The following is a 284,997-nucleotide window of genomic DNA, read 5'->3' as shown; positions in this document are numbered from 1 at the left end:
GTCGTCCCCGACCTGCTCCCTGACCTGTGTTGTTGTTGTTTGCAGTGACGTGATGAAGCTGGGCTTCAGTAAGCCCTGGCCCGAGGCAATGACCATGATCACCGGCCAGCCCAAAATGAGTGCCCAGCCACTCATGCAGTATTTCAAACCTCTTATTGACTGGCTGGAGGTAGAGAACAACAAGAACAACGAAATTCGCGGGTGGCCCGAGTACGCCTGGAACCCTTCAAGTATGTCCAGCACATTCAAGGCATCCACACACTTTAATACTTCATATGCATGAGTCTATTTACTTGAGGTTTGTGTGAAGCAAGTTCTCTAATCTGCTAGCCAAATGATTCTTGAACTCCTTCCCAGGAAAAAGGCTCACAGAGGACTTCATTTTGTGTTTCTCCTCTGCTGCATCATAGAGTGAAATCAATCTGCGGCTCCTCTTGTTTTACTGATGAGATCCTGCTGAAAGGATGTTTAACAGATTAGATTAATGAGATTCTAAGCAACGGGCGCTGGGAAGAGATAGATGCACAAAGGAGACCACAGCTGTTGCAGGAGAGATCGAGAAAGTAGACCATTCAATTTGAAAATATCTCCTTTATCTAAATAAGAGTTTTTTCTTTCCTTCAGATGACTTTTGCTGACTTCAATTTGTATTAGGTGGCATTTACACGATACTCAAACATTTGAGACATGTGTTTTGTCAGGATTATTGAGTGTTAGCAACTGCAGCAAAGAGCCCCCTAGAGGCAGCTGTTTCAAGTTGAATGAAAAACTAAGAAAAGTTGCATCTTGTCTCAAGTGTACTTTTGTGTCTTTCCTGATAATTTGCAGACAACCTCAGTAGAGACCAGAACAACAGAATATTTGTACCCACTCTGGGGCGTCTTTGGTGTTGAGTATTTATTTTATGAATTGGGCTCTTGTTGAAGACAAAAATGTACATGTTGGTGGTATCTGGCACTGTAAAGGCAACTATTACTATTACGCTTTTATGAAAGAAAAATAAATTCTCAAGACTCAATTTCATTTTTATATCCATTGATCTTCAACCTTCATGAATTATTTAGCAAACAGGTTTAAAACTTCAACAGTCATCAGAGGGCAATCGAGAAGCTTTGGCTTCACCCTTCGGGAGCTGTTGTGTCTTCAATATCTTTATATTATGTCTATCGTACTTTTTGCAATGTTTAAATAGCTGCGTCAGGCTATCCCGCTTTAAGTAGGCATTTGTGGACTAGTTCTGAAGATCACTGAACTCCCCCTTGTGTAGAATCAGGTGCTTTCCATATATATTTAGTGCAAGTTCGTGATGATCAATCCTGCACGTCACTTACGCTGTGTCTCGTCTGTGTGTCCAGGTCCAGCTGAAACTAAAGCAGCTACAGTGGACTTCCTGGGAATGAGTGTGAAAGGCCCAAGTGCTGTAGCTGGACAGTGGGTCCTGTTGGCCATTGGCATGGTCCTCCTGGTGGCCACCATCATATTGGCCAACAAATACAGGGTGTCAAGGAAGCAGGGAAAGTCCTTATCCATGATGGAGCTCAAGCAAAAGGACTAGTCGTCAATGACGGCTGAAGTAGGACTGGACTTACTGTAGGTGGAACAGTGCCAACCTCAACGTGAATGTGTTTTGTGTACTGTACAATGCTTCTGATCAAATCTGCTTTTGTTTATGTGCTGCCTCCCTAGTCTTGTATATTTTCTTTGCCTATGCAAAAGCACAACACTATTTTGTAATTTATTTGTTATATTTGAATGTTTAGGGAGAAGATGTTTAAAAAATGAATGTAAAGTTGCTATATGTATAAGCCTTATTGAACCTTTGATTTTGTTTTTTGTAAAATTTCAGCATTTGTACAAATAAAGAGATGAAAGATTATTCTGCCTGTGTGTTCAAATTCACCTTAGAGAGCAAAGAAAGTGTCCCGTTTGTCACAGATCATGAAAAACTATTTAATTCCACTGAAACTGTACAGATAGAAAACAACAACACCAACACAGAGGACAGAGTTTGTGCAGTCAGCCGTTCCCTCTTCACTCAGAGTCAGTGGAGCCTCTGTAATGGCCACTGTCACCACAGGGGAGCTGTGGGCTCTTAGGTAGCACGGACCAGAGCAGTAATGCAATGCTCGGTCCTTTCAGAGACGATTCAGTGACACGTCTTCTCCTGATCCAGGACATCCTCAGTGCTGCGGGTTGGCCAGCGTGTCCTCTTACTGTCTTGTACAAAAAGCTTGGGAACAGTAACACAAAGAAGGCCAATCATATATGCATTCATTCAAAGAGTTAACTGAGCGTAACTTGTCACTATGTACAATTTATGATGCAGCTGTTAATGCTGAAGCTTAAAATATCATATCTCCACACAGACATAATACCGTGTGTTCTTTAATCCAGTGTTGCGACTCCCTGTGTGGGATATATTTAAAGATATCCAGGTAGGCTCTTTACAGTAATAACACAAAAGAGTGTAATAAATACAAATCAAGTGATCCCATGATCTCATGGTCAAATGTTGGATAATTCTAGACAAACAAAAAACATTTTTTCAATGTGTTGCTGAGGTGCGTGGAAGTTTTTAAAGGAATGGAATTTTCAAAGGGGCAATTAAAACATGTCCAGCTGGGCTATAATAGTTTATAGCTTGCGGCTGTGTACCACTTTTTCTCTGTACCTCTCTGAATTTAGGAAAGCAATATTTCTACGTCTGTTTGAAAACTACAAAGTCCCATTCTGCAAATGGGAGTTCAACCACAGCTACAGCTCAGATGCTGGTCTATGTGATTGATGCCTTTCAAACACAGATATGGAAAAAATTGACATTTGTCAACATATTTTAAGTGCAGTTGAAAAAAGGACTGATTTAGGTTATAAACCCGCTATGCCTGGCTTCTGAGAGGCGCATGAGCAATCACAGCGAATAAAGAAAAAACAGATATGGTGCAAAATAAACATGAGGAATGTCCAGTAAGTTTGCTCAAAAAATGAAAAGAAATGAAAGTATTCAATGCAAACACAGAGTTCAGGACATAAAATCCTGCAACGTGAATCAAAACAGTTTACATATTACTCCTGAACGCAACCCCAATTCCAACGTACAACACAGCATTCTTCGAAAAAAAATGCTTAAGAAATTACAATCTCTGAAACAAAAATGTTCAGTATATTGCACTGATAGAGTCAATGAAATCTAATGGAAATAAAAAACTAAAAGCAGTTTCAGGGCTTTGTCCATGGTCCATGCACTGCAAAGTCCATGTTGCTCAACAGAGCCCAGTGCGCTTTGTTTGGCCCCGAGCCCGTGTGACAAGGAGTGGTTCAGGGTTCAGAGTTAAGGCCTCAGTAGTAGTAACGCTGCATCTCTGTCCAGTTGGTGATCCAATACTTTTTCTGTGGCTCCTCTGGCTGAAATCCCAGATTGAACTGATAGCGCTCAGCCTTGCGAATTTTCACCCCCTGGTGCTTTGGCATCATCCGGTAGTAGAGCTCCCGCTTAAAGAATCCAAGCTGGAGAGAAAAGAAGGAAGTGACAGTGATCAAGGAGGCACTCAAACGGCAGGAGAGCAGGGATCAATGAAGAAGATTTAGGATTCGAAGGTTGAGGAAAATCAGATTAGGTAAGAGAAAGACCCACAATAAGCTGACAAATGAAATTTCCCCACCCTTGTTTTGGTTATTTTTGCTGTGTTCCCATAAAATACAAAAGGTTGCATCTATTTTGCTTTTATAGTCACAAGCAACAGTGTTCCCATCTCATAAAAAAGTTGCGATCCTTACAATAAATTCACCAGCGATCTGCTGGACTCCATGAAGGTTTCATCATTTTTCCTTCAGGCATTAAGACCGGAGAAGGGTTTAAAGCCAAGTAGGGCAGGAGTGTATGGTTAAAGTAACCGCCCATACGGGACTCTTAAAGACTTAAAGCCGACACACCCACAGTCAGGGTGGGGCCATTTTCACTTGTCAGCCACTTTTTGCACGATGAATTCAGAGAGCAGAAGAAAAAAATCGGACAGCATATGTTTCACAATCGCACAGAAGCAGCGCGAGGAGGAGAGCAGAAGCTGAGCGCAGGAAATCTAAGCACAATCAGGGTTTTTGAGTGAGAGAGTTAGAAAATCTGAACGTGAAATCACTCGTGTTCTTGTCCTGCTCTCCAACTAAAAGAACACACCCTGGAATAAAGCTTTAACAAAACAAACAAATCAGATTAATGACGGATTGAGAAGAAGAAATTCAGGTTAGGTAACAGAAAGACCCACAATAAGTCAGATGAAGTAGTGAAAGCAGTGTGAACAGCAGTGTAATGCACAGAACAAGCCTGGGGAGGGAAACATAGGAATTGTTAGTGAGAGTAACTAGAAGAGGTCGGTGTAAAGACTCAGAAAGCGACACGGTGAGTTGAATCACACCCCCAAGCTCGGTGCTTAGCATCCATTGAAATTCCATTTTTACCCAGAAGCCCCACTGGTGTGTGCTGTTTGGGGACCCCCAGGGGCCTCAGTAGTCCTCAGTCAACTTCTCTGTCTCAGATGGCTGGATCTTCATCTCAGCCGTCTGGGACTTGGCCTCATACATCTCCCTCGTGCTGGCCCTCTGGAAGAAGCCACACTGAGGGTGGAGGAGGAGGAGGAGGAGGAGGAGAGTGCGTGGGGGAGAGGGGGGGTAAGTCACAGGTTAGACCAACGCTTTGATATGGAGTTTGTATGTGTCACATGAGTTGGGGGTCAGCGGCTGTTGTATGACCCAGAGAAGAGCTCTGCTGGGAATGAGCGAACGCTCCAGTAGATTTGTCCGCAGATAAACAGCGTGTGTATGTACAAGGCTATGATCAGTACAGCGTCACTCACCTTCCACAGAATAACAATTATGATTCCCAACAGTAGAACTCCTGCGACTGCTGCCAAGATGATGATCCACAGCGGGAGCTCGTAGGGTGTCTCCACTCCCACCTCCGGCTCTATTTCCACTGTGAACTAAAGGTAAGGTGGAGGCAGTCAGGTTAAAAGCATCGAAAATCATCATCATCATCAAAATTCTTATCATCATCATCACCAGTTACGCACCATGATGGGATCACTTTCAAGCTTGATGGTTGGTTTATCTGTAATGAGCTTCAGGTTGGCTTCCCCTTTGACTGTCACTCTCAGAGCGTTGGAAAAGTCCTGCAGGAACACACACACACACACACACACACACACACACACACACACACACACACACACACACACGGCATCAAAACATTTTTACAATGAAGTTTAACGTTGTAAATATCCATAATTCCAGATACACTCTTTCCCACCAGAGGAATGGTATTCTGCATCGGTCTACATTGAATCACAAGGTGTTTATCATGTGTGTGTGTGTGTGTGTGTGTGTGTGTGTGTGTGTGTGTGTGTGTGTGTGTGTGTGTGTGTGTGTGTACGTGTGTGTGTGTGTGGGTGGCTGTAGCTGGGGCCGGGCTCACCTCTAGCATTGTGCTGTTCCACAAACGTGACCGCACATGAATCTCGGCTGAGTCTGTCATATTATGCAGTGGGCAGGTAAACTTCACGCATCTTGCCGTCCCCTTGGAGCATTCCTTCAACGCACATTGAGATAGAATGATTAAACAAGAGAGCACACAGGGACACAAACTCGTAAGCAAACTGAGTGTGGGGGCATTGTTGGAAAAAACGTAAAATACTAACAATTCTGCAGCCTAAAGGTGGTCAGGTGAGACAACATTGATAACATGATACAACATTATCCATCAATCCTTCCATTTTTCATTTTATGAATCTTTATTATACTTCTGCTCGCTCTGTATACAATAATGTAACACATCCGTTCATGATCTACTGGAAACATTGATAATATAGTGTCTCTATGTGACATTGATTGTGATTTCTTCCTTTGCATAACTTTCGATAAGATAAGACACATTTGAATCTATCTGCTGAACAGTTGAAATGTGAAAAGATCAGTCTGGCGATTAAATCGAATAAGTCATGTGACGTGTCAAAGCATATCACGCCCAGGCGGTTCCCTTTCTTACCAATAGGTGGGACTCTTTTCGGTGAGTGCCCACTGAGATTGCAGCTTGTGGCTCGATGATTTGTGGCTGGGTCGCGTCACGCGCGTCGGCCACCTCGATCTGCCGCCTGGTGCGCTTTGGTCCACTCCCTGACAACTGGGGGACGAAGGAGAGAGGGAAAATGAAAGAGGGAGGCAGAGGAGACAGAGGAGACAGAGACATTACATCAGAGGGTTACGTGGTAATTACTGGTTTTGATAAAGACATTACCAAATTCTTCTCAGAATAGCATATTCATTTCCACTGTCTATATGCAGGCCACACGCAAAATGATTTTCTATTTCGGGGCTCTGTGAGGTTTGCATGAGGCGACACATGTCTTTTCCAAAATGTATTTCTGAACAGCTGTGGTTTGGCTTTAAACCCGTTTTCACACCACTTTTCTGCCACTGGTGTTTACTCATTCTGCTCAGACTGCTTCAATTCACACTGCCGTCAGGACCAGTTTCAAGATGGACAGGCAGCGGAAAGGTCGCACACATGAATGCGCTCGAACCAATCACTAGTCTCCTTTTCCAATTATGACGTTTCATTCCGTTTGTATAACATCAGTGTGAGAGGAACTACCTCCCATGGCAGAAACGATCTTTGAGAAATCTATGAACTATATTGCAGCTAGCCACCATGTGGAGATCAAGACCCTTTTCCTTTACTTCAAGAGAGCTTTCAAGTCGTCCATCTTTATGTACCATGTGCTAAACAGAGACGCTAAACATATCATTGTGAGCACGTTAGCATGCTGACGTCAGTCTCACACGCTGTACACTCTGTCTGTTGGTCCGAGGCCTTTCATTAAAGCCTCTACCTCTGTTTATTTGTAACCATGATTGTAGCTTTTCAGAAAGGGGACATTTTGGTATATATATCATGGGTGTGGTCAGTAGTAGGCTTTAAAGATTTAAAGATTATAAGAGAAAAACATGACACGGATAAAGGTCCAAGGCTGGAAATCAACACAGCTACCATTTCCTTTTGACAGTATTGAACAGAGCCTTACAGTGAGGTTCAGCTCGTTGACGACAGCTTCAGCAGGGCGACATTCCGTCTCCGAATCCCCCATGATGACAATCTTCGTCAGGTACAGCAGCCACTTGCCGTTGGCCACCTCAAAGGGCCAATCAATCTCAACAGCCAGGGTCCCCAGGTCTCCCAGAGGCTGGCCCCTCATGTCCACCTAAAGGAGAAAATAGTCCACAGCACAAAGGAGGAAATCAGACCTATTGTGTAAAAGAACAATAAGATTGTGGTTTTCTCCTAAATAGCCTCCACCCCCAGTCATGCTCACACCACAAACCATGTCTCGCACAACAGCCCATTCCCCCACGCAATATTACACTTCTGGAGGATGAAAGTGTTGGCTTCAAAGACTGGGTGGGGATCAGGGAAATGTGGGCGAGCAGCACACATGTTGTAGATGCAACGTACAGCCTCGGAGGTCTAACATAACCAAGAGCGGTGGAGGTGACTCACAACGAAGGTGAACTCCACCAGACTGCCCACGTCACTGGTGTTGACCATGGCCTTCTCACCCATCACTGTCCCACCGAATTTTGTTTGCACGAAGGGGGTCACTCTGGACAGGATGAGAGTTGGAAAATGATTGTGCACGAGTGCGAACACTGACATGATGTGGAGGATAATTTGATGTGACACACAATGCTTCCGCTCTTTGGTGTATGTACAGTACGTCAGGAGTTGTTACGTCACGGTACTCACATGGATAAAGTTGGTCGGATGGTGTTTTCAATCAGCAGGGCCACGGGCACAGGCACCAGGTCGCTCTGTTCACTGAGACTGAAGAAACACACCTTACTACAACACTGCCTGCCAGATGGTGTCCACAATAACATCAGCACTAATTAAAGGAGACATATGTTTTATTTATTTTTTCAGTTTTTCGCCTTTTTTTGTGTGTGTGTATGTAAAAGTTCTGCAATGTTTAAAACCCCAAAGTAAAGGGAACTCCTCTCGCCCACAGAACACACTGCTTCAGAGGCTCCTGAAACCCCTCGGCTGATACCTCTGTACCATGTGGACGTTTCAATGACCTACATTGTCACGATGCACACTATGCACACTCCTCTAACAGAGCCAGGTAAATGGAGAGCAGAGGCCGATATTTACTACATGCGCTGAAACTGGCTGACCAACCCCGACAGGGCGGGCCGGCTGGCCAATCTGAGTAGACTGGGCCCCATCAGAAGAAACAAAACCAAGCGTCTCATGAAAAGAGGACATGCAGCAATGGACGGTTTAAGGAAAGTGATGCATTTTCAAGTAATATCCCAAATTGATTGTATATGAGCTTAATATGTCTCCTTTATCAAGTGACTTCATGTTTTACTCATAGGTAGCAGCCACGTCATGCTTTGCTGTATTATAAAACCGGGGTATAAAATCTGAATTAAAACATGCCTCTAAAGTCAACAACTCTTGGCTATAAAGCATGCATCTAACAATCTTCAGCACTTACGTGGACAGAAGCAGATGAGACAGGATCTCTTGTGTGCTCAGATTAATCCCTGATGTTTCGAGCTTGAGGACGAGTGTCACCTGACAATGAGAGTTAGCGGTGGGATGAGCATGATCACAAATGTATCTTGGCAGAAAGAAAGGTGTCAAACCGTTTCAGGGACATAGGCTCACTCACCTTCTCGTTGCCTCGGAGTGGATTCCCTAGTTCACAAATCACTGTGTCTTCCAATCTGCATACCACGTCACTGTCCTACATGCACAGGCAGAATATTAAAACAGTGTTTTCCATTTTCACGCATTGATAATGAGCGAAATTAACAATCCAACAGTGTATTTTTGTGACAATGGTAAAAGGAGTTAAGACTTGAACAGAGGGAGTAACTATTAAATGGATATCTTTCAGTCAGTCGTCTGCTGCCCTCTAATGGACGTACCTTTGACCTGACGCCAGAGTACCTCAGTGCCTCGGGGAGGGTGATGTTGAGCATGGCCTGATGGGCGTCCTCACCTAGCTTCCCCCCGGAAGGGAAGTTAGTCACTTCCACCTTCAGACGTATTGTCTTCATGGTGCTGTGGAACTGTAGTACCTGGAATTTGCCCTTCCTAAGCATGGACAACATGTATTCTTATTATTTTATTATTTGTGCCCACGTTTAACTAGTGTACTAATTCTAAACTGGAAACCAAAATAAAAGTCTCATATTGCTTGACAGGATGACACAGGCGCAATTTCCCAAAGCCTAGCCAGCTGCCATAGTTGCAGATACAGCCTGTAGAGCTCTTTTTTACTTTACTAGTGCAACTATACTGTTAAGTTTTTCGGGGGTTTGTTTTCTACATGAATCCAGCTCAGCGCATGGCTGTGAAACAGAGAGAAACAACAGTTTTACGGATTAAACCAATTTAGATATAAATCTCACATCCCTCTTTCCAGTCTTTATATTAAGTTTATGCTAAATGGCTGCTGGACTGTATGCCTTCATATGTATTGTACATTAATTAGTGTTGTATTAATCTTCTTCTGTATCTCTTTATCGCTTATAAAAGAAGGCTTGGTTTTCAGAATTTCCTCTCACCGGGGGTATGGGTCATCTTTGTTGTCGACAAACTCAGCCGTGAGCTTCAGGTTACTGCTGCATCTGTTGTCTGAGCCACACTCCTTCTGAAAGTCAATCTGCAGGAAATGTAACAAATGAAATTATATACTGCAACATGTGCCTCACTGTTGAGGTTATATGTCATATGTGTTTGATGAATGTGGTGTATGCACCACACTGTACCTCAGTTCTCTGTTTGAGTTTCTGCTCCTGGCTCACGACCGGGTAGAAGTCCAGGTTCTGCAGGCCGCGTTTGGCTTTAGGTTTTGGCTCATGTAAAGCCATGTTGAGGGAAAAGACCACTGGCTCCAGTTTGTCAATCACAGGCTGCTGTAAAGTCACCCAAAAATGTATTACAAGTCAAAATAAACACATGGTTTCGGCAACCGCAGCTTTCAAGTCGACGCACTTGCACAACACATATTTGTTGAAATCTTACCACTACGACCAGGTTTAGAGTTTGACACGTGGCCTTGGAGGAGGGCAGGCTCAGTAAGCCGGTGAATGTGTCGTCTTTACTGTTCTCGAAACGAACTCGGGGGCTTCTTCTCCTCTCCATGTCAGCCTCCACTGTGTAGTTCACCGCTTTGCAAGGTAGAAACACGTACATGACATTACAGAACGAAAGGTCTATGAGCAGCCAGTAATTCTATATATTCTAAGTATGGCTATGGATCCAAATTGTGGCCTTTATCCATTCAAATTTTAAATAATAAGTCAGTTGAAAGAGAGAGTACTGCTTACTTATATTTTTCCTGAAGTCTTTCTTTCCATTGCTCGGCGTGAAAGCCATGCACAGCGTCACTTTAATGCTGTAAAGCACAAAGAGACACAAACTCGTTTTAGACAAAAAAGAAACAGAACTCAGTAACTCCGAATGAGGTATTCTGATAGTCCTCTCACCATGCTGTATCTCCAGGACACTCATTAGGGTCCACAATCCGCGGCTCAACAGTGAAGTTTTTAGTTAAGTGGATGACTGGACGAGCTCTGAGCAAAAGAATAAAAAGATAAAAACCATAGAATCAAACCTTACATAAGTTATATTCTCATATGAAAAAAGTAAATGTTTGTACTATTTATAGCTGAGACATACTCCGGTTTTAGTTTGACTTTTAGTTCGTGTTTGAACATTGGCTTATAAAGGATTGTATTACCCTGCTAATACAATAAACATTCCCCAATGTTTTTTTTGTTTACCTGAGCAGGGCAATGCGGTCGTCCAGAGAGCCAACTAAGATGTCAGGGTAACTGTTGTCGTCCATGTCCATCCCTCCGTTGATGGAGTAGCCGAAGGTCTGGAATCCATCATTACCTAATGTCTTACCTACAATCACCTGTAGAGGGCAACAGTTGCACATATAGCAGTAAATCTGGATGCCTGAATAAGATTATATGTGAAATGCATCCGATGTAGTAAGTCATAGTTTACCTGACTGGGCTCCTCCGAGATTCCCTTTTTACTTCCCATCCATATGTAGACCTTCCCTGTGTCGTGGAATGGAGCTCCGACTGCAAAGTCTGCAGACAGGAAGAATGGAAATATGTCAGGGAAACAGATGAAAACAAGTGAAAGAAGGGATGTATTCGCCCTCTAGGTGGCAGCAGTGCACCACCTAACGATTAGTAAACTGCCAGCCGAGGCTTTGGCAGAGCCTGAAATGAAACCCGTTCCATTATAATCTTTCCCTGCTGAGATAATTGCGTTAGCAGCAGTGCATTAAAACAATCACACAAAGTCTTAATACAATAATTCCCCTCTACACCAGCAGAGCAGTCCTTTTAGTTTAGAACGTAGATGTGATGGAAACACATCATAGAATTGACTTTAACTAAAATGTCATCATGTTGATCATTTTGTAGTTGAAGCTGCTTTCAACTTGAGTTGTGTTCACAGTCCTACCTTGGAATCCATCTTGGTTGACATCGCCGATGGCAGCAACCGCAAAGCCAAACCCGGACTCCGACGGACCCGTCAGCACGACGCTGGCCTCCTTTTGGAACGAGCCGTTCTCGTTCATGAAGATATACACCGCTCCACCATGATCATTCTTACGGTCAAAGTAAAATGGGGCACCCACGATCAGATCATTCCAGCTGTCATAGGCAAAGAAAAAAAAATTACATTCATATTCCAACACATACATCCTGACTATAACATAACTAAAAATAAATTACAATTCACCAACATTTCTTGTAATTGTAGCAAACAGAACTTACATATTCCTAAATGCACCACGTATCTAACAAGGTTTGACTCGTGAATTAAACTGCAGCATGATTTCCCCATGATGTCATGATGAAGGTCTTATCAGAGCTACTGCAGGGACAGACTTTCTCTGATCTCAGCTCAAACGTGCATCATCGACCTGCATTCTCTGCATAATCTGCCATATCATAGCTACAGAGCACTGGACCGTGAAGCAGCTCAAAAGAACAAGAGGCAGTTACAGGCGGTCTGCTAGAGCATACTAACAGAGCAAACATACCACTTCTCCTTTCCGTCTGTTACCCGTGTGTATTTAGGATTTTAAGCAGCATGTGGCTGAAATGCAACTTAAAGCTGGGCGGCTGTCTCAAAATCTGTTTCTACCACTGGACAGACTCTGGATTTTTGTTTATTTGTTGAGGATATCGTTCGGATTTTAATCCCAATTTAAGATTGCTGTCAAACACAAGATTGAGTGGAATTACTGTCACTGTGTTGTATGAGGTCCGAACACAGACTAGCTAAAGATGGACAATATGAATGCTCCCCAAAAGTTAAGCTAAAGCATGTCAATCGCCACATGGTGGCCGGCTGCAGTACGGGTCATTAATCCTGCCTCCTCCAGGTTAGTGGATGGGACATGGACAACTCAAAGTACATGTCAAATAAGTTTATGAACTGGTATTTGTTCAGGTGATAACTTTTCTGGTAAATTTAGTTTTGTTGAGTTATTTGGTGATATGATAATGGGGTGAAACATTCACCATTGGTTGAGCATGTTTATGAATTGGACCTTACTACCCTGTCTCCCCCCCCCCCCCATCATTAGTCTGCAGTCTCTGTACACAAGATGCAAGCGTTTGTATCTAGAATATTTTGGCCTCATTTCTGGACAGTGTTATCCACTTTTAATACAGTCTATGGGAGCTTACATTCTAAATATAGTATTAAACAATATGAAAGGCAAACTCACTCATCATTGTTAAGGTCGGTGACAGCCAGGCTGCTTCCAAAGTAAGAGCCCACTTGTACCCCGGGGATGACAAGCACCGTGTCGAACAGTTTGTCCATTTTTCTCCCCAGCACCACGGAGCCCTTGTGCTCATCCCTGGGAGACCCTGTCACTACAGTGTAGTTGTCATGGCTGAGCAGCTTCTTCTCTTCAACAACGGAATAACCTTTGGTGGAGCGATTAAGAGATTTACTTTTAAACTGTTATCTGACCTTTGCAAAGGTCGCACAGACCTTTTTTAATATCACAGTTGAAACTTGATGCTTTGCCTTTTACCTTTTATTGCTTTCTCTCGTTATTCATATTGACACTCAGGTATTTATCAATCCATTTTTAATTTACATGATGTAAAAACTCACTCTACTTACCCATATAATGGTTTCGTTTATTCAGCTGGCCAAACTCTGTATTTCTGGAGTCCCATGCATTTGCTGGATCCTGATCTCTCCATATCGCATGAACATTTCCTTTAGAATAAAGGCAGAATCAGAAAACAAGGTTAAAATCTGCTTACTGCACCATCTACAGGTTTCCCTGACAGAGAATCATCCCAGTGTAAGACGAACACCGGGCATTCTTGGATGTGTTTAATACCCGTCTGTGAACCCTGCCCATTATTTCAATGTCAAGCAGCAAAACGTGCTCCTCTCGGCGTTAACTCTTCAGTGCCCACCTTGCCACAAGAAGCTGCCAGGGGAGCCAAAGTAGATTTCGTTGTCTGTCATGCCACCGGAGATGCCCATGTTGCACATGGCCTCGAAATTCATGTCTAAGTTGGGGTTGCAGACCTCGTAACTGTAAGTCTGCCAGTCATCGTCTTGGTCAAGGGTCAGGTCATTGCTCCTCACGTAGCACTTCCCTATCATCTGATGCTGCTCTCCAGCGCCACCTTTGATGATCTTCACGTACCGATGGCCACACGCCTGCAAGCCAGAAAAGATGAGATGGATTAACTCCTTCTAATTAAGTTCTCACATTCAGATTAAATGTACTCTACTGTGTAGGTGTTATTCTAATGTAGTTTGCATTGCAGACTTGAAAATAACACAATAGAATATACATTAATTCAGCCTGTAGATCTCTGTACTATATTAACAAAAGAAAAAAAAATCTTATATTTGAAACAATTTAACAATAAATGCTCAGATAAATAAATGTTCTTTATTTATTGTAGAAGTACTGTTTATTAAAGCGTCATATTTGAATTGTTAATTTATCAATATATGTGTGTGTATTGGCCATTAATAGTTAAAGCTTATTTCCTCAATTAAAGAAAGAAAGACCCCCAAAAGAATAAGGCAAAACAATCCCTCCGGAAAACCTAGGATGAATATGACTCTCTATGACATTTTCCATCTGTTTGTGTGTGTGCGTTTATGTGTCTGTGTCGCTGCACTTATACCTTTGTGAGGACTATTTTGTGCATAGACCTTACTGTGTGTGGACAGTTTGCGAAAGTTAGGACAATACGGCCGGTCCACACTATTTCTCTTTGGAGTAAGTTTTATGTTAAGGTAATGGTAAAAGTAAGGGGCAGAGGAGTGTAATTTGTCAATGAGTGTTCTCACTAAGAAAATAAGTGTTTGTGTGTGTATGTGTGTGTGTTGTTGTGTGTGTGTGTGTGTGTGTGCAGCAGTAAGTATGGCAATAAGCACACTGTGTCCCCCGTGACACCACATAATGTGATACAAGGGTTTTATCTCTCACCGGATGCTGTTCATAATATGCCACCTGTGACACTGACTAACACAGTAAAACATGGCGTCTTCTCACCATCACACGTCTGGACAGACTGTCCCTCTGACTGGCCACTGTCACACCCAGCCACATGCCCTCCACCATCTCAGAAGGGCTCGCTATGGATGGGAAATATTTATCATTTACATCAGGGGCTTCAAAAGGTTAGAATCAACATGGAAATACAGAGAACAAATGATGTATACTGTATTTTAAACAATCAAACCAGCATGCAGTCTATAGTCGACCATATGCGATCAAACATTATTATAAAGAAATAAAAATCATTCATCGTGATTATGGTAATCACAGTCAGAGAAGAAACAACCCAAACAGTGAAGCATCATTCAGCCTAAGTCATGTCCTGACACATATCAACCTCAAAAAATGTGCAGCAACAGCCACTTCAAGCTCAACATTCAAAGAGATGCTGAGTCCTTTTATTACGGTTCTTACTTTTAGCCTGCGGGGGGGCCTTATTCACCTCACGGTAGAAGAGCAGTAAGCCTATCAGTTAATAACCTTCAATTTAGAAAAGATGCACATTTCAGAGCTTTGCACGCTGGCGCTCAGCTTGTGAAGGAGCAGTGAATGATCCCGAGTGGTGCGGGACACGCCGGAGATCAGGCTCTGAGACTGTGTGACACAGTAGCTCTGTCCTCGGTGAAGAAAGAAGAAGTAGGCTGATTATCAGATTATTATTATTGGCTGGGTATTATTTATATTTCTTCTCTACATCACCTGTCTGTGTCAAAGGGGAAATTCCACCTATTTCACTAAGAAAGTTCTAATTCAGCTTATTTGTCTGTCTGATAATTACATTAAACAAATTATAACCTCACGAGTATAAAGTTATAGAATAGATTAGGATCCGTTTCGTCATTTTATAACCTATACTAAAGTAGAACTAAACCAGATGGTACACATTCCTTATTAATGACAAGTATGACATGTGTTATATTATAACTGTTTACTTTATTAAAGTATAATAAGTCAAATGATAAGTATTTTTCATCCCTTTGTTCGGACACACATGGTATTTTTGTTCGGACTAAACTGAAAGGTCAGAAGATTAACGACACATAGTATGACCTATGACATGTATTATAACTTTTTACTCGTGATATTACAACTTTATTAAAGTATAATAGTCCTTTGTTCGGACACACATGTTATTTTTGTTCGGACTAAACTGAAAGGTCAGAAGATCCAGACCAAACAAGCTTGGGGGAAAAGTGCCCTCAGACTCTGGAATCACTAACAGGACCTGTGCAAACCCACTCAGCTGTAATCCTGCAAGTCTGCATTCTTCTGTTTAATACCAAAACAGCTGATCACCTCTGAGAGCTCGGCTTCATACCATCATACTTACTTGTGCTGACCAGGTCCATCCTGGAGCAGTCCTCGGGGTCTGGGCTGATGGGACAAGAGTAGACGGCACCCGTTTCATTGACATTTTGTAGAGAGTTGGCCTTCTCTTTGGGTGCACCTGCAAGAAGCCTGAACACACACACACACACACACACACACACACAAACACACAAACAAAGACAGATAAAGATGATTACCGTCAGATATTATCAGAGTCGTGTCATGGTGTTAGACAACACAAAGCAGAGACACAGGCAGCAACACAAGAAGCTAGACGATGTCACAGATAATCCTGCTGGTCTAAACACAGGAAAAGAGTCATGCAGGTTCCTTCTTTTTTTTTCAAACCGGATACTTTGCCATTACTAAGTACAGGAATTTAAAAAGAGGACACCTACGATTTTGAAAAAGTGCTCAGTTCCACAAAGTGAATCAGGACACGTGACGAGTCTGAATCGCGAGTGGGACCAGAGGAGCAGTTCATGACCCGTAACAAGTCTGGGCACCCCCCCCCCTCCCTCACAAAGACACACAAACTAGCCCCTCTGTGATTGACCGGCTCTTTCTGTCCACTCACCCAGACACTCCCTACATCAGCACCTTTTAACGCACTACACAACTTTGAAGTAGAGGGATTACCCCCACTGCACGGCTCCGTGCCGGGACACACTATTTACTGTCAGCACAAGATTTATTAGCTCCACTCTGTAGGCGGAAGGTGCAGACAGTCCTGTTCCCAGCGTGCGTGACTCGGCTGTGGGAGACAGAATGGTTCTGGGTTTTGGACGTGGAGTCCGTTCCTCTTTTCATTCAAACTGTCTGAAAACCCTCATGTCATCCTGCTTGAATGCTGGCATGTCACGGGCAGCGGTTAATGGTGAAAAGTGGTGAGTCAAGCTATTAGTCAAGCTTGACGGTAAATTAACAGCAACTGTGGGGTAGATGCCTTCCTTACTGATAAGCAAGAGCAAATTCAGATAATGGGTTTAGACTGAAGACAAATCATGACTCAACTCTGCATTGTTCCAACTTGAAGATAGAATATTTGTTTTGAGTTGAATCATCATAGGCAGATTGTTTTCTGTCTTAAGAGGAAAATGACAAATACTTCATAGATTTAGCTAAATTTGTTAGTCATGATTCTAATCCCAGGTTGTGTTGAGAGACTTGTGAGTGAGGTGGTCCACCGGTCTCAACCACTGCGTCACCCTGACAGAGACAAAAGCCTCCGAAAATACATATATCTAAAAATGAGAACATCTCAAAAGCCCAGACACAAATATAATCATTTGAATGTCTGTAACCTGAGCATGAACAGAATAGCGACCGTTAGCCTACAATGCTCAGTTTTATATGCACGCAAGGCAACAGCGAGACTGGAGTTTTTTGAAAATCTCCATTTATATTACATTACATTACATTATATTTCATTTAGCTGACGCTTTTATCCAAAGCGACTTACAATAAGTGCATTCAACCCCGAGGGTACATACCAAGGACGACAAGAATCAAGAAAGTACAATTTCTTCAAAATAAAGCAAAACTACAAAGTGCTATAAGTAAGTGCCATTTAAGTGCTACTAAAGTGTTGGTTTCCAAAAGTCGTTAGTATATATATATATTTTTTTTAATATAATTATATATTTATATAATTATATAATTTGAAATGCTGCAGAGGAAAAGGTAATAGTGCAGGAGTAGAGGCAGGAGTACTACATTTTTAAGTTTCATTACATCCAGGAAGAAAGGTAAACAGGAACAGAACTATATGAGTGTGTCAACATTGTGTCTTCTGCTTTTTTATGTGTACAAACTCACATCCCTAAAAGGCAAAGAGGAATTGTTTCCTCTAATCCATAAAAAACAGACATCACCATGCATGCATCATTTCAAAAAGGTACAATTGTCTCGTCTTTCGGCCTCCAGATGGTTATTATCAGCCATTAATCAATTATCTTGCCAGAGTGGAAATGACCAGAAAGCGCCAAGATGGCCTCTGAGGGCCAGCAGTTTCCAGGGGACTGGGAGGAAGTGGCTGTGGTTCAGGTAATCATTCAGTGCTGTAGACAGCCTCCCAGATTCCACAGAGGTTTGTAGTGGTAGGTCTGACACATGTGTGGAGGACCAGGGCCACGGAGTCCCACTGTGAGGAAGTACGAGTGTGCACGTGTGTGCATTTGTGTGTGTGTGTGCATCCATACAGAATGTGTAAGTTCATGAGCGAGTGGGTGCTTACATGACTTGCCTTTCTTCTATGGCCAGTAAATCAGAAGTTACGGCCACCCAATGTGTTTTTCAGCTGTACAGCCCTGCGTGTCTCAAAACACAGAGGTACAAGGTTAGCCCTTGTTGTGGGAAAACCAGGGCACGTTACGCAGAGCAAGAAATAACAAGAGAGAACCGGGGCCAAGCTGCGGCACAACTCCTATCAAACACTTATAGAGGCCAGTCACTGTGAACTTTGCTCACACTGAATGAAAAATAAGGAGAGCCGGCGCCCAAAGTCCAGCGCTAATCACGCACCATGCTTCAGGGAGGCTTGGGAAATCTTGGAGGGCAGAGAGTGCTTTCTTTTGGCGAAGGGAGGGAGAGGTCAACGTGAACTCATAACACACTCGCTGTCGTCTTACTGTCTCAGCAGAGGGTCAACCGTGTTTGTTGTGGGAAGTCAACACAGCAGATTGATGCCACCAGGTTTCACATCCACCGCTTTACAACTGACCTGTGGTGTTTTCAGGCTGAGTGGAGCTGGGGACGGATCATTTACACAGGAAACTAATCAAAGAAACAGGGCGCTGTTTAGGGAAACTTGCTTATTAGCTTTCTTGTGACAAATTAGATTAGGTGATTACAATTGTAATTTCTGTACAGTGAGTATGAGGCTACACTGAAAAAAGAATTGTTGGACCAACTTTAAAAAAGACTCCGACTGATAACACACAAATTGGGTTTATTTCAACTTCAAGTTGTGTTGATATAACTTGTTGAATTTAAGTTGAACAGTGTGCATGTATTTTTAATGGTAGACGAGGACGACCTGTTGCTGCTCCCTGTGATGTAATAGAACAGACGTATTTCTTTTTAGACATTAATAAAACAAATAAAAACAGTATAAATAAATGCAAATCAAACATTCCCAAGAGCTTTCAGAGAGAGAAAGGTTTTAAGACGAGATGTGAAAGAAGTGAGATGGTGTGTGGGAGTTCAGTTGGCAGAGAGGGTTCCACAGTGTGGGGGCTCTGAAAGCAAAAAGCCTGATCTCCCTTTGTGACAAACTGGGACCTGGGAGGTACCAGCAGCACTGAGCAGTCGGGACAGCACATACCAGCTCAATAATTCTGAAATGTAATTCGTGGGCTACACCTATAAAGGATGTGAAAGGATTTCACTCTTCATAACCTGCTCTTAAAATTGACCACAACCTGAGTTACAAACAGATGACTCAGCCATGACAGCACATCTCATATCCTGTCGCAACTGCAACAATGTGTGCCCTCCTCCTATCTACCTCCCTGCTCATCGCCTCCTCATAAACAGGCTGTCAAGGGCCCAGGGAGGGGAAGGGAAGAGGGGCACCCAGCAGCTGAATTCCTACTCCCGCGGACATGTTGAAAGCTGCCCCCCTCTCCCAGTGAGGTGATACGAACGGCTGCCTAAACCAAACATTTACTGTGGCAAACACGCCCATGCAGACAAGGTGAGAGTGGCTGCATTCTTCAGGAGTAAGAAACACTCCAGCAGACGGGAGTTAGATGAACTGTGGCATGTTCATATCACTGGTGTTTACTTAAATAAAGGTATCCAGTCCTGAACCAAGAACACAGGAGCAGGGGGAGGTGTTGAAAAAGCTCAGTAGCTATAAGGAGGGCAAAAGGAAGCTCGCTTCTTGTCAAATAGAAAGACAAAGAGCGAAGTTTTTGCCAGTTCGATTTACAGACGTTAGTCAATGAGTTATTTAAAGTTAACTATCAATAAAGCCCAATCGTCTCATGCACTCACCTCGTACCTGACTAATCCAGGCAACACTGGCAGCGAAAGCAGGAAACCAACTTAATTACAGGTGAGTGACTAAAACCTTGTGCAATACATTTTCCTCGATCCCAGATTTGTATGAGGAACAAGAAGAGACAATGTGCCGCACCAGTCAGTCACGTATACAGAGGAGCATACCGCACTCTCATTTATCTTCATCTGAATGGGTCCAGTCTGAACAGGACTGTGATGAGACACGGGATAGAGGTGTATAACCAACACACCCTGCTGGTCCTTACTTTGACTGTCAAGGGGAATCAGGGGCGGATCCTGGGGCAGTCAGGGGGCCACTAATCCAATAGGCCCCTAAAAAGCCCCGGTCCTTTCAGTAGAATTATTGTTTCTAATGAATTAATCACTTAGTTACAATACTAACAAGTAATATGGAAGTTTCTCTAGAATCTTAGATCCATGACTGATAGTTTAAAGCACTTCCTCCGAGCTCTCCTACTAAATAAATCAATCAAATTTGATTTGTATAGCCCATATTCACAAATCAAACCTTGCGTCATACAGAGCTTAACAATGTGCGACATCCTCTGTCCTTAACCCTCACCAAGAGTGAGGAAAAACTACATTAAAAAAAAAATGTAAACGGTAGAAACCTCAGAGAGAGCTGCATGTGCGGGCTCTGTTGCCCTGAACGGAGAGACGTGCAATAGATGTTGAGTGTAAAGCTCCAGGGTTGTCCCCGTTTTGTGAGTCACTTCTACCAAATGAGAACATGTAAATATTTGAAAATGGGAAAGAAAGAGAAAGTGAGAGACAAAGAGGCTGAGACTGAGGGCAATGAGACTATGGACACACTGCCAGTATTTGAACCTAACACAAGTGATGGATGATCTGTCCGGATAAGGCTTAGGACAACCTGTTTGTCACAGGGTGCGGCTGTGGCCCCCAGGGCAAAGAAAAATAACAAATCTGCAGCGACATGAAAGAGAACCCTTAGGGCCTGTGTTTCACTGTCAGTGAACTCTTTTAACTCTGGAAAGATACAGAAAATACACAACACGTGAGGTCACAAGAAGTCCAGATTTGTCAGATTACTGGGTTTTACAGTGGTTACCAAAATATATATTTCTTTCTATAGAAGTCACTCTCCATACAATATTGAAAGCAACATTGTTTTTTTCTGTGAATAAAGCCAAATAAACAGGATGAGGATTCTAAAGAAGAAAATCCTCTGTTCTACTGCATCACAGAGAGAAGCCACAGGTCGTCCTCTACTGCAATTAAAAATCTCTAATGGAAACAGGTAGACACTCGTAACTGTTCCAGGTAACAAGGTTGTACAAAGATCCAGAGCGAGGACCAGAGGGGACGGGAAGTTCAGTGTTTCAGTGATATAACTCGGAGACAGAATTTTGAACGATATTTGTTTTTAAACTGTGTAGGTTTTAACTGAACTCTGTATGATGTTAAATGCTGGGGCAAATTGCCGTTGCTGCATTTCGTTTGATTTAATTCAGGAACTTGGATTGTGTGTTCACAGTTTGAGCTGCACGCAGTGGGAGCACACATTTGACTTCATATATCTGCACAGAGGGATCAGCTGAAGAAAGGGGAAGGCCGTCTGGCTGTTCTGAATGACAATAGTGAGAGACAGACATGAGCCATGTCTTTATCTACTGGCATCACAGTCATAGCAGGAAGGCAAGTTGGAGTTATGTCTGTGTCACTGGATACATCGACATTTTGAAAATATAAGTGAACCTACTAAGGTATTACTCTCTCATTGCAACACACAAAATTACCAAACATTGCAAACAAGTGCAGGCAAGGAACGGATGTTCTAAATCCCAAATACATGAAATACACACAGACACACAAACACTCACATACACAGCCTCATTGGTTTTTGTCACGATGGTATAAAGTTATAGCAGTAGACTGAATCCAGGAGAAACACAGCCACTGAGAGCCACATAGCAAATACATGGAAGGATGGACTCAAATTGAAGATTGAATTAAGCACGGGGACAAGAGGAGTCGGGCTAGGACTGATCCTGTTATGCTCTTTTAATGGTGTAATAACTTGACTGAAAAATGAGAGGATAGTTCATAAAAGCGTGTTACAGCGTGGTCTGCACTTGCTGTGCTGATGGTCAGGGCACAGAAGAGTCACACGATGAAGGTGTGTGTGTGTGTGTGTGTGTGTGTGTGTGGAGTGTGTGTCAGCTCCCGGTGTGATTATTTTACAGCTGCACTCTGATAAACCCATGTCTTTGTCATTTCAGGAAACACTTACAAAGCAGTAGGTGGGGCGGTGAATGGACATTGCTATCAGACCATTCACATTGCGCACGCCTTGTTGTTAACACACTCACTGTGAGCCTGCGCGTTGGGAACATGCTGACTGATGAGTCATCTCTGGACAAACAGTGACCTGTCCGTATCGACCCGCTGCCTGGAGTTGGTCATCATCGACTGTACAGACCTTAGTGCTTGTCAGGACTTTCACTTGGTGCTGACTTCATTTCTAAAGACATGTTGTTCATTTTCTATAGACAACGCAACTATCTATCTATCTATCTATCTATCTATCTATCTATCTATCTATCTATCTATCTATCTATCTATCTATCTATCTATCTATCTATCTATCCTTCTATCTATCTATCTATCTATCTATCTATCCGATTAAGAGAGGAAATGCCACTGAGCAAGAAGTTGTGTTACGATAAAACTAAATATCACTGTGCACCTGCGCTCTCACAGAAACACACGAACGTTACAGTCCACCCGGGCGTCTCAGCTGGGCAAACATCCTGTTTGAGGACCACCATCTGCCGTGGGTGAAACAGTAACACGAGAGCAAACTCATTTCATCCCGGTGTGACAAACCAAACATGGCAGGTCGTCCCCTGATAATAAACACTAACTCACTTTTCATTAGCAACCAGTAACACCGTGTCTGACAGGGACAACGTTCATTTGGCTTACATGTGACGGTTGGTCTGCTCACTGTAACCTCCCAGCATCCTATGTTGCAGGTTGAATGATGTCATACTAGCTTCCAATACACGTACACATACATATGCACAGCTGGACTGAGTCTGGATGCACATTTGTCAGTGACCCAACATCACACCGGCACACATTCATCCTGCAGACTTACATCATGCAGCCATAGCAGAATCCACGAGAGACACAGTATCAGTAACAGTGTCTCCATTAACATTTTGACCCCTAGAGAGAGAGAGAGAGAGAGAGAGAGAGAGAGAGAGAGAGAGAGAGAGACACCTTGGGGGTGTGCAGGTGGGCTGTATACCTCACAGCTCTAATGGAGTCAGGTGCCAAGTTTTCACTCACATATTCCTCAACTTATCTAAAAGCAGTGCAGGTTCGAGCAGGAAACATCTGTTTGTGTCTCCTGAAACTTGGAAAACCTCCAATAAATGACATGCATAGAAAATACTCAAATGGCTTTTAAAACATGTTGTATTGTTATGAACCACAAGACACCACACACACTGTCCTTTGCATACACACACACCAAGTGTAAACCAATACTTCAGGATCACTTCCCTTTCAAAGATGATAAATGGCACGGAGAGACAAAGGTTTGGAAGCGTATAGTTTTTCTAGCCACAGGTAACCATCATTAGCCCAGAGGCCAACCCCACCAGCTTTTCCTTGCTGTTTCAGGGCATTTGTACAATCAGGGGGGAGCTGAGGGGATCTCTTACATTTTTGTTAGGACAGAAACAGTCCTCACTGCGGGTATTCCCGATGAAAGCCCCTCCATACAGAATCTCCTCTGTGGAGATTAGCAGGAGGCCCAGGGTCCCGCTGGGATCCATTTCAACGTGTTATTAGACACTGTCATGCACTCGGCCACTACACAAAATGCAGCCCATGCCATCACCAACGGATTGGATACAGGCAATAAGTAGCACAAAGATTAGGCTCAGTCACAGGGACAAACTTGGAATCATTACAAAGTCTGGTGCTGTTAAAGTATCTGTGCCAAAACCCTTTAACAACCCAAATAAAGATTTCCCGCTACTGTACAAAGCTTTTGCTGTTTGGATCTTCAGTTTGTTTATGATTTCACAGTTTTATAGCACAGCTGTAACTCACTCCACAGGCTGGTGTGTATGCTGAGTTTCTATCTTGATATAAAAAATAATTTCTGGAGTTGAAAGTGTTAGGAAGTTTTTAGTGTAACAAGTGGTCAAATGAGATTTATTAATTGGCAACACAAAACTTTTCAATGACTTATAATTAGAGCCGACTAAAATATTGGTTTGCGAATAATATTGCTTGGTCGATAACATTGACCAATATCTCTTTTAACAGATATATTGGTATCTATGTTTATTTATTTTTATACCATGTACGATACAGTTTATGGTTAAAATAAATACCTACATTTCGTTGTCATTAGAAATAGGAATTATTGCCAATTTTGTATATACATATATATATATATACATATAAAAAAAAGTTTACTTCCTAATATGGGTATTGCCATTGCCTCCCCCCCCCCAAAAAAAAATCAGTAAAGCATATATAAAAGATTATTAAATCTAACTTAGAGTATAAACTCTCTATGAAGGGCTTCTCAATAGGAAAAAGGACCCAACTATATAAACCATGACAATAAGGACAAACTGACAAACCAGATACCAGGTATCAGCTTCAATATTTGTTCTTTCATTTTATTATTATGTCTAACTAATAAAATGCATGGGTGGCTGAGGCTCAGGAAATAGACCTGGCTCCTCCGGGCTGTGTTTGAAAGTGTCTTTGGGCAAGATAAGATAACAGGGCACTAAATCCAAAAGTTCCCCTGATGGTGACAGTGTGTGAATGATGGGTGATAGACAAAATGTTGTAGATGTACATGAATGGGTGAATTTCACTTTTACTTTAAAGTGCTCTTTTGCCAAGGGCTTAGGAAATATGGTTAAATAACCACTGTTTATGTAGCTTCCAATGGATGAATACAGTAACAACAATAATGTGTTTTAATAAAACAAAGCAAAGTTCAGAATGGAACAAATCCTGAATACATGCAAACAAATGGGATGTTTGATGCTTCCATTCTCAAAGAGAAGTAACAACGTCGGCGGCGGGGTTCTCATGAAGAACATGTATGAGGGTGTAAATCACAAAGCAGGGTTCTTATCTGAAAATGTTTCAGCGTGGCATGACACTTGTGCTCTGACAGACCCATTTCACAGACAAAGACCACTGGCACTGACGAGGAATGTTGGATCGTGGCCAAGTTGGACATACCCACCTGCATCATTTACATTAGGAACATAATGTAATACATATAATATATCACAGCTGGTCATTTAGTTGAGGTTATACTACAGAATTCTACTTTTGAGCATCAGCTGGGCAATGAGAGCCGTACAAGAGATTTTTAACATCACAGTAGTGTTGAGCAGCTTTTCAGAGCTCACAGGCCCAACACAATACCATACTACCAGGCCGAGCACACATTCATACTCCTTCCTGCTGTGAGACCGCGCTGCCATTGGAATACATTGTATCCCATTGTGACTGTCGTGAATTCAGGCCGTTTGCTGCCACAGTTCAGTGAGCAAACCTTCTGCAGCCGCATTTCGAGGCAACAGGAGACATTTAATTCCATCAGTCTGTAAGAGACTTGAGGGAAAGCAGAACGTGTTCCTGTTCTTGTTCAAACCCAGAATCAGATTGTTAGTGACTATAAACCTTACAGCAAGTCGACCAATCTAATATGCACCTCACAGCAGAAAACGGGAAGGCCCCTGTCAAATTAAATGGCTGACTTTCATGGCCTCGGGCCACAGCAGTCAGACAGAGATGAGCTGGAAAGGCGAAAGCACTTCAGCACTGATTAAATATTCATCAGTCAGAGTCAGAGGAATTAAATTCTTTGACCCAGCTCACAGAGGTTCCCATCTGTAAAATGAGGGGATTTTCTTTTTTTTTAGTTTGGCTGTGGGTGGGTGTGTTTCCCAGCAGTCCCCAGTCATCATTCTCACTCCTGTCTTGTCTCAACCTGAAACCTGGCAGGTTGTGACTGTGCAGAGAAGGGTAATACATTCCGGGCATACCATGGGGTCAGGGGACTGGAAGAGCCAATAGGTGGCCAGCTGACTGCCCAGTCCCTCCTCCCTGCTACAACAGAGAACAAAAAAAGCCCTCACAGGAAAATAAATCTCTCTTTAAACGAGGGAATTCAAAGAGAAGAGGGGGAGTGAATGCCCTGAACAAATTGGCCTCAGGTAGCCCCCATAGATTATTCAGGTGCAGCCCTTCCCCAACAAAGTTAGTCCACTAATTGTTCACCAGGATCCAAAATACGTTTTTTAAATTGCTTCAGCTCAGACAAGATACACTGGTAGATTCAGCCTAATGGGATAATAGCCCACATCTTAAGAAATACTTTATTACGTTCACTTAATTGTAGAACTGGGAGAGGAAACCCTCTGTCTTTGCTTTTTTTTTTCTTTTCTTCCTGGACTCGGTCTGACAAATGCACCAAGAAAGAGGGGCTACTTTCTGAAAAGCGTACGTGTACATGTCACGACTGGTTAACACGGATAGTTGTTGCATTTTTCAAATATTCACTGTCTTGCCTCGCTCCAGTAAACGAGCGCAAACAGCCCCTTGGTGCTGTGAGACAGATACGGTCCCACAAAAGAAGCCAGACAACGCAGAGGAAACAGACAGGGCTGTAAAAGCACGACAACAAACATCGAGAGGTTTTTTACTGTATGTTCGGGAGTCAGAAAGTACATGTGGGGAGGGGTCTGAGTACTGAACGATGTGATCCCAGGTGGCTCCACAGACTAACAAGCCAAAGCTGTTAGCGAGAACACTCTCGAAACAGGAGATGCTATTGAAGGAAATACAAATAGTAGAATCTACATAAATACTTCTGGTGTAAAGAAGTAGAGTTCCTGGTGGCAGACATGTCGGTGTGAGGCAACGGTCACAACCACATTGAGGTTGAAAGTCTCTCAGTTGTCTAGAGTCTCATATTTTTTGCAGTCACACTTCTCTGAATACAGGAACAGGCCTCTCCGACATCAGACGACAAAACAAGCGCAATTTGGAGATGTGATGTGTAATATCTATCTGATAATTCAAGAAATCTCTGTCTGCCTATATGCATATCTCGAGAACCATTCATCTAATCAGTTTCCCACTGGGCATGCATGTTCTTAAGGGCCCAAGGAACATTGACGAAAAGTGATTCTCCAGTTTGAGGCGCTGCGTCTAGCTTCCACCAAGTTTTGAGGTGAACAGCTCTTTGTGCAGCAGCTGGGGTGCAGCTTCACCGTTCTGTGGACTGGCTCCTGCAGCAGGTCTTTACTCGCTGTGGCTCATGCCGGTCCCTTTTACAGTTTCATCATCCCCACAGGCCGAGCAAACAGCCCACTCCAAACAGGCGTGTTTAACATGTCACTGCATACATTAAATACGCTTGTTTTTTTCTCACCAAGAGTGTAATGAAAATATTGACAGCACTCTGTTTTCTGAAAGGTAAATATGAAGCAACAGCCAGCAGCAGGTTACATTCATATTAGTGTAAAATACACTTTTAATGAAACAGATCTGATCTCATATTTGCTACAGCCAGTTTACCTTGCACAGGACGAATGGTACTTTTTACAACCTCATTGTCCCTGCAGGCTTCCAGGCTCATTACCATCGCCATGTGCCCCCCCCTTCTTGGGTTTCAGTCTGCGGACAGTGACTCCGTCCCTCACGGGACGAGGACGAGATGGCACATTGATCTTGTGTCAGATGGACACTGCCATCCGCTCTATTAACTGGGGGAAATCTCTGTAATGCACACCAGTGCACCAGTTGACAGAGAGCAGGCTAATAAACCCCGCGCTCAGACTCACTCCACTGGTGACAACACAGAGGAAGTGGGGCCTGGCTTGTGATTTTCTTCAAAGCAGAACAGGGACAGAGATAACAGCAGTGAACAAGGCGTGTGATCACGGATGCGGAAGGATGAGGGGGGGCCGCTGTAATTGGCCATGGGGAAATCCTACACTAAACAATGATACAGTTTGAGGAGCTTTCATTAAAGACGAGGGGAAAGATGTCTCCTCGGGAACATGAGCTATTCCTTCAACAGGAATGTAAATCCTCCCAAACACGGTTAAATCCACGAGCATTCATATCGTGGTAATAACAACGTACAAGTGTTTCAGGCCAATGCACGTTCGCTGTTATTGCGAAATACAAGCCCAGTTGTGTCTCGGCTGAATGTGATAGCCTGAGGATAGGTGGATAGAAAGCAGAGCAGGCAATGTCAGGACTTTCTCTGCATTCCACAGTTGGCTGGATATAAACACTGAAGCCATGTATGCATAGAAAGCATAAATATGAGATATCATATTAGATCTGAATTTTCATTCACTATCATTTAATATTCCACATTCCATGATAACATTGAGGCTCAGGCAAGTTCCAATCTGTTTCACCCACACCTGTACAATTACCTTCAGAGAGGTGTGCTGCAGCAATTATAAAATGTCCTAATCACAGATTTAACAATAAGTGTGGGCTCATGCGTGATACATACACCCCTAACGGTAACCCTAACCCATACAGAAATGTCAAGAATGAAAAGGAGAAGTGGTTTGTTGGAAAACCAGTGAGATTGATCTGAAACTGCAACAGCAACTTTTAACATTCACAAGCCTCCACTTCTCAGAAGCCTGCTTGTATTTCCTCGTGGACTCATTTCCAAATTGAAATGCAGTTGTACTGACCCAGGTTAAGAGTTTCCTCGAAACATGTTCAGGTAAAACAGGGCCACAGAAAGTCGACAGAGCACCATTGTGATGATTTGGTATAGAGGCTACTAACAGTTGTGTCCTATAGGCCTGGATCAATCCGCACAGATTTAACAAACAGGTGGGAGACTGGAGGAGGAACTATATGCTGCGTGTAGGGAAAAGGGTGTGTGTGATGCGAAGAGTTCAACGAGTGCGTTAAGAGCAGTTAATAAACAGGCGATTTGTGTTCAAAATATACAATCGTGGCGGAAACTACGCGCAACAAGTGTGCGTAAAGTGCAGCGAGTGAAATGGTCGTTTTTCGTTACGCAGCAGGTGCTTAGCGCGTGAGTGCAGGCGTCGTTTTAACCTCTACATGAGAGAGAAGTGGAGCGTGGTGACAACTTACAGGTATTTCCTGGAGCCCGTCGTCTGTTCGTGCAGAGCCACCGAGAACCCAAAGAAGCTGCCTTTGGTCTTCCCCTCTTTGATCACAGGAAACCGAGCATCTATATTAAATCCGCTGCAGCGCTGCGTCCACTGGTGCGTCGCCAAAACAAAAGCGCACAGGAACAGACTGGGAGACATGGTTCAGGTTCGTTCTAGGGCTTCCCGCAGATCCACGATCAGCGTGGGTCCGACACTGAGCTCCAACAGGTAGGCTGCTGCTGCTGCTGCTTCACAGAGACCTCCCCATTGAGAGAGAGAGAGCCGTCTGCCCCCCCTCGCGCAATCCACTGTGTCACTGCCTAGGTGTCGGTGTGTGCCTCCCTCTGCTGCCCTCCCCTTGCTCCGTCCCCCTCCCTCTCTGCACCTCCACAGACATCCGAGGCAAGTGCACAGCATTCACACAATGTAGAGAGAGGTTCGCTCACACAGTCACGCTCAGTCTTTCTCTTTCTCCCTCCCTCTCTCTGTCCCTGTCTCACCGTCACTCTCCACCTGTTGAGGCTCCTAATACTGGGAAGTTAAAAGTTACACTGCTTGTAACCCCAAAATAACTAAAAAATAAACTAAAATAAATTAAAAAAAATTGAGAAGTAGAATGTAAACAAAATATTTCTCTTCCTGATTTAATAGATTTATTTAGCTTAGTTTAGTTCACAAAACCTAAATACAAAATACATAAATCCAATATTAAACATATGTGTGGGGTTTGGTAGAAACCAGTAATGGCTTAGATGAAAACCACACCCTAATAAACAAAACATAACATACAAAACATACAAAATGATCAATGCAGGATATATATTAGGGATATGAAATATATTTGCATATTATAGATAAGCAAAGTATAGCATATTATAGAAATCTTAAAATAAAATTCTTCTATTAATTTGGTTTTATGAACAAAAGTCAACAACTCAACTTGTCTTCAAGAAAATACCCGGAAAAGCCTTTTTCAACTCAATGATTTGTGTTTTAATCAGTTATCCCAGCAGGATGTTTTGAGTAGGAGGGGAGGATATATTATGAAAGTCAGGCTTCTTGATAAAACTCTTCCACTTTTAGACCCATGGCCTGCCCTCACATGAGCACTCTTGTGACAGCCACCCTCCCCTGCTCCTTTGCCTATCGCTCAAACTCCTGGCTTCCAATAGGCAGTTCATTAAACCCTTAATCCCCTTAGAGAGTTCATGGAACAGGCCAGAGTTGTGTTTTTTTTTAAGTATCCTTGCCTTTCCGAATCCCCCTGTGCCCCTTTCCCTTTTCTTTTTCGCTGTCTTTCTTTGGAACCCAGTGGTGTGGAGAGACCAGCTGCAGCTCCATCTCCTCCCCCGTTCACTTGTATCTCCAAAGTCACAGCCAACATGCAGTACTCTTTCATCGTTTCTGCTTTATTGGCCGACTCCAGGCTGAAATCTGGAATCTCTGACCTCCCCTAATTGATGAGCTTATAGCTCCCGCTCTGCATCTCCTCACGCTCCAGGGTTTTCCCTCAACCGGAGGTGGACTCTTCTCCATCCCAAGTGAAAAACTGCCCAGTGGGGAATGTAGTTCACAGAGCACATTCCACAGACTTACCAACACTGTCTTTGGCATGTAGAAAGACTGATGTTCTCAAGCGTGTTCGGCTCAGGTGTTGGGTTGGGTCAGTTGGGTTGGGTCAGTTGGGTTGGGTCCTTATGCTAACCTAGGCTAACTGGCTTCTTCCATCCATTCATTATCTATACTGTTTATAAGGTCACAACTGGAGCCAATCCCAGCTGACATTGGGCGAGAGGCTGGGTTCCCCCTGGACAGGTCGCCAAGAAATGATCTGTAAACCATCCTAAAGTTGCCATTTTAATTTTTTAAGATTAGGACCAAAAGATCATTCCCTCTCACAACACACCTATAGTCAATTAGTCTCCAAACCAAACCCCATTGTATGTCTTTGGACTGTGGGAGGAAACCAGAGTGCCCAGAGAAACCCCACACGCGTGCAGGGAACACATGCAAACTCATGAAGTGCTGGGATTCAAACAGCCAAGCTAATTACTGTAAGAGCTGTCCACTCTACCACTGTGTCACCCCTGTGACAATCATTTAAACCATGTTTAACTTAAAAATAATGCATGAAACAAAAAAGAGTGAAAACCCACAGAAACCAGCAGATGAAGTGCACTTTATCCTTCAACTCTTTTTCAGTGTAAATCCAGGCTTCTGCTTTGTGTTTGCGTTGTCACATCACCCTGCACGCCTAAAGATGAGCAAGCAACATGCCAGTGTATACAGTATCAACATCCTGCTGCTGCCTTATCAAGGCATAAATCTGTCACGGCGCCAACACTGAGCAGATCCATGCGATCGCTCAAATAAAAACCCATGGTGACCGCCCTGACCCGACACTACACACGTCGTGAGAGAGACATGAGTTGATGGGAATTTAAAGCAAGCGCACAACAATAAACTAGCAATCTGACCTCCACCTTTATTTCCCTGCGTGTGACTGATTCTCGTGCATTTTGCAAAAAGGGGTTGCTGAGCACCTGATCCTTTACCCCTCTAGGTTCTAAAACCAGCCATTTAAATCTGATAAGTGTCACTCCTGCAAAGTGACAGATGATACTGGCTTCTTCTATACTGTCAGAAAGAGATACATACATGGAGGACCATGAGGTATATATGTAAGTACACCATAAACTACTCTTTTCAAAATAGAGTTGCCAGTAATGAGAATGTGTATCTGATCACTTTTTCAACAAGAGTAGAGTTCAGTTTCAGCCCTTGAATATCGTCACAGTACCACAAGTTCCAGTTCTGGCCTTGTGTAGTCTCCAGACCCAGCTGTAAACCAACACCAGTCAGTGTGAGCTGTGGGGACAAAGACCCGAGTGCAGTTGCCGCTGCCCCCAGAGTCCTCTCCACTCTGGAACTTTTCGGTCTTACAGCCCACACAAAACACATGGAATGCAAATTACAATTTATCTCCTAACTTCCTGTTGTTTTTTTTTCACCACCAAACCTACCGCCACCCCCCCCCCCCCCCCCCTTTCATCCTCTTCTCCCGATTCCTCAGGATTTTGTTTCTGCCTCATACTCACTGTTTAATTGAGTAGGTTAATCCTACATAATTATATCATGTTCCCTGCTGAACTTTCATGCTGCTTTGTGGTTTGTCGCATACGTCACACGGCTCCTCTGAAGGCACCCTTTGAAACCGAGCTCTTTGGGGCGGGTGAGTGGGATGCCATGTTGAGTTCCTGATGTGAATATGTGATAACAGAAAGGGACATGCTATTGTAGAGCACTGTGGAGACGGCAGAGCATCACTACACTCCATTATAGCCCCATTACACTTATCTCTCTGACTTATTACTCTACTTATTCAGCGGGCTTTGTGTGAAATCCCCAGGCGGTGGTGTTGGAAAAGAACTTTGCAGTGCAACCTTGAAGCATGAAAATAAACCAGGTCTCAAAATAACTACATGTCAGCTTCTCATCCATTTCCTATGAATATTAAATCCACAGCTCCCCAGACCGATGAACTTTCACAAACCGAGCAGTACATTGGTTGAATATGAAACACAGCACGCTCTCTCACACCGAGTCCTCGCTGCACGCCGACGACAGAGACGAGCGTTGCCATGGAGCCGGGAGTTGCCATGAAGCCAGTATGTTGGGAGCGGTGGTCTGTGGAGGAAGACAGTGTGGTCTGTTTAAACTCCAGCCAGGACTCCTGCTGCGCTCGGATGACCTTTCACAGGAATAAAACATGATCCACTCTGTGCTGTCCACTCAAGCAGGAGGCAATACACAAATAATGTTTAGCTTTATAGCCATCCCACATTTTGGTTCTACTTCTATTTGATCTGTCGTTGGTAGGAAAGGAGAGATGGGATTCAACTTGATGGAATTGCAACATTGGACCACATATGCTGCTGTTATATACAATATCTCATGTGGAACAGCTGGTCTTTTGATATATGATATTCCTTCCAGTATTAAGGTTCTGCACACTGTATAAAAATGCATAGTAGAGTGCATACCTCCGCCAAGGCCCGACAGTCCCTTTTGAGACCGAGTTTAAATCACTGGATTCAGTGTGTGTGTGTCTGTGTGTGTCTGTGTGGGTGCATGTAGGCATGTGTGCGTGTACAAATCTGTAAGTATATATTTTCACGTTTGTTCATCTGAGTTAGGGGGTTGTATGTCAGCGTGCGTGTGTACTTTGAGTCTTTGATGTGTGTCTGTATGTAAATATCCATATGCTCACATTTGTTCATCTAAGTGAGGGGGCTGTGTGTGTGTGTAGCAGGAAGGAGATGCAGGAAGGGCTCTGGGACCCGATCGCGATCTCGCTGTTCTTCGGTTCTTCAGTTCCCGCTGAGGTGCAGGAATGTGTTGCCCGAGGTGGAAGGCTAGGCTCCAAACACTCTCCCACTGTCCGGTGGCACCTGTTTTTCAGATTAGCTTCCAAACAGACACACAGGGTGATGGCAGACAGCGGGACACAATCACTGTGCTGTGGACCCAAAACAGCTGTTACACAAACTCAAATAGTAAACTCTCCAGAATTTTTCATTTGACATTTTGGATTTATGATTATTTGTCTTCTTGCCAAGAGTTAGAAGGGGAGATCGACACCAGACTTACTAAATATAAAGCAACCACCATGAGCCAGGTCACAACCTGCCATATCTTGTTTGTCTAATCTGTACATGTTGTACATGTTCCAACCAGAAGGTCGGCGGTTCGATCCCAATCTTCCCCATTTGAATACTGAAGTGTCTTTGGGCAAGATAGTGAACCCTGGATTACCATTTAATCACTACTACAACAATTAAGAATGACACAACATGTTTATTAATGAGCTCTAGAAGTGCTAGTGTAAGTTGATGATGCTTTTGACATGGCAGAGCTAGCACTTTTTTCCGTTCCCAGTCTTTATTCTAAGCTAGGCTAACCTACAATAGCCAAGAAGAGCAAGTTGACGGGAAAGCACCAACCGGATGTTGCGTACTGAACCAAAGCATGGCTGCCTACACAGACAGACACAGAGCACAGACAGTACTTTCGTCTCCTGTACCAGGTGGACAATATAAATGCAGGACAAACTTGTAGAATTGTGGGAACAGCTTGTGTGCCTGTGTAATGTGTCCTGTTGTTTGTCCAAAATATAACACAAACGGCGCTAGTCCCCCACCATTTTTGTTTCTATCCTGCTTTATCCTCGGTTCGATCACGCAGGTCTCTGGAATTGCCACTCAGAAAGCGTGTGTTCAAACACCAGGTATGTGGTGCTCCGTCTCGACTGCATCATCATGTGTGCATTCTCACGATCAAAAGATAAAGAATCAGTGTATCTCCCAAAATCTCAAAATATTTCTTTAAAAGTTTTCTTGGCTACAGAATAGTAACATTCCAGAGCAGAACTTTTGTTGGAGATGAATTTCTTAATGGAGTTATAACTTGATAGAAATGTACTTAGAACTGGGCAGTTCATTCCTCCTCCATCCTCTTTTCATTTTTCAAGCACCAAGGAAAGAGAGTAATCCATTTTGGGAAAGAACATCACAACCAGTAGCAACAAACACCTTTTTGAAAAAATATCCTCTACGGTAAATGTTGCATTAACAGTTATAGGAATGTGTGTTTAATGATTCACTGAAGTCAGATTTGAATTAAAACACTGGCTGTTCAGTAGTGCACTCTCAGTAATGTTTAATCTTTAAAAAGGGAGTTCCATCAGCATTCCTTACTCTGCTCATAGAGACTCTTTGTGTTAAAACGAACAATTCAAAGCAGAGGAGTCGCAGGTAAAGAAAGAAATGTCTGAGTTTGATCTGGCTCTGTTCCCAGATGACTGATAACCTTGGGCAAAGGTCTCTGAGTCTGAAAGATTCAGAGACTCAATAACCTTAGCAAAACAAATTCTAAAACCAAACATTTATTATTCAACCTGTGCAGCTTTGTCGGGTATATATCAGGCAAGACTTTAAGGGGTAGGTGGATGACAGGGCTATCTCAATGGGTAATGACCTTTAGCCAGTCATAACAGGACTCTCACTGAGTTTTTTCTTCAGACCACCGAGTTATGAGGATTGGCTGCCGCACGAGCTCAAAAAGGTCACGGGAGCGTTTCACCTTTGTCAGGTTTTTCCCCTCCTCCCACGGGACAGGTTAACTCTGAATTTGATACTTAACAACCTGGAGAAGACCACACCGTCACTAGTGTGCATTGTTTACCAAAGGAGCAGTTGCCTGGGTCTGGGATCCTCTTTCAGAAAGGGCTGCATTACCTCTACAAGCACACTGCAGAAAAACAAAAACGTGAGGCGACATGTTAAAAAAAAGAAATCTTTGTGTTCGTCCTACCTGGTTTATTTGCAATGCAGATTTATTTCATGGTGAATGTTATTCATCAAATTAAACCGAATTTACTTCATTACCGTTCATGTGTGTGGGTCATATATAAGTTTGAATTATTTACTTAACGTTTTTTTTTTTCTTCTCATATTTAACATGTCTGCTATTTTTAGGTCTGTGAGGCTATCGAAACAATTTTCAGAACCAAGTTAACAATTTTCAAGTTCCTTGTGTGTTCACACACACTGGTCCAATAAAGTGCTACATATGCCATTTACGCTCAATTATAGGGTACACAACAGCTTTTGTTGTTGTTCAAATATAAAAGTTTTAAGCTTTAATATCAGGTGATGATGCGCAATATTGGATCACAAATGTCTGGAAGCTACACTGACAAACTGGATATTTATATCTACATTCACTTGATCCAATTGTTAACAGCCTCACTATTCCTCACCGTGGATAAGAGGTGAATATATGGGGCAGTTAATCTGATGCACGAGGCTGTGACCAGGCCTAATGTAATCTCGCCGACAGGCCGTTGAATAATGACACAATCTGGAGGGTAACTGCAGTAAATCTGACCAGCACACACAAACACGAGCTCACTCCCACACTGCTCATCTTCCCTCCTGTGGCAAAGTGAGTTGCTATGATTTACAATGCTCCTTACAAAGCCTCCTTCCTGTCTGTGCGGCATATAGGCTGCTTGAATGGCCGACCCCTGCATTTCACTGGTTCCCCGAGACCTCCTGTAAACAAACATTTTTTTTTCGGTCTTTTGATCGGCTGTTTGCAGTCGATCCCAAGTAACCACATGGTGCCACTTTGTTTATGACTGGGCGTCGGTGACCGGCGAGTTCATGTAGGAACATAAAAGGATGTTTTTCTTTTTTTATTGAGCACATGTGTGTTGGTTTTCGAAAGATAAACACGGTGGTCGTGGTCTATTTGTTTTGAATGAGTGGAGAGTGGCAGATGGTTCAGATTTGATTGGTAGTAAAACTGCTATCACGTGTGTGGGTGTGTGTGTGTTTAGGTGGTTGAGTTTCAACAGTAGAAGCAGTATGTGTGGACACTGTTTAACTGTACAATCCATAGACTGTGTTTGAAGATGGATGACGTGTCTCCTCTTCCTCCCACTATCAGGCAATGAAGCTTAAATATCTCGGATACGAATGCCGCCATCTTGCACTTTGTGACCAACCTGCAGCCGGCCACGAGGTGGCGATCAAGACATTTTGGCTTAGCTTTTTGTCGTCCATCTCTATATAGGATCTATGGTACAATCATTACAATTTTAGTTGGTAGAGCTGTTTAAATGTGTTTGAATAGTGCTGAATATCACTTTCAATCTCTACGTTAAAAACATAACAACAGGTGTGGGTGTCTTTCCTGTGCAGGCTCTCATTTGTGGAGGATTTGAGCGGAAGTGTGTGAAAACCCACAGAGGCCATGCCTGCAATTTGTGTGTTCAGCTTCCTCTCAAGCGAGTGCATGAATCCACTCCAGTCCCCTTTAATGTGTGTGCGTGTGTGTGTATGTGTGTGTGTGTGTGTTTGAGAGAGAGTGTGTCTGTGTGTATGTGGGTGGGTGTGTGTGAATACAGAGCCAGGCCCTTTGTTTCCGATGAAAAAAATGGGGGGCTTTACTCTACAGACCTGCACATTTTCCACTCAATTGAATGGCCCTCTCAGATCATTAAGTGTCCATTCATTAGTGAGGGACACTGGTGGGGGAATCGGCGGCAAACCAAACACAGAGAGGCCTGGCTGGGGGGGGGGGGGCACTGTCCCTCACACTGTGGCCTGTAACACTGTGGGTGGCGGGAGCGTTCATGTGTAGCACCTGAGATATCGTGCTCCGATGTGGTCGCAACTTCCATGAAAGCTTTTAATCATTAACATTTATTGTGAACTAGCGTGGTACTAAGTAGAGCGTTGTCTAGTTCTTATAGCTGTTATACATTGATGCTTTATGGGAAACAATGAGTGCACTTCATAGGGAATCCAAAAAAATCACCAAATCACCATGGTATCAAGATCCTATTGATACACACGCTCAACCAATCATAAGTCAGTCTGAGCTGTCAATCATGTTGTTTCACCTTGTTTTTATAGCATCAAATAAATAATTAAAACCAGACTTACTGGAAAATTTGCTCCGAACTAGCTCAAATGACAGAAACCAACAATTTACTTGATTTGCACTGTCCCATCTGCTTCCATGGAGGTGCCAGGGTTCATGACCTATACTGCAATCAGCCGCCAGGGGGCGTTTAAGGAGCTTTGGCTTCACTTTAAGGGAGCCATCATGTCGTCCATCTTTATAAACAGTGGATAAATAATGAATGTCAATATAGAATCTCATTCAACCCTGTCAGATGAACCTATGTTGTGCTGTTATATGCTATTTTGATTTCATTTATTTTGACCTTGTACAATTTGCTTCTTGCTACCTTGCTTACTAGTTCCCATGCACTCACAACACCCAGTGTGCACGTCTTACTGCAGAATCAACAAGTGAATATAATGTAATTTCTGTATTTTCATAGTTGAGCTAATCCACAGTGTTTTTTGCTGCCTGTGCAAAATACATGTGTTGCTCAAGCAGCTGCAGAAACTACCCTTGAGGTACCCTGAGAATCACAGCTCAAGGCCGGGCAGTCCCTCATGTGAATCCCCTGTTTCCTAGACTGCACGTCATTTTGTCATCCCCCCCCTGCGGACACCAGATCCAGTATAAAGACCTGCAAGGGAGACGAGGGGGGAGGGCTGAGGATGGGAGGCAGCTCATCTCCTGGGGCTAAATGTTAATGCAGAAACCTACTCATGGTCAGGTGGATTAGAGCGTCTTGTAGTCTGACGCCCTTTGTTTCAACCTGACTTTACAGCCCGACTGACTCACTGTGCCACATTTGATTTAGTGGCGATGACTGCAAGTTTACAAGTTGGAGATGAGAAAGCATCGCTGAGGTTTTTGTGTAAGCTGAGGAGGGAAAAGTGGGCAGAACGGGAACTCCCAACATCTGCTGTGCTCAGGCATGCCCAGAAAAATGACAGCTCTCGACCCAGCGTGAACAAGCCCACCAAATAACTAGGTGGATGTTTCACACAGGACTGTGATTAACCTCTCTACAGAAGACTCCCAGCCAGGCATTCGAGTACATACGAATTTTGTTTAAGACAAATACCTACATCAAGGTTTTGGATATCCTTTAAGTGTGCGTCATAATGTTGTGAAAGTTGAAACCTTTTCAATTTAATAAGTTATTATTATTAGTTTATAATTTATATGTAATTGGAAATTTAAATGCCACAGGTCTTATCTAACCTTTCTTCTACGGTTATGTAAGTCTTTTTCATCCTGAGATATTTGTATTGTTTTTACTGTTTTATTTTAAGTTTATAAAAACATGCTCACTCATTTGCTGTGTATTTGACTCTCATAGAGCTGATGAGTTGCACATCATACCAAGGAGCTGAAAGGAAAGGTGTGCCGAAAATGCATGAAGCAACTGACTCAGACATTTTTGTTCTCACGCACAGTCCACCCAGAAAATTCCAGGAAAATGTCCAATGGATTATGTCCTAAAACAGATCTAGTGGGAAAATTGATGATAGGCATTAGTTAGACTCAGATGTTATACTAGGGGATTTTTATATTTTCTCAAGATGTATATAAATAAACTTTATTTATTTGGAGTCTTTAAAGACTGTTTACGTGAGACTTAAGCTGTTGGTGTTAAAGGCACTTCTTTTCACACCATTTTCACAAGACTGTAATGAGGGCAGGATGAGGGAAAAAGGGAAGGGAAAACATCTGATTGTGTTTTGATTGAGCGGTCTTATTCTGCTTGCAGATAATCAGCAGATAGAGGAGAGCTGTTTCAACTAGTCCTCCGTGCATCTCCGTCTGAGCCAAAACAAACAGGCTTGGATTAGGGTGGAGCTTCCTGTGAGAATCCTGGGAGAGGGCATCTCAAACTGGAAGACTCTCAGAGAGTGTATCTGTAACCAAGGCGACATATGCACTCTCCAGTGATAAGCTCCAACAAGTGGGTGACAAAGGGGTGAGGGGTCAAGATGAACTGTGGGATACTGCGGTCTTGGAGTCATGGGACACTGAGACATTTGCAAACCTTAATGAGCATCACTGGGATAAAATTTAAAGGATATGTTCTAAAATATGAATACACATGCTACCAATAAATCCTCAACCCCAAAACAAGCGAGTTAATGCCTTGTTCATTCCGTTGGCTTGCAGCCCACTCACACAGGGGCCTCAGTGAATACGGAAGTTTGAGTGGACGGCGAACAAAGAGGGAGTAATCAAAGAGGTCTCTCTCTCTTTTGATCACTCCCTGGACAGCTGTTTGTGCAGGCCACTCGTACTCACTCCCTCTTGGCAGAGTGGTGCCGTGGAACAGATGCATTCGTGTCAGTGAGGGGCTGCCAGGATGGGGACACTTGTGCGGATGCCTCTGTGCAGCATCTGGTGCCGGTGCCAGCTGACTGAAAATGGTGGAGAGGACCATTAGGAGGTGATGAACGGAATGAGGAGCAGTGGGTGGCAGCAGAGAGAGAGAGACGTCAAAGGGAGGAGAAGATGCCACACAACTTAAAGGAGACATACTATGTTCAAAGGAAAATTCATCATTTAAACTTGGGTTATTACTTTAAAAGGTTTTAACGCTCAGAAAACACATAATCATTCTCTTACTGTCCATTGCTGTAGCTCTTCTTTTCAGCCTCGGTATGAAACACTAGGTTTTTTCTCCTGTGTCTTTAAAAATCATTGTGTCCATTCTACAATCATGAAATTCAGAACTTTTATACAGCTTTGTTGATGTTGTGATGATTCAATCAGGAGCTGAGATGTTCATGTGAGGATTCAGTTCTGGGTCGTGTCATGTTCGTTATATTTACGTGGGTGTGTACAGATGCAAATATAAGCTTGTGTCGCTTTAAATGTTGCTGGTGCAAGTAATTTTGGTGCGCCATTTTCTCCTTTCCTTTCATAAAGGATGGTCCAATCTTTCCTATGCTCAAGGTGATAAGTTAGGATTGAAGCTCCTTTCCTTATCATTTAGAAAATTCGAACAGCTCTTATTACGGCGGCCGGGGAAATACTACCCGGTCATTTCACATATTTTGGAAGGTTCCTCAGTAAAATACTCTGGGAGAGAATACTTGGGGCTTTGAAAGTTGCAGATGTACACAAAACACAACAATAAAACACAACACAGGAAAGAAGAACTGAAAAAGCATCATATGCGTCGGTCTTTAATAAAGAACAACGATGGACAGATGACACAGGAAATTATTGTTTTACAAAGAATGCGTCACATCTTTATGAGGTCATCTTGTCTTATCTATATAAAACACACACACACACACACACACACACACACACACACACACACACACACACACACACACACATTCCGTTGGCTTGCAGCCCACTCACACAGAATGTACACACATACTCACACATACACTAGTAGGTTTCCAGGCTGCCAGCCCACAACAGTGCTGGGCCGGACAACACAATTAGCACAGGCCACTGTTGCAAAAGCTGATTGACATGGAATGTTGTTCCAGGTCAGAGGCCTGTTGTCTCCATAGAGGAGGTTGTTTTGTTTACATCCCCACATCTAATCAGAGTACAGAATGAATATTTGCATCATGGACATTAGGAGGTCTGAATAAAATAACTTAATTTATCGTGGAATATACGATTTTTCTGACAAAGAGTCAAATAACATAAAGTACTTACTGCAATAAAATGTGCTTCACCAGTGTATTGTGACCATTGATTCTAGCAAATCATACAATTTTGGCTAGTTTTCAGTTACCCATTGTAAAGCCCTATGAGGCAAATTGTGATTTGTGAACATGGGCTTTATACATACAATTATCTATTTTGTTACTTTAATCTACATTTTATTATAACATCCAGCCAAATGATATGCTAGACAATATGACAATATGATCAGTATCCCAATAAAGTTGAATCACGACTCAACCACAACTTTACTTTATATTACAGTTCTGATAAATATTATGAAAAGGTGCAGATTCTTGTGATTTTCAGTGTGAGATGCAGATGTTTAGCTGAAACACAGAAAATGTACTCCTTTAATGAAAAACAAGCCTACGAACATACATATTCACATTAAATGGGACCAGTCCTGAATATGTCACAGGGTGAAAGGAAGTGTGTTAACTGCTGAGCATGACTGAAGAGAGACAGTTGTCATTAGTAACCCATTAGAGGCATCAGATGGCCGATAGCAGCAGAACCTCTCTGTCTCCGTGAGGGTGGAAGCAGCTCCACAGGGGAACATTTAGCCGTGCTTTAGAAGGTGTTTTGGATATCTTTATGAACATGTGTGCGTGTGTGTGTATTTAAGGAAAAGGTCATGACCTTTTTACATCTGGCCACATGTGTATTCCATTAGCTTACTGACTTCCTTCGCAACTGGGGACCCCTAGGACCACATTAATCAGGTCTTACCTGCATGTTTCTTTTCTCTGGTGGTTTTAAATGTGCAACAAACACACACACACACATGCAACATCTTTGCACAACACAGTGTCTTGGTGTGAAGAAGCCTGAGAACAGCGCAGGGCCTTGCTGGTTCCATGTAGCTGAGCCAACTTACAACATCATTGGGAGGCTGGAAAAATCATTTGTTCCAGGAAAATCCCATCTCACGGCGAGTATTTTTAGTTTGGAGGGATGGGAGCGTACAAGTAGCTGCTGGTTTCAGGGGAAAGCCTTGTATTTCACTTTGAGCCATTATTCTTTTCATGCAGCTCAACCTTTAGCTTGATGCATTTCTCTCTTCTCGTAAACAGTATCTGGAAACATTTGGAGTAAAGACTGACAAGAGTTTACTCTTGACATAGTGAATAGCATCAGGTGATTTTCATGTCTGCACGATACACTGATGGTTCAAAGTCCTTGACTCATTGCCGTCTTCTCTTTTTATCTCTAATCAGGACGGGAGAGGGAGGGATGGAGAGCCAGAGAAAGAGAGAGTTAATAGACTTCCGAGTCTCCCACTCATGAGAGGCCACTGACTCCCACTGTTCAATTAGATCAGCACAAACTAGCCAGTGGCGTTTCATTATCCCGGGGAGCTCGGCGCTGTTGCCTTGAGATTTTCAAAGGGAGATGAAATTGCGTGGATGGTTGCGGGGGTAGGCGATGCACCGAGTTTGTTTAAAGTCTAAACATCCTCTGCAGTGTAGGTGTGTGCACACTGCTGCGCTGGTGGGGATCCATATGAGTTGTTTATTTGTGTAGTGGTTAAATACAGCATTCACTGTGGCTATAGACGTCCTTATAGTTCAAGTCAAGTCAACAACCACAGTAGATCATAGAGCTGCACGATAAAAGAACACACAAATAACACAACAACATAACAAATGAATGATCTTTACTGGAAGCCAATGCAGAGATGTCAGTCCAGATGAGCTGCTGTGTCTCTTCCTGAGTTATCAGTGTGGCAGCAACATTCTGCACCAGCAACACACATGACAGGGACGGACTGGCTAATGCACAAATAAAGTGAATTCATCCACAATCAAGTTAAGGCATTTGAAACAACCCTCAGGTCACTAAAAGAGGGGAAGTGTTTCAGTTGATTGAGGTTTCTTAGTTATAAATTAAAAAGCCTTCAAATGTAAAAAAAGCCTGATAAAAACATTGGATGACACCATTCTGCTCCTGTGGTGTCATCAAAGTGTCCCTAAGACACTTTGACTGGAAATGGTGTCATTTACACCATGTTTTAAGCCTCAATATCCTCCTACAAAGCCACATTCGTATTTGTATGCAAAGTTTTTCACCCCTGAAACTCCAAAAGTGTAAACTTGACTCAAAAACGTCACTGAATTTCAGAGCTGGGTCAAAGATCTGAAGCTCAGTAGGTTCTAAGTCTATACATGTTCAGTGTGTGTGTTTTTTGTTACTCTTCTATAACAAACAGGTGTAGGGCATTTCTGAATGTAACCTACAGGCCCTTGAAGCTTTCAGAGAGTGTTCCCCGGAGCACAGGAAAACAGAATGTACAATATTCCTCTTGAGCGTTTCATAACAGTCTCTGAAGTCTGGATCAGGAAGGCCGGAGCTGATATTTTCAAATTGAAAAACCGATGGAGGCTGCAGGGCGAAATGCTGAGAAAGAAAATGTCCATCTTGTACATGAAGTGATAAGTTTTCAGCCTCCGTCTTCCTGTCAAGGTCCTGAGAAATGTACTAGACTGGTATGTCTGTGATTCTCACACATACTTTGTGTCTGAGGGTCACTGCCATCGGTGTTTCTCTGTTCGGCCTCAAGCACTTCCCTTAATCACACTGATAACCGAGGAAGATTTGAGCAGTTCAAAATTGGAGGGAAATTGCTTTCGCTGAAGGAAAATGGCTTCATTTGTAAAGTACAGAACAAAAGCTTTTATTTTATTTTATTTTCTAGACAGTGATTAGACCTAGTTAGCCAGTAATTGCTGGGTTTTCACTGCGCCGGGTCTGAGCTCTTGTTGGAGCCGAGCCAGCTGCTCCACTTTTTACTCACTGCCACAAGAAAAAGTACAAAACATGTCCCCAAACGGTGTCTCGTGTTACTGCGACGTGAGCGTTTCGATTGGTGGACGATTGGTGCAGAGGGTTCATTGGACTTTTCACCTGAGGATGAATCCCATTCTCAGACGGGAAAAAGGATAATTATTTAAGGTAAAGATTTGTACTTTAAACAGACACCAGATCACACTATGAACCAATATGTCTATGAGTTGAAGCAACGTTTGAATAATCTTATTCCAACCTTAAGTGCCGCCTGGTGTTGATACACACAATTGTTTTTGCCTAAACTAAGGCACAATTATTAAATCAAACATTAGTCTCCTACACACACACTACACCGTCATAAACAAACACTGGACAATAATGGGTTACATTCTGTTATATTTTCTCTCTTTCATATATTTTCACCATGCTTTTGTGATGTTCAGATAATAAACATATATGTGCACATATAAACATATACAACACTATTGTATTTTTAAGGGGACACCGCCACATTGATTTATGTGACATAGGCACCATCTAGCGGATATTCTGTGACACTACAACAAACCCAATAAAAAAAGCCTCTAACGTTCATGTCATCTTTCAGGCGTGAAGATACTGCAGCTAATGTGCAATTGCGCCCCGTAATGGCGAGAGATTGAATGTGACTCCAGATGTCAGTGACAGCGTTTAAGTACTTTCTACGACCAACACAAGATAGTTTTGTCTGAGTCCAGATTCAGAACAAAGTCTTTGCAGGACACACGTCATATATATGGGCGGCTGTGGCTGAGGGGTAGAGTGGTCGACCTTCAACCTGAAGGTCGGCGGTTCGATCCCCAGTCTGAACAATCTGCATGCCGAAGTGTCCTTGGGCAAGATGCTGAACCCTGAATGGCCCCCATAGAATAACAAAGTGCTGGGATAGTTGCACTGTATGAATGTGTGTGTGATTGGGTGAATGTGAAACTGTAGTGTAAAGCGCTTTGAGTGGTCATCAAGACTAGAAAAGCGCTATATAAATACAAATCCATTTACCATATATTGTGCTTGAATTGACAGAGAAAAAAAATTCTAAACATACCAACGTTTAATTCGGACAAATTTATTTAAGTAGTGGGTCCAAACGATTTGATGTTTTAGGTGTGACTGTTATTCCTGCAGGAAATACTTTTTTTGTTCTAATGTACAATTTGGTGAACTGACCCTTTAAAAGGCCATTTTAGTGCCACACATATTTACCAGTAGATGGCGGTAGTTTATCATACAGTAGGGGCTCAATGGGAAATAAAGGTCGAATCAGCATGTCTTTTATAAACATGAGATTACAGCTTTTGTGAAGTTTGTAATTTTAACAATTGAGAGTGTGAAAAAAATACATTATACGTATTCAGCTGTATTCATCTGCATCCATCTATTTTACAATGAAGAAACTAAAGTTGCATTTATGAAGAAATACAACAGGGGGCGCTGCAGACCGTGCTTTCCACTGACAGAAATAGACGCAGATAACATTTTATTTTTCAGTTTTTTGGATTTTTGGATTTTCAAAAGAAGCACTTATTAAAATAATGAATCAAGAATAAAGGATTTTCCTTTGTAACCTGTACCTCCAACAATAACACGATGTCCTTATGAACAATGTGAATGAAATTTGCATTCATATACACACACACGCGCACACACAGACAGGCACAGACACACACGCACACAGGCTACGGAGGAATTCTTTCTCAGAGGAGAGTCTTTTGCCTATCTGTTCCATCTCTTTCACGTTAAGTTCACTGTCCGCTAATACCTTTGAATGACAATGGCGGTGTGCGAGTCTGACTGGCAGCCTTTCAATGGGCTGAATAAAGTGTGATCTCGAGGCACTGTTAGGAAAACATTGCATGAAACAATTAAGGTGACGGTCTGGCTGCAGGTTTGGGTTTTTTCAGAAAGCCTCTGGGTCGCCATTGTGTTGCAACGCCTTGGTGCCAGCCTGAGGATGTAAAGGAGTTTAATGGGGGAAAAAGGTGCGTGTGTTGTTGGACTGACAGTCCCTAAAAGTATGTACAGCCACATGCTCGATCAGTGAACAGGTATACGCAAATCTACAGCAGTAAAAAAACACTCCTGGTTGGGAGGTATGCGTGCAGAGGCGCTCTCGGCTGAAGGCTGGGTTTCACCACGACCTCGCCTGGAGCGTGGAAAGGGGGGGACGCGCTGTAGCCAATGGGAAAGCAGCATCCAGCCCAGTGCTCTATAACTCTGTGTCACCGTGCTGAGCGGTGGCACAACTAAGTTTCCGCAGTTAGGATCGTTTCAGTGGACTATAGGCTCTCTGAAAAGCTGTGCGTAAAGAGCGCGCACACATAGAGACTACTAGTTCTTCATTGCGGATTGAATTTTTGCGAACTCCACGTCAGACAGAAATCCACCCGTGGACTTTTACTCTGGAGGGCTGCTTTCACAATGAGCGCCGGACAGACGTATGAGAAGAAGATAGCGAGCATTTTGACCGACCTGCCTGGATCTATGACCTGCCACCCGAGCTCCAAGGACTCCCCCACTTTGCCCGAGTCCTCGGTGACCGACATGGGCTACTACAGCGGACAGGCGGCCCTTGGCCACCACGAATATTACCAGGGTCAACCGTACGGACAGCCCATGAACTCTTACCACCATCAGTTTAACCTGAACGGAATGGGAGCCGCCGGAGCGTACGCCACTAAATCTGAATACCCATACACGAATAGCTACAGACAGTACGGACATTACAACAGAGATCACCTGCAGGCCTCGCCTCCCAGCTCAGGTAAATATCGAGACGCCTTCCTGTTTATTCTGCTGCGATCGTCTTCACTGTGCATGGTTTTATCTGTGCGTAAAAGTCAGGTCAACTGTGCGGACTGTGCGAGATCTGCGTCAAAGAGCCCTGGTTGCATGGAAATACAAGTCACACGTTTGATCTATTATTTAATGAGTTTTATTGAACATTGACAATGAATCAGATCAGACCAGATCACATGTTTTATTTACGTTTCATGTAGTGATGTTATGTTCATGTTTAACAACGTCAGTGAAATGAAAGTCACTTGGAAGGAAAAGGAAAAAACCCAAACACTCCTCCAGGGTCTGGTGTTAATGTCATGTTTTAACAGTCTGTCACTAACTACTGACCATAAAATAATAATGATTTGATTAAAGCTAATAATATTCACCCTATTCTTTTTTATCATGTTTACACTGGCAGGCCAGATTGGGAGAATTGACCAAATAACATCATCCTGGTTGCGTGATTTAGTGTTGCCTTTTGTTTTGTGACATTAAGTTTTTTGGCCAATCTTTGAATTTTCCAGTTGACATATAAATATATTTAAAAAACATCTACTTCTTAGAATTTACATTCCGTCTAATCTGAATTTCGTAGCAATTGTCCTTTTTAATTCATTGTAGCTCAGAGACCTATACTTTAAAAATGCTCCTGAGTGATCTGATTTATTGATTTATTTATGATGTATTTTCTTTTTATTTTTAGTGAAAGAAGAGCCAGAGCCCGAGGTGCGTATGGTGAATGGAAAACCGAAAAAGATCCGCAAGCCGAGGACGATCTACTCCAGCTACCAGCTCGCTGCCCTGCAGAGGCGCTTCCAGAAGGCGCAGTACCTCGCACTCCCCGAGAGAGCGGAGCTGGCGGCTCAGCTCGGCCTTACCCAGACACAGGTGAGCTTCCTAACACTTGATATTACAAAATTCATCAATGATTAAAGAGTGACGCGAGTCAGGAGTCCCTGACATTGTCAGCAATTAGCCCTGTTATTATCCACCAGGGCGTAATTACGCACACCGCACGTTGGATACGTGTGTCTCTTAGTTTGACGTACTTAAGTATAACAATTAAAATGCGCAGGGAAATATTTATAAACATATTCATCTACTCAAGATAAAAGTTTATTTGAAAAATAATGAGTAGCTCTTCATATTTGAATTTTCTGTTGCATTACAATTAATGTACGTGTTTCTTTCCCAGGTCAAGATCTGGTTCCAGAACAGGAGGTCCAAGTTCAAGAAGCTGTACAAGAACGGCGAGGTTCCCCTGGACCACAGCCCCAACGCCAGCGACTCCATGGCCTGCAACTCCCCGCCCTCCCCCACTGCCGTGTGGGAGAACAGCACCCCTCAGGGCACCCCGGTCAGCAGACCTCAGGTCCCACAGCCGACGCACAGCTCGTCGCCGCCCTACCTGGAGGATTATAACAACCACTGGTACCAGCAGGGATCACACCTACAGCACCCGAGCACCGTGCACCACCCAGTCCCGCAGCAGAGCGTGGGAGCAGTTTATTAACAAAGACTCCAGAGCAGATTGATCTCTCCAGATTTATTTTATTTTTCTCCAAACGAGGTTATCTCCACAATGACTCTGCAGAGCAAACTGGACCGGGAGCAGGCCTGAAGTGAAACATTGCGTTTTCCTTTTTCTTTTTCTGGATGATCAAGAATGTTTCAGAACTGGGTTTTTTTTTTCCATTCACAAAGCACATAAGGGATTTCTGGTCACTTGTGGTAGCATATTTAACGGATATCTGGCGTGGTTTTTAAATTATTTATCGCTTATGTTTTATTTCCATAACTTCTTATTTTTGTAAAAGAATAGGCATATGCAAGTTTTTTATTGTAACAAATAGCCTATAACCACAAACCGAATAATGACAAAACTGTGCAGTTGATCCCTGCTACAATCAAATCATGCATGCGGGTTTGTAGATAGCGCCTAAAGAAAAGAAAAAAAAACACTCAGGTCATATTTATATGGATTTGTACAAAACGTCGAAGGTTGTAAATATGTGTTTATATGCAGAACCACTATGATCATATTTGTTTGAAACGGAACGACTGCACTGTGGTGCCTCCAAAAACCATTTTTATATTCATGTAATTAGTCCACTTGTTGCCTTCCTGTCAATTGAATAAAGATGTTAATTACATGTTGTGTGTCGAGCGCCTTTATAAACAGCCTGTTTTTCAGCCCGCCGCTCCGGAACAAACCGTGCAGAGAATTGACTGCAGTCGTGAGTGGCCTGTGCCACCTTGAAACACAGGGTTCAAAACGAAAGGAAATTTATCAAAGTAAAAATTAATTTACACAAAAAAAACGTCGTCATTGCAAACCAGTTTAATTCCAGCATCATTTTGCTAACTTACTAAAATCTAAAATACCACACAATTTAATCGATTCAAAATGTCATATATAGTGGGAGCAATATTAAACTAATTATTATTTCATTATAACACATTTTGTATTATTATTCATCCACTTGAACACTGACAGTCGTGTCCCACTGGACAGTGGTTTAGTCATGCGCTTTAAAGAAGTGACAGTGTCCATGTCTGTTACATTTAGGGTCCGTGCAACAGGTAGTTCATATTTTTATTTTAAGTTCTTCCATCTGTTTGGTTTTTGCAAAATATCTCCTTATATGTTTTATAAGACCCTGTGTAGGCCTTTATATCATCAGTCTCTAAACCCCATAGCCACTGCGCGCTCTGTCCAGTAACACAGGTTAGAACGGTGGAGCTGTGGAGCGCGCTGCGTGCAAAGCGCTGCAGTAGGAGGCGACACACATGCAGACATGTTGGAGTCACTCGGTTTTATTACTGTTCTGTTGCCAGAAAACAGGAGGGAGAATTCAGCGCGTTGCACAAAGACGGAGAGAGACAGAGAGCGGGGAGGGGGTGGGTGGCGGTGGGTGTTGCTGGTCTGTGTGTGCGTGGGGGGGGGCTTGGGCGATCTCACGCGCACACGCACCCGGACGCAGCAGGGTGGATTAAAAAAAGCTGCAAAAAATTGAAGGTATAAGGAAACACGACTCCTTTGTTGTTGTTTTTTGAGCGTTTCACTTTAGACACTTGGATTTGAGCCTGGTGCATTTGGTGAAGCAGTTCCTCCAGAACAAGGAAAACAAGACTGAAGAAAAGCAGGTTTTCACTGTTGGGTTTCTTCACCTCGCACTTTTTCTCCAATATTAAAGCACGTGTTTCATAATAAAAACACACTTTGAAAATAGTTGGGCAAGAATATTTCCAGGTCATTAACGGCCTGATCCATTTGAAACCTGGAGAATAATCTGATAATAATGACTGTTATGACAGGGACAATGACAAACACCCCTTTCCTCTTTTAACCTCAGTTTGACCACACAGCCGCATGGATTATTAAATACAGTACACACACAAAACATTACGCGACGGAGGAACCGCTAATGGCGATCTCATCCACATGGACCACCAAGGCTCCATTACGCACGGGGATAAAATGCACTGATGAGGGTTTTTATAACCCTTTTCTTCCACCTTTAGTAACTGGAATGGTATGCGCCCGGGACCGGAGGTGTTACTGTATGAAACTTTATTGCAACGTTGAGCCATAAAAGTCAATTCAGAACACTACAGGCGTGAGATGTTTTGAATCAAATGCCTCCTGACATTTTGATTTGATTTGTCTTGAATTGGATAATTCTGGATTTACGAGGAGAAAACATGTTGGAATAAATCTTACAGCTCACTTTTTATTAAAGCCAATTTTCAAATAATTCAATACAATTCGGGAAATAGTTGTTCCCATCAGAATCAGAATTTATAACAACGGTTAAAGCTATATCTTTAGTGTAATTAAGATGTTTTTATATAATTAAATGATTTCTCTGGACGAATTTTTTTCATGTATGACCACACTTTTGCATATTTTAGAGACTTGGAACACTATAAGATAAATTGTACCAATATTACATAATATATTTTTATTTATAATTTCCTAAGCCTAATTTAGATCAAATAAACATTATAAAAAATAAAATAAAACTTCCCACAGTTTCTTTCGGATCAATCACTCGGACGTGTTATTTAACCAGGATTTAAATAATTGGACCACAAAGGTTTTAGTGCACTTGCATGTTTCATTGACACCTGTGACTTTCAGTGAAGAAGCAGATTTCCAGCAAACTTCAAACACATTCCATCACTCTTTCCCTGTATTGCAATGTGCCACAGCTCCTTATTCTATCTCCCTAATGTTTGTTTCCTTGAACTCAACACCAGTTGTCTGCGGCATCTCTCAGCACATCAGTGCACTGTGCTGATCTGACAGAAGCAGCTTGATCACTATTGCATTCTAATATCAATGAAATCTCATCAAGGGTACGTGTGACCTCCCCTCGGTGGCTCCCTCAGCATGTGTGGCCCTCGGCTGTGCGCTGTCAGGGGAAACATTTGTGCCGAAGACAAACGTGTGTTAGCCACCGGCTGCATTTGTATGTGTGAGCTGTCAGACATGTCCATATATGTCATCTCTCAAACGTTAACTAGTGCAAGTAGCCATGGAGGTGGAGGTGAACTGCTGAACTTGAATGTGATCCCTGCATGGCGGAGCATCCCAGCACCCTAAATAGAGACGGTGCCCGAGTCCCTATAAGACCACCCTAACCCCGGCAAAAGTCAACAGTTTGGTGTCAGCACTTGTCTCTGGGGTGCAGCGATGTGGGGTTGAGATGGAGGTCGGGAACTGAAATGCATCCACGGAAAGACTTCAGCAGCTGTCCGACACTTAGTACGGGCCTGGGCCGAGTCCTCTGCTGCATTAGCATCACTCACTCTGTCCATTCTGCTGTAAACTGGGATGAAATGACGAAGGAAAGGCATCCTTGACAGCTGTGGACTTGTGAACCCTGGCTGACCTGCAGACCAGGGGCAGGACCGGCCTGCATGGGCTGCGTGCTGATTCCTCCCAGCCAGTCATCACATCCTGATAAAGCCTTCCCCTGCCTCGGTGCTGCTGCGGCACAAGCTCACCTTGACCCTGGAAACTCCACACAGGGCCTCCAGGCATGGGTCTCAACAAAAAGAGGGCCTAACTGTCAACACTGGGAATCGGTCTTTGATGTGAACAGGAGAAACCTTTGCTGAAGAACCTTTCACAATAAGATTTGAGGATTATCCTCAGATGCCCAAAAGGGAGATTCTGAAATATTGTTGGGAAAGATGCAGGTTTTTTTCTAGCATCTATAAATACTGATCCCCAAAAATAAAAGTTAAATTTTTAGCAGAAAGTGGAGTTACTATTAATGCTTGTTAGCACATGATTTGAGGTTAAGTCAGAAAATAATGTGTGAATTTGCTCTTTAAGATGCTCTTTTTTTCTGATAAATATTGACAAAATTTCTAAACGTAAAAGATTTTTACATACCAGTTGTGTGTGTTTGTGTGTGTGAGTGTGTGTGTGTGTGTGTTTTTTGTGTGTGTGAAAGTAAGTCATGCCTTTCCATTCAGAGAGGTAATGCAGCCACTCTTTCTCTAACAGCGATGTTGCTCACAATTACCAGAGATGTCAGATCACTCAAGCTAATAACAATAATCGCCCCCAGAGACCTGCTTCTGCCGCTCTCCCATTCACTGCAACTGGGATTTAATAACAAGCTATTTTCACTCTCATTGCTATCCTGCAATTAAAACCCATCAGACACCTTGTATCTGATAACCCCCCGACCATCCACATGCATTGATACAGCCAGACTTTCCTTTATCATCTGCCCCGGCTTCCCCTTTCCCTCCTCTCAGCTTGTCTATTAACACGAGGAGCCTTTTCACTTTCCCTTCAATCTGCCTGCTTGATAATTGGCCCCCGGTTTGAAAATCCCACTATTGTCTGTCCAACTCCACGAGCCATTATTCTAATCTGGAGATGTGAAATTGCCTATAATTTTCCCTGATGCCCTGTCACTTAGTTAAGCAGAGCTAGTCTCTTCTTCCCCTGGCCCACATGTTTAACAAGGCACATAATCATCAAGAATGAGGAAAAGGGGACAGGGGTGTGCATGTGTGCGTATATATATATATATGTATATATGTATATGTGTGTATATAAAGAAGGAGATGTTAATGTTTCACAGCACTAGTTGTTATGTGAGAGCATGGAGGACTGAGGACATGGGGCTCCGGTGTGGCTTTGTTTTTCAGTGAAACACCTACAGGCTCCACACCTCCTGCAGTTCTCTGACCAAGGTAAGACAGGAACTGAATGTATAGACTGTAGATCTGCTGGGGAGGGTCGCTTGGATGTTGTTAGTACAAGATGGCACGTTCCACTCAAATGCATTAATATGTGACACTATAGGCAGAGTGTCTCTCTAAGATCCAAGACCTCCCTGTGAAAAATGTGAGCTCAGTTAAATGACTGCTATTCAGTAAAACCAGTTTCTGTGGATGTATTTTTCTGCTGAAGCACAAAGAGACTTGAGAACTACTTGTCACGACCCTTTAAAATGGCAGCTACACTTGATATTTAAACAAACTGTATTCTAATGGACGTAATTCTCATGTAAACATGGATGGTCAGTTATTTCTCTAATCCCTCAGTATGACATCACATCAGACAAACGGTTTGCCAGAGAGTCAGGACAGCGCACAGGAGAAGTGATGGAGGAGAGAGAGGATACAAAAGGAGCCACCGGATGATTCGTGAACGCACTAATCAGTTTCATTAACAAGAGCTTAACACGCCATTTAATCAAGAGCCCCGGCTCACACTGCGGCGAGGATTTTGCGATGAGATGTAAATATCTCGTTTGCGTTGTTTAAAAAGTGTACACGCCACAATGCGCTGTAATCAGTGCGAACGACCATAAATCAGGCGCAGTTCACGTGGGTGGGATTTCTCAGCCGTTTGTCTTTTCACCGCCGTAAAGTTTGTGCTCTTCTCGAGGGGAAGGAGCTTAAATATCTGGCTCGCTCGTCCGATTTGCTCCGCTCCTCACGGCATGTGTCCCCCCTCTCGGGTGGAAAAAACCGGGATGTTGCCTCAGATGTTCCTCGCTTTTTCATAGGCACAAAAAGTGTTAATATATGTTTCAGGGAGGGGTCAAAAACGCAACCTTTGGAATAGACTATGAAATATATTTTATCCAGTTTCAAACTATGTCTTTTCTGTCAACCTGGATTTATATGAGACAGTTTGAAAGGCACGCAAAGAAATATTGTCCGTTTATCCCGTGCGTAAAAGTAGGCTGTGCGCATCCACTGTGCGTAAAATTCCCTGCAACCCTTTGCGTAATCACACTGCTTTCTCCCTCGAGTTGGAGGCCCTATGCTGGCCTTCATTTGAAACTCATTATTTTAAAACACAAAACCAAGATAAGCAATGGATAATATATGACCATTTATTTCTTACCTGGAATCTGTATAGATGATTTGAAAATCATCTATCGGGTTCGGGTTCGGGTTACGGTTAGGGTTAAACTGTGCTGATCAGTTGTAATATATCTATCACGCTGATGTTATCAAACTCTGCACACTGACACCGGAGACACTGGGTTTTTGTCCCCAGGTCAGTAGTTAAAAGATACAAGCGTCTCACAGTTGTGTCCGGTTGTAATTGATCTACAGCCGCTCTATCCTTGAGGCAGCCCAACAAACGTGTCAAACAAGAAATCATTCATTACTTCACCTCGACAGGTATTTATTTGCGTAACGCAGGTTTCTTGGATCATGCAGCTGAAACGTTATGGCCTATTCGTAGCTAAGCACACGAGATATCTGTAACCGGTCATTTACACTTAATCCACATTTCACACAGACGAGGCCGTGCAATCCACACTGCAGCGACATTATAACAAATCAAAAAATAAAATTAAAAAAGCATTTGATGCCTGGTAGAATTTATGATTCCAAACGCACAAGAAAACAGTGAATGTCTAAGAAACACACATTTAAACATAGCCCTGTTCTGAGAGGAGCCCTTGAGAGAAACCAGTGAGTCCAGCTTCTTCCCAACAGGCCAGAGCACCCATGGCCTGCATGCGCAATAATCCACTCACATCATCTGAGGCCTGGGCACCGTGTCCTGATGATGGGCATGGTGGTTTGGGTACCAGTGACCAAAACTGTTCATGTAATTGTTCGGGTGCATCGACGCGCCCTTGTTCGCCATGGAGACCTCCCAGAGCTGGGGCATCCCGGGCGAGCAGGGGGAGATGGAGCTGGTGCTGTGGAGATGTTCGCCCTCTGATCCGCTGCCATGCTTCATGATCTTCTTGTACTTGGAGCGCTTGTTCTGAAACCATATTTTCACCTAGAAAAAAAGAGAGAAACTGCACATAAGCGTCACTGTGGTTAACCATCGGCGGCAAAATGAAGGGAATATCAGTGCGAAAGGGTTTAATGAGCATTTTCCCCTTTGGTAAACGTTTCAAAATTGGCCTGAAGAGAATGTAATAAAAAAAACAATAACAATAATAAAAAAGGAAAACTCGCCATAACCCACGTGTTGCTTTGAGTACATCCCACACAGGCCTGATCATGGCGCACTGTTATTCATGCAGTCTCATGGTTGACTGGTATTTGTAATCTTTTAAAAACGGAGCTCCCTTATTATTGTTTTTATGAGCTCAATGGTGCATGAGTGTGACAGCAACAAGCCGAGACTGGGAAGGAAAACAGACCGAATAAGAACCTTTATGTCACTGACATTTCTGCCGATCCAGAATAGCACTTATATATTTGTTTTAAATATAGTGTGAGGATCAAAGTTGTGGATTAATAAATATCTGAGCGACAGCCAGGAGAGAGACTGTCCGTTGAATAACCGTTGAGGCATTAAGGGCAAAAATGCGCAGGAGCCAGATCGGATGACAGAGGAGTGGATTCATCTGTTTGTCTCTTAATTTGAAAGAATTGTGAAATAAAACTAGAGAGAGAGAGAGAGAGAGAGAGCGAGAGGGAGAGATTTGAAATTAACAAATTAAAACTGTTGAATACTGATATGTGTTATTTTGTGTGGTCATTATATATAATGTGGTCATTATATATATATTCCTCTTTTATAATTTTTGTATTATCATTAATTTTAATTTTGTGATTTCCTATTTAAATTCAAACATTTTGCATCAATCTAAATTAAAGTAAACTGAAAACAATATTATACACTGGATGATGTTGAAATAGAGAATATTAAAAAGGAAAAACGTCTTGTTGCCGTATTTTTTAAGGATCAGAGTATTTCTGGAGATCAAATGAAAATCTAATTGGTGTGATTGTAACTCCATCCTTTAATCCATGCTTTATTTACTATACTTATGTGAATGAGGCATGACCGCAGTCCATTTATTTCCCTTTTTTATTTTTTTTCTTAGCATTACTGGGCTGTTATATATCTTGTAATGTACAGGTTACATTTCATGATTCATGATAAACTATTGCAAAAACACGGAGAGACCCTCATTTTGCTGGCCTGTAATGATTTTAATAATTTAACTGCAGTCATCCCTCATTCACAAAATGTCATGGAGCAGGACTGACAAAGGAAATACAGCCTGGGAACTAAGTACAGTAAATAAGGCATGCATTAAAGGATTGCGTTATGAATCGTGGTTATTCATTTGATCTACAGAAACACAATCATCCTAGTATCCTTATAAGAAGTGTACTTTTCAATTTGCCCCATTTCAACAATACCATCTAATACTCTGTGATATTATTATTATTAAATTATTGAATATTAATTTATGATTCATTATTTCTGTATCATAATAATGATTGCAACCAGTATGTGCTGCTAAATAATTATTTACTTAGGCCAAAGTATTAGTATTATTATTAAAAGATAATGTATATAGTCGTCGGGTTGCAGGGGGAGTGGGGATGGGGGGGTTGAAGGCCCACCTGAGTCTGGGTGAGCCCCATTTTGGCCGCCAGGTCGGCGCGCTCAGGCAGGGCCAGGTACTGGGTCTGCTGGAAGCGCTGGTGCAGAGCCTGCAGCTGCAGACTGGAGTAGATGGTCCGGGGCTTCCGGATCTTCTTCCCCTTGCCATTTAGACGAATGTCCCTGTTCTCACTCACCGTGGACTTCTCGCGATCTAGCACATTAAGACAATAAATCAGAGAAGAGTTTTGATTTCATGGCTTTAATCCTCAGAATTTGTCTGAAGACAAACAGCTTAAGATACAGGTGTGACATTTAAACAGGATTTAAACTGCTCTTAAATGTTTTAGACAAACATTACGTAGTCTGCCACCTCAAACACAAGGTGAAGTGATGAAGGACTGCATTTGACTACATGGTGCCTGGATACTTTAAACCACGGGCCTTGCACTGCAAACTTTAATAATATCAGATCCAATCAATTATGTGGATATGGTTTAATTGAAATTAATGAGGCTTAATGTTTTACTGAAATATTTCCAAGGTGTTGACATGATTATCATGTTGACACTTTCATTTTACAACAACACAAAATGCCAAAACAATCGTGACGAAAGTGGGACATAGTGCGCAGAGATGAAGAGGAGTCCTGCACCAAAACCGAGGGTGAAATTTTGTTTTTGAGGTAACGTCTACTATAATTGGACTCACCCACAGAAAATTATGGTCAATAAAATTAATGGCACCGTCTGCCTTCATTATATAACATGAGCGGTAAAGAGGGAGCACCCATATGGGCCTTGTTTGGACTTATGCGTGAGAATCTGCCTGCTGCATGACGCGCATGCCCCAAATAAACTTTCGATATAAGGCAAGGGAAGGCAACTTAATTTATATATAGCACCATTCGGACAAAAGGCATAATAAAGTATAAATGACTTGTCTTTATTAACTTACCAAACCATGAAATTAACTGTTTTTAACAGGGTTTTTTTTAGGGAAATTGCACAACCCGTGCGTAATTACGCACAAGCATGATTGCAAACCAGAATTGTATAGCCTTTCACACGACTATTTAGACCGATTCTATTCGACTGTGTCACATACCTGTCTGCTCTAATCTGCTGTGGGCCAGGCTGCTGCTGTTGCTGTGATTGCTGTGCTGGTAGGACATGTACGCAGACTGGGGATGAGCGGTCACGGTGCCGGGGTAGGCGTAGCCCAGAGAGCGGCCATAGGACGAGCTGCCGGGGAAGGGAGTTTCGTGCTGGGAATGGCCGGCGGCGTGCAAGCCATGGACGGGATAAATGTGAGAGAGTCCGGGGGAGTGCTGCTGGTGCACCGGGTGTCCATGGCCGAACTCTAGAAAGGCCGATTTGGAAGGATCTGAGGCATTCAGACTGTCAGGCACGAACCCCATAGACATCATTAGCTAATGTACGCGAGTCCATAAACCCGTCGCTCTGAAGAGGGTTTCATGAGTTCGAGGAAAACCACACGGAGCAAATCCACACTATAGGTCCAGTGCACTGTTGATGAAAAGCCGATGAGCGCAGTGATGGGAAACAGTGTGAAACATGTTCACAGCTGCACAGGAGGCAGGAAAAAATCGGATAAAAAGCGAAAGGGACCCTTCTTTACACCATTGGAGGAGCTGACATGGTTCTGCCTGCAGAGCCTCACACACACTGCCTTCCATCTGCGAGCTCTGTGATTGGTCTTCAGCAGCCGGCTGTCACCGGAGCTCCACCATTAACTTCATTAACATATGATACAGGAGGCAGGTACCTCCTTCTATACATTATCAATAAATATCATACGAAACTTACTCGAGTCTGGTTTACAGCGACATGGAGACAGTTATAACAAATTAAATAGGCTGTTTTGTACTGTAAATAAAACTGCCAGAGGACATTTAATGGGCAACATCACGGTAAACTGGTTATTATGAGAATTATCATATAAGTGATACTTTTCAAAATAAAAGTTTCAGTAATTACTGTAAATCTTTTATGAGGTAAAAGAGGCAAAGCTGTATAATGAGACTATACAGCCAAAATATGCCTAAAGCTCTTTCATGAATATGATATAAAGGGAATTGACAAGTGCAGTGACTAATACGTTAATCACAAGTTATACATCTAATTTTATTTGGTGTCACTGTCTAAAATGAAATTGAAATTCCATTATTCATTTTTCAAGTTTGTGCTGTGTATGCACTCCAAGCATTTATTTTACTTTTATTCTGAAAATCCTTTGACTAGAATAATAATTCGACCTTTTTCTTACAAATTCCGCCACGTTATCAAACTCCCTAATTTATTTATTTTCTGTATATTACCAATGCAGTAAAAACAATGTATTCTGATATTGCACCAGCTAATGAAAATCATAATTCATTGTAAACTATTTATGAGGGCAAACACATCCAAAATCTTTAGGACCATTGTATAAACATTTTAATATGAAATTTTACGGCACAATTTTCTTTAAATTAATAATCCGACACAATTTTTTAAATGTAAAAAGGATAGTCCATCATAAACAGACGGAAGGTTCGATGTTTCAAAGTTCAGTCTACAAACCCTTCAATATTCTTTGTGGCTGCTCACAGGCCACCACGGTGACTCAAGCTTGTTTCATGTTACCAGATTTACTGCTCGTCCAACACTCATTCCTCGTGTCAACATGAAAATTGATCTTATTAACTGATGTGATTATTTAATTAGGCTCAATTGCATCACTATTTGTGAGTAGAAGAAAGTAGAGCAGGTCAAATACTTTATACAAGTACACAGTGTTTATGCCATTTGAATGAACAATTTTCCTATGACAAACTCTGTACCTCAAAGAATGTTTGACTTTAGTTTTATATGAAACAGAAATACTCAGCCGACATGTCACTCATATTATTTCTAAGTAAAAGTTGGGGTTTCATAAAATAAGGGGAAACACAAACCTGCCAGAGGAGGGTGGGACTGCGGTGTTCACTGCAGACTCAGCACAAGTCACAAAGGTACATGTGGATAAGTTGTGGGACGGGGGGAGAAAACTGCGAGCATGCAGGGCCTCAAAGAGCAACCCTGTCTCCATCTCAGCCCCTTATTGACTCAACCCTTGAGCAGGGAGTCAATCCACAGGTGCAGAGAAACAGTGAAAGGAGGAAGTGTGTGGATAACTTGAGATATTTTCTGTCAAATCTACGAGCTGCAGGGCAGTTTGATACAGATGTCACCTTTCATCCACATGCAGGCTGCAATCACATTAAAAACGGAGTGTTTGGTGGGTTCCAGCGTGGTGCCGAGCTGCAGTCCAACCCCGTCATTTTGGTCATGTCCTACCCTGCCTGTGCAATACTGGGAATCCAGCAGCACTGCTGGAGGCTGGACCGCTTCCCGACCCCTCACAGGCCAGTACAAAGCCACAAGTTATTATCATAGTAACATTTTATTCACAATAAAAAATTGAAAAAATTGAAAAATTAAAAAAGCATGTTGAGAGGCCAGATTCTAATTGTGGGCAAGACATTTCTGACTTCATACATGAGGCCTGTAGCTGTAAATCCTCCTGGGGAAATTACAGAGTGTGACACTGTGGCTATGTCCAATAGGAATTTACCGCAGCATTATTGGTGGCGGGATTATTATGGCAATATTTTCAACATGGCAACAAGTGAGTTGCTTTGGGAGCAGGTGCTGCATTTAGAGGCTGCGTTATCAGCAGGAGAACAACCTTCAGTTCACGGCAGAGTCCCACTTTGCTGAAGTGAGGAATGGGAGCAGGGAGGCCCAATAGATATAAACACAAAATCCAAACCTTTGAAGACAAAGAGGCCCATGGGCGTATATGAACCGAGCTGAATGCTGGGGATTGAGTCCTGGATGTTCATATCTGTCAGGAGATAAGGTGTGGGCACGAGGTGTGTACGAGGCAGAGGAGGAGAGAGAAAGGAAGGTGAGGAGGCGGCTCTTTAAGGCTTGTAATTATGTGTGTATTCTGGGTGAGAAACAAAGGCGGGCCCTGCAGTCATAGGACAGGGATGAGTCCTTGCTGTGGCTCGTTGGATACACGCAAAGGGATGATGCTATAACCAAGCCTAGCCCCGAACCAGGCCCAGACTCAGTGGTGTCTCCCCCCGACATGTCTGCGTAGTCTTTGAAGTAGGTGTGTTGGGTCTCTCTCACACACACACACACACGCACCAGTCGTGTTTGTCGATCGAACGGCCCTGATGCAGAGTGACAGCATTCTTTGTGTACAAACCAAGAAGCACATTCCAAGGCGACTGCATCGGCTGTGATCTTCCGCACTTGCACGTCATGTTTTACAAGTAACCCTCTGTTGCTGGGACCGAGCCGAGGCCAAGACTCAGACTGACAGTGCATGACCCTGACAGGATGCCAGGATTTATTATGTTAGGCTCAGCTCACCACATAATAGACAAGAGTAGAGACCCGCATGTCCCGTTTCAGCAGAACAGTATGATGGGTGTGAGGCTAAAGAGTGGTTTGACACAGTTATCTAGTTATTAAAATGCATCACATAATCAACCTGGGTGTAAACCATTTGAAACAGGAAAATATAGAGTAAGTTTTTTAGTGTAAATGAAAAAGGGGTGATAGTATCAGTTTATTTCCCTGTATATTGACTTTTTATGTGTGTTTTTATAGGTAAAGATATTAATGTTTTGTCTGTATGTTTACTCTGCTTGCCTGTTTTGTACTCGTGCAAAAGTGAGCAGGTGTCTGCCTTTAAAACAACAAAACACTATACACCACCAATGTTTTTCCAATTCATTTGCATCAAGAAAGCCAATGCAAACAATAGAGCCAACTTTTTTCTGCCTCAGGAAAGAGAAGGGGGCAGGGGAGGAGCCAGAGCAGTGCAGAGGATGAACGGTCTAATCTCTCCTCCAGGCGCCATCACACTGGAACACTCATATCTCCACGGCCGGCGTCTCATTCCTCAAGTGCAGCCATGTTGCCGCTGATGTGTGTGTCTGTGTGTGCGAGCGAGACGCCTGTGCTGGCAGCCTCCGAGGGCCCAGAGAGTTCACCGGTGTCACATGATCAGCATCACTCCTGTGTGAAGTCTCAGGAGCAGACAGATTTAAGCTTTACACATTTGGTTCAGTGAAATATCTGGTCGTGTAATATATTAATGTCATCCAGGTAGTGACCTTATTTCCTGGTGTATGAGCATTGAATTACTTATTGGCTATGGGATAGTGTCCTGGAAGATGTATATATATTTGTATATGGCATACTAATATCATACAACATGCTATGAATTAACAGCTCTAAGAAATAAACATTTTAAGGTGAGAAGTTGTTGTGTTATGTTATCATAATAATAAAATTTGGTTTATTTTTTTGTTTAATTTAATATGGATAAATATATATATATATAAGGACTTATGTTGTATATTACACACATAAATATATATGCAAATTAATAATAATGCTGCATATATTTTAATGCCAAAGCTTATTAAGATTCCCAAGTTTCCTACGTCTTACTAGCTCTAATTGAATTTGAATTAAGTATTGTATTAAGATGAATGCATTTAGGTGTGTTCTCTCTTTATTTAACTTAACATAAACCTCATGGGTTATTTTGCTCACCTTTTTAAAAAGTTATTATTAGCCATTGGCTTGGTCTGTTTTTAATTTCTTTAAATTACTTTGTCTGTGTTTATCATTTTCCATCCTATGATATGATGATTCTAAACGACAAAAACATTGGAATTAATGAAAGATGTTAATGTGAATTATTTATTACTCGTTTTCAGTGAAATCATGACCAGCATTATACTATATTGAAAAATTCTTCACAAAGGAAATATTTAATTGTTACTGTACCTGTGTCTGTAAATAAGTAAAATGCATAACAGAAAAAAAAACGTTTCTACCTTTTTTTCTCTTCACTTCGTTTTTACTGTCATTGCCGCTTGTTTTTACTATTCTATCTGATGATATTTTGGCGATGGCCTCGCATGGGCATTCACGTCCTAACACGTTCAGTTCTCCTGAATTGTTCCTGTTATTTTACTGGCCCGTTTATTGGAACTAAAACTGTTATAATAATAATCCCATTCATTAATGGAGGATATTTTGCACCACTTTAAAAACAAGAAGAGAAAAATAGATCGAGCTGAAGGCTGCGGGGGAAAAAAACGGTTAAACAGTAGAAGCAACAAGAAAATACAAAATGAAATCACACAACTAACTCCCAAAAGTAAAGTGAGTCAAATTGAATAGAATCGCGTGGGAAACATCGGACTGTGGCTGATCTTTTTGGGTTTGAGCTTTGAATTCATCTCTTGGCATAATTGTTGCCAGACAGATGGCGACAGCAGCATCACCCACTGCCGCTGACTGTTGGACTTAAACTATTAATTGATTGGTTGGATATAGAGGCCTTGGCAAGTCCGGAGAAAAAAAGACCGTCTGGACTCCGTTAAGCGTAATACGCACAGAAACCATTCTGCATGATGGTGGTGCAACCTGAGCCCGGTGTCAAACAGGGCGCATCTGATTTAAATGGATTCATTTGCGGTCATATGTCTAAATTATACACTGTTGATTTTTTTTTTCGAAAGTTCCTCAGTCATCCAAATACGCATTTGGTAACAATTCCGACTGTGGGTGCTGGAGCGCGTAAACACTCGCACGCACGCACACATGCAACGCACACAAACACACACACACACACACACACTGCGGATTCACACAGTAACCTGTCTATGTGGATGCAGTGCGCGCCCAGCTGATGGACACGCAGTGGGACAGTGGTGGCAGTGTATTGGGTTACACTGGGTTACTTGGCTGGAGCTGCTCCAGCAGTGTGTGTGCCTGCTGCACATCTGGAACAAAGAAGCCAGTCTGGGTCTACCCTTGGTGTTTACAGCTCTGTTGTTTTTTCACACTCCTCGCAAAATCTTGCCCAAACACACATTCCAGACTCAACAGCTCAACATGGGGGGAAAAATATACTATATTTTTCCACTGTAAATCTTGCACCCAGTACCAAAGAGAAGGCGGGTAGAAAAACAAAAGCTGGAAGCTGGCATGGATCAGTGGGGCGACAAGAAGGTGGCAGTGGCTGGAGGAGTGGCTGAGAGTGAGACATTTGTCTCTGTGTGGGAGAATCCTGCCAGGCCTGGTGGCTGAGATGGCAAGTTCATCAGAGGTCACAAACATCTGGGGGAGTGGCATCAGCCGCCCTGGCAGCCGGTTAACTGTGTGTTTACAAGTATCTAAGATTTAAGAGGAGCCCTCTGACGTTCCATTCCAGCAGTGTGTCAGAGAACATAGACTACGGCCCCCTCTGATGAGAATATATGGAGATGACAGCCACAAAGTGTTCAGGCCACAAACCCCATCTAGAAACAATATTTGAATACGATTGCAGTTCTCAAAATCTCCCACGAAAGGCCAACAGGTTTAACAAGCTGCAGATGTTTAGACAAGAAAACAATATGAGGAGTGCAGAACGGACAATGATTTGCCCAGGGGAGTCCCACATGCACACCCAATCAACACACAATGCCACATGGCTCAGGGTGACCAAGCTTAGACTGTAGGCCCCTGTTAAAGACAGGTTCACCAGGTCCAAGGATTATCCATCTGAAGTTACCTGTCCCTCTTGGTAACGTGAACCCCCTTTTGTGGTCTGCAGGGCAACAGTGTGCAAGGCAAGCGTCAGTTGGAAATGCCAGAGGTGACGGGGAAGACAAGCCTCTGTGGCCTGGGCATCCTTCCTTACCTCACATCAAAAATTTGTCTTGTTAGAATTGACCAAAACATACAATTGACCTATACATACACGTCTATTATACATGAAAATCCCTTGAATGCAGAATTAATATTTGGCTTGATATACAGCTTGCACAGCCATGGGGTCAATGCCCTTCCCTCATGGCTCTTTAGTGGGAACAACTTGACGGGATCAAGTTCAGCTGCTGACAACAAGCCCTGGCTCTGTCAAGTGTTAAGTTCCATTGTGACCTACAATGGGACACAATGGCCCTGCAGCACCCAGCCTGTACCACGCCGCCTATCGAATGACAGCGTCACTCAAAGAAAAGCTCTGAGAGAGCCAACTGATATTAAGATTGTGTGGATTGTGTGTTTGTTCTTTTAAATCATGCAGCACAGGAGCATGTGATGAAACTCCTGTCAGTGCAGCGTAAATGTAAACATATATAAAAGGATTGGCAGTATATCACAGGAAAATTCAATCCGGAACGAAAGCAATGAAAGTGTTCCAAGTTATTATTAGTTTTACAATATTGTTATTATTATAATAATATTATTAACAAGGTTGCTTTTCTTAAAATTTTTGAACAAAATGATTTTGTATATTAGAATTTAGACAGCAAAATAAGGACACCTTAGACAAACATTTTTACATTTACAAGCAATATTATTTTTTTTTGCAACAGTTGAAATAGTTGCAACATCCAGCAGATACAAAGCAGACTTTGCATTCATTTGGAGATGAACCTAAGTCGTCTCACCAACAAGTCGCAGGGTTTGTCTGCCTGCTGTTTAGTGCTGAGCAGCTAGTGTGCAGTGAGTTTATTAGAGCTTCCTGTGTGTGTAAAAACCAGGCTGAGCATAGTGGGAATGAACCGTGAACAGTAAAGTTCAGGCAAGAAAAAGAAAAAAATGAGTTAAAATAGGACGTAAATCTTTGGAAAGCTGAGGGGAATGTAGATTTGACAATATTCTGTCAAGACAAGCACCGCCCTTCCCACAGAAGTAGTTATCTGGCATAAATATATTGATCACAGCAGCTTTGGTTACTGATCAAATGAACTTCAAGACAACAAAGACGAGAGGGGTTGTGTAAAACATCCATTAATAAGTGAACAGTCATAGTAAACTACTGAGCTTCCCACCATTTAAAGTTGCACCCCTGACCCCAGCTTTGTCGTGACCATTTTGCTGCAGTGCTTCAGGTGTTTAACCTTGTCATATTAAAGCTTTTGTCACTGGAGGGCGAGACGACTGGGGCCAGGATGGACCGCAGATTCAAAAAGGCCTGCGCTTCCAGATCATCAGATTGTCAGTGACTGTCTGAAGCCTGCCAAGAAACATCAAAGCCTCGGAGACTTGCTCATTTCATCTTTGAACCTCACCAAAACATGCCCTCTCGGCTCCCTCCCTGCCGGCATTCCTGTCCCACATCACCAGGCTCCTTCTGTCTTAATTAAAACCAAGTAAAATAGAACTGGTGCACAGGAGGATAAATTCAGACCAAGTGGAAAATTAAAATATAAACACCTACGGAGGATTTGTTGAATACTCGTAGCTTAGTGTGATTGTCTGGCATGTCATGCCAGCGCTCCTGTCAAAGTCAGGAGACAGTCTCAGTCTGAGCAAGCCCGCTCGGAGAGGGAGCAGCCTCCCATCAGCTCCTCGCCAAGATTGATGGCTACCTGAGGCAAAGATCAAAGTCAGACAGGATACATACGCTCAGCGTTTAACTCTTTCATCTCCTACCTTTTCTACGTGAGTCATGACCCTTCACCTGACTATCTGTTTGACCTCTGACTGATGACTGGTATTGGCACTCTATGAGGCAGACTTTTTTCTTCATTAGAGCAAAAACTAATTGGGAAAAATAACAATTCTAAAGCTAAAATATTAATTTTTATTTCTTATTTTTCTTTTTGCAATTGACCAATACATTATTGACGGTGGGTGGTGAGTCCACTTGCTTTAATAATTAATTTTGTAACATTTTCATAGTTTTTTTATCCTTCACCACAATAAATAGGAGCTTGGTCTCCCAACGCGGGGCTCTCCTCACACTGGAGGCCAGTGGTGGAGGGCTATTTGCATTCCAGCAGTGAGAGTGAGGACAATTAAGCCATTTCCCCTCCAATCTATCTCCCTCCAGCCAGCCATCCAGGCAGCCCGGTAGATCAATGGGAAGTGCAGCTGCACAGCCAATGTGTGCCAGGCTGTGAGACGAGAGAGGAGAAGATTGGGGTTAAAACCCTCCTGGCCCTCAGATTGACTCCATACCTGAAGCACAGACAAACCAACAGCTGTTGCCCGACAGAGGTTCTCGCCACATCTGTAAAAGCATTACATGCTTTCTCACTGCGGCCCACTGTTTATTTTCACATTGATTTGAGTAGAGGTGTCTCTGTGTTATATTTAGCATCATTTCACGCCTGAGAGGAGGGAGCCCTTGTAGCAGCAGGTTCATCAGTGCTGCGCAGCATCAACTTCCACCGCAGTCCATTCTGGTTCTCTTTCACCCCCAGGCACTCCAGACTGGCCACTCCAAAATCAATTAGCCAAATCACATTTCACAAAAGTAGATGGAGTTCTGCATTCAGCTGCCAGGCCCCTCAGGTGAATTAGCATCGGTTTTAAGGTGCGGACTGTGAGCCACGGTTTTAAACCGTGTGGGATTAGAGCAAACAAAGAGCCATAGATATCTAGCCACACCTGTGCAACTTGCTCCTGAAGGACCGCTAATGGGGAAAGTCTTAGGCCCAAATGGCGGATGCTCAGAACCTAATCTCCTGACTCTCGGGCCATTGCAGGTATCTGTTACCACTGTACCTGGCAGCAGAAACCATCCTGGACTCTGACATAATCGCAGCGCCATCACCTAACAAGGACTTCCATTTCTGCTCACCCCTGCCAAGCCCAGGTGATCAATCATTTACATGTGTAATTAGGAACGAGTGTCAAAACAGAAACTGTACACTCGCTCGGGGACCCTCAGTGCAGTGGGCTGACATCAGACTTGGCAACCAGTGGGTAAACAGGGTCAGAGAGAGAGAGAGAGAGAGAGAGAGAGAGAGAGAGAGAGAAATGAGAAACTGAGATGTGCAGGTTTTTCTGACACATTCAACATCTTACCACCCAAGGGGCGAACTCCCACCTCAGGATATCAAGTTATGTAAGAGCATTCCCTGCATGTGTGGTGACTGACTCGGTGGAGATTTAACTGGATCTGTATCCCTGTCAATTGAGCACAACTAAAATCCTCTACAAATGCAAAGAAGTTGAGCCAAGCCGTGTTTATTTGAGAAGGCCGTACAGTCTCTAAAATAATCTTCATAGTGGGAAAGATCACGTGATCATTTTTGTTAGGGATCAGCCCTCGCTGTCCCCTTCCCCAAACAAGTCAAACTTTTTGATTTACTCAAGTGGCTCAATGGTCTCCTGGGCAGCCAACCAGCCATTCAGTCCTTTTGAAGTCATAACAAGGGATTACACTGCAACAACAAACACACTCAAGTGTAAAGTGATGCTTTGAAAACAAGCAATAAAAATCAAATGGACGCTGAGGATTTACTTTCGTTCTTACGTCGGGGGAGTCTGAGTTTGACACCTTAAAAACACTTTAAAACCCCTGTACATCCAAAAATTGCTGCGGCTCTTTTGCGACATTTTCCCGCGGTCAACAGCCTGCAAGCTACTGGGCAAGAAAATGCAGAAATACCGATGCCCAATAATCCACCTGTCACCTGAGGGGGATAGGTGTGGTGCTGCAGGGCTAGGGGGGGGGGGGGATATGTGCAGGTCACCATGACTTATGTGGACTCATCCAGCCACCACCTCAGCGCCCAGGGGGTGAGTGGGTGTTTAAAAAGGGCCTGTCTGGGGACTAAGTTTAGAGTTTCCCGGCGCAGAGTGGCTGAGCTTTGAAGAGGCAGCTCCAGTAATGAATTGGAGTATTGTCTGCTCGGAGGGAGAAGCCTCTGGGTGGGACATCACATCAAAGAAGGTCCTTCTTTATTACTTACAGCGTCAGTTCAGGTATGCAACTGGACGGAGCAAAAGGGCAAACAACCTGATCCCTAAAGAAAGACGTTCAGGAAAATGCAGGAGGAAGCCTCAACTTAAGGTGGATGGTATAAATGATGACAGTACAGAATTATAAGTTGAGTCTATCTTTTCTATGATCAAATCCCACAGGAAGCAACCCGTGTGATGTGTGTGGAAGCAGCAGCTGGAGCTGTGTACCAAGCACGAGGGGTGTGATGACAGCTGAAGTGTTAAAGATGTCAAAAAGTTGAAATCAGGTCATTTTTATACCCGTGTTTTCCAAAGCTGACTGACTCGTTTCCCATCGCCAGTAGCTGAGATTGCTTTTCTCTTTCTTTTTCCAAAGTAAGTCGTGTTCGGTATCACGAACGCACGGGTAATTGAGAAGCTCTCTCACCTAGCTAAAAAAACGCATACAAGTGTTCATGACTATACGCATAAACCCTCGGAAAATCAATTGGTGTCATAACGTTGTGCTGGAAAACATGCAGCCTCAGCGTCTAGACTGCCAAAATAAAGAAGAAGAAGAAATGAACGTGTTCACCCAGGTGTCATGTTTTGCATCACCGCCGATCAGAGCAAGAGCTAATGCGAGTGCTGATTGTTTCCATTCACATTGCAGACAAAAGCCAGATGTTATTCGCTTTTTTAACCAGGGAAAAAGGGGTCTTTAGTTTGAATGTTGTTGATTTATGTTTTGCCGACCATCAGGCCACAGCGCGGACACATAGAGGAATGCACTGACCGCACCTCTGAGGTGCACGGATCTACACATCGTCCTGGGGCCGGAGCGGCCTCTTGCTCACAGGGTCATTCTCCCATGACATCCTCCTCAGCGTGGAGAGGGAACAACACACCTCTGCTTTGATGTCAAAGTGGTCGTGCTTTAGAGGATGAAGCAATGACGCGAGAGACACAAACACCTGGAATGAGTGGAACTAAACAGGAATGCAGATTAGATGGTGATGGAGTAGATGTCATATCTGCAATTTAAAATATTTCCCGCACTGTATGGTAATATGAAGATGACACTGACGTTTGGAACTACAATAAATGACTGAATAAATTACCAAGAGGAATAAGGGAAAGCATTATGAATGTTGAGGTTGGGCATGAGGATGGACACACACACACACACACACATAAATACACACACACACACACACACACACACACACACACGCACATGAGGAGGAGTAATTGGTGATCCCCTGATTTTGATCAACTGATCATACAAATACTTCCCATCAGGGAGGATATGATTTAATACTCAAATAATGTTGGGGTTAATTAAGACAGAAATCAATCAAAGTATTGTTACGGTGGTTATTTGTCATTTCATTATTTTATTTATTGGACTGGGAACACAGCCAGGTACTGTAGACCAATCCGTCCGGAAAGCTTTGATGTGATTTGCAAAACACTTGATGGGTAAATCAGCTGAATTTACCTTCTCCACACATTTCAATGAGCTGTGATTGGCTTACATGTCTGGAGAGTAGGGGAAATATTGCAGCACTGACTCGGATATAACCTACAATGGTATTTATATTTTACGATTCCTACTGGCATTGTGCATTGTTGAGCTCTTTAATTTGCATCATGGGCCTGATTCATTTTTAAATGAACCCAAACAATAATGACCTCAGATAATGGGCAGAATGAGACAATAAATGTTTGTTAAGAAAACTGGAAATAAATCAAATCACAGTTGGATCAAGTCGTTAGCCCTCTGCTTCCAGACCCAATCCCTGATGAGGACTGAACATACTCTGTCTATGTGGTGGATTGCTTCCCATGCGGGAACAGTTGCTCTCTGGATGCTCATTCCTTCCTCCGGTTTCTCACCAGCTGGGACTGCTGCTCAGCCACCCAGCCATAATGTCATAATTGTCCTGTTCCTGTGCTCCTCTTCAGCCAGTGGGACACAATGGATGGCACCTTACAGGCGGAGGGTGAATAGGGGCCCCGGCAAACTGGGTGGGTCCCAGATTACTCCCACACCTGCTGCTCACACCTCGGTAATGTGAATGGCTGTCCGCTGCCACAAGGACGAGTTTAAAAGTGTTTTAGGTTTCTTTATTTTTATCAATCATATTGTTATCAGTCAATGGTATGATATTGTAATATTGCTTATCGCAATCTGACACTGTTCACGGTCTTGCATCTTGCATTTCACTTTTTACTTCACTTTTTATATCTTTTATCTATTATATATCTTTTATTTAGATATGTTTATGTCTAAATAAATGTTACTTTGTATAAATATTAGAAAAAGGGAGTAAATAAGAAGTAAATAGTGAGTAAATATATAATGTTTCTTTTTATTGCTTTTCTTATGTGTGTTGTATTTATTGTGTTTTATGTTTTTATGTTTCAATGTTCATTGTATGCACTAATAACCAGAGCAAATTCCATGTAGGTGTAAACCTACTTGGCAATAAATACTTTCTGATTCTGATTCTGATTCTGATTCTGAAGAATATTGCATGAAAGAAATAGGGCGTCAGAGACTTTATTTGATTGGTTTCCTGTCTGCCTTAATTAATGTCATCTTCTCCATTGATAAAACATTCAACGGGGACCTGCACGTAATCACCAAACCATTGCAAGCCAACAATGTCCTTCAGCGGAGCTCCCCAGGTCTCAATTAGCCCTGATGACTTACCTAGGGGGAGCTTGTGTTTAAATCAAACAAGGAAATTATTGCTGGGGAGGTATAATAATTGATTGTGGGAGAGAGAACCACAAAACAATTACTGATTACTTATCTATGTTTGTCAGCTATGACACAGGGGTGTCAATAAAACAACAGGAGGGGAAAACAAAACTGCTCACCGGGGACCACGCAGGCCTCGCACCGGAAAAACTAGACTGGAAATCATATCGTCAAATTCATGGAGACATGTTATTCAAGTATTTGATTTGGCATTAATTTTGTAAAATCAATAATTGATCCTAAAATTGTATACAACATAGAGCAGAAATGAGCACAATCTTATTATATCAAACATCACAACTTGTTCCTCATCCCTTGTGAATAACCAACAGTCTTGTTAAAACATGAGCACAAAAACAAAACGGACAACACAGGGGACCAGGGAACAGGTGTTATGAAACCACACTGCCATCTGCCATAATCCACGTATCATTTTGTAGGTGTAGTGATTCAAAAGCACAAAAAAATCATTTCAGCAGTGAGAACGTCGTTGGTGATTGTGAATGTCTCGTCTTCTCCAAGATTTCCTTATAAGTCACTGTAGCTCGTTTGTGGTGGACGTGACCGGCGTCGACAGTGATGTACTTCCTGTGGGTTTGTCCCTGAGTCTGGCCCACAGTGAGATCTCCAGATAATGGTTTAAACTGGGGCCGGTTTCTCGCCAGCTGCCTCCTCTGGCCAAATTAACTTGGACCTCATTAGTCATAATCTGCTCCCCAGGGCCCGCCACGAAAAAACCTCTGCTTGGTAACTGCGTCAAAAAAATGCTCAGAGCAAAATGTTCCTCTTATGTGCCTGACCCAAAAATCTCTTATCTGATAGACAGAGCTCTGGCAGCTCTCCTGTTTGAATGAGGCAGAAAGGAAAGTCTCTTTCTCGCAAGATAACAGAAATAGCTACTTTTGAAAATCTGCATGTGTAGACAAATACAGTAAGGCCTGGGGGGAGGCTGACGACTAGCTGCATTGTTTCTCTTTTTCCTAGCAAAGCTTACCTAATTTATAAGCACAAAATCTGTCAGAACAATGCATCCAATGTATCACGTATTTATTTGTGGTGACAGAAAGTCTTTCTGTAGAATGCAGAGACAGAAACTGGGGAGCAAGCAAAAACCTGCGGATAGCAATCTTGGCTTAAGGAATTCAGCCAAGCTTTAGCAGACATAACGAACTGTTGGTGATAATGCCAGCAGAATGAGTGATCCGGCTCACACACAATCTTGTAACCTCTTCATCGGCTGTGTCTAGGGGTTAGCACTTCAAACACATCCATATTTCAGTGACAGGAGGCTCCGGGGTAAAACAATACATTTACTTGTAATCTGTTTGGAAAACCACCCGAGGAGGAGCGAGACAGGCCGGTAACAATGGGAAACCTGACGGAGGAGATCTGCGTTAGGCGGCTGCGTCACAATCTGACCAACCAGGGGGCAGGTGAAGCTTGAAATGACCAGAACTTGACTCCATTAGCTCTGGATAGGTCGCTTCAGGCAAACTAAGGAATTGTCGTTTTGATGGAGGTCATCTGGAAGGAACATTTGACAAACCAAGCCTTGGAGATGATCTGAGACGTGTGAACTTTGGCAAGTGAAAATTTAACATGGGCAGGAGAATGAATTATGAGAAGAGTTGGACTGAAACCTCCATAGCAATAAGCTAACTATCTAGTCTGACATCCCGGGGAAGCAAATACACTAATGGTGCAAGGTTAGACGCAGGATAAGACAAAATTAAGCTGGAATCTCATATTTTGCTTTGAAAATCAACTAGTAGCTGATTTCAGAGTTAGGTACAGTCATGAGGAAATCTTTCCTCAGGTCGCCAATGTTTTCTCTATTAGTTTACCATCTTTGTCATACAGTTTTCTGCTCAAGGCCCTGAAGGCCACGAGGGCCCAAAACGGCTCAGGGGGGACACCCTCTATTGTTTCCCATAAGATTTAAAAACCCATCTGTTTTGTCATCTTTCCCCCTTACCGCCACCTTTTTCCAGTACACACTCACGGGAGAGCCAGGAGGAATGTTAAGTCTGGCCAACAATGGCAACAAAAAACGTCAACAAAAGCCAAAGTGCCAAACCCAACTAGGTTACCTCCCCTGGACATACAATGCCCCTGCTTACATCTCCCTGCCCCTACATTTCAACTCAAACCTTGCCCCCCTGCCAAGCCAGGAATGCTAGGGACAGCGACCTTTTCACCCAGGTGTCCCACCTTGGTTTCTCAGGAAGATTAGGACGTGAAGGAACTGGGAGTGTCTGGAGCTGATTCCTCTGGGAGACGATTTCATGTTTAGGAGGAGGACCAGATACTGGATTTGAGAGGTCTTGAAATATCTGTGCTGTATTGGTAGTGCAACGACCATGTAGGCTTTTTCTATTTCACTGGTTTGGCTATTATTCAAAAATGTGCAACAAGAGCGATGGCTTTTACTGAGCCTTACATCATGAAGAACTGAACGCAGTCTCATTAAAGAGGCCTCTCCTTGGTGGGAGCAGACTGTTAGCAAACATAAAAGTGTGATTAGTGACTTTATGAGCCTTGCCTTCAAACTTGGTTTCTGTTGAGTCCTGTGTTTTTGTTGGAGCGTTGCCCAAAACCGACGCTCCAGCCGTTTGCGAGGATCCTGAAAGGACAGAGCCACAGGTGTGTTCATCATGCTGAGGCAACCCATCAGGTCGTCTGTTGCTCTACACCAGCTGTCTGGGTGGCAACAGTGGCCCACCAACCGCTCACATCACATGGTCCCTGCAGGCAGCAGGAGCACCACAGCCTGTATGTTCAAACTCACACACAAATTATAGAATGTATAAAATGCCACTTTAGATATTATCTCCTAAGCCACCAATCTTTTTTCTGTACACATGCTACGTCTTAAACCCAGAATCCACTTTTGCTGAATAGATGTTTTGCTTCTGTGTGTGTGGGACTATAAATCATAAAGGAGGCTGTACTGCATGTCTTTACTGCTTGTCGAGGATCGAATAATCCTGTCTAGAGGAGTGACGCACGCCAAAACAAAATGTCTTCCAGCAAATAGCTCAAATGTGTTGTAACGAAATCGACTCTACATCTGCACGGCACATTTAAGGATTACATCAACCATATAAAGTCACTCCATGTTACGCAGGAGTGAAAAGACAAACAACAGCAACAGTGGCAAGAAAAGCTCCTGACGCACTTCAGATATTACGGTCTCTCAGCCACAGCTGGGTATCATCTCAGCAGACCAAACCAAAACCTCTGAGTTCTCCACAAGTAAGGCTTTCACAAATCAGAAAATTAGAAATTCCAATGTTGAGATAAAAGAGTTATCCACAGCGCTCACGCCTGATAGTCAGGGCAGCAGCCATTATTACCAAGTGTTGCCAGATGGCGTCACGACGCGATCAGTCAGGTCGTCAGCTTATCAAATCACTGATCTCCAGTTTCCCTGTGTCCTGATATATACAATCGTTTGAATCCAATATACAAATAGAAACACATAAAGATCTCTCCACTAATATTCACATGAACATGAATAAAACGGAATATATATTATTTAACCTGAAACCAGACACCTGTTATCTTGATACAGTCAAGAGACACTTAGAATATTCTATTTTTGGTATGTTACATTACCAGTGCAGTGTCAAATCAACATTGGGTATTATTTTCACCTAAAAAAGTAGTTCCTTTAAAATCATTTTGATGGTCCACCAACTTATCATTGGGAGAGTGGCATCCCTGCCATGTCACAGTGCTCTAGAAAATGCCCTATGTAACTCCTGTGTACCAGGCAGGAACATTTGCAACACGCCTCACGGTAAACATCAAGTAAATAACAAATCAACCAGAGGGGAGTTATGAGCTAAAGTTAGCAGCTAGCTGTAAGAAAAGCTTAGCCCAGTATTCTGTATGTACATCATGTCAGACCCAGAGAAGGAACCATGAGGACGTTGTCAGAGGAAAGGAAGAAGAGTTGTATTTACGATTGGTAAAAACATAAATTACGCCTCCCACCTGTAGGGTCAACCCGAGTGACACTGAGAGCAATTCTTCCATTGTGTTACTTTTAACGTTAGAGGGGAACTGAGGGGGATCTAACAAAATGTACCAACTGTATGAATCAACATAGTTTAATATATATAATATATCAAATATTTGCTCAGGTGTCCTGGTAAACTCCACACACTGTCTCTTATAGTGTACTTACTTTACTCTGTTTGGTAAATGGGAGAGGTGTGTAGGAGGAATGTGTATGATACAATTTGTCTCATGAATCTCATTATGAAAATCGTACTCTATATAGTCCATCAATTCACCAACTACTGTATGTTTGACTATCCTGCTCAACATATTTTAAGAAGGTTGGTCCCTGGTCACACAAGGGCAAACCAACAGGCTGCTGTTATTGTGTGAGTTTGTCTGGTTGTTTGTCCTCTTTTGTGTTCCCTTTTAGAGTTTGCTTATGTTTCCACTGCTGTTTGTTTGTTTGTCTGCTCGATTACACAAAAAATACTGAAGAGACATTATTAAAGCTTGGTGGAAGTATGGAGTTTGGGCCAATGAAGAAACTTTCAACTTCAGAGGGGGTGGACCCAGGAATTGTTGTATTATTTTGATTTTTTTTTGTCTCAGAACCAACAAAACAGGTTCACACAAAAACATTTATGTGTAGTTTCTGAAGATTACAAACTAAATATTACACTATGTTCGACGGCCAAACAGACAAGCATGCCCAAAGCATAACCATTCTGATGCAAATTAATTGTTAGTCATTATCAATACATCCAAACTTGCCAGATGCCAGCCATTCTCATTTTCCTTTGGATATTGACCATGACCAGGTCTGCTCAAGTTGACATTTCCAAAGTAATTTATTTGCTCAGGAAGCATAACATCACATCAGAGCTCCCTAACAGGTCTAAGTAGTATAATGCATTGCTCTCCTGTGATTCATTTCGGCAGGAAGTTGCAGGTTTGTGTGAATCTAGGTGCGTCGGAAACCCAATCCATCAGTGCTGAGCGGGGTGGAGTGAGGCAGAGCCAGGCGGGTGGGCCTGTCCTGTCTGACAATATCCAGACACCGTCCTGACAGCTCCGGCTTCACTGCTGACACATGTGCAACCAGCAACATAAGCTGGCACTGGGTGAAGAGAAGTTAAAAAACAAGTAGATACATATCGGTAAAATTACATATCTAAAGTCAAATGACATGCATCAAAACACTTGAAAAGTTAGCAGGAAGTGTACTGGATATCTACAGTGTTAAAAGATATAACATTTAAAAACAATGAATGCATATTTCCGACATTGAGGTTTAACCATAATATCACACAGTGTTTTACTCAATCTAGTTTGAAAAGTGTTGAAACATGTTACTCCCTGACATATGTCTGATTGTCATATCAAATGTCTGCACCTCTAACAGCCTCTTGAACTAAACAGAAGCACAAATTATCTCCGTACAGAGCCATCTGTGCTAATCCACACAACCAGCTTCCTACTGCAATCAAACCTTTGTAAACTCCACAATATCAGCTAGATGGGTGTCTCTGCTGCCTTATTTCAACCTCCCTGTGACCACATAGGTCTAAATCAATCCAATTACTTAGTGCTTCCTTAAATGCTCAAACCAGATTCACTGATACTTGCCAGAAATGGCTCAGTGAGAGCCATCCGCTTCATCTGTGGTCTTCTTGTGTATCCTGTGAAATGGCAGCGATCATCTCCGCTGTGACTCTGCGGAACTTTAGAACATGCGGCACAAAATTACATGAACAGACGGAGGGTAACAGAAATCATGGTTCTGAGATGTACTTTGATTATGGACAAATCCATCCTGAAGATAATGGTCTTCATGCTTATATGACACTTCACTTGTACACTTGTTCGCCAGCAGACATTGCGATTAATATACAACTCCAGTAAAATGCCAGCATCCCTCAGTGCTACATCAACACCAAAACCATACAGAGACAGTGAAGGTGACAGATGAGACTCTCCTCTTTGAGTGGGTTAGCATATGGTAGCAATCAGGGAAAGTGAGGGTCTGCTGGCCCACCAGTAATTAGTGGACGGCCTCATGTTCATGTTTCTTTTTATAGCTCAACACGGCCCAGTGTGGACTAAAAATAAACAGGGTAATTAGGGGCGGCAAGGAAGGCCGTCATTTGAGGGGTCTGACCTCTGAACCCAGGTCAGAACCCATATAGAGTTGTCCATGTGGACCACCTGCACCCCTCTGGGTCAATGGGGAAAGGAGCCATGTTGTGTTTATGTTAGGGGTCAGGCATAGAGATAGGCTATTGTAGGGTAAACAAGATGTGTGAGTAAACATGTCTATTTATATCATGAGAGGGGAAATGCTTGCTCAAGCTTTGGAGTCAAGATGCAACAGTTGCACCCGTTGTTTGGAAGTTCAAACTTAGCCCAGTTGCTAGCTACCTACGTGGAGATTTCTGCATCACTATATTTAAAATGGATTGCTCAAATTATTTTGTACGGGGAAATTTGTTATAATTGAGTAGTTGCCAAGTAGCCTATAAAAACAGCATAGCTAGGTGAACCAACCCAACAAAGCTAAGATTAACTTACCAATATGTAAGCACTTAAGGCTTAAGTAAAATGTATTTAGCTTTGGGCTAAAAGTAGGGGGTTTATTTCCTATATTTTTCCTATCTTTATTTTAGTCTTTCAGGTTGAAGGCAGAACTAGTTGATTTCAGAGTTTTTAATGTTTTCAATCAGATCCTTGCATTTGCACTTTAACAGCCCCTGTTGCATAGATTTACCTTGCTTGTGCTCGAACTGTGCACTTACACTGCATTGATGTTAATTGCTAGAATAGATTTCCAGATTGCCCAACTCCTCCTTTTGAGTCAAAGTATGATAGAATTTGAATGTGAAATAAATAATTTCTTCTCTCAAATTGATAGACAACGCTCTTTAATAAGAAAAGGAAGAAAAAAAAAACATACAAAAGCAGCACTAAGTCAAGTGATCTTTAATGGTTCAAATTTGTGCTGGGGGACGGCAAATGGGAATCGCAGAGGATAAAGAATTTAAGGACAGGCAAATATGGATGAAGCAAACAAAAACTGGACAATTGCACTGCAAGACCCAGAAGTTGTACTAGAAGACGTAGACATTAACATTTTTATTAGCTGGCTACCGCATTGACCAAAGACTGGAGCGTCTAGCTGGGGTCTTTAATTCTTGGCAGTGATTGGTAGATGGGTTTCTGGTGTGCAGGAGGAGGAAGCCAGATTGCCAGGACTCATTCACACACACACACACACACACACACACACAAACATACATACATAGAGAGAGAATGTGAGAAACACAAACAAGAAACAAGTGAGGCCAGAAATATGAAATTCAAACCTGATGCTTCAACAAAATGGGGTTAAATTTTGTTACCATAAAAACAACAACAACACACAGTTGTTTTGGGGAGTTTCCACTTTATCAACATAAAACCTGAAAAAAGTAGAGGGATAGAGGGGCAGATCTGGCACTAGCACCATGTAATTAAATTACACGGTACATTCATTTACAAAAGACAAACAATTGAATTTAAGGTATTACTTGGACCCAGTTTGGAAGCTGTTGCAACTTGTGATTATATATCCCGACTTCCTATTTATTGCTTTTGACTGGATGGAATTACACCTGATATACACTTGACTAAAGTTTTCCTGAAAAAAGACATTCCATTAAAGTTTGAAAGGGAAATCCTGTTTTGCTGAAGGAAAGTATAATCCTGTACTTTTATTTCCCAATCCCACACCACGACCATACGTCCTTTTCTCTAATTAACCCATGTTTTTTGGAAGAATTCAAAGTCCTCAGCTTCTACATGACTGTTTCTCTGCACTGGCTCGAGGTCCAGCGCAGATGTTCAAATCGGCCCAAGAACAACAACTAAAGCTTTTCACACCTGGCAACTCTCAAACAGAACTTGGCACCAAAGAACCTGCAAGGTTGTCCCAGATTGACCTTTCACCTCTTGTGATGTCAATGATCATCTCCACCAATTAGATGCTGGAAGCTGCCCTTGGACTTGCCTGGCTCCAGACACAAAGACAAATGATTCTATCAGATTAAATCTTTTTTAATGGCAGGCAGAGAGATCAAATGTGGGTGTTTCACTGGAGGCCATATGTGTATTTCTTAAGTTATCATTCCAAATGAAGCTCATTTGTAACCAATATGTGAATGAAAAGCTAAACTCTGGCAGTGAAGTGGAGGGAAATGTCTTGTTTGTTGCCTCAGGGACAGCGCACAAAAAAACAGCAGTGTAAGTTTATTTCCTTATGTCAATATCGCTCTAGCATCGACATTTTCCTCAGATTTGATTGACGATGAGAATAACTGGCAGGCTGTTGAGACTGGCAGTCATTTCATGTAGCTGTGCATATGAAGCAGATTATGGGCAATACATTCTGACCTCAATCTGCCAAGAGAAACAGCACGAGCAAGCCACACATCCAGAGACCTTGTTATTTTTAAACCCACATTTGGACTCAACGCTCTGCGCCTACCACAGCAGAGGGCTGCTGGAGCCATCATCAAACCCAACACAAAGGCATTGTCCCTGAGACCGTAGCTTCAAAGGAACAACAAGGTCAAATGCCGTATTTTTGGTTTTATGGTCCTGGGCCACACTGGACCTCATGTTATGGTCTTGATAATTTAATATACATCCAAAGATATATGATCACTCAGCCATCATCCTGGTATTCAGAGGATAGGTCATGGGGTACCTCACCTGGCTATGGGGTGACCCGGTCACTCCGGTGACCCCTTGTCATTCGATTAATCTCCCACCCCCTAAAAGAAGAAAGACCCCTGCGCCACTTATGAAGCGTTTGTTCTTCCTGTCAGCCTTCAATTGAGGATAATTGTCTCTTTTAGATCTCAAGGGCCTGTGATCTGCCATCCAGTGAGCCCAAAAGGAGGTTATGTTTCACCTCAGGTTGGGTGAGTGGGTAGGTTAAGGGGGATGGGGGATGGCAGTGCCGAAGACAGTCCCAGATTCAAGAAGGAAGGCCTTGATATTTGTATAAACACAAGGTTAAAATGGAATTTGTGAGAATATTATAACGAAATATGTTGTGACGGCATGGAAGATATCAAACACACTTTAATGTGAGGTGAAGAATGGAGTGATTTATGCAGGTACTCACTTTGACGACAGTTGTATCAGGTGTGTGGGATTCAATAGAGATTGGGTTTTACTGTCTTTTTTTCTGCACACACTTCGTACCCTCTGGTTCTTCCTTAACCCACACATGGAGGAAAAAGCATGGAAAAAAACGGCTTGGCTTCCAATTTTCCTCCCAGATCCAGTGCCGCTGACATCAGAGAGGGTTTCCTTTGCTTCCTGCCTATACTCTTACACCTGCAGCTGCAGTCGCATAATCAACTCCCAGTGGCGGTCCTTTGGCGCAACAGCTGTGCACCAGTGAGAGCATCATATGGGAAATTAACATAAGCTGAGGCCCTTCAACAGATTTTTGCGTCTGCACAACATAACAACATAATCATTTTCCAACTCTAACTGCAGCTTGGATGTTGCTTCAGCTCTCAAGAGTCATGCACGCAGCCACAAAAAACATAAACACATTGCCCTCCTCCTTTCTCCCACTTTATCACTCCATCTCTCTCTCTCTCTCTCTGTCTGTCACACACAAACACATATACACACACACACACACACACACACAAACACACACAGACACTGTCTGAATTGTGGGTCAGTGCCTCATGTGGTGACAATGTGTGCGCTGTGCTGTGGTGGTGTAGGCAGCAGTCAGTCTGTTAAAAGAGGAAGTGGTGCTGTATACCCCGGAGGAGTAGGGTCCCGGGGAAGAATGTTTATCCTGTCCACTGCCTTTGATCTTTTACTGTTAATCACTTCCTGCACACTGTATATGAACTAAGCAGCTTTGCTCTGCCCTGCCAGGCTGCCGGTGATAGTGGGAAAGAAAGAGGAGGGGAAGCCATTTTGGATTTTCTCAACCCAAAAAGAGAGATGGTTTAAAGAGTGAACTCATGCTCTCTCTGGTGCTTTTGTATGGTGGCCCTGAGAGCTCAATGCACTGGAGAGACCGTCTTCATTCATTTGATTAGATATGTGTGGCTCATAGAATAGGTGCTGCAAATATGCAAAATTCAAACTCATAACACTACTGCATACTCCCAACACAATCAAGTAGGGGACACCAAAAAGTGATTCATATGGTTGGGACCAAAATCAACCACTCATTCATTAACCCCTACTTTATTATACGGGGTCTTCTTTATTGAGCACCGGTGAGCTTAACAACAACATCGGCCTGTGGAAAACCCAACTATAAATTCAACATGTTTATTTTACACCTAGTACACTTGTTTTGCTGCAGTGTGTGCTGTGATTTGCTACTCGTTTTTTATTGTTCATGATGCTTTATGGAAAACAATGAGTGCACTATATAGGGTATAAACGTTTTTAATAAACATTCGGAAACCGCTACAAAATGGCAAACTCACTATTTAGTGGACCATATATTGATTAGTGAGTGATTTTGGACACACAGCCTTATTGTTGCCTTGGTTTTTGACGTGTGAAATAACAAGTTGAAGTTTCCCATCCCCCAGTCTTATTTCTCAACTTAAATTAACAAATTGTAATTTGTCTCATTACCTGAATTGGTAGACTGAAGTGCCTCTGCCGTGTCCATCACCTTTCACTAACGCCTTGAAACACAACATGTCATGTTCTTGAGTATTTTGTAGTGTTGTCAGTCTTTGCATTGCATTTTCTATTAGTCATGCATGTTTTGTCAAATTGATGAGGAAGGTTTCACCATTTGCACTTGTTTTCTTAAACTGCAGTGTGTTGAGTTCTCAGGACCACCATACCTGTCAATTACATTGAAATGAATGCACTGACCATTGTGGATGAAATGCAATTTAAGTTTAGAGCTGTGCAATGGTATTTTGACACGAAACAGTATTGGACATATTGTGTTGACTTCCAGGAAGAGCGAGCACAGAGAGTTACAGTAAAGCTCCCATGCTCAAGACTTATGAGGCCATAATGTGCATCTGCTGCACCGTGTGGTTTGAGAGGCGGTGACAGTAGTTTGTGGCCAATATAATTCAAAATCCCTGACAGTTTTTACAAAAGTCTCCAACCCTCAAAACCACTGATCACACGAGGAGACTCTCTCAAGTATAAACTGCTCGTCTGGCTTTTGCTTTCCGTCATTGTCTCTTTGTGTCTTTCACCCTCGCATGTGCACACCACCCCACGTCGGTGCGAGACCCCATGCAATCACACCTGACCCCTGCACACTTTAACCCCCCCCAGCATCTGGGAACGTTTATATGGCATTGGAATTCAGAGGGTCTAAACCCCACACCTGGCGACCAAAATTTAAATCTGTAACCAAGGACATTTGGACTTAAACAAGACTGTTCCTGACATCCACCCAAACCTTTACTCCATGTCTGACTGTGCAATGTGCGTGCCGAAAACACACAAAGGCGATCCACGCAGGGAGACAAAAGTCTGTGACAGGTTGAATAGCAACCACCGCCTGCATTGGCAGTTGACACTTGGTTGGCTGCAGTGTGACAGTGGGTGGATGCACCGATGAAAGACAAAGCACAAAAAGCTTTTGTCCTTGTGTGAACGTTGGGAATTATAGTTACTAAAGTAGGTTGCGTGTGTCGTGAAATGCTATGAATGAAAAAAAAAAAGAAAGTCAACACAAGACAATAACATAGACGGGAAAATATTTGTGGAGAATTTGCTTTAAAGTGTAGTGAGTGTTTTTACGTGTGTTGTGAATGGGTGTGTGTGTGCTGGTGTCCATGTAACATGCATGTGGGCGTATTAAGAGCTTTGTGGTAAAGGTCTCTCCCATCAGTTATTCACCCTGAAGCCTGTTCTGAAGCATACCTCCTGCTTGAATAGGCCATGTGCTCTCATGCTTTGAACACACACACGCACACGTACACGCACACGTACACGCGCACACACACACACACACACACACACACACACACACACACACATACACACACCATTTAATAACCTAAGCAGTGTCACAGTCACGGAGGATCATTTGCTGCTGTTTTTCTTTGTGAAACACTAGTAGCTGTGTCAACTGACTCTGCTTTTACAACATTGTTATATTCTGTAATGCAAATACAAACTTCCCTAATAATGACAAAATGTCCTCACTGGTTTTCTAAGCTTAAAGCAACACAGATACTTCTAAATACATAAATCAAGGCTGCATTTGATTTGTGGATTCATCAGACTTTCAAATAACCACACAAACCACAAACAAAGCCTTGCACAACATCTGACTTTACAATCCAGGGCTGCTTCTCTGACTCATTTCAAGTATGAGGTTTTTGTCTGTGTGTTTTCCTGTGTGTGTGTGTGTGTGTGTGTGAGAGAAGCTCTGACGGGGCTTGCGTGACTAGTGTGGAGTGTGAGCAAAAAATGGAGTGGAAAGGTTCCTCTGCTGCCTGAGGGAAATAGCAGTGTGTTATCTGCATCCAGCCTCTTTTAATCCCACAGAAACCTTTAAACGGCCGTGTAAAACAGCAATCCCCTCAGGTGGCTGCACACGCAGGCATTATCATAAGGTTGAAATTGCATGAACACTACAAGTTGCCACAAAGCTTTAGAGCAACATCATGTCAAATAAGTGGAAATGGAAAATCCTAAGTATCTATGAGATGTAAAATAATATTTGATAGGGTAACTTCAAATTCTGTATGGTACAAGTCAACTTTTTAAAAAGAAGGATTCTACCTGCTTATCACAACAGCCTCAGCAGCCGTCCGCGTCATGTTGCAGTTGAGGTGAGTCAGACCTGGCTGTGCATGGCGCCTCATTGCCTGTCATCACACTACCAAAACATTATTTATTATTACAACCAGTGTTTATTTAGTGACACCTAATCACGCATGCATGCACTTTCCTAGCTTCTGCCCATTGACACAGTAAGCCAAATTCACACCTAGGGGCCAGCCTGTGATACCACAGGCCTCTGCTGTTGGCTGCATGGCAGCTTCACTGACGCAGCTAGGGGTTAAGTGTCCAGCTGGAAGGAACCACGAAGACTTAACGGGGAAGGGAAGGAGCAGCCTGATCAGTTTTCTCAGATTTTACAAAGCACGGCAGGAGATTTAAAGAAGCATGACTTTCGGATATATGTGCTTTTAACCATGGTCAAAATCATTACAGTTGATGAAAGTTGTTGAATTTATATCGCTTCCAGATTTCATATCAAAACCCTAAGGATCTAAAATAAACAGTCTCCTCTCTGAGTCAATTTCCCAAATCATAATTCAGTGCAAAACAGGTTAGCTCACATTAGCCACTGTGGATCATTGAGTTGGATGCTAATATAATTTAATAATATGCCCCTAGTTTGTGTGATAGCAAGCTGACTGTTGCCAGTTAGTACAAACACTAACAACTAGTCCTTAAACCAGAATGACCAAAACATAATTTGTTCCTAAACCCTCATAAGACCTGAGGTTTGTTTCTTCAAATAGAGCAGCCTACAGCAGCATGCATACCCGATCCAACATCATCAGCACAGCGATGGTTGAGCTTACGGTGTGGTTTGGTGAGGTTAAGGGGGAAAAATAATCACGGTCTGGGTTAAGATAAGTACTTCCTTAAGGTTAGATGACCTTTGTCATTATGGTAACGATGATTAACATGCAATTAAGGTTGTGGAACAGTCGTGGATAAAATAATTTGATTCATACGGGAAACAAACAGCGATCTCCTATGTGAAAGTCCAACACAACCTCTTCGTAACATGGACTTTGTCACCCTCCATACTCATCACCTGACATCTTCCTTTGCTGTTACGGCCTCTAGAGTTCACCTGGCAATATAATGTAGCCATGTGTTAACACAATAATATAACAATAACAATCCGCTGCTCACACAACCAATGGGCTTGTTGTTTTTTTACAGGAAGGCATTTGCTTTGTTGCAAATATTCATTTAAATTCCACAGTTAGTCCTTTCTTTGGTACTTGGTTGTTGTGGTGCTGCAGTTCCCTCGTGATCACATGTTAAACAAAGAGTGTGGGCAAGAATGTGGTAGTCTTGTGCATTTTATGTTAATGTTGTTTGAGTGGAATTTTCTGCAGATGTTGCTGCTCACGCTAACGGCTCTGCCCCTGTTTTGAACGGCTAAAGTAAAGTCTTTGATGAACTGGATCCTTATACGGTTGAATTCATATCAAACGTCATGTAAACAAAGGGATCGGGTGAATTTCTCCCAGAGATGTCGCAAAGTGACAAGGAAACAGGTAGAGCACAGGTGGCCTCGGGCACAGAAAGAGGGGGTGTAACAGACATGGAGGTGGGTGAAAGAGGGTGGGATGGACGAGGGGGCACCCTGCTGGTTCCCAGTCCGAGTAACAGGTGGAGGGGGCTGGCCCATGTGTGTGTGTGTGTGTGTGTGTGTGTGTGCAGACAATTGAGAGCAGGGCCTTGGGGACGGGGGTTCACCTGTTCTTCTCATGTCCTGACAGGTAGAATCCCCCTCCTCTACCTGCAACCCTACCCCCCCCCCCCCCCCCCCCCCCCCCCCCTATCGTAACCACTGCCACCCAGTCCCTATGCAGCACCCAACAGTTTATTTTATTCCATTTCAGGCTTCAATCTGGTCATTGCAGGCCCCTTATGCTCCCGTATGTGGGTGGATGTTTGACAGCTTAAAGATTCCCATCTGCTGTCCATGAAATGGTGCCAGAGGAGCTAGGAATGGAGGCTTTCTGGTTCATTTCCACTTCCATGGTTAGAGCTTTACATGAAATTTGTGTTGAAGGCAGGGAGAAGTATTGATACTCACACCATTGCTTTAGAAACTACAAATGAAATGACTTAGAAGTAGTGGAAATGAGTGGGGCCTTTTGCGCTTTGTGTTACTTATTCCCTTCAAAAATGGTTGTAATATTAATACAAATTTGTGTTCAATTAGTTTAAAAGTGTCACCAACGTCCAATGTTCTGCAAAAAACTCCAGAATACATTCAGTTATGTGTGCCTATAGAGAATTGTAATTCTTCACTGCTAATCGTGAAGACATTGTTCCTCAATTTCTAATTATTTTAATGATTTTGTTGTAGGATTAAATAAAAAGAGTTAAACTACTATGTGGATGACACTACAAATTGTGGTACCATCTTTGAAAGCTGCAGTGGATCATTTACAGACTAGGGTTTTGCAGATATCTCCTTCGTACCCTTAAAAGACCAAATGACCCTTACATATTCTCTTTATCACTTTTTGAGACTGTGGCTTAACACCAGATGGTAGTTACGTAGAGAAATTACCTTTACATTGCGTTCTGTATTGATGATGTTCCTATTGATGTTCCAGTAGCTATCACACTCAGAGGAAATTTTCCCCAGTTGTCTCCCTCGCCTTTTCATTACGTGCAACATCACAAGCTTGGAATGACCTGCGAGGCACACTTAACTTGGAATCTTTATCCTCTCTTGACATTTTGAAAAAGTATTTTAAAATCCCTTTTTACAGAACAATGCCGTCAACCTTAACGTGCCCTTAATTTATTATTTTTTCTACATGTGATCCTTTTTCATTTTGGGTCTTTTTGTTGAGTTTTAGAATGTTTTTGTGTTGTTATCTGTTTTTTTTAAACTCATTTTGCCATCCATCTTGTTTAGAACTGTCTGGCAGAAAATATATTTTATCCCGTATATACAGATACAATAAAAACAAGCAGTAGTTTCACATTATTTTGTTGCAGCCAGTCTATCATGTTGTCGTGTTTTCCACCCACAGGAGACAGGGAAGTGGTGGCCGGTTGCAAGTAAACACAGAGCTTTTGTTTGTGGGAATCGGCCTCAGGTGCAGTTGACCCCTGACCCATGGCCTGCAGGTTGAACAAAGGGCCATTAAGTGGAGCTGGGCATGTCTCCACTCCAGAACGACTGAGACAGAGAGGTTTACAGAAAGTGTGCAAAGGGTCAAGACTTCAGACAAAGAAAGACACGGACATTTGGGGTTTAATTTTTTACATTTTTCTAAACAATACAATGCACATTGTCTATCCTTAAAAAGCTCCCATTAAAACAATGCCAAAATTATACCTGACACAAATGTCTTTTGTCTCTGATTTCTAACATTATTCAATTCACATGACTTTTTTGAGGACAGCCACCCATCAGACAAGTGCTGACAGCCACCATCGACACTTGTGAATCCAGACCAGATCACTTTATCATCATCTGATCACTGAAACAAGGTTCCCTTGGAAGTATCCTCTTGTCCCCCGTCACAGCCATAACAAAGTGGAGACAGGGGCTTGTCCTTTAGGCTATAGCTGGTGACAGGTAAGTCCCTGTGATTCAGCGGCAACACACAATGCCCTCAGTCTCTCAGGGACCCCCGAGGGAACAATGGGGTCACTCAGTCAGAAAGGTTCAGGGTGTGTGGGGTGCCCTGTATCCTGGTTGCCTTTCCACCAGAAACTGACAGATGGGTGATGCTGAGGGAGTAACGTATGATCATGGGAACAACTTGAAAACATAAAACGCCAGGATTTGCATCCTATTGTTTGTGTTTAATATGTTAATCCAATCTGTTGTGGACATACTGTACTGCACAGACTTGAAGCTTGAACATAGTCCTCCTCTATTCTCCTCTAGCCTCCATCCTCCTCCTTTCTGGCTCAACACTGCCACCCAGTGATCACACGCAGAGAAATAACAGCACTCAGTCAGTCAGTAGGCTTCAGTCCTGAGGTCTGCGGTTAGGTAGACAACATGACCTCACTGCCAGGGAAATACATGGGACAGAACGGGATTTTCCATTGCATCTTGGAAGGAGTATGTCCCCCACCCCCCCTTTCACACTGTGAGCTAAAAAGGACAAGTGCGTGACATTTCCAGAAAGGTCTATGGTTGACGATATCTGACATTATAAGATTTAGGGTTGAGATTCACCCTCTGTGTGGAAGCTGCTCTGATTTTGTTAGCTGGTCATCAACAGGTTCTCTCTTTCTTTCATCATAAATGTCAAGATCAACGTAGGCGCTGAAAGGTGAAGCACAGGTCCTAAACTCTTTCCCTAAAGATGGAGGGTTGTGTCTCTTCTTCTTCTTCTGTTTGGTTTATTAGCCGATGGAAACCAACATCAAGGTGCATTACGGCCATGTTCTGGATCTGTTTACGTCTTCATTGGGTGTCTCTTGTGTTGTTATTTGTAATAAAGTATGCCGTCGCAGGCGGCAGCATCAAAGGGCATTACTTTGCACTATAATGCTTTGATGTGACACGAAAAAAAACACCACTGTTCAAGCCAAGTCTGTTTAATATCAGCCATGAACATACAAATGAATGTTCCTTGCGTGTCATTCTGAGGACACATAATAACAGGGGTTGTATTAATGGTCAGGCATGCAAATTAGATTAGTCATGAAAGTCAATTGACAGAAACATTGACGTGTTTCTGTCTCTGACGACTTTAAGTTGATGATCTTCTGCTATTATCTAAAACTCTTCATTAGCGGTTTGCCTGAGGAGCAGGGAGCCGTCAAAATGCAGATGTAATTAGCGATGGAAGGAAACAGGAGCTGAGGGGGGCGAGCACACCTCAGAGAGATGTGAGATGGAAGTAAAAATGGCTGAATAATTCAGATGTTGACACACGCGGCCGGCCTGGGCAGTATATCACACACTGTGCCTTACAAAATTAAAAAAAAATAAACGATAAGTGGTACTTGAAGTTCATCCGCTTCTTAAAGCTGCACCAATGAGTTTTTCTGTGATAATGATAACACTGGATCAATCACCTGAGTAATATGGAAAGGGTTCACTGACACTGATGAGCCCACTGGCAATCCAGCCCTCAGAGTTTGTGGAGCTTTAGAGCAGTTTGTATCTTCAAACTCCAAACTACCTTCTCAGCAACAAGCAGTTGACCGCCGCGGTCCGCAATTGTGAAAGCTCAAGTGTAGCTTGTACACGTTCTTTGTCAGGAATCAGCGGAGAGCAAATTAAAGCTACAGGGAGACAGAATATTGGAATTGTATTTGTTTAGGGGTGAGAAATATGACTCCAAATGGATAGAGATGTCGCCCTGTTTCTGCTTGATGTATAAAGAGGTAAATGTGTAGTTTTAGAAGTGTACTTTTTTTTTTACAGTGCTTCGACACTGTTACTTTAATTCTGTTTTTTCTATTACTGCTGTAACAAGTGAATTTCCCCATTGTGTGGATAAATAAAGAAATCTAATCTAATCTAATCTAAATTCTAATGTTAAAACATGACAAGCTTTTTTTCCATTCCTACATAGTTGCCCGGTTACTAAGGGTTAACCTGTTTTTACATTAGCTAAGAACGCTGCATGTCACTGGAGATGCTAATTAGGGTCAATTAAATTTTTTTCAAACATAAGATCGTTCTATAATGAGCCTCCGCAGATTGGAAAGAAAATCCCAATAAATGTTTGTGCAGGAAACTGTACCCCCTGTCACGCATGTCTTTGCATGTGAGAGAAAACACGTCCCAAGAACACGCTCGGGTCTCAGGCAGTTTGATCCTCAGCTCCTCTACACCTTGTAGGGATTACAGGTGTTGGTTTTCTTTCCACTGTGCAAGAGGAACCAGGGTCCTGCTCCAGTGTGCCTGAGCATTTGTATCTACACAAGAGCCCATGAAACCTGATCATATTTAATAATTCAGGGCAACTCCGAAACCCCTTCTTCTGCATCCATTAGTTCCTCTAAGACCTTTGGCCTAACGCTACTTTGTAACGTCTTCAACACAAGAGAGCATGACTTCCCTGTTGACTCCACTAATGCCTGACTAATATCAGCTGTTACATGGACCGTAACTGTGTCTGAGAGACCACTGATCATTTATATCCACATGCATCAGACTATTACTATGATAGTTTTAACCAGATGGTAATGGGGGAGCATCACAGCCATTTGAAGGAGGTGTCGGTGCGGCCCAGCTACACTTTGTCTCCATTTCCTTAATGAATGTGTGTTTCTTTTTCCTGCCAGCTCCACCAGAGCTATAAATCCTATACTTAGCAGGGACAGCAGGGTGGCGGTGGGGGGGCTGGAAATCACAAGTTGAGCCTGCTGATAAATAATGTACACGGTACACCTCAGAGTGTGACTAATCCAGACTCCTTGACGTGCGATGGCCGGGGTTTACCCGCGACATTGGCCTTGACACTTCCCATGCTTCAGTGCCTCTTGGCCTTGGATGTGCATGGAGTAAGTGTGACTGTTTGTTTTTGTAAGAGTGAGTCCCAGTCTGAAAGAAAGCATCTCGCCAATCGTATAAACAGAGGACAGATCGTGTATCTAAACTGTTTTGCATCTCCCCCAAAAAAAGAAAAAAGTTGATTTCTTCTATACCAAACTGGCAGCACAACAAAGAGAGATCTCTAATTGGTCTATTGCCTTGAGCATTCCATGAACTGTGTGAGCAAGGTTCATCCTAGGTGAATATTTGATTACAATGTTTCGATGGGTTGGTCGTGATCCAAAGTGCCACCCTGTTTTCTGTCAGTGAAGATGGTGTCGTTGGAAGGAGAACAAACAAAATCACCACACCCAAAAGAATTGAACATCTAATGAGTCTAAATCCTTATTTGTCCAAGGTTGTAACCTATTCTATATTTTAAAATAGCTAACCCTTACATTTGAAATCAACCGATAGAAATACTATTCTGCTGTCCTGTTACTCTAGCCACTGACAGGGGCGAAATTGAGCTCAAATTGTTTGTATTGTTAGAATCCATTGAGCAGCTAATGGCACAGTTAATGTCATAACACTCTACCACCTGCTGGAATGCAGGTTTCCCTTGATAATTGGGGCAATTAGAGTTCCCCCCCTTCACTATCCTTGGCCGTGGAGGAACCCTGCTATTACTATTACACAACTTGACCAGGAAGATTCACCTCAGGGTCTACAACAAGCTTATCTTAATTATCATATCAGCTTGCCTCACTTAAGCTTTGGCTTGAGTCAGTGCGCAAGAGCTCAAAACACGGGGCTAATGTAAATTATTGACAAGAGAAAGTGAGTTGATTTAAGCAAAGCGTCAGTTATCCAAATGGGCATCTATAACACTCTACCACCTGCTGGAATGCAGGTTTCCCTTGATAATTGGGGCAATTAGAGTTCCCCCCCTTCACTATCCTTGGCCGTGGAGGAACCCTGCTATTACTATTACACAACTTGACCAGGAAGATTCACCTCAGGGTCTACAACAAGCTTATCTTAATTATCATATCAGCTTGCCTCACTTAAGCTTTGGCTTGAGTCAGTGCGCAAGAGCTCAAAACACGGGGCTAATGTAAATTATTGACAAGAGAAAGTGAGTTGATTTAAGCAAAGCGTCAGTTATCCAAATGGGCATCTGTACCGTATGTGTGAAGCCATTCATCGGTTGAACGGGCACAACCCACAGAGAGGAACATGTACGCAATGAGTATGTTCCGAACAAACACACAAATATGTACACAGGCAGGCAACTGCACAGGCGCCACATGACTGAAAAACAGAATGCACTAGCACCTTTCTATTGTCACCTGAACACACAAAGGCAAGAGTGACAACTAAGATCAAACATGAAACAAAGTGTTTAGGTGTGGCCGTAGCAGAAAAGCAGCAGCAGGAGTTACTCGCTTCATCTGCCTCGAGTAAGTGTTTCATCTTGTGGCTCATGACAGCTCATGCCAATTACTTCCTTTTGTTTGTCATGCAGTGACAGTCGTCACTTAAAGACCCCCCGTATACTCACACGCAAGGTTCGTCTCCTATCGGGAGGCCCATCTCTCGTCTCCAAACTGACAGAGCAAGAATAATACCCCTCGCGCACCTCTACCTAGCATTTTTGGGCCACCTTGTTGCTGCTTGGGCTTGGGAACGACTTCAGAGAAAAGACTGGAAGATGATATTTGAGGGGAAAAATACAAGAGGAATATTATGAGTAATACAGTATTGTTTCAACATGACCAAAACCGAAAACAAACAGGAGATATGTAACAAAAAGCTCAGGACTGCGTAGCAGCCCAGGGGTACCCCTCGGATCCAGTGTCTCCACCAAAGCTCTTGTTTTCCAGTACACACTGATGGAGACAGCAGACACAGTAGGTAAGTGTTTGTGTCGGGCCAGGCCTAAGCCCCTTAGACTCTGTTAGTCCCCTGACGTCTACTCAGGTTCCTCAGGTTCTCAGGGTTGGACCTGTGTTCTGTTCCCTGAGCACTACCATGACACTGGCCCTCAGTGGCCACAAACACAAACAGTAATTGTGATAGACTCACACAAACCGGCATAAATGCACACACACGTGCGCACACACACACACTTGGTGTAACACCCATCGCTTTGCATAAAGAGCATCCCACTGGAATGCAGTGGTGTGTGTGTCTGACGCCACGCTAAGCCACCTCAGTCCTGCTGAGGAGTCTACTTTTGCAAGCCCTATCGTCTGCGTCTCGCCATCACAATCATGAGAAAATCACTAGGTGCCTGCAGGGCACATCTCCCAGGTTACAGGTATGCCTGTTGACACACGCTAAATCCCCCTCTTTCTCCCAGGTCGGTGGTGAACATGCTGGAACGCCCTGTCTAAACCACAGACATCATACAGGCCGCTGAGCAGGGCAAGACATGTTGGGTCACGTGATGGAACCACTGGCTACGTAGATGCTTTGTAAACATGCATGAGCACAAACCTGTATGCTGATCTGTACCCGCGCAGCATACACATGAACACAAGCATACTAGACGATTTACCAGGTAAGGCGCTGCTGCCCCGGGGCTCTTTGGGGCCTACAGCGGGCCACAGCTATGCCTGTTCAAGTTGAGCTGCTGATGGATGGGAGTGCTGGCACATTCCTCTGACAGGTGATGGGAACTGCCCCCATTTGATCTGCCACTGAGTGCAGAGAGAAGAGGAAGAAGTGGAGAAAATAAAATTGGCCTACATACGTAGGAAAAACCTGTGATATGGCAGCATCTCGGTCGACAGAGGCTGCCAATAAAGCTGCTCTAAAGTATTTCTACTACATGATATTGATCAACAGAGTAAAATAATAATAATAATGATAATAATAATAATAATAATAGTGTAACTGTACTTAACTGATTACTTACTTACTTATCATTGTATAACATTTACTGATGCACTGCTATGTTCTCAACATGCAAAGTTGTTTAAATTAACATTAACTCAACGCTACAACATAAACAAGCTGTGTATATGTTAATACAATGTTATAGTCAGATAATGTTATGAAATTTAATCTAGCAGAATTCACATTTTGTTGCTAACCTAATTTTGACTTTTTTTAGGTAGTTTTTCCAAACTCTTGTGGAGAGTTAAGAGCGGAGGATGTCACACCATGTTCAGCCCTATGAGACAAATTGTTATTCTTGAATATGGGCTATATAAAAACACATTTTGATTTATTGATTTGACCTAAATAATTGTTTCAATGTACTTTACTTGGAATGGACCGGTCTGTAATAAATAGCAATTATTATATAGTTATAGTTAAAAAATATGCTGTACTTGAACTTCAAGTAAGATTTAAATGATGTTCTTCTTCACTTAATTCTGAGAAATATACTGTCACGTTTGGCTAGACAATGGCTTTGATTCAAAGAAAAACTCATGAAAGGCCGAAAACCAACAATCATTTCTTTGAAAACATTCAGCCAAACGTGTGGGTCCGTCAGATCGTTTTACAGTAAATAGTTAACCGGCTCTGCTAACGGCATTTTTAAATTTCACCCTAGACCTCTGACATCACAGAATTGTCCCCTTTATTCTCCGTTACGCTTGAAACCACACTGTGTACATCACAACACACCCTAAGACGACCGAACACAAATGCAAACAATGCCATAATACATTCGGTGCGCCTTAAAGCACCGTTGTCTCCACTCAGAAACCGTGATATCCTTTAATGTGGGTAGTAAATGCAGGGTTTGCCATCGAAATGCTACTTAAGATGCAAGTATTTGTTTTGCCGCCATGGCGACTAAATCCAGGCGTAGGAGGAAACAAGAAGAAACGTGGAAACGGGAACAAGGAGATTCAGGTGGGCAGGTCGGCATTGTCATTAAGCCAACGGGATGAAATTGCTCTCACCACAGAGAACATACTGACACACATATGTCACAAATTTGGCAGAGAAAGAATTGACTGTGTGTCAATACAGTATGAGAAGACCGTTGGCATATCTCAGGTATCTGTTATTCAAGCCAGAGACACAATAAGCAGACTGCCTGTTGTTGAGAACCTTCACACCCCCTAAATAAGTATTAAATTTCAAAGCCAGACTTGACGTTTAAACAGGCAAGAGCAAGTCTCTGAAGCAATATAACGTTCAGTGGCGGGGAGAAAAATAAGAATAAAAAAAGTGAACTATTGCTGCAATCTGTTTTAAGAGGTGTTTAATTAATTCTGCTCGCTTGTGGTGCGAGTCTCCCTGGTGTGTGAAGCTGCTCAATCCCGTTGTAAACAAGGCCGTCTTGTATTTCCTGTTGCCTGCCTCGCACGCTATATCTCCCCGGATCCACCATGCTGCACTGACAAGCTTGAACCAAGTCTGGCGGGTTTTTGTGTACAAGATGCACCTACGTGTGCTCATACGCTCCCGTGAAAATGTGCACTCACAGGTACATTATGTGTTTGGTGGGGAGTGGGCTGGATGTCGGCTTGCGGAGGGGGGAAGGTGGTTCGGCCGCCGCCCTGACTGACTTCCAGGCTCCCCGGCAGAACCGCAAACCCCCCCCCCCCCCAGCCCTGCAGAGGCCGACGCCAGATTCAACACAGCATCCGCGAAACAAACACAAACTCCCACTGTTCTCCTCTACGTGGCCTGCAGTGGTTGTGCAAGACGGATGGTAGAAAAATCCTTGTTTATATCGCAACCATAATACAGCAAATCTACAAAGGGAAGCTCCGGCCCACGCCAGGACCACTCAAAACATTACTGACCACCTTCCAAACACAGAAATTGAGCCTCATTGCAATGTAAAGGTTTGGGGCTAAAGAGGTTTGGCTCAGATTGGACCAAATCTCTTCAAACTTTGAATTGCGTAAAGTACATTTTCATTTTCACAAACCTACTTTTCAGGTTTCAGTGAAGTTTTTCTGTTGGTAAATCTGATGCTCGTACACTTGACTGTGCGTTTCCAAATGTGTGGTATCTGAGGCTGTACGTCAGGTTGTAAAGACTCAGGAGGGCTGGTCCCCTCATGTCCCTGCTCCCTCATGTCCCCCTCCATAAACCTTCAGCACGCCTCCCAGTCTAAGCACTGCCACTCTGTAATTGTGGAGAAACCACAGCACACAGCCCCATATATAAATACCCTATTCTCCCAGCCTTGTCAAAATAAAGGTTGTGTGGGGAGAGAAAGAAAAAAAAACGCTTTTTCTGTGGCCCTCTCCCCCACTTTGGAGTTATTTTGGGGCAAACTAACTCTTTACCTTTGGTTGGACCTATGTAGGTTTGAGTATGATACATGAAGGTCTCCTTAACTGGCAAGAATTTATTGCTTAGGCATGTTTCAACTTCAAGAAAGCTAAAAATAAAGCTGCTGCCCTCTGGTAAAGTTGTGAAACATCCGCAGCTGATTTGGAAAGTTAACTGCATTTCCATATGTTGACAGTGACACTGTAGCATATTTACATGGCATGTTTATTACAACATACTAGGTGAGCTGCCGTGCCTAGGTTGAATAAGGCCTCAAACACGCACACGCACGTACACACGCAGACCTGTAAAGGACTGTCTGAGATACGTACAAACAGCAGCCTGTCGACATGCCATCTGCTTTGATCTGTGTTTTCAGTGTGCAGAGACTTCCTTGTTGTCTTTGCAGCCCACTCACCTGTCTGCGTCTGCAACAGGTCTCGCCTCCTCTAAACAAGTAAAAATGCTTTCTTTTTTTTAAAGAAAACGTATTCGTCGACCGCTGTGCGGCCTCTGACCAGGTTATATAAATTAAAAACCTCATTACTTAACTTCCTCTTAGAATAAGGTCCCACCCCCTCCTAAAAACTGGGCCAGGGCCTTGTAAAAGCATGCCACTTGTTTTGTCATATAAGGAGCTGCAAGAAGTGGGCCACTGACCCACATTCAACAGACAATGGATTACAACTTGTAATTCTCTGAATACATTCTCAGCACCTCTTGTACATCCCGCAAATGTATTTTTTTTCTTTAGTTAAAGTAGGAAAATACACCCTCTAAGCAATGGTAGTCAATTAATGTAAGGTTCTTTAATGTCAATAAGCATACGATCAATGTGCTTCAAGATAAAAAGCAATGTTACATGACAAATACATGTTAGTGCTCAACAGATCAGAGAAGCATGCAACAACGTACGTATTTGAGTCAAATAAGGTTAGTTCAACAATTACTGATCATATCATGAATAATTAACTGGGTTAAGCCCAGTTTGCACTATCTATAGAGCCCAGTTTGCACTATCTATAAGATAAAATAAGAAAATCCTTTCGTTATAAATAGCAATAAGTTATAAACTTCTTTGCACTAAACTTGCAAGGACATATTTACAAGACTTTAAAAACCAAAACCAAAAAATGAAGTCTTACCAGATCAAACAAACATCTTGTAAGACCGTTGTTTAATTAAAAAGACAACATGTGTGTCAACTGCAAAAAGCCTCAGAGAATAATTTGAAGAGGTTTGATCTCATGCTCACTCATGCGTGAATGAAAATATCTGCCATCGCTTTCACGCTGGGTGTTGTCCTGCTGCCAGTGTGTCTTGTCATTGCAAAACACACGTCCAAAGAGAAGAAACTCGAAAACATGGTGACTCTACGGTTATATGAAGGTGAGTTTCAAAGCATAAGGGGTTCCTCTATATGAAAGTTCACCTATTGACTAAGGCTGGGTTTTCAGAGAACAATCTTTCCCCTAAAAGACTCTTTAGAATTATGTTTGTATCGTATGATGGCAGGAGATCTGCTTCTCCTCTCCTCTGCCTTCAGGAAAAAGCATTTCCTCAAATCGGGAAAACATGAAACTGAGCCTCCCTCTGGTTTTACGAGTCCACAAGATATTAGTTCTGCGTGTCAAAATCATTCAAGAGTTACTTATATAAGTGTGCAAAAGAAATATGTCTGTTTTGTGAAAGCATTTTCATCAAGGACTTAACTTCTCAACTCTCAGCTCAGATATAATGATTGCTCTTCTTATGAGAGATTCTGGAGAGATTGACGCTGTTTTTTTTTTAGCATGGGTATATCCATACAGCCCGGATCTCAAAGATGCACATGTACTGTGTACATGTCCCCGTGAACATGCGCACACACATTGCATCTTTCACTCATATTCCTCCCTCGTTCTGTGTCTTATACACATACACACACAGGCAGGCAGCCATGGGAGGAGGGAATGCAAGGAATGCTCCAAACCCCGGGCTGGTGTTCTGACTCGTCCCAGACTTCATGCCGTCACCACCGGGGTCTGTGGCCAGACCTCCCTGTGCCAGACCCACTGGCTCCAACACCCGCCCAGGCCAGCCGAGCTGCAGCTCGCGACCCATAATTAACCAGCAAGCCGCACTGCAGTGCACATCCCCTCCCCCTCCCCAAACTAGTACTGCAGGGGCCCCTTAGGAAACTGAAGAGGAAGACTATCTGGGCTAGTACAGCAGCTTTGTAGATGAGGATGCTCTGGACGCTTTAGGAGGAGGATTGATATTATTGATGATGTGTATCGACAGCATTCTGTAACATCCATACTAATACATGTTCATCTGAAAATGGCATTTTCCATATAAAACAGACTCCGTCCACATGAGCATTTTGTATCAGTTTTAATCACTGTCAATACAGACACAGCTGAAAAAAACAGCACTGAACTGCTCATGAACACTGGGCATTCGTTTGCTGATCTACCCAGATTTTTTGATACACATTTGAGCCTTTGTATCATTCTCAAGTGCCGAATTTTAACTGCATAACATCTGTTAGCAAAGACAACAGGGTTAACAACACTTGTAATTGACTATCGATGTAGCATTCTCCAGCGGTAGCTAATGCTGGTGGTTTTCTTCTAGAGGAGGGTCGTACGATAGAAGTCCGACCAATCAACCAAGGCTACATCTTGACCGAAAACATCCGATCAATAAGCGGTAGGAGTGTCTACATCACCACGATGAGACATCTCAGTTTCTGACCGTCCACACTGAAAAGTTGCGTTGGAGTTTTCAAACTAAAACGGGGTCAGCAAAGTTTCCAAACCCTTTTAGCAGCTCTCAAACTCTGTACTGTGAATACCAGGCCAATATGTAGGAGAGATGATATGTTTTCAAATAAAAACGTAGTATTGTGGATGTATCCTCCGTCGCTGTCCTTCAATCATCATGAATTCCGTGGCTGCAATCTAACGTGTGATGTTTTATGCATAATTACAGCCAGTTAAACACTCTTGGCAAAGATCGAAATGGTTTTCTCGGCAGTTTATGAATTTGAAGCACGAGATATATAGCACCGTTTGATAAAGAAGTGTTTGTGTATCTTAGTGTATTAAAAGTAATGCCAGGGTGGCTCTAATTCTCCCAGACTGGCATAATTATGGCTGAGACCTCTGAAGGAACACTTCAGGAGTAAGCAGTGATCATCTTCGTTCCTCTGAAGGCTGCTCTCCTGTTCAGGCAGGAACTTTATTCAGGGTGAGGTTTCTTCACAACTGCCAGAGGGTCTTTTTCAGAAAAATCTTATACCAGCCAAGTTCGGTATGCTGGAGCATTGCTCTCCTAAACGGAGACTGAAGTGCCCAAGGTGAATGATTTATCATTTGAGTCTCTTTGAAAAGCAGAGCCAAACTCAAATAACTTCTGATTACCTGCTCTAAATATAACAAGCATAGACTTTAAGATGTTGAAAAACAGCAACGCAGCTCCATCAAGCGCCAGACTTGAAGTCATAAAGCTGCATCCATGCCTCCTCTTCCCTGTCAGAGGAGCCTCCTTCCCGCTGATGTGGGGTCATGGCTTGTAAATTTCACAGGGCTTCCTAGAGGGATACCTCATCCTTTGAAAGAGAAACAGGAAAATTACACGTTGGACAGCCCACTTGGTTTTTCACCCCCTTTCTTGCACTGTAATTTGCCTCTGGAGCGGCTCGGCCTAAAATAACCTTAACCCTAATATTCACAACATAGGGCGACTTTCAGAGATGCTGGAGGTCTCCCCTTGGGTGGCGGTGGACCGTCACAAGTCTGTGGGCGTTAAGAGATTGTTAAGTTGCTTACCTCTCTTGGATAGATTAGGAAAAACATAGCAGGCCCTAGAGCTCCTGTACAATCTTACCGCAGCCTTTGATATGGCTGTAGATATGTATATCTCAATGTTTTGCCGAATCTAAATAGGAGCCGTGTTTGTACGCAGTTGACTTTTTGTGTTTTACTCACTGAAATAATATGAATATACATCAAATCCTCGGCCTCAAATGAATCCACAGTCCTGTTTCAGCATTATTCCCCAAGTCTGCAGAGCTCGACCAGAAAACCACTAAACCCAACTGATGGGCATCGAGAGAGAAATGCCCATGATCTCACTTGAACCGCCTGAAGTTTCCTACAGGCAGGTTTCTCATTAATCTGAGGCCTCGTCTCTTCTCCGTATCCTCATCGTATTTCCTCGATCAGCAACCATGACGGCCCAGATGTTTATATAGGCAGCGTTAGAAAAGGGCCGCCGCGATCTCAGTGCCGGTATTCAGACTCTGCAGATACAGTCGCCACCAATCTGACAGTGATTTATGATTTTGGATTCATGGAAAATGCATTTGCGGTTTTATGTTCTTATCGTGCAGCAGCGAGAGAACGGATAAGTCCGTGCCTGCGGAGTTTTATTGTTTCTTTTGTTACAAATTATTCCACTTACTGCAGGTTATTATCAGTGTGATGACATAAAGTGGCTGCACTTTGATAATCACTGGATATATACTGATAATAGGATATAATAGTTTCTAATAAAGCATTAAATCTGTATGCCAGGACACACGCCTGCAAGCATAAATGCATAAAACTGCATTTCCTCATAAAAGCACATTGTATTCACCTACACAAGCACACACAAACGTACCCCTCCTACACCTCCCTCGCCCCCAACGCTCACAGGCACCACACCGCAGGCACCACACACACACCGGTTCTCATATGGAATATCGTGGGTGGCGCTGGGCCGGTAGAGGGCTCTGCAAATAGCTCGGGAGCAACCCCTCCATTTGAGCGACCCAAATTTCCTTTTCTGAGGTCGGCTGCCTGGGCTGGAAGTGCTGTGCAGCAAGCCTCCAGTCGCCATGGGAGACCACAACGGCCACGCTGACAGCACTTCACAGGGACCTCGGCAAGGCAGGGGTGACCAGATGGCCCTCCACACACATCACATGGGAACGCTGAGCCCATACACACACACACAAACACACACACACCTCATGAATTCATAAACTGTACGCGCTGGTGCATGAATGCATGGCTCCACATCCAGATACAGTGTATGAATCTGTCAGTTTGTGCATGTGCACTTTAACACACTCGTGTCCGTGCTCTTACGCTTACATGGAGGTGAATTGGACACACCGCACACACAAACCCTGCACACAAACATGCACACAAACTTACTGTACACTCTGTCAAAGACTTTTGTCGAGGAGCGAGCCAGACGGCGGAAAGATGAGAGGATGTGTGTGGTGCGTGTTTGTGTTTGGTTTGTATCTGTGTATGTAAGAGGCGATTAGTTTGCGTTACTCTCTGACTTTTTGTTTTTGTGATGTTGGTTTGTATAGTAAATGAGTGGTCGTGTTTGTGTGTTTATTGGGAGAGCAAATCCCCACGGAGCCGAGATGGAAAAACATTGAAAGGAAATAGGTCCTGCACCACCACCACACATCACTTTAATTTCACGGATAGGCATTTACACTGCAGGTATTCTGTTCACTGGTTAAACTGTAACAGTCATTTTCAGGTTTGGAATTACGGGCTCTTAAAAACGGACCTGGCAGTTTCTCAATGTTTTTATGTTTCAGACTGTGCTGATAGTTTACACAACACAGTATGCCCCTGAAAGTGTAACGAGTTAGTTCACAGCCACTGCAGCAACACGAAGCCGTTATTAAAGAAATTTCAGGAGAAAAACTTAATTGCCTTATTTCTAGGAGTGAGCTGAGAAGGTTGATATCACTCTCACACATAGCATCAATCCATTCATTAAACTCTCTGCAATGGCAGAGCAAGGATTTGTCTTTATCAGGGGCCAGAAAGGGGCCATCGTTTCCCCAGAGGATTATACGTCAAGCCAATTATACGTCAATCTCCATAAGGTACACATTCAAGTCAATCCTTGTTTACTGTCAGCTCTATAGCTTTGATTCAAAGCCACTAATCATTGGATATATTTTATTTCTTGTTCAAGCACAATTTTGGGAAAAAAGTTTATAAAATAATAAAAACAGGACCCCTAACATAAAGTCTTTTCCTTATTTTTATTATATGTGACTATTTGGCCCAATGTTGCCCACAAAGTAATAAGATTTTTAGCAACCTAGCAGCTCCACTGGAGAAAGTTGAGGGTTTGGCTGTCTTGCTCAAAGGCATGTCCAAAGTATAAGCGAATCCCGTCTCAACTAAGATTTTCCCAGATGTTTCGTGGATTTGAGGCAGGGACGTTCCAGCCCTGCTTGTCTGATATCAGATTAAACTGCGGTAGTTGAAATAGTATGTAACTAGAGTCATTATTTGAGAAAATCATACTGACATATTATAACTAAACAAAGTGTTTATTTCCAAGGGTCTAGAACCTGATCTGTATGTGTATTAGAAACAGCTCTATATGCAGGGATAGTGCTGACAATACTTATATTCAATGGTGTTTTCAGGTCATTTGAAACCATAACTATGCTTAAAAACAGTTAATGTACCAAGGTTATAACACTTTATCATGAACCGTGTCTCTGCCAGGAAACACAAAGCACTTATTAGAAACACGAATGAACTATATAAACCAGTGAAACAAGGGTTTCGGCAACAAAGGGAGCAAGACCAGCAGTTACTGCCCTGTGTCTCTGCTTCAAAGAACCTTTGTCTGCAGTGGAGGGACTGACTGTTGCCGTTCACATTGGCCATTTTTACCCAGGACAATATTTTATAAGCCCTTCAGAGAGGACCTTTCGCTTCCTTTTCCTGTGGTTTGGCCCGGGCTTAGCTGTCGGGAGAGGGGAACAGCCAAACCCAAATGTAGATGAACAACTTGGCAGGCTCTTGGATGAGTGTCCTGACCAGACAAAAGCAGAGAGAGAAATACAGCCATTTATTTATATTCGCTGTGGTTTTGCGTGTTGCGTCCTAGACTTCCAGACCCCGGGTGGATATTCCGTCTGAGGACGAAGACAGATGGATGGCTTTCCATTGACATACGTAAAGGAACCTTCAGGATTAATGTCAGATCCATATGTGTTAATGGCGTGTGAGGTTTTCGATGTGTGGTCCAGCCCCATCCCCCAACATTTTTATTTTAGCCGAACGCTGTAGGTCTATCTTTCAGAACAGGTTATGGTTGATGACAGACTATCCTCCTGTGAAGACTTGACATTTTGTAGGATGGTCGATAATGACAGCAGCAGGGAAAGTATGAAATTTGATCATTGTCAGAATCACCAGCTCCAGACTCCTTTTCTATGGGGGATGACCTCACCACTGTCAGCCAAGGAATGGAACCAATTTAGAAGAGCTCTCCTGAATTGCTTGTGTGTTCGGATTTGTCAAACTCCAGTACATCTGGACCCACCTCCACTTCGGTTACATGTATACATTACTATTGAGGGCTAAAACCAAAACTGACAAGTCTTCCGACAGAAATTTAGCTCAGGCCTTTTCTGACTCACACCTAGGAGCAGTTTTTTATGTGGGGGAGCCCATAAATTAGACGACCCGAGTTATTTCTATATAGGCTTAGAAGTTGGGATGGGGGAGGGCTATATATGTTCACACACAAACACACACATACACAGTGGCTGTGGCTAGCTAGACCTCTCTGGTCAGGAGCCGGTGCCAAGAGCAAGCTGAACAGTGGAACACTGGGAGTCTTGTGCCTGATTTTGGAGCCTCTGGCTCTCTCCCGACCTTGCTTCAAAATACACTGCGGCTTCGAGGAACAGCACTCTCAGCAGTAGGGAGGCCAGGCATGGAAAATTTAGACGCAACAAGAAAGACAGAGGGGAAGAAAAAAAAAGAGGCAGACGAAATTTATGTGCTCATTCACATTTGCGGCCGTGAGCATTTTCTTAATGCTTTTAACACACTCACTGTACTGTAAAGGAACGAGTTCTCATTGAAAAATTTTGAAACCTGAAAGCGAAAGAGGAAAAAAAACTGCACTGTAACAGTAATTTGTGACTTTAACTAAACAACAGTGTTGCAATGTGATGTCAAGTTATACAACCGGGCTTCGGATAACGTCACGCTGTGTTAACTTAAATCAGGAACTTGTCCAAAATAATCAAACGGCAAAGCAGAACATTTAAATCCCGACTTCACATTAAGAATAAGATGAATGGGTCAGAGAGCTCTTTGTTAATGTGTTTGTCTACTCACTTGTTACTGAGTACGCCTGCTGATCCAGCAATTGTAAGCATGACACAAACTAGTTGCTCTGACATATCACCTTACACCAGAGGCATAATAACACCTTGTCTTGCTAATAGTGTGTGTTATTGCTGCAGCACCCTGTAATCTCTCTCCTTTCTGACGCTGGTAATGACTCGAAATATCAAACTGGCCTGCAGTGATACAATCCATACAAACGAATGCAAACACAAATAGTGTGTCATACGGTGACACAAACACAAAGGCACATGCGCGTTTCAGCATAGACTGAGCTCATCTAATCCAGAAGAGGCATCTTACTCTTACTTTTGTTTTTATCTTCAGGCTATTTGCCTTCAACTGATCCTCTGCTCTCTTTGTTGATCTGAGAAGTTAAAAAAACAAGACTCAAAGAGCCCACACCCTCGTTTGGGATGAAAATGAAAAGTGGTTCGGAGGCTCTTTGGGCTCTGATTGGTTTATCCTCTCTCTCTCTACTTTGAAAACGAACCGTCTGAAAAGTCCCTGTTGAGAGGATGTTTTACAATGTGCAACTTTAATGCGATCGCTTTGAAAGACCACAGGTGAGACGGCAGCCACATAAGAACCTGCAGGTACGGTTGAAGTGCCATCTGAGGCTCATATCAAAGTCAACGGAAACTTTTTTTTTATACCCAACCAGTGGAGGCTCCTGTTTCCCTTTCATCATTTTATTTGCCTCACTGGGAGAAATCACCTTCTTTTGTTTTCAGTGCGAGTCAAACAAAGCGAGACTATACATCCCATCATACACTCAACGGGGCATATCTGAGGAGAGGGTGTTTGATCGTTTCTGTGTGGCCCCCGTCCGGTTCGCCTTAGTAATAATCCTGCTGCTCTGATAGACAAAGTAGTACACAACCACAGCATTCCTTTAGTGGAAATATAAACACCTGACAGCCCACAGCTGTAGGTATTTCATTAGGCTGTGTTTGTTCTACCACTCTACTGTGTGTTTGCAAGACTCACCTACAAGTAATTTTCACGGCTAGGGCCCGCGTGTGTTATTTCATGTGAGGTTGATAAACTGTAAACTTACGCAGAAACAACACTCTTGGAAAAATACTGGTGGATGAGTAATGGCTGAGGATCTAAAATCAAACATGTTTTGTCTGCCACTCACTCACAGTTTACACCTCCACACACCTCAGAAACTTTCAGCACCGACTGAGTTATGATGCACAGGCACGCCTGCAGGTGACAGAGAGAGACGCGTCGAAAGAAGGGGGGTGGGAGGAAGCAAACATTTTTTTGGGGGAATTTCATACAACCCTGCAGGGTCGTGAGAAGGGAGAGAGAAGGAGCGTGAGTGAGTGGAGGGGTGGGAGGTGGGATGGAGAAGAGGAAAAAGGGGGTGGTGAAGCGGGGGATTCGTGAGTGAGTGAGTGAGTGAAGAGCTGAAGGAGGGTAGGAGAGGATGAGGGGAAGAGGAGGAGGAGAAGGAGTGGGAGGGGTGGGTGGCTTCCTGTCGCCATTCCTTCCTGCCCACATAGACGGTCCAAGAAAGAGAGAAAGAGAATATCTGGGCTGTACTGCAGGCCACATGACATTCTCGCTGGGTCCTTTGCTTTTCCTCCGCGCCGAGTGATGTGCTGCTCCCTCCTTCTCTTCCCGTTCCCTCCCCCTCTCCCTCCCTTCCCCTGCCCTTCAAAGCTTTGACATGTCATCTCCCACCACAAAAACAGAGGTGGGAAGACTCGCTGGCGCTACCGCTGCCTCAGGGTGTCTGGCACTAAAGCTGCCTGCAAATACAGCAGGCAGGGGAGGAGGAGGAGGAGGAGGAGAGGGAGTGAGGAGACAGAGAGAGAGAGAAAGACAGAAAGAGAGGGAGAGAAGGAGGTAGAGACAGAAAAAGCAAAAGAGAGACGGAGAAAGAAGGAGCGAGCGGGACGGTGTGCATTAAACAGAACTCGTAAAGCCCTTGGCATCAAAGTGTGTGTGTGTCTGTGTGCAAGCTGTCATTAAGGTGGAGAGACAGAGGAAGATGAGTCCTGTCTGTTTTTAAAGGTGACACTGCTGCAACCACACTGTCTGCGTCTCAGGTCTCTCACACAGCAGCAGCAGCCGACTGGAGCTTACGGGGGAAAAAGATCTATAACTACGTGGGGGAAAGCTCTGAGAAGAAGAGTTCTCGCTGTGTGGCCTGTACCGCCATCGGAACCGCCAAAACACGATGATACACATAAAGGTTGAACAAATGGTACGAAATGTACTGGGATGAATGTAAAATGTATGCAAACCACAGGGCCATGATTCAATGTATCTTCCCTGACTCAAATGTAATTTTCTCCAGGACACTTTCCCTGCGACTCTAAATACATACCATCTCGAGCGTTTCCTCGTGAATAAATGATTCCAGGCCAACTGTTTGCAGCTCGGATACCGCGAAATTTGCAGATTGATTTAAGGGGCAATTATGCACTTGGCTTTTGAACCTCTGAGGCTTTGGGAATGAATTGATGATTGGCTCCTCTACAAAGTAAGCACATCTGACTGAGCGAGGCCTTACCATAGGCTGAGAGTGTCGAAGAAGCCACAAGAGCCCAGCAAACAAGAACATCACTAACGGGGCCAATTACGGGCCTCTGGGGACCCGTGGGTTCTGACCTAAGAACCAACAGATGAGCACTGTAGAGAGGCTATGGAAAGACAACAAACAATTATACTGGAAAAAAAAGGAAATCCAACATATTAATGACCCACTTAACGAATAAGGGATGAGATTTAAAGAAAACAGTCAACATTTTGGGAAATATTTACTTTCATTTCCTTGCTGAATGTTAGATTTAAAAAATTGATACCGCTCTCATTTGGCAGAAAAGGAGAAAAGCACCTTTCATTCTGACTTGAAAATGCTGAGTAATTATTAAAAGTTAGCACTAGTGCAGAACTTGAAGTTACAACAGGTAAACGGCCTAATTTACCACCTGGTTGCTGGCTGCCGTATCAGTCATAAACGCCGCCTCCTCCATGTTTCTGTCATTTTAAGTACTTCTCATAATTTTCTGGTAAGTTGTTTGAATCACTAATTTTGGCTCGTAACATCTTGATTGACATCTCAGACTGTCCTTTGACCGCGGCTCCGACCACTGATCATCATTCATCCTGGATATTTTAGATACCTGCAACACACAGTATGTGACATAATGTCAAAACTACTATTTCTTCACATTCTGTTGCAATTTTTTTTTAATGAGTGAATGTTATATACTAAAATTCTTACATGTAGCAGCTTCAAACACACAAGGGACGTGTTGTTGAGCTTTAGGGCTTTTGCATGGTGGATTTTGTCAACTTTGGAGGTGTCTCCCTTTTTCCAGTTTTTGTATCAAGCTCAGTTAGCAGGCTGCTAAAGGCAAAAAGATAAGCAGATAAAGATATGTCTCACATGAGCCAAATATATAAAGGTCAGCCAATCCAAACCCTTGAAGTTAGTTACTTGCCAGCCAAAGAATACCGCAGGTGAGTACATAGCCATCTAGCTGACTGAGTAATAATTACTCATGCACCCAACCTGAAATGTGACTTTGTCATGGTTTGAATATGCAAATTTGTACTCCAACATCATAGCCCAGTTTAAAGATCTTTCGGCATCGAAGGAATTCGTTTTGGGAGTGATGCCAGAATAGTAACATGGAGGACACAATGGTGTTTCACGTAACATCTCCCCAAGTCACGAGGCAACACTGAAACACAAAACCGTCTGTGATTTTAAATAACTTCAAAGCGAACAATCGTCTCATTCTAGAATAGCAACAACAGCGAGGAAGTCTAAGAAGCCATGAGGTAACAACGAAACACAAACCCATCACAGAGATTCTTTAATAAGTTCAAAGCAAACAACTGGTCGCGTCTAACACAGGCCTCTCAGCACAAGTGTGCTTGTTCCTGTTTGTGTTTGAGGAGGCTTCAGTGAACCTCCGCCACCTGACATCACCTCCAAAAGAGCGTGACCGCCGCGATAAGACATCTGACACAACCTGCCGATGCCTCTGTGTGTAGGAAGGGGGGAATGCCTTTATCACCTGCCGCTCCTCAAGAGAAAGTCGACGTAGCTCGCACAAGATACATTTCTCATGCTCCTCTTTATGGTGCAGCCATGGCCCCCACACTGCTGGATACATAGAGACAGAACCACCACAGGACGAGCCCATAGCCCCCAGTCTGAGCATGCGGAGACAGACAGTGGTATTTCATTCTCAGGGAGCCTTGAAGAGCCAAATTTATGCCTCTCTAGAAAAACCACACTAAAGTGCCACAGGGTACCAAACGGGAAAAACAACTCAAGGAGCAAGAGAGCGAGGAGCCATTCAGACTAAGAAACAAACAAAGTTCCTTGTATACCATTGTATGGATGCAGACCTATTCATACAGCGTCTGATCTATTCTAGTATGCAAAGTTTGACATGAAAACAATTAGTCACATTCCCCTGAAAATAATGTAGAAGGATGATTATTATAAAAGAAATTTATAGATTTGTTTTTTTTTCATGCCTCGTCTTGTCAGAATCTGTGCTGTAGATCTGAAATAATTTCAGATCAGCATCATCTCCTTTAATGATGGTATTGTGATGCTAATTTGGAACTTTTCCCCCCAGTCTGCATTGTGTCTATTGTGGTCAGAGAAGATGTCATTAAGCCCCAAGTTTTTCTTTATTCACGCTAAAGAAGAATTTTGCAGAAACAAGGTTTTCATCTTTTAATGGGTGTAATTAAATATAGTTAGAACCTCTCCAGTTCATTGTGAGCCACAACAAATATCCAGATTTCTTTGTGGTGGCAAAAAAAATAAAAAAAATATTGCAAGCTGACAACTGAATGTTAACATTTTTAAAACTTACAAAACAAAACACAAATGAACCACAAAAATTAAAAGACAAATCATAATGTGTTGCACATTGTCCCTAACCAAGACAATACGTGCACATTTGTTCACTTCTAAACGTGTGGACCGAGCAAACAGACAAAACAAGCAAACACTAAATAGATTCATCACGAGTGACTCCAGTTAGGTGGTGGCAGCAGTTTGGCAGAGCAGTGCTCTCTTATTTGTTAGAGAGCACTGCCACCTCCTGGATACAAGGCATATGTCACTGACTGACTGTACAGGTATCAGAATCAGAATCAGAAAGTATTTATTGCCAAGTAGGTTTACACCTACAAGGAATTTGCTCTGGTTATTGGTGCATAATATGAACATAGAAACATAAAAACATATAAACACAATAAATACAACACACATAAGAAAAGCAATAAGAAGAAACAATATATATTTACTTACTATTTACTTCTTATTTACTCCCTTTCTCTAATATTTATACAAAGTAACATTTATTTAGACATAAACAAATCTAAGTTAAATAAATAAAATATATATATAATAGTTAAAAGATATAAAAAGTCAAGTAACAAGGGAAATGCAAGATGCTCAACAGTGAACAGTGTCAGATTGCAATATGCAATGTAATGCAGTATAATATAATATATATATTATATGTATATGTATTACAGCAGATGGATTCATCTTACCTATACCTGCTTGTATTTTATAATGATAAAACTGTTACTTACAATTTTTTTTCTCCTTTTGTTATTGGGTCAGGGTCATCTCATGCAAATTCATTCAGTTTTACTACATTTACCACAAAGTGAAAAATCCAAATTTGGATCATTTGGATAGAGTAAGTGGATTTCATTCAATGAGAGGATGATGAGATGATTTTCCTTTTTATTAATCAGGGCTTGTGGTTTATATTTCAATTGGTCAAGCGTTCAGGTGAAGATCCTTCAAATAAAAAAGCTGAATACTATTTGCTAATCAAATTTATATAAAGTAATATTATTTTGGGTTATGCACGCTCTCTACTAACACTTTTATCACTGTACTTTTTTTAGTTATTAAAATGTCTTCTTTATAAAACTGCAGAGAGCACAGTGGGGAACATAACGTCACTTCCTCCACTGACCGGCTCCAGTTAAGCCCACTTAGGCCCATGAATGGACTAATTTGTCAGTGTTAAGACGGATTCCGATTGTGTGGAGATAGCAGGTCTAAGAGACGTCCTTAAAGCCGCTCTGTTAGGCTCAGAGCTGATGATATCAGGCCTCCAGAATGAGCTCGCCCCCAGTGGCTCATCTGATAACACGGTATCCATCAACAGGGGATTATGGCCCTCGGCTCCAACAATAAAGACTCCTCGCTTGTTTTTGCCAGGTGCATCTATCTGTATCTACCTTCATCCCCTATAATGTGATGAAGACTAATGAATATAACACTTGTCCAAAACAAAATAGTCTGTTAAATTGACAATATGGTTTTATTTAGGCCATATGAAAGCAGTTATGACACAGAGGTCGAGAACATTAGTTGAGACCACAAAGAAATTATTCACAGATTCTGAATTTGTATCTGTCATGTGCAATTTTCTTGTGTGCTGATGATCACTTTAATATAGTAGACTGCAATTCAGTGGCAGTGTAAGTGAATGAGTGTCTGTAAGTCAATGAAAGATGTTTGGACTCCTGTAATAAATCTTTGAGATGACGCAGATAAAATGGGCTTTCCTGGATAATGCTGAATGCGTATTTTGAAGCCTGCATGCCCACTCAACTGATTTAGTATTATAGTTTACTAAGTTGTAAAATTGGAGTTCTCACAAGAAAGAGATTGTCTCCTGTGTGGTTCAAGTTACACACACACAAAATAATATTTATTTAAGGCCACTCTGCCTCCTTAATGCTCAATACATTCAAAGTCTGTATCCTCAGCTTGTAATGTACTGCTCCTGTTTAAAAAGAAAAGTCACTACTACTGTAGAGTCCTGGTGACCTCGTGGTCCAGGCACCAATCATGCAACATCTCTGGTTTGTGTCAAGATAAGGATCTTTGCTGCATATCTCTCCTCTCATTTCCTGTCATCTGTTCATCTCGCTACCGGCGTAAATATGTCTCCAAATACAAATGCTCCTTATGATGAGTAAACAGAATTTAAGATGAGATTCGATGAGATGAACTAAGATAAGATAAGTTTATATAAGATAAGCTAAGAAAACTTAACATAATATAACATAACATAACATAACATAACATAGGATAAGATAAGATAAGTTAAGATACGATAGACTATATATTCCCTGTGGGAAATTTGCCTTGGACATCACAGTTTTGAGTTGTTTAAAGGTTCAGTGTGTAGAATTTAGTGACATCTAGTTGACAAGTTGCATATTGCAGCTGAATACCCCTCACTTCACTTGTCCCTTCCAAACATGACAGAGAATCTGTTACCCAATACCCATTCTATGGTAAAGAAACAACGTGGATAAGTCACTGCGAATAAAACGAAGCAAAGCCGACCTCTTCAATCCTGCCAGCCCCATGAAGCACCTGTAAAACGATTATCCACAGAAACTGAGGTGACATGTTTCTTTTCAAGGACAGTGACGTGGATGTAAACTGACTCTGTTTCAAAACCTCTTGAAATGTCATATAAGATGAAGGTGGAATGGATCAGAGGTTAAGATCAGTCTCAACACCCTGCAGTGAATCACCCGCAGTGAGCACCCACACCCGGCCACTCCGCTCCGCTGCGTCACATGGAAATAATGTTCTGTCACTGCGGCAGCTCTTTGTGACTCAGTCATTTCATATGCAAATGTTGTGCCTCTGATTTCTTTTGATTGTGCACTTTACGTTAGCCGCGGATTACACTTTGTGCACACAAGGACTGTTCATGCGTAATTGCTTTTAATTGTCCCGGGCCTTTCTTGCTTTTTCCAAAGCACCTGTGCACGGATCAAAGCATGCGATGCGCGTGTCAGCCTTTGTTTCGAGTGGGCGTCCTCACTGGGCACACTGATTGTCAAGTAATTGCCTCTCCAGGCATTTCTATAGCCAGACAGCTTCCATTAAAACAGAACATCTAAATGTCCAAGTAAGTACGTATCATGAAAAGGTGAAGTAACACGGTAACTATCGATGGAAAATAAATAAAATCAAGTAATATATCAGTGCAGCCAAGTCAGACAAATGTCTACGCCTTTTTACGCCTTTTTCATTGTATTCATAAAGAACAAGCACATTTGTCTTCATCCTCTGCCTCACTCCTGACCATGAGTGTCACGAACAACCTGTTCTTGATCTTAATTTATCAATGTACACACGCAAAGGTCACACCTGTGTTGACATGTTCAATAACTCCAGAGGTAGCAGTCAGGCACCAAGTCGCCTGCTCAACCAATAAAAGCTCCACCTTCAAAGCAGATGGTTATATTTGCAAAAGCATCGCCCGACACTCCCACACGTCCTTCCCCGCTCGTCTGCCATATCAAAGAAGCACGTACACATCACAAGGTCACAAATGAGTTATATTTTTAGACCAACAGCAGTGCCGCTGCCTAGTAAAAGTGGACATGAAACGGTTAATGCTTCCAATGTAAATATTTAAGCTTAAATTTCACAGAACATGAGGGTCTTGCTTTGATCTTGAGACTGTCAATAAAATCCTCAGAGGACAACTGAAGAAATACAGCACGATCCAGCATCTTAAATTCCCTAATATAAGTCATGTTTTCGTTTGTGATGGCTGCAAAGTACGTTAAAGAGAAGATAGAGTCTTAAAAAAATGCTGTGATATGATAAATCTGAAGGTTTTTGATGCAATGAAGAAAAGCTTGGGATCATATTAAGTGGGGAGGGGTCTAGCAGCAGGGGAACAAACGTATAAATGCCCCCTGCTGCAGCCGGGATTGACACAATAACACTGGACCACATCCTCCCAGCATCATTTTGCAGAAAAAAGATACCAAAGACATTATTTATCTGCTCATTGCTTTGATTCAAGATAATCAGAAGCAAAGGATTTTCTACTCTACAAAGAAATGGATACCTGGAAGATGCAGCTTGTTGTTGTTGTGACTTTTTGCACTTTGTTGCAAACCTGTCAGGGACTCACTGCTAGTGAGGAAGAGGAGAGAGGATTGTCTACAGACTGGCAGGTGAGCATCGGTAACGTATATTCCAGGTTTTTTCAGGAGGAATTATTCCTTGGAGAGTAATCTGAACGGATATATGGATTGAATGTTCTTTGATTTAATTACAATGTGGGAAATATTTAATTTCAAATAGTGTATATTTTTATTTTATTTTGCTTGATTAAATGAATATATGTTTAATCTGTTAGGATTCACAGAGACCGATGGAGTCGGATGTGAGCCACCTGGTAGCCTCCCTGATGAAGAGATCTAAAGCCCTCCGCTTCTACGGACTCATGGGAAAACGCTCAGGTGGCATCCATTAATAAACTTTACATGATCTATTGTGCTTTTTTTTTCTCCAATAAGATTCATATACAAGACTATTAATATAGAGAAAATTATCCAATTGGTAACCTTGGTCTTTTTTTTACCCAACAGGTGTTAAGAAACCTTTCAAAGTTAATCGACGTACGTAGCTTGACTTTCCACTTCAAACTTCAGTGTAATCAATTATTTTCATTCAAATATGTTTTAAAAAATACTTTCCAGTCAAAATATTTTTTGTTTTCTTAAGGCATTGAGTTTAAATTCTGAGCATTAAACTGCCTTCACTTTCCTTTCACTCTCAGGGAATAAGGGAGAGACATTCGTAGGCCTGATGGGAAGAAGCATCTCCAGTGGTGGTAAACACAAACAATATCTGAATCGTATCAAAATAACAATGCAGCTTTATTGATATTAAAAAATATCAAATCCATAATACACATTAAACAGCTATGCTCCAAAGTACAAGGCAAAGATTATCCCATTAAACTGTTTTCTGCTTTTGTTACAGAGTCTTTGACCAGAATAAATCCGTCTGCAACAACCTCCGGGGTCGATGTTTCAGAGAAACCACACAAGCAAGGTATGATTGTATCCGTATATAAAAACCTGAGGTTGCATTATTTCAATGTGCATTCTCGCAGTGGTATCGGCAATATTTCCATCTGGTTCTCAGCAAATTAAAAATATCTGAATCCATTATTCCATTATTTGGCAGGTTCATCTGAGGAGTGGATCCGAATCCTGTATTGACGGAGTTACGGGGGAAGAAAATACACCTGACTATGATCTATACAATTCTACACCAAAGAAGATGCTGCATATATCTGATTCCTTGAAATACACTCTGCTTGCAGCTTCAGTTCATGCCAACGACGACTGTAATAATTCCAAACTCAAGTAACGACCATCTTCAAAATGCACATTTCTTAAAAGAAATAAAAAATAATAACAATCTGCCAAATATAGGTATGTTTTCGTTTCTTTTTTGCAAGAGTAAAGCAGAACATTCATGTTATCCACCACACTGGACCATTTACCATATAACATTCAAAGCTTGGTTGACAGTTTTAAAACAAACAGGAAAAACAGATTTTCTAGCATTGACTGTTTGACGATATCTCGGTAAAGAATCATCAACTTGGAACGTATGGTGTTTAAAATATGAATGAAACTAAAATATAAAAGTTAAAAAAGTTTCATGACAAAAAATAAGTAGATTTAAGCAGGAGAATAAAAAAAAAAAGCTGAAAAAAACCCACTGATTTTTATTGACAGTTCAGAGGTCGAGGCTACTTGTGGCTGGTGAGGCTGGAGGTGAGTTCATTCAGTAGCCTGAGGTTCTTAGTGCTCATGTCCCTTTGGGGGGGGTCCACTTTAGGGAGCTCGGGTCGATGGTCTTGTTGCTGTTGCCTCGCTTGATCTCCTTCGCTTTCCACTCGTCAATCAGGTCCTGAGAGGAAGAGAAGGTCGGAGAGTGAGCAGTCAAAAGCAGGGACCACATTTTTTCATAATACGGCGATGATTCTTTTTAATCTTCATAAAAGGTTGAATTTTTACAGATATATTAAAAACGACATCAGAAAAAGTTCCACTAAGGTGCGTTCTAGTTATATGACCTGATCTACAATTAAATGCTTTTGATTTTCAATTAAAATGTGTGAATTTTGCAAAATGAACTCACATTAAGCACAGATAAATAAAGCTGGACAATGTGTCTCCACTTCCTGCTGTTGTGCAAAATGAAGCCAAAATATCTCGGTAACACAGGTGCCACATCCTTGCGCTTCTGACGCCAGTTTGAGCCAGAGACTACTCAGTAGCGAGCAAGGAGTGAAGCCACGGCATCGAAGTCCCGCTAATATACGTGCTCGACCAACCGCGAGTCGGGTTCAGCTGTCAATCATGACGATTCACCCCATTTTCACAGCATGAAATAAACAATAAAAACCAACGCTACCAGATTAAGTAGCATTTGGACCAAGATAAATGTGATAAGTGTTATTTAAAATAACTGAAACATCTTTGAGAAAATGTATTTTACAATTTTTGGAAGCAGGCAGGATTTATGATCGACACCATATCCAGCCCCCAGGGGGCGATTCAGATGATTTGGCTTCACTTTCAGGAACCTGACAAGTTGTCTGTCTTTATAAACAGTCCATGATATTAACATGTTGTAACAATCACACATCTTAAGGAGATGATAAGAGCCACAGAGGCTGATGAAGCAGCATCTTACCTGTCGCTTCAACACCAGGTGTTTTCCCTTCCAGTACTTGAGCATCTGAAGAGACTGCAGGGTGCTCACTATGTCCACTGGATTCACTGCAGTTTCCTGACTGATCTCTGTGCATCACACAAATACGACAAGAATACGTTGCAATATAGATCTTCACAAACAGCAGCAAATTACCAGTTAAACTTTAAGCTGGAAGGTTTTTGAGAAACTTGAGTTCTTTGTTCTCACCTTTGATGGAGATCTCCTTGCCTTGAAAGTTGTACATGTATCTGAGTAACACTTCTTTCCAGTAGCTACGGTAGCTGATGAGGCCCAGATCAGAAAGAGGCCTCTCTGGTGAGCCCACCTTCTCTTCCACTTTGGACAGCAGGTAGCCTAAACAACAAGAGAACTTCGAATGAATCCTAATGATATTCATAATCAATCTCTGATGCTATGGACTGTGTTGACAAGTCATATTTTATATACAATTAACGATGCAGTTCATAACTGAATTTATAATTCCCTTTCTTAGGTCTGACAGAGAAAATGTTATGGGAGACCTTTGGCAGTGACATCTTATGGGAATTTAAGCCTGTGTAAGGACCTGTGGTCATCTTTAATTTATACAAGCAAAGCCTCCAGCAGAACAAGACAGTCTCAGTTGTCATCTCAACTTACCTCAGCTTTCCTTGCTGAGTTCTCAGTTTTTCAGTCTTCACATTTAGATATCAGGTCTTTTCCTTGTAAATATTTGAAATATGACAATATTGAAACTGACTAAAAAATGTTCCCAATCGGTGATTGACCATTTTATTTGGGCTGTCAGTCCTCCTTCCAAATATTGACATAGTAAGCAACAGAAAAAATTAGGAATACAAATATCATGTACATACTGAAGTCAATGAGCATCTTGCCAAAGCCCTGTCTCATGTACTGAGGCATTGTCAGGATACAGGACACGTTGTAATTCAGGAAAGAATTCTTCTCCTTGAAATCAAAAAAGGAAAAACATTTTAGATGGTTCTGTACACAAAAGTTAGAAACCATTTTATCCTGTAAATGTGCATCATAAATCTCCATTTACCTTAGAAAAGTATCCCACTAAATGGCAGCCAGTGTTGTCGGCCTCGGTCATGACGTAAAAGAGAAAAGGCTCCACATCGTAATACAGCGTTTTGTGGTCCAGGAAAAGTTTGGCAAGTAAACACAGGTTCTGGCAGTAGATCTGGGAATAAATTATTTCATTATAGTCACTTATTTGACTCTAAGATTATTAGTTAGATGTCACTCTCAGTGATACTTGCTTTACAGATGAATATAATTAAACAGATGTATACAATACAATACAAAAACCAGATGGAGTTTAGATAAGAGACATTACTATGTCTGGGTTTTTCTTACTTTATTCTTTTTGCCATCTACTTCAAACACGGATATTGCTCCTTTTCTGTAAACTTCGTCTCCTGGAGGATGCTTCCACACACACTTTGCCTGAAAAAACACACATCAGTATTATTATTTAAATAGCTCAGTAACTGTGACCAGATATGACAAATACATTAACATGAAGGGGAGAATTAAGCATCAGCACGCAGTCAATTTCCTATTAAATAAATGTTCAAAGGTTTTGCCGTCACGCAGCCTGTATTAACACCTCCCAACCGCTAGGTGCCAGTATTGCACCATAGACCGGATGCCAAACACCATTAAATAATAATAAGAAGGAGCCCGCCTTCCGGGCCGCTCGCAGTTTCCCGCATAGATATATATAAAGTCTAGATGTCGCGGCCAACGGAGTCGAACGGCAGCTCGCCCACCCATAACATTGTGTTGTAGTGGTACGTACTTTTTAAATAACCATAACTTGCTAAATTCTCAACCGATTTTTAAACGGTTCAGTTTGTTACATACGTCAGAGATGTAGTTATGACACTGCCTACTTATGAATAATTATGTTATTTTCTAAAAAATAGAATAATGTTCTATATAGGTACAAGATTTCCCTTTATATACATCAAGAATTTTTTTTATTTAAAAAGTACATGTACCACTACCAACACAATGTTATGGGTGGGCGAGCTGCCTGTGGCAAGATGGCCGCCATGTGCGGACGTTCCACTCCGTTGACCGGAAACGCGGATGAGACATCTAGCCTTTATATATATATATATCTATGTGAATCTCTACGAAGTGCATCCGCACAAGTGTAATGGCAATGGCATGTCCCCTGTCTAAAAATCTGAAGGCACGGGCATTTCAGCCCACATTGGGAGAAGCCTATGGATTAGTTTTGAATAAGGACCGTGCTGTGTGCACTTTATGTCTAGAAAGTGTGGTTTGCCGAACATCCAGCGTTAAGCGCCACTTTGAGACAAAGCATGAAAATACGCTCAAAGACCCGGCAGACAAGGGAGAATCCATCAGTCGTGCTGTGTCCAGGTATGGGAAGCAGGCCAACTCTGAAAATATTTCCCTACTGCCAAAAACCACGGGACTGAGGCAAGCTTTCGCATTGCTCACTGCATTGCGAAGCATGGAAAGCCATTTACTGATGGCGATTATATAAAGGAGGCTTTCCTCTCTAGCTCAGAGGTAATGTTTGAAAGACTACCAAACCAAGAGACAATCAAATCCAGAATCAGAAACATCACACTGACTGATAGCCATCATTGTATTTGTTGCAGGGTCTATACATGTGTTTGCATATGTTGATGTTTGTGCACCTCTTTTCCTCTGACTCAGATGTTGATGTTTTCATGAGGGCAAATTCTTGTATAGCCCTAGTACTGTTATTTATGTTTGACCTGCTTTTGTCCACTTTGGACAATTCCGATGCAATACTTGTTAATGAGTGACTGAAAGCAGTGTTTTGAAATGGTGTCAGTGCAATCTGTCATGGGGTGGGGAAATTCTGAATGTGAGTGTGGCTGGTGGGGTTAATGAAAACATATTGTCATAATGAGAAAAAGATTCTTTTAAATGTTGTTCTATACATATAGCCAATATGGATGAATTAAAATGACGTGTCTGTTGGATATAAGAATGTTGTTCAATAATAAAACTTAATGTTTAAAAAAAAAATTATACGGCACACTTATTAACAAGAAAGTTTCACTTTGGCACTTATTGTGGAAAAGGTTGCCGACCCCATAATAGGCATGATATATATATAAAAGATATGTACATCTAATTAATAATTATTTTTAACCTTTAAGTATGAACTATCGCTCAAAACAAAAATAATCTGCTTCTCACCATGTGTCGCCTGAGGATGGTCTGGCTCTTCATGTACTTGAGGCAGAACTCGCAGACGTAGAGGCGACCCAGACGTGCGTACTCCTCAGGATAGGGGGAGTGGTACCAGGTGTCCAGCTCATAGCGGCCAAACAAGATGGTTTTGATCATGTTGCTGCCCTCTGTGATTTGACCCTGGATACGCAGCTTCTCCTGTCAGACGGTAGACGAGAAGGAAAACCTTGTAATTGCTGAGCTTAGCATGTCAACTCGGCATGTGCCTTTAGCTTTGTCTGTTATACATTAAAACCAAACATTGATATAACAAGGGCTGGATTTTTACATGTGCAAACAGCAGCAAAAAATAAAAAAAGGAAGATAACATGAGGATTCACACATTATCACACACCTGCACCTGCTGAGTGAAACAGAATAAAACAGACTAACAAGCCTTAACCTAGATTTTGGAAACCAGAAATATGAAGTTGTCGACATGAGACCTTCAGTAGAGATAAGATGCTAAGATGCTACTGATGTACCAGGAATGTAGAGCTTGAGGCGCAAGGGTAAAGTGTTTAATGTCTATATTCTTTAAACATTAAACCTGTCACCTTTTTGTTAAAATTCTTGTTATCGGCTAACAGTAAATTATGGGAATCCTTAACATGTGTGATAAGGTGCTAACTGAGTGACACTTAGATGTTCAGATAATTAAACAAATACAGAAATCGAAGGATGTAAAGTATGATGAGAATGGGTTCTACCTTACAGAGAGGCAACACAGCAAGTTTCCCCAGTTATTATTACTACCTTAGTTCAATTTTAAAAAGCAGAAAATGATATATCAGTTGATATTAATGACAAGTCACTTTAGTTTAGGACGTCTTGTTGCAGGAGTAATACTGACACAGAGACATGAAACTGCTCATTACCAGGTCTTCAGATGCACGGGCCTGAGCTTTCCTGAAAAGTTCCAGATCATATTCACTGGTGATGTTCTCCAGCAGAGGTTCCCTGGTGTTGCCGTGCGTCTGCCGATGCTCCTGTGGATCAGTCAGGAGGTGGTATAGAGGTGAGAGAACATACCAGCAACAGTATGTAATGCAATACTGATAATAATAGTACATTGTGGAGTGGAAGCAAATGTGCGACTGCAGTGATTGCCAGTGATGTACCATGTGCTTTTCTTTCTGCTCCTTCGGCAGACCAGAGTTTCGCCCCTTCCTGAGCTCAGCCACCTGCTCTTTGTATTTGCTCTGTTTCGATGTTGGTGTCTGAAAAGCAAGACAGAAATACAGAGCATTAGTCATGGTCATGGGTAGATAAGAAAAGCTGTTGTCTATCCGGCACTGATCAGACAATGTGTGTTTTGTAGATATTAAAACGCAGGGAGCACTGTGTTGCCTTTATTTTAGAAGCCTACACTGTGCTGCAAGGTTGTTTTTTTGTGTGTGTTGCTAGGCAACCACCGAATCTGTGATTTTATTGTGCAGTAAATTCACAGATCTGTTCATGTTTTTTTAATATACACATGACATGTTGAGGACACTTGCTCTGGATCTGAGAGTGAGAGACACAGACAAGGAGAGAAAAATCATGTTGGAGTACTGATTTGCCCCTAAAATGCATAAGCATTGCACAGAATGCTTATTGCCTGTATAATACAACGGGAAAAAGAAGCACGTCACTGGAACACTGCACACTGTCTGATCTGGGTTTTAATCGTGCAGCCATATGTATGATTCCTGATAAAAAGTCAACATAACTGATGGCGCAAAGCTTTAAAAAAAAGGAAGTACCTGGTGACGAGTTGCATGGCGTGAGTGGTTTTCTTCCTGTGCTTTCACCTCCTCTTCTTGTTTCTCACGACTGACAGCTTTCACCTGAAATGACGAGGCAAGGATGGATTACAGTTTATACAAACATTTTTCCTTACTTCTCCTTTAAAAAGAGACACACACTGTAAATGGCATCATGTAAGAGAGATGTATTAATATCACATACTAATTGGATTTTATCGTGAAGGGATAAAGGAAATACAAAATAAGTATTTTCAAGATAATCACCTTGCATTCATCAGCAGAAAGATTGTGGTAAAGAGGACAACCTGATACAGCAAAGTGACGTTCATGTTTCCCTGTGAGGTGACCTGAGCAAACAGAAAAAAGGACGTTATAATATCCCAGAATACAAATCAAAATCAATAAAATTCCTTGAAGAAAATTTGTACAAAGGCAGAGATTCTTTACCAAGTGAGTTACACCCCGGCGTGGGGCATTTCATGTTGAAGTTGTAGGTCTCGTGACAGCGGCGGCGCTTGGGTCGATGGGAGAGGTCTTTATCGGAGTCCCTGTTGGCTTGGTCTTTGGCCTGGCTCTCATCGTGAGACGCGTTGGGGCTGGAGATGTCCAGCTCAGATTCGGAGGACGGGGCATTTCCCGTGGGCGTCAATGGCGGAGATTCGTCATGGTCCGCAGCTCGTTTCAAGTCTGGAGCGTCTGAAGCAATGGGAGTCAGACAACCACCACGTTGAGGAAACAGCCGAGATGACTGAAGGAGATTGTGATACATTTATATTACATGAACAGGACCCACCCTGAGAGCTTTGGCTAAGGCGTGTGGAGGCTCTGGTGAGACGCTGCCTCTTGGACATGTTTCCATCACTTTCTGAACTGTTGGTCTGCTCTCTTTCAGCGGAGGAGTCTGAGTCTTCAGTTCCATCTGAACCACTCCCAGGCATGTGTCTCTATCGGGGGGAAAAACTTAAATGAGTCTTCCTACATGGATTCCTAATAATCATGGTATAAAAACATTAAAGCGAATGTAGATCTCACATCATAACACTGGGGTCTGGCGTACAAAGGTGGTTCAAGGAGGTGAGCTTGCTCATACATTCAGGTACACTGAATGTACCTGAATTCAGTCTAAACCTTTGTTAATGCAGTGGAAAGCCTTTTCCACTGCTGTTATCCAGCTCTCTTAAATCATGAGAGACCAGATATCTGATAGCTGCTGGATGTTAGTTAGATCTGTGGCGAGGTTAGGCTAAAACGTTAAATGGTTAAAATACATGTCACTATAGTTAGCAGTTGCCACTTCTGAAAGAGCAAGTGGCATTAGGTTAATCAGGTAATCCTACACTTCCAACGGATCAGTAGCTCGCCTGTTGGGCACCTCAAAAAACGGTTATTATTGTTGATCTAGCCGGTGTTCAAGTTTAACTGGGGATCATGGCAACTGGTGATATGATGTCTTTATTCCAGATGTTACTGGTTGGTTGCAGACTCGGTCACAGATTCATCATTTTCCCAAAGCGCCTGTTTCTGAAGTGCGGTGATCTACTGACAGTCTTGTTGAAAAAAAAACTTCACAAGTTAATGGTGAATTAAGTTTTATCTTCTGGACTGATGACGATCTCATCACGCCACCGAGCCACTGAGATGTTGGGTGCGCTTCACCTATGCTGTTGATTTTCTTTATCCAGAATGTTAGTTTGGCTGGTCGCAATCATTTCAGACTTATAATTGGTAAGTTGCTTACGATTGACATGTTCATAAAGATTCTGTATGAAGAACAGGATAAGGAGGCAATTCTTGGTCTTGATTCTGAGTATGAAATCTCTGACGCTGAGGACCTAGACTTTGTTCTCAGGATCAAGATGGAGTTGTGGGTTTATGTTGGAATCCAGCTCTCCTAAATGGAGAAGGCTCATTTGACGACATGTAGAAGATGATTATTCTGTGTCATCTAAGGAGCCTTCTCCTAAATGAAGAAAGAAGAATAAGCTATACATGAATATAGCAAACAAATCACCCAGCCATGCATGAAATCACACAGGAAATGAATATGGGTCATTGTTTACCCATGTTGTGCATTAGAAGGGGTTTGCATAGCTTGTATATCAAAAGAGTAAAGTGTGGAAGAGCATTTGCTCTTCTACAATGAACATGGTATGCCATCATAAGGAGATTTTTTCCTGTGCGTACCCCATGTAGAGGAATCAAGCTGCGACAGGAGGACAAATGAAACTTTACCCATCCAATAAAAGTACATTCACCAACTTTACTCCAAAAAACACCTCACGAGCTTCCACCTCATTGATGTGAGGGATGTTTTCATAGGACACATTTTGGGTGTTTGTGCATTGTTGTGATCACCAGCGTCAAACAAAAGCACTTTGCGTGGAGCTGTCCACGGGTGTGTCTTCTTCATAACTCCCTGTGTCTCCTTTGAACGACAAGCATCAGTTTGTAAAGCCTGTTATTATGGATGCACGTCAGGTGTTATACATCTGACAAAGTAAAACACGCTGTTGAAGCTCAGTGGCATGATGAGATCGTCATCAGTCCAGATGCAAATACAACGTTACCATGTCGTTTCCAATCCCGTTCAAGGATTTTGTTCTATATCTATTTTTTTATCCATATGATTCTTTTTGTTGCCTCAACGTGATGCTGAGACGGACACATTACATTAACTCGTAAAGGGTTTTTGTTTGAGGTTTATTTCAACGAGACCTTCAGTAGATCACCGCACCTCAAACACAGGCGCTTTGGGAAAATTAGGAATCTCAGACCGAGTCTTCAACCGACCAGCAACATCTGGAATAAAGACATCATATCACCAGTTGCCATGATCCCCGGTTAAACTAGAACACCGGTAACATTCGCCATTAACGTTTTCCCATACGGCTAATGGGCTGTAGCACCAAACTGCACAGACAAAACTGTGAATTCAGGGTGCAGTGCACGTTGGTGAGATTGTCTATCAATGTTATTGATAACTTAATCATTTAAGGGGAAGTAATGGGGTATTGTGGTGCGTTCGGCAAACACGGCGCCAACAAAGCGTCGTTTTATTCCAATAATATACACGTTCATTTGTGAGATTGGGCTGAGCTGCTAGTTACCGCCCAACTGGATTTCTTTATAAACTGTCTCCAGAATGAGTGTAATTGAAAGTGACTGATATCTATGATAAACACGCTCTGTGTGCACAACTAACGTAACCAGCACCAGGCGTTTAGCGTGTTAAATTGGCGGATTATTGAATGGAATATGGCGGAACCCTGTCCCTGGCCGTCGGTGCTAATTTAGCTAACGTCTCCCTCCTCAGCGACCTACATTTGTTCTTACCTGTGGTCTGCGCGGCATTTCTCCCTCGATGCTCGCTAATCCCAGTGAACTAGAAGAAAGGAACGCGATAAATCTCCCGGTACTAAAGTTACAAAAAATGGGAAGGAAACTAATTATTGATTTTTCATCTTTTTTCTAGGGACTAGTTTGTGTGTACACAGCGTTGCCAGGATGTGATCGCGCCACATCCTTCACAGGCAGAGCGGGGAATTGTAGTTCCGGTGAGAAATCTGTTGCCCGGTGAGCCTCCAGAACAGCAGGGGGCGACACTGTACTGCTAGAGGAGATTTGCATTGTTCTTCAGATTGTATATAAAGATATATTTCTGCAAATTATATATATCGTATGTTTTAATGTATCTATATTATATAATAAAATAAATTGAATGTGCTGTAAATATGTGCTTTGTCCCACCTCCCCAAAAGAGTTTAATCTTTGGATACACAATATCACAATGTCCCCTTCAGCTCATAACATGTAGTGTGTGAATGTGGACTAATTGAAATAATCCTGATTTAACTCACCTGAAGTTACAAATGTTTGCACTGTGTATTTTTTCTGTATTAATATTCAGCCCAATTCTGATTTATTATGACACCTCCATGTCAGCTGATTCACACAATTATACATTTATTGATTTATTAGTGTAGTCAAAATAAAAAGGGGGCCCAAAAAAAATTCCAACCCATAAGTACTTTTTTGTACTTTTTTAATTAATTTCTATATAATGCTTTTTCTTCATTCCCAAACCTCCCATTTGTTGCCATGTCCATTTTGGTTCACTGTCCCCCTGCCCCCCCATGTTAATCACCCATGCAGTCGGGGGTGGCTGAGGTATTGGAGACACCAGAAAATGCATCTGTTTTCCCGAGAGTTCCACAGACAGACTATAAAGGGAAGAGCAATTCAGGCAGCAGCTGATACCAAATGCTCTATAAATAGCCAGCAGGGCCTGGTCACTGCATTGGAGCGCACAGCCCGAACGCACGAGCCACATACTTTGTGCTCTTACAGTCGGAGGAGTAAGAAAGTAGTTTCTGTTTTAGCTTTGTGTAGGAATTAGAATGAACAAGCCCAAAATTGTCAGACCAGAGGAGAGGTAAGTGCTGCCAGTCTCTTCCCTTTACTTCACTAATCATGACCAACACATTTTCTTCTCTTTACAAATCCTTTTGTTTATGAAGACTCCTACAGGAAACTAACACGAACGCTCATATATCATATTCCTAACTTTTATTTGTCTGTGTGTTAACAGCCAGCCAGCACATGTGGTGTGGTACGACAGAAAGAAATACGTCACCCTCAACTTCAGGGTGCAAAAACCCAAAGATGTCCAGGTCGAGTTCCAGCCAGACAAACTGGTCATGTAGTGAGTTATTAGTTTTTTTCATTTCTCTTGCTTTCTCCTGTGAGATACTTATTGTAACAGGGTTTTCTGAAACCCTTTTTAAATCAATTGTGAAATCTCGACGTGGGCAGTTGTCTGAACTATAGAATGTTGCAACTTGTGTCCACGTTGTGCTGACTTGTTAACCTGAACCCCCAAATCCTGTCTTACAAACAGCTGCAAGAATGACACAGATGATGTGTTCTACAATGAGCTGTACTTCTACGACAAAATCCAGATCAATGTAAGTGTCTCATTTTTAGGCATGATGCAATATATATTCATAATTATATGCTGAAATATACATTCATTGGGATGCTGAATATAGGCTAAGCATGTTTCCAAATATTTGCCACTTGAAAGGACTCCAGAGAAAGAGTCTATGACCGCAACATCCACGTCTTGCTGAGGAAGATGAGGCCTGATCATGCATGGCCGCGTCTCCAGAAGGATGCTGCCAAAGTAAGTTTAACCTTGTTCCACAATTACTTTTGAAAAATCTCATTATCTTAACAGAGTTTGAAGAATTAGAACATTGAAAATTATAGAAAAATCCAAGTCATATTTTTACAAATAGTTCAAAATGTTGTTTTGCACGTGAAGTCCTTGAGGGGGGAGTAGGTGATGGTTGTTGTGAGTTGTGCGTGGGTGTTAGTCTCTGTCCTTGATGTGTGTTCATTCCCATTTTTGTGAGAAGCAAGAAAAAAATGGTGGACGGGTGTGTGAGAGTATAAACTATAAGTCCAGTGCTCCTCTTATAGCCTCTCCAGGCCATATACACATTTGAATTGTGTTTTGCTTTGTTCTTTTCAGGCTAGTTGGATTGCTGTTGACTTTGACAACTGGAGGGACTGGGAGAATGAGGAAGATGACGGAAAGGAAGAGTACGACAGATACATGGACGTAAGTGACGTAATAAGATAATTCTGATAATGTTGAAAAGCTTGCATGAACAAATATTCATGTTATCTTTCTGTGTGTGTCATTGTCGTGTTCCCCCCCCCCCCCCCCAGATTATCCAGGACATGGCTTCGAATAATAAAGGACAGACACCAGACATGGGAGACCTTAGCGATGTAAGTGCAGAACTCTTATAGACAAATAACACAAAATCCTACACAGCGTACATTCATTCAAAGTTATATTTTTATGATGTGATGCAGATTGGAAAAAAACATAAAGTATTTATGAAATGATGATATTGATCTCGTCCTTCCCTTCTCCTCCACAGTCTGACTGAGACTCACTATCACCCAGAGACCTTCTCCACTGTGTTTGCTGAAGCTTGTTATATTTGTGGATGACGTGATGGTTTGATCCCCCAAATACTGTTTTTACACAATGTTCCATTTTCTATGAGATTATTTATTATTTTTGTCCACTAAAACTGACGTTTCATTGTCAATTTAAATAAAAATCTATTTATATCAACTGTGATTTGGTGTTTGGGTGCTTGTTGTTATATCTTTCATGTCAACAAGGACGCAAATAAAGAGCTTGATACTGGAGCGTGAGGATGGGAAAAACAAAGAGGCAAAGCAATTTAAAAAAAACTAATTTGCTTCAATAAAATAAAAAGATTATACGCACAATCATATATGTGCATTTGTCTTTTTAATTTGAAAGCTTTCAATTAGATCTATTCTTCAATGCAGTTTGATGGGGTTTTGTCATGTTTCTTTTAGCTCCACCTCAGCCAACCCTGATAGTGGATGAGTGATGTGTTATTTCCCCTTATTTGATTCAGTTCATTAATTTATCTAAAGATTATTTTAAATACAGATATTTTTTCATATCTCAGAATGGGCAGTGACATTTTCTACCACTATTTTGGATGGAGTTGGTTGGATGCAACCCAGGTTTTGTGTTAGCCTATGTACAATCGTGTTTTGTACACATTTATTATTTTTAAATGTTTATAAGAAAAGTGTTTTTCTTGTCGAGGACTTTTTAGTAAATTGTATTAATTTTTAAATTTTTATTAAACACATTTTAATATATTTATTTTATTAATTTTGTTATTCTATTCCATTCAGAAAGAAAGAAAGTAAGAAAAACAAAAGGTTCGAGAAACCGAAATACCATCCAGGCTACCGAAGTAGTGAAAAATAAAGAAATTACCTTTTAAGTCGATGTTACTCAGTTTGGACCATATCAGTACCCGTACTTCCCTGACAGCTGAACATTCAGTTTCGTTCTGGCTCGTGCTGCAGCAGAGTTTTTACTCAGGAACTTTCCACTATGGCTTTTCAGTGTCAACGGGACTGTTACCTGCAGGAGGTAGGGAACTGTCGATCAGAGATAAATTCACAATACGTGAAAACATCAGGCGGAAGTTCTGTGCAGACCAAGTTAGCGTGGTGGCTAAAAACAGCTAGCTAGCACCGAAGCTAACTGGACAGATATGTTATCATGAAACCACAGACGCTTCTGTCACTGTTACACGGAGGTACATTGCAGGGATGTCAGTAATGTCATGTCAGTAATGTCAGTAATGAAGTAAAAACATATGAATCGGGTCTGTTCATTCAGTGGTTATTAAATCCAGTGTAAACTCAAGACATTCAGCTCAGCAGCTGATGAAAGGGATTTCTATTCAGTGTAAAAACTATTATGTACTGTTATTACATAATAAAATAAAACTAGTAAAAGTGACTAGATTGGTTATAGTCGAGCGCACAAGGTTATATTATATACAAGTATATATTAAACCTGTAAATAATGTTAATTACAATGAAGTTCCCGAATCTTATAAAATATATTAGACATTTGCTACTAAACACGTACACACATAAAAAACAACAGTATTGATAATGAGGTTGTCTAAAAAAACATTTCTTTGACCATGAAACGTTAGAATTTCACAAACACATGAGGTCAATTATTACCAGAGACATAATCTTAAGCGTATACATGTTATGGCTGTTTGAAACAGATAGAGCAGCTATAAACATACGTATATAAACTTGGCCATAAGGCTGCACAATCACTTTTGTTCACGCCACTCATTACATCACAGTTCATTTCCACTCTTCCCACAAGGAGTGAGTTTTCATTTCATTTCCTTTCTGTCCCGTAGTTTGACACCTCCGTCGTTTCCTGCTGTGCCGCTGAGTTAAAGCAAGAAGTCAATGGAAAGAAAGAAACTGTCAAGGGCTTCAACGTCAAGCTCCAAGACACCATCTTGTTTCCTGAGGGAGGTGGACAAGTATGCTTATTTCTTTTTTAATATCTATCACCTTTTCAGATTTCTATAAGAAGACCAGGCCACCAGCGAAATTATAATAATGTGGCTCCTTTGGAAATGTCTTGTTTCAAAACCCCTAAAGTCATAGGGTGTAACATTACTCTGAAGTGTCTCATGGTATCTTGTTTCTTCCTTCAGCCGGACGACCACGGGCTGATCGGAGATGTCCCCGTTTTGAGGGTGACGAGACAGGGACCAGATGCCGTACACTTTGTGACCTCCCCCCTGGAGGTGAGCCAGGAGGTGCACGTGAAGGTGGACTGGGAGAGGAGGTTTGACCACATGCAGCAACACTCAGGTAAAGGGTCAATAAACTGGGACTGACCATATATTGTTTTTAGACACTAGATTCACTTCTTCTTTCCTTCTCTTAGGTCAACATGTGATCACAGCCTTGGCAGATTCAATGTTTGGATTCAAGACCACATCCTGGTAATTCACCCTCCACAGATCCATTTCCCTGTAAATGTTAAAGACCAGTGAGTTTATTTGTCTCCTTTGGGTGTTTCTTCTTCAGGGAACTGGGGCGTCAGAGAGGCACCATTGAGCTAGACACTCCCTGTGTGAAGCCTGCGCAGCTCCAGGCTCTGGAGGAAGTTGTTAATGAGAAGATCAGAGCTCATGTTCCTGTCACTGTTCAGCTGCTCTCTATAGACGACCCCGGTGTGGAAAAGGTACGTGTGTTCCACTTATTTTGCATTCAAAGGCCAAAAAGTGAAGATCTTTGATTCTGTTACAACACTCTATCTGTTAGAACTATGATTTGACATAAAGTGTTGTGTGATGGGTTTGAACAAGGCGAGGAGTCGCGGGCTGCCAGAGGACCATGCCGGGCCGATTCGGATCATCGATATCGAGGGAGTCGATGCCAACATGTGCTGTGGGACACACGTGTCCAACCTCAGTCACCTACAGGTGAAACGTCACACACAGGCTAATACACAAACACATAGTTTAGATGGTGTGCTGTTTGCTTTCTCGATTGTCAGTTTTTGTTCCTTAATTGATTTGTTCACTCCCTGTGTTTCTCCCTTTCTCTGTAGCGCACATAAGACACATCATTACTCTGTCTTATAAACTCATTTAACCGTGCAATTCAGTGGCTCATGTGCATCCATTTAACTGTATATATTCTGTTTACAGAATAAAGTAAAGCTTGTAAAAAATAATAATTTTAGTAATCAACTCATCATCTGCTTCAACTTGCTTTATCTGTATTTTAGGTTATCAAGCTACTGGGAACTGAGAAAGGAAAGAAAAACAAAACCAACCTGATCTTCCTGGTGGGAAACCGAGTTCTGAAGTACGCTGAGAAAAGCTACAGCACAGAGCGCTCGCTGGTTTCTCTCCTGAAGTAGGTTCAAAGTGTAAAGGATAAATATCAGCAGTATATAATCCAATGGATACAGGAAGTTTAAAGTGGACACAATACTTTTGTCACTGTTTAACAGGACCGGGCCTGATGAACATGTTGAGGCGGTCGACAAGTTGCAGAAATCTGGAAAGCTGCTACAGAAAGTAAGAGAATCTTCATGAATGTTAATTTACTGCTCATACTGATGGTTGAGAACTCAATAACAATCATGTGGTATTCATGTTGCTGTAATTGCCAGAAGAGGTCATTAACTATAGTGGGTTCCTTTAAATGACAAACAGTGTATCACAGGGCAGATCGACTCTCTAACCATCTCATATTTTGCAGACGAACCTGTCACTGCTGCGAGACATGGCCGTCCTCATTGCTCAGAATTTTAAAAACGACCCCCAGAGAGGAAACTTCTTCACCTTGCACAAGTAAGAAATTCACAAGGGCTGTTTTTTATGTACAGCAGAATACACTGTCCTCATACAACTACAGAGAAAACGTTTGTTTTTCTTTCTATAGGAAGGAGGGGGACAATGAGTTCATGAATATTATTGCCAATGAACTAACTACTGAGGTAAGATCATAACCCTTCCTGCTTAATTCTAGGTGTTCACACAATCCCCAGTGAAATATGTTTTATTGAACCTTCCTTTTGTCCACTCGCAGGAAACCTTGGTTTTCCTCTCTGTTGGAGAAGAAAAGGGACCTGGTTTGTTTCTACTGGCTGGACCCAGTGGACAGGTGGCCGAGATGGGACCCCGGTAAGAGACACCAACAAGTACTTCTTTAGCTTCTACTGCTACAAATGATGTAGGTCGGTGCTGTATCGCTGCTTTTAGACATGCACTGAAGCCCGGACATTTTCCTGAAGTTATCTAGATATTTTTCAGGGGGGCTTTATGTGAGAACGCAAATGTCAATCAATTGTTCTGGACATTTTCCAGAACCTCTCCTAGCAGCCCCTCTGGTAAAATCCATTTGAGAATACAATAGGAAGGCACCCACAAATAATTCAACTTTGAAAGAGGAGATTTGAGAGCTTTTGGTGACATCGCTGTTGATATGCTGTAAACACGCAATTTTCCACAGAAGTATTTTTACGTCTTGCCTCTTGTATACCCTATATACATTATCCCAGAGTTAATGTCTGAAAACCATGTCTGTTTCATTGTGTTCTCCAGGGTGTTGGAGATGCTCCAAGGGAAGGGGGCAGGCAAGAACGGACGTTTCCAGGGCAAAGTCAACAGTCTGGCTCGGAGAGGAGAGGTGGAGGCTTTACTGCAGCAGAACTGCAAACATCACACCTCAGAGGAAAAATAAAGCCGACAATACAGAAATTAAAAACTGGACTTGATGGTCCTAAATATTCATATTTTGTGATAAACACGAAAGGATGGGTAAGGGATTAATCATCCATGTGACTGAAGCCGGACTTTTTCCTGAAATTATCTAGATATTTTCTATGCGAGAACGCAAATGTCAGTCAATTTGTTCTGGACATTTTCCAGAAAGTCTCCTAGCAGCCCCACCTGGTAAAATCCATTTGGGAATATTTCTAAATTGATTTCAAGTGAGTGGGCGTGTTGTTTCCCAGTAGTGACTGACGTGAAACTAGAAGAATACAAATATCTCAGGATGAAAAAGAGGAGCCATATATGTAGAAGACACCCACAAAGAATTCAACTTGGAAAGAGGAGATTTGAGAGCTTTTGGTGATATCGTCTCTATGCTGTAAACACGTGATTTTCCACTGCAGTATTTTACGTCATGCCTCTTGTGTACATTTTCTTGGACTTTAGTACAACACGTGCTGTACATATCTGAACATTTAATGTAATTTGCTTTCAATATTCATTTGAAACCTCATCCGTCCAATTACAAGTCTAATCACAGAAAATACAATTTGAGTTTTTTGTCCCCCACTCAGGTTAACTACTACATGTTGGAGGTGAATTTACTTTTAACTGCCTTGCTCAAGGGCATCACAAACTGCAATTTAAAAGATAATGTGAAATCCTGCTCCTCACACTGCTGTTCGACACACGAATGGACTTTCCCATGGATAAATAAATACAGACACCTGATGAATATTTTGTATATTATTTAACAGAAGATAGACACATTTGACATGACTGTTGCTAATAAAAATCTTTGGCAGGATTACATTGAGAGACAAAGATGGTACACCCTGGTACACTGTAATGCTGTCTAATAGAACTGGCAGAATAAAGTGATGAAACTATGGTGAAACTTTCATTAGATGTCACCTCGTGTACAAACATCGTGCATTAATATTATAAACCTCTTATTTCATTGTGCAACCCAGTAAAATTTTACAATCGAATACCAATAAAAACAGTTGAATCAACTACTTGTTGCACAGTGTGTTTACATTTTTTAAATTGTAGTTTATGACAGGACTGTTGTACTAGATTGCATTACAGTGTAGAGGAAGATCAATTTTGTGAGAGAGTGCGCTTAAAGCAGTGGTTTAGAAACAAATCGTAGATGTCCAGTTCCTTCGGTCATACAAATATGTCACAGTTCAGCGGGGTAGACAAAGAGTTTACGGTAAAATGTGTAGATCTAATAGTGCAACAGTGCAAACGTGCAAGCACCCCCTTCCCTAAAACAAAAACACTTAAGGCATAAAAAACAAAAAATATATGGAGGTGTTTTGTAACTGTGCTCAATGGGATCCTGGAGACATTCCGATTCGTCCTTTTCAGTTCCTGCTCCTCCTCCACAGTAAATCTATGCGTATGGCTTCACTATCTTCATCGAGATGTAGTTCTGAAAAAAGGAAAAAAGAAGCAATCAAACCAGCACACGCCACAACCTCACAATTATCCTCTGCCACACAAACCTTACAGCGTTCAGAAAAGTGCCCTTATGATTTCAGAATATATGAGCAATGCCTGTCCTTACCGGCAATGAGTACAACAGGATGGCGAGGAAGAGAATCACTATGATGAGGATGAGGAGTCCGATGAAAAGCCACTTGAACCGTCTCCAGATGATGAACTTCATGGTCTTACATGGGTTGGTGAACCAGAAGAAGGAGGTCTCTGGGCGTCTGGAGAATTACAGCCGGAAAGGGGCATTAGTCTGGAGAGAGACTTTTCTTACAGAACCAATCTGCACAATGTTTTCCATTAATCCCCTTCACAGTCAACATTTTGCTGCCACAGTTTCCTAAGGAGCCAAAACTTTTGTTTCACATTCATTCTACCGAGTTCTTACTTGGGAGGATCCAGTTTTGGGTTCATGTTGGGTTCGTCTCGGCCTTTGGCTGCAGGTCTCTCATCGGCATCTGCTTCAGGTATTATTTCCAGTGTCATCTCCACTTTACCCTACAAACACAGATAAATAAGCATGACACAACAAAACTAATAGCAATGAGGACGTCTGAAACACCAGGCTTCATAGTGTAAATTAGACTTAGAATTAATGAATATGAAAACGCAGGATTGGGGGCAGAGTAACGTCTTCATTCCAGAAAATGTTGATGTTAAATCAAAAGTGTCTGTGATGTCATTTCAAAGTTCTCGCAACAAATAAAGTCTAAGACTGAATTTCCTCGTGATCCACCGGTTATTGCTCATTCGTTTCGGTTTTGAAGATACTTTCCTTTAAAAAAAAACAATGAAAAAGAAGCAATCTGTGGGTTGTTCTTTGTATTCATACTTACACCCAGCACCTTCTTTCCATCCTGTTCAATGGAGCAGGGCCACCAGCCTTGCACTGACTTCTGCGCAAACAGAGACTTGGCGTTCTCCGGCTTGCGGGGGTGTCCGATGTCCTGATCGTTCATCATCTCCAGAGAGCACTTCTGTGGCGTCTTCGCAGGAGGAACCAGGTCGCGCAAATCCAGCTCCACAGTGCCTGGGATCCCAGAGTATTATGTGGTCAGGTTTTGTAATGTCTCCAGGTAAATGCTACCTAAATGTGGTATCTTACCGAGGTAATCGTCTAATGAGAATTTGTCGTTATCCCATATTTGGACGATTAGCTTGGGAGGAATCCTGAACTCTGTTTTGTCAAGACTCCAGAAGTTCTCCTGTTGAAAATCATGTGAACACAGGTTTTAAATTATTAATTTCAGCAATACAGATACAACCGATACTTTATCTTTACCTATGTGAGGGATATTTTCAATTCATTCTAAAATGGTCAATAGTTCAGATGAACCTCACCTTCTGGGACACGAGGCAGAGTTGTTCAGCAGGCAGATACTCAAAGGTGAAGACGAACCTCCAGTTAAAGTTACCGTCCCCGTCCAGAGACCTGTAGTGGACATCAGTCTTCTGCTTGTCGTCCTCCATGCCTGGCATCCAGCTGGGACAAGGGATCAACAGGTCATTTTCCCTGTCCACTTCCACAGTAACCTTCCACTACACTTTTACTTCAAAAGTCAATAAAGTATAATCAATATAAAAAGCGTGGAGTTTACTGTAAGGCAAACTTTCAGAACATATCAACTTTACGTGTAAAGGTAATACATACCCTTTGACATAGATGTCGCTCATGTGTTCTCCGGTGATGCTGGTCTCATCTAAAGTCACGTCGGTGGTGTTCCAGATGACAGCGCGCAGGAAATACCTGAACATCACACACAGTGGATGTTAGTCCTCTGGAATCTGCTGGGACCAGTGACAACGTACCTCAGAGCTGCACGGCACTCACCTCTTGGGCTTGCGGGGTGTGATGTCAAACGGAGGACCAGGGATGCCGATGCTTTTGGGGAAGACATCCACCCACATCTGAAGCTTGCCCTACAGCAACACAACATGCGTGTTACTCATAATAGCGGCATCAACAGTGTCAAAGTGGACGTGCGTTGTGCAGATACAGTGTGTGTTAGCTGTGACACTGAACCTGCGAGATATTCGGCTGGAAGGTGCTGTAAAGGGTCCGGGTCTCCACATGCTCGGGGACGACTCCCTGCGTTCTGAGCACGTGCAGGCAGAGTCGTTCCCGCGCTGGACCCAAGTATTGGTGGACTTCCTTGTTGTTCTCTGGAGGTGATGAGATTTGCACCTTCATTAGACTTACAGTAGATCATACCCATCAAAGCAGATGAGAGGAAACGATTCAACAAAACAAGTTAGCATTCTGTCAATACATTAAGATTGCAATAGCTGTTTTAATGCCCTGTAGTGCAGTGCAATCAAGATAAGCATCAAATCCATTTTATTCATTGACATTACCAAACTGAGCCAGTGTGTAGTCTTTGCCGTTGAAGGTCAGCGAGTTGCCGTTGTCTTCGGTCCGTGGTTTGGACAGGCCCTTGAGACGCGCCAGGTTCTCCAGGATCTGAGACGGCTTCAGCTGGTCCCTCCACTGGTTAATGCCAGAACTAAGACGGCAACAGAGATACGTCCATAAGAGACTGATCATGACCGACTGTCTGTTTTCTTCCTCAGCCTTGATATCACCCTGGCCCCTGGAGTTCCTTACGTGCAGTATGTTTGTGGCAGGCCGCAGTAGGAGTTGTATCTGGACAGGAAGCGATTCTCCAGGTCAATCACCGTCTCGCCGACCTTCTCGTCACGGGAGAGGAGATCATAGTCATAGACGCAGATCTTCAAGTCCTTGTCCTGGGGCAGGAAACACGTCATCTCAAACATCCTAAACCAACCCAAAAAATAAAGGGTTTGACAAGTGAGAAGGTTGAACAGACTTCAATTTGATATTATCTATATTATTTCAACGCTGTTTAACATTGTTCATCCCTAACATGTACCTTCCAAACACAGGGTCGATGGTGTTGGGTAAGTAATGGTCTCTGTCGTCAATCGTGTTCTTTCCCAGTGTTATCTTCATGTACGGATCACACTGAACACAAGAGGGACGAAAAGTTAAAGCAGCAGGTGGAGACTGGTGTGTTGACTTTTATCACTGGTAACATTTAGATTCATTCTCACTTTGCCGTTATTGTCCTTGGGCTGCAGGTCTATGGCCTGGACCACATAAAGCCTGACCAGACACTCCTGAGGTCCACTGTCTGGCAGCTCTCTGAACTGTCGGATTGGAGCAGTGACACCTGGGTCGTCTGACAGAGGATACATCTTGAATGAACCCTGTGGGGACAAGGAACACACGAGAAGAAGAATTGACTCGACTTTTACAGCTTTGTACATGTTAAGAGCTGGATTTCTCTCCGGTGGATAATATAAAATATTATAAGCAAAGAAAAAATGAATTTCTTACAAAAAAAAATAATAGCAGGGTATCTAACCAAGTGTTAGGGCCCAGTTTTACATCCGGCACCAAGTAGCACGAAGCACAATGCAAGGGTCTTTGCTAGTTTCAGTACTTTTTTCTTTTAGCAGCCATGCTGATTCAATAGTAAATGGACTATAAATTCTGGTGTTGGTCTTAAACAGAGGTGTGGTCAGGGCGCTCACCTGGCCTTAAAAGGGAATTGGAGAGGGCAATCTGATTGGCTTATAGCATGTTACGCCCGAAACAAATAGTGATTAATTAACAAAGTGCAACCAACAATTATAATACCCACACTTGGACATGCCCAAAATGCACTAACTCCACTAATAGACCCTTAGTTTAAACAGTCTTTGGTTCTGAATGGTGCCAAACTACCTTTAACTCTCCGACCACTGTGGGGTCTTCGTCTCCATTTTCATTCTTCCCTCGCAGCAGTTTGAAGGTGCTGCAGAAATCTGTCAGCCCTCTGAATTCTGGGACTTCTTCCAGTTCACATTCATACACCTGAAAATGGACATGGCACGTTCAAGTGGTTAATGGCTACAGAAAAAGAGCATCTGTACAATAGGCAACACTTAGTGATGCTCACTATTTACACTTACTTTGAGGGTGTCGTATCCTTTCTTGATGTACGGTTCACATCTCTCCTCGTCTCCAGTTGAAGCATAGAATTTGCTCCACCAGTCAACCGTCTCTTTTTCCTGATGATTGAATTGCCCATGTTCAATATTCACATGTTTAATTCCCTGCATTTTGTGTGAGAATCTGAAATGTCTTGTCAACTCTCACCTTCTCTTCAAGCTTTGGAGGAAGGAGATGCATTGGACACAGAACATAAAAGTCACTTAACAATCACACCTATATACAGAACATACATTCAAGGTGAAAATATTGACAAGAAAGTGAAATAGTAAAATATGGGGAAGGTTGGAGAGTAGATCACAGCTGTAATTTCACATTGAAAAAAAAAAAAAAAAGTAAAACAAGGGCGTAACATGGTGAATAACTGAGTCAAGGCCTCCAGGCCTGTAGGGGTCACTGAATAACACCACCTCTCCCTTGAAGTACAACATGGCATTGGGGATTTTCTGGTATTCGTGCCCGTCATGAGTTTAATTTGGCCTCAATGTAGTTTTTCCATATTAATTTTAGTAATGGAAATCAGACAAAGAAGAGTAGAATCCCCCTGTCACTCATATCGTAGCATCAATTCTTCACTGACAGATTTCCAGTCTGACACTTGGAAAAACACTGATGCCCTTTCAGTCTCTTTCCTCTCGTGTGTAACATATTTTTTTCTTGTGAATGTTAAGCTAAAAAGCCTTAAGACCAAGGTAAATAACAAAACAAATCTCCTATTCCATGTGTGTGACATGCCATGTTACACCCCTGCTTTGATCATTAAAATGTGCTCATTCATTAGTGACAATTAAGTACAATTTCAGTTATTTCGACGATTCCCACATAACAACATCGAGTCATTATCAGGAGGCATACGCAGCTTGCTGTAGCGGTGTTGATTAGGTGATCTCAGCCTGCCGGTGTCATTGGTACCCAGCCACGTGAATTAGAAAGCTATAATAGGTAATCATACATACAAATTGGGAGGTAGGAGAAGCCATTTTGTTGACAGCAGCAGACATGCTGTACATGAACTGTAAGGGTGATACAGTTTAAATTTGACTGCAAAATTTCATAGTCAAATTTTTAGGAGCTAGTTAACTGATGATTTAGTTTTTTGGGGAAAGGGTTAAATACAAAGTTACTTGTAAAAATCAGCACCAAGGATTAGCGATCGGTTGTGGTAGAAGGAGGTGGAGTTTACCTTAGCTTCTAGCAGTGGTCTGTTCTCGCCCATGTTAATTGAAAGATGTTTGCGAGTGGAAGCCGTCATCAGGGACACTGTTGATGATAAGAGGACATTACAGCCAGTCATCTTCTCTCAGAGGCGTTTGTCGTTTCATTTTTTTGGAATGCTTCCTTACTTTTGTTAGACATAGCTCCTTCTGCGGTGATGATGTTTGGGTCACATCTGAACTCCTCCAGAGAACCGATGGTGCACTGACCCACCACCGGCTTCCTGCCAAATGGACGGTGATCGATCACCTTCAGGACAATGGGAGGTGTGTACATCTCATCCTTTGGCAGGAGCTGGAAAGAGCAATTGGAGAAGATGTCAAGAGAGAAAAGCAGAATAGAGTTTTTTTATCCTTGGGATTTATTCGCTTAATCCCCACAGATGCACCCTGTAGCTTGTGAAACCCTGGATTTACCACTTTGATGAAGAGAACAGAGCTGGGGAAGTTGGGGCTCTTTTTCATGTTCTTGATGACGGCTGACTCCACCCTCTGCCCCCCACACTCCACCACCAGGCTGGGTGACGTCACTGAGGCCATCTGGTAAGATTTCATGTTCCTCAGACCCCAAGCCAGAATCTGATCAGATACACAGCAGGATTTAGGGCCACTACATTTATCAGTTCAGGGAAATAGCATTTGAGGTTGTGTATTACCTCCAAGGCGGTGAGCTGCACCACGGGCCGGATGCCCTGTGGAACCATGTAGATGTTCTCTGCTCTCTTTGGAGGAGCCAGAGGAAGCTCTGACTCGCTTGACTACAGAGACAAGACAGTTGATTGACCTAAGTTTTTTAATTTTGATCTCATAAATTCAAGTTTAATCACTTTGGAAGGGAACTATGAGCCTGTGAAGATCCCTTCACAGGCTCATAGTTCCCTAAAAACTAAAGTAATCTACAATTGTATCATAAGATAATTGACCGGATATTAAAAACTAAAAACAATGCAATGCTTCATTATATAAGTAGACTTGTTTTGTGTTTAATACTGTAAAATAACCCATTCTGAATTACTTTTATTGCAAACCTTGTCTTTAAGGATGATTTCAGCAGCCAGCAGTGCCTCCCCTGCCCTCTGACCCTTCTTGGTGATGGGATGCCACAGGAGTCTAGGTTTCTGATCCATCCCTGGAAGCAACTTCACCATTGGGACACAAACAGTGCGGCCAAGCATCTCGTCCTTCCCCTACACGAAGAATAACATGATTATAACACAGTAATAACTTAGCTATAACGTCAGAGTGCTGAGTTAAAACTAGAGAAACAACATAGATTGGTGATATATATATATATCTCGTCCATGACCTACCACTTGATCTTGGTCGTAGAACTCCACAACAACATCTGGGGGGCACTGAACAACGTTCTGAGGGTCTCCATAAATCTCCACATCACTGAAAATCAGAGTTTGGTCCCAGGTTGGGTTCAGCGTCGATCGCAGCTTCTCAGTCGTCTTACTGACATGCAGGAAGGAGACATGTGCATACGGATCTGTGAAGTAGGAAAAAAGATGGTTAAATCTTCCTGAATCAAGAGGTGTTAAGCACCTGGCAATTATATCCATATATTTAGTATTTATAATTACAATCTTACCCGAAAAACTATCCTTGTCCATAGATGTCATGTTCCGTGCCTGAAAGATGTAGACACGCAGATGGTACATGTATGACCCTATAGTGGGGGGGAACATTTTTTTATAAGATCAATGGACATGTACATGTGTGTTGTCTATTTTTAGAATATATTCATGCGTATATAAGCTAGAGCATGTTGATTTGTATGTCCACCGGTATTTGCATCACTCACTGTCAAAGGAGCAGGATACAGTAGGCGTGTTTGCACCAAACAGCTTTGAGGCATCGACTTTGGAGTCTTTCTCCTTCTCCTCTGTATCAACACCCTGCACAGTAAAACAAGTAAACGTCTCAGAACTTCTACATGTACATACACAGTTAAATAAAAACACACAATGGCACCAAGGATTAGAGTTTAATACATGAGTAAATATTTGAAAATATCAACTGACTCACTGACATCAGATCTGGTTTATGCTTTCATGTCATCACTTCTTATTTATTCAAGGATCGATACTCATTCTGTCCATTCTCCATCAGTGTCCCTCTCCGTGTGAAATCAGCTTCCGTCCGTATAATTTTTTCCCCTTTCTTTACTCACCAGTGCACCTTCCAGTTGAAAGATGGCAGATGCTCCGAGGCGGTTCTCTGGTCCCATCTTGCGCCTCCATCGCCTTCGACGGAATGTGTCCGATGATCGCTCATTCCTGTGGAATTTCCAGCCAATCAGGGAAGAGAATTCCCATCCCTCTGGGTCACCCCGCTTCGGTTTCTGTGTTTACAGATAAAAATGAAGCACTCTGCCTATAGTATATTCATATCTATATATATTTTCATATATTTATCTTGCTTAAAGTTATATCATACAATATGTGTTAACACTGTACTACTTCAGATATATTACTTACTGCTCATAGTTCTTATATCATACAAAAGCTGTTAATACTGTACTATTTCCTTTATTACTGCTCATAGTTCTTATATCGTACAATATCTGTCAATACTGTATTATTCCATATATATTTGCTACTGTACATATCTTATTTATTTACATTTCATATAAGCACAATACTCTGCACTTTAACTCCTTTTTTTTGCACTTCTGGTTAGACGCTAATAATATCTCTATAACAATCATTTTTCATTAAAAAACAGAATTTTGTTTGAAAAGACCTGTCATTACGTCAGACCTTGAATGGTGCTACATCACATAGAGTTCGGCCCTAACTGTCCTTTACTGACCTCTGCAGGAGCTCCTGCTTTCACTGCAGCTCTCTTGCGTTCCCTGACCAGCCGTCGCCTGCGGTGGACGTGGTACACCTTCTCTGTCGGCACCCAGGACAGAGGCTTGTCGTTTGGAGGAATGGTCACGCCGTACTCCCAGCCTGAAGTGTCCATGCACACAGACATGCACGGAAAAACACACAATTACTTTCCATTCTTTAATTTAAATAAACCCAGAGCCCAGGAAAACCAAGACAAACTTGAAATCACACATTTCAATCCCATGTTGCCCATTCAAATTTACTTTATACACTTGAAGGTGAACAGCTGGATAGAACAACTTTTATCTTCAAAAGGTTTAGTGTGTAAGATTTAGGTGAAAGGATATATTAGCAGAAATTGAATATAAAATAATCCTAGTGATCATGTTATCATAAAAAAATGTCAGAACTTTAGTTTACTTTACACCAAATTTTTTTTTGACAGTAGACAGACTGGACAACCTAAACACCTGTGAGGTTTTATGAAAACTGAAGGCCACCACAGGTTCTCTTTCAAGGGGAGGGTGAAGGGAGGGTTATTAAGCTGCAACATGCGACTACACCACTAGATGTCACTAGATTCTACACACTGAACCTTTAAAACAGTGTATATCTGCACCTTCATCATCCACAGCTCTGTTGTCATCCACAGTCCATACGTCTTCCCACATCCAACCTGGAGGCAGTTCAAACTCTGCAGGGTTACGGCTCTTTTCTCCATTCTGCACCACACAACATTTCTGTTAGCTGTACACATACGTTTTTTTCATTGGTGAACTTTTTTAAAATTTCAATAATTTTACAACTCCTATGTTAGTATAGATTTCCACATACTATTCCATTAATGACGTTGGGAAGAGTGAACAAGGGGATACATATTTCAACAATGGAGATAGTTGTGCGCTGAGTGTGTCTGTCTAAGAAAATAATGCATGCTGTGTGAGTCTGGGCAGTATTCAAAGATGTATTTTATTTATATTCATACATATATTTGTTTGTGCGTGTGTGTCAAAGTGACACAGACCAAAATTTACGGTGTGTGTGAGTGTGTGACATTTAGATCCACCCAGCACATTATTTGAATACGAGTGTGACGCTCTCACCACATCGGTGTAGGGCTCAGAGGCAGGCTTCCACTCTCTGCCAGGGTAGCGAGCTTCATTTTGGAATACCTCATCCATGAATTCAGTGTGTCCTGCATCTGCCTCTGTTAGCAAACTGAAACAAGACAGGCACTGGTCAGTGGTATCAACCATAACAACTGCCCTGTGGGTGTTCAACCAACCACTGCAACTTGAAGTATGTTCAAGAGGCCAAAAACATGTTTTGTGGGGTGAATTGACCTTTGATCCAAATCTAATCAGTTGATATGTGAATCTAAAGCCTTTTTCAGACATGACCTCCAGCATAAATCCTCTGCATTATAAAAGGCAAGAGGTGGGGCAGCACACAGAGGCATGAAGTGATGTCCTAACTCTGCTGCGTAGATCACGTGATTATGTATAAAGATCACTCTATACAGGCAGGCCCGGCAGATCAAGTCCGTAGAAGCTGGAGCGTCTCACTCGAACATTTGCGTCCACACATGCACTTCCTCCGGGGAAAATATAGAGGGGCTGCTGAGTCCAGTGCACGCCTGAAAGCAGCTAAAGTGAACATTCGTGCCAAATTTGAAAGGATTGTCTTCATGTGTTCCTGAGACATTACGTACCAAAATTAAAGACAATCCCTCAAGGCGTTCTTGTGTTCTCGCTAGTGTGGAGGCATTCAAAACCAGCAGCCTGGTACACTAATGCAGACGGCTGCTTTTGATAGATGAAGTGAGTGTAGTGTCAGAGGGAGGGAGGGGCTGGTGTGTTTTAACAGGGACTGTTTACATGTTGGGAGGAATCCAGCTGAAATGTTTTATTAAGAACGAGCTGCAGCTCTTATTAGGTGGGTGTTCCTCTCCATGCTCCACACGAGCAATTTTACTTTTCATAATATGTAATGGTTTAGATAAATTATAAAGTAACCAATAACAATAACAAAAAACTAGAAAATTGTCCTTTCATGCTCAGGAAGGAATCTGCATTTGTTAGGGTTCTATGTACAAAGATCAATTAAAAAAAATCTAACTATTTATCCAAATGTAAATAAGGGGTAGAGATCAGAGAGCAGAGTGTGGTTGTTTTCTTAAGTTGAGGAAGTAGATTAAACTTCCAGCTCACTAACACACTCTGGGACTTTCTCGTTAAATAATTTTTAATGGCATGAGAGGAATGTAAACAGCACAGTAGTTTACAGAGTCCAAAAGAATGTGTGTATTCAGCAGGGGGAAAAACCTATGATCAAATATAATAACCAGCAGCGAAGCTTCCATTAAGACAATTAGTTTTGGACACGTAACATCAAATCACAAGCTCATCGTTTGGGGTCAGAGAAGAGCAGTGAGAGGTCAAACTGTCATTTCCAATTATACTCACGCTTTCTCTGGGTCAATCAACCAATCGCCCTCCCACTCCCATCCACTAGGGGGCATGAAGTGCTCCTGCTTCAGCTTCAGTTTGCCCGTCACGTCTGAATATTTGTGGCGTCCCACCAGGCCTGTGGTCCCCCAGTTCCCAAACACCTGGGCCTGGTTCTCATACTGTAGAAAAGCAAATAATAATAAAACATTTGGATGCTGATTTCACTCAGCCGACAATAATCAGGAACAAGAACTTTAACAGTGACAAAGTGAAACACATACATAATATATTCACAAATCAAACTCATGCTCTGCTTGGACAGTTGTGTTTTTTAAAGTCACGCACCAACTCGGCAAACACGCTGAACGTTCCCTCAGAGAAGGAGTTGAACTTTTTCTCATGAGCAGACAGACCCAGCCACATGTTGGCTCTGATCACAACGGGCACCTTCAAGCCCTTGTCCTTGTCCATGGGGTACTGAGGGGGAGAGGAAGAAGGTCAATCAAAGGGGCATTATAATTTCAAGGAAACTCAAATCTGGTGTCGCATCTTTCATGCTTTGAAAAAAACATCTAAGGCGACTCATTACTACGTCAGGTATGTTGATATTTCCTTGATGCAGATGTGTACCTTTAAGAAGATGGTCTGTGTTTTGCCACAGTGTCGACCACAGGCCTGCTCGCTGTACGTGGAGTAAAGGATTTCATGAGCGGGGATGCGGCTGTAGGCCACTCTCTTCTCCCCGCGGAGCATCCAGATGATTACGTCAGGCATGCTGTTCTGGGGCTGCACACGGTGGGAATAATAAACATGTGAATGAAACGCAGCATCATGCAAAAAATATTTAAGAAATAGATGTTAGACTCAAAATGAAACCATGCGAATAAAAATATGCAACAAGCCGTCTTATTTTCTGTGCCCACATAAAGTGATTGTGACAGATTAGGGACAGCATCACTCGCAGCAGGTCAAGGTAAAATTGTGACATGCCCATGTAGATCTTTTATTTTGTAAACTAGCTCAAATGAATATTCTTTGTCTGTCCCACCCCCCTGGGGATAAGGAGGGTCCCAAGTCTGTAATACCTTTCCTTAGGAGGGATCCGGGGGTTGAAAAGACCCTGGTGTTGGCTCATGTGTGTTTTCTTTTGAATCTTACATTTGATGCATGACAAAGAAATTATCTTACTTTGGATTTTCCCTTTTCTCTGGGTATCGCCGTAAAATCTACACACATTTGAGTGACACTTGCTGTGTTTGTACCTCCTCAGCCAACATTTTGAGTTTGTCTGCCCAGGACTCAATGTCAGACAGAGTGTCTCGGATCTCCATGGCCTCTTCCTTCATGCGTCTGGCTCCGTTCTTCATGGCAGTGAGGGCGCTGTCTCGCAGCTTCTTGACTTGGATGTCCAGGGACGTCAGGTTGACGCTGCCCTCCAGCTCTGGTGTCGGGAAACTGTCGGGGTAGCAGACAACAATTCGTTACATACAAACAGTATATTTACTGGGATTTCACCGAATAAAAGCCCAGTCAAAATCTTTATGGGATTATTGCTTATAACATCTTTTGGTTCACAATGTCTATAATTAAACATATTTCCAGACTCTCTTTTTTTTTATTATTCAGCATATCCTTTGATCACCTCTCCAGGTCTTCAATCAGTTGAGTGAGCAACTTGAGCCACACCTCGACGAGCTGGTTGTCGGGGATCTTGGCCAAGATGGCAATTTTAAAAGCCTCCAGGTTAGATTGCTGAAATAACAACAAAATAGGGGTGAGGATTACCCTCCCACACACTCACGCTGGAACATGTACACGCAAGAAACCAACTGTAGTTCAGTTGTTTATGATTTCATTGCTGCATTCCTGCAAGCAAAGTTTGGGTTAGGATTACAGGGGATCATGCATCATACCAGCCGGTGAGCGATGTAGAGGATGATGTTGACAGTGTCCAGGCGGTGGCTGATGTCCTCCCAGAATGAAGTAACCACAACCACTGGCTTCGTGTTGGCCCAGGGCAGATAATAGTAGTGGTTTCCTGAAAGAAAATGGACATCACTCAAGAAATCCTCTTCCTTATTTTTCAAGTATAAAATATATTTTCGTCCCTCACCATCAAACACAGCACAGCTATACTGAGTGGTGGAGGCCAGTGGTTTGCAGGTGGTGTCCAGTTTGTTGCCGTAGTTGCCGATGCTGACCTCAAACTGGATTGGTTCTCCGGGTTCCCGAATCATGGAAGCGCTGTGGAAGACTGCACAGAGACAGTACTTCCTCCTTCTCTGGTATTTCTGATGCAAAAAGGAAAAAAGAAAACAAGGAAGCCAAGTGAAAGAGAAGTAGAAAATATTTGAATGCATCACACCCTCTACAGATGATTTTTCAGAGCATAAGCCCGACCACATCCACTCATCCCATGTGTCGACTTCACTTCTCATCACACCTCCACTCTGCTGTCATACTCCACCACACTTGTCAGTTTTCACTCAGTGGATAAACAGCTGAGGTACCTGGGACACCAGGATGTCATCACTGTGGATGCTGTCGACCGCTTTGTCTTCTTTTCCCTCCAGCTTCGTGGACAGCTCCACCAGGATCCTGCCCCTGAACGCCACTCCTTCTCCCTGTGCATTGACACAATGATATCAGATATTGGGTAGGTGTATCATACAGGCACTGAACTCCGGATGCTCTCCTGGATTTTGCACAGGGCTGTAAGTGACAGCGGGAATGTCCAAGTCAGTCGCTCTGGACTTTTCTCATTCTACAGAGGTTCTTTAGCCAGCCCCCTAGTAAAACCCTCCCATGTGAGAATACGGCACGAAATCTTAGGGAGAATTCACCGCGAGCGTGTGGGTATATTGATGAGGATTTGAAACAAGCGACTGCAGAGAAATAAAAAAAAACTAAAAAGGATAGAATATTGCGGGATCAGATCAGGTGCTAAAAATGTAAAGATGCAGATGAAGATCTCTACTTGGAAAGACAACACGATTCAAGAACTTTTGGCAGAAGGGGGCAGTCGTCATGTTGATGTGAACATTACAGCAGTGGTATATTAATACATTATGCCCTATCCTGCACACTCTACTCGGGCCTGAGAGCAGGTCTGACAACGGCTATGGGAAAAAGATATGGGAATAATTAAAAATGATGTACTACCTTGCCAATATTGAGATCCTCGTAGGGGTCTGGCAGCCCGCTGAACTCTCTGGGGCTGCCGTACAGGTTTACAAAACAGGGGCCGAAGACCGGCAGGAACCCCACCTCAGACTCCCCTGTCTTCGCTGGAGAGAGAAGGAAACTGAATGAACCTCTTCCTGAGCAGACTCGAGCCAAATCAAAGCAAAGCGTCAGTGTTAGTACGTCTATGATGCTTTAATTGAGGGTTGTGGGGAAAGAGTGAATGCTGGGAAAGCAAGTGGCACGCACTGGGACGACAAAACAGTTAAAACATTCAAAAGTAGACACACACTTAGACAAAACTGAACCTATCCAACAACTGACGTGCAAAACATGCTTTATAGGTCACATCTCATGCAACACAGAGCAAAAAAAAAAGAACTTGGGTGAACCTTCATACGATGTCATTTCCCCATTTCCTGCATGTTCCTCTATGCCAGGAGAAAAAGGACAATACTTAATCCAAACAGGCACATAAGAGTAACAGGTGTAACTACTGCAAAATGAACTTTTTTATACAGTTGTATAACAATAGACATCTTAGCTGAGACACAAAGGCTATGAACTTGGGGTTTTCATTGAAGGCCAGGACTCTTTAACTCCGCCACAGTGTTGTTTGTATAAGCAAGATTACAAAAGGGATTTGCACAAAACCGTCACACTGAGAGAATTAGTTAAACTAAATAAAAATTTTGAGTGAAGATCTGGATCAGGGGGCAGATCTAGAATATTTCTTTAACATAGTGAGATATAGTTTGTCAACATTGAGGGAACTGATATCTTTGAGTGTGTGAAATTTGTGCAGCTTGATTGAATTTAAGGGGACTGTTGGCTCTAGGCGGAGGTTCATGCTCTAATTAGTGCCATTCTACATGGTGATCCCAAAAAATCCACCAAAAATCCCCAAATAATACCTTCTATCTCTCCACCAGAGGAGGCTATCTTGGCCAGGTTCAGGTACGTGGTGCCAATGGCATCATTTCCTGTCAAACGATCCCTGCAAATCACACACAGTTACTTTATACACTTAAAACTGCATTCATGTAATCAACTATCAAATAACACATACATCTCACAAAGCAGGTGAAGGGTTATGTTTTGCTTTTTCACTAACTTACAAGAAGAAGATACATGCAATGGAAAAACAATCTTGTTTCTCTTCTTGTTGTTTATATAAATGTTTTTTTTAGGAGGAATTCTGTTGGCTGTAGTTTTCAACACCTTCTTCAGGGCACATTCTCTAATCTTTCCTCTTGCCCTCATTTCCCTTCAGCCTTCCTGGACCCGAGTTATCTCGCTGCTCACTCACTCGGAAACACACTATGATGGAAATAAGCTGCTGCCAACAGGATCCCAGAGTTTGTTTTTGAGGGCCTGAGTCATAGGCAGCTACATTATTCTCATGTGGTTGGTGACAGTGGGGGCATGGACAAGCACACACACACACACACAGACACAGTAAGATCTGACCACACTGCAGAAAGTTTGAGGGAACAAAATAACACTGCCTCCTCACATTCCTATCTTCTTGAACAGAATTGGGAAATTGCTAAACGGAAATTGCGGTTTGTGTTTTACTTACCAATCAAACACTGTCAGTTTGACGGACTCACACATGGAGGGGAACTGTAGAGGATACGAGGAAACACAGTCCGTTAATGACATCCATCACTTTCTTTTGTCTCAGGTTTGTGCTGTAGAAGAAAACGGCCTTTCATCCCGACAACCTCTTACCTTGACTTGAAGGTGCAGAACTTGGTTCCACTCAGGGTTTGCGTTTTTCTCAATTATCTGAGTGCACAGCTGAGGAAACCAAAAAAACACATGCTTCAGCTCCTCTGATGTCAGACGACCATATAATACGCAGCTTACGTTTAACACTGCATCTAAAACAGCAGAAATGACCAGTAGGAACCTTTTTGCCTGCGAAGCGAGCCTCTAAGAACGGATCCACCAGGTTCTTCTTGTTTCCATCTCCACCAAAAAACTCTCTCATGGTCTGGACGAATGCATCATCCACTGAAATGAGAAGGGGACATAATCAATCACCAATCTTAACTTAATACACTCTTCTTGCTTCTATCAGTTCAACGCCATTAGGTGTGTGTGTGTTTGTGTGTGTCATGCCTGCGTTACACATTCTGAATGGTAATGAATCTAAAGGGAGTCTCACTCTGAGGAATGTCCTCAGCTCTGAACACCTTCAGCGACAGGGTGGCCCAGCGCAGAGTCAAACCAGCCGGCAGCAGCAGGTTGCTCTCTATGTCGTCCTGGTCGTCGTTATACTCCCTCTTCTCCACCTTCCCCACGTGAGAGAGAGAGAAACAGAGGAGAGTCCATGTGTGAGAGAGAGAGAGAGAGTGAGAGAGAGCGAGCAAGGGACGCAGCCGCATCATTTACATATGGAAAGAGGATCAGAGCCAGTGAGAGTCAGCGTGTCTGTTTGTACCGGCGGCTCATCTCCCGCCCCCACCACGAAGAGGCTGACTTTGAGGTAGCCTTTAGCCCCGGTGCTGGAGTCGTCTGGGTCGTTCAGCAGAAGCCACTTCCTCATGACACAGTGAGCTGCAACAGAACAATCACGCACAAATACATTGGGACACAGACAAATTATGTGTTAGACCTCCTCACTGTGCTTGAACAATGAATAAGGATTATATCGATACATATTGAGCTTAAAATATAACTATGGATGAAAATTATATTGCAACAATTATATAATTAATTACAACACACGTCACTTCAATAAATATTGATAGCCGATTGAATAAAAAATGTAAGCAAATCATGTAAATAGGCAACTTCTATATAGTTTCATGTTAATCGCATTTATCACATTACCAATAAAAACCATTTGATCAAATTGTACAAACCAACCAAGAGCAACTACACGTCACATTACACCTGTACAAGTTAGACAAGAGCCATATCTGTGCAAATGTAAATGAGAAACAAATCCGAGATTGTAGTTTGTGACAAACGTACCTGATTCATCATAAACGTAACCAACGTCCAGCTGTGAGACAGAAAAACACAAGATGAGCCAGAATCCTGTGAACACATTTACCCGATGTTTAATATATTAACACTGATGTGAAGAGGGAAATGAGACCGGGCACCTTGAACTCCCCCATCAGGCTGTCGGCCCTCAGAGAATAGGAATCGTACACCTGCAGGAGAGGAGAGCAACCACACAGTTTATATATGAATACACACTGACAGCGGACGGGAGGTCAGAGTTGAAATGTGTCCTGCTCACCCGTATACTTATGTTCTTATCGAACAGATCTGATGGGAGCATGTTGACATTGTAGAAGAACATCTGCAAAAATACATAGTTAAAGTAAAACATATAAGTGGACAATGTGTATTTTGAATAGACTACCTTTCCTTATACTTTTAATTCTTTAGAATAGAATGACAAACCCATTTCTATTCCATCTCCAATCTATGTCATAAAGCTTCACTGAGAGTAAAGTGACGGTACCTCATCGAAGAAAGGGTTGTTCCCTCTCCTGATCCTCGTCCTGTGGGTCTCTCCACACACGTTGACCTTCACCACCGGTTTGATGTTGTTCCCTGCCAACTGACGAGCCTGGATGATCCGAACACGGATCTGAAAGGCAAACAGCATCACAGTGTCAGTGCAGATGAATGGATCGGATTCACGAGACCCTCCGAGTCTGACCAAGAGCACCAGTGATCCCACTCATAAAAATACATGTTAGATCAATATGCAGATACACAAGATGGGTCAAACTAATTAAAACGAATTATAGCGAATACTGCAGCCACCTGAAACTGACCAGCAATTTCAATTTGCGAGGACATAAAACTATCTTGTGCTAAAAGGGAATAAATGCAGAATTTGTATTGCTTATATTTCAAATGTTCCAACCACAACGTATCACAGGAATTCAGAATAAAACAAGAAGTCTATGATGTAACCTGCAGAACATCATTGGGGTATAAACATGGGAATGGAGAGCATGTGTGGGAACTTCTTATCCATGACCACGAGCAGCCCTTGCAGTATTGTTCCACTTCTTATTAACTGATTAACTGCATAAGCGGCATGTAGACAGCGCTATAGGCTTCTAACCCCTCCTCCCATGAACAGGGAGATGAATGGGCTGAAAGTGACACAGACTGCATCCCGTAACACCAGGATCTCTAAATCGTGGACCTTAAAGATTTTGCTCTTGACCTGCATTAAAAATGTCAAACATGCAGCAGCTGTTGATAACTGAGTCGCACTAAAGTAAAACGCTATCACCGACCTGGAAATCCTGCGGTTTATCGACCAGTCGGTGGCGATTTTGCGACTTGGCCAGACGCCTCCGGAGTTGACCTCCCTGAGCAGCCGGTGTGAGCCCCCCCGCAGAGCCACCCCCGTCTGTTTGAGTCTCATCCCACTCCTCTCCTCCTAATCAAAAGAGAGACCAGATAATCCAAAGGTCAAATAAGTGGCACAAAAAGGTTCGCACGTCATTATTGACAACATCATCGTACCAGCATCCATCGTAGAGTCACCCGCGTCAGGGTCGTTGGGGTTTGGTGTAGCATTGGGTGGAGGGTCATAGCCAATCACAAGGTTGATTGTGCCCTGGAAGGAAGAACGATTGGCTGGTCTGAGAATTCATTTTTGTCTTCAAAATTAAAAGCAATATTCTGGTGCTTGCATTTTTTTTATATACATACTGAAAAAAAAAAACTTACTCCAATATTCTGTCCACTTTCATCCACTAAGGGAACATTTTTGGATGGAAGGGATCTCACTTGACCTGAGGCAAGATCCCGCAAAGAGATTTTGGTTGATCCGATGAATCTGTTTGGAGGAAGAAAGATAGCAAGGACATTATTACCTAGTGTTATTTTATGTCTTTGTAATGTCAGATAAGTTTAATACACTAGCTGCTGACATTAGGAATATATTGACCATTGAGATAAACAACTAGTCCTCTAATATCTTTGTTTTATCAAGTGCAAACATTGACCTGACTGTATAATTATAACCACCATAAGTTTGTCCTCTTCCGCATGCCTTGTTAGTCACATGCACAGTTCCTGCTATCTCCAGGCATTTTCATCACCACCGGTTTCTATAGGCTCCATCCAAAGCACCTAATTCATAGGACTGCTTCAAAAACGTTCTACTTCCCACTGGGGTCAAAGCGCCAAAGTCGATTCCACTGTTCAGAATAAAATTCCACTCTAATTTACACATTGTAATGTATTAAGTCTCTCTTGATTGAACTTTTTCAGGGAGGTGTTGAGTCCGCTAAATTGTCTGATGCTGCTAAATGACAATGCCTTACACTGGAGGAGTTTATATTATTGAGTCAACTTATAAATATCAGAAACACCTCTGGGCCTGTCTTTCTAGTCAGTAGTTAAGTGGGAGAGATGAGCTGGTGTGCAGAAGTCACATTCACAAAAGGGGCATACGAGGCACCACCCAGAGCTAACAAACCGTGCCTGCTCAGACAAACAAACGCACCTCATGAGCCAGCACACAGTCGTCACCGCTCAAGCGCTACCAACCAGCAACTTGAGTGTTTAGATCTAAGCCACACCCCTTTTCATTGGGAGGTTCTTTAAAAACCTGCCATGAAGAACACAACCAAGACAATATTTACTTTTCCAAGTGGTCATGTGGCAACGCAGTAAAAATGAAATATTACAATTTGATTATGGTTTCCTGCAGCTGAAAATCACTGTATATTCTTGACACTAAACACATTATTCCCACCATCTCTACCGTACATCATGCATAAAATGATTGCACCATTTCCATTAAGATATTTGCTTCTGCATGAGTCAAACATTTTCTGTATGGAATATTAATTACAGCATTTCCGGGGAACAATTGAAATCAGAATGGCACTCATGTAGAGCGCATTCATCCTTCAAAGCCCAGCTGTCCTATCTATGAATTATTTTCTAAAAAATATTTTCTAAAAATAAAAAGTGTGATTGTTTTGGCAGCATCGGGAAGGAGGCTGACTCTGGGATTCTCCCGGGATTCAATGACGATATCAACCTGGTATGAGGCCTCAGAATCTGGGTCACCATCATAATACTTTTCCTACGGCATCCTACGGAGTGATGAAACGTGAAACGGTGGCTCCAGCTAGGATGTGGGCGTGGATGGAGTTGTCTTTCCTTGCCCAAAACTTTATAAAAAGGACTTTAAAACCAACTTCTTTATTTGGCATGAAGTTCTGCTCTGTGTGTCCTGCACCAGATGGGTTAAAAGCAGAGATTCAATTTCCCTACCTGCATGAGTGTGCCTTTGCATGTCCGTGCATGTGTTTGGGACTAATAAATAAATGAATCTCTTATCTTAAGAAAAAAAGTAAAACATCTGGTTGTTTTGGTGAAATCTTGCTTACAAACATACGAGTCAATAATTGCCTGTAAGGTATATGACCGATAGCATTTCCTGAAGAATTCATTAACTCATAATTAATGAGTATACAATAAAAATAATTAACTCTTGAAACAAGCGAAGGGCTCTGAGATCAACATGTGAAAGCTTGAACTGGAGTTTGTCAGCCTGTTCACCAGATCAACCAATCAGTGAGCTCATATTGAATCACTCTAACAGTCTCTCCTTGATATCGTACCAGAGAAATATCTAATGGAATGTCATGTTTAATTTATAATTGTTTGGGTGGACTCAATGTTTTTGGCAGCGTTCCTGATAGAAGGAATTTCCTCTGGATAAGAAACACACACTTATTATGGATGTTTAGTTCACCGACTCAAACACGCACCAGACTAATGACTGGACCCACAGATTAAATGTATTTACTTTCCAGCATTTGTCAACAACTTTTACTTGACATGGATGAAATGATCAAAAGAGAATTTAAAGGAAAATCTGATATAAGGATATGCTATTAATGCTTGAGGTTTTGGGCTCAATCTCCCTTATTGCAATGATGATATTTACCCTAAAAAAGGGTTGCTGTTTTTTTCGGTACTGACATAAAATTATTCATCAAAACCCGAATGCAGAGATATACTCTATTAATTGTGGTTGGGGCATTTTCAAGCAGGTTAAATATGACAATTCAGTCAAAACACTTAAAAGATGCAGATATTGAAGCACAATATAAGAATACTCATGTTGTTAAACAGCTGAAAATAATCTTTCACCATATTTTACTGTATCCATTAAAGTAGAAAAAAAATCTTAAAACATCAGTTTACCACCAGTTGTCACTTGGACAGAATTTTGGGAGGTGAAAGGATGGAGTGTGATTGTTTTGGCAGCATCGGGAAGGAGGCTGACTCTGGGATTCTCCCGGGATTCACTGACGATATCAACCTGGTATGAGGCCTCAGAATCTGGGTCACCATCATAATACCTTTCCTACGGCATCCTACGGAGTGATGAAACGTGAAACGGTGGCTCCAGCTAGGATGTGGGCGTGGATGGAGTTGGCTTTACTTGCCCAAAACGTTTTAAGGACTTTAGAAACCAACTTCTTTATTTGGCATGAAGGTTGTTTTGGTGGTACTGACGATTTTTGTTTTGCAACTCTTCTGTTTTCAGCAGGACAATATCCTGATATGAAATTATGAAAAGAGTCTGACTGTACAGTATCAAACACTGAGGGCAGACACCTGAACCTCAGTTTTAGGAAAGCCATTCCAACCATTACTGCACAGTGTGTACTGGGAACACATTAAGGAGGATGCGCTCGGACTGATAATGTTCACATTGTTTCCCATGTAAACACACAGAGGACTGACCAAAACAGTGTGACAATGTGACTATTGTCAAGCTGAGGCTACATCCATACTAATGTGCTTTCGTTTTGGCTCTGTATCAGCAACCCTGTCCTTTAAAACGCAAATCAGGTGACCCCTCATGAACACTGGGCGGTGGGCATAAGAATTGTCGAAGATTTCTTGACTAGCATGTAAGCTGTTAGAAAAGATATGAGGATCAGCAACACTTGGAATTGAAAGAAGTATCCCGTGTTTCCCAGTGATTGAACCCTCAACCTCAAGCAGGATGAGTTTTCCGCATTATCAGGGTGTTAAAGTATTCTACAGCCAATGGGACAACAGATTTGTAATCAACTACAACTAATTTGAACTTTTTAGACTCTTCCATGTTTAAAAGCTAAATGAAGCTCTCATTTATCACAGCCCAGTGATTATTGAGACCTTTCTGTGAGGGAGCGACTTTCAACACACTCAGCTCTGACGCTCCTTGGCTTAGTTTCAGCTTCAAAAAAGTAAACACCCTCCCCCTGTCAACATTAAACTGGTCTCACAGATCAGTGAAGACAGATGCATGTGATGATCCAGCTCATCTCTGATCTGGGACGAGAGAGTGTGAAGATCAGCGATTCCCTGACAGTTCTTCAATCATTGCTGTTAAATATAAATCATCAACAGTTTTCTGCACTGCCAGGAAATATTTCATTCAGTGAAAGTGCAGGTGAAATATTTTGGGCACTGTCTGACTGTGCTTTTTTATAAGACAGGATACGAAACAATGCTTTTGTTTTGATTTAAAATAACTTCTCTAGCTACATCACATGAGGACTTCTAACCTGACTGTTTATCATCCCCTTATTTCCACCTTTCAAATCTGTGCCCAACAATTATGATACATTTTTTTGTCGCCTAATGGCTCAATAACTATTCATAAAAATGTTTAAGTCTGCAGGCCTGTTGGATAACTTTGTAGTTTATATTTATTTATATATATATATATATATATATATATATATCTCTGCTAGGAAAATGCAACGTTCTCAGCAGCATGCAAAGCAGGTGTGACATGACAGTCCAGACCACAGGGTTTCAACTGGCTTTCACCAAGGCTCATTTTCAACCATGAACTACTTTTACTAACTTGCCAGTCTATAGGTTTTTCAGTAGGTCTCAACAATGATTGGATGGATTATCACGACAATGGCTTGGTGGTTTCTCTTGATGTTTCACGTCCAGGTGCCTACGTTTACTTGGACATATCCTGAAGTTACCATCATGTGGATGATATAAATGATTAATTTACAAGTTCCTATAATTTCTATTTGGGCAGCTACCAGAATAAGTTACTGTTCTAGCATGGCAAAAAGCCCACTATGCTCTGATTGGTCAGCTCTTTTGTGATCGGAAGCACAACATGGGCACTTTAAATGTTCCCAGAATTTAGATTACTTTTGAAACATTTCATTGAGACACTCTCAGCTGCACTACTGGGAAATGCACTATTCATATTCACGGTCCCCAGAGGATGAAAATAAAACAGCTTTACCTATTGACATAAACAGACGAAAGAAAAGGAAATGAGGACATTTTTTCCCCCAGTGTCTCACTGAGAGTCAGTGCGTTGCTCCATGGAACCTTCACATGTGAAACTAAACCATAGTTTGTCCAACAATTTCCTGAGTCCTTCCTCTTCCAAATATCATGCAACTCCCCCACTTTTGTTGCCAAGACAACGTGAATTACCCAAAACAGCAGCTGGAGGTCCGTTTGTGAGCAAGGGAGAGAGGGAGAGAGGGAGGGATAGAGAGAGACATTGCTCTGGTCCCAATGTGTAGATCTTTAGGGAGTGTGTCAGATGGAACAGCCCAGTGGAAAACTTTACTCAGTGTAACATGGACTCTTGTGCTGGAAAAGCACCTCCCTCAGTTATGACTGTCCCATCCATCCAGGGAAACTCTTACTCAGTAAAGCACATGAAGAGACAAAACATTGAAGTTTGACATTTTTGGATTCATTCTCAAGAAGGAACAACTTTTGTGTTCCTCGTTTTCTCGCCGTAAACTAAACTTTGATCACTGCAATAAGTCTAGAAAACATTCTTTGCGGCGGGTCTAAATTGGTCCCATATGTGATTTGGGTTTTATTTGGAAAGGAACAACCTCGAGCTGGCTTGCAGGGGCAGCACTTCTCATGTAGTATTCAAGCAGCACTTGTAACTGCCTCTGTAGAGTAACTGCATCATCAAGTATTTGTCCCTGTTCTCACAATGTCACACAAAGAGAGAGAGAAAAACAAACAGCATTCATCCCTCCACGTTGCCCAATCGGCATCAGTCAACCCACACAGCCCAACAAGTCTCAGCATGGCAGGCAGGGTGTGAGGGGGCAGAGGCATAACTCAAACACTGGGTCACTTGGGAAATATCGCACTCAGCTTCCTTGTATACATCACCATGTCGAGGTTCACAATGATATACATCCTCACCAGCAGGTCGGCAGCATGTGCGAAACCATTATTTAGCAGCCAAGGTGGTTCAGAATGGTGACTGTAACTATGATCCTGCTGCAACACTTCACTTCATCCACTGTGTTCAGACAGGAATAAGGTGCCGCTGTGGTTCAGCTCAGGTGAGGCCGACGTGATCCCTCCGTTGCACAAAGTTAACGAGGATTTCAGCGCCACTCACGCCCGCGCTGCACTTACTTGTCTCTCCCGATGGTTTCATAGTCTTTCACAATCACGTCTATGAAGGAGCCGGCGTCCAGTGGAGTCCCCTTCAGGTCGAACTCCAGCACCTGCAAGACGAGACAAGGGGTCACATGCACCGGAGCGTCAGATATTACACTTGTACTGCTGTGGCGTCCTGATGGAGCCACATCTGCGTACTACGGTGGCCCGAGGGCTAAACAAACTGCAACTTATCAAAACACATGCAAGTGGACAAAACATAAGCAAAGCAAGTAGACCTCTGCATCATATTGACAACACCACACATTTCAGAAACGTGCTGCAAATACAGAATTGCGCTGCAGTTATATATTTATAGATATAACTCCTCCTTATCTATATTAGCCACAGCCAAATCTGTTGATATAGGAACTTTACACCGTGATAATTGACACAGAATGTTTTCACAATGTGATACTGGTACTGTATCGTAAGTATTCTGTGATGAATCAATCAATCCATTCCAGCAAGTAAAAAGTAAAGTAAAAGAACAGCAGAGATCTGAGCATGTTGGACTGTGTGAGCGTGCGTGTGTGCGCGTGGGTTTACCTCATTCCACACCGGATTCAAGTCACTGTCAATTGATTTTGTTTTCTTCTTTTCATCTGGAAGAAAAGTATGTAAGAGTATTTGCCACATGTCAAATACATAAGCTTGTCTTTACAATGAAAATGTTCACTGAAAAACACTTTCAATGGAAACAAATGAATTAAGATTGTTCAAAGTATAGTTATACTAACAGAGTTAATCAATTCAAATAACAATTTAGAGTTGGAAAATGTTTGTTCTTTTTACAAGTTCTCAAAACTTTTGTTTTCTAACAATTAGGACAACTCAATGATACACCTATTGTCAATTTACCCATTAATTGTGTTGACAAAAATTAAGGAAATGCTATTTAAGGAAATGGCTTTTCATTTCCTCTACACGTTAACAGGGAAACAGGAGAGAAGCTGCCACACCTGCAGCTGCTTATGAGGACAATGGCACAAACTAAACAGCTGAGATCAAGCATGAGAGACCACCACATAATCAAACCCCCCCCCACCCACACACACACACACACACACACACACACACACACCATACTGGATTTTAATTCAGTGATTTAAAACCAGTTTCTACTATTTCGAACCCGTCTGTTCCCTTCATTACGGCCTCCTCTCTTCCTCTTAGCTCAAACACTCCATATCATACAGATTCAAACATGTCCCCTATGTACTACCTCTGCATCTGAACCTGCTGTGACATGAAATCCTTACGTGCTGTGATTAACTTTTTGACATATTGCATTCAAGATTTCCCTTTCAGTCAAATGATAAGATCTAAAATGGTTATTGAGCCTTAAATCACATTAAAACTGTTGAGTCCACAGAGTGATGTCATCAGGGTAAATAAAAGTATAAACAATGAAGTGACTAAGCTGTAAATCTCTACGAGCACATATGTGTGCCACAAGTTTCCAACCATTAAGAACTTTGTACAACTTTTTTAAACAAGACTTACCTTTAAAAATCACAGAGGTAACTGGATCAGGAGTTCCAACCCTCTTCTTGGGCAGAGCTTTAGCCGACTCTACAACAACCCGCAACATGGCAACTCACACTCACACACACACTCACACACACACTGGTTAACAAAGGACCAAATCAGTGAAGCAGGGAGTCAAATGTATCAAATGAAAAAGGAAAGAGTTCCAACAGGAGTGTCGGGCTGGGACACAGTCAGAGCCCCATCAGTGAGACACACACAGGCAGACAGGGCAGGGCTGAGGAAGGGACGAGGAGGAAACAAGGGCGGATCATGGGAGAGTGATTAGACTGAGCTGCGACCGCCGCTGCTCCTGCTGCTGCCATCCTGTGAGAGAGAGCAAGAATGAATGGAGGTGGATAATAACATATGTTTGATAAAAACAACAGCAGCTGTGTATTGAGGGGTGATTCTAGAAACATAACAAAGGGTCTAAACCTGTGTTGGTTTACAAAGGCTGTATAAAATATAACTTTCTATAGAAAGCATATAAAGGGGTTTCCAACTTTTTTATCGCTCTACCTCCACCTTGTGGCTGAGCTTGGAAATTACATTGTACGTTCTATTATGTTATGTTTTTTTTAAACGGTCTCAATTATGAAGGACAAAAAGTGAGTACAATGAAACAAATGAATGCGGATATAAATAATATATGCGAAACTATCTGGTGATGGAAAATACTATTTCTGAATGTTTACATGAATTCATTTTCAAATGTATTTATTTCTGTATGTGTACATTTATTCACTTGTATGTATATTTTAAATTTTTATATATGCCTACATTTGTGTGCCTACACAAGTATTTATATATGTATTTATTTCTGCATGCATTCTGTCATTTATTTATTCTTTTCAATATTTATTTATTCATACCTGCATGTCTTCAGTTATTTATTTAATCTTTCAGTTTTTATTTATTTATTTATGTTCATTATTTCTATATTCCCACGTGAATTTACTTATTTAATTCTTCACGTCAGTCGTTTCTTTAAGTATCTATTCATTTATTTATTTATTTCTGTATATATTTATGTGCATGTGAATGCATTTATAATTTTGATATTTCCCAAATTATTTATTACTGTACTTTTACATGTATTCAGTTATTTATTGACTGATTTACACTGTTATTTTGTCCTTCATATTAAACAGCGAAGGATCGCAGAAAAAATTCGACCAAACCAGCTTAATATATAGAACAGATATTAACTATATTACCCTACCTGGCTATTTTGTCTCCATGTTGCCCTCGTGGTTTTCCTCAAGTCAGCAGGTGTGTAGAAAGATCAGAAGAAAGTTTGAGATCAGGGTAATGACCTACTTACGACCTAATGACTGACATCATGATATCATCTGTTTGAATTATATAGATATTTAGAGAGTTTACAGTAGAGGCTACTGCTGTGTATGTTAGACCAGGAACAAGGAATTTCCCAGCAGGCCACACTCCACAGGGACCTGTGTTCCTTCATTAAACATGCAGGTACTTACTCGATACTACCTGCTCATTGAAGTGGCTAAACTTCTGTGGGTTTCTTGGCAATGATTAAACTGCATATGAGTTAAAAAGTGTCTGTGAGGTTTCAAGAAACTGACAAATGATCTTTCCATTTTCCTTTTTACTGTTTTTAATTAAAAATATGTTTGCACAGAAAATAGACTTGATTGATGATTACATTTCTTCATAGTCGTTATTAAGTCAGATCAGCAACAGTTAGCAATCCCACCTCACCTGGGTGTTGACTAACTTTGCCTCTTTAAATGATTAACCCACTGAGGGCTTGTCTGTGGGGTTAGTGGCTCTGTTACCGCCAGCAGACTCACAGTCAGTTTGGAAACTCCCATCTCGCTGCAGTCTTCTCCTCAGTGGATGTGTTGACTCCCCTGGTCAAACACTGGTGACGGATGATTGATCCATGGAGGTGAACATTCCTTTCCTGTCTGGATACAAGAAGCTTTGTTTGAGTAAATTGGGTTTGCATGAAAAGACAGAGCGAGGGATGCAAACAAGGATCTCAGTTTGGACCAAGCGCTCCCAGGGGGAACCTCTCACCAGGCTGCGTGTGGAGCTCAGGAACACAAAGTACTGACTCTGTATTAAATGTGGATTAAAACTTCAGCAGAAAAAGATGGAGAATTATCTGGAATGAAGGATTTAACGAGGAGTTCAGACAGTGAGGCTCAGGTCGTCAGTATGGATACCTTAAGAAACAAAAAAAATCCATGGGTTCTTTATGAGACAGAGGTACCACACAGCAGGTTTTGGTGAGTTGTCTTTATACTGATCATTGTTATTTAACTGTTAAATGAGAATGATAAGGCCTCTTATTCAATGCATGCAGTAAAGTAAGTAAAGTAGGCTGCATTTAAATATCTATATCACACCACTACTGCCTATGAACATCTACTATCTACATAATAATGTAATCTAATGTGCGTATATACATTATATATATATATATATATACATACGTCTATATATCTATTAACCATAATTCCTCCTTCCAAACAACCTTAATTAAGATTTACGTAAATAAAGTTAAAGCTGAAGTTGTACATTAGCGTCACACTCTGTCCCTTAATTCTCAGATTTTCTCCTCTCAAACACTCCAGACACTGAAAAGGACTTTCTCTTCCTCCATCCCTCGTCCCCACAGAGCCGTCTCTTTCAGATGCATCAGTGTTTTAACCTCCCTTTTCAGCAAACCTCTTTTATTACTTAATTATTTTACGGTTCCATCGGGTTGCTTGTGAGAAATGAGTATGATGTAAAGGACCCCTCGTGCGTGTCCTGATGGAGCTGGAATAAAGAGCTCACATGTGACTTATTGTTTCAGGCTGTATAGTCTCCCTGAGCGACAGGGCCACACAGGAGCTGCTGGGTGCGAGGAACACGCTGAACTTTCAAACACAGCATCTCCCAAACCTTAAGAACTCCCTGATCACTTATTCCCCATTTTCAACTTTCCCCAGACACACACGTTAAGGCCCTGAGTACATTTGAGCTATGTCTCTACTGCTTATCGTGTGTCTCCGAAAAAAACATAACGATTTGCATACTGCCAGTCAATCTATCCATCCATCCATCCATCCATCCATCCCTCTTTACTTTTGTATGGATCATTTGTGTGTTGTTCCGATACTGCCACTTGGGAGCGCTGCATTCATTCTGAGCCTTTCACCCATTCTCTTTACCAGAGTAAACTTGATGAAATAAATTGAATATTAACAATAGAAACTCACCAAAAAAGATAAGAAATAATAATAATAATAAAAAAATAAAAAATGAAAAATAATAAACTTTATTCCTATAGCACCTTCCAAAACACAGTGTTTCATGAAAGACTGAGGCATTAAGGCAGTTTGCAAATCCCAGACCCTACAGCACAAACACAAAAATAAAAAGTGTTATAAAAGAGAAGAGATTAAAATCACGATCAAATAAAACATTGTAAATTCATTAAAAAAATGCTGTTAAGTCAAAAGTGTGTCTGGAGTTGATTCAGGGGCTGATTTCCCAAAACTAAGAGCAGCTTCGAACTTACGACAACCCTTAAAGACTAAAAGGAAAGTTTGCACTCTCACAAAACTTTTAACTATTGTAGTACAAGCTCCTAAAACTGTGGAAAGTCAAGATGTTGAAGGTGTCAGTGAACTCCAAAATGTGTAAATTTTAAACACAAACAGTCCAAATGTATATACACTAATTAACATTTCATCATTCATCTGATTATCCCCTCTGCAGTGATCCCAGATCTGGAGTCAGTCCTGCAGAGAAGCTGAGCCCCGTGCAGCTGAAGCTCCTGAGAGACGCATTCACTGTGACTCCGAGGGCTGGAGAGCCGAAGATACATGAAGACAGGTCGAGTGGGAGGAGAAGGAAGAACAGGGGAGGAAATGAGGAGCGAGGGATGACATTTGAAGAGTTTCTTCAGGTTTTGAGGACAGTGATTGGTCCGGATATTGACGACACGTGGGTTGAGAGGTTTTTCAGTGAGGTAAACAAAAAGTGTAGATAGAAATACCACTTTTCAGCAGCATAAAATCATGGTAACGTCGTTTATAATGATGCAGGTGCACTAACGGTAAAACTTCATGACATCCAGGTGGATATCAGCTGTACGGGTCAGGTGAGGTGGCAGCAGCTGTGTTCCTACCTGCTGCTGGAGTACACTGAACGAGAGCGCGCCTCCATCCCCACAGCTGCTCTGCTGGACCCCCAGCCACAGATCACACACTGCTCTCACAACAAGGTACAATTAACCTGCAGACCTGTGATTGAGAGGAAAATTTGAATCTTCGTAGGATGTTTCATTTAAGTATTCTGAATTGTCAAAGTTAGGCACCAAATGTTAAGATCGTTTTATTTCTGGTCAACAAGTATGAATCCCTGGGTGAGTTTTGGAGTCACAGGATGGCCCCACTCTGAGGCTAGCTCAACCACTGCAGAGGGAAACGACTAAGCGGTTGCATTTGGTACAAAGAATAGACTGTATGTAAAGATGGATGACATGACAGCCGCTCAAAAGTGAAGCCAAATCATCCTAATCTCCTGCTGGCAGGCTGCAGTGTATGTCATAACCTCCATGTTAGTGGATGGGACATAGACCAAATTAAAAAGTCAAAGTATACATCAAATGACATTTTTTAAACACTGTTTCTGTCTTTGAAATTAATTTCTTGATGCTGCTAATTGGAGTGAAACATTATGATTGAAAGCCGAGACTGACTCACGATATGTAGAGTGCTTGGCACGACCTTGCTACTGTGGCTCTTACTGTTAAACCTTGGCATCTTGATTTCCCCCCCTGGTGGCTGGCTGCAGTACAGATCATAAATTCTGCTTCCTCCATGTTAGTAGATGAGACATTAGACAAAATAAAAGGTCAAAGTACAAGCCAAAGTAAATTTTCCAGCTTCTTTTCTACACTTTCCTACTATATATATTCTACAAACAGGTTATTTCCACCACTAGCCTGTTTTATTAATTACATTTCTTCATCTGCAGAGGGAGCCAACTGTGCGAGTGGTTGCTGTTTCCCATCCTCCCCCACTCCGCTACATCAGTGTCAGCAAGGGAGGTCAGATCACTGTCTGGAACAGCGGCCTACACATCCTCAAAACTGTTGGGGTGAGTGACATCACGGTCCTACTTTTACATCCACATGGAAACACAGCACACTCACACATCCTTTTTTTACATTCACTCCTCAGCTTGCCGGAGACCCAACGGAGGAGGTGGCCAACACGAGGAGGTTCAGAGGCTGGACCACTGATGCTGTTTATATGGCCAACGTCCACAAGGTCGCCATAGCAACTGACTGCAGGGAGCTGCACTTTCTCGATGTCTCAACAGCCGATGTATTTGAGGACGTCCACCTGTTTGGTAGACTTGACTGCTAGCATGTTATAATGAGCCGATCACTAATGAAACCTTTTACCGTGCAAAAAGGTGAACTTTCAAATCGTTGTCTCATCAAGGGTTTCGAAGCGTCCCCACTGCTCTTTGCTACTGGCACGACGTCCAGGTATGACCACTGTTCCTTTGAGATGTTGGATGAATTCACACCAGAATCAAATATTAACATAAACGTGATTGTTCCCCTAACCCAAGAATCCCGAGAGCCCCCCTCTGCTGCTACTGGGGGATGAGAAGGGAGGAGTCCACCTGATGTGGTTCCTGAACCCCTCCAAAGGTCTTTTTAACAATCCCTCCAAGAAACAGAACGGCCCACACAGGATCTTCTTTCCAGTAAGTCACCCATCTAATTCCTCTATTTAATTACTGAGCCCAGTGCTCCTTGCAGGTGCCCAGCAGAAACTGAGGCAACCAGCTTTGATATGCACCTGTTGAATGCAATCGAGTTTTTTACAAATAATATTTAACCCTTCACTTCGATCTCGACAACAGGACCTTAGCGAACACAGCAAGACGGTCTCCCACCGTTACATCCCCAACATCCACCAGGAGCCAATCAACAGGCTGATGTTTGAGCCCAGCACCAGTGACATCATGACGTCCTCTGAAAGTGACACCAGCTCTGTGGTCTTTCTGAATTTGACCCTGAGGCGGGAGCCATACATTTGGAAAATGAAACAGGTAACTGCCCGATGATGGATTGAGGGTTATTACCACTGCCAAGGAGGTTGTGTTTTTTTATTAATGTAATTATAGTTTGATCAGGGGACTTGGTGAAGGTCTGTGCTCTCTGAGTCTCACTCTAGTTAAGGGTTGTGTATTATCCTTATTATCCGTACTGAGTGTACTTGAATGAGTATATATTTGTGTATTTGTAGACTATAGTTTGCCAATGATATCAGAAACATGTAAAATTGCACGAAGGTAATGGAATGACCTTTCTATTTGAACATGGATCAAGGTCATATGTTTACGTGTCGGTCACAGTACTCTGATCGGGTTGACCCTGACATAACTGAATGGATCGAGGCTTGAAACTTAACAAATATCAGCCGAGAAAAACTTGTTAGATGGCGTTGAAAGTCCTTGTATGACATATATTACATAACTCATTTGTTGAATTATCTCTGGCCAGTTTTAATCTCAAAAAACAAATATGAGTCAAGTTACTCATTTATAAAGTTTGCTTCCAGCCGGCATTGAGAGTCAGACAGTGTCACTGACGGAGAGAATAGAAGTGAAGCTGTTGCACAGAACCTTATTAAACTGGGTGGTCGTGCTTCCTGTTATGCACGGTGGCTTTTTATTTTTGAACAAGCAAAATAATTTTACACTCCAATTAACTGTCGAGACATTTTAACAATGAAGACGCCCTTTAGAACTTCTCAGTGCAAACTCTAACCAGTCAGTGTACATGTCTGTCTCTTGACTGTTTTTTATGAGGGTATTTGTGTCTAATTCTCAGGGCGCCAAATGCTTTGACTACAGTGCCCCTCTGCAGTTGATGGTAACAGGAGGTTGTGACCGAGCAGTCAGACTCTGGACACGATTCGTCACCACGCGTCCTGTGGCCGCACTGCTTGGCCACTGCGCCACCATATTGGATGTGGCAATCTACCCACCTGTCGGACAGATCATCAGCTACTCCAGAGATGCTGTGAGTCATTAAAGATACACTACGACAACAAAGCTTATGGGCTTTTCAGTCAATGGACGTGTGATTTTCTTGGCTTTTCTCAGGAGCTGAGGGTTTGGGACATTTCCACCCATCAGTGCCTGAAAACTCTCCGACTGCAGTTCCCATGCCTGCAGCCGGGTCGAATCCTGGAACATGGCAACTTCCCCTTCCTGCTTCTGAGCCCTCCTCTTCCTGGAGAGACTCAACCTCATTTAGTAGTGGGATGCAAAGATTACCTGGCACGGCTCCATCTGGCTGAATCCAGAAGAGGAAGAGGTGGATGGCTGACGAATGAACAGAGGGAATTTGGACCAGAAATTGGTATGGTCCTCTCCTGTGCCCTGTACAACCCCACCCTGAGACAGGTGGTGACTGGACATGCCGACTCGTCTGTGTCTCTGTGGGACGTAGAGACGGGTCGGAGGCGCCTTCAGATCTTAAACGCACATGGTGAGGATGAACTCCTCTGCATGACACTAGACTCCACCCACAGAAGACTGGTCACCGGGGCTCGCAACGGCACCATTAAGGTTCGAAAACCACATCTTGTTATTGTCAGCATTTAAAAAAAAAAAACGTCACCTTATGCACAAAGGTACTTGCACCTGTGAGAGGGGTTTTAACAAAATAATTGACTTCAAGCAGGTGTGGAATTTACTAAACGGCCTGAACCTGCACAAGATGGAGCCCGTCTCCAAATCTGAGGTCACCAAGCTGACCTGTCTCCATGACAACAAGCTGCTGGCCGTGGGATGGAGCCAGCGGATTGTTCAGTATGACATCGGTGCAGCAAAGGTAACATTTAAATTGATCTCTAACCCTAATTCCACTGCAAAGCCACATAAATACATGTTATTTCCTGTATGAGTAATTGACAGACTGAAAAGCAGTATTTCACTGCTCGTTCTGGTTTAAAGTTTCAAGTTGGGTGTGGTCGAATCTGTAAATCCTCCCAAGACGGGATGTAACAGGGTCCTGGATGAGTTTTTTGCATGATGAGTAAGGGATAAGTAACAGTAAACTTAATCTTTTTGTCTATAATAGATGTAACAAAATATAAACTTTAACCTCATATTCCAGATCGTTAAATTGTATTTAAGAATAAGTGACAGGCAGGGAAACATGTTAAGTTAGTTAGTTAACAAAATGGCACAGGATGGCAGTCAAAACTATCAGTTTAGAGATTGAAAATTGATATCATTACTTTTTGATAATGTTCGGTTTGATTTAGACTGGATGGAGACAAAAATTATCAACACACATCATTACTGGACAGACAAGGAAGGAGTTCCATCCAAGAAAACAGAATCCAAGCATTTAATACAATTATCAAGGCTTTTGACTGGTGTGTGATAAAAGCGTGTTTATATCAAGAAAACTAAAATATTCCCCCAATCAGTACCTTAGCTTTTAGTCGTTTGCTATACCACAACGTCTCCCCCACATGTTGAAAGCTGGATGATGCTGGTCACACAAGCTGTCACCAGGGTAACCAATCTGTTGCAGAATATTTCCTATACAGCAGCACAAAACATATCCAATTAAATCCAATAAACGCATTGTAACAGTGTGATATCTTGAAATCATTCTTGCTAGTAAAAAATATGATTACCTTTTACAGGGACTAGATAAATACCTTCATCCACCTACACATTTGTTCACAGGTCATAAGAAATACAGATGAAGTGTAGCCATTGCCAGTATAAAGTCAGACTGAGCTGCAGTGTGAGAGAAAGTCTGGGTGTGCACACCTCAAAATTCCTGTGTCACACTTAACCTCCCAACCTGGAACTACCATCTGCTCTGCGGTTAAATTCATCCCTTAAAGAACTCAGCATTAACGCTTCTGCGGCAAATTCCTGAATCTTTTTTTCCCCTGAGTGACAATGTTCCTTGTTGTGAAGCCCCCCTGTGTCGTCAGAGCCAGGTTTCTGAACAAGAAAAAGTCCCCAAACACTGGGGGGGGACTTTGATATTTGTGTTTTACATGAATTTTGTCACATTTACACATCCACCTGGTGAGATGAGAGACATCTGTGCCGCAGGAGACATCTGCACCAGTATCTGCACGACATCCACCACGCTGAGTCTATGTTTAAGAGCCGACCACAATGTTGTAACCGAGGTGTAAACAAAACCAGTAAACCAGAGACGTAAAGAGAGCTGCCTTCAATCAGGCAACACAAACAATTACAGGTTATTTTAGACCACTTTTAGAGGTGATGTTCAAAGAGATTTACAATTAAAAATAGCAAGGCCCAGGCGCACTGTATAGATTAGAGACAATATTGCACTGTTTTTGTGGAAAACCTTTTCTACAGTAAAAGGTGATATTCTGGTGATATTCAGTTTTGATACTATGTTAAATGTGTCTGCAGGATTTGTATGTGAGAGCAGACATGTCCTGGAAGTCCGGCGGTGTCCATAGATCGGATATCCTGGCCGTGTGTCAGTGCCCGGCTCTGGGGGTTGTCGCCACAGCGAGCCATGATGGAGAGGTGGTCATCTGGAGGCTGGAGACACAAGGACCACTGCTTCACTTCCAGAGAGAGGGACAGGCAGGGTGAGGGGACACAACCATGCATGGGTGTGATATGCTGAATGTTAAGTAATGGTGTTGCCAATGTAAACTCATCACTGTCTTTATTAAAAAGGAGAAAAAAAGTCACTTACTAGCAATACAAATTGTGGATTTTTGTAAACTGTTTTTGCAGTACACAATTTGCTTGAACAAGGATTGATTTTATTGCATATTCAATGATGTATGACTCAAATCTCTACAGCTAATATTAAACAAGGAATCACTTAAACATGCACCTTGCTGATTCAGGCAATGGACATATAATTGGCCCGTGTGTGTAAATTGTGGCCCCTTTACGGCCCCTGATTTAGGAGATCCTAGATCTGCCACTGGATAGCCGGGCCGAGCTGGTTCTTGTTGGTGCATGGGACTCTATCCCACATTTATAAAGCAAGATGACCCCATGTCCAATAGGTAGTGATGTAACCATGACAACCGGGTGGACCATTAGCTATAATTTTTCTCTCGTTTTATTAATGGTTGTTCAAATGTACAAAAGTTAACTTGTTCACTTCCTGGCACCACAGAAAAAATTCATGTTGGTATTTGGCAATGCTAATTCATACGCTTATATGGTGGTCACCTTTTTGTATGCATCCCTAATGGGAGGCAACTTCTACATTGTTGTTGTGCCCATTGAACCGTAGCTCGTGTGATTCCAGAGTGGTGCCCCCTGTGGACAGCCTCCTGTTCCTGCAGCATCGAGCTGCCAACAGAAAGCTGAGGAACAGAGGAATCCTGGTGTCGTCACAGGCTGGGTGTCTGTGCTTCTGGAGCGTCACTGGAGAGACACACACGTACGGTGAGTGAGACGACGGAGGAAAAGTTGCAGGTGGAAAACGGAGGAGGTGCTTTTCAGAAGAACTGGATGCAAAAGTGAAATGCATCAATTGAAAGTAAATCTCTAAGAATCCGAGGAGGTGGAAACGCCAGAGCAGTTGACAAGCAGCTGTCAGTTTTAATGATCCTCCGATGAGATGGATTCACGCACAGCCAGAGCAGTGACAGTTAAACTCAACTGTCGACTCGGACATAGTTGTGGGCTGCCATTCCTGGAAGCCCACAACTATGTCTCTTTCCAGATCCCATCTGTGTTTAGTGGTGTGGGATTCATCCACTGTGACCACGGCCTATGTGTATGAGCGTGCACAGATGCATGTGCGTGAGTTATCCGGTGTGCATTTTTACTGCATTTATGTTGATGCATTTTTCTAGCAGGGAGGAATTTGGGACTGTGACATAACAGGGAGATTTGGGACATAACAGGACAAATTTTAAAAGTAGCAATTTGTCTCAAATGTACTTTTGTCATTTGAGTCAAAATAGTTTTCTTGAAATTGGCAAGAGGTCGGAATATAAATAGATTTGCTTGAATGGAGTGAACCAAGTTAACTCCCTGTGGAACCTCAGCTGCTTATATAAAAACCACAGGAAACATTTGCCCAAAATTTTTTTTACTGGAGTTTAATGTTTTGAAAAATGCCTTTTTTCACAATTCTGAAGTTTCCCCTTATCCCAGGTGAGTTTTATGCTCCAGAGCAGCCAGGTGCACGTGTGTTGAGTCTGAGCTCAGATCAGCCTGAAAACACCATCCTGGTCTCTGGAGACACAACAGGCTGGCTCCAGATCTGGGATATTTCTCACTATGCACTGGACGTCCAACACGGGGTGAGCTGGTGTGAAATCAAGACAAACTACAAACACTTCGGACACATGTACTCAATGTCTTCTCTTTTCACGCAGTCAGTCGGGGAACGGCCTACGCTGCTGCGGAGTTGGAAGGCGCATGACAGAGGAGTAGTAAGTGTGGAAGTCCTGGACGTGGCCGAGCGACTGCTCGTCCTCACAGCCTCAGCTGACGGCGCTGCTGGACTGTGGACGAGAGACGGAGACCACGTGGGATCGTTTGGACAGGAGGGGATGTGGAATATCACCGATGCAGCTGCGTACCAGAGGTGATCTTTATGAGCATATCTCAAATAACAGGAAGAATGAAAAGTGTTTGGAGGGATCTTGGGATCAGCAGTGCACTGAGTACCTGTACATCCATTCAACACATTATATTTAAATGCATGAAACTGAATCACCGAAGCTGAGCAGAACATGTATTTCCTTCCCCAGCTGAGGTCTGAGGGTTAACAGATCCACTTCCCTTTGTTCCTCAGTGGCTCACTAACTCTCCCATAGTTGGAAATATGACCTCACGCATGCTGTGAAGCATATTCAGTCCAAAATATGAGGAGGACAACACATATTAAAATGTACCTGGCATATCCATCCTGCCAGTATTAGATGCAGGACCTGTCCAAATAAAGCAATGTTGTCCAAGAGGGAGCACTAAATTATATTGATCAAATCTAATTAAGAGAATGTTGTGTGCGGAGCAATACATCGCGACACTCGCTCGTTGTTTCCACAGCTGTTTGAGTCTTTAATAGAATTTAGAGTTTGGTGAAAGGTCATAAACTCTGGCTTGGCGGGAGCCTTCGCTGTATTTCTGTCACATGTGAGGAAACTCGGGCCAGAGAGGAGAGAACAGTCTGAAGTAATTCTGTTTCAAAGGGGACAATGAACCACAGTCGAACTGAAAGAAAGTCAGACAAATATGCTTCTGCATTTACGAGGCACATGAATAAAAACAATAGCTTAAGAAGATAACAAGGCTAAAGTCAACATAAACATAAAAAGTTCAATAAAAGTTCCACAAAGAAATAAATGAAAAGCCGTTGAAAAGTTTAAAACACAGGCTCCGGATCAGGAGCAGAATTATGACAAAACTAAGATCTGATCATTTTGAGTTATTGCCATATTTTAGCACAACTTGATTCACTCAGATATTTTTCAGCTGATCAATGCTAAATTCCTCTATTTGCTTCTTTTAACTTGTGTATCCATAAAGTTGAGCTCTCACATTCATGTGAATTAAAAAGTCAAATTTAATTTACCTTTAGATTAGTCCTCATTTGCATACACACACACACACGCAGATTACTCCAGTTCAGGCTCACTGCACCAAAGAGATATAGAACAGCTCCGCTTCTGGTTTGAATCAAATCTAACAACAAACATTCTCACAGATATCCCTGACAAAATATTATCCAACACAGATCACTGATCTGAGTCGTGTCCGCTTTAAGGACCTTGACGCGAGCCCAGCTGGGAAAACTCTATCTAAAATAAACAGCTGTATGTTTGCACAAGTGAATACCCTTCAGCGACGGGTGACATCTCTTGGCTCTGACACCAGCAGGGAGACGCAGAACGACCTGAGGGAAGATAGGGAAGAGGAGGGGAGGACTGGAAGTGACTGGGTGGAGGCCAGCAAGGTCAAACCTCAACAAACCTCACAGGAAGAAGGTAAATATTGCTTACGGGTATTTTAAGTAGATAGGTATGGTGGCCATACCCATCTACTATAGATGCTTTGGCTTTTGCATCATTGTGGCTTTTTGCATTTGTGTTTTGGCTTTTGCATTTGTGTTGGGGCTACTGCTTTTGTGTTGTGGCTTGTGCGTTCATGTTGGGGCTTGTGTGTTTTGGTTTGGGCTAGTGCTTGGTGTTGTGTCTTCTGCAATAGTGTTTCCCTATTAATGTACTTGTGTGAGACATCTTGGGCCGATGTAGGTATCCATAAAAAGTGTTTACACGTCCAGGTCACGATGGTCTTTCAGGGAAATCGAACCTGATACTAAGATTCATTCATGTCCAATTTCTCCACATCATGAAGAGAAAAGTCAGAGCATTCCTCAGATTCTCCTCCTCTGAAGTCTGGACCTCAGTTTGGGAACTTTTGGGAGATGTTCAGCTCCAGACAGGCAGCCAGATTTTTTTGCTGAATGAAATCTGAAAGTTTGTGTGTTTGTTGCTGTGCACCTTTCTCCATACTTCCCTTTCACTGTCTCTCTCGTTATTCAGTATAACTCACTGGGCTTTCTCTGCAGCCACACCCAGCAGACACGCACATTAACTCACGTAATGTTGTCTTTTGTCATCTCAGCTTCACGCACCAGCCCAGCAGAGAATCACCACCAGCAGCCTCGGCAACCCATGGTAGCCTGCAAACACACAATCAGCTGCTGATGCGTTTAAACACTGCTCACATTCCAACGTTCTCACACATTTGTCATTCTCATCTCAGTTGTCTTCTTTCCAACCCTCCATCCAACCATCATTTGTGCCTCTGTGTGTGTCAGTATGTGTGTGAGGATTTTTGCCAGACCGTCACTTCGTCTCATAGGAGGGGACGCCTCTTCGATGACATTGATCACAGCAATCACGGTTGATTGGCTGATTTCGCCTCATCAGACTCATTAGCTCCTGCAGGTGAGTTTCGTTCTGTTTGCTGATTTGTTTCCCTTCATGTTTTTTTCCCTCCTGCAGCATCAATGAATCCCTGATCTTCTTCTATAACACACTAGTCATACACTGTTTGAAAGTCAGGGGCAACTATGAGGCTCAGTATTTTGCCCATGGATACTTCGAAATGCAGACTTGGGGTGCTGGGAATCGTACCATCGATCTTCTATGTCCCTCAATAGATGAGGAGTGGCATAATGCAACTTGTACTATAATGCGCTTTGAACAGTGGAAAAGACCATTACAAATAATAAATAAAGTCCATTTAGGTCACAAAACATTGTATCCATTTTTTGATAGAGCCAAATTTCCCAGAATGTCAACTTCTTCCTTTAACAATTGAATCTGTTGTAAATAGAGGAAGCAAATGAACTTGACATGGAACAAGTGGCTTATTCTACAATAATAAAGAAGTTGGTGACTTAAAGCAACAGAAAGTTTTGAAATAGGATGTAACACATTCGTCCTGTTGTAAATAATAACTTCAGCTCCCTCGACTGAACTCAGTGCACTCGGGGTATTTGCTTCCAGGTATATTGCTTTGTGCCGGGTCAGTTTGCCGACTTTATAACTTCTTTGCTACTTGTGCTGCTATGAAGCCACATTTTAGCACTGGCATTTGAACGTATCATTATCTGCAATGTGACGTGGCTGCAGTTCAGTGACAAAGCCTCACTCTGACTCTGAATGCCGGGCTTTTTGCTGCTGCAATGACTCATATCCCTAAATAATCGATAAACTAATTATTCCATCTGCCCTGCACCAACAACTCATTTGGTCTTATTAGTGTGCTCCACCTGGCCATGATTGTACAATGCTATTTTCAAAGTATGAATCTAAAAGCCTATAAAATGTGTGGCGGGGTGTATTGTCGATGGCCCTTGAGGTTTGCGGACATCCATACGAGCCACATGTGGCTATAAAAACGCTCAATCGATTCCACAGCTACACTTCTTTTCATCCCGCCGGTGCTGTGACTGCAGCGCTCCATGTTCAGGCTGTAGATCTCCAAAAAACATGAGCTTGATGGGAAGGGATAATGAAAGAGGGATTAGAGAAGGACCAGAGGAGTAGTGCCCTTCTATTTTAGATATATCTGATGGGAACAGAAGGATTACTTTCATTTGAGGATACGCATGAACCCACATCCCCCCTTTTCGTATTTTGTCGTCTCTCAATCTTTTTTCTCCCGACTGTGGCCTTGTTCCTTAATACCGTGTTTCGCTGCCACACTGTGCATTTGTGGCCTAGACATTGGAAGACATTTCCTGTAGCTGTCAATCCATGTGGATGGACCGCAGAGATGTCATTAATCAAATGAAAAAAGACCTTCACCGCTCCATCTCACGACTTCAAATGTTTTCAGTGGGAGGAATATCAGAAAAGCCTTGAAGTCACTGCCTAGCAAACCTTGCTACCTGTTACAAGTGAAAATTGTAAAAGAAAAACTGTTTCTGTTTTCTGTTTAAACTTTTACCCTTTTCCAGGAGAGGCCTCCACTGTGGATTTACCAATAATCCCCCAAGTGTGGTATCAGACTGACAAGAGGAAGCTCGGCTCACAACATTTGGAGGAAACTGGGAGCCATACCGCAAATACACGTCCAGCCAGATGGAGAGATGGAGGATATAGAGAGACACACTAGTTTTATGTTTCTGTGCAGGCCATAGCCAACTGGCCGGAGGCATTGACTTTTCCGTCGTCCAGCCGTGCATTGCATTTTTCTGAACACAATAACTCAAGATCGGCTTGAGGGAATTTCTTCAAATTCGGTACAAACATCTGTAAAGGATCAAAGGTCACAGTGACATCTTACAAGTAAACTGCTATCATACTGGTTGTTGGAGGCATACGAATGAATCTAGTTCATCTTATTTTCTGTTTTTAAAATGTAAATCAGTTATTTTGAAATATGTTGCATGAATATTGTTTATACTTTTCTAATTAATTCGACATTATTAATATACATTATACATTATTAATATAATTTGTTTCGACAATGAATCAGCTGTATATTGCCAACCTTAGCTTAATCTGCTTTATTCATTTTAATAAAATTGATTGGTCTATTTCTTGCCATTTTCTTTCATAAATAGTTTTGAAATTTCAGAATTACTCTTATATAATAGTAAATACTAAATAACCAGTCATCTATTAGCTAAGCTTAGCACAAAGGGTTGAAATGGGGGAACACAGTTAGCCTGGCTCAGGCTGAAAGTGCAAATTCTGATCAAACAATTTTAATCCTTACTTAAACGTAATTGTTTCCATAGTTATCATTATCAATAACCTAGGTTAACTAGGTGCGGGCAGTATTTTTACATTTAATCCACTGACACGGTTTTGCAGGAAAAATAAAACTAACAGATCTCTGCTTTAAAATAATTTTTAGTTATATGATCCTCTTGTATTTGTGCAATAGCAGCTACTCTTTATTCTGTATGTTGCAGTTATTATATCAGCAGTGAATTTTCCTAATTTTTGAGATTTCTCAAACGCACATTAACGGACTGACGCCTGAGTCTGTATTTAGGATCGTACCTCAGCTGAACTGCTCATATTTGTGACACAAGTTTCCGTGCCCTATTTTTGTTTGTTTTCTTTCCGTATTTGATTGCGAAAGCCTGCGTTCATGGGCTCACCCGCTCGTCCTTAAAAAATGGGGTTATTTCGAACCTCTGGTCTGGATGTTTAAGAGAGGCAGGAAGCGAGCACAGAGGCCGTCCTCGTGTTTGTGTCTGAAGGGATAAATACAGACACAGCTGGGACAAACAGGGTAAGTCATCGACATCGTCTGCACCAGGGTCCCCTCGGGCATCTGTGAGATAACACAGCGTTATTGAATCCCGCCAAATATGTTTTATATCCTCTGTCTACTGATGAATTTGTTTGTAAGTAATTGAATTTTCAATCATAGGGACTTGAATGCATGTCTCCTTTTTTGTGCCATCCAATAAAACTAAATTATATACACATAACATAAAACTATATTTTCCGAAGAACATATGCATCAACAGAAACTTTAAACAAAGCTCAATAAATAAAAAAAAAAAAGTGAAGCCTCTGTCTAAAAGTACATTTTCCTTTGTGCATTTGTTTTTAAAGAACAACTTGTTATTGTGGCTGAGGTCTAGCAGTGGAGCAGGGGAGAAGTCACCCACTCAGTGTGTGTTTGTCTGTGTGTGTGTGTGTGTGTGTGTGTGTGTATGTATTTGTGTGCGTGGTGTTTGTATGTATCCTTTCACTAATTTCCACCATAGGCCAAGGTTTCTCTCAGACTGTTTTCTCTCCAGAGAGGATAAAACACCCTGGAGAGCACCTCCCAAACACACACATATACGACCCTCTCTCTCTCTCTCACACTCACACACACACACACACACACACACACACACACACACACACACATACACAGAAGACAGATGTTCCAAAATACCACAGTAACAACAGCGAAGATGCAGGCTAGGAAATGCCCTGCAAGATCCTCGTTGCCTTACCATAAAGTTGCTCAGAGCTTTCAGAGCAGACACGGGGCAGCAAGCAGCAATCGTAATTTATACACTGTGTGTTTTCAAGTGAATCAAAGAGAGGAGGGGGAGCAAAGACAAGGTTGCCTGGTGTGGATGAAGGGAGGTGTTGTTTTTTCCCCTGCATCTGAAGTTGTGCAAGAACTTGTGTTTCCTCTTTTCAGCCCTCTGAACTCTCGGTGTCTCTCTGTAGCTCGGCAGAAAGGGTGAGGGATTCTCGTGTGGGAACTGCGGCAGGAAGGAAAGTGCAGCTGGGAATGTTTTGCCTGGAGCGAGAGAGGGTGGAGGTTTGTGGCAAGGAAAAAAAACGACAAGGTGGAGAAAGGAGAAGAGAATAGGACAGAGCGAGGCAGGGGAGATGATGGAGGAGCGGAGGGAATTTGAAACAGGGAGGAGATGAAGCAGGGGACGGGAGGAGGAGGAGGAGGAGGAGGAGAGAGCATGTGATGAGATGAAGGAGTGAAAGTTGATTTGACTTGAGAGGGGCAGCAGGGAGGTGACGGAGGATGACAGGAGGGGAGGGGATTTTGCCTAAGCGCCTTGGGGGGGGGGGGGGGGCATGGATGACAAGACACATATAGGCTTAACACACGTCTACACACATGATGTACATATACACATGCATGCTTACAACTGGCCTGCCAGAAATCAGTGAGGAAGATTGCTGGACATAGACACATACAGCTGGACACACGCACACTAACACCAACACCCTCTCTCTCTCTCTCTCACACACACACACACACACACACACAAACACACACACATTGCATCAGAGATGAGACATCAGCTGGATGTGGTTTCATTCAGATCTGTGATAAGAAAAAGTCTCCACCCCTTCCAGGAAGAGAGAGAGAGAGGGAGAGAGAGAGAGAGAGAGAGAGAGTAAGAGAGTGTATAAGAGTGAGTGTGTTTTCTGCAATCTTCGCTTCGCACTCTCAGTTTGAAAACATGTCATTTTAAGTTTGTGTACATACCTGCGCAGACACACGTACAACACACACACATGCGCGCACACACTCCCCCTCTCTGTCTCTCACATGCACACACACACAGACTCCCCCTTCACTCTCTCTCTCTCTCTCTCTCTCTCTCTCTCTCTCTCTTACACACACACACACACACGCTCCCTCGCCCTCTTGTACTCGGAGCACCAGGTCCCTGGAAGCAGCCGAACTGTCAGTGACTGTTGCAAACACACGCTCGCTCTCGGCTCGTCTCTCTCTTCTTGCGCTGCTGCCAAGAGACGAGGAGGAGGAGGAAGCGGAGGAAGCGGAGGAGGAGGAGGAGGAGGAGAAGAAGTGAGGCTGGAAGGAGCAGACTGAAACTCACAGACAGAAAAAGAGACAGAGAGAGAGAGAGAGACTTGGACCAACCTCTGGCTGCCTCCCTCTCGCCTCTGCCTCTGTGTGGGAGACTGCGAGTGATGCCTGTCACTCTGTGGAGCTGCACATAGTCAGGACTTTCCTCAGGTTTCTCTGCAGCTTCTTTCTTCTTTCTCCACAATCTTCCTCGATCTGTTTCAAAGATGAGGAGAGACCGTCTCCTCCTGGCCGCGACCCTCACAGCCATCCTCTCCGCCGACCTTTACTTCATTCTCCTGCCAAAGCTGCGGAGCGTGGGATCCGGGGAGTTCTGCTCCTGTGGTCCCGACAACCTCACCCTCCCCGTGCAGGGGGGCCTCGCCACCCCGCGGCTCTACAACTGGACGTCCTCTTCAGCCCTGGTCCTGCGCACCCCGGCTGACCCCACGGGTGGAGGCTCGAAGATGGAGAGGCTGTTTGCTCACCCGCTGTACAACATCCAGACCCCGGTGCTTGGGCCAGAGGAGAGGCTGCTGCAGGCCGAGCAGCTGATGGACTACTACAGGAGGAAGGTGTCTCGCTGGGAAAGGTCAGTGTTCAGACTCTGGAGGAGCATCAAATGGAGACACTGCTGAGTTCAGTGCAGACTGTTATTGATTTTGCCATGTCTGAGTGTAGCATCTTGAAATTTTGCCTTTCATCACTTTATTTTGAAAGAAGAAACCTGAAAAATCCCCCCTCTGTAAGCACATGCTGAGGCTTGGATGTGGTCAAGAGGCAGGGTCAGTGACATGAAGGCCAAACCCTTACACACACACACACACACACACACACATCCATGCACATAAACACACTGTGTCCATGATAACAGATGTTTACCCGCAGACAGACCTCAGGGTGTGTAGTTCTGTGACTCATAAAAAGTCCAGTGTGGGGCTGGTGGCAGAGAAAACGCTCACAAACATGTCCATCTGAGAGTGTTTGTGTGTGAGTGTGTGGCTGCAGTGCTCTCTTTAAGGTAAACAAGGATTTTAAAACTGCTGAAGCTTATCTTAATCTGTGGGAGCCATGGCTGCTTTGGCCTGTGAGGCCGTCTATCTATCCAGTGGCTCCCTTAGAGGGACAAAGATTTTGGGCTCTTATGGTGGAAAAAAGGAAGAAAGAAAGGCGATGGATCTCCTCTCTCTGCAGCTGCGTGAAACAACAAATAACCCAAAGGCTCATTTAGGACTCACAACTGCAGTTAACTCACCTAGGGCGAGCTTTATGCCGGGTGCTCTTCAGGTGAAACCGGTTTGATTTTCAGACTGGAAGAGAAAAGACTTTAGAAATTCATTTCCTGTTCAACTTGTATACACGTGTGTGTGCGTGTGTGTGTGTGTGTGTATGTGTGTATGTTTGTGTGTGTGTGTCACTCTTGCCAAACACTGCATGGCATTTCCACTTGCACAGTCTCCATGTTATTAATATTATGGTTCGCTCTGACCTGATCTGTCACTTCAGTTTGCTGCAGAGGACTGATGAGGCGGAAGGATGACCAATGCACAAACTCCTATTCACAAGCCGCCTCGCTCCATTATCGCTGTTAAATTATCCCGTGGTGGGTGTTTGTTTGGGTTGGCTGTGGACCGTCCCACTCTGCGCGGTCAGCTGCAGCTGGGGATGTGGTGCCACTTGTACCACAGACTAATTTGTGTTGCACTCAGATTATTCTCGCTCCCAATTTTAAGTATAGCAAAGAGGAGAGGAGAGGAGAGGAGAGGAGAGGAGAGGAGAGGAGAGGAGAGGAGAGCAGGCCGTGGACATTTTTTTGTCACAGCTGCTTCCAGGAACAATAGAGCCCAATTATTCTTCCTGTTCTTTATATTCATATTTATTGCTTTTTCATGATGCTTTCTTCATGTTGCTTTTATTTCTTGTTATTTATCAGAGTAAATGCATTTTTGCATGTTTCTAAAGGAGCTTTAGTAGTAGTTGTCGTATAAGTATAGATTACTCAAAAGTTGTCCAAATGCAAGGGAGAACTTGGCCGACAGGGAGCAATAAAACAGGGTGTATATAATGAATTTCATAAACGTCTCTATCGTCACGTAGTTCCTCACATCCTCATTCTTTAAGACACTCTTTTGAGATCTACTGCACTGAAAACCTGTTGAGCGCACTCTGCCCTCTCTGGTCTTTCCAAGATAAAACACTGCCCATAATACTGTCTGTGTGGTGTAAAGTATACGGTGGACAGTGGTCTGGACTTGTGCTGAACCCGTACACTGTGTTCGACGTCTCGCTCCGCATGCAGGCATATGAAACTCTACAGCGAGGCGGCAGCCCTCAACAACATAACTGTGACTCAACATAAAGTGACCTTTGACCCCGACGCCAGCTGGCTGAAGTTCCACCTGGGGATCAGCCGCTACGCCCTGTACTCCCGCGATGACCTGGCGGTTCCGCGACTGCTCAAGGACATGGGGAGCATGGCGATCGTCAACGCAGGTCAGGGATGGATGAGGTTTACAACACCTGTGTGTCTGTTTCTCTTTTTTTTTACCGTCTTACTTGTAGGAAAAATTCTGCAGGTTTAGCTCCTTTTTTGTTTCATACAGCAAAATCCCTTTGTGCTATAAAGCAATACAGCAGTTTTCTGATTCAAGCAACACTGGAAAGTGCAGGCTGATAGTGATGCTGCTATTGAGGCAACAAACCCATCCAAGTCAGTGGTGGTTAATTGTTGATTATTGTTTTTTAAATGATTAATTTACGTCTTACAGATTACACTCAAGATGAGAAGGCCCTGAAAGGAGCCTGCGATTGTACCCAAGGTATGTTCAAGTCACCTCAGACTTTTATTTTGTAGGACTTGATGTTCTTTATCTCATTTCCTCATGTTGCGTAGCTGTATATTTTGTCTAAGCCGTGTTCGATTCCTGACTGTCTCCTTTGTTTAGCCTTGTTTATGTTTCTCTCCCCTATTCTCTGCTGTGCTCGGCGGCACCGCGAGACACAAACACACTGCTGCCTTTGCGATAGTGAGGATTTGGTTTTTCATTTGGCACCAGAAGTCAGATTTGTATAAGACACATGCTCTGGGCAAAAAAATTAAAACAAGAACAAAACAAGCGTTCATTTGTGTTCCAAGGCAGCACTCTTAATTAAATGTTGAAAGGTTTAGAGTGAAGCCTCTTTTCAGGCTTCAACATACAAACCAACCGCCACCTACACTGTCATCTTGTTTTCTCTCTGTCCTCTCTCGTCCTTCCCCCTGCACTTACAAGCACTTACAGGTTGTCATTGTAAATAAGAAAAAAGCTCTGAATTTCTTGCCTGGTGAAGTAAAGGCTAAAAAAAAAATGGATGTCCTTCTGAGCCTCTTAGCTTGTGGAAGCAAAACCGAAATTGCAAAATGTAGGGTCCAGGTACCTTTGGTCACTGTGTCAAGAAATCTTGCAGTTTTAAAGAAAGTAAAAATAAATCCTAGATCTGTCCGTTTGTTCAAATCATCACCAAATTTGATATGGTTTCCCTCTTGGCCCATGTTTTATCCTTCCACCAAGTTTTGTGTAAATCTGTTCTCCAGTTTTTTTTCATAATCCGCCCTGTTGTTGTTGTGTTATCTTGCTCACAAACAAACCAACCAACAAACAAATGTAAAAGCTGAAGTTCACTTTTCAATGTAGAAATACAAACATAGATGCAAACTGGATTGAAAGAGGTGCACATTCCTTTAAATAACAGTTTTATATTTAGTAGTTTTCTCCCGACAACATACCCCCACACAGCTCGATATGGACGTGAACTCAGCTATGCTGCATGTTTTTGTCCTGCCTGTGGCTCTCCAGCACTGCTGCACAGTAAAGTAACAGACGACACATCTCTCACTGCCAAGAAGAAATGCAACTAAACAATCTGTTTAAATTTAACCTCCATGAGATTTTCATTACTTCAGTCATCAAAAAGCGACAGTGCACAGTGGTCACGGAGGAAGTTTGGTCCCCTTTGATTCATTTCCAGAAGAAAAAAAAGAAGAGATTGTAAACTCTTGTACTCAGGAGTTTGACGGCGTGCAGCAGGAGGAGGCCTGTGTGTGGTCAGCCTGGCCTGCTGTTGTGTCTGCACTATGCAGAGCGACAGAGAACGAGGGACGCTAGAGTCACAGAGAGAGTGAAAACTAACCAACCAACCCCCAGTTACCGTAACACTCTGGAAGTCAGTTTGAACTGACCTCTGGGGAGTTAAGCCGAAAAACAAACAATTACTCCGAACCGGTTGCTCAGTGTTTGTCATGTTTTCAGCAATCAAGCACACAATTAAAGGAGTTGTTTGTCTGCTTTTTATAAACTGAATTGTAAAGGAAATGTGTGTACGAAGACCTCATGCTTCATATTTTCTTCTTATTGTCTCTTTATTACAGTGGTGAAACCCAGTGGACATCATCTGAAACTGGCTCTGAAGATGCAGAACTTTGCCAAGGCCATGTTCAAACCAATGAGGTGAGGACTGAGTGATCTCTAGAAGAGTCTCTGTTTTAATTTGCCTCAGATCACTTCAATACGTTGTTGATGTATAGAAGTGCATGCAGATGAGTTGTGATCATGCAAACAGCTTACTCCAGTTCCAGGAACCAGGATATCAGCGGCGGGTAAACACCTTTCTTAAATGCCTGAAGGGCAGTGGAGTATACCTAATTTCAGGATGCTATGTATTTTGTTCCATGACCAATAGCTAAGGCTGATTTTCTGAACAATTCGTTGGATGTGAAGCAAAAGCCAGTCGGTTGGGAGTATAACCATTTTTTTCAGATAGAACAATTGGATGAGGGTAAAAACCAGTATGTACAAGTATGAAAACGCACTTCATTCCAGGAATACAATATTTTTTAGATGATCAATCAAGATTTCTGTCTCACCAACACAAAGAATATGTGGTCCTGGAGTCTGTGTCCATGAAAATGTTAAATTGGATTACATTATATTGGGGGGTATTATCTCAGCTTGTGTGCTATATAGTTTGTGTGAGCCGAAATCATCTAGTATCTGTGAAAATTACAGTAATTGTTGTGTTGATTATATGGGTGTGTGACTGTGTTTGTGTGTGTGTCAGGCAGCAGAGGGATGACCAGACTCCAGAGGACTTCTTCTACTTCGTTGACTTCCAGAGGCACAATGCAGAGATCGCTGCCTTTCACCTGGACAGGTGCAGCCTCATCAGCTCCTCTATGTATTCTCTGTTTCACAATCTCTCCACAAATGTCTTTCATTGGACCCTCTATTTCAAATCGAGGAAAAATTTAAGACTGAAAACAATCAACAGAAAACAATTGAACCTCAATTATTTAGGACACACTAAATGACGCACACATCAGGTTGAAATTGTAGTTGTTCAGTGTCTAAAAACCTGAAAATACTGTGTTTTGTGTTTACTGTTAATAAGCATATAATTATTACATACAATGATCTTATAAGTTAATATGGTAAACAGTAGGCTATACCTGTTAGCAGGCTGACATGAGCATGCATTTCACTGCTTTGGTTCGGTAAAGCCTTTAAGTACTGTAAGAATAGCGGTAGACTATAAAATGTATCAAATTACCAAAAAATCAAATACATTTGTAATGTCAAAGAGGAGCAGGGAGGACAATGCAGAGATATAGCAGCACTCTTGTAATAGGATACCTCTGATATACAATAAATAAATAAATTCAGTTAGAAATACACACAAACTTGTGCGGCCACACACACCCAGACAGACACACACTCAACATATATATATATATATATTTCCTGGCGCTGACTGAGAAACCACCCAACCCAATCCACAAAGATTGCAACATGTTCGCAAACCATTCTTGCAACCTACGATTTCCCAACTCGCTGATCAGAGTAAACCACAGTCCAAACACACACACATACGCGCACACACACACACACACACACACACACACACACACACTCTCACTCACACACACACTGAACGTCATTGTGTAATAGTACATTAGCTGAGATGAGGTGATTCACTGTGAAACACAGTCATCTGAGCCAGACAGTGTCATTAGGCAGCCAGTCATCACTTCACCACAGAAGACACGTCAACAACTCAATCACTGTAATTCCACCTTCAGATACTATTGTTGCACGGTGTGTATCTGCTCATATTCAAAACTCGATGAGGTCTCATATCTAAGAATCATTAAGGTTCTAACTGTCACCCAACACAACCAAGGCAGAGACCCCCTTCTCTGCTCTCTCCTATTTGTAATTTATGGCGTTTGGTTTTTAATCTGTCGCCGTGTGACAGCTCTCTGTTGTGTCTGACTTTATTGCCAGAGGCCTTTATCATTTATCGCTCGCAATCAGTAGGTGAGGAATGCTGGAATTCTGAGAAACAGCAACTCAGCTGCGCACAGTGATTGTTGGGTGATTACAGTTTGTGAGACGCGAGTGATATATGGCCCTCGGGGAGGTATACGTTTTTTAGTAGTGTATATGAACACAGACAGTCTGGCAGAGATTGTCAATAGGATACATTCATTGATAAGAATCAGTTCAAACCCACCGTGGGCTCCTGTGAATTGAGGTAAGAGATACCATCATCTCCAGGGGGTTCACATTGCACTTTAATAATTATCGAACTCTGTGAACTGTAAACTTTTCCTTGCACTTGCAAAAATGGGCTTTCTGAATTTCATCGATGTTTTCGATAGGATCCTGGACTTCCGGAGGGTCCCGCCTGTCGCTGGCAGGCTGGTGAACGTCACAGGGGAAGTCCTCCAGGTCACGCAAACCGATGACCTACGAGCTGTCTTCTTCACCTCCCCGGGTAAAGCACCAGCAGACCGCTTTTTGAGTTTCGTGGCAGGAGTCAGATGAGCAGATCAGCACCGCTCCTGTGTTTGTCATAAAGCTAACCGTTATACGACAGGAAACTTGGTGAAACTCCACCGCCTATCATGATGTTACTTCCTGTTTTTATATCCTAAGATAACTTAAGAACAAGAACAAAACTCTTGAACAAACATCAGTGGAACATAGGAACTACCTATAAACATTAGATTTTTTTAGTTTGGTCCATGTCCCCCTTCTAACATGGAGGAAGCGAGGTTTATAACCTGTACTGCAGCCAGCCACCATGTCGTATACATCTTCTCATTTAACTCTGCCAGAAACTGAAAATCTTAATTTTCAAATGTTGAAGCATAAACAATATTTTAGGGTTGCAAAGAAATTACAAGGGTGAAAAAACATAAAATTATAAATAAATGAGATAATATTTGATTTTCGGCAACACTGTAATATCTGCACTATGCCAATATGTGTTAACAAGCAAAGCACATACAACCCTACGCCTCACTGTCAGTTATTCTGGTTCTGGTTTGATGTTTCTTCTCGCTGGTGATTCGACATCCAGCTGTAGGGGAAGGCCGAGCTGATCAAAAACCGTGTAATTACATATGAACAGGAAACTCATTTGGTATTCCACTGTTTCTTGCTCCGTTCCCCAAACAGCGAACAACACATGCTTCTTTGCCAAGTGCCTGTACGTGTGCAAGACAGAATATGCAGTGTGCGGGAGCCCGGACCTGCTGGAGGGCTCCATGTCTGCCTACCTGCCCGGCCTCAGCATTTCCCCGCGCGTCTCCATCCCCAACCCCTGGGTACGATCGTACACTTTCGCCGGACAAGAAGAGTAAGACCTTAACCTCAGCGGAGGAATCTCATTTTATCTAACTTGTGCAGTGCTAGTTCTAAACCTGCCAGTCTGGAATGGGCTGTTTGTTTCAAATTATTTAAAGCTGCCGAGCTCCTTCAGAATTATTCCTTGGAATAAGTGAGTCCTCCTCAAACAGTTCAACAATATACTGTAACTTTTTATTGTTTGTGTACTTGACGTTGTTTGCAGAGATATTTATAAAACAGTCTATGGTGCAGATTGAATTTAGAAAGCTTTGTGTTCATTCTAGCTGTTTTATCTGCAATGAAGATTTGATAGTCAATGTTTTCACCAAATTGATATTCGGTGTTTTACTTTCATACATTACACCTCGGCTAATTCAGTGGTGTGTTATAACACAATCTTCAGACCCAAGTTTTAACCAAGTGAAAGACCCGTAATTCAGCTTGATATAAAACATCGGAGAAGCAAAACGTTGTGCTTTACTTTGAAGACAAATTGCCAAACAGGAAGTTATCAATTTTCAAAATGCTGACCAACAGTTTGACCCAGTTGCCGACCACAGCTGTACTCTATCTGAGGATGTAGAAGAGGACAGGTTCAACCTGGTCTGCATACAGGCACACTCCCCCGCCCCCACTACTGCTACAGAGCACTGGTCGCCTGTCTATTCAGATTTTATTAATATCGAACATGTTGTGTGATCAAACCGCACAAAATTCCATACTGCACTTCCTCAGGGCCTTAACAAAACACATATCAAGTGTGACATTGGCAAGACGAGCGGTTCACGAGGTATTCGGCTCACATGCAGACAGACAGACGTTTGGAATTATTTGGCGGCTGAGAAGGTTTGTGGCCTTTAGCAAGATTATAAGATCTAGCATTTTCAAAATAAAGTGAAAGGCCACATTTCCCATAAATTTTTAAACCCACAGGGACAACTTGCCCCAGACGAACTGAAACCTCTTCCTGTTTTGTGCAATAAATAAGCTAACCGGCACCTAGTGACACATAACACGAAATGCAGCATACGGAGGCTCCTCATTATTTCTTAGAAGCTGTTGTTGTGGTACATCATTATGATAATTTCTAACCCTAACCCTTGCAAGGCCATGATTTAAAACACAGCACGTCAAACCAAATGTTGCAGGGAAAATGTTGTCAGGACTTAAAGAAGCAATTACGGACTCTGTTTTGCCACATTGTTACAGATGTGTTTGTTCATGTCACACAAGAGAATATAATATTCTCCTCATTTTGTCTGTGTGGGTTGTAAAGGTGGGAAGCGAACCCGTTCTACTGTGACACCATAAAGAAGCTGTATCCGTATAACTCCGGCAACAGGCTCCTCAACATCATCGACATGTCCATCTTCGACTTCCTCACAGGTATTTGATTCCGCCAACACTTTATCTACTCTTCGTATATCCAGCAGGTCAGTCAGTATCCGAACACGTCTCACACCTCGTGTCTCAGTGAAAGTTGTGACTCTCGTTTGCAGGTAACATGGACAGACACCACTACGAGGTGTTTACCAAGTTTGGGGATGAAGGATTCCTCCTCCACTTGGACAATGCCAGAGGGTGAGCAGAGAACACCGTGGTGGATTCAAATATTGTGAAATTGTTTGACAGCATCCTTCATGACGCCCAGCATCATGTGTTCAGGTTTGGGAAGCACGCTCAAGATGAGATGTCCATCCTGGCCCCTCTAACTCAGTGCTGCATGTAAGTAAGATGAAGCAGGACCAGCTTTTATTTCTGTGGATCAACATGAATTCACACTTTGAATTCAAATTGTATTCTGTCTCCTTAATTCCCTTCTCAGGATCAAACGCTCCACGCTGCTGCGGCTCCAGCTCCTGGCCCAACCAGAGTTCAGGCTCAGCGACGTGATGAGGGAGTCCCTGGAGGGAGACCCTCTACGGCCGGTCCTGACGGAGCCCCACCTCCTGGCGCTGGACCGCCGGTTACAGACGATCCTCCGGGGGGTCCGGCGGTGCGTCCGGCGGCTGGGGGAGGAGGAGGTGATCACCAAGGACTTTGTCAAATCCACAGGGAGACCTCAGAATGTGACAGCGATAGAAATGACCAGGTAACAGAGGAGGACAGGCTCGTATCAGGGCTCAGAGGACTTCATGGTGAAGCTCAGTCACCTGGTGAGCAGACAGGGCTCTCGTGGTTTTGATTTAAAGAACAAGCCATAAAAGGAAGATGCTGTGAAAACTGATTGAGGAAGTTCAGCACGTGAATCACTGCAGGCCTTGAATTCCAGTCACCGAGCGAGCTCATGCTTTTATTTTCTTTAGTCTCGTTAATGGTCATAAATGAATTAAAACCTTATAAGGATCGATTAAAGACCAACTTGACCTGAAGAAAACAGTAAAGCTGTTTTCAGGCATGCAGTGATCTCGGGATAATCTCCTGTGTGAGAACGCAAATGTCGTAGTGGGAGGCTTCAGACTTTCTCTGGAGTTTCTGCTCTAGTTAAAACTCTGGAGAATGCCCAAATGACCCCTGTGAGAAAAAAGCAGGATATTCACCACTGGATTCACCATAAATGAGCGGGCAGCAGAATCAATACTGAAGAAACGCATAGAAGACACCAATGAAGATGTCCAGAGAGCTTTTGGTGATAGGGGCCGACACCGGTGTCCTGCTTCTGCCTGCTGCGCCCCCCCCCCCCCCCCCCCTCGCCTGAACGCTGCAGATTCTCCTGCTGCGTTGCTCATGTGTTAAACGAAAACTCCGGAGAAAGTCTGTGCCCAATTGTGCGGGCATTCCCCAGAGTTCATGTCCGAAGATGGCTCTATAGATGAATGCAGAAGATTGCACACCCTCACTCTCAAACACATTAAGACCAGTGAAGGAGTTTCATGTGAGAGCGCTGGGATGAACCGGATCAGCTGTTTGAATATTCTGACTGTTGAAAGACAGATTTCTGCAGCGTCAATGTGATCTTATAAAGAGGAAATAAAGTTATTTCAAGTGATGACTGTGTGAGTTTGGTAGAAGTATATCATCACCTGTAAATAACAGTGTCAGTTGCATGTGTCAGTGTGAAAAGTGCCTCCTCCTAAACAGTCATTGAGTTCACTCCACCCTAGTTTCCAGACTGGTAATCCCTCTCTGTCTCATCAGAGCATTTAAAGAGCTTTACAACAGCACTGTCAAGTAAAACAGGCTAAGACGGAGACACGGCCAACCCATAGAAACCGACACATGTGTGTTATGTTACAGCACTGCAATAAATCTGAAGCATTTATGAATGTGTTTTCATGTCAGAACTTTAGTCTTCTCTGTTTAATTTGTTCTTAATCAAAGTTAGAAACAACCACAACTATTTAAAGGAAACCATGTTGGTGAATTCTGCCAAATTAGAAGCAGCAGAGGGAGCCTGATAAGCATCGAAATCATAAAACATGCTCTCAAGCACAAATACATGAATTGAACTTCACTAAAAACTCAGCAGCATGAATAAAGATTTAAAAACCGTGTCACATGTGAAGGATGACTGATTAAAATAACCCCAAATAACTACGAGCAATAATTTTGAAGCAGCAATGTCGCTGTTTCTCAAGTACAGTTAAAAATGTTAATGATAATCAAGTTTCAAACTTTTGATCATCATCAGAAAATATCACTGCATGGATATATGATGTAAGTTGTCAGGAGTCATAAATATCCTCCTTGGGAAGGAAAGTTAGACGATCTACCAAAAACACAGGGCAAAAACATATAAAGTCAAACACACTTTATACCACTTGAAATTAAATTGAAGACCAGTGATGAAAAACATACCAAATTATTACTTTTTTATAACCATTCGATCGGAATTCAGGAAAATGTAATTCTTCTCCTTTTAGGCGTTTTGTGTTTAAAAGTGAGGAAAACTTTTAGGGACCTAAATCCACCCTGTTTTAAATAATGAATTTACAAGAGAGGAATTATAGAGGATGTGTATTTCAAATGTATTGGCATCAATTTGAATACAGTGTTTTTGAGCAGAAATGAGTGAATACAAGAGGCTTTAGATTCCTTAGACTGAGGGTAGAGTTACGTTCCCCCCTGGTGGACAAAACTCATACTACATCTTTTTGGAAACGGACCAGCAGGTAAAAAACTGTTTTTCACCCTCAAGTCAGGATGTCAACTTGGATTCTAGGAAACTACATTTTCACTACTATCTTATAGTTTAGATACCGAACATATCAAAAGAACAACCATCAGCAGATGAATCAATAATGAAAATGATTACTAGTTGAAGCTGTAAATGGATTGTCTTCCTAACAAATTGCACCTGATTTAATTTAGTGTCATTACAAGCGTTTTGACAATAAACATCATGAGCTCAACCATGTCCCTGCAAATGCAACACAAGTATTGAAAAAAGAACGAGGTCAAAACCGAATCATTTTTACTTTTTTATTGCTTAAACTGCCATCTGGAACAATCTATACCAAAAGGATAAACATCTTTGCACATACAGGAGGTCAAACTGAATACAGGGTAGAATAGAAAAAGAATGGTCCTCTGATCGCCTGCTGCTCTCTCTCTCGAGCGGCAGGTCTAACAAACTCACTGAAGGTCGGGCTAGCAGGAGTGACCGACTACTACTGTAAGCCCAGGTAAGGTAAGCTAAGGCAAACCGGGACGATTGCAGTGTGGCTAAAAACGTTTTGGAATAAAACCGGTGATGTCGCTATTTACAGGAAAACGATACGTCGACAAAAAGGTGCATGAAACCCTCGCCCCTAACACAGTCACTTCCTGTGGATCAGGATCAACACAAATCCACATGTAACCACATCCACAAGGACATCCCGAGGGCTGAGGGAGGAAACACGTGAAGATGCTCAAATAACTGTAAAGAAAGAAAAAAAATGTCCATGAACTAAAACTCTCATTGCTTATCTGACGACCCTGCAATCGGCACCAAAATCAAATGGTTTTGGACGTACAAACACACATCTCGGTTCCGAGCGAGTACAAGTGCTTTGAGTGAGACAAAAACAAAAGAAATAGAAACAGAGATGTGACTGGTTCTGGGTGGTTTCTGGTAAAAGACAGTGAAGCAGGAATGAAGAGTTGAGCTGAAAATCCAGAAGTCAACATTGTGTGATTTGGTAAAGATCTTTTCAAAACAAAAACAAAAAAAAAAAAGAAAGAAAAAGACTTAACATTTTATCTAAATAGTCATGAAGCAGTTAAGCGAGGGAGTAACAAACCAAATATTTGACAGAGGTCCTGCGTCTGCACGCAGCTGCAGGACACTTTTTTTTTCTTCGTTTTTTTCTTTTTAAATTCACGCTTCCATTCATACCGGATCACTGGATGCCTAAAACATCATGCCAAGTAAGCATAGAGAACAGATCACAAGCTACTCTGATGAGAAGACAGCCACCTTTTTCAAATAGGCAATAAGCAATGACACTAGTTTTAAATAAATATCTGCTCACGCTGCCCGTCAGCTCGCCTGTGATGCTTCCATACATAAATACTTCGGATGTCCTGAAAATCCACAAACCACCTGGTTTGCTTAAACTTTTTTTTTCTTCCAAGACGTCACTTCAATAAACCTGTATTTACCCTTTTGATCTATTGTTAAAAAGTTTGAAACCCATGACGTTTTACACAATACAATTACATACTGTTTTGTCAAGAAGAAGCATTTATTTACTTTGTGGCACTGGACACCTAAAATAGAATTTATGGAAAAATAAGTGTTTACAAAAGACAGTTAAACATATTTTTTTTAAGATCACCATCACTCCAAACCATAAGTTTATCATTTCGTCAATGATAGTAATAGAACAATGATCGATTTTTTCTATACTATGATAATATTTTTGATTACAAACCATAGCAGAAGAGTGACCAAGTTATTTGGTATATACTAAAAAAATGAATACTGAAATACACTTAATACTCTTGTTTTTTTTTCCTTTCTTTTTTAAATTTGTTCCCCCTCAGAGTAGTCAAGGCAGTTCTTGTATGGTCATTCTACCGATTAAGAGGATGATAAGGGTAATAATAACTTCTTCCTGTTTTGGGGGGCTTCAAATAGCCAGGGGAACAGAACACGCACTGCATTTCCACAGCTATGCATCTTTGCGTTTTTTTTTAAATAACCAACATTTGGCACTAGCCTGGTAGCTTCACAATTAAATAAGAACCTTTAAGTTGCACAAGCTCACCCAAACTAAGCAAAAAATCACCGATCTCATCATACCAATCACAACGGCCACCGTAAAATAAGAAACGGAGCTTCAGGTCGCAGCTGAAACCTAAAAACTAAACTCGAAGCAGTCAAACTCTTCCTGCCTCCTACAGTTTCTAGGTTCTGCTCTACACTGCTCATCTGACTGATGTCCAAAAAGAAAAACTCGGGGGAAGAATCAGTCCTCTTCACTTCAACCTACAACATAAATCTGTAACAAAGCGCCATGTAAAGTTTGATTGTCCTGTCTCATCAGTGTGAGACCCAAGTGTCTTTCAGATCTCCTAACAATCCCGTTATGTGTTTTAATTCGAAAAAATAAAACCATAACCAGCAAATACATTTATAACATAATTAACGTGATGTAACTGTGCCTACAAGGTAGCGTACAGCAGCTGGTACAAGCGCTGGTGAATGGCTAAAAGTCACCTCTGCCTGACGGGTGGTAACAACGAAATCAGCGTTGAGGAAAACAAAGAGGGAGGAGGAGAAAAAGTGAACAGAAAGAAGAAGAAAGTGACAAAAAAGCAAATTGCATTGGTGGACCCTGGGTCTAAAAGGAGGGTGGAAGAGGAGACGGAGGTAGGGGGGGTGGAGGAGAGGGAGGTAGGGGGGAGGAGGAGGAGGAAGAGGAGGAGGAGGAGGAGGAGGAGAGAGACGCCCCCTTCAGACAGACAGCGAGACGAAGCTGTTGTACTGCTGGATGTTGCGTTTGAGGATGTCGGAGCATGGACCCAGGACGCGCTCGAAGCGAGGCCGGTCGAGCTTGACACACTTGAGGGGGCCGCGGGCGACCACGGTGGCAGCACGGGGACGGTTCATCAACAGAGCGATCTCACCTGGGGAGCGCACACAAACACGTACATTTTAAACTCTAGCTCGGGTTTAACTATTTGTATTCTTTCACTATACTCTGTTTTTACTCTTTTCTCATCTTTAACGTTATTATTTTTATATTCATGCTCTAATGTTGCGTGAACCTCAAACCTCTTTTTATTATTTACTATTGTTTGCTGTCAATTCTTCCTTTTTTAACCTGTAAAGCACTTTGTAACCGTGTGTTTAAAAGGTGCCTGATAAGACCTTTTATTATTCCTTAATCTCCGTAAGAACAAACACCTTATTGTTGATCACGAGAAACAGGACTGTACTCATACTTTCAAACCATTTTCAAACATATTTTAGAGACTCTTGTTCTCCTTTTACCACACAGATGACAAATTGACAGCACAAATCGATTAAAAGAAATCAAAGACTGCCTTGATTCTGTTCAGCTCTTACCAAAGTAGTCAGATGGTCCTAATCTCCCGACTTCCACAAACTCCTCGTTCTCTGAGCGACGCTGCAACACAGCTGCAGAGCCCTGGAACCAAAAAAAAACACACACACAAATGGAAGATTGGAAGGTGCACCAGCTACATTTTCATCTCCATAAGAGCATATTCTCTGAATGACTAAAAAGCATCTGACATTAGTACATTGGTTTTGAAATTGGAAAATATAAGTTGCAGGTTCATTACTCAACCAATCACATGGATTCCTCTCAAGAGTAATAACCCTGACTTGCCACATTCAAACAACATATCAAGACAATTCAACAAATCAACACACACAAAACACTGAACCGAGCAGGTTTTAAAGAGATGCAAATTTTACCAATTATTTATTGTAATTATCTCATGCTCAGTCACAAGCTGCTTTCAGACAAGCAGTCCAGATATTTTCCTAAAGGTTTCTGGAGGGAATGTATGTGAGAACGCCCTTTACTTCTTGGTTGTATCTTTGATTTGATCAAATTACGGATTATTCAAATCTATAATTAAAAAAATGCCCATCATAATTTCCTTGAGTCAAAGGTCACATCCTCAAACTGTATTATTGTCTCACCACCTAACAACAGTCACTTTACTGTAATAACGCAGCATTTCACAAGAAAAATTATTTCATTATGTAAATAGTTGCTGATAAATTTTCTGTAGATGGACAAATCATTTAATCAACCATTTCAAATGCATGTTGAAGGTGAAGCAACATTTGCCAATCACCACCAGAGGGCGTGTGTACATGTAAAAAACTCGGATTGAAATAGTTAAACAGAAAACATGAAACAGCTTTAAGTCACGATTGGATCCAACAATTTCTGAAGTGTTTGATGAAACTGGGCCAACAGCTAAATACAGAACTGATGGAATAAAAGACGGACAGCTACAAAGACGGACACCCCATCGACACTAATAAACTTCACAGGACATCTCCTCATACTTCCAGAGGTAGAATCATAGTAACACATGGTATTGAGTGTGGAGAGAGTTGTACCTCTAAGATGATGAAGAACTCGTCTCCAGGTTCTCCCTGCACGACAATCTTCTGTCCGTCCTCGAACTGGACGGGCTCCAAGGCATCAGCGACTGTCAGACGCTCCCACTTGTCAAGGGACTCTGAGGACAGAGATCACAGAAGAAAGTTCTAAACTGAGACGATGGACCAAAAGAGGTCTCATCTAAAAGTTTTGCTCTTAAGTGAGATATTTTTATATGCTCTTTCAGGTTATTTTAATCCCAGACGCAAACACAAGTGGCTTCTATTCTTCTATTTTTACCTTGTGCCTTATTTCAAAATAAAATGGACCCACCTAGAATGGACACTTTCCTGAGGAATTCCTCATACATCTTCCTCTTTCTCAAAGTGCTTCCCTAAAGAGAAATATAGTTGTATTAGTGTAATTGCATTAAAAAGAAAATTAAATAATTATAACCTTGTTGCAGCATCTCAGCATTAGAGTCAATCAAATGTTAGATGATGGATATGTGGATATTAGTTAGTTACAGCAGGAAACAAAACTAATGTACACAGACAATTTAAAATCAACAGTGATCTTCCTTTACGTCAGACCCACGAGAACAATAACATGCGTCCTCACCATGAGTATTCTCCTGTAGCTGTCTCTGTCGATGCCCCACAGCTTGACGTTGGTCTTGGCTCTGACCGTGGCCGCCCTCGGGGTGCCGTAGATCAGGGCCAACTCTCCAAAGCTGCCTCCTTCTCCGATGCTGGTCACCCAGTCATTGTTCACATAGACCTGTCAGATTAGCAGGGTAGAAACCAATGGCCCAAAATCAAATGGCAAAAGGGGAAAACTAAAAACACGTCACATTTATTTATGATTTGAACATATTCAGGCCCAGCCATGCTCAGAATCAGATACTCACATCCATCTCTCCTTGGTCGATGACATAGAAATTGTCACCTTCGTCACCTGTGTGTAAACAGTAGTAGTGTTAATATCTCAATCACAATGGACACGTCTCAATCTGGAGTAATGTTTGTTGAAATGAAAACACTGAGGAGATGTAACTTTACCCTGCAGAATAACTGTTTCCCCAGCGATGTAGGTGACTGGAAACATGGCATCGAATATGTCACTGAAAAAAAAAAAAAAGAAGATTTGTGAGCTGATCAACTGATTACATTGACACAAATATCCAAACTTCAAAAACCAACGGCGGTTTCACATATACCTCCTCTCGTTGTCATCCAGGTGGGAGAAGAGCACATTCTTTTCAATAGCTTTGGCCAAGGCTGCCATCGTCTTGTAGTCCTTAGGAATGACCTGAGAAAACAACGCGCACGTTTTCACTCACTTAAGACTTTAAACAAATCTAAAGGAACATGGAAGGTATCAGATTTTTGTCGAATGAATTGCTGCAACCATAGACCGTAGATAAAGTCTAAATATTCCGGATATGAAGCCGAGTCTGTGCAGTAGTGATTGGGAGATGTAGCCATGGAAGTGAGGTCCCACGAATGCACACACTTGAGTCTCAGCTGTCAATCATGACATTTCAGCATGTTTTAGATAATCTAATCAATACAAAAAACCTAACTAACTGGAAAAATCTATATTCCTAAACTACTACCTAAAATGACATTAACTGATTTGTTAATTTGGTCCATGTCTCATCCAATAACATGGAGGACGCAGGATTTATGACCCAAGCTGCAGCCAGACACCAGGGGTCAAGACACATTTGAAGAGCCATTATGTCGTCCATCTTTATATTCAGTCTACGGTTGCCACACTTCAAAGCTGTTTGCTCATGTGTGTATGTGTGCGTCTACCTTTCTGACATATGAGGCTGCATCTTCCTCTGTGTAAACCTCTGCGCTGAAGGCTCCTCTCCGCCGGCGTCCCTTTACCACCGGGTTCATAGGTGGAGACACCTCCTCATCACGTGAGTCTGAGCGGGAACTGCCGGCCTTCTGTTGGTTCTGAATCTGCTTGGCCTCCTCCTGAAAGGGAAGGAAGGGATGAAGCCAGTGGTGAAAAAAAAATAAAAAGAGCGCCATCAGGCAACATGGTTACTAAACAGTTTAATTTCTGCATTTACAACATATAGAACACATACATGAAAATATAAAGAGAGAACTAATAAATAAAAAGTACATTCAATCCAGTGGTCAAATTAAATAACTGAGAAATACTACCATGAAGTTCCTCCTTAAAATAACACAGCGTTTTTCTACATCTAAAGGCTTTAGAACATCTAAAGGCTACAAAGATATACTACAGTATATGCATATATATGTATTCATAAATATGTGTTTATATATATATATTAATATGCATGTAATGTTGTACACTTCAAGAGGATATCGAGGTCACCGTAAGGTGAGAATCTTTAAAAAATCTGAAGAATAAAAAAAGTGATGAACGTTATTCCAACATGATAAACTTATTTTCAATCAATTACTACTACAAAGGTTTTGATTCATACATAGTTTCAAAAGCCGATAAGTGATTCATAGTAATAACAATTTGTGAAATCTCATTTGTTGTATGTGGACTTGTCTGCTTTCATTTAATTTAAGGAGTTATTTAATCAAGAATTAGTAACTTTGCCCAAAAGAGTTTTTACTGATATAGTCAATGTATCTGGTTTTGAACATCTCTTCTGAAACCCTGATACAAGAGTGTTAATATTTAAACCTTGTAATTGTTTGTTAGAGAAATCATGAAAAATAATATTAGGTTCACTTTGTGCAACAAAGTTGAAATAAAAAAAAAAAAAAAAACATAATTCATATATTTGAGCAGAAATGTTTTTGTCATTAAAGTGGATTTATTATCATGATTTGAATATATATCTATAACCTACTTAATTTTTGCTATGTGACTCTTGGACAAACTGACATACCCAATGACAACAATTTTATAAAAAGCTACAGAAGCTCAAATACAAAAACCTGATCGGCAAAAGTGTTGATGACATCATATAAAAAATGTAATGCTTGAACCTGAATGTCTGAGAATTCTCTCCGTCTGTGACATCTTCTGAGTTGAAAGGACAAAATTATTAAATAGATTTTTTTTTGTTTTACTGAAAAATAGTAATAAATATAATCTGACCAAATGTAAATAAATATAAATTAGGATTATGAAAATATTAGCAGTCCTAGGAGACAGATAGTAACTGTGGGGCGTAACATGAGTATGTGATGGTCAGCTTTCACTGTATAATGATTTTTCTTTCTGTCCACTGACGAGTAAGGACAACCAAACAAAATCCAATAACACACACACACACACACACACACACACAAACCTTCTCCAGCCTCTCGAAGTACTCCCTGAGGAAGGCCATGGGCCTGTCTGGCCTGGAGGTGCACAGCTGGACAATGCAGTCCTTCAGCAGCTGTTGAATGTTGTGTTTCTGCACGTACTGCTCACACTCCCTCAGGCTCCGCTCCTCCTCACTGTTCGTACTTCCAGATGCCATGACGACAACTGCGATGCTGCTGTGTGACCTCTAACCTTTGTACTGGAGAGAGTGGACAGCAACGGGAAAAAGGGCTTGATTTTAGATCATCAGTGAACAGCACGGACTAGCTGGGCTACCAGAGAGCGACAATTATCGTGTCATGGTGAGACGCGGACAGACAGAAAAATAGGGGAATGTGAGAAAAATAGAGCCAGAGTGAGAAGGCACAGAGAGTTGGGGGGTTGTTTTGGCTCAAAGGAGCCTGAGCGCCTACTACGTGTCAGGAGTAAAAACTGGTCATATGATGCGATCACACGTCTCTGTCTAGAGACAACAAATTAAAACTTGCGCAAGCACACACACAAAGACTCACACATTTGTGTTCGGTTTATTTATTCAAAACAATTAAGAGTTCTCTACCAGCCTGAATGAAGCCCTCTGTCACAGAGACAGGAACTAGCTAGAGCTGTAACAGTATCACAGCCGTGGCCACTAACTTTAGACGAATGGTGAAGGCCAGTGAATCAATCCAGTGTGAAACAGACCAAAGCATAAAAGCAAGTGCATTTGCTCGAGGTTTCAACATTTCAAGACACAACACTGTTGCCGAGCAAAACAGCCCGACAGATCCCAGATCATCTGATCGGCCTCAGTTATATCAGCTTGTTCACATAGCGTTCTGGGTGAAAGGCCTGTACTGTAACCAACAACAAGTGTATTTAAGGTGAGAAACTTTAAATGAGTAAATGTAATTATGCCAACAGTCCTGTTGAGCAAGCCCGTCTCTACAAGTGTATATTGCGTGTGCATTAGTATAATAGGATTGGGATAATTTCTAATCTGACAAGGTCTAAGGGAGATTACTAGACATGTTATCAAAGATGAGGCTGGCACAGGCTTTGGGTCACTAACTACACTTGTGCAGGGAACTTGGCAGGCGTGTTCTTATCTAAACCTATACAACAGAAATAAATGATACTGTGTTCGGACCATGTGGTAGAAACGAACGTGTCTCAGTTGTTTAATGTAAAATATCCACACTAGACAGCTAACGTGTGAATCGCATGGTTCCTGAGCTGCAGCATCCTCCCTGCTGACACCAAGAACAGGGCTGTCAATTCAATCAGGTACAACACGGCGATGCACGAATGACCTTGCTGAACGAGTGACAACAGAGAACAAGGCAGGATGGATGATGTACGGAAGCGACTGGGGTTCGAACTGGGTGAATGTCACCGCCTTTAGAGACGGTGTGAAGCCAATGCCCTGTGTGAACCATCGTCTAGGTCAGGAAGGCTTCATGAGGAGGCTGACGGCTGCAGCCAAGCAACTCCCAGACACAGAAATACCACCGAGCGTGCGTTTATAAAAACAAGTGGACAACAAACAGGCGACAGCAATGAATGTCGTGCACTTTAGCCTGAGTGTTGTGGACGCGCGGAACGTTACAGAGCGCGTCCAGCTTGATGCCTAGCTTGCTAGCTCCGTGCAAAGGCAAAGCTCTCCTCTAATGACGCCATCTTGAGCTCTATCATAAACAAACGAGCGACGGAGGAAGCGAATTTCAGCCTGTTCAGAGGTCACACGCCCCGCGGAACGGGGAGCGACGCGGATACTCACGGGAAGGTGTACGAATTCCTGCCGAGCCCTTCGCTAGAGACTCGGGATGGACGATGTTTTTCGGGAGCGAACCGTTACCAGATCCTCCTCGCTTCGATTTTTTTTTTCCCCGAGCCCTGGACCGCTGCCCCACCGGATACGGCCAGTAGCCAATCAGCGGCCGCCGCTGACGTCAATTCTCCTCGTTCTGACATGTGAGCCCGTCACCCCTGGCAACCTTAAAGGGGACCGCGCGGAAGTCGTGACGTCAATGAAATCGCTCGGCAATAAAAAAAAAAAGAGAAATCGATTAATAACCTTAATAAATTTAACCTTGATTATAGGAAACTCTCGTCCATGTTTTTATTTAGAGATTAGTGGTGATCCCTGGAGTATTATCGTTGCATTTATAAACATGAGGGCACTCTTTAAAGGGATAGTTCACCCAAAAATGAAAATCCACTCATTATCTATTCACCACTATGTCGGTGGAGGGGGTGGGGGAAGGGTTTGAGTCCACAGAACACTTTCAAGCGTAAACAGTGTTGCAGCCTAATCCAATACAATTGAAGTAACTGGTGATCAATTCTTCAACGTAAAATAACTAAATATATATTTTTTGTTAATCCCTCCATACAACTCCTATGGTGTCATCCAAATGTCAGTAATCATAGATATTAAAATTTGAATCAAAATGACACCCTGTTGACGCTGTCATGTCGAAACCTGATAGAGAACTTGTGGTGGCCTTCAGTTGTCCTAAAAACTCAAAAGGTGTTTAGTTTATCCAGTTTTGACTACTGTAAAAAAAACATGGCGGCCTCTGTAGAGGGGACCTGCTCTCGATGTACATATAAGGTATTTAAATATAAAGGGCCCTTTCTAGGGTAAAGACAATTCATACACTTTAGAGGAAACACACTAGTGAAAACATCACTAGTGAGTAACATTCAAAATGTTACTCACATAAAACTACATGTATATTATAAACAAATTGTACTTAAAAAATAGATATTAAATATCAAAACACTCATCTTGGATAAATATGGCACCTGAGAGTGTGGTGTCATTATATAAGATATGACCAGACCGTTATTACATTTTCATGATTTTAATAAAAGTATGTTTAAAATACCTGCAATGTAATTCAAGTATCAGATAAACCTAGTTTGGTAAAAATTACAGGATTTCCCACTAAACTAGATAGATAGATAGATAGATAGATAGATAGATAGATAGATAGATAGATAGATAGATAGATAGATAGATAGATAGATAGATAGATAGATAGATAGATAGATAGATAGATAGATAGATAGATAGATTACTTAATTCATCCCCTTCAAGTTTGAAATAGCATAAGATAGAGTTAAAAAACCAACATATAAATTGCTAAAAACAAAAACAAAAACACCTTAGTCAGCTAAATGATATTTTATTAACAGCAAAAAGCTTTGTCCCACAGTTGGGACGGCTGATGTCTCGCGGCAGCTTGCTGCACGTCTCTCATCCAATCAAATCATCAAAACAAATCCTCGTGACGAGACTGAAAGTGGAATTGGCCAATCAACAAGTTCTTACCTCCAACTGGGCGGCTCCTATTTTAGTGACAGTCGCCCTGTCAAATCAATCCGAGGATTTAAGAAGGTCCACCAATAGGAATCCCGTAGAGGACGGTTCGACGTGCAAATGCCAGCCAATCGCGACGTTGCTCGGAGTGACGCATCCTCCCATCAGCTGTTTTTGTTTTGCAGTGAGAATATTGAAAGTTAATAACACAATAATAACACCACGCTGACTGGAGGAGGCGGCTCGGTGAGCAGGGGTTGTTTTCCGGTCTATTGTTGGGCTGAGTCCGCTCTGTGTGTGTTTGTATGTTTGTGTGTGAGATGTGTACCACCTGAACCGGACATTCCTCTCCCCGGAGAAGAGTGTGAGCGTGGCGCTTGGAGAACCAGAGGAAGGGGGGCAAGCGGGGATCGACCCGAGCCCTAAGGCCTCCGACCTCGGCCGGCGAGACGGGGAGCGAGCTCGGCGGCTCGGATGGAGACCGAGGACCGGATGGAGACCCAGGACCTGCCGGAGGGCCCCGCGGCGGACCGAGGCTTCATCTGCGCCTCCTTCAACCAGGACACCACGTAAGCGACCCCGCGGCCCGGGCCCGGCGTGAACTCAATCTCCCTCCATGCACCTGACTGTTGCATAATTGTTTTCAGTCGTATTTACACACTGCGGATCGTTTTTAAAACAGTGTGAATGTGTGTGTGTCCGCGTCAAATCGAACTACGGCTTGTGTATGCTTTGATGAAACTTCAGCTGAAGGTTAAGTCGGCCACTGATCTAATCTTCTGGGCCTGTTGCACATTAAACCACAGTTAGTCACCAAATGCAGTTCATGCTATGTAAATACAGCATGATGCATGGCACCAAGTAACGTACAGTTAATAATTAACATGTTAACAGTAACGGTAAATGTCTTTTGTCAATTATTACTGGAAACAGCTTTCCAGGGGTCATTTTGGAACCCCCTCACTCATTTTAACCAATCATATCTGTCCTGTAGGTGTCCATTGTCCCATGTTAAGGTCTCATTAGTGTGTAAAATACAAATTAACAGACACACCAAGCTCTGTGTTTTTTCAGATACAGGTGTGTACATATACATCCACCCAAGTACTGCTTGTAAAACTAAGCAGGTGGTCAAACACTCAGCCCGACCTTCCTATCCCTTTGTCATTGTGTTCTCTTATGTCTTCAGCCATGATAAGATACGGGGTTAAATCTCTGAGGCACTTAACAGGGTTTTAATGGCAGATGCATAACGGCTAAGTTGTCTTAAAAACACCTCCTCAGGTGAAGTAAAGCTCAGGTCAGACCCGGTCACCGCCTTCTGTCAGTTATGGTCGTCTGCTAAAATTACAACATCAGTTTTACTGTAAACAAGTCACCTCAGCTCATATGAACACATGCCACAAGTATTTGATGAGCACACTCCTCCAACACCATCGGAATAACTCTCCAATGGAAGTTAACAGTCCTGAGGCCAGTGGCTTATAACGTCCTTTATATAGAATTCACTCCCTGCTGTGTGTGATATCATACGAAACTGATTGTATGTGCGTGCATGGAAAGTCATCTTCATTTCAGGTGCAAGCCAAACACATTGATCCGTTATTGTGCATACAATAGTTTCCTGGAATTTCAGCTCAAATAAAGTATCCGTTAGTCTGTCAGTCAATCACAGTATTGTTAATCAATTGGTTTAACCATAACTGTGGTAATAACATGGTCGGTTTTGTGTTGTTTGTGTGTGTGTGTGTTTTTATTGTAGTTCTCTGTCAGTGGGCACCAAGACGGGCTACCACCTCTTCTCAGTCACTGCTGTGGACAAACTAGATTGCATCCATGAGGGAGGTAGGAAGAAATCTGCTCTCTAGTCTCTTTCCTCAGGAGCGTTGAGGGCACGTGTGACAGCTCCCGCATCCACAGGACAGAACGTACATGTTTGTGGGTGTTTATGAAATCTGCTGTCATGCATGTGCACCAGCATCCCCTCCGTCAGAAGACGTGCCGTAATGGCAAGGTGACACAAGTAAAGAAGTGCAGTTCACCTTGGTCATACAACAGCTCAGACCGGCCAAGACATGTTCTCAGTTTTCTAATCCTCAGAAGCTGCAATGAGAGAAAAAGTTTATAGTCTTTGTCTGTTAAGCTGTTTAAGTGTCGGACAACAAATCAGAATCAAACAGCAGAAGGGGATGCAGCGTTCTCCTTTGTGTTATAGGTATTATGAGCTTATATTTAATCAATGAAATTGTATCGGTATAGTCCGTATTCGCAAATCCCAGGGGCTTAACAGTCTGTACAAGGTGCAGTGGACACCCTCTGTCCGTCACCCTTGACTAAAGTGAGGAAAAACTACTCCCCCCAAAAACGTAACGGGTCACCAGTGGGGGGTTCCTTCTCCCAGGACGGACAGAAGTGCCAAAGATGTCATTACATTTAAGTTTCCATAGCCTTTCTAAGTCAAAGTACCCAGCTGTCCTCTCATCTCTCTTCCCAGTCGAATGTTCGGACGTGTTTATAGTGGAGCGGCTGTTTTCCAGCAGTCTGGTGGTGGTGGTCAGCCTGTCCTTGCCGCGGCGGATGAACGTCTACCACTTCAAGAAGGGAACAGAGATCTGCAACTACAGCTACTCCAACGACATCCTGTCCGTCAGGCTCAACAGACAGGTGAGACGCAGGAACTAGACCCGTCCGCAACCTGTAATCTCGCTGGTTCTGTTCTCATCTCTGTATCACGGGCCCCCACAGCGGCTGGTGGTGTGCCTGGAGGAATCCATCTACATCCACAATATCAAAGACATGAAATTACTCAAGACCCTGCTCAACACGCCCACCAACCCCTCAGGTACGCTCAAGCTGTTATACAAACAATGATGCGGATTATATAAAGTCACATTTACAGGACATGGTTATATAGTAAACCCTGTGACAGTAGCAAAAGCCAAGAGTCATAAAGTAGTAATGTTAGTTGTGGATCAAATCTATCTATGTGTGCTAACGTTAGCCACCAGAAGCTACTGCTCAAACCACATCTAGTACGGCTGTAGCAGACCACTAAGAAAACCACTAAGTGAGCGTGAGTGCATTTTTTATTAGGACTATATACACTTATCATTTGGAAGATGAAGCTGCTATTGCTTTAAAGCTACTCAGGGGGGCTGCAAAGTCTTATAAGATAAATACTCATAATTTAAAATAGTCAAACTAGGCATTTGGCAAATATTGACTTTATACTGTATGTCTAATTTGTTAAATAACTATTACAACTGCTTGAATTCCATTTTTCAACAGCACCCAAAATATGTCAGGTGGCGTAACCAAATATTTGTAAAGATATATATATCAATTTATTTTAAGTGAATCTTGGTCAGTATCCCTCGACCCATTATTATTTTGTGGTTATGTTTGGTATTTTAAATATTTCTGCATCTCAAGCATCAAATTTAGATTTAAACATGGAAAACTACACAAATACAAAAATCAAACCATTCAGAACAATAACTATTTATGTTTACTTTAAAATGATTTGTTCACTTAAATGATTTGTTAGACAAGTAATGGCCCCAGATAGATAACAGATGAACCAGCTTTCAAATGGAGTCTGGAAGAAAGAGAAGAAACACATGAAACAGTGAAATCCTCCTCTGCCCTCCCTCGTAGGTCTCTGCGCGCTTTCCGTCAACCACAGTAACTCTTACCTGGCGTACCCTGGCAGTGCCACCATCGGGGAAATCACCATCTATGATGCCAACAACCTGGTAACCTGAATTTTTTTCTAACACAATCACATAATGGGAAGAAATAGTACTGTTGTCAAAATTCCAGTGTTGATGTCACTTGTTTGCCTCTGTCAGAGCACTGTGACGCTGATTCAGGCCCACGACAGTCCCTTGGCTGCCCTCACCTTCAACCCCTCTGGCACCAAACTGGCCAGCGCCTCAGAGAAGGTGAGGACTTGACCCCTCTTTTATCCCCCTTTGTCATTTTTGTTATCCTCCTGTCTAACCATCCATCGTCTGCAACATAGGGTACTGTTATTAGAGTCTTTGGCATTCCTGAAGGACAGAGACTGTACGAATTCCGGCGAGGGATGAAGAGGTAAGTGCTTCACAGTTAAATCCGAAACAACTGTGCGTAGTCAGGGATCAAGATGATGCACGATGTATGACACGGGTTAAAAAAAGTTCCAGTCACAAGAAGGCTAACAGGCCACATTCTCAATATTTAGGGTTTATATGAGTAAGACACTTAACTCCTGCTGCTCAGTTGCTGGAGAGGCTGTTTTAACTCAACTTTTTAGCACATGATCAAATCTTTGCATTTACAGTTTTCAGTCCCTGATGCTGTCCCTGTTTGTTTCCTGTGTGTGTGTGTTTGTGTGTGTCAGGTATGTCAGTATCAGTTCCTTGTCCTTCAGTGCCGATGCCCAGTTCTTATGCGCCTCCAGCAACACTGAGACGGTCCATATCTTTAAACTGGAGCAGCACAGCCCGAGGTAAACGCTCTCAACTCTTTGACCCGATTTGACCCGATATTAACAACCGTCCTGAGCGAGCCGATCACCTGTGGTTAGCGCCAAGTAAAGGTCCGCTGCAGTTAAAACAGTTTCTGTAAGCTTCTGAGTAGTAGCCACCGAGATAATATCAACACTGATCACCACGTGATTGATACTCTCTTGAATTGGTCAAATCTTTCTTTATGGCAGTGCATTGTAATGAATTCAGTCCCACTCCTTTTCTATCTATAAATTAAATCAGCGTTTTGTTTTCTGTTGATCAAAACATGAATTTACTGACTAACCAGCTTCAGAGTGCTGATGATGCTGGTGTGGTTTTGCTGGTGCTTTCATCCAGGTCATAATAAACCTTGGTATTTGCAGTCAAATGGGATTTTCTTTATCTGTGATCAAATCCCCCCCCCCCCCTCTTGAAAATTACATAAGTCCTTTTGCATGTGCTTTTTTCGCAAAACCACTTGCGATGACACGATTCCTTGTTTCAGAAGCCTCTTGTGTCCTTTTGTTACCCCTTGCATGGTTCATCGAAGGACAATTGAATGACCAGCACCATCTGCTGTATCTCTGATGTAAAGCAATGTAACATGTTTTCAACTAAAAGTGCCTTAATATGTCAAACTTACAGAAAAAAGCTCCTGTAGTGATTTAATGATCTTGAAATGCTATTTTCTTTACATGTTTAATCACGACCCTTCTGTTTTCCTTCCAGTCAAGATGAGGAGTCTCCTACATGGTCAGCGTATGTGGGTAAAATGTTCACAGCAGCCAGCACCTATTTGCCCGCTCAGGTGTCCGACATGATGCATCAGGACAGAGCCTTTGCGACTGTACGACTCAACATGTTCGGCCTAAAGAACATCTGCGCCCTGGCCACGTAAGAGAAGGGAGAAGAGAGTGGCGTTTGTTAACAAGTGCATGAACGTGTAGGGTCATTGACATCTCGTGTGTGCTTTGTTCGTCAGGATTCAGAAGCTCCCTCGTCTGCTGGTGGCGTCCTCGGACGGATTTCTCTACATCTATAATGTGGATCCACAGGACGGAGGCGAGTGTGTCCTTGTCCAAAGACACAGGTGTGTGTGTGTGCCCTAATGGGCTCCATCATGCACTAGTATAAATGTAATGTTAAAATGATTGAAGTTTGGAGTTCCTCATTACTCTAAAGCTGCTTTCAAACATACTCTAATGTCCGGACATTTTCCAGAGGGGCTGCATGTGAGCACGCATACATCTGAGCCAGTTGCTATCAATTCAGGGTTCGTAAATAAAATGTCAGCAAAATGTCAGAGAGAGCACATGAGAGAATACACCAGAATTGTTTTTGGAAAATTCATGGTGAGCAAGTTGTCGTGAAACTGGCTCTATACAAATATCTCCAGGAGGGAAAAGAGTTTCCATACATGTAGAACATTTTCAGTGGATTTCCAGTTTCCACCTCTACAATCTGAACTTGTGTTTATGTAATATCATCACTGTGTCGCGCGTTGTGTTGTTGTCGTGTCTCAGTCCGCTCTGTTCCCACAGGCTGTTTGACTCCGGCGAGGAGCAGGTGGAACAGAGCGAAGAGGACAAAACGGAGGATGTCCCTCCCCAAGCAGCCAGCCAATCATACGCTGCCACTGTAGCACTCCCTTCAACCCCACCCTTGGCCACCACTCTCATGGGTAGGTTAACACTGGCCATACAACACTGGCATCCTGAACTAGATGCATAGCAATTACTCAGAAATATCAGAACTACTAATAGTAAAATCCTAAACGAAAAGAGCTCTTTAGTCAGATTTTACAAAGTCATAATACAAATATTTGTTTTACCATTAAATGGCCCATACCGGATGGTGGGATGTGGAGCCTTCTGGGATTTAAAATAATATAAAAGGCTTTAAGATATGAAAAGTAAAGTTAGATTTGTTTATTTAATAATGTTCACGTGTGAAGCAGAGAAAAGACACTAAACCCCTATGACCGACGTTTAGAGTCCGATTGAATTCATTTTAATAAGCTATTAATTAACCTCCGCTGCCTCTTGTCCTCTCCTCCTCAGGTTACTCTGAAGATGGTGGAGCCCAGAAAGGCGACGTCATCCCGGAGCATGAATTCGCCGAGAGCCCCGTCTGTCTGGATGATGAGAATGAGTTTCCCCCAGTCGGCAACCAGAGTAACTGACCAAATCCCCCCCCCCCCCAAACCCTCCCATCCCTGCGAACAGTCCGACTCAACTTGCTTGGAGCATGGATGGAGGCTGGAAAACTTCAAACAATATTCCTGACGTGTTGAGACATTGTTGCATCGCCCCCAGCTTCCCACATGTACCTCTGCTGGCCTTGGGTCAAATCTGCATCCCTCTCGCTTTTGTAAGGTATATTTAAGAAAAAAGAAACAGTCAGAACATTTCAAGCTTTTTGCTGAAACAGAATAAAAGCCGGTCTGATAAGTCCCAGTGTTAGCTACCGTATTCTGCCATAAAAAAACTGCTCTCTCATCCCTTGTTCCCTCTTTAAATAAGGACCTGACATCACAGTGACATCATATTATCATGGCAGCAACCAGCTGAGCATGTGATTGGTCCAGCAGAATATGAAATCCTTTTGAAATTTTTTTCCATCACTTACAAATCCTTAACATTGGAATATCTGTCTTCAGGGCATTTTTTGTCAATCAGGCCGCAAGACGTTTGGAGCTTTGTGACGGGCATTACATGAGTAACACCTCGAGAGACAGAGAGAGAGAGAGAGAGAGAGAGAGAGAGAGTGAAAAAAAGATGCTGTTAGCGTGACACACTATTTAAACCCTGATACGTGCAGTAAGTATTGTATGACTTGCAGATGCTAGTTATCGTAGCGACAGACTAGACTGAAAACTATTGCGGAGTCACAAATGTAGCCTGATGATACATGTGTAGGCGTCGGCTCTGTGGCGGTCGACTCTAGATTGGGAAAAAACTTGACGACGAGCTGCCAGTGACGAAAAACGTGCACGTCCGTGTATTTCAGTGATATCCTGAAGACCTTTTTTTTTTAATTCACGACACGATGCTGAACAGTGTGTTAACGTGCAAGTCCAACTCATTTTTACTTTGTATGAAATATTATTTTGCAAAACTTTTTGAAGTATTACACATCAATGCATAGATTTACCATGCATAAATATATATTGAGGATTTTGAATGTGTGTATAATGTGTATATATATAACATTTATATATAGTACTGTTGTAATAAGTAACATGGTATTACAATTAGTTGACAAGAGGTGGCACTGTTAGGACACCTTTCTGCTGCATTGCCCTGTTCAGTTCTGGACATTTACCACAGAGACTCATTAAAGCTGAGCAATGATTCAACCTCCGCACTGTCTCATTATGGTAAGTTAAAAGCAACATTTATTAAGTTGTGATGATATTAAATTGTCCTATTAAATCTCATCAAATACCCCCAAAAACAAATGTATGTGTTTGTAGCTTGCAAAGTCCATTGTTAAACAAACAGCATGGCTTTCTAATGATTAACATTGCAACAATATGACCCGCTGACTGTAGCGCGTCTGAACTGTTTCATGTTTTGATGGATCAAATGATTGACCTTATGGATGAGCTACCTAACCCGGACCTTTTCTCCGCCACCTGGCCAATCACGGGCCAGAGTTCCTCTATTTGCTCTGTCTGCATGTTTACACGTCTCCTGCTGCATCTGCACGTTGAACCTCCCAAAAAGCTTGTTCTACAAACAAACATCCTGAGAGCTGATATTTGTCCCCACATGTTGTCGGCTCACATCTGTGTGCTTCTCTTTCTGTGGGGGAGTTACCGTCCTTAGCCAGGCGGGGGGCAGCGGCAGACAGCCCGACCCGGGTCACAGCAGGGGGCTACTGATTGGTCAGTGCTGTAGTCGGCTGCAGACACTGACCCGTCCGTGGCTATGTCCCACAACAGCTCCTTCCTCCCACGAGCGATCCTCTCTGCTACCGCCCGGTATTCAGGTGTCCCGGCGTCCAGGGGTGTTTCCTCGGCCTTGTCACGCTCTAGGTCAAATATCAATGGTGGGTCATGGAGCTGCTGGCTCCCTGTAGCACCCCCGCATGCCTTTGCTGCACCTGTGATGGGACAGCGATGTGTGTTAGTATACTTTTTCTCAGGTGTCACATTTTTGGAAAACAAGTGGGACTGGGTCAGCACTTAGTGTGGTTAACACCACTGACCTGTGATGTAGAACGCTTTGTGTCTCCCTGATCGAACCGTCTGCAGGTCACCAAACCTCCCTGCAGCGCCACTGTTAGGGTGGAAAAGAAACTACACAAAGAAGGAGAGAGGAACTTAATGTTTGCAGCAAGATCCTAATGCACTTCTCCATTGACTAATCTATAATGTCACACAGTTAATATGTCCACCAAGGGCCCTTCAATTCATCAAGCTGAGCCAAATTGTACACACTCATGAGTCATCTGAATATGCCGGATATTTCTTATCAAGATCTAGGATTTATTCTTTGGAAAATTGGGGAAAGTTTAGAAAAATCGATCTCGCTATGTTAAAGAAAGAGAAAAAACAAGTCCCATTCTCTCACCAATTCATCAAAATCCAGGTTATGGGACAGGGCCTAAAACATAAACTCCTTTAATAAACCAAAGTAAAAAAAACTCCATCCATTAGCTAGACCACTTATCCTGTCAGGGCCGTGAGGTAGGGCTGGAACCAATCACAGACTACGTTAGGAAAGAGTTGGGGTACACCAAAATGAGATCTTACCTCATGACCTCTATGTTCACTTTGCAGGAGGATATTTGTTACATCGAATCCGTCGTAAGGTCTGTCTCCGGGAGGTTTTACCCCTGCCAGAGACAGAAGAGTTGGGAAGATGTCCATCCCACTGCAAGAGGAAACAAGGACAAGAAGAGGAATAAGTATTTGAGGTACTTGGGTCTCTGAGTATTGGTAAAACAAATATAAGAACCTGAGCAGGGCAGAGCTGGTGGTGTTTGCAGGGATCTTTCCAGGCCAATAGGCCACTGTCGGCACCCTGTGACCTCCCTCCCAGGTGGTCCGCTTAGCCGAGCCCCCACCTCACACGCAGGAAAAAGATCAGTTTAGGATTATGAGGATTCCCATCAATATGGTGTACAGCAGCTCCAGCCACTACCATGCAAATGAACAAATTAAAACCTCTTGTGTGATTTTATCACATCGCAGTTAAGACAAACAACACAGCCTGCTGTTTATTTGAGCTTTAGGCCTTTACTACTGCATCCGCATAGTTTTCTCAGCTCCACAAAATATGCATAGTGAAGCCACATCCTCGCCTATCCATTTGCTTGAATTCTGGGGAATTTGTGTTAAACTCATCCATTTGTTGTGGTCCGGTGGTAGCAATGGTTTTCATGTCATATACATCTATGCCCTTATAGGTGGTAAACACTGCCCTCCCTGATATGCTCTTCTCATCCAATTACAATTTCCAATTTTTTCAAAGTTGTTGCTTGAACGTCTATTCCCTTTCTATTCCTGCTGCCTTCTTGATCATATTACCTCTAATGGTACTTTTTTTTCCACTTTCACAAACTCCCAACATTTCCACAACATATTCATTAGGTAATAAATAATCTTTTAATCATTAATTCATATAGAGAAACTGTCAGATCAGCTGTCCTACTCACTACCCTCAGGCCAATTCACTGTGTCATTAAATACCTGTATTTATAATTTGACAAAGGATAAGAGAACTTATTCCCCCACATGTTATCCAACTAAAACCAGTTGGATTACTTCTTCTCAAGCTACTTAGCATACTTTATTATAAACTATATTTCTATACCTCTGCTGGTCTGCCACTTCCCTATGAAAGGTCCCACACTTCCTGCGTACTGGCACTTCTGTTCCCAAGGACCATTGTCACCTAGAAACACACACACACACACACACACACACACACACACACACACACACACACACACACACACACACACACACACACACACACACACACACACACACACACACACACACACACACACACACACACACACACACACACACACACACACACACACTTCTTCAATAACAGTTACAATAGCAGTGTCAAAGAACAGACACACCTCATCCAGTGGACTCACCAGTGAACCAGATGAGCGTGTTGTTCTTGTCTGTGTCATCCGAAGTGCTCTTTACTGCCCCCACCAAGCTGTCCATCTCTCGCAGACTGGCACCGTACACTGTGCAGTCATTTGGTTGGTTAGAGGTGGTGGTGGTGGTGTCCGGAGGGAGTGGAGGAGCCAGCGGAACGTGCATGTGAGCCAAAGCTATGTATAGCAGATAGGGCTGCCGTCGCTCCCTGAAGAGACCGTTAATAAAGTGTCACTAAGTTTATATGGACAAATGCTTCTCTGGCAGATCTTATGACAGAATATGCTCTTGATTAAAACCCTAAGATACAACAATGATAACATTCAATGTTGTGCACAAAGGTGCATAATATTACCTACTTTAAAGCGTATGTTGTTTTTCTTTGTAGGTTTACTGTTGTGGCATTTCCAGAGACTATATAAAGATTGACGACATGACAGTTCCCAAAATGTGAAGCCAAATGATTGTAAATGCCCCTTAGTGGCTGGAAGCAGTATTGGTCATAAACCCTACCTCCTCTATTTCAGTGGATGGGACATGGGCCAAACTAAAAAGTCAAAGTACATTTCAAATAAATGTTTGTCATTTAAAGCAGTTGTGATCACACTGTAATTTTTTGGGAGAAGTTTGTTATTTGACGATACATCTGTGAAATGTCATAATTTACAGCTGTGACCTATAGGTGGACCACGTGTATTGCAGGTCCTCGATACCCTTGCTCCATTCCCTGATCAATACTGCGCAGACTCCATCTCTATATTAAACTAAAATTTAATTAAAAATAATCAACAACACCTTCACAAAGGAAGTGATCATAGACGTCACTGAGCTAATTTATTGCACTGCTTGTTATTAAGGTGCCATAACGAATAAAAGCTCCACCAGATAAGCTGATATAGAGGTTAGCTCAGGCAGCTTATTATCCCAGGCTTCATACGTTACTGAATCAAGCTGAATTCTCCAGAAAAGACTGATGCCACCCTGTGTAGCCAAGTCTAAGCAACTCATGTGTATTAGCTAAAAAACACTAACCACCATTAAATACTATACTAAATACTATAATTGGAGCTTGAGTGTGATGGAGGACATCCTGACTGGTGGTTAAACGTACGCACTGCAGTGCTCGATCATTTCCCAGCCCGTGGTTATACCTGTGCATGTGAAAGGCAGTTAACTGTAGTTGCAACTGTACATTTGTCCAGAGGTAACGTTTTGGCAAAAACAACTACAAACCAAACACAGGCAAACTGAAGTTGTTATAACTGAGGATCTGCTACTGTAAAGAAACAGCCATAGACCAGAATATATTTATATTATTATTATTATGGTGTAGAAGGTAATGGATTGTAGAGTTGAGAATAGGGGACACTGATCTTGACCTTTACTTGTGTTATTATAGTCTCTAGGAATAAAGTAGCTTTGCTCCTGCTGTGATCAGGTTACCAATTTTCAGTTGACATGGGAAACAACTGTGCAGGGAACTTCTACAAAATACATTACCAGTGTGTGAGTTTGTATGTGTCTCTTCCTCAATTCCAATGTCAACAAATATATTTGACTGTCTCTTCTTCATCATTCGTTTCTTTCAGTTCTCCTGTTTGACGCTCTCTGAAGTAGAAGCACTTGACAGACCAGGTTTCAGTGGTCGCTGAGTAAAAAGAACAACACGGCCAATTATATTTGGAGGATGGATGGGACATGGGGCAAGAAAAGAATCCATTAAATGCTGACCCGGATTAAGGAATGTTGTTTTTTTCACTATCTTTAACATGATAGGGTGGTTTTTTTTTTACACTTTCACCAATTTCCCATGAAATAAGGATCTTATCCTATGAGTTTGTGCAATTTGGGGCTATTTGTTTCTGTTTTGTTGTCCTTTAAATGTTTTTTTACTTTATTCTTATGTTATTCTTATTTATAATGTATTCCTGTGCCTTTACAAAGCACCTTGCCTTTTGCCTTGCCTTGAGTAGGAATGGTAACATCTTAATAAACTAGCCATGCCCTGCCCTGCCTTGATTATGGAGTGAGGACCTGTTTGGCTGCACGATTAGAATCAGTAAATTAGGTTTATGTTATGTATTCTGGAGGTGTGGCCGAGTTATAAACAAACACAGGGCTCCTGCTGCCCTTTGCTCCCCGTCTCCAGCCTCCCCTCATCTCCCGATACCTGCCTTCCTGTACTCACCCACCAGATGTCCACCCACCTTCCTCCATGTTCCCACCTGTCCTGCCCATACACACAAACCAGTTTCTCTTTCCCAAAATCAACCCTGCATCTTTCATTATCGCCCTACAATCGTGGACAGATTGTTGACTCGTGTTGTCAGTGATGTTTCCTGTTTGCTCCCCTGCATGCTGCCTTTCAATTCGTCTGCCTGGTCGTCCACCCATCCGACTGTAAGTTTTCTTCATTAAAATAGAACGGCATCATGGTCTGTTTGTGCAACTGCATTTGGGGTCCTCTGCTACACACACACACACAGTGACATAGTGGAGACAATTCATATTGCCTTGTATTGTACCTTGCATTTTGTATAATCCTGGTTGCAGCAGATTTGTATCGTTCCGTTAGTGTCCATAGGTTGAGCGGCTGCTCCACTATACTGCGGTTTTCGATCAGAGGAAGGCCCACTTGGGAATAGCATCCTTCATGCACCCTTCTCTTCAACCTAGAAGATAACAACATAATAAATTGTGAATATGTGTGTGTGTGTGTGTGTGTGTGTGTGTGTGGAGGGAGTGTTTGTGTAACTCAAGTCGTTAAGTGGTGAAATTATTTTGAGGTGTTGGGGTTTACAATCCTAAAAGAAGCAGGTGATACTTTGTTGAAAGAGCCTGATGGTGTTGAAAGAACTCAAGCAGGGACGTGTCCAAAACAGTCGGGTTGTTGGTTAACCAGAACTTCAGGTCTCATTCTGGGCTTGACTGATAACACCACATTATGTAATAACAACACACTGTGTAATGAAAATTAAAAATGTTTTACATTTTTCCTTCTTTATGTTATAACACCAGCATTATGTAATAATCTGACACATTTTGTAATAAACAGCACGAACACAATAAGTTATGAATTTCTCCGCATTTTGTAATAAATTATTACATAATGCAGTACTTATTAGAAACTGCATGGGTTGCACTTTTTTTTTTTTTACGGGGTTATGCCCTGGCAACTGGACCCTCAGGTAATGCCCTGCCACCCGGACTCACAAAACCTAAGTTGAAAGTCTAGGTGCTTGAAAGCACTGAGGAAAAACCAGATGACGAGATAAAATGTAATATGTAGTATATATACACATTATAATAACAACTAAAATAAGAAAAAGTACTCAAAATAATTTCTAGTTAAATCCAATTACTGATATACTGTAAATAGTAGAGTACTTTTGCTTTTTTATGAACAAACGCAGATGAAGAAAAGTTTTTGAAACTGTTTGGTCCCTGTCAGGATCCAGTGGGATTAACTGGTCTGGTTTTCCAGTGATGTGATTGGTCAGTAGTCGTAACCCTGAAATCCAGGATTAACCCTGTATTGTATTGTGTAGAAACAAATCTTAATTTAAATGTCTAACAAAACAACATCCGTCAATAGAACTACTTCCAGTTTGACGTGAGAGTGTCAAGTTGGAGTGTGGAGCCACACCTGAGCACTTGAGGTCCAGATGTGTCACAGGGGGGGCAATGGGGCAGGTTATATCCTGGTAGGTCAGTGCAGCCCATGTCATTACTGTATGGAATACCTAAGTAGGAGTCAAAACCTGTCCGGGAGACAAAAGGAAATGCTGCAAGTATTTCTGTTGTCTCACACAAACTCAATACACAAGGGATTCATCCTGTACACTGTGTGCGCATCCATTAACCCTTGCAACCACACTGGCTTTTTATGCATCAAAAAGCCATTATGGCCCCCAATTAAGAGAAATCCTAGATCCGCCACTGGTGGAAAGTGGAACATTTTGTTTAATTATTACAATATAAAAGCTGGTGGTAATAAATTTACACCAAAGCCAAATAGCTTTAATGACAGTGAATAAGACAGTGACAGATAGGACCCAACCCAAGCGGTCGGTTGTAAAGGTCGATATGTGGCGGTAGTGTGCTGCACAAGGATATCACTTTGTGTTACTCCTGGTTGACTTTAAAATCGCACTGCGGAATGGTGCCTTTTGCAAAACATCCCCTGAGGACGTGACTTTCTCCGGTGGCTCCACACAATCGCTCTTCAGAGTCCCAAGTATTGTGACCCTGCTATAATGACCGTGCCACTGAGTGCCGGGGGGTTTAGTCAGATAAAGGGAAAGGGTCCAGTGGAAGTGTGGCGTCTCACAAGACCCCAGCTCACAAGTATGTAAGTATGTGTGTCATGTACGTTTTAGAATTAAATGCTCAAATGGAGCTGTATGACTTTGTGTGTGAATAGGTGGATATGGTTTTTACTGTCAAGACAGAAGAGAGCTCTATGAATACATCAATCTACCCTCACCCATACACAATCAATTAACTCTTCTCTGATTGATACCATGGCCAGCAACAGCCGAAGTTTCCACATTTGGATTCTCGCAGTGTCAGAAAACTTTATCAATCAGTTTGTGTTGACAAAAGCGTCATTGTTTCTACTGTAGCTTAACAAATTACCTCAAAGACCATTAAATTGAATCTATTTTTATCATCCATTCCTGCACAGAAACAAAACCTGAAATCAATCTCTATGCTTCCACTTGAAAGGATGAATGTTTTCTTTCAACCCCAAAACCTCTTTCGCTGCCGGATCTGAGGCTGTGACGTTCAGCCAGGTCTTCACAGATTAGTGGCGGAAATGTCAAGCTTGCACTTACCTCTGTTAGTTGGACCGTATGGTCCGTTGTGGCCCAGATGCCATTTGCCGATCATGGCGGTGTAATATCCCGCTTCCTGTAGCAGCTGGGGCAACGTGACTTCAGAGAGGGGCAGACCGGCCACAGAGCCGACAGCGAAGTTGTGCGTCACTCCATTTCTTAGGCCGTAGCGGCCTGTCAGGATGGCGGCACGGGATGGGGAGCAGGTAGAGGCCGGGGAATGGAAGTCTGTTAATCTGTATTAAAATAATATGATTTTTTACAGAGAAATGACAGAAGGAGAAAATGTGGATCACAACTTCTTATTTAAGCTTATTGAGCACCTAGTTTTTTTATAAATAACCTATAATGATGCAGTCTATATCCACCATGTCACAGACTGAAATATCTTAAAACACAAACAGCTTCTTGCTTTTACTAAATGAGATAAATTAATGTAGATTTACACAACCCACTTATGACATCACATGGTATTTAGGGCTGGAGAACAGGAATGATATTAAGTATTAATTCTCTACTTTAGTCCTTGGTCTGCCATCAGGTTGAGGTAAGGCGTGTTGTTTGCCCTCGCTTCAGGCTGGTTAGCATCCAGGTCACCCCAGCCGATATCATCTGCCACTATGATGATGAAATTGGGCCGCTCGCTGGGATTATCGACCCTGGCACCACGTTGGGACACCGCATGGAGCAGCAGCCCACACAGCAGCGTCCCAGTCAGAAGAAACGGGGCGAAAAACTCGGCCATTTTGGGTCAAGACCGGTCAAGACCTGCCAATTGTTACATAGGTGGCATATAAAACAAGCACATAAACACACTCTGAGTGGGACTGCATACAATAAACACAAAGTCAGAAATGAGCTGAACTTACTCAACCTATTTAAAAGGCATTAAGGGAATGGATTCATTTGGGGTCGATGTTTTTGTTGACACTGTGACCAAATGGGTTCACATGATGTGAAAGAGTGCTCTGTAGCTGAATGACTACATTATTTACCTCACCAAGTAGCTCCATTAATAATGTACAGTAAACATAAGGAAAACGCTGATGTACTGGTTGTTTTTCTGGACCAGTATTGCAACCGTACATTCTGTGCTTTTTAAAGCCACGAAAACAAATCTCTGTTAAATACACAGGTTGCAACCCGATGCTATTTCTGTGACCGGGACAGGTGCAACAAGATCTTGCGAAATGTCCAAGGAGATGAATTTGTATGGTTGCAGGATGATAAAACATAATTTACAAGTTATTGTGTTTGTTAGGGGTGGTCTGTGATATTGACTGAGCGATATCAGATAGTTCTCGTACATAAGATGTTCTGAAAAACTAGCACACATTCAATTTGACCTCTGAATAACTTTTATTCAAAAATACATTACTTAGATGGTGATCCTTAAGATAAGGGGAGCTGAACTATTTGGCCACTTTTTGGTGGTAAACCAACTTTCTTTAAAAAGGAAACATTGGTCCAACCCAAACTCCTCTTCATCAAGTGTAAATATTGATCAAACCCCATATTCTAAAATCAAAGTTAATGTTTCACTGATGCAATCCGAGGGTTTACGTGAGGCCATGGTCATTTTACAAAGGATAGACAGTCACAGTGATGGAATATTTAGTGGGGAGGCTGTGGAGTCAGAGATTTGGACAATAAACAATTATCTTTGAGATGGAAAAACACCTCAAGACTTAAAATGATCCCAGGTCTATATCGAGTCTGAGGTAAATGAACATTTGAGTGTGCCTGTGATAACTATAAAAGACAAAATGTATAGTAACATCGTCAAGAGACGCTGAAAAAGGTTGTGATATGAGGAAAAGTTCAATATTACATTTCTCAAGTCGTTCGATATGGATAATTATCACAATGAATACCACAGTATTGTATCTTTTAAAAGCGTAAACACAGATTTTGTGCTGGAGTGAAAGCTGTGGTTTTAAACTCTTCTTCACGTACAGAGAATCACAAACACTTGATAAAATACTGTCTCACCTCCTCGCTGCTCTGACACAATCAGCATCACATCGATATGGATTTGGACTTTTGTAGTATTGATATTTGTTGAAAGTAAATGACGTAAAAGAGGATCACGGAGAAATGTGACTTTTGAATAAGTCAATATATATCTTAGACAGTAAATAATCGAAAACTGAAAACTGTGCATTTTTAGGTTGTGTTTTTTTCCAGCTTGACGCTCATTCACAAAGTTTTCCTCACACACAGACCTGGTTGTGTGTGTGTGTGTGTTCGTGCCTGTGTATGTGTGTGTGCGTGCGTGAGCCCCTCACGGCCGCAGGGGGGGTTGTGGGGAATCTGAAGACGCACGTGGACGAAGGGAAGAACTGGCTGGAACCAGATCTTTCGCCCCTCTGCCCTCCCCCACCTCAGAGGGAGGGGGAGGGGGGGGGGTTGGGGGTGTCCTCGAGACCGGCCGCAGGGGGCCTCTCCGCGCTCGTCCCAGTCCGTCTCCATGCGTGTGGACGTTTGTTGACACCGGCACGCGACAACATGACTAGGCGTAAAACCCGTTAAAACCCGCTGGCTTTCTTTCATTGCAGCAGCGCGCGCGCGAGACATCAGACCATCCGGTTCCCAGGAGCGCGAGTCGAGCGAAGAGGAAACAAGAGACAGAGCGAGAGAGGCGCTGTACAGGTGAGACACGCTGCTCCGCCCGGCTCGTTCCTAACCGACACGTCCCGATAACACGAACCGCTGCGGGGATCTGAGGCTCTGCAGCGAAGTACTTACACAGGTCGACCCCGTTGTTTGAGTCGCGAGCCGCCGGTCTCCCAGAGCGTTACGTCAGCCGCAGGACACAGCTCCGGCATGTCAATAGGACCACACCTCTGACGTGAATCGATACCGTGATCAAATGTAACATTTCTAATGTTTTTTCCTTTTTCGGTGGATTCACACAACTAAGTAAGTAACACGTTAAGTTGCAACTTAGCCACGTGGTATTGATCGTTCAAAAGAAAATGAATGGATGAAATGAAAAACTGATATAATCGATTATTATAAAATACATTTGAAATTATTTTTTCGTTTGTTGGTGCATACATAAACAAAAAAAACGCCCCCCACACTTGTCAATATGATCGCTCCTTTAACTTGATCAATACAAATAAATATAAATTTATGGACTTCATTTCTTTAATTTTGGAAACTACTTTACGGAAGTAAACTACTACTAATAATGCAAATGAAAAGTTTGCTTTACTTTAGTGGGTTTTTTTACTTTGTAAAATCATTGTCTGTAGAAAATGTGCCTTTGTGTCTTGTGCTGCATTCTGAAGATGTATCGTGTTGTAGGTTAACATGTGGTTTTTCAGGGGAGCTTTCCGTCAGTTCATGTCTTAATTATCGTATTGTAATGGGTTTAAATGATCTGGGCAAGTATTAATAGTTCTGAAATTTAATGCTAGCTAAATTTAAATATTACATCTACACACAGTACACAGGAATTTGTTGAAACCAGCTATATTTGTACCACTGTAAACTTAACAGCAGGTGTCAATAGACCTAGTAGTTTTCTTCGAGTGTGTGTGTGTGTGTGTGAAGTCAATAGCTGAAGGGAGTCAGGGAAATCCGTTCAACATACCAGTACAGTTTATGAGTGCGAGGGTATTATACAAGAGTCTAATCTGAACAAGTATGGGGTCAAACCAAAAGTATGTAGACAATAGCACCTGGGAACTATAGTGTTAAAGACTACGGAGGTAAACTGTAACCAAAGTTATGTAATATTTCACTCCTATTATTTCGTCAAACTCCTTCTTAAGAGGAGATTATCATGATTTACACTTTCCCCCCTTCAACTATCTTCCTAAGTTGTTTGCATCAGCAAGACAGGCTGAACTTCAACCTCTACCATAACCATCTTCAGTTACAGCACAGACGCTGTATGAACACGAAACAGTGGCCTGGAAAGGATGCATCTTTTTTTGAAACTGATAAAAGCTGATAAAAATAGGAAGGGAAACAAACAAGGAAATTAAAATGAAATCAGCACAATAGGCCGCCCGACCCACCTGAAGCTGACTCGTGTGCTGCGGAAAGGTCTGAGGCGCACCCAGCTCTGTTGATGCCGGAGCTTGTGTATTCACCGCTGCCTGTTTGTTAATTTGTTGGTATGGGCTCTACTGAGATCCCTTCTGGTTTTTAGTTCAATCGGACCTGGGGTGAGATGCTTATCCACTAGGATTGTCATGAATGCATTCGAATTTTTCTTTCAAAAACATTTACATATTGAAATAATGTTTTCATGTGTAGACGCTCACTGTGAGTGTGAGGCCAAAGATCAAACTGGAACTTTTTAAAGTTTATATTTGACATTTTCAACCACTATACTAGTCGCTTAAACTGTCTTTTTGTTTTTCCAGTCATGGTACTGTGTGGCACCAAGGTTCCGCGCTGCTTGGGGCCCAACGTGTACCCAGAGGCTCCCGATGGAGGCTGGGGATGGACGGTGGCTGTGGCCTTCTTCGTGGTGGAGGTTTTCACCTACGGTACCATCAAGAGCTTCGGCATCTTCCTCCAGGACCTGATGGAGGAGTTCGGGGAGACCAACAGTCGAGTCTCCTGGATTGTCTCCATCTGCGTCTTTGTCATGGCCTTCAACGGTGAGTGCAGTTGATACGTGGGCTCTAAAACTAAGTCGAGGCTGAAATGATGATGACATTTTGAGATTTACTTTGTTGCTGTCAACTCTAAACCTGTGACCCCTGTTGGTCCTCAGGTCCTCTTTCCTCTGTGTTGACGAACCGCTTAGGCTTCCAAGCCGTCGTCATGATTGGAGGATTGCTCATTTCCGCGGGTACCATTGCCACCAGCTTCACCAGCTCCATCAACCAAATGTACTTGACGTATGGTTTAGTTGCAGGTATTGAATCGCTCCCTTGCTCCTTTTGTCTCCTTCTATGATCCTTAACATAAAACTGCTCTTAAACACTTGCATCTTGTCCTCTGTGCAGGTCTGGGCTACTGTCTGACCTTCTTGCCCACCGTGACCATCCTGTCCCAGTACTTCTCACGTCGACGGTCTCTGGTCATAGCTGTAGCGTCCACAGGAGAGTCCCTGTCCATGTTTGCCCTGGCGCCAGGTGAGTGCAAGAGGAAAACCATTCATTTAATATACATTTCTCAGAAAGAAGAGGAGAAGTAGTCTTCAGGCTATCTTAAAATAAAAGTCTATCATATGTTTTCCCTCTTGGCACAAAAAGAGACACAGATATCAACAAGTCAAAGCTTGACAGTATACAGCTTGTTTCTCCAGGCTACAAAGCTCCATTGTTGTCGAACACATCCCTCACACATACTATTGCATCGGCTGTCATGTTTCTTCCTAAGCAAGAACATGGCTGCGGTAGTTTATTTTAAGTCAATGCCACATAGTCTGTCCCACGGCAGTAAATACTCAGAAAATCAGATTGGACCAAACCCCGGTTCTGGCCTCTTTGTTGTGGCTTCTAGTGGGTTTTTAAATAGAATTTCCGTTTCTTATAATTGCTTACAAGGCACTTTGGATCTTTTATCCCCATACAATGCTGCCGGCACTTTGAGATCCTCTGACAGGGGCCTGTAGATTCTTTGAGAAGTGCTATGTGAATAGATACTAAAGATACTAAAGGGTCACTTCACTGTGTAGTGTTCAGGGCCCTCTAGTGGTGAGGTTGTACATTGCCATCCATTCTCATTCTTCCCTTCCATGCATGTAGGAAAAGTTCTATCGTCTTTCAGGTAACATAGAAAAAGGCTTTCTGGAGGGTTCTGTTTCAGGTTATTATAATATAAACACTGAAAACTGTTTATTAAATCTCTGCCTATAAATCCCCCAGACATCCCAAACACTGGACTTTTAATGTAAAAATAGCAGCTTATACACAAGCCAGATCTCAAACACCTCATACTTCATGCTCCACATGCAGTTTTGTAGATGAAAACTCACTGATGAATACTCTCTTCTTGATTTTTAGCCTTTTCTGCACTGAAGGACCGAATTGGCTGGCGACACACCATGGTAGTGATCGGAGCGTTGCAAAGCACCATCATTATCTGCGGTGTTTTCCTTCGGCCAATCATTATTCAGCCTGGATCGTCCCACAAGAAAGAGACTGACGGAGCAGCCCCAAAGGAACTGGAAGTCCTCAGCGATAAGGAGATCGCGGAGGGCACAAACCCAGAGGACACCATAACAACCAAGATCTCACTTGCAACAAGTGCTTCATACAGTCTGGAAAAGGAGTTGACAGTAGGCTCCGTGAGCACCGGAGACTCCGGTGTACATTGTATTGAATCTCTATTTGGTGGAGATAACGGCAGCGTAGAGGAGAAGACGTTACTGCACAAAGACGCAGGGTCAGACACAGAGAAGGAAACTGTGGAAAACAGTGATGCAGGGATTAAAGAAGCTGAGGCTGAGGGGGAGAGAGACTACACAGATCCGGAGAAACAAAGGATGAAAGACGAGGACGATGAATCGGGAGGAGAAAAGAATCCAAAGAATTCAAAACTTCTGGATTTCTCCATCCTCAAAGAGTGCAACTTCATTCTCTACTGTCTGTTCGGGCTGTTTGCCACGCTGGGCTTCTTCGCCCCTCAGCTCTACATCATCGAGCTGAGCAGGAGTCGGGGCGTGGAGCGGGACCGCGCCACCTACATGCTCTCCACCATGGCCGTGGCTGAAATCTTGGGCCGGTTCTCCATCGGGTGGATCCTGACTCGAGAACGGTTCAGGAAGAGGAAGCTGCTGGTTCTTTTGCTGTGTGTCATTATGATGACAGCAGATCTGGTGGGATTTACTTTGGTCACGGAGTTCTACGGGCTTGCTGTGTGCTGTGGTTTGTACGGCTTCTTTATGGGGACGCTGGCCTGCACCCACATACCCATACTGGCTGAGGATGATGTTGTCGGCATAGAGAGGATGTCTTCGGCTGCCGGTGTCTACGTGTTCATACAAAGCTTCGCCGGGCTCGCGGGACCCCCACTTGCAGGTTAGATTATCTCTTAATTACAAGTTTCCCAGGATACTGAGGTTCTACTTTACCATAGGTGTTTGTCTTCTGATCGCCAAAGGATTGTTCTTGTCATGACGAAAATCTAATTTTGATAACCAAGCTTAAAAACAGTAAAAAGAGAACAGCATGCATTTACCTTTAGTCGTTACTATTGGCCGAGCTTCTGAATCTCTTGAGTGCATCTTTCATTAGATCCTCCTTGCCAAGTTAACCTTTATGTCTTGCAAACTCTGAAGTCTGAACTTTGGGCTGTGTTTAAAAAAAAAGGCAGCAGGGGATTGTCCAGGTCAGACACATTCACAACAACAGGGAAATGTCCATTCAGAGGAGGGGTGGTGCTGCGGATATCACATGTTTTTGTTTTATAGCACATCAAATTTTCCGGCCATTTTCCTGCTGTATTCTCACATGGGCACATTCTAATATTTCACTAGGCAGCTTGCAGGAAACGTTACGGACAATGTCTGGAGCAACTGACTGACATTTGTCTTCTTAAATACAGCCCCTTTTTGAGTTAATTTATTAATTAATGATTTCTTTTTAATCCTCCTCTATCCACAGGTGTGCTGGTGGACTTGACTAACGACTACGGCTCGGCCTTCTACTCGTGTGCAGCCGGCATGGCGCTGAGTTCCCTGTTCCTCGGCTTGGTAAAACCTGCTAAGAGAGGATTCCTCTGTAGGAAGACGACCTCAAAACAGCTTGAAGACGTATGTGCACTCGAAGAGGAGTCAGAGGAACAGAGCGAAGAGCAGAAACTGGACAGAACTGACAGCCCTCAGGTCTGCTCTGACGCGGGGGGCCAACTCTGACCACAAGGGGGCCACAGGAGACTACCAGGAGGTTATACGATTTGCTTGAGCCAATAACGGTTGATGAGGATAATTAAAGGGTCAAGCCATATTGGAATTAAAGGCTGTTTAAAGACTACTGCTGCCAGAGTGCTGAAGTGACACGAATACAAAGAAAAAGAAGTGTCACACACAGACCTCTTTATATCTGGTGTCTGACAGCAAGTCTTCAGAAGCCTCACATCACAATATGAAGGTGGCTATTTCATAGGTGGCAAAGTACCAAACAGTTTTTTAATCAGTCAATACTGTTACAATAACAGTAAGTGGCTTTTTTTAGATTCACTTTAAGTCAGTTAGATTTTGATACTGTCTTGTTTTAATGGATGAAGGTGTGAAATATTTCTGAAATGAATGGACCATTACAGGTGCTTTTAGTTTGAGATTTTCCAGAGAAAAGATGCAGCAATTTTAAACACTAATAATCTTATCACCTGCTGGTAATCAATACCCGAATGAAAGCCAGAAAAACTTTGAAGCAAATGAAGCTGCAAGGAACTACAGGTTGCACAGAAAATGCATAAACCTCAGGAATATGTGATTAAAAGTTGTTTTAATCAAACTGTCACCAAGCTTACAATGCACTGTTGTCAATTGCTGTGTCTGACAGAAACTATTTTTGTAATGACGAGTTCAAACACAATAAGGAAGCAGAGTCGTTTCAGCCTGTGAGTTGTGTGTAGTTTTTTGTAAAATTTTACGTGGAAGAAACTGTTTTTATGTAATGTGATATTTTCACTGCAAAAATGTGATAAAGAAGATCTGTTGCACGACAATGAGATTTTACAGTTTATATATCAAAAAGCAGCACCTGTCTGTTGCATATTGCACATGAATGTGTTGGGCTAAGTACATTTTGATGTCACTGTCCTCTCCAATGAGTTCATTTTTTTTCCCCAGTACGTCCAGGCATCTGTGGAGCCAAAGTGTAGAAACATGAAAGGCTTCAGAGGGTTTGGGACAGGAGAGTGCAGACTGAGAGAGAGGCCTCAGCTGGTCTGGATATTGATCTCTGATCCTCTTCCATCCAGTGCATTAAGGCCTAATAAACACAGATAAGCATTCATTCAATTCCAGGAGGAACCAGGAAGCACTATTATAGACCTGATGCAAACTATTGGATGTTAATATGCACAGTAAAAATACTTAAATGGAAAACTAAGGAACCTGGTTTTATCTTACGATTGTTATTTCACAATTGAGTGATTTAAATCTACTGATTAACGTAGGTGACCTTTGGCAGGATGTAGCCTAACCTAAACCAACTAACTCGACTTCGCACTACGTTATCCATCACTCGAAGTGTTCTCTTCTCTGGCCAGTGTCTCGACTCCGAACTGTAGGTGGGAGCTCAGCTCACTGGTCAGGGCCGGCCCTGGCAATGTTGGCGCCCTGGGCGAGATTTCAAATTGGCACCCCGCAACACACACGCAAACTGTCATGCATCCCCAAGAACTTTTGGACTGTAAACAGATGCGCACACAGTCAGACAAATTAGTAAGCGATAAAAAACAATCAAAATATATAATACAAAATATCAAAAGAGTGCTGTACTGATAGCATATCATTAATGATGTCCACAGTCGGGTTGATTCTTACCTCTATACTGTTCTTTCTTCTCCTCCTCTACTTTGCGGTGCTTTCTGAATTGTGCACCTGATAATTTAATCTTTTTTTGATTCATCTTTGACTCCAACCGCAGTCTATCACCGCAGTGTGTACATAAGGGACCCACCTGAGGCGGGAACGCAAATTCTGTGCGAGCCGCCGCCTGACTGTTCACACAGGGAGCCATCCAGGAGGATGTTGTAGATGCTGGCTTGCCTGTCCACGGAGCCACGGGTGGTGACATCAGCCAATGTCCCTACTATGCTGCCAAAATGAGTAGGTTTTTATAGGCTCTTTGTATGCGTCATGCTGCTATGAGGAACTGTTGTGAGGTGAAATGAAACTCCCTTCTTTTTTTCTGTTCATGCTGAAATAAAGTGGATTCACTTGGTCTGACGTTTTCGATCACATCTTTATAAAACACCTCAATAGCTTAACAATACAAACCCTATAGAGGGGAGAAATGTTTTTTGAGAGAAGATTCCAGATTCATTCACAAGACTGGCACTCAGTAGAGCTCAACAGAGCCGTATAGGTTCATCTCCGATCCATGCAGCTTCCTTCTACCAAGTTGTGTGGTTATGTGGTTATGGATCCAGTAGTTTATTACATAAACCTGTTGACTGACAAATCAAAGGTGAAAACATAAACTCCTTAGCAGAGGTTATAAAACCTCCACCCATCTATCAAGGACTTGTCACCAACATTAATAATTATTAGAAACACAACAGGAAATTAAAAGTAGAATGAAATGTTTTGAGAATATCTAAATAGTTGACGGGTAATTTTCTGTTGGTCGACTTTTCAATTAATTTATTAAAAGCTCATTTCCCCCCTGCTACTTAGTCTATAGGGTTTTTATATTGTATTTTATTTACATTGTATAGATATTGTTTTATTTTTGTCGTGAAATGACTGCTGCTTGTACATCAAATTGCCCTTGAAGGATATTAAAGATTCTTTTATAGACAACTTTAGTTAATCACAAGCTGCACAAACCAAGCTAGAGCAGCAGGGGGCAGACGATAATTTGTCCATCTTCTTACAGTGCTTAGTTCTTCATGGCAATCAGCAGGCGGTCGTTCTTCAACAAGAAGGCCAGGGTCCGATCCCCACTCATTCCCATCTTCAAGCTGGCAATACACTGAACTCTCAAAATTGGCAGGATCTCTTCTATTAATTGCAAATATCTTAGACTATGTAAACTTAAATTAATTACATAAAAAAAACAAAAAGAAAAAAAAAAACATTCCTGTGCACAGTTGAAAAACAATGAGGATGAGGCAGTAAAATCTCCTGAATCGTATGAGTTTACTTTATCACCATCTAGTGGTAGCACAACCACATTACCTCAACAAAGACCAATTATCATGAATATATGACAACATATTCTATAACTATTAAATGATTTATTATTGTTTCTAAGTGTATCAGGGTATTCAAAACGCAGATTTAAAATACGTTTTGATGCAGTGGAAGATAATTATAATCAAGTGTTGTGTGGCCACCTGTAATGTTAGTAATCAGAGGGCATTATGGTCCGTGCATGAAGTAATATTCATCCATATTTGGTCTGGCTGTATGCGGAAAAATGTCCCCTTAAAAGTGGTATTATTATTTCATCAAATGAAAACGTACAATGGCGTCAGCGCAACTTGAACATGACAATTTAACAAGGAAATGGAGATCCATCATCAGAGTGAAACTCCCCTTTAAAGTAAAAGTTTCAGTTTGTAAGGCTCCTTGTTTTCCACAAGGCCTTCATTTAAGGCCTTGTGGAAAATTCTCACCCATACTGAGAGACGCCTGTCCGAAGACAAAGTTCAAGGAGTTTTGGGGGTACAGGTCAATCATTGTGATTCCAACAACAATACAAAAATCATCTTTTGGCTTCCTTTTGCCTCCTGTTGCCCAGAAATGTCGAAGATGACCTACAGAAATGTAGAAGATCACCTTCTACATTTTTTCTTACAATGTTGTGGAGAGAAGGTGGAAATGACAGAATGTCCCTGGTGAGATTAAAGAACCTCGCCATGTTGTTGACACCGGAAGTCGTTTATTGTGTGACGTCACGTAAACAGAGGGGCGGAGCTTCAGGCGACAGTGACGAACAGCAGCGAAGAAGACGAACCCGCTGCGATGGCTCAGCTAAACCGCACCGACTATCAATGACTTACATCTGACCACTTTATTCTGTAGTAGTTTGTTAACTTCCCCTGTTTTACTGTCTAACGTGAGACCGTCGTCAGGTCCTGACACCAGCTAGCGGCGAGAGGACGGAGTACGAAGGCGGAAGAACTTTCCGGTGCAGTTAGCTTAAGTAGTTAGCTTCGGCACCGCCGTTCACTAGCAGCAGTAGCGGCTAGTTGGCTAGCCTAGCTTAGCTTAGCCTAGCCGGCTCTCTTTGCTGTCTGCCTGGAGCTCCTCGGGATTTCATTGGGTAAACGAGAGTACCTAGCAGCTAGCTGGTTAGCTGGTTAGCCCTCAGGCTTCCAGAGGCAGGCTGTGGTATCGCCGGGGCGTTGGATGGTCGGTTGGCCGGCAGGTTGGGCTGGACTCGGAGCAGTGACAGGGCTGAAGTAACCCTCAGCGGAGGTTTGTGTTGTAGCCGGCTGGAGGTTAACTCTCTCACGTCCTGGATATTCTGGTGGGATGAGAGGAAGCTTGCCATATTGATTTTCTACGGACTGGTTGTGGAGCTGTGACATAGTAAAGGCATCTGAACCCGGCCCACAAGAAGTATCGACCTTTCTGGTTGCCCACCCCCCTAAACAAAAACACACCCGACAAGACTGGAGAAATGCTGACTGACAACAGGTAACCATTTCCACCGTAATGCAGTCCCCTCATTCCACACAGGATTACAATCAAACACCTCAGCTGTACTGCAGCATGGTGTCCAGATCATTCCTTTCTATAGCACACTAATCTAGACTGTTCCGCCTAACAATGCCGTAGCTATACGTTGGATTAAACTCCTGCTAAATCCCAGTGAAGTTATGTTAATCATTTTTGTTCTCATAATGGGAGTGCCACATGTCTATTCATGTAACTGCTAGGTGTGTGTGTTGCTATTTTTGGTTCGTCTTCATGTTCTCTCGACTCTCGACGGTCTGACTCCTTTCCTCCGATCTCCCTCCCCCTCCCTGCATAATTTCTGTCACACTATCGCCTCCACTTTTACATACACCTCAGCATTTAACAACACTCCGCCTCCCTTTCTGCTTTCGCACAGGAAACGACACCGTAGCTGCGACCGCGAGGAGGACCAGCAGCTCAGTTCACAGGCCAAGAGGTCGGGAGGGGGACCCAGCCTGCTTGTTTCAGATTTGGACTCAGAGGTGAGACTGAAGTCCGTTCATCTTCAGACCATTACACAGTCAAGCATTTCATGAAAGTTGTCCTTTGGGAGAGGATGAATCTGTCTGCAAAGGTTACATATTCTCTGTCTTCATGCATAGAGTCTGATATTTGTGGATAAAGAGAACAACCTGACATCCCGCACATAAATACATGCCCCTGTATTCCATATGCAATGCACCAGAGTTGGGAGAAGCACTGAATGTTTTATTTAAGGATTCTCCATCCACTCATGAAGCTGCTCCTCGGGGCCCCTCTCTATTCTGTGTTTGCAGTCTTCCAGCAGTGACAGCAGTAACGGGATCAGTAGTCCAGAGAGAGCCATAGTGGTCACTACCAGGCCGTGCATACACAGCCAGAACAACTGCATCGCCCAGCATTCCCTCAGCCCAACGCCTGAAGACTCTGCCAGCGCCATGCAGCACGGTTTCCACGGCAACGGCAGCAGTGTCTCTTACGACCACATCAACAGAGTCCTGAGGGAGGCGCACTTCAGCAGTCTACAGACCAGAGAGCGCCCGGGCTCGACATGACTGTGACCTCTGGCCCTTCTCCTGACCTTTTGTTCCTCACCCATCGGTGCAAACGCCGCCGGCACGGTGGCTCCTCTTTGAAAGCCTCAAGCGACACACTCGGGTCAGGGGGAAGGGGATGTCGTGTGGGGAGGTTTACAGAATTCGGGCACAAAGGCTCATCCCCAGCTCGCCATGTACCATTTGTTGAAACCATAAGCACATCCGCCTTTCCATGGCCCAGCCACTGTGGTTTTCTGTGCAGTATTGATGTGTAAGTGTGTTTGTGTGAGTGCATGTGTGTGCACGCACCCTGTGCACTTTATAAAGAGTTATCATTCTCTTTACATGCGTGCATCGATGTGTGGACATTTTCATTGGTGCTAATCACAAGAGAAGTGTGATGATGATCCAAAGTGCTTGCAAAACTAAATAAAGCTCAGCACTTTACTCAATAACTCCTCATTCTGTTTACTCTTGACGGGGGAAGGCACTCACACGTTTGTTTCTGTGAATTGGGAGTTGTGATCCCCTTTATCAAATAAGTTGATGGAGGCCAACTGATTCACTCCCAAGGAGCACTATTAAAATACATCTAGTTTAAAAGAGTTTAGGCCTTTTCTGTTTTCTCTAACCAAAGTAATAAAGTTAGAGTAAACTGTATTTTGCAGTTATTTTCCCTATCAAAAAGCTAAGGTGTGGCAGGTCAGAAGGTTCAAGTTAATGGAGCAGTGGTTCTTCACGAGGCACACCAACCTCAGATTGAACCCTGGCTAATTCCAGAGTTGAGAGTTGACGCAGCAGCCCGCTGCTCTGCTAGTTGACACAGCTCAGTGCATTTAACAAATCAAGCCCTTCAGAAAAAAAAGGTTGTCTAAAGGAATTCAGAACCAGGTTTTGCTTCTTCAGCATCTAACATGTGTATGAGCGTGTCATAAGACTGTCAGCCATACTTGTTTATGGGCGGTTTAATATGACCAGTACACTGTGTTGCAAATAAAGGTGTGATAATGATTCATATTTTGTGTAATGTTCCAAATCATTTGACATTGAAATAAAGTGTTATTGGAAGTGATGTTTGAGATGATTCCCATTTGTGAATTTGCAGCATAGTGAGCCTCACATAAGTAGTTGTTGCTGTAACAAAACACAGCACGTTTTATTCTTCAACCTGTGCAGCAGCATGGCTCACTGAAACAAAGTGACTGTAGCAGTAACGGTACAGTAGCTTTCACTATGTACCAGTAGGTTTCCATTATGGTATGTCGTTTGTACTAAATGCCACATTATAATGTGTCACTGAAATTACCATAGTAGATGCAGTTTACATTATATTAAGAAGTGACTGTTAAGTTGGAGATATTTTGTCATTATGCTGATTGCAGATGTTTCGCACATTGGTTATTGCACAAAGATAATGTCAGCGAAAATGTCCACATTAGTTCTCCACACTCAGTTTTTTCATAAAAGACATGCACTCTATTCTCATGGGTAGGTTTCAATCAATACAGGGTACAATGACTTAACTTAACTAATACTGATAGCTTAGTACCAACGAAATATGGAAGACGACTTCTTTGTAGTTTCATGAGATCATAAAATCAAAAAGCACTTGTAGTGCAAATTACAAATCAAGGGATTGTCTCTCAGAGGTTTCAGGGGCTGCTGCGGAGGTGTAAGAGTTGTTACCTAAAATAAATCCTGAGATAAAGCAGCCATCAGTTAGAACCTGTAATTCAAGACGACCATACTCGTGAAACATCCCTCATCGACTACAGCACAGAGTCCTTAATCTGTCTCTCACCAATTCTGCTGCTTAAAGGAGCAGCGTGGAGGATTCAAAGCAACCCTGTTAGCACAAATTGTATAAAGGAAATATAATAATCACAACCTGTTTTCTGTTAGTAACTCATGTTTTTGTTCACTTAAAATGAGCCAGTCACATGGAAATGAGAGGCAGGTCCTCCTCTCATATTGAATAACATTGTTTCTCCAGTAGCCCAGAAGGGACAAACAAAACACTGGCTCTGAGGAGGATGTTTTGTATTCTATGCAAACTGAAGGCCAATGCAGGTTCTGCTACATTTTTGGAAAGAGAGGGGGGAGGGGTTGAGTTGATCACAATGTGCAACCTCACTGATAAAAGGCTCTCCAAGCATAGTTCAGACTACACGTCTTTTAAAGACATCGTATCACTGTGCAGATCATACCACTTGATTGACTGGCGACAGGGTCACACACTACGCACTCTTCACCCCGCCTTGTGCTCTAAATGGCAAATTTTATATATATATTTGTTCTTAACTTATCTAGATATTTGGCCTGCTAGAAATGTAGTCGGAGGAGACAACGTGTCAGCAACACTCTCAAATTCTGTATTCTTTGAAGAGTTCACACACTACGAAAAGATTCTGCAGGTGAATATTTTAGAGCTGGAAGCCTTCCGGTTTGCATTTTAAGATTGGCCTATCACGTTTGAGGAGCCTTTGGTTTCCTGCAAGTAAGCAGTTAATGTGGAGCGCAAATCACGCAGAAAACATGAACCAAAATGCATCAGCAATCAGCTTTTTAGTTTATATGGATTCATATGCAGTTAACTGTGAATAAAGATGAGCCAAAATGTTGTCTGGACCTTGAGCAGCTACTAGAAGTGTCACTGTTTGTGTTTTGGGTGGAGAAACATTTGTGTAGAAACTAGTCCAACTGTAAACAGTGTACGATGAATGGAATCAATTCTGTGTACACCAGAGATCCAAAACATCCACCGAGTGGAAAATCGGGTTAAAACCATGAAATGTGAACTCGGCATAAATCCCACACGCTACTCCTGTAAGTACAGCTTCCACAGACGCACCCCACATATATGAATAGACAACTTGGACATAATATGAATCTGCTGCCTCTACAGTATAACCTTGCAGATCTGAGTTTTTTTTTAATTAAATAGATTTCCTAAAATGATATATATATATATATGTGATGACATCATTGGTTTAGGTAGAACAGTCCCAGCAGCAGTTGTTGGTCAACATTTTAGAAATGAGAAGGCAGATACTGGCTGGCTGCTATCGGATGCAGCCGAGTTGCAAAATGAAGGAGAACTCTCACTGTTTGTACTGGTGACAGGGGCAGTTGAATGTTCTGCATCGTCAGACCTATACACAGCTGCATTCTGCTTTAAGCCATCCTCCTTTCTGTCTGTGTCAGTCGTGGACATTTCTCTTTCCCTCTCGCACAGCGGCCTCCCCCTGTTCACCAGCTCCATTCCACTGAACAGAGACACTCTGCTCGGACAGAGCTGCTCGCTCTGCGGCTCATAGAGAGGAGAGGAACCTCTGTCTCTGGTAAGCTCTGGATCATCAACAGCCAGTGCAACGTCAGCAGTCCTGATGGGCTCTGGATGAATGGAAGAAAGTGTCACCTCACCCCCGTCAAGCATCAGGTCTGCCGAGTGTTTCTGTACCAAAGCCAGACCAGAAGGGGATGATGGGGGATCTGGTAGCTGAGGGACATCTACGGTCACAATGTCAGGCTGAAGATGGTTGAGGTTGGTGCTGTCAGCAAAGCAAGACGGTAGTAAAGGGCCTGAGTATGAAGATGTGTGTGGCTGATTACTTGTAGCCTGGTGGCTGCCGTTTGCTGTGTCCGGCTTGGGAGCGTTCACAGATCCACCGGTCAGAGCTTCAAACTGACGCAAAATCTGTTCGGACGAGAAGAAAATGTATCTCCTTATCTAGTTCTGTCATCACCACGTGTCGTTTTCTATGTCTGGCTCCCTTACCTTGGTGGCTTTGTTTGCCACAGGCCCTGGGGGCCCCTCACTCAGCTGGCGAAGTCTCCTTTGTGTGGCTCCAAACATTTGCTCCAGAGAGAGGAGGTCAGAGGTCATGAGGCATGCGATAGCACACAGAGCCCTCTGCAGGATTGGAGGAAAACGAGACGTGACTGTTAGGATTGCACAATATCAAAAAGAAAACCTGGGTGATCAGCGAAGCCAATTCATTACCATCTTAACAGTGTTTGAGGGATCTTGAAGTTTGCTTGAGAGCAGCTCCACCACAACCTCACAGTTAAGAATGGAGCATCTGAAAGATAAGATACAAAGACAAATATTATATCACTTATTTAAAGAGCAAAGACAAAAGGTAATAACCATATTAAATAAACAGAGTGTCAGCCAAAACAGCTGTATTCTCAGGCTGATTAAAAATGTAGTAACTCTTTGATGAAGTGTTGGTTCTCCTCTCTGGACAGGAACACCCTGGATCCTTCAGTCAGTCTGCTGATGAGAGCCATCTCCTGGCCACAGTCCCCCAACTGCAAAGCATCAACCCTGGAAATCAGACAGGGATCGAAAAAGAGAAATTAAAATAACTGTGGAAAAGTGGAGAATCTGTGCATCATCTCAGACTAACACTGACTGCACAGACAAAAATATATTATGTTAGGTGTTAAAGTCTGAGTTCAAGTAGAACTACAGTAAAACCGGTGTTCATGGAAAACTCTCTCCTCACACAGCTCCACAGGCTGACCTTGCTACTAACCGTTCTGATAGGTCCCCACTGCTCTCTCTGCTGGCCCCCGATTGGCTCCCGGTCCCCGCTGACTTGCTGCCAGCTGAGGCCCTGCTGTTGGCTGCGATGTCCTGAGAGGAGTTGTGAGAGGAGCTGTTGCCGCTGTCGGTCTCTTCCCAGCCGCCTCCTACCTTCCCCGGGCACCGCTGGGTCACTGCTGCGGTGGAAGGACCAGAGAGTCAAGGGGAGAACATTTATGGATTTAAAGTGGAGTCTCAGTGCCGCAGCTAGAGCTCATCAGTGACTCATATACTGTTACACAAGGTCATAATTAGAGATTGAAGCCTGTAGTCTGTGTTTTCTATCACACCGTTAATGACTGACCTTTCGGTTTGCGAGCAGGCAGGTTATAGGCACATGCAGGCATCGCAACCTCTATGGGTGCAGACGGCGCCACTACGGCCCTATAATGGTTTTCTTGGAGACGGATGCCCTGGTGTTCAGTCGGTGGTAGGACAGCACTGGCCACTACCTCTGCAGCTTTCTGGATCTTATCCAATAGTGAGTCACTGCCTGTTGGGAGGCACAGGTACACACATAAGCTTTATTTGTTTGTATATTTTTGTGTGTGTGTGTGTGTGTGTGTGTGTGTGTGTGTGTGTTGGGCGATTACTCACCTGTGCCCTGCTTCCCTGGACTGTAACCAAAGCCCTGCATTCCTGACCTGTGGTCAGAGCCCATACCTGAACAAAAAGACACAACACATCTATTGTTCCTATGCTTTCAGCTCACAAAATTCAACAACCGAGAATTCTGTGTCATAGATGTCTCTATATATTGGCACTCAAGCACTTCTTATATTTGTTCATGACATGTTAACTGAGGTCCAACTGAGGGTTTTTAAACGTGCCCATCATCATTATCGTAATACGTGCAGTGGTAAACCTGCACAGCCTAACCAGCCCTCTTCTCTGGACTTTATCTGAACATTACATGATTTCCACTAGATGTCTACGTATCCAGATTAAGTGAAAACACGATTTTTAAATAAACTAAACCTAAATGTAAGTAGGTTTAAAATTAGTTTCAAGGTTCACTGACTTGGAATAAGGGAGAATGGGGCTTTCATTGCCGGAATGTCTGTTCTTGCTCTATGTAACTTAAGTTTTCAGGTACGATCTCCTGTGACAAGTGTGTGACTGAGTTCAAGAGTAATACCGAACTGCCGAACAGAATCAGTTAAAAAGACTTTAAAACCAGCATTCATCTCCAATATTCAGAAAAGGAACTCTTGTATTTGTTAAGCCAGCAGCTCTTCTGGTTCAGGAAGTTGTGGATCATGAGTAATCCATCCTTTAGTTGTATTTTAGTTTGGTGAGTGGGACGACACAGTCAGAAATACGGTCAGCAAAACGATAGACTTTTCTGATTTTGTTGCTCACCCATGCCGTGGTTGAGTGGAGAGACGCTGCTCTTGTTTAACATTGCATCTGTGAAAAGTGACCTGGCCACTTCCTACAAACAGACAAGACAAAAAGCTGAGCGAGTGCGTAACTTTCACAGCTATGTGATGATTGAGATGAAGAAATACAACTCGTTTCTCACCTGTGCTGTATTCCTCACTTTCTGGTACAATGCTGTGCCATGAATGGGATCAGGTGGGCCACTATAAACTTGAAAAGCGAAAAAAATGTCCAGTGGCAAACAGTGAATATTCAGGTAACAGAGCAAACAGAGAACGCTGAGATAAATGGAGGTAAAAGCAACAATAACCTGACGCTTGCTGGATGAAGGTTGAGTTCCTTCTAAGTTCTGTGAGGAAATGGTTTGAACCATGGCTGCAGAGATGGACAAAGATCTTCAGCACCTAAAAAACCGAAGGAAGAATTGAATTTTGAGTAATTGATGCATTTATCTATTTTAAAATTTCACTGTGCAGACAGAAATGTAGAAACACACTGGTCTTACCTTTAATTTGACGTGACAGGACCCAGCTTGCAGCCTCTCCAAAAGGTACTCCAACAAACACTGACCACAACCTGAAGATTCATGGGAGATTTCTAATTGGGTGGTTAAGGATATCACTATGGAGAAATCAATACACCTGATTTGGGTAATGGAATATTTATTCACCAATTATCTAAACCCCTTATCCTTTAACATCTGGTGAGAGGCAGGTTACACTGATCAACGACCATTGACATTTGTGAACCTACGTTCAATTAAGAGTCTCCAATAAACTTAACCCCAATCTCAAGTCTTTGGGCTGTGGTTGGAAGCTGGACAAAACCCTCATAGAAACAGGGAAAAGGATGAAAATAAGAACCTTCATGCTGTCAGCCAACGTTATTTACCGATGTGTCACCTCTTCATTTTCACTATCCATCCATCCATCCATTATACATATTATCATTTGAGGGTCACAAGGAGAGCTAGAGCCCATCACAGCTGACCATGGGGCATAAATCCATCGACACACACATTTACATCTACGATCAATTTAGAGTCTCCAACTTGCACTCTGGGAGGAAGCTGGAGGAAACACAAGAACTTTCAAACACTGAACAGAAAGACCCTGACCGAAACTGGATTCAAGCAGCGAACTTTCTTGCTGTTGACCTTGATCTGTTTTTGACAGCTCCTGAGCATATTACATAAAGAGTGAGACATGTTATTGAGGTATGGAAAAGTAAAATCATAAATCATAAAGCTCACAGTGCTACCATTTAAATTTCTCTGACTAAGCTGACATTTTGTGGCAATTTTCTAATATAATGTACAGTATTAATAGCCATTCAGTATCTATCAGCCAAATCAATTCATAAGCATGTGTCACGTGAGCAATATATCATATCTATACCACCGTCAGAGGCTACAAATACTGTATACAAATATATAAATATATATACAAATACAACAGAAACTGCCACAGGATACTTCCAATCTCCTGGAACAAGTAGCCAGGACAGGGGTTTTCATCATCTGCGGTAGCCTTCATCAGGGTCGGCACCTAAAGAAGAGAGGTGGAAGAGATCACCAACAAATGGTGGATGAGTGTCTGGGTCATACAAATCCATGTGTGTAGTGGAATGCTGATTCTCATGTTACTCGCATGTCTCACAGAACCATTCATGAGTCAGTTTAATCAACTGTTAAACTAATTCTGACATGGACAGGTGTAGTTTTCAATCGAAACTTTATCGGAACACTCCGGCGTGTCAACAAAAACATGACAAGATATGACTGGATGTGTGTATTCGTGTTGTTAGCTTAGCAGGCTAATAGCAAGCTAAAGGTAGCACAAGTTAACAGGCTTGAACAGGCGGGTGGACGCTACGTGGAGCTCAACCCGCTCCAGGCAACTGTCGGTCGGCTCCTCTCGCTGCTCGGGCGGTTCTCGGTACTCACTTTCTGGAGGAAAGCTAACCGCTCCATGAACGTTGCCATGATTTCGCAGTCCGAACTCCGGGTTCCTCATCTTCCTCTGAGGGCGGAGCGAGGAGGGGCGGGTATTCGAGGTGACAGCTAGCCAATCGCGGAAGAACGAGAAATAATCCTAAAAGCGTATTGGCTCTTGGGTGCTGGGGTCTGGTGACGTCTACCGTTGCGCAAAGTCGAATCACCGTTAAGGGAAGCAGGAGGGGACATTTTGAGTGACAGGGAGATGAGCGAATCGCATTGACGGATGGTCCACGGGGACGTTTCCTTGATGACAGGGTCAACAACATGGCGCTGCCCATGGTTTAAAGTATGAGTCTGCTCATTGAGATGTATTTGTCAAGGTTGCCGTTAAATTTGAGAAACAGCGACGCAGCGTCGGAGTCGGAACCATCGTCTCCTTTCTGACGAACTCTGCATTTGACTTTGAGGACGTAAAGGACGTCAGCGGAGTCAGTGAGCTGCGGCCATGTCCGGGTCAAACGTGTGGAGTCGCAGCAGAGAGAAGCTCCGAGCTTTCCCTGAACTGTTCGCTCAGTGTTCAGCAGAGGTGAGAACCGACACCCGGCAGCAGAGAGCAGGGACATGGGATCACTCAGCAGTGAGATCTACTTCTCTACGGGAACATTCAGCCCAGCGAGCTACTAATGCTAATAAAACATGTCAGGGATGATAGGATAAGATAACGGATGGTCAGACAGAGGTGGACAACGTGAGGGTATAATGCAGAAGAAATGGCAATAAAATAAATTTAAGATACAGAGAATAGTTACATAATGTACACCTATCACTACAGACAGAATTAACATTTGTAGAGAAATAAAATAAAACAATTTGAAGACAGAGAATATGTAAATAATATACACATATTACAGGTGTATAGAGACAGAAATATTATTTGTAGAGATACGTACTTGAATAAAACACTGGAGCAAAGGATGATTGCATGAGGATGTATACTGTATATATGCATTATAAATAAGGAAATATTTAAATAGACTTATTTATATATGCATTTATAGATTGTTAAAAGTATAGAAGCAGGTATAGTATACACTATGATTCTTAAAATGTTATGTTGAATTTAATTAAACTGCACAGTTGCCTAGATGTGCCAGATTTTTTTATATGCAGATCCATGAACTATTCTCCTTTAAATCAACTTAATATCTCACAATGTTGAATAAATCCGAATAGTGTTTCTCTGTCTAATTTCACCTTCTGTGCAACTCAGGCAACAGTGTATGGGAAGTGCGTGGCAGCCACCACGACAGGCAGACAGGAGTTGAAGAAGGACATGTGTGCCAAGGAGTTTGAAGCACTGAAGACCTGCTTTACAAACGCCGTAAGTGGCAAAGACAATCAACTGGTCTTTCCCAGATGTGATTTTTTTATTTAAAAATCATAATTCCTTTTTGTATTTCAGGCCAAGAAAAGAGTCAAATAAATGGGAACCATCCTCCTCATGTAGGAGCCACAGAAATCAACAGTTCAGTACTCAGGCAGAAGACGTGAATTAAGTGTTGAGTGGCTTGTGAGGTTGAAAGGAACAGGAAATGGCTGCTTCATGATGCTGGGAAGCAACTGACAGTCACACAGCTTGACAAAAGACATTGTAAATATGGACACTCTAGGTTACTGCCACCCGTCAGTTATGTATTTTTCAGCAGTGCATTTTTTCCTAGAATAAGTATCTTGATTTAAATGTGTACTGTAGAGATGTGAATAAACTACAATTATTGTCCCCTGGTTGTATTCCTCTGCCCACCAGTGCAGTTTCAGTCTACTTACATTGACCACTGAAATCTAATCCGTTCAGCTTTGAGTCCAAGTGACAACTGGTCAACTTTTGATGAAATTCCTTGGTCAGACTTGAGAAATCATGTGCAAGACGACAGAGTTTTTTTTAATCCACCTTGACCTTTGAGCCCCCACATATAATCAGTTCATCCCTGAGTCCAAGTGAACGCTTCATGCCAGAACACATCCTGCCTCGAGCCACTGGGTGTCGCCAGCGTGGGGGTAACAAAACAATGCTTCCATCTGTCTATCTTATAAACAAACACTCACGACCTCCATTGTATTTGTATAGTTTATTCATTCGTATCACCAAAATGTATAGAAATACAACGCACATAGAAAAATATTCAGATAACAAAATAGCCTCTTGCACAAAGCAAATGTGATAAGTGTTGAAGCTCTGAGTGATGGAGGAGTCTTCAGAAAAATTGGATTACAAGAAACACAAACAGTCCACGTTTTCTTACACCGTCCTTAACCAAATAGCTTTATATTAAAATTAATTTACTGTACTATTTACAGTAAGAGGGGTCATGGAAACACCATCACTACTGCTGCATGTGGATATTGAAAGGCACTAATAAATAAAAAATAAAAAAGAGACGGGGAATATGGTTACTAGGGATCCAGGTCGTCTGAATCAAGCTGCTTAATAGGAAAGTTTATCAAAGCGTAAGGCCAGCATTTGGTTGAGTCTCATTTGAAAGTGTGAAACAAGGACATGATCCACATTACATCCAATATGAAGGTTCAAAGACACAGAGACATAGAGATTTACATTATTTACATCTCAGAGTAAAATGACCAGGACCTTTAGAAAAAAGTCATCACAAACACAAATTGTAGAGTGGACGGTTAACAATACACCTTTTAAATGATTTGCAATAAAGCAATATATTTGCCTTGTCAAAACACTCCATAGAACGGTATTTGCATAGATTTATATACATTTTTCAACAAAGGATCCCCCACAAATCCCAGCCACACGCCAAAAATAAGTTAATATGTACATACAATTTTCTTTATAAAGACTCTATAAAGAACTCTTTGTCCACGAAGAGACATATAGAACATAAGGCTTCGGTTGTCATGGTCCACAGTGTGAGGAGGTCCTGCAGGTATAACAACATGTGAACTCACTGCCTGACCACTAAATGAGAATCTGTGCTTGATGTTATTTCGCTCCCTCGTCCTCTGAGGCCTGTTTAATCTGCCGCGAGTGCACCATGGCCCCGGCCAGCAGCTGCTCCTCCAGGGCAGCGTGCAGGTTCGAGCCTCCCAGCTCCAGCAGGGGCTCCAGGCCAGGCATCCCCCTGGACTCCCCAGTGTGCTCCGGGGGCCCTCCAGCCTCTTTAGGTCCCACCTCCCTGCGCCTCCGCCTCAGATCCATCTCTCCCTGGTCCCTCACTTTCTCGTGGGAGCCCTGGGGGTGAGCCTTGGCTTTGACAGCTCTGTCTTTCGCAACTTCTCTGGGGTTTGCCTGAGCATCAACTTTCTCTTTGAGGTCTCGTCCTCCATTCATCAAAGCTTCGCCGTCTTCTCTCTTAGGTCCCTGTGCAGCAGCCTTTTCAGCTTCTTGGCCTTCTATGGCTTGCTTCAGCTGGGCCAGCCTCTCCCGAGCCTGCTCTGCCTCGTTTTCTTTCCTCACTCTCTCAAGTACTTCATTGTCTGCTTTCTGTAGCTCCTGCTGGATTTTCTCCTCTGCAGCTTTTTGCTGTCTCTCTCTTTCTGCTCTCTCTTTCTCCAGCTCCTGTTCTCTGGCCAGCTTCTCTCTCCTCTCCCGTTGTTCTTCTAACCTCATCTGCACTTCTTTCTCTATCCTTTCACTCTCGGCTCTTTCCTTCTCTTTGGCCAGCTTTTCTTTTTCCTCCCTTTCCAGTCTCTCTTTTTCCACCCTTGCCTGCACTTCTTTCTCTATCCTTTCTTTGTCTAATCTTTCCTTTTCTTCGACCAGCTTTTCTTTTTCCACCCTTGCCTTCACTTCTTTCTCTATTTGTTGTCTCTCTAATCTTTCCTTCTCCTGCTCTCTGGCCATCTTTTCCTTTATTTCCATCTCTTTGTTTTCCTCTCTTGCCTTAACCTCTTCCTCCATCTGTTTAACATTGTTCTGGTTTCCATTATCGAGGGGTTTATCTTCATCTTTAAGTTGAGCTGCAGGATCGTTTTGAATCATAGGTTGATTTTCATCGGATCTAGTCTTCCCTAGTGGCACTCCTCTCGCTCCCAGCTCCATCTGTTTCGGAGCTTCTTCTCCGGTTGCAGGATTGGAATCCTCCTTGTAAGCAGCTGGGACGACTTCTTTATGTGGCATGGCTACATCTACTTTACCCACAGCCTGAGCTTGATTCTGGGCCACATCGTGAGGCCCGACCACTCCACCCTGTGGAACTCCTGCTTCAGCGCCAGCTGCCTCCTTGGCCTGTTTCAGCTCTGGGACCAGTCCAGAGTCTTTTGGCTTTGCTGCTGCACCTTCCATCACCTCCAGGTGCTCCTGGATGCCTTTCTCTGCCTCCCCTTCAACAGCACCTTTAAGTCAATGCATTTAGGGTTCAATTCTCTGCGATTCTAGGGCAATAATATAAAAAAATATTCTGTGTATACGAACCAGCAGGTACTTTCTGGTTGATTTCCTTGTGTTGCTCTTCTATGACAGCAAGTAGTTTTTCGTGCTGATCTAGAAGCCTCTTCTGTTGCTCTTGTTGCACCTGGATCACCTGCAGTAGCACTGCATGGTCGAGCTGGCCCTCTGGAAGGAGACACAAGTGTTGAATTAAAACAATACCGCTCACAGACTGCTCAGACAAATATGCACTGGTAAGGGATCAGTGAGAGGTTCAGTTAGGCTCAGGTTCTATGTAAAGCTGCTTTCATACATGCACTGAGGTCTGAATATTTTCATGACATTTATGACATGTATGTGAGAATGTCCGAGTCAGTTGCTCCAGGCTTTTACGTAAAATGTAAAATGTTGGAGAAAGTGAGCCCATGTGAGAATAAAGCAGGAAAATGTCCAGAAAATTCACAGCGAGTGAGCAACTGGGCGTGTTGATGTCAACAGATACAAAACTTCAACAAAATAATACAAACATGAAAAAGAGTTGTCATACGTGGAGAAGACACACAGATAAGGGCTTATGCTGGTGTTAATGTGCTGTAAACAAAAAACAGTTATTTCCGCAGCAGAATTTAGTCGCCCATTCCTGCCTCCTACATGCTCTACAGGCTCCTGATGCTACACATGTGTATCATGACCAGACAAACAAAAAAGTCTATAGGTGCAATTGGAAAAACGCAACAGGAAGCCTGCTATTTTGCATTTAGTGGACATTTTGGCCATATTCCACAATTTTACTTTATAGTTGTATTCAAACATCTATACATTATAGCACATAAACTGGAATGGGCAACTGTAGACAAACACAATCTTTGTTAAGAGGTGAGGTGAGTGGGTGGATTCTACATTGGTGTATTAATCAGTTAAAATTATTAATTAATGTGCAAATATATAGTAGACAATAAATGGCCCAATAGCTGAATAACAGAAAAGTTGAATGATAGTTCCCGTTAAACAAAAGAGAAAAGGCAAGATGGAATTCATACCTGCAACCAACTGTTTTATCACTGTGATAGGAATCCAGCAGGGAAAGGAAGAAAGAAAAAGGGAGGTAAAGATGAAGAAGGTGTGAGAGAGAGAGAGAGAAGGCAAAAGTAAACAACAGAAGAAGAGTCAACAAAAGCCAACAAAGACTGCTGAACGTATCAGTTCAGGTCAAGAAGTGTTTTACGCCATGTGTGGAAGAACAGAATACAAAGATGATATCACATAAGATAACACAAGCAAAGCGAGATGAGGAAAAGAGTGGCAGCGGCATAAACAGCATGCAGCCAACCAGAGCTAAACACTCTCAATTCTATTATTATGTGTTGGTCAGTGCCGATATTGTGGCGGTGGCTACAAACAACTTATTGTATAGACACTGAGAAGCATCAAAATGCGTTTAAACTGGGTTGGGTCAGAGGAAGTCAGCTGAGTAGGCCGTCCTTCATATGTGGCCCTGGATGCATTTGGGTCTGTTCACACTGAGCACTGAGATCAAATCAGGACACGTGATTGAACAGGGTCAAAGTCAGCCAGAGTAAAATATCTTCTTCAGCTGTATTTTAGATTGCATGACATCCAACCCAAAGTGAATTTTTATAAATAAAAATGTATCATCTAATACCAAAGTTGTTCTTATGTCTTGATTTGACAAATTTTCCTTCGAAGTTTTCGTTTCTTACCCCCCATCTTTTCGTCCGCTGTGTCTTTACTACTTTCTGCAATGGGAGCGTCATCTGCAGCAGGATGAAGTTCTCCTTCTAGAAGCGGAGCTGAGGAATCACCAAATGTCACAGTGTCAATAATGCTTCTTTTTTTTCTACCACAAAGACGATTGACAAATACTCACATTTTCCTGCAGCATCTGGAACTTTGCCCACTTTTACAACTGCAGCCTGGTTGGCCGCACCGACTGCATTCGCCGCATCGAACTTCTCCCCCTCTTTTGGCAGGGGAACTTTCTGCTTTTTTCCTCCATCTTCCACCGGGTTCTCCAGCAGCTCATTGGACTGGACTTCACCTCCACCCAAATCCACCTCCTCTTTCCTCACAACAGCCTCTGCAGGCTTTGGGTTCTTTACCTTGTCCTCTCCTACATCTCTTTTGAGCGCTTCATCTCCTCCATCCATCTGTGTCTTGACCTCTTTTCTTGTGTCTACTTTGACCTCGTCATGAGGGATGGGTGGTTCATGGCGATGGGCCTCTCCCTCTGCCACCGCAACACCTAAGCAATGAGAAGAAAATTCCTCAGTGATTCGACAGAGTTCAGAGAAAATCCAGAGAAGATTCCAGTTTTGGTTCAGTTTCCTTACCAGCATCAGGTCGGTCCAACTGCACCTCCTCCCCTTTCTTCCCCTCAGGTAATTCCACTGGTCCTTTAATCTGGGGTGGCTCGGCCTGGTCCCTCTCAACAGGTTGGACCACTGGGAGGTCAGGCTTTTCTATTTCCACTGGCTTCTTGTTAGGAGGATTTTCTGCATGCAAACACACACAATCTCGTAAGTCATTTAATCATAGATTTATACAACTATAAAAGTTAATTCCTCTCATTAAGATGTGTTTTCCTCTTGTTTAATACCGCTCCTTGTAGTCCTTTTATTTGTCTTTGCTGTATTTTTTCACAAAGTATTAACAGTCAGTCTGAAATATATGAGACACATTACTGCGACTAAATTAAGGAACCATAAATGTGACATCTTATTTATTTCGGTATTTTGTCTGGTCTGAGAAAAGTGGAATGACAGTATCTGAAATGTACTCTTTATTTTCCTGTTCATTGGTGTTTATTGTACACATTAACTACCGCCATTAAAAATAAATTTAACACCTAGGAATATCTTGCACAGATGGCGTGCACTGGTCCACCAGGTGGCAGCAAACGCTGCAGATGGTAGAACGGACACACTTGGTTCAGTACAATAAACTGATTGAGGGATAATAGAGTAACAGGGGGAAAACTGAAACAGAAACAGACGGAAACAAGTCACATAAGTTTCCCATGACACTAATCAAAAACCTCAAAGATGGAGTGTGAGACTTTTCTGGTACAAATAAGTGAGCAAGTTAGAAAAAATGCAAATAATAAACAACATGAAAGACAAACAAGTGAAACAGAGGCTACACCCGTCTACTCTGGAGTTTTTGACCCCTAAAACAGAGCAATTTGGAAATTCTGCTGGTCCTTCTGGAAGAAAATAACCACCAATTGGCCTCGCTTACCAGTGTAGAACGCAAAACAACTGCTTACATGCTTAGGAGACAAGATATGTCCGGGGTGCGTGAGTGGTCAAATGATATGCTTCCAGATGTTTCCAGACATGTTAGTATGGATGTACCATAAAGCCCTTCCTGTTTCACGCCAAAAATCTCATTTCCTTTACGCCTCATCTCCATTTGCTTCGTCTGCCCCCCCCCCATATAAACCCTTCCCTTCACACAGCCAGACCTCGGAGGCATTTTATAGCTGCCACAGGAGATACAAGAGGAGACGGGTGGGGGGGGTACACAATGTATTTTGGGGGACGGGGGGTGGCAGCAGAAATGAACAGAGGTAGTGGAGAGAAATTGCTGGAGTTTGAAGGGCATCACTCCTGCTCCATCAATGTCAAGCACACAGTGCTGCTCTCAGATATTATCAAGAGGTTATCTCCTCACCCTGCCTGTCTGTCTATCACACTGTCTGTCTCTGTCTTTTGTTCTCACACAGATAAAAGAAATCCTTTCTTTCACCGTGGCTTTGTGCTTTTGTTTTAGCTTCGCTGGCCCTTTGCTACCGGCTCATATTCTCTTTATGTTGCTGTTTTAGTGTGTTGCTTTCAGTCCCTGACTTTGGAAATAAAACAAAAAAAACATCCAAACAACAAAACATTTCTCCTGTGTCGCTCGTGCCTTTTGCATAAAATAATTACATGCTGTCCAATTTCAGACGCTGCAAACAAGCCTGGCACCAGCCCGCTGAGGTAAATGTTTCCATGGCTCATTAGTAAACCACTCTCATCTACACTCCGTCAGGTAGATAAGTGATTGCCAGATGTTAGGGCATGTCGTGATCTTTACCATGCTGTTCATGGGGGTCCGGAAGTGGCTGATTGTTCTTGACAGGCGCTCGAGGAGAAGGGACTAGGACCTTGGTGCCAGGGCTGCTTGCCGAAATGGAGAGAGTGGTAAAGGTGCTGATCAGCAGGATGCCCAGACCCACGCAAAGCACCAACTACACCACGGAGAGAATGAGGAGAAGCACAGAATGTCAGTCAATGAATAAACGTAGAAAATGATTACAAAAGTGCAAATTCAGACTCTGTAACCTGCGCGATGAAGGTTTTCTTCTGGATTTTCTTGTAGATGAGAGCAGGACATATGAAGCAGATGAGACTGCCCATGGTGGCTCCAGTCAAACCCAGAATGGTTTCCACTAAAGCGAGAAAAGAGAAGATAAATATGGGGATTATCTTGTGGTCCTGTGGAGCAGTGATTACCAACCAGGGGTACTTGTACCCAAGGTTCTAATTAGACAGTTGTCAGGGTACTGGATATGTTCCAATAATCACTAAACAATTCAACTAATGACCAAAACTTAACGGTGAAATGGTGATGATAGATGATTAAAAGATGCAGCTCCTGTTCCAGTGTCAAGCTTATCCGATATAGCTCACTAGGCACAACCTGGCACCAACACTGGGTCAGAGCGGAGATGTTTGTGGTCCACAGAGAGCATTCTTCCATTTCTCATTATTATTTCTGCCAAATAACCCAAAGCAATGCTCAACAGTCTCTGCTGTACATAACCAGCAGCCACCCATACCACTGCAGGCCCCACACCCATAGAACCCTGCTACTGGCAGCAGCCTCACCCCTGTCTCTGGAGACCAGGCTCGTTGGACAGGAGCCTGGAAACCCATCGCTCATCCTGAGGACAGACACCATATTGTCTCCCACTGATTTAGTGTCCATTCTCCCCAGGGTCCTTACCTCTCTTCTCCTCAGTCTATTAGTCTGATTAGACACACAAAGAGCTTTCGAAAACCACTGTGTGTTTATGTCTGTATATATAATATACTGTATGTAGATGTGTGTGTGTTCCTAATCAAAAGTTCACCAAACAGCCACCATATAAAAGGATGAATAAAACATAAACTCATGCTAACCTTTACATCTCCACCATTTTGGATTTTGTGAGAGGCACAGAAAGACTCATAGAACCAGACGCAGAGACAGTGTTGGTGTGTACATCAGTTTTGTGAGTGTGTGTTTAAGTGTGTGTGTGTGAGAGAAGGGGAGAGAGAGAGAGAGAGAGAGAGGGAGAGAGAGGGAGAATAATAGCCCTATCTTCCCATCTGCCCGTCTAAAAGGAGATAAAAGTTAGGGCCCTGATTTAAGGACTGTGTTAGAGTGTGACAGTCACTGACTCGTAAAGTCACATTCACACATGTCGTAAAGCTCCACAGCTACTCCGCCCACATAAAGGAACACATGCACCTTAAAGACCTCCAGTCTGTGAGCTGCACATGTAGGAACACATATACACATTTAATTCATTCAATCCGCACCTGATTGTTCTCAAACACACACAGACACACAAACACACAGGACGTACCGTTTGGAATCAGAATGCCTCCCAGCATGGTACCAAACACGATGCAGAGGGTGATCATCTTGAAGCGCAGAGGAGGCATGTATCCCCCGGCAGCAAATGTCCCATCCTTCTGCTGTGAGACGGAAAGAGAAAAATAAGAGGGAGAATTGAAGGGAAGACAAAAAAGAAAAACACATTCTAGCAGTGACTTCCAATTTTTCGTCTCGATTTTTATTCGAGGGCACAAGTTGTTTTTTGTTTCATGATGATACAAACCACACAGCTAAAAATACTTGACATTTCTGCTACATTAACATTTGTGTGTGGCCACAACATTGCTACTTAAGGTGCAGTGTAATATGACCAAATACCCCCAGTGTATGAAAGAAATTCATCTAAATTTAAGAAGAAATGGTACATAACACAATAATTTAACATGTCAGATGTGTTTATACGCCTACACTCACGTGGATGTGATAAAAATTCAATAGACAACCGAGTTAAGATCCACAACGAGTGTCTCCAGAGGCCTCTGTTTACACAGCAACACATTGTAGCCTTTATATCTGTCTAAATGCACTACAGAGAGGATGAGTGCCTGCTTCTTACACCGTACAGAGTTAATGGTGTCCTGGTTCTTTTTCATGCACTCTACAGGAGGAGTAAGAGGAGTATTGGAGCTGACCTGCTGTTCAAAAAGCATGGTGTTGATGGCCTGGCGACACGGCAAGATCATCATCGGGAATCCGACGGCCACAGACATCATGAAGCCCACGCGGATCATTTCCGTCACCAGGTTGGAGGGGAAATTCATCAGCACGTTGCCCGCAATGTTGTCTGTGAAGCTGACGTAGCCAAAGAACCCCACCTGGTTCAGAGGGAAGCGTGGGGAACAAACAAAAGGTTTTAAGGAATTAATATGTCAGAGCTTTTTTCTAATATTTTCTCATTAAAACTGTGTAGAAGTCATCCGCTGTGTTGCCCCATGGAAATGTCACATAATCCCAAAATAGTCAACAGTCACTGGCAACATACAGAAATGTTTGATGCAAGTGACTTGAAGACGCCTGATAAAGATCAGACATTGTAATACTTCAAACGTCACGAGGTTTCCATGCGACAGCACCAACAGAGAAAAATGTGACTGGTGTGAATGGCGGGTGGCATCTCCACTCACGGTGATGTAGAAGATGGTGACTACATTGAGGGAGGAGGTGAAGATGGTGCTCATGCGTTTGACGGACGGCTCGTCCAGGCTGTCGTAGGTCGGCAGCACCTGCCTGTGAGAGACAAGCAGCCTAGAAGCATGCTCTGTATGGTGCATTACACATCAGCACTCCAGTGCTACTGAAGTTGCCGTGTGGAATCACGTTTTTGTCAGAATTATTAAACACACTTTTAAGCAACTTTATCATATCGTCTGGAGGAGAGGGCAGGGAAAGTAGTTGCAAAAAGGAACTGACAGAGTTGTGTTTCTTCTGTTCAAACAGCTGCTCGGTCATGGTCTACATAGCTAGTTACTTCAAATCTGGCGGTGGAAACGGCTCTGTAGATTTTCTTTAATGAGCGGCCATATGGGGGCCCATTTGTGCCACTCAATAATCAAATGATGCATCACTGTCCTCATGTCCTTGTCAGCATCCTACTAAGACAAGTGATTTCTTTATGCTGTCTTTAGCCCATTAGAGTTTTAACAATGTAAGGCAGTCATCAGTAACATTAAATTAAAATCTGTATTGTTGACTAAGCTGCTGTCAGATTGGATTCTGTAATCACACATGCTGATGAGGACATCAACAACTTGTGTGAATTAGCACTATAAAAATTATTTTTTGCTGTACTTTTCTGCTGTTGCTTAGGTAGACATCAACAGGTCATAAATCACTTCACTATGTCAGAGGATGGGACATGGACCAAGCTTAAAGGTCTAAGTACATATCTAAAACATAGTCTCAAAGACGGATTCTGCCCTGTCTGGTAATTCAATCTTGGAAAGTCATGATTGACCATTGACTCGTGATTGGTCGAGCAGATTCTGTCTCCAAATGGCAGTGCTCGTATCTGGGATATTTTGGCTTCCTTTCTGGATAGTAGGAGGAAGTAGAGACTGTATTTACAGTCTATGGTTCAGCCAGACATAATTTGGATGCTTCTAAGTACAGACATAAAGCAAAAAAAACATGCAATTACATGACTGTAAATCAGTCTGATGTGCACATGAATGCATATCATTTATATAATTTCATTTAATATTTTTTTTCCCCCCCAATTTTGTTAGCTGCAGGCGATTTTCAAATTCAAAGTGTCAGTAGATGGAAGTAATGTAATGTCATTGGGGGGGAATTGGTCAGAAGTGTAGATGTGTGTGTGATACTGAATAAGTGACAGTGGGGCTGAGGCTGAACCTGAGACGTGTCTGTGTCTGTGAACCCGGGAGTCTCTCTCTGTCATGTTCTCCTCTGCGCTGTAAGAATGTGGCCGATGTGAAGGCAACCATCGGCACATTAACCGCTGAATTTACAGGCTTTATATATAACGGCGAGTGGCTGGCAGGTTTTAGAGCATTATAAAACTTTCCTGGCAGACTCTTAGCGCTCACCTCCTCTCTTTCTTTCTCCCTCCCTTATTTATAAGTAAAGGGAGAAACAGAGAGAAGACATTGGAAAGGGAAAGAGAGAGAGAGAGAGAGAGAGAGACAGAAACAATAACTTTCTGCCCCTCGTTCTCTTTTGCCCGTCTCTCTTTCACACACTCTGGTTTTATGAGCAAGCACCGTCCCGTGGTGCTATTCCTTGATGCTTGTTTAATCCGCAAACCAGTAAATCTCGGAGCCAAGGTTAAATAAAACGCCATATTGTAAGCGGGGAGCAGAAGCATCTAATAGTCACCCAATAGTCCAGACTTCGAGGCTAATGTGTTTTTATTTACTTTACCGCTGCTCTTTAAATAGAGGGAATATGACAGAGAAGCTCTTTAAAGTGAATACAAGTGTGTGTCTGTGTGTGTGTGTGTGTAGATAATATCATTAACTTGGAGTTGAAAGCATGCTGACAGTAGCATCACAGAGGGACATTTTCGCTGCACATGTTTTTCTTATGTCCCCTCTATTATGAGCTAACTGCTCCGTGCAATTCAAACGTGCAGCCAAAACACAACAGGGCCGGCTCCCATCCCGTCATAATGTTGATGTTAAGTAATGTTTTAACTGAAAGTAAACACATTTCATGAACGCAATAAAAATCCAATGTGCTGAGAGCTGTTTAATCAGCCCGTGAATACATCAGTGTGTGTCTGTAAGATGGCGGCAGTCCAATGTGTTGATTAGTGGTTTGGCTTGAGCTGCCTGCCGCCTGACGGAGCGCTCGCCTCGCTCGGCCTGACCACAGGCCAAGAAATCACCGTGCCAAATATCACTCAGCAGCACTAGTGGGAACCAGCGCACAACACACACATACATAAACACACACAGGCGCACACTTTCCTCCTCCTCTAACACGCACACACCTCGCTTACTAATGAACACGTCTGACATACCATAATGTTATGTTGGCTTTGTGCATTTACATTAATTAAAGTCTCGTTTCAGTCTCGAGCCTACGGTCGCCCACTCCTGCCACTTACCTCACTCCCTCTCGCACAAACAAACACATGCACCACCACTACCACCACCCAAACATCTGGGCCCCGATGACCTCACCATAACACTTCCTACAAGCTTCCCCTGCGCTGCGATCAAATCCTAGACAAGTCGCTGTACAAACCGACTCACTGCAAACCAAGAGCAGGCGCTACAGCGTAGAGGACAGGACAAGAGAAGCATGAATGATGAAACACGCAGACGAATGAAGATGGAGAAATAAATGAATGATGATGACTCAGCTCCTGAGCGGCTGAGGATCAGGAGGGAGAGCGGGTCGTCCACTAATGAGAAAGTTGATAGTATGTACCCCAGCTCCTCCAGTGCGCATGGCTAAGTGTAAAGAGACTGAGCCCATGTGTGTGCATTGTCATTTCGGCGCCTGCAGGTTCAGGTTATAGCAGCTAATGATCTTTCACCACAGTTCCAATATCCAACATGTCACAAACACTTCCTCGACCTGTTTCAAAGTAAAAGCACTGACTGAATCCATTCATTTTTGGTTTAACAAGATTTGTATTGTTATTATTATAGGAACCGAGTATGCATGACTTCATAGCGTAGAGTCCTGGCCTTTAGTTCAGAATATTCTATTCAAGGAAATACAGATATAGTCAGACCAGAAAAGCCACAACAGACGCACGCGAGACCCAGTGTGGCCCAGGCTGACTGTGTTTGTGTTAGAGAAACGCTGCCTTTAGAGCACTTTGGTCTTTAACTCTGTTTTAGGTAAGACCATTAAACGATGAGTAAAGATATGTAGTAGTGTGATCTGTGCTGTCACTGTGGGGTCGGCACCCATGTATAGTGTTACCTTTATAGTGATCTCAGCCCACTGTATATTTCACAAATTTATATGATTCAAATTGGAAAAGATTGAAAAAGGAATAAAATGGTAAATGATTAGTCTGTATAATATCAATTTATTAGTTTAAGGGAATAATTTTCTTGCAGCGAATTCCACTTGACAACTGAATGGCACCAACATGCGTTTTGTCTTCTATAACTGCCAGATTGACTTTCTCTCTCATCACATCAGATACAAACAAATGCAAAACAAGCACTTGACGTCCCAGGTTAATTCTCGAGAGCTCAGACCAGACGATGAAGCAGAAACAGATGCGCGGATTGTGAGAAGCACATTAGCAATATAAGCAGCCTCCCTTTACCACGAGACACCCTTTACCCAACCACCTCATTTCCACGAGAGATCTGTGAGTCGCTTTACCTGGCAAACTCATGCCAAACTCTCCACTGGGAGCGGTATGAGCATACGTGCACTAATGGTCACATTGGATGAGTTTCCTCATGCGCAAATTAAGGATTCAATTTAACTGAGTGGAAAAGCCCACATTTCAGGAATTACCCGGCATAAAATGTAGGACTTCTATCATTCTGAGTCAATGAGCTTTCAGCCAGTCTGATTAGACATTAGTTTCATTACATGGTCCCTGTGCGGGTGGAGGGGGCGGGAGGAGTACTTACGACTGACAGGCGAAGGCCATCCCACAGATTGGGAGACAGCGAAACACACCCTCCCAGCGCACCGCATAGACCTGACTTAGCCACCAGCCGCTGAGCACCCCGTGTTTGAACGAGGACACCACCATCTGAGGGGAAGGAGGCGGGGGTGGGGGTTACAGCCCGAACCAAATGAAGACAAGAGGGGGAGAGCACCAGGGAAGAGGTGGCCAGCTGCACCCATGCTGACGGGTAACACACAGGTAGTAATGGAACGAGGAGAGAAAACAAAATGCAGAGAAGGAAACGGATGTGACAGGAAATCCCATACTGAACAGAAAACCTGCATATGATGAAGTTGATGGGCAATGGTGAAATTGTAAATTTTAACAATACACAACTGTACATAAGAAGGTATTCTACACAAAGCTACACCACAGGTTTTTTCGATCAGCATGCGTTTCCTACATCTTGCTCCTTTAATTACCTGAGAAAGTCCCAAAGGACGGCAGAACACTCCATAACCCTCCAGCCTCCCACGCCCACACCCAGGCTGCTCATCCTGGGTGTGGAGCAGTGCTGGGAACCCCACAAAGATAAAACTTCCTCCGCCTCATTACAACTGCCACCAAACACACACACACACACACACACACAGACGCACTCAGAGCTGAAATGGCTCAGACCAAACCCAAATTAATGGTGAAAAAATGAAGGGTGATTGATAAGCGTGGGCGGAAGGTTCAGGTAGGACGGAGGGGAATTTAAGGCGCATAGAGTTGCAAGGTACATATTGACACCCCCTACCCCCCCACCCACTGCCCTAACAGTGGTGTTATTCTGGGGGTGGTTACCGTGGTTTACTTACGGGTGACAGCAGAAGGTTGTGGCGATAATGGGCAGGCACTGAATGACGCCCTTGAAGCGCCACAGGTGAACCCGCTCCACCCAGGAGCCCGAGATTATGCCGTAGCGCAGAGATGACAACACTATCTATAGTGCCAGCAGCAGGAACAGAAGCAGGACAGAGGGGAGCAAACACAGGGTGTAGAGGAAGAGGGGGTAATAAAGGGGAGTGAGGAAGAGCAGGCGGGTAAAAAGAGGACGATACAGTAGTGCATGAGCAGAAGGGACAGGGAGAGAGAGATGAAGGGTAGGATGAAAAGGAGGGAGGAAAGGAGATACATCACTGTTAGAGGGTCAGGGGTCTGGACTGGGCCAGGCTGGAACGGGCCTGGGTCTAAAAACCAGACAGACACACCACACCTCCGCTCCATGTTATCGCCATGCTATGGGACTAAAAGTCACATCACAACAATTCACTATGCACAGCAGTTTGACGTCTGTGGAAGCAACACTACAGGTCAGTAGAGCAGAACCACATACACAAAGTATGTACGTGCACATTTCAAGAGTAAATGAGCTGAATCACATGAGGCAGAAAAGTGTTGCGGGAAATCTATCAGCTGTGAAAATGTTTAAATCGAATATCATTAGGCTTAGACTGGAGATGTTCTGACAATAGAGGCGCCATCATTGCCTCTGATAATGCCAATCATGCCAGGTTAGGCATCAGTAAGTATGAAAATCTAGGTACCGATTCAAAACCAGGTTTTTAAAGTATTTTAAGTTTTCCCCCTGATATCAGGTCAAAGGGCACGAGGAGTTTACTGAGATGAGGAAAGAGGGATTCGTGATCATTTTCAGTTAGGGCAAACTAGATGGTGAAGATTGACAGCATTATTCTCTGTATGTATTTGTTTTTCATCGCTAGTTTAGTCTTTAGACCCCAGTTCACATTATGACTCGAAAAGAGTGTGCTGAGCGGGGGGAAAGATTTGCTTTTAATAAGAATTAAAGAAATGTTTTTAAAATGATAGAAACCTGTTTTAAGTTTTACAGTCCTCTATGCATCTGCACAAACCTGAATCGTATTTCTTCCATTCCTGAGGGAGACATGTCCAAATTATTATTAGAGCTTTTAATAACCTCAATATTTATTCAGCTGCCATAGTGGTTTTGGTAATGAATGCTGATTGGCTGCGTCAGAAAGGTATGTTCAAGCAGGAATGTCGTGATGACTTAGGGTAAGTCCAAGTGGAACAATTTTTTTTTGCATCAAATGAGCAAGAAGAGAAAGATAACTCCCTGAAGATGCAAAGGTTTGTGATTTAGTGGAATTGACCATCTGGCCACCATTTACTTTGCACTTACAGAGCTTAAAATGTCTCTGGTGGCCAATTTCCAAGTGGTCTCTCGTTCCCACGGGGAGAGGCTTTGTTTCAGCCTATAATAAAGAGCTGTGCAGCAATTGTTTTCTGCCTGATGTGATTTAGTGTGAATTTACTCTTTTAAAAAAGAGGAGCAGGAGAATATTGTTGGTGTGGAAGATGTACTGTACGTCGGAGCAGATAGGAAATCAATACGTTGCAACATGAAATCAATATGAACAAAATTCAGACAATCTCAAATGTTTCATGTTAAACAGAAGGTTAAGGCTATCAGCTACTGAGGTTATACATGAGGAATTTGTTAGTCAGTAATATTCATTTGTAACGTATTACTGGGAAAATTAAAGTAACATCACAGTCACTCATCTCCTGCACATAAAGAAAATACATGGACTAAATGTCTATTGGCAATTTGCATCATAAATTAAGTTAATACTAGGAGTGGGCGATAAAACAATATCAATAATTTCTACAATATAATTTCATCTCAAGCAATATAAAAGATCTGATATAATGTGACATTTATCATGATAATTATTGATATTTTTATCTTAATTTTTGTTCCCATCCCCAGTAAATTCTCAAAATGCTGAGAGAAAAACTGTCCTCCATTTCTGTGGCAGATTTCTTTGATCCGTATTTCAATCCACTATGATTAATTTATATTGATACATTTTGTCAATGATCCTAAATCCTAAACTTGCAACGTACCTCTCAATACTGTAAACTGTGGTCCATCGCAAACTAAAGGAGCTTTTCATCTTCTCCCAAGGACAGTTCTACCTCATGCATTTTGATTGTTAAGCTTTGGAAGCAGAACCAAAACGTGTTTCCTCTGCAGTCTATTCAGATGATCTGGGCAGAGTGCCGCTGTCTGTGTGATGGTGTGCTCACCGTGAACATGAAGAGGGTGTAGAAGATGAGCGCCATCGCAGAGAAGGACTGGATGGAGGACATCATGTTCCTCTGCAGACTCAGCGGGAGCACGATGAAGAGAGACACGGCGATCAGCAGCACCACACGAAAACTGAACGTCACCTTTAAAGGATAGCGTGACACCACGGTACAACATTGTTGTCTTAAGATCACACTTCCAGGCGTGGATCTACCTTTTGCTTCATACATTATCCACAGTATTTTGACTAATAAGAGGGAAGAGGGGGAGCAATGAAGATAAAATGTCTAATTTGATCAATAAGAGATGCAAAATATTCAAAGCTTGTCGTATTAATATAAAAGTCCTAATCTCAAACCTGTAAACCCAACAGCTGAGCGAAGAAATTTGAGCCCAAATCAGCGATGACGACGTAGAAGGCGATGCAGGTCCCCAACATCAACCCAATCATGCTGCAGGGACAGAGAGAGAGGAGACACAGACACAGGTAGAATCTCAACTGTTATACGTGCCCATCATATTGCAAAAAAAATAAAAAAATCTTATCTTTGAAACTTTATATATTTTTCTGTGTTACCTTTCTAATTACAGCAGGTATTCTAAATAAAACCCCTTAAATGTCCCATCATTTAAAGGTCTGTAACAATGACTTGCAACCAAACTACAGCAGAATGTGTGTTGAGGATAAATAATGAGACTTGCCTCGTCTCCACCAATGCTTTTCCTGGTTTCCCGTAAGCGTGGAAGGCTACGGAGAAGAGAGTGATGTCAGTGTGAACAACGTGAAGCAAAGCAGATGGCAGTGTCCTAGAATAGCCTCTTATGATAAAAACAAAATAGCATACCTACACTTATCTGCTATTCCCAACACACTTCTTGTTTTTCTGTGTGCAGGCGCTTGAAGTTGTGATCGTCACAGTTCTTGTTTATTGACACTGTGGGCAGTGCGTTAGCTTTCTGTGCATGACGTTTTAGTTCCTGTAGCTGACACAATATTATCTGCCCATCGTTCTTGATCATTTTTTTTGCTGCTGCTAACCACTAACTACTTCCTCTTATTTAAACAAGCAGCGACCCAAAATGCTAAATACTTTACTGGATGCCTTTCCAGAACCTGGCCCTGACAACAGTAACAGTGGTGAATACAAGCCCTCTCATGAACTAAATATAGATAAAGGATCAAATGTCAATAATTACAACTTAAACTCACCCAATCCTGCATACGTCCTCCGTTTGGTGTTACTAGCTGTGTGGACCAGGAACATGCACGACTTGTGGGTCATCCAGGAGCAGGAGAACAACAGTATTGTTCCGAGCACTATCCCACACTGTGAAAGCCGAGGGTTAACTTGTTAGCACATTTCTTGAAATAAGAGTCATATAATTTCAGATAATCTCTAATAATTAAGATATACAAACATCCCTGACGAAACTAAGTAGCCTTACTGTCCTGGCAAACAATTAAAATCACATATAAGCTATTCTTAATTCAGTCTTCAACACCTCCGAAGAAGAATCTTTTTTACATAATTTAAATATCAAATGAGCAGACACCTCTTGTTAAAACCTTCTTAAATTTCACCTAAACCGAAAAGCCTTTCCAGATTCAATCTGTTTTTGTTTATTTTCAGTAGTTAATTTATACTGGTAAAAAGTACCGCAGAACATACTTCTACCAAATCGGCTTTTTGGATTTTATCTGGTCTTATTATTTGATTTGTTGTTTTGTTTATCGAGAAGCACTTTGTAACTGTGCTTTGGAATGAGCTATTAATGAAGTTAATTATTATTATCATTGCATAACCATTCAACAGAGGAATGAACAGAATAGGCAGGATCTACAAGATCAGAACATTTATCCCGCCAGCGAAGTAAAGCAAATCAGATTAATCCATGACAGGAAGAGAATAATTAACTTCCAGAGGGTGTGTGATAAAACATTAACTGAGAGCTGTGTGACAGTATTGCATGAAGCTCCATATAATGGAGGCTATGCTAAATGTACGCTAATCATTTTGATTGTCTTTCTCAGTAGAAAAGGAATTATTATTAGACTGGTCATGTGAGAGCCTATGTTTGTGACTAGCACGTGAATGTTACAACTTGATGGTGATTGATGATGCGAGACTCAAATGAAAACTTTTATTTAACTTTATTTTTTTATTAAAGTTACTCTATAGTTAATCTACAACGGACAGAATATTAGTTTGGATTAAATTTGTAATACTGAAACATGTGCATTTTTACCTCACCTGACCCAAGCGTCCTACACCTCTGCAATCTAGTTTTACATTTGTGCGTGTGTTTTCAATGTGGATGAATGGTACAAAGTTCAATTATTACCTCTGCCAAGGAAGTTATAATTTCATGCATTTGTTTAATTGTTTGCTAAAAGTACTGCACAAAAACAACTGGATGAATTACCACCAAACTTGGTGGAAGGACAGATTAGAGTCCAAGAAAGAACCAGTGGAATTTTGGCACACATTCGATTAAGGGAACGGATCCAATAATTATTTTTTGACCATTGCGAGAGAAGCGTTTTTGGACATTACCACCTGCTTGTCAGAGAATAATTCATGGATCGTACTGGAGAATTGAAATGATGGAAAATACTGTGCTAGATCTTAAAAGGGAAATGTGGCTATAACAATTTTAAGACCTCTAATAACTTTTCACATTTCTCTTTTTACAAAACAACTGACTTGTTCATAAAGTATGAAACTATTAACCACACATTTAAGGTCCTGCTCGCCTTCAAACTTCTCATGTTGTGAAACTTAGATTGCAGGACTTTTAGACTGCTACTTTTACTTAAGTGAATAACCCAGGTCCTAATGAAGGGGTCGTGTTTCTGGGGGGGCATTTGGCCGCAGCACCCGCAGGTGACCCACCTGTTTGAAGCAGAAGGGCATCGTGAGCACACTCACTCCCACGATGCTGTTCACCACGTTCATGATGAGACCCGAGTTGGACGCCGTCATGTTGATCCTATTGCTCACTGATCCTCTCTCGGTAAGAAAAATAAAAAAACGGTCCAGAAAACCCCGCAGCACACTGAGGGGACGTGTCGCCGTCTAATCTCTGGCGCCAGGGGCTGGGACTAAATCCCGGGTATGTTTGCGATGACTCGACCAATGACGTGGCGCTCTGAGGCTAAAACACACAGACAACACAGACTGACTCGGTTTCAGCTTTTCTTTGTTCAGTAACACAAACACAACACGCACGAGAATAACCAGACTGTGAAGACGGTGACATTTAGCTAGCGGGCTAACTTTATCCGTTTGTAGTTTCATGAACTAACTCACCTCTGACACTTCTGCGCCCTCCGCCTCCACGTCTGATTTTACGTTATCATCGATACGTCCTCTCTTTCTCTCAAACGGTTATTTCTCGCCGGAAGGCTCCGAGTTCTTCTGTGAATATAAACCACAGGTTGAAGGAAAATGTGTGAGACGATGACAACAAATCCAAACCTGGCTGTTTTTTCTCTCAACGCGTATCCAGGAAGTAGGGCTATAGTCGAGGAGGAAACAGAAGATGAACCCGCCTGTCGAGTAATCCTGCTGAAATACTTTGGCGCCCGCTAGTGGTCACGGAGTTTTACTGCTTTTGGATAAACCTCTGGATCAGCTTTGAACTAATATAATGTAAATATTGATATTTATATATATATATATAAAATCGTTAATAAGGAAGGAGAGCCTTAAGGGCTGATCTAGATGTTCATATATATAAGAAATAAAAGTCAGCTTTATTTGCCATGTATGAGTACACAGAGGTTTTGATGCCGGTGTCTTTGCGCTCAGAGTTCTTACACAAATAGAAAATTAACAACAGGCTACCAGGAACCAGCAAAAAAAGCGTGACCACTATGGGCCATATATATTGTACAAGTACTGCAACGGGAAACCAAATGTGCAAGGTTGGACGACTAACATTTAAATACTAATTTTGAACCAGAGGACAATAGTGCAAATGGTCCACATATGCTGAAACATCTATGTAAATACTATTTATGTAAATACATTTATGTAAATTATTTGTATGCATACTTAATTTGCATTAGTATTTCCTTTTAATGGTGCTTTTCTATACTGCTGTAATCCTACGTTAAATGATAAGAGATAAACACAAATATTTCTCACTTCACAAAAGTTATCCGACAGTTCTAGTAACTTGTTTTTATTTAAAGTACGGATTTACATAAAAATATCAAAAGCCTGCGAAAATAGAGAATAGTTAACAACCAATTCACAACCTTTAAAATGTTTATATAACCATAAATAAATACAGTCTCTGCTTCAGATGTTAATAAGCTGAGAAAAGTTCCTTCAAAGAGTTAGTTTAAACTTCTCCCACACTTCCATTTGAACTTTAAAACTAAAATCGATAAGTAGATTTTTTTGTATCATCTGTGTTTCGTCAATCTTTCCTTCCCCATTAATAGTCTCATGACCCATCAGACTTGTCTTGTGACTATTTCGGACGAGGTCAGGCTAAACTACTGAGTGAGTGCGTATAAAAAGTTTTAAATGAGCTTCTACTCGAACCAGCTACTGCATTAATGATATGTCAGTCATACTGGTTATAATGGGGGCTTATACTTTTGATCCTTGAAATAGCTTTTATTAATAACATTCCTTTCGCTGAAGACTTATTTAGGACGTTGGACTTTTTTTAAGTTGCAGTATTGCCGCTTCTGTAAATTTGTCTTCCACCGCTGGCGTGCTGTGTAATGATAAACAACACCGGTAGACACGTATGAAGGCTGTTTTTCCAGATGCCTCAGAGATCCCCTTCCGGAAAGGGAAGCGGGCAACAGGGGGGGATGTGAGGGCTAAAGGTGCGAGGAGGAAGACTAAAACAGAACAGGCGGGTCGTGGATAACGTCAGAGAATGTGGTCAGGTCCTGAGCACCTGAAGCTCTGCCTGCGTGGCACGGTTTATTTCCATCACCCGGTGCCCTCTCTGATAGATGGCCATTGTGTTGCTTGACCAGGAAAGAGAAGACTGAGTGAGGGGTTGGAAGGGAAGGGGGGGGGGGTCGGTGGGCCGGCGGGGTTGACCTGGGAGCTTTCCCCCCCTCCAGCTGGGTGTGCTTTCCCCCAGGGACGTAGGATTTGCAGAAGCAGGGATGTGATGCGGCTTTAAGATGCCGACGGGGGGGGGGGGGGGGGGCGGTTTTGAACTAAAATAATGTGTGTGTCTGTGGAAAAGACGAATAAGAGTAGGTGCATTCTTTCAGTATCTTTTGGAAACACGTGTTCACAGCCTTCAACATCCAACCATTTGAATCCAAGGATTTTTTTTTTTACACACTAACTCGGTCGGTTTTTCCTTGTGCTTTCTATTTTTGCCCTTTCATTGTTTGCTATTCTTCTCCCCACCCATCGGGCACCTTTCCAGCTCTGCCTCTCACATATGTGATATAAATAAAGTTAATTGTCACTGTTTGCATGTGTGTGTGCGCGTACGAGTGTGTGTCTGTGCATATGTGTATGATCAGAGGGGTTAAGACGGGAAAACCCTGGCCATTGTGCACTAGTGACCCCTCAAAATCAATGTGACAGACCGGTTGATTGGCTGGAGGGTCCTGTCTCTCTGCACCTAATCCCTCAAGGTAGACCCTCAGCCAGGCCTGCCGCGCTCTTTAAGTGTGTGTGTGTGTGTGTGTGTGTGTGTGTGTGTGTGTGTGTGTGTGTGTGTGTGTGTGTGTGTGTGTGTGTGTGTGTGTGTGTGTGTGTGTGTGTGTGTGTGTGTGTGTGTGTGTGTGTGTGTGTGTGTGTGTGTGTGTGTGTGTGTGTGTGTGTGTGCGCGTGTGCGTGCGTGCGCGTGCATGTGTATACGTATCTGTGCTTGTGTGTGTATGTGTGTGTGTGTGTGTCTTTTTGCACCTAATCCCTCAAGATAGACCTAAGACCATGGGATGGGGTATTAGTGCAGTTACAGGGGGTCAGGCCTGTGTGTGTGCGCATGTGTGTGTGTGCGTGTGTGAGTAGGAGAGAGCTTGAGTGTGAGCACTACTCCACAGTAGTCCAATTAGACTGCAGAGTACTTACGTATTTCTATGGGGCTCAGTCATGTGTGGAGGTAGTTGTGTTTTTTCTTTTTTGGGTGGGGGGGCATTTTTCGTGCAGATTTGGACGGATAACCCAGTCGGGGTGAAATTAGACGCAGGCATCTGGATTTGACCTCGGGCCCTCGCCGCAACCCCCGGGTCACACGGGGGTCACGGGGCACAAAGCAGAGCGCTGACCCTGCACAGGTCAAGCATGCGGGCGACTGAAAGGACGCCTTTGTGGGGCCTGGCATGCTCACTATTTCCCATGAGCACCAGGGGACTGTGTCTACCCAGGAAACTGGACCAGAGCGCAGGCCAGACAAGGTGTGTGTGTGTGTGGTTTTGTATATCTGTGTGTAGATGGAAACCATAATTGATTGTTGTTTATATTTCTGCGTGTTTGCCTTACGATTATCACTAACTGAAGGTCATAGTTTAGCCTGATTTTTATTTACTGCCGCGCGACTCGGTATGCGTTTGTTTGTTCTCATGCGTTTCGGGGAGATTTAACTGTCAGGGAGAAGAAGAAAAAAACCTTGCATCTCCAATTTCTGTTTAAACTCCGGTTGAAGGATTACATACTCCTCGCCTTAAAAAAAATTCTGCCACCCTTTGGGCAAATTCCCTTTCAAATCCAATCCTGCTTTTCTCCCCGTCTGAAAAGTTGACATTTTGGAGATACATGATTTTTTTTTTCTTCCAAACTTGTGTTTATGGTTGTGTGTGTGTGTGTCAGGAAGAGAGAGAGATGGCTTAGCTTTTTAGGTACGCCTGTGGCCGTTGCTTGTGTACATCTGTTAGCGCCTCCTTAATGAGCGCATGCACGCTGCCTCCAGTCCTGTGTGTGGCCCTCGGAGAGGCAGAGAGGAGCCCTCTGCTCCAGTAATCACATTTAATTACGCACCAGCATTAGACGGCCCATGAATAGGGTTTTTAGGCAGGCCTCTCACACAGAAATTGGCTGCATCCAGCTGAACATTGCCCACCTTTGTCCTGCCCGTCCCCACTATATTCTATTAAGACTTTGTCATTTGACCATCAGCGAAGCACTATGGTCCAGCACTAACAACTGCCGCACTAATGCTTCACATTAAAAAACGGGGAGGTATAAGGGAACAATGGGCGTTTTTCTTGGCCGAGCCGGCTCGCGTCTGCCCCATTAATGAAGCAAATGGACCACACGTTAGACTCCATCCACAATTGCACAGCACCTAGGAATCACAGATAAAGGATGTGTAGTCTCAAGAAAAATCGTCCACGTCTGCTTATCAGAGGTTTGGGTAAAAAAAAAGAAGTCTGCGTGTGCGTCCTTAAGAGGGGAGAAGTGGAATTTGCTTTGTTAATCTCCAGGGGAGTGGGCGGCGTTCGTGGCGTGAAATCAATTTGGAAGCGGTGCATTTTGAAGATGACGTGGGAGTTTTTTTGCATCGCTGCGGCGCCGGAAGATGCCAAGTCGCCGTTTTTGCACTTCTCGGCTCCGTATGCATGTGCATCGTGTGTGTGTGTAATCACCATGTTCATGTGAAGGATTCTGATCTCACACTGACAACCTGGTTCTGGGGTTCGGCACATGAATACATCACAACTGGAGATGGTTTACACCCCTGAACTAAACCGGTTACTGTGGCATGAAAAAGGGATTTTTACTTTCAACGCTTGCACAAACACTGATTCCGAGAGTCTTCTTTTATTTCATTTTATCCCTCTCTCTTTTCGCAGTGTAATAAGGACGTGAATTAGTCAGTCCTATTAGTCCCATGAGGGGCGTAAGGCATCGACGATCTGCCTCCATCCGGGCCCGTCCTGGGCTACGTGTCAGGCCTCCCCCGTGTCAGACATATCTCTTTCAGCCTGGCCGTCACACTTCGGCCGCCATGTTGCTTTGGGCTGACCTTGTTGGCGTTTTCCAGGTGGTGTCCATCTCATGGCGATCTGTAGGTATGCACTTCTGGTCCATTCTGAGGACATGCCCGGGTCGTAGTATCTCAAGCACCACACGCTGCCACTCAGTCTCGTTGTAAAGTTCCTCTTTCAAATTCTTTGTATTGTATAGTAATGTCATTTATCCTCCTTGTGTGTGATGTAAAATAAAACGTAGCTGGACTATACGTCTTCCTCCATCCTCACATAAGGTTTTGCTGTAGATATCATAGCCACTTTTCTTTTATATATCTTCCTGGTTCATTCATTCATTAGTTACCGCCTGCATTTACACTCCGAGACGAGCAGGAGATCGGCTGAATGTTGTCAGAATAATACAGTAGAAAAATTCCCAGTGGCACCTTTTCTCTCTCTCTCTCTCTCTCTCTCTCTTTCATATCTGCTTTACCTCTCTCAGTGTAACCTACCGTAGCGTTGAAGTAACACATGGCGCTAATAACCCTCTCATCACTCTGAATGTTTATGTGTTTAATTCCTCATTGACAGCAAACAAGACTCATTCTCTACATTAGTGTGCGGTTGTTTGGTGTTCGGGGCTGGGGGGGAAAACACATCTCTTTTTTGTTTCTTGACTCAACACTCTCTGTCGCACTTTACACACACTCGCGCACACACACCGTGTGGGAAATTGCGCCCAAACTGACCATAAATCCAGTGTGTTTTTAAAAGGCTAGACTCATAAAGAGAGGAGAGGTGACAGAGCAGCACTGATGGGTCAATATGGAGCCCATCCTGCTACACGCACACACACACACACGCGCACACACACACACACAGAGAGAGAGAGAGGGAACACATGGTATGTCACGTATGCATGAGAACACACTCAATCACACTCATATATGCATATTGTATACATGTCTCCCCACAAACACATACTGAGGCACACAATGTACAGTATGTAGGGACATGCATTTGTGCAGGAACACACACACACACACACAGGCACAGAGTGTTGTGAATGGTGTGTTTGAGTGGAACAGAATGACTGTGGGGATTCATGCTGGCTTTCCTCTATTAAACTCTGCAATAAGGCTCACTGTGTATGGGAGTGCTGACGTCCCTGCCCACCTCGATGATCTACAGCCTGCGCCTGTGTGTGCGTGCGTGCGTGCTAAACTCTCTACCTGTTCCCAGTGATCTATAGCTCCAGGGGATTTTTTATACCATATACGAACATTTGTATGCATTTGTGTGCGTTTAAATCAATGTTTGCGAGTGAGCGTGTCCACAAGGGCGTGCAGCTGCATGCTCCATGGCTCCGGCTTGCAAAGGCTCGGGGTTTGGCACACAGAGGGAGGGAATTCCTTCAGAATCGGACCGAGACAGAGCAGGGTCTCACTGGTGACTCCAGAACCGCTGCAGACCTCGGAAGGGGAGAGAGGGGGGGGGGGGGGGTGATAATTTACAGTCAGAGCGGGCTGCAACTGAAGGGGGACTCAGTGAAGTGGTGGAAATGGGCCGGCCCCGTATATCTCTCAGTAATTGACAACGTTTGAGCCCAGTGCAGAGTTCAGAGCCAGGAGGGAAGGTGTTGTCCCGGGTTCTCCTCAGGCCTCCTCCACCGTCTCTCTCTCTCTCTCTCTCTCTCTCTCTCTCTCTCTCTCTCTCTCTCTCTCTCTCTCTCTCTCTCTCTCTCTCTCTCTCTCTCTCTCTCTCTCTCTCTCTCTCTCTCTCGCTCTCTCTCTGGCTCTCTCTCTGGCTGTCTGCGGCTGCTCCGCCAGAAACAGCCTTCTATTTGAGACGCTGCTTTATACGGCGCTCTGCGGCCGCTGCCAGCAGCATCATTAGGATTTTAGGAGTGGCACTTATCACATGAACAGCCAGGTCCTTAGTACCCGGTGAATGTTATGATTATTCCTGCTTTGATTGCTTTATTTGATTTATTACAGACATGGATAGAATAGCCATCGGCCTGAACATCCCCCAACAAACTCAGTAGGACACCATGGATGATGCAGTCATGACAGAACAGAAAAACATATCAAATGTTGTATCTTGAATTCACGGCTCTGTGCACAGGGAATTTTGACACAAAAAACAGGAAGCAGTTTGATATATAACGGCATAAGTGAGACTGAATGCTGCCGTCAGCTCTGTTGACTATTTTTAATTTATGCAAAAAAAAGGATTCTACACGGAACATTCCAATGTTCTCTGTCATTTGTGCATCCCCGGAGTTTGCCTCATGGAGGTGCAGAACGCTGATGGGTCGGCAGAGAAAGGGAAGCCAGAGGTTTCAAAGTTAGGAAACCCTTTACCTAACTTTGGTAATAATGCCATCTACCCAAGAGAGCCACGCAAAAGACTAAAGACTATTTTGCACTTTTATAATATATATATATATCAAATTATTGGTTCTCCTGTGATATCTAATTGTAAAGATGTGGTTTTATTTGGCTTTGTGATATTTACTGCTTTTACCAATACAAAAGATGTAAATGCAGTATTATGCTGCTTAAAACACTGAAATATAAAAGACAAATACAAATAAATAATGATAGCATATGTCATTACACAAAAATTGTGCTGGCCCCTTTGGAAATCATCATGTAATGTGTTGAGTCTGCTGTCCAAAATGAAGAAATGTATGCGTGTGTGACTGTGTGTGTGTGACAGAGTGTGTCCGGGTGTGTGTGTTGAAATAAACAGGAAATCTCTCTTCAGTCCCAGCTAATAAAACGCAGGCACGGGAATTCACTTGTTAGCTGAAATTATCGTGCAGATGCTCACAGTTACGGATGATAACTCATTTCAACAGCACACACACATTTTCTCACACACACACACACACACACACAAACACACACATCCTAAACTACACTCTAGATAAACTTACATCTATTTTAATTGTTGCTGCTTTGCCCAGTTCACTCACACTCGTCCACTCTTCCAACTAGTTTTCCACATTCCTCCCATTTCTCTTTTCTCCCCCCTCTTGAAGGATATACTATCCTTCTTCCCTCTCTCCCTTTTCACAAGCCTTCCCCGCCTCTTCTTGTTCTCCCTTCCTCTTCCTTTCTTCTGCTCTCATCGAAATTCAGCTGTGTAATTCCCTCTCCGAGGACACCATTGATCTCTCCCTTCCTGCAATGTTTTGAGAAACACTGGGCGGGCCGAGCCGGGGGTTTTAGCGTCAAGACAGGAGCAGCGGGGAGGACAGTGAGGGGAGGCAGAAGGGACGGAGCGGAGAGGGATGACAGAAATGAACTGCAGAGAGAGAAACAGGAAGCTGAAAGAGAAAGCTGAAAAAAAAGAGGGGGGGGGGGTAAAGTAGAGGAGAACGAGGGGGAAGGCCGTGGAGGAGAGCCAGACCCCCCCTCACCACCCTCCTCCTCCTCTCTGTAGTGGCTGAAGAAGAAAAGACACGGGCTTTCCTCGTGATCGCATCTTCCGCCCCTCTTTTTGAAGCCCAGAGAGACAAGAGAGCAGCTATTTACTGGAGCCCACACATAATGGCCACTTTTATTTACTTTCGTCCATTTAGCTTCTGCCAAGGCCTCTCTGGTGTGTGGGCCAAAAACAGAAACCTGAGGTGTTTTACAAAGTACCAATGTCCCCTCCTCCTCCTCCTCTTCCTCCTTTAGATTGTGTGTGTGTGTGCGTCTGCGTGTGTGTGTGTGTGTGTGTGTGTGTGTCCCTTCTCATTATTTACTTATATTCAAATCCGCCCTCAAAACGGAACAAAAAATCCCAATGCAGAGACGATATGTATCCCCAGTTCAACATGTGGGCACATTTATATATGACCTGCCTTCAATCCTCCCCCAGGCCAGGCCACATCCACACACACACACACACAGACCCCTGCTCTGACACCAGAAAGGTCAGCTATCCAGGCGGCGACGGCGCTGACCCTGTGTCCCCAGGCGAACCTCCGTAGTGACCAACTGGTCGTCTCCGCGGAGCTCACCGTTGACCTTTAATGGAGCCTTTTTGATACCAGATCTCAGACAAGCCGCTGCTCTCTGACGTGTCTCTGTTTTTGTTTAGAAATCTGACTTTATCCTTATAACTATCACATTTGACCTTATTTGTTTTAAGAGCTCTTTTCATTTGTTTCCTTTCATGCAACTAATCCTGAAATCTAGAAAATATCCTTTCTAGAGAAGTTTCAAATTCAACAATTTTCCCACAATAAATATTACATAACATATCATTTAGCTGACGCTTTTATCCAAAGCGAATTACAATAAGTGTAATAATAATGTAAGTACCTAGATTCATAAAAAATAAATAAGTGCAACTATACTTTATTTTTTTTTTATTATTTTAATATGAGAAAAGATAACATTTTAGGAGCACTCATTCAAATAAGATTAATCATACACATGCAAATTCTACTATTATGCTAATATTACTGTTTATGAGAACAGTATTGGTATCATTAGTAAACTAATAATCGTTTTTAATTGAGAGTTTAGTTTACTGTCACTATTTTATAATAAGCATGTATGTCCAACTTGTCTCTATCGCATTACGGGTCAATGCAACTTATTTAAAATATAAATATTTTAGTGACACACAGAGATTTTGAAAATAAATAGTTAAAAAAAAAGACGGGTTAGGGTTAACGTAAATTAACGTTAATTATTTTTTGTCATTTCATTAAAATCCCAAAGTGTCAGCCCTTTTTTATTTTTACAGTTCTTGTTTGTCTGAAATACTTTGGAGGCATCGTGTCCATCACATGGGTTGGGATGTCGTCGGAAGGATTTCAAAATGTACCGAGGTCATGGGTGCAACTCCTCCCACAGAAATATTTGAGTTGACCACATAACAAAAATAGTCTCTAAGCTTTGAAATTGTTTATTTATTTCATGTTTTATCAAACCGACTAACTTCTCTGATTTGTTATCTGAAAATGTAATCCCCCTGCATGAAAATCTAAATGTTTGACGTGTCTAGACAGTCTGCATTAACATTTTGGTGGGGAAATAGAGATTATGTTTTGTTCAACATAGTTTCATCAAATTTAAATAGATTTAAAATCATTGGAATTTGATTGTAAAATATTCACCATATGTACTCTCATTTCAGTTGGTTTATGTAAACTCTGTCCATTTGCCTGGATTTTACTATTCTCACCAAAACTACAACTTTATGTTCCTAAACATTTGCCTGAACTCTGCTTCCTTTTATATTAAATGTGTTTCTTCAGGGGTTGAGATCCTGGATCAGATTGTCACTGTGCGGTCTCTCACTTGTCACACACTCCTCAGACTCTGGATCTTATGAAACTGCAGCCAGTGTGAGAATGATCATCCTGCGCTCGCACCAGACTTGTTTTCTCACAAACAGAGAGAGAAACTACTTTTCTCACAAACAAAGCTCACAAGGGGTTGATCACAAGACAGAGCCGCGTGTGTTTCTCTCTCTCTCTTCCTCTCATCGTGTGTGTGTGTGTGTGTGTGTGTGTGTCGGACGCCCTCCCTGTATCGGGCCTGATGCCTTTAGTTAGGGGGCCTCTGAGGCGCCTGCATTCAAAAACAAATAAGCTGCCACATAAAGATCATCCCTCATTTTTTCTGCAGTCACTCACCCCGCGCTGACACACACACATAAAGATGCACCATCACTTAACATGCACCGACTTCCATACCTCACCAATCACTAACGACCTCCGCTTCTAAAAGTACACGCCGCTAAACGCACACGCCCAGGCATGCACCAGAGGCTAACATCTGTAAGGGATTTGTACAGTGAGATGATACCCAATAATAAATAATGTGAACATTTGAAACTCATTTCAGTCTCCCTCTGTGTGACCCCAAACAAGGTCAGAGGCGTGCGTGTGCTTGTGCGGGTGTGTGTTTGTGTGTGTGTATGAAAGGGAAAGAGAACAAGAACCCCGCAATGCACATTTACACTGCATTATTCATGCGTGTCTGTGATATGACGACTCCCACAATTCTCCAGGTGTTCCCAATTCCCCGTTGCTGCTGCGACCTCGCCTCGGTGTCCCCCTCACCCCCCTCACCCTTCATCCTCTCCCCGTAAAGATAAAAAAAAAAGCACAAGCTCTCCATCAAATCTCGCCTCCTCGGCAGACCTTTAATCGTGAGGATCCTTTAATTGGTAAGTTGATGTTTTCAAATGATTCAGGGTCAGTCCCTTTTTTTTTTTTGCTTCTTTTTTTTTTGCTTCTCCCATGAGATTGTGGTCTGGTATGCGTCCAGTAGGGGAGGCTGCAGCTCATCCTTTAAGACCTTTCCTGTGGCTGCCCATAGCCAGCTGATCCTGCTGGTCAGAGGTCAGCGGATGGCCTGCGAGGAGGGCCGGGGCGTTCCAGTTGAGCTTGTGCAGAATTTAACAGGAGTCAAACGCGGCGAGAGAGGCGAGGCGGGGGGGGGGGGGCGTGAAGTCACTGCGGTGGTTGAAGCTTACGCCGACGGAGGATGTGACTCCCGGTGTCCTCCTCCTCCTCCTCCTCCTCCTCCTCCTGCTCTCCCCTCACTCAGGACAGCCTGTTGGATATTTAGCAGTTGTCATGGCAGCAGAGGTTTGCTTGAGATGTGATGGGATCATCCATTATGTCACCTGACCCCAACTCTGAACCCGCCCACACAATTGTGGTGGGACGTCATCTCAAAGAGGGCCACCTTTAACTTAACGTGTGTGTCGAGCATGGACGTGATTTTCTGTGTGGAGTGTAGAGGGGGCATCTGTGTGTAGGTGACGCAGCACCATGTGAGGATGGGGGACAATGGGGGGGGGGGGGAGACAGAGGTGGCATATGACAGGTATGTCAGCTACAGGGGGTCGGAGGGAGGGAGTAAATCTGACCCAGGTGGCACACCCCACCACGTACACACACACACACACACACACACACATGCAGTCAAATGCACACACACTTTCACATCTGGTTTGGCCATCGGTCTCGTTCTCCTTTGACGTGCCCCTCCTCCAGCTCTCTCTCTCTCTCTCTCACACACACACACACATTAATTCTCCCTGTAGTGCTGCTGCTCCTCACCCCTTTTTCTATCACTGGCAAAGTAAACCCACCATGTGAGAATGATGAATGGGCTATCCTGCACCGGAAGCACACGTTAAAAGCCCCCCCACTCCTACCACAGCCCTGCTTCGTGCACACCTGCCACACACACACACACACACACAAACACACTCACACACACAAATACACACTCACTCCCTCCGTTGCTCTCTCCAATCCACTATCCTTTTTCCTCCTCTTTCTCCCCTGGTGACCTCATAAGCCTCCTTCCTTCCTGGTCTACCCTCCCAACACACAATCCTGATGATGTGTGTGTGTGTGTGTGTGTGTGTGAGTGTCTAATACAGAGCGCACAGTGTCTTGTCAACGGTGTCCAGTGTCATACACACACCTGCAGGTCATGTGCTTGTGTTTATTGTGTGCTTTGTGCGAGTGGATGCCTTTAAACCGATGCAGGTTCATGTGCGTGCGGAGGCGGAGGCTAGAGGATTACATGTCACACGAATAGAAAGTTAAAAGACGTCCCTCTCCATTCTTTATTTAAAAGATGACAAAACATTTTTTTTAAATGGAACACAAAGTCAACAACGCAGAATTTAAAATCTCAATCCGGGCAACATTACACCAGTTTAGCATTGCAAATGACATGTTTTTCTTTCTTTCGCTGCAGCTACAGACATCCCATGTATAGTTGACCTGAGGGAGTCTGAAATCAGCCAGGGGAAATGTTGAAACTCCAGGTGGTCCGCAACCAATTAAATAAAGCATCACTGTGCTTCTTTTTGAAACACACGCACACACACACACACACAATCTCTCAATAGAAGCCCTCTCGATGCAGAGAGAAAGGGGGGGGGGGGGGGGGGTTGGAAAATAACTATTTTTCCTCCACAAATCCCCTAATGTTGGAGGAAAAGAAGGAGCGAGGGGGGGGACGAGTTTCATTTGCTGTCAAAACATTTGTACTGAAATTAAACATATGGATGCCACAGGCAAAAGCGAGGGGTAGGAATATTTTAGAGCAGCACGATGTTACGCTAACCCCTCCAGTATCTTACACACTGCTTCCAGAGATTAATGGAATAAAGGGGGGGGGGGGGGGGTAGAAGGGTGGGGTTGAGGGTGAGGGGGTGTCCTGTATTTCTGAGGCCACTGCAAAAAATCAATATCGTCTCCATGCTCGTACAGCTCTACCTTTTGGCCGTATACACACACTTCCAGACATCCCCTTAAAAAACCCGTAAATATTAAATGTCCTGCGCAGCAATAGGACTTCCAAATTATTGAGACAGGTGCGTTTGAAATTGTTCTATTTGATTTGTTTATGAATAATTGCCCTGGTTTTTTTTAATTTGTACACTAAAATCAAACTCATAACGACTCCACGGCTTTTTTTTTTAAACACTCCTGCAAAAGTATAACTCATAACTCACTTAGCAGATATTTTGCACCTACAGTTCCTAAATGTTTGGTTGTGCTAGTGTCTCTAAATAAATGAATGAATAGATAAGACGGTCTGTTCTGTTAAATCAGTGTGTTTCGGGACCGCAGCGAGGTCACTGGGTGAAGCTTGTATAAGGAAATGTCAGTGCGAGAAGATGGAGATAAAGAAAGAAAGAAAAAAAAGAGGAATGTGCAGATATGTCCACAAATGAATGGTTGGCTTGTTGTTTTATTGCCTCAGTGAGGAGAGAATTGAACTGAATGTCTCAGAGTGAACGCAGCCTGGTGGGAGGGGTAGGTTCACCAGCACCAGCCCTGTTTCACTCCAAAGTTGCCAAATCTCATATTGTCAGAAGTCACCATTTTCAGGGGCTTACGAGCTCAGACGTGTCAGCGGTGTGATACCACCTGCTTCCTGACATTTGCTTTATGAATATGAGTCGTGGAAAGAGTTTGACCAGCAACGCTTTGAAACACTCACAGTCGAAAATCTACCCTTCAAATGAAAGTGGAGCATTTCGCCCAATTCACACCCAAAAGCACCAGCGTCAAGTCAACTTATTTTTTTTTTTTTTGCTTTACATTATCAATTCATTTTTCTTCTCTTTTCCCCTTGAGCTTTTGTTGTAAGCGACAAAGGAAAGTTACAGGAATTCGAATTTTAGGTTTCAACTGATGCGCCTTGATATTTGCTGTGAATAAGATAAATAATTTCAGTGGTTTGATCTAAATGGTATAATTTTGTATGACAATATACCATTAATTCATACACAAAAGCACCAGTGTCATGTCACTCTCTGTCAAATTAGAGTTGAAATATTTATCTTTTTAACATAAAACTGTCAATTTTTACAGTTTTCTTTCTTTTTCCAATTTTTCAGCCTGAGCTTTTAGTACGAGCGGCAAAATGCTGTTCAAATTTAAATGGTAGCTTTGAACACACGATCAAAAACTGACTGAGATTGGTGTTAAATCCTCGGATTAGACTTGGTGCAATATTTACACGTTTACAGATTAATAAAGATTATAGTACTCACAGCAACCGAAAAAAGGCTTTTTATTGTGTTTTGATCCACTATAAAATAAAATAAAGTCCTTATCGTATAGAAAAGTATAAGAGTTATTTACACAAAGAAACAAACTGAGTTGAGAGTTTTCCTTAATCAACTTTAAATCCTGTATTTGTTCTGTACCTGGGACATTTGACTACATTTGTCAAAAAGAAAAAGTGTGTAAACATCCACCAACACATTTGCATACTCACCACATGACCCTTTTTAATAAGCAAATATAAATATGTGAACGATTGTAAATAGGTTTAGCAAATGTTTAAAATGAGTTTACGTGGTTTTGTTCTTGTGCGCTCCAGAGGCTGCAGGTGAAGACCCCCCCCCCCCCCAATTCTCTCTTTCTCTGTTTGTAATTATTGTTTACACTGTTTACTGCTAAACCATCTTTTTGCTATGTACTAATTTCACGCTAGACGGCCACAAAATTATTCAGCACTCTTGCAATATGTGAAAGTCGTGAGTGCGTTTTTTATTCTGCGGCGGACCACCTCTCTCTCTCTTTTTCTGGGGTAACAATGTGGCAATTTAGCCCATGTAGCAGTTTGACCTTAACCACACGCTTTTAGAGACAAACCTGGTTATTTGAGCAGGAGTTTCCCAACAAAAGGCGGCAGACGCACAAGTTACCCCTCCCGGACCAAATTTGGTAAATGAGCGCCCGCCCGTGCATATTTTACATAACGATTCTTGCCTATTATTGCATTTTCAGAGATCCTACGGTGTGAGAACGACGAGCAATTTATCATTCATTGCGGTAAATCGCAGCGGAGACTGCATTTAATTGAGTTTGTATTGTATTTTCGTAGCTGGGTGCCTTCTCGCTGTAGGGCGGGAGGGGAGTGGGGGGCTTCTCTCAGGCCGTCCCATGCAGTGCAGAGAGGGGCGGTGGACGGAAAGGAGGGGGGAGAGGAGAGGAGAGGAGAGGGGCGAAGGGACCCCCGCCACCACCTCCTCCCCCCTCTCAGCTCCGCCTCTGTCTTGACAAACTATCAACTGGTAGAGAAAATGGACATCAGCAACAAGAGGCTGCATATTCAATCACACACTGTATTCAAGGAGTGGCTCTGAATCGAAGGCATTATCAGTTTTCAGTAGTGATGGCCAAATTGTAGAAAGTAAGTGAACCAAGAACCTCAGTGAGAAAACATCTGCTCTGATTAATCTGCAGAGCTGTTAATGAATTAAATAAACAAAAGTGGAGAAACCAGGTTTAGGTTTGATCGCTCAGGAGCTGAACTGGGTTCGTGTTATTTGCCAGTCTGCGCTGACGAACGCACGAGCGCAGTGTGAATGATCGCGGACACATTGCGCGTCACCTGACTCTGTTATATTCCACTTCATGGGCCCACCACTTTGTTAATTTGCGTCTTAATTGTCTGCCATGCAATTATGGAGATGTGTATGTTCTGCGTGACGCCCATCAGGGCTGCGTGAGGAGCGTGCACGGAGCTAAATCAACTCCACTGACACCCTCGGTCCCCGGTTTGACTCCGCTAAACTTTGCCGTTTTGTGGCTGCGAACGTTCACCATCACCCGAGCGAGAGCCACAGCGGCTCAGCACGGACACATCCCGGCATGCTCTGCTGCTGGGGCCCCACCACACCCCAGCTCCTACCCTATATACTGACTGCGAGTGGGAGTGCGCTTTTAAAATTAATCAATCTACCTCTGTTTGCACTTTGGGCTGCATTCAATAGAAGGCTTCAGCTGCACAACACACACACACACAAACACACACGCACACACACACACAGACTCACACTGTCTCACACAGCTTGCGTGTCTTGCGATTTTCTAAATAATTCAGTTAGTTTCTGAAACCATTACAATCTCATCCACACAATGTACAAACACAAGCAAAAGCATCGTTTTATGTGCAAATATAACAACTTAAAATAAAGAATCTTGTTTATTTTACTTTGATGAATATTCATCCAAATGAACTAATTTCTCACAATAAGCAAATGATAGTATAATCAGCAAAAGCACAAACTGCACAATATCCAAAGAGTTTCTTAAAAATATTTTAATTTGTTACACAGATGACAAAACAAAGAGGTACAGTAATAAAACACTGTTAACTGTTCAAATTCACAATGATAAAGTGAATATTTAGACAAATATTTTGGTTTACTGTAACACACACCATCAGTAGAACCACTCCAGTAACAAGGGAAAAATACAAATAAATAATTATCATATAGTATAATCTCTATTTTTATTCACATAAATATTTATTTTATTGGGCTTAAAGCTAGTATGGTCCAACAATTGTACCAAAATTCTAATTTAAATTTAATTAAGTTAATTAAAATTTTGTTTAAAAACTCATATTTGCTCCTGAGTGAAAGTTGTAGTTTTAAACCTCTTTATGAGTAGATAATAAATCACCAAACATTTTAGAAATCTCACTGTGCTTGGACAATGCATAAGCAATAGATCAAATTATGTATATATTTATATATATAAGTTTAGTTATAATGCTGTTAATTTATATCATAATGCGATAATAACAGATATTGCTTTATTACCCAGCCCTAACTGTCCTATTGGCCTATTTACTCATTTGTTTGTTTGCTAATTTGACTTGCTCAGGTTTATTTATTTTTAAATTAGTGGTATGTCAAGAGCCATTTTATTTCTAAACATTTTCCGTATTAAGTCCTAATTAGTACTTTTTATGTCCATATTTTATTTATGATTGTATAGGATTTTTAAACATCATCAATTTCTATTAATTAACGAGACACTTTTTATTTTATTGTTATTTAGAATAAAAAATATTATTTCAAGTATATTTTTTATTGTTGTTATTATTATTATTTATGTTATAAGTGAAGTTGTAATTACCGTGGATCTCAGTGCAGCTTCACGTATCAAACATCCTTAACAATAAAACGTAAATTACTAGTAATAATAAACTAAATATAATAGAGAACATACATTCAATAAACCGAGTGAAATAAAAGCAGTTGTTTACATTCAGGCTCGTTGCTCTATGTTGTAACGTCAACATTTTCTGTGTGAGTGTGTGTCTTGTTTTTCTTGTTATTATCGCCTGATCGTGCTGCCACAGAAAAGCTGCCCGTCCTGCTGAATTAACTTCATCACACACACACACACACACACACTCTCACACACACACGCGCACACACACACGGCTCCACTTTGTTGTTTTCCACTAAGTTTCAGCCAAACAGATCTAAATACAAACCCAGTTTCAATCTTTGGAGATGATTCAACAGGAAATAAGTCCAGGTGTCAGTTTGAGTCGAGATGTAAAAATAACCGAACACACAGAACAAAACCAATTGTTGCCAAAAATGCATGCGCCGAATGACACAAAGCGCGAATAAGATAATACAGATAATATGATTGCAGTGGAATGAGCTGTTGTGGTTAACACTGGGATGAAGAGCACAAGTAAAAGCGTGTTGTTCAAAGTGAGCAGACCAGTCCACTGTGTGTGTCATTATGTAAAACAGGCCTGCTCCTGCAGCCAGACTCTAATCTCACATTTTGATAAGGCTGCAGACTTTAGAACAACACACAAGACATGGTCCGACATTTGAAGAAAAAAGAGATTTGATTTAAACTCAAATCTATCAGTGTAGAGGACAGACTCTGAATCGGTTAAAATAAGGAATTAAGAGCATCAGAGCTGTTCTCACTGGCGACACATTCACTGAGGCGTTCTGTCTGAATCGGTTGTTTCTCACAAGAAAATAAGACAAATTTAATTATTGTTTATTTGTTATTTTTTACTTTAAAATCTATAAATGTTAATATTTATAATCGTTTATTTTTGGTTAAAGATAAAGGTCATGGTAATAGGATCTCTGGACACACACACACACACACACTCAAACACACAAAAGACCTCTACATGGCTGTATGTGTCTCCCCTACCCCGCCAATGATCGATTTAAGGTTTTATTGGTTTGGGTTTTTTCAGCCGCGAACGCACAACGGAGTGTTTAAAATTGATTTAAAATGAAGAGAATAAATCTAGTTCTATTCTAGTATATTTAAATATTTATTTAATTATAATTATGTTTAGACTAAAACTTTAGAACGTGAAGCTCTTAATGTTTATATTCATTTGTCATGTGTTTTTTTTATCTGTCAACGCGTAATTACCTATAATAAGTCGTAAATTATTTTGTTTACAAAGTTGACTCTTATTTTATTACTTTTGTGATTGGGGACCCATTCATATTTGAAACTCAGTAATTTTTTGTCACAATTTGCCTCAAATAATTTATTATCTTCAATTTATTTACTACTGAAATTAAATTGAAATGCTGTGCAAATTGGTAAAACACCATGCAAACTGAGTCTAGATGCATTTACTTTTAAATGTACTAATTTCCAAAACGTCACATAAAAAGGAATACATAAAACGCCTCACCTTTTCAAAAAAAAAAAAAAAAAATGAAGGAAAAATCTCAGAAGAATAGAGTGAATAGATTGAAGGTGTCCAGATGTCCGGTTTGGCGACTCCTCTGTCCTCGGTGTTGTTGTGCAGAAATGTGTGTAACCTGAGACGGCAGCAGGACGGCTGAGGCAAAAAATAAATCTCATATGCAAAAGAAGGCTTTTTTGAAAATGGCGCCCTGCAGCAAACACCTCCCTGTCAGTGAGGAGGAGGAGGAGGTGGTGGTGAAGAAAGGGAGAGGGAGGGGTGGGCGTGCCATGTGCGTCGTCGCTTTGCGCGCAATGGGGCTGTAGTTTCTGCTCCCGCGTCGGTTGCTGTATCTGGATATGAAACCGTCCCCGGTTATTCGCCGGTGCAGCCTCACACGTTGAACACCTCCGTCCCCTCCGGTGAACATCGGGCCGGTGCAGCCACCTGGGAGACGGGTGCGTCGTGTCTTTACGCACCGAATAAAAAGCGCAGTTCTCGGGCATCATCCGTGGCGGTTTGCTCGGGCTTCCCCCATCCCCCCTCTTCTGTCTCACCGCGACGCTCTTTTCGAAAAACACGGAGCTGCTTCGCGTTCCTTCCACGACTTTCACCCGCAAAACGATCCGCGGCGCGCACCCACGCACTTTCTCCGTCGTCTGTGCCTTCGCTTTGGACTAAAAACGCAAAGAAAACCACCTCTCCGCAGCCGCGCGGCCGCCACTCCGGCGCGCAGACAGCCCGTGTAACCGCACAGTGTAGCCAGCAGCCGGGGCTTCCAGGGGAGAGCTGTGGAGAGGGGATCTCTCTCTCTTTTCTCCCCCTCCCTCCCTCCCTCTCTTTCTCTCCGTCCTTCCCTCCTCAGCGGAGCAGCAGCGAGGGAGGCGAACGGGGGAGGGAGGAGGGGGAAACCCACGCTGATAGCTGGAGGGAGCCCCGGTGCGTTGAGCCTGTATGTGTGTGTGTGTAATGTGTGTGTGCGCGCGCATTATAATCGTTGCTAGGAAATCCTTTCTGTGGAAGTGTGAGGGAGGATCCACAAATCTCAGGGTGAGAAAGCAGCTGCAGACATATTTTTTAAATCCTCCTGCAAAAGCAAATCAACTTTTATCCTCTTCTCAAATATAGATCTCGTTCTTTTTTTGGTCTTCTTTTGTTGAAAGTCTAAGGTATGGATTTGTTTAGCAGTGAGTTAGCTGTGTGTTGTGCTCCTGTGTTTGTGTGCATTTTTCCAATGTATATGTGTGTGTGTGCAGCTGCGAGTTAATCCACGCACACAAATATCATTCATAGTGAGGGGATTGATTCGGGGCAGTGTTATAGGTGTGTGTGTGTGTGTGGTGGGGGGTGTGACTGGTGGTATTTCCAGATAAATCACTCTCGGCTTGCAGAACAGTCAGTCCTCACCTATGTAAACGCACCCCTGAGGGCAACAGATTTATCTGCAAGAGGACGGCTCACCTCTCTCTCACTCTCACACACACATACACACACATCCCCCTCCCTTTCTCCCCCCCTCCGTTACCCCCTTCCCCTCAGCGTGGAGATGGATGGCCCATGTCCCTTTTGTCTAGATGCAAATGGACTTTAACCTCGAATTAATGGATAACTCCCCAGAAAGGCCTAATAATGCCCCGCTCACATGATGCACACACACTTTGACACACACACGCACCCTGGCAGTCACTCTCCTCTGATTTGATAATACATGTTGAGTTTGTCTGCAGAACGTTGACACTATATGCACCGTCATCATCAGAAACACGGAGTAGAAAAACACGTACCTTGCTGCTACAGCACAATAATTACCATTAATCACCAAACTGGCGTTTTTATTTGTTTTACTTTCTGGCCTCTTCTCCACGTGCAGCGCTTTCTAAATTAAATCAAGCCCTGCCGGGGGAAATCTGCACCAACCGCACAACCGCTGTGACCAACCTTTCCTCTTCAGCCGTAGAAGAAACCCTGCAAACACGCTCACCGACTGTTACTTCCTTTTGTAACCGCCGTAACAGCCGAAATATCACATTGTTGTAATTCTGTTTTTTAATGCGTGGACATTTGAACTCTCCGGCCTGTTGTATCCCCTTGCCGAGCGTCACGGGATGATGACAGACGCTGGGGGTTTAACATGGAGCTGGGTGCAGGAACAGGGGATGTAGATATGATCCCCCATTAGCTGTGGCGCCATGCTGCTCCGCAACATTACCACGGCACTAAAATTTTATTTTAGTAGCCTGCTCACTCAGGTTGATCACGAGGAGCAGAGGGGGGAAAGAGAAAAGTGAGGTGTGTGGTGTATTTAGGCGCAAGTGTGTGTGTGTGTGTGTGCACTTTTTATATTTTGTGAACAATAAAACCCACTTCCTCCATGTATACCTGTCACCCCTGAGCACAATCAATGAAACACCCCCATTTGCTCATGTCAGGAGCAGACTGCATTACCGCGGATGTAAAAATTCATCTGGGGAAGAGGCCACTTGTTGCTGGAGATGACGATAGAAGAGATAAAGGGAGGGAGGGAGAGGTAGAAGAGGGGGAATCATTTCCTCCAAGTAAGACGGATGTTTTAATGCCTCTGCTTCGTGAAGTCCTCTCCATAACATGTCACATAAACACATGTGACTTTATGGACTGGGATGATACCAGAGGACGAAAGCCGTGAAGAGTTGTTAGTGTTGTGAGGAAGCAGTGTGTCTGTGTGTTTGAGTGTGACTGCAAGAAGCCACTAATAATTTGTCTACATATGTTAGAATAAGTAATTTTTATCTGATTTATATCCTGGTAAATTCAACACAATCAAAAGGGATTTCTGTGGTATCTGTTAAACGGATTAGCTCTGGACTGATGAAACCAAAGGGAAATTAAGGGGTTTCTTCAAACCATATTTGGTCAACGCAAAAGCAAACACAGAGCGATTGCGATTACCGAAGCTATGAACCGACAAACCATATCTGTATTCCAAATATTCCTCAGCCCCCGCTCAGCAGCTCGGTAAACTTTTAACTCGGCCCCTGGTATTGGCCCCATTGTCCCATGATTAACAGACACTGAATAAACACAAGCTATTGTTGTTGTTGTTTGGAGGAGAGTCGGGGACGGAGCTCCGTCATGTGGAAAACAACATCTGCACTTCCTGATACACCTGCAGCTGCATCAGGCTACTTTCATATGACTGGGTCACGGGATAGAACCCTGGCAAATCAGCAAAGGCGGTATCTGGACCGAAACGACCCAATCAGCAAGCGGTTCTGAGTGGCGACGTCATCGTTCCCAAACATTTCAGTTTTCTGACCGTCCAGATAAAAACGCAGCCCCAGAGTTTTCAAACTAAAACGGATAATTCTCAGAAGTTTTCACTCATTATTTGCACTCAGCAGAGCACACACCTCTGCAACGACCCGACAGTCTCCTTATGTTGGAATCACATCCGTCTTTATGGACAAGGAATCATTCAAAAGCCAAATAATATGTAATATGTGTTTAAACAGGCATTCAGGTGACTTATGTGTACAAGGTCTGTCTCTTTGCACTTTAATGGATTCTATATTGCTCTTTTGTGATTGTGTGTCTTTTTTCTCTTTTTTTTTATATGTGTAACTCTATTTTTATCTTCTTTGGTCTGTGAAAAGTGCTCTACAAATAAATGACTTGATTTCAATCAAGCTGCAGTAAATTGTACACAGTTCTAAATATATCAGTCTTCTAAATGTGCCTGGTTATTTTCATCAAGATCCACGAACATTTCCATGGGAAAGCGGTTAGAAATGACAAAATAGGCCCTATCTTGAAACGCTAAAGAAAGTGATTGAAACAAATTCCTGGACTTTCCCCTTTGGCCGCATCTGTTCAGAAACTTCATGCTTTCTCTCCTGGCTCATGTCCCATCCTTCAAGTTTGGTGGAAATCCGTTCAGTTGTTTTTTCATAATCCTGCTGATAAACAAACTAACGGACGGGGCAACATAAACATAAACATAAACTCCTCAACAGAGGTACAAAGTGTGAAATTGGTTTGTATTTTAACGTTGTTTTCTCTTTATAGTGACCCAGATTTGCCCTTTATACCATTAGACTTTAATATATATTCTTATCTATAATCAAAAAAGTAACAGCAATATAACGGGAACAAAGTCCTGTGTGTCTCACTATCAGCCGTTTTTATTCTTTGTTCAGTTCAAACTCTTTAAAGCTGCTTTCACACGCACTGAACTCTTGACATTCTCTTGAAGTTATCCAGAGAGATTGTAGGTGAGAACGCAAATGTCAGACTCAGCTGTTGCGGACATTTTACATTTTACATTTTCCCGCCTGCCCCCCCAAGTAAAATGTCCGAGTGAGCCCCTGTGAGAAAACGGCAAAACATTGTCTGTAGGACTCTATGCAACAGAGTGGGTGTGTTGATGAAGTTTCTTACACGACAAACAACACAAATCCAAAACTGATAATACAAATCTCTCAGAATGAAGAGGTGCCGTAAAAAGATGCGGATGAAGACGTCAAAACGAAAAGCTTTTGGTTGAAAGGCCTGATGCCGGGGTTGGTGTGCTGTTCATAAAAACAAGTTGTTTTTTGGGGTTGGAATTTATACGTCATGCCCTGTACGCTGTGCCAGCCCTCGTTTGAATGCCCTGGATCTTTTCCTGTTATGTACGTGTCTGTGAAACGCAAAGTTCATGTTGATCTCATGTCTGAAAATGGCAATTTCTTTAACCACTTGAAAAATGTGTGTTTACACATCGCTGTGCTTCTTCCCTGAACAGTCAACATCCAGCTCTGGGCCTTGTTATGGTGAAGCCCTTGGTATTTTGGTCATGTTTGGGTTTACTAACTCCGTCTGCAGATCTGTAATACCAGTCAGCCCGAGCGTCCAAAAGAGACATTTTGGGTCAGACCAGGGGGCGGAAAGCAAAGAAGAAATGAAAGACGGCACCAAACAGGCAGCGTAAACCTGAGTTGGCCCTTTTGTTGCATGAACTGGTTGGATCAGTGTTGAATTGACCTCTGACCTCCCAGCTGGGCCAAGAATCGGTTCCGACACACATCTCCCTTTTTCCTCTCCCGGGGCTGCAGCCACTGTGCCGATCACATGACTCTCTCTCGCTCTCTCCGGGCCCGGCCATGCCAGGCCGCGTGATGCTTCTGCAGATGTGGAGAGAGAGAAAAAAAATTATGAAAGGAAGAAAAGAAGTTTTTAATGAAAGATTGGAAAGGGAACAAGGGCTGGGGGGTGACACGGAGAACAAGCGAACGCGTCAGCAGACAGCGAGGAGGGGAGTGGTGGTGGGGGGGTCCACAAAGCCAGCTTTGTTTCTGTTCTGGCTTCTGCATTAGCAGCTGCAATAAAAAAAAAAAGGCTCAGAGAGAAGAGGATGCGTGGAGGGGTGAATGGCCTGGCATGACGTTTAAGAGACGTCTCTGTTTGTCACTTTAGCACACTGCGTTTTAATGTGGCTTCATGGAATATGCATACTCGCCATAATTCATATGGAGAGATGAAAACCTACACGACACATCGGAGAGAAAGGCGGCACTGTGCGTCCAGTGATGTCACGCTCTTTTATGACTGATGTGCATTACAATATGAGAGAGCAAAGATGAAAGAATTTAGTGCCTTGGCAAGAAGTCATATCCCAAGATGCTTTGCTCTCTTAGCTCACCCCTTTGTGGCCGTCTCAGTTATGCAGCTATGCTCACCTGTGGGGTCACTGGGCCTCTATAAACCCGGAGGAGTGTGTGTATGTGTGTGTGTGTGTGTGTGTGTATGTATGTGTGTGGGTCTCTGTGCAGACGTGCGTATGTGTGTGTGTGTGTTTGTGTGTGTGTGCAGTGCACTTGCCTCCGGGGGCCAACAGTCTCCGAAAATCAAATGACCATGTAAACTGCAGAGACCGGCACCAACTTTAGGTTCTGGTGGCACCTTGAAGTGTTTTCCATTTGCTAAAGAAGGAGCTGGCCTCAAATTGGAACCAGAGACAGGTTTAATGTCTAAATCTTAACCTATCGCAGCTGTGTCACTTACACACACACACACACACACACGCACACATATATCAGGGGTTAAAACACACTAACACACACCAACAACACACATGCATCGAGGGAGCATTCTCTGAACACGGTTCAGAATGAGCAACTGTGCTAAACCGCAGCAAATGAGAGGCATCACGTAAATCTCAAACATTTGTCCGCATTTATCAATACCGCCATATGTGAGCAACATCAGCTTAAAGGCCTGTCGGAAACGTGCACGCCGAGTGTCCTAAAGGACAAGTATTGTCTTCTCTGCAGCTGCCGGGTTCGGTAATGAACGTTACAGATGTTTCCTGCGTGAATGTGTTTACTGCATAATGACACACGGCGCGACAATTTTCGGTAAACAACCTAGAATATGACGCTATTTAAGGATCTGCGCAGCCCCAGAGCAAGGAATGTGTCCCAGATGTTTTAGAGCCACAAGACAACTTTGCTCCAACAGGTGCAACGTGTATAGGATCCACAGCGTGAGAAGGAGTCCGGGAGTGAGAACCGTGCAGACACCTCTGATAGCATCTCGGTGAGACGAGTTTACCCAGCACAGGCTGAGTGTGAAGCCCGACAGGGGCCGGGACTGGTCCGGGGGTTTTGCTCTCAACTGGTCTCGTCTTGTTCGAGATCGTCCTGATGATTCGAGGCTGCAGGCGTTGATGCAACAGAGCTGTCTGTAATTAGAGGTGTAATAGAGGGAATTGCATTGGCATCAGTATTTATTAGATTGTCCGGGTCAGAGGAATTCACAACAGGAGAGTATTCCGAAAATGAAGGCGAGGGGTGGAGTCTGGATAGAGCATGCAGGAGGCAGGACATGGCGTGTTCCTTCTGCAGCAAAAATCAAACGTACAGCACAACGACAATCATCGTCCAACCCGGTTGACATCTTCATCACAACTCCTATATGCATGACACCTCTTCTTCATAGTAAGATGTTTGCAATCTTTTCCCGTTGTGTCTTTAAAATGTCATCAACACATCCAGTTGCTCTCTGCTGTTTTCTCACGTTGGCCCACTCATGGTATTTTACCAGGGGGCTAACAGGAAAAGTTCCCGGAAGACGTCTGGAGCATCTGACTTGCAGCAGTTTATCATAGAGGGTAATAAACAGTTTTTATATAACAAATTTTATATATATTGCTAAACTATCAACTATAGCTTCAAAAGAGAAAAAAATTCCCAGCACAAAGTATTAGCAGAAAGGAGAATTGGGTCAAACTTGAAAAGATTGGTTGGGAGTTATTCAATAAAGATCAAAAACACCTGATTTTCCTCAAAGTGACTGAAATAGGATTTTCAAATAAAACAAAACATTTCTGTGTAACGCTCTGAAAAAAAATCTTCAAGCGTATATGGAAGATTTTGAAATTTGAACATCCAGTAGTTCTAATGAGAATCTAAAATACCACTTAATGGGATAATTATAAGAATATATAGACCAAAAGCATGACCCACAATGCAACAGTAGGTCATCACAGAGACAAATAAAGGTCAGGTCCCTTGGTGGGTGGGGTCTGCTGAGACCCTCCCACTTCCCCTTCCCATAAATCCTTTCAAAGGCAAGGCCCAAACCTTAGTAGAAGGATTTATGTGTGTATTGTTACTTCTGTTCTTGGGAATAGTTTTTGGATGGGGACAACAATGGTTTGGGAAAAGTCACAGTTAGAGTTATTTAGCTTGAACTCTGGTCAGTTTGTTTAAGTGGGTTTGCCTGCTGGGGCTGGTGGAGCATATTTCTTTCTGGCTAAATGGGGACGTCTGATGACACGTTGAAGTTCTCATGTTTGAGCGCAGTTCATGGACCTTCCAAAATATGATGTACCCAAGGATGCCTGTGGGCCGCTGTGTGCTGTTGTGAGCTTATATTGTTCTGTCAGGGCTCTTGTGTTATTTGGGTGGTTTTTGCTCTGGCTTCGGCTGCCACATTAATAATTTACTTTTAGATTTATTGGAAAATCAAGTCTGGATGAGGAATCATGAATTAATAACATCTTGATGTTTAAAAT

The 284,997-nt window shown here is 42.7% G+C and overlaps 17 protein-coding genes and 1 long non-coding RNA gene across 34 annotated transcripts in view; 9 read left to right on the top strand and 9 right to left on the bottom strand.

Moving 5' to 3' along the window:
• ace (angiotensin I converting enzyme (peptidyl-dipeptidase A) 1) overlaps positions 1-1,876 on the top strand; it is a 15,853-nt gene extending 13,977 nt beyond the window's left edge. The window contains exons 24-25 of the mRNA XM_062378880.1: positions 46-230; positions 1,356-1,876. Of these exons, the coding sequence (XP_062234864.1) occupies positions 46-230; positions 1,356-1,555 (385 nt within the window). The 3' untranslated portion in view covers positions 1,556-1,876. The remainder of the gene's footprint in view (positions 1-45; positions 231-1,355) is intronic.
• Positions 1,877-1,936: 60 nt separating this feature from the next.
• Positions 1,937-29,474, bottom strand: itga3b (integrin, alpha 3b). Its single transcript, XM_062378458.1, has 26 exons — positions 29,160-29,474; positions 15,976-16,103; positions 14,640-14,722; positions 13,540-13,789; positions 13,235-13,333; positions 12,828-13,032; positions 11,549-11,742; positions 11,078-11,166; positions 10,846-10,982; positions 10,549-10,635; positions 10,390-10,457; positions 10,085-10,230; positions 9,829-9,975; positions 9,625-9,722; positions 8,983-9,151; positions 8,724-8,798; positions 8,547-8,626; positions 7,790-7,867; positions 7,544-7,646; positions 7,071-7,247; positions 6,035-6,169; positions 5,465-5,578; positions 5,064-5,162; positions 4,848-4,973; positions 4,453-4,608; positions 1,937-3,504 (listed from the first exon to the last, which is right to left on the bottom strand). Exons 1-25 carry the CDS (start codon positions 29,336-29,338, stop codon positions 4,498-4,500), a joined length of 3,177 nt encoding a protein of 1,058 aa, XP_062234442.1. The 5' UTR covers positions 29,339-29,474; the 3' UTR covers positions 1,937-3,504; positions 4,453-4,497.
• A 16,941-nt stretch (positions 29,475-46,415) lies between these two features.
• On the top strand, positions 46,416-49,092 carry dlx3b (distal-less homeobox 3b). Its single transcript, XM_062413690.1, has 3 exons — positions 46,416-46,919; positions 47,643-47,827; positions 48,135-49,092. The coding sequence occupies exons 1-3, from the start codon at positions 46,577-46,579 to the stop codon at positions 48,450-48,452; spliced, it is 846 nt and encodes a 281-aa protein (XP_062269674.1). The 5' UTR covers positions 46,416-46,576; the 3' UTR covers positions 48,453-49,092.
• Positions 49,093-54,402: 5,310 nt separating this feature from the next.
• On the bottom strand, positions 54,403-58,444 carry dlx4b (distal-less homeobox 4b). The gene is made up of 3 exons (XM_062378344.1): positions 57,903-58,444; positions 56,816-57,009; positions 54,403-55,226 (listed from the first exon to the last, which is right to left on the bottom strand). The coding sequence occupies exons 1-3, from the start codon at positions 58,222-58,224 to the stop codon at positions 54,969-54,971; spliced, it is 774 nt and encodes a 257-aa protein (XP_062234328.1). The 5' UTR covers positions 58,225-58,444; the 3' UTR covers positions 54,403-54,968.
• Positions 58,445-113,680: 55,236 nt separating this feature from the next.
• On the bottom strand, positions 113,681-124,073 carry kat7b (K(lysine) acetyltransferase 7b). Its single transcript, XM_062378602.1, has 14 exons — positions 123,888-124,073; positions 121,348-121,498; positions 121,002-121,250; positions 120,819-120,901; positions 120,552-120,635; positions 119,928-120,026; positions 119,685-119,795; positions 118,774-118,965; positions 116,920-117,009; positions 116,603-116,743; positions 116,412-116,505; positions 115,765-115,911; positions 115,537-115,643; positions 113,681-114,747 (listed from the first exon to the last, which is right to left on the bottom strand). The coding sequence occupies exons 1-14, from the start codon at positions 123,903-123,905 to the stop codon at positions 114,646-114,648; spliced, it is 1,668 nt and encodes a 555-aa protein (XP_062234586.1). The 5' UTR covers positions 123,906-124,073; the 3' UTR covers positions 113,681-114,645.
• Positions 124,074-124,825: 752 nt separating this feature from the next.
• Positions 124,826-131,975, top strand: LOC133975829 (alanyl-tRNA editing protein Aarsd1-like). 3 transcript variants are annotated; one of them, XM_062413837.1, is made up of 17 exons: positions 124,826-124,986; positions 125,143-125,256; positions 125,452-125,518; positions 125,638-125,736; positions 126,088-126,177; positions 126,288-126,350; positions 128,354-128,482; positions 128,660-128,819; positions 128,896-128,953; positions 129,039-129,195; positions 129,320-129,436; positions 129,745-129,875; positions 129,973-130,039; positions 130,224-130,315; positions 130,407-130,461; positions 130,554-130,648; positions 131,069-131,975. In XM_062413837.1, the coding sequence occupies exons 1-17, from the start codon at positions 124,952-124,954 to the stop codon at positions 131,205-131,207; spliced, it is 1,668 nt and encodes a 555-aa protein (XP_062269821.1). In that variant the 5' UTR covers positions 124,826-124,951; the 3' UTR covers positions 131,208-131,975. The 3 variants fall into 3 exon arrangements, with proteins under 3 accessions (XP_062269821.1, XP_062269820.1, XP_062269819.1); XM_062413835.1 differs by lacking the exons at positions 124,826-124,986; positions 125,143-125,256; positions 125,452-125,518; ... (1 more) ...; positions 126,088-126,177; positions 126,288-126,350 and adding an exon at positions 127,438-127,554; XM_062413836.1 differs by lacking the exons at positions 128,354-128,482; positions 128,660-128,819; positions 128,896-128,953; ... (6 more) ...; positions 130,554-130,648; positions 131,069-131,975 and adding an exon at positions 126,506-126,721.
• On the bottom strand, positions 131,976-158,658 carry myof (myoferlin). 2 transcript variants are annotated; one of them, XM_062413833.1, is made up of 54 exons: positions 158,418-158,658; positions 157,461-157,516; positions 156,888-156,979; positions 151,164-151,272; positions 150,957-151,050; positions 150,725-150,870; positions 149,932-150,060; positions 149,704-149,766; positions 149,564-149,614; positions 149,430-149,460; positions 148,894-149,009; positions 148,618-148,744; positions 148,360-148,463; positions 148,179-148,247; positions 148,027-148,070; positions 147,359-147,441; positions 146,837-146,875; positions 146,424-146,548; positions 145,772-145,885; positions 145,375-145,552; positions 145,175-145,299; positions 144,904-145,013; positions 144,524-144,716; positions 143,892-144,047; positions 143,607-143,738; positions 143,277-143,440; positions 141,915-142,029; positions 141,431-141,533; positions 140,789-140,931; positions 140,148-140,318; positions 139,779-139,872; positions 139,566-139,643; positions 139,282-139,463; positions 139,000-139,158; positions 138,628-138,729; positions 138,389-138,550; positions 138,101-138,266; positions 137,941-138,017; positions 136,905-136,916; positions 136,718-136,816; positions 136,491-136,619; positions 135,815-135,970; positions 135,634-135,725; positions 135,348-135,518; positions 135,098-135,246; positions 134,766-134,905; positions 134,574-134,662; positions 134,394-134,489; positions 134,084-134,225; positions 133,848-133,947; positions 133,579-133,772; positions 133,131-133,240; positions 132,816-132,963; positions 131,976-132,680 (listed from the first exon to the last, which is right to left on the bottom strand). In XM_062413833.1, exons 1-54 carry the CDS (start codon positions 158,503-158,505, stop codon positions 132,642-132,644), a joined length of 6,156 nt encoding a protein of 2,051 aa, XP_062269817.1. In that variant the 5' UTR covers positions 158,506-158,658; the 3' UTR covers positions 131,976-132,641. The 2 variants fall into 2 exon arrangements, with proteins under 2 accessions (XP_062269817.1, XP_062269818.1); XM_062413834.1 differs by lacking the exon at positions 146,837-146,875.
• Positions 158,659-160,285: 1,627 nt separating this feature from the next.
• LOC133931739 (WD repeat-containing protein on Y chromosome) lies at positions 160,286-174,762 on the top strand. Of its 5 annotated transcripts, none has more exons than XM_062378682.1 (19): positions 160,286-160,708; positions 162,189-162,441; positions 162,550-162,696; positions 163,452-163,574; positions 163,658-163,829; positions 163,925-163,971; positions 164,058-164,195; positions 164,355-164,543; positions 165,328-165,519; positions 165,603-166,070; positions 166,186-166,335; positions 167,919-168,103; positions 168,784-168,923; positions 169,641-169,789; positions 169,865-170,076; positions 171,372-171,478; positions 172,119-172,171; positions 172,315-172,444; positions 173,965-174,759. In XM_062378682.1, exons 1-18 carry the CDS (start codon positions 160,545-160,547, stop codon positions 172,402-172,404), a joined length of 2,979 nt encoding a protein of 992 aa, XP_062234666.1. In that variant the 5' UTR covers positions 160,286-160,544; the 3' UTR covers positions 172,405-172,444; positions 173,965-174,759. The 5 variants fall into 5 exon arrangements, with proteins under 5 accessions (XP_062234666.1, XP_062234665.1, XP_062234664.1 ...); XM_062378681.1 differs by having other exon boundaries at positions 171,369-171,478; positions 173,965-174,757; XM_062378680.1 differs by having other exon boundaries at positions 169,641-170,076; positions 173,965-174,762.
• On the bottom strand, positions 170,529-177,474 carry LOC133931742 (uncharacterized). Its single transcript, XR_009911924.1, has 2 exons — positions 177,381-177,474; positions 170,529-172,176 (listed from the first exon to the last, which is right to left on the bottom strand). It is a non-coding gene; the product is annotated as an uncharacterized LOC133931742 (long non-coding RNA).
• On the top strand, positions 177,107-187,965 carry fam20a (FAM20A golgi associated secretory pathway pseudokinase). 2 transcript variants are annotated; one of them, XM_062378684.1, is made up of 11 exons: positions 177,107-177,897; positions 179,605-179,798; positions 180,074-180,124; positions 181,714-181,792; positions 182,403-182,495; positions 184,003-184,118; positions 184,805-184,985; positions 186,252-186,361; positions 186,475-186,556; positions 186,641-186,700; positions 186,801-187,965. In XM_062378684.1, the coding sequence occupies exons 1-11, from the start codon at positions 177,533-177,535 to the stop codon at positions 187,069-187,071; spliced, it is 1,602 nt and encodes a 533-aa protein (XP_062234668.1). In that variant the 5' UTR covers positions 177,107-177,532; the 3' UTR covers positions 187,072-187,965. The 2 variants fall into 2 exon arrangements, with proteins under 2 accessions (XP_062234668.1, XP_062234669.1); XM_062378685.1 differs by lacking the exon at positions 177,107-177,897 and adding an exon at positions 178,165-178,326.
• A 1,418-nt stretch (positions 187,966-189,383) lies between these two features.
• LOC133931738 (cAMP-dependent protein kinase type I-alpha regulatory subunit) lies at positions 189,384-198,728 on the bottom strand. The gene is made up of 11 exons (XM_062378678.1): positions 198,572-198,728; positions 196,796-197,011; positions 195,312-195,482; positions 194,711-194,802; positions 194,553-194,614; positions 194,402-194,448; positions 194,113-194,271; positions 193,825-193,885; positions 193,509-193,630; positions 192,474-192,555; positions 189,384-192,031 (listed from the first exon to the last, which is right to left on the bottom strand). Exons 2-11 carry the CDS (start codon positions 196,967-196,969, stop codon positions 191,859-191,861), a joined length of 1,143 nt encoding a protein of 380 aa, XP_062234662.1. The 5' UTR covers positions 196,970-197,011; positions 198,572-198,728; the 3' UTR covers positions 189,384-191,858.
• Positions 198,729-200,264: 1,536 nt separating this feature from the next.
• LOC133931737 (WD repeat domain phosphoinositide-interacting protein 1-like) lies at positions 200,265-207,378 on the top strand. The gene is made up of 12 exons (XM_062378677.1): positions 200,265-200,688; positions 201,882-201,964; positions 202,614-202,783; positions 202,865-202,961; positions 203,777-203,874; positions 203,971-204,063; positions 204,144-204,214; positions 204,504-204,611; positions 205,342-205,506; positions 205,595-205,702; positions 206,154-206,293; positions 206,673-207,378. Exons 1-12 carry the CDS (start codon positions 200,594-200,596, stop codon positions 206,792-206,794), a joined length of 1,350 nt encoding a protein of 449 aa, XP_062234661.1. The 5' UTR covers positions 200,265-200,593; the 3' UTR covers positions 206,795-207,378.
• Positions 207,379-207,986: 608 nt separating this feature from the next.
• Positions 207,987-219,705, bottom strand: LOC133931736 (arylsulfatase G-like). 3 transcript variants are annotated; one of them, XM_062378676.1, is made up of 11 exons: positions 219,612-219,705; positions 216,099-216,348; positions 215,581-215,816; positions 214,389-214,503; positions 213,268-213,414; positions 210,733-210,950; positions 210,435-210,515; positions 209,577-209,685; positions 209,372-209,492; positions 208,825-208,915; positions 207,987-208,719 (listed from the first exon to the last, which is right to left on the bottom strand). In XM_062378676.1, exons 2-11 carry the CDS (start codon positions 216,323-216,325, stop codon positions 208,439-208,441), a joined length of 1,626 nt encoding a protein of 541 aa, XP_062234660.1. In that variant the 5' UTR covers positions 216,326-216,348; positions 219,612-219,705; the 3' UTR covers positions 207,987-208,438. The 3 variants fall into 3 exon arrangements, with proteins under 3 accessions (XP_062234660.1, XP_062234658.1, XP_062234659.1); XM_062378674.1 differs by lacking the exon at positions 219,612-219,705 and adding an exon at positions 218,329-218,433; XM_062378675.1 differs by lacking the exon at positions 219,612-219,705 and adding an exon at positions 217,573-217,941.
• On the top strand, positions 217,188-225,446 carry LOC133931734 (monocarboxylate transporter 7-like). Of its 3 annotated transcripts, none has more exons than XM_062378673.1 (6): positions 217,188-217,301; positions 219,963-220,202; positions 220,319-220,462; positions 220,554-220,682; positions 221,556-222,572; positions 223,158-225,446. In XM_062378673.1, the coding sequence occupies exons 2-6, from the start codon at positions 219,965-219,967 to the stop codon at positions 223,406-223,408; spliced, it is 1,779 nt and encodes a 592-aa protein (XP_062234657.1). In that variant the 5' UTR covers positions 217,188-217,301; positions 219,963-219,964; the 3' UTR covers positions 223,409-225,446. The 3 variants fall into 3 exon arrangements, with proteins under 3 accessions (XP_062234657.1, XP_062234655.1, XP_062234656.1); XM_062378671.1 differs by lacking the exon at positions 217,188-217,301 and adding an exon at positions 218,010-218,232; XM_062378672.1 differs by lacking the exon at positions 217,188-217,301 and adding an exon at positions 218,258-218,502.
• Positions 225,447-227,129: 1,683 nt separating this feature from the next.
• On the top strand, positions 227,130-230,002 carry si:dkey-21c1.1 (uncharacterized protein LOC100150256 homolog). Its single transcript, XM_062414168.1, has 3 exons — positions 227,130-227,872; positions 228,291-228,396; positions 228,691-230,002. Exons 1-3 carry the CDS (start codon positions 227,856-227,858, stop codon positions 228,946-228,948), a joined length of 381 nt encoding a protein of 126 aa, XP_062270152.1. The 5' UTR covers positions 227,130-227,855; the 3' UTR covers positions 228,949-230,002.
• Positions 230,003-230,055: 53 nt separating this feature from the next.
• On the bottom strand, positions 230,056-236,982 carry tepsin (TEPSIN adaptor related protein complex 4 accessory protein). Of its 2 annotated transcripts, none has more exons than XM_062414166.1 (13): positions 236,850-236,982; positions 236,379-236,451; positions 235,410-235,501; positions 235,215-235,308; positions 235,047-235,114; positions 234,884-234,956; positions 234,119-234,184; positions 233,826-234,014; positions 233,472-233,658; positions 233,147-233,260; positions 232,934-233,012; positions 232,709-232,843; positions 230,056-232,627 (listed from the first exon to the last, which is right to left on the bottom strand). In XM_062414166.1, exons 1-13 carry the CDS (start codon positions 236,886-236,888, stop codon positions 231,953-231,955), a joined length of 1,884 nt encoding a protein of 627 aa, XP_062270150.1. In that variant the 5' UTR covers positions 236,889-236,982; the 3' UTR covers positions 230,056-231,952. The 2 variants fall into 2 exon arrangements, with proteins under 2 accessions (XP_062270150.1, XP_062270151.1); XM_062414167.1 differs by having other exon boundaries at positions 233,472-233,655.
• Positions 236,983-237,114: 132 nt separating this feature from the next.
• Positions 237,115-238,623, top strand: ndufaf8 (NADH:ubiquinone oxidoreductase complex assembly factor 8). Its single transcript, XM_062378706.1, has 3 exons — positions 237,115-237,429; positions 238,114-238,224; positions 238,306-238,623. The coding sequence occupies exons 1-3, from the start codon at positions 237,349-237,351 to the stop codon at positions 238,324-238,326; spliced, it is 213 nt and encodes a 70-aa protein (XP_062234690.1). The 5' UTR covers positions 237,115-237,348; the 3' UTR covers positions 238,327-238,623.
• A 334-nt stretch (positions 238,624-238,957) lies between these two features.
• Positions 238,958-258,595, bottom strand: slc38a10 (solute carrier family 38 member 10). 4 transcript variants are annotated; one of them, XM_062378702.1, is made up of 18 exons: positions 258,386-258,595; positions 257,969-258,230; positions 256,285-256,402; positions 255,777-255,822; positions 255,433-255,526; positions 255,074-255,217; positions 252,817-252,941; positions 248,028-248,130; positions 247,536-247,718; positions 246,872-246,983; positions 245,583-245,689; positions 245,335-245,488; positions 243,591-243,752; positions 243,128-243,502; positions 242,961-243,050; positions 242,280-242,300; positions 241,285-241,425; positions 238,958-241,205 (listed from the first exon to the last, which is right to left on the bottom strand). In XM_062378702.1, the coding sequence occupies exons 2-18, from the start codon at positions 258,056-258,058 to the stop codon at positions 239,854-239,856; spliced, it is 3,417 nt and encodes a 1,138-aa protein (XP_062234686.1). In that variant the 5' UTR covers positions 258,059-258,230; positions 258,386-258,595; the 3' UTR covers positions 238,958-239,853. The 4 variants fall into 4 exon arrangements, with proteins under 4 accessions (XP_062234686.1, XP_062234687.1, XP_062234688.1 ...); XM_062378703.1 differs by lacking the exon at positions 252,817-252,941 and adding an exon at positions 251,973-252,097; XM_062378704.1 differs by lacking the exons at positions 242,280-242,300; positions 252,817-252,941 and adding an exon at positions 251,973-252,097.
• Between the last annotated feature and the right edge of the window lie 26,402 nt (positions 258,596-284,997).

This window comes from Platichthys flesus, chromosome 20 (assembly GCF_949316205.1).
Source record: "Platichthys flesus chromosome 20, fPlaFle2.1, whole genome shotgun sequence".
Lineage (NCBI taxonomy): Eukaryota > Metazoa > Chordata > Actinopteri > Pleuronectiformes > Pleuronectidae > Platichthys > Platichthys flesus.
This window is presented reverse-complemented; position numbering and strand designations above follow the sequence as displayed.

Excerpts from the sequence above, each read along its gene's own strand:
- itga3b (XM_062378458.1), bottom strand. The coding sequence starts at position 29,338 with ATGTCTCCCAGTCTGTTCCTGTGCGCTTTTGTTTTGGCGACGCACCAG. Across the intron at positions 16,104-29,159 it reads ACGGGCTCCAGGAAATACCT|GCTTCTTGCAGGTGCACCCA; the intron begins GTAAGTTGTCAC and ends GTGTGTGTTCAG. Across the intron at positions 10,983-11,077 it reads TCTCGGAGGAGCCCAGTCAG|GTGATTGTAGGTAAGACATT; the intron begins GTAAACTATGAC and ends TGCCCTCTACAG.
- dlx3b (XM_062413690.1), top strand. The coding sequence starts at position 46,577 with ATGAGCGCCGGACAGACGTATGAGAAGAAGATAGCGAGCATTTTGACC. Across the intron at positions 46,920-47,642 it reads GGCCTCGCCTCCCAGCTCAG|TGAAAGAAGAGCCAGAGCCC; the intron begins GTAAATATCGAG and ends TTTTATTTTTAG. Across the intron at positions 47,828-48,134 it reads TCGGCCTTACCCAGACACAG|GTCAAGATCTGGTTCCAGAA; the intron begins GTGAGCTTCCTA and ends TTTCTTTCCCAG.
- dlx4b (XM_062378344.1), bottom strand. The coding sequence starts at position 58,224 with ATGATGTCTATGGGGTTCGTGCCTGACAGTCTGAATGCCTCAGATCCT. Across the intron at positions 57,010-57,902 it reads CAGCAGATTAGAGCAGACAG|ATCGCGAGAAGTCCACGGTG; the intron begins GTATGTGACACA and ends TTAATGTGCTAG. Across the intron at positions 55,227-56,815 it reads TGGGGCTCACCCAGACTCAG|GTGAAAATATGGTTTCAGAA; the intron begins GTGGGCCTTCAA and ends CTTTTTTTCTAG.
- kat7b (XM_062378602.1), bottom strand. Across the intron at positions 120,027-120,551 it reads GCCATGCAACTCGTCACCAG|ACACCAACATCGAAACAGAG; the intron begins GTACTTCCTTTT and ends CTTGCTTTTCAG. Across the intron at positions 118,966-119,684 it reads CCCGTGCATCTGAAGACCTG|GAGAAGCTGCGTATCCAGGG; the intron begins GTAATGAGCAGT and ends ACCGTCTGACAG.
- LOC133975829 (XM_062413837.1), top strand. The coding sequence starts at position 124,952 with ATGAACAAGCCCAAAATTGTCAGACCAGAGGAGAG. Across the intron at positions 125,737-126,087 it reads TCCAGAAGGATGCTGCCAAA|GCTAGTTGGATTGCTGTTGA; the intron begins GTAAGTTTAACC and ends TGTTCTTTTCAG. Across the intron at positions 128,483-128,659 it reads TTCCTGAGGGAGGTGGACAA|CCGGACGACCACGGGCTGAT; the intron begins GTATGCTTATTT and ends TTCTTCCTTCAG.
- myof (XM_062413833.1), bottom strand. The coding sequence starts at position 158,505 with ATGTTGCGGGTTGTTGTAGAGTCGGCTAAAGCTCTGCCCAAGAAGAGG. Across the intron at positions 149,615-149,703 it reads ATAAGAACATAAGTATACGG|GTGTACGATTCCTATTCTCT; the intron begins GTGAGCAGGACA and ends CCTCTCCTGCAG. Across the intron at positions 140,319-140,788 it reads AAGCAGGAGCTCCTGCAGAG|AAACCGAAGCGGGGTGACCC; the intron begins GTCAGTAAAGGA and ends CTGTAAACACAG.
- LOC133931739 (XM_062378679.1), top strand. The coding sequence starts at position 160,545 with ATGTGGATTAAAACTTCAGCAGAAAAAGATGGAGAATTATCTGGAATG. Across the intron at positions 166,071-166,185 it reads CTCGCAACGGCACCATTAAG|GTGTGGAATTTACTAAACGG; the intron begins GTTCGAAAACCA and ends GACTTCAAGCAG. Across the intron at positions 168,104-168,783 it reads CAGAGAGAGGGACAGGCAGG|AGTGGTGCCCCCTGTGGACA; the intron begins GTGAGGGGACAC and ends GTGTGATTCCAG.
- fam20a (XM_062378684.1), top strand. The coding sequence starts at position 177,533 with ATGAGGAGAGACCGTCTCCTCCTGGCCGCGACCCTCACAGCCATCCTC. Across the intron at positions 179,799-180,073 it reads CATGGCGATCGTCAACGCAG|ATTACACTCAAGATGAGAAG; the intron begins GTCAGGGATGGA and ends TACGTCTTACAG. Across the intron at positions 184,119-184,804 it reads TGTCTTCTTCACCTCCCCGG|CGAACAACACATGCTTCTTT; the intron begins GTAAAGCACCAG and ends TTCCCCAAACAG.
- LOC133931738 (XM_062378678.1), bottom strand. The coding sequence starts at position 196,969 with ATGGCATCTGGAAGTACGAACAGTGAGGAGGAGCGGAGCCTGAGGGAG. Across the intron at positions 194,449-194,552 it reads GGAAACAGTTATTCTGCAGG|GTGACGAAGGTGACAATTTC; the intron begins GTAAAGTTACAT and ends GTTTACACACAG. Across the intron at positions 192,032-192,473 it reads AGGACCATCTGACTACTTTG|GTGAGATCGCTCTGTTGATG; the intron begins GTAAGAGCTGAA and ends TGCGCTCCCCAG.
- LOC133931737 (XM_062378677.1), top strand. The coding sequence starts at position 200,594 with ATGGAGACCGAGGACCGGATGGAGACCCAGGACCTGCCGGAGGGCCCC. Across the intron at positions 204,064-204,143 it reads TGGCCAGCGCCTCAGAGAAG|GGTACTGTTATTAGAGTCTT; the intron begins GTGAGGACTTGA and ends TCTGCAACATAG. Across the intron at positions 205,703-206,153 it reads GTCCTTGTCCAAAGACACAG|GCTGTTTGACTCCGGCGAGG; the intron begins GTGTGTGTGTGT and ends CTGTTCCCACAG.
- LOC133931736 (XM_062378676.1), bottom strand. The coding sequence starts at position 216,325 with ATGGCCGAGTTTTTCGCCCCGTTTCTTCTGACTGGGACGCTGCTGTGT. Across the intron at positions 209,686-210,434 it reads GAAGTGGCAGACCAGCAGAG|GTGGGGGCTCGGCTAAGCGG; the intron begins GTATAGAAATAT and ends CCTGCGTGTGAG. Across the intron at positions 209,493-209,576 it reads ACCAGCTCTGCCCTGCTCAG|TGGGATGGACATCTTCCCAA; the intron begins GTTCTTATATTT and ends TTCCTCTTGCAG.
- LOC133931734 (XM_062378673.1), top strand. The coding sequence starts at position 219,965 with ATGGTACTGTGTGGCACCAAGGTTCCGCGCTGCTTGGGGCCCAACGTG. Across the intron at positions 220,463-220,553 it reads GACGTATGGTTTAGTTGCAG|GTCTGGGCTACTGTCTGACC; the intron begins GTATTGAATCGC and ends TCCTCTGTGCAG. Across the intron at positions 220,683-221,555 it reads CATGTTTGCCCTGGCGCCAG|CCTTTTCTGCACTGAAGGAC; the intron begins GTGAGTGCAAGA and ends CTTGATTTTTAG.
- si:dkey-21c1.1 (XM_062414168.1), top strand. Across the intron at positions 228,397-228,690 it reads TTTCAGATTTGGACTCAGAG|TCTTCCAGCAGTGACAGCAG; the intron begins GTGAGACTGAAG and ends CTGTGTTTGCAG.
- tepsin (XM_062414166.1), bottom strand. The coding sequence starts at position 236,888 with ATGGCAACGTTCATGGAGCGGTTAGCTTTCCTCCAGAAA. Across the intron at positions 234,185-234,883 it reads TCCACTCAACCACGGCATGG|GTATGGGCTCTGACCACAGG; the intron begins GTGAGCAACAAA and ends CTTTTTGTTCAG. Across the intron at positions 233,013-233,146 it reads AACCAACACTTCATCAAAGA|ATGCTCCATTCTTAACTGTG; the intron begins GTTACTACATTT and ends CTTATCTTTCAG.
- ndufaf8 (XM_062378706.1), top strand. The coding sequence starts at position 237,349 with ATGTCCGGGTCAAACGTGTGGAGTCGCAGCAGAGAGAAGCTCCGAGCT. Across the intron at positions 237,430-238,113 it reads TCGCTCAGTGTTCAGCAGAG|GCAACAGTGTATGGGAAGTG; the intron begins GTGAGAACCGAC and ends TGTGCAACTCAG. Across the intron at positions 238,225-238,305 it reads AGACCTGCTTTACAAACGCC|GCCAAGAAAAGAGTCAAATA; the intron begins GTAAGTGGCAAA and ends TTTGTATTTCAG.
- slc38a10 (XM_062378702.1), bottom strand. The coding sequence starts at position 258,058 with ATGACGGCGTCCAACTCGGGTCTCATCATGAACGTGGTGAACAGCATC. Across the intron at positions 246,984-247,535 it reads CCATGCTTTTTGAACAGCAG|CAGAAGGATGGGACATTTGC; the intron begins GTCAGCTCCAAT and ends TCCGTCTCACAG. Across the intron at positions 242,301-242,960 it reads AGCGGACGAAAAGATGGGGG|TGATAAAACAGTTGGTTGCA; the intron begins GTAAGAAACGAA and ends TTCCTATCACAG.